Consider the following 231,869-nt stretch of genomic DNA (forward strand, 5'->3'; position numbering starts at 1 on the left):
ATGGGCTGCCTGCAGGAACGGGCTAAAATAGAAAAAGCTTACGGAGATCAGCTGACTGCCTGGTCCAAGAGATGGAGACAGCTTATTGAGAAAGGTGGAACACCATCAAACAATCAGTTGGTATAGTTGACATAAATGTAGTCTAAAGGAATATTATTGGACTTACCTCAGGGCCCCAGTACGGCTCAGTGGAGAGAGCTTGGTTGGCTGTAATGACCGAGGCGGAGAAGGTAAGCGAGCTGCATCAAGACGTCAAGAACAACTTGATGATTGAGGATGTGGAGAAAGTCAAGAATTGGCAGAAGGAGGCCTATCACAAGCAAATGATTGGAGGCTTCAAAGAGGCAAAGGAGGCGGAGGAAGGATTTAAGAAGGCACAGAAACCCTGGGCAAAAAAACTCAAGGAGGTCAGAGAATGTTTTATTGCTCTATGTGTGTATAACTCTGAGAGACAAGATCGTTTTATTTGGATTTATAAATTCCTCAATGAAAAAGGAAAGACAAAATATACAACACACTCCATAGTGCTGGCTTGAGAAGAAGCCAGAGTGAAATGGTTTCAGCCACAACTTACAGTTTCTACATTTAATTGGGCACATATGAAGCTAGTTAATAAAAGCAGTTTGGGATTCTTAACCTCTGAATATGAGCACTGCGATTATATTTATATGTGGTCGCTCAACACTGTCCTCATGTCAGATTGTGAGAACGCGTGTGTTTGGACACGCAGATGGAGACAGCGAAGAAAGCTTACCACATGGCATGCAAGGAGGAGAAGCTGGCTGCGACTCGAGAGGCTAACGGCAAGACTGAGGCTTCTGTCACACCGGACCAACAGAAGAAACTCCATGAGAAAGTGGACAAATGCAAACAGGATGTGCAGAAAGTAGGGGAAAGACAGAAAAATGATTATCGTCTTTGGTTTTTGGAGATCCGTAAAAATATTCCTATAATTGCTTATATAGCAGGATAAACAATTTGTGAGTTTTTTTTTCTGGTTGAATAACTGTGGAGAGGAAGTATTGTCTCTACATAGTGCACTGTATGTAAAATGTAAATCAGGATTTTTATCAGGCCAGGTTTTCTGATTTTAAACAAATGTTGGCAAGTGAGTTAATCATTTTAATTCCACTCAGGCTAAAGAAAAGTATGAGAAGTCGCTGGAGGAGCTGAACAAGTGCGCACCAGCCTACATGGAGTGCATGGAGCAGGTGTTTGACCAGTGCCAGCAGCATGAGGTGAAGAGGCTGACTTTCCTGAAGGAGGCCTTGCTGGACATCAAACGCCACCTCAACCTCACAGAGAACCAAAGGTCAGCCAGCCAAAAGGAAAACAGTTCAAACAAAGGATGTGTGACATGAAAGTTCCGTTTTCTTCCCATGTGATATTACAAGTAGGTCGTTCCAAATCGTGGTGTGCAGGGAGTGAAATGACCTACCACTTTCTTTTTACATGACATTACATTACATGTGTGTATTTCACCAAATGTACAAGTATATAGTGATAACATAACTGCTACATGTAAGTCACTTATTAATTGTCGGATTCATTGAACGCTTGTCCTAAGATTAAAATGAGCCTAGAGCCATTGAAAATTGAGGCTCATCTCAGTAGAACTGCTGTTCATCCATTATTAAATCCCATTTGGAAGATTATGGTTGTCTCATTAGTTCTGTACTTCATATTTCTAACAATTCATTCAAAGAAGTGACGTGTTTGTACGAGAGTTGAATTGGTTTGCATTTTACAGTGAATCAATCTACCAACAGGTCAAATTATTTCATAATGAAGACAGTAAAAAAAACATAAAACCAGTGAACATAATGAGATCATAATAGATACTGGAATGTAGAAAATACAAACTAGCAAACTGGAGTGGATATTTCATGTCAATTTTTGATTTTTTTTCTTCCCTCAGCTACGCCACAATATACAGAGAATTGGAACGTACCATCCTGTCTGCGAACACACAAGAGGATCTAAAGTGGTTCAGCAACAACCACGGGCCCGGCATGCACATGAATTGGCCCGCCTTCGAGGTACGGATTCTTACATAGGTTTGGTTTTATCTTTATCTCAAAGAGTCAGTGCAAAAAGGACAGAAGAAAGCAAAAACGTCTCTTGTCTTGCCCCTCCTCACAATCCAAATTATTTCCTACAAACGTGGATTTATGGAAATGTTTGCTTATGTATCCTCGGGGGCGGGGGTGTCAAAAAGTAGCTCGAAACTCAAACTTTACTTTTTACTCCCGTTTGAATTTGTTTCGAGCAGGAATACAACCCAGACCAGGCAAATGCCCCTCCAAAGAAGAAGAAGCCAGATGGAGCACCACCTACTCCTAGCACTGACCACGTGGCGCCCCCTGGTGACCGGAGCAGGTTAGTTCCTTTGATTGGAACAAATATGGCAATTGTTAAATCAAACAGAAAAGTATATTTTACATGTTTTTTTTTTTTTTTTTTTTTTTTGACACACAAAAAGATTAATCTCACAACATTGCTACTTACTTGCAGTGCTCCATCAAACCAATAAAGTGATGTAAAATTTCATAGTGGGACTTAGTAACATATTCAATGTTAGCCTATATACATATTCTGTTTCTCTAGCGTGAGCAGCTATGAAAAGAACCAAGCACACTCAACCGAGTGGTCTGACGATGAGCAGCCCGCAGCCTACTCTGGCAATGAAAACGGTGGGAACGGAAACTCATTCGAGGAGGATTCTAGCACTGGGAAAGGTGTTCGAGTGCGAGCGCTCTATGACTACGATGGCCAAGAGCAGGATGAACTCTCTTTCAAAGCAGGTAAACAAACACAGAAGAAAGATTGTCGCTATAACGTTTGGAGATATTTTTAGCAACTGCACTTTAGTTGCTGTTTATGATGACAGGAAGTGATCAGAAATTCTCACTGTTGCCTTCAAATGTATTTTAATGTGTCTTGCGCTTGAAAAAATGACTGGAATTAATCAACAATGGCTAAAAGGAGAACTAATTATCGGAACAATCTGTCAATGTTTTCAGGCTCACTGTCTCAATAAATGTGTAAAAGAAATTAACAGAACAAATAATAATAGAGCCAAACCCATTTTTGTCGTTTTTTTCTCTGATTCCAAATCTATGAATATATAGCTAGTCTATATTACAATGGATGGTAAAATCCATATTGGGCAAGCTGTTATAGTGTCCGACTCTGTTTCAAATGATCAGCTCATTGTGGAAGCCTGATAATGATCAGGATCATTTTAATCAGATGTGTTGAAGGTGGGAAACAGCTTAAACATGCTGGATGGTGGCCCTTAAGGGCCAGATTTATCCACGCCAGGTTTATAGGCCAAATTTGACATCTTGATATCTCAAAAACCTAATGTGGTGCCAAAAAAAAAAAAGACTTTTTTTTTTTTAGAAAAAATATTTTTGGGACACATAAATCCATACCCTAAATCAAATTTGCTGTCATTTTTACCATTTGACACCATCCTGTGTCTTGATGAAAATATGCGACGACTTAACAGGCGATGAGCTGACCAAGACCGAAGATGAAGACGAACAAGGCTGGTGTCGAGGTCGTCTGGACAGCGGCCGAGAGGGACTGTACCCGGCCAATTATGTTGAGCCAATCTAGGCCAGTGGCCGGACAAAGAAAAGACATGCTCCTGGAGGCAGCTTGAACAGCACCATCAAATTGCACCGCACATAGCCAGAGACTTAAGAGCAACACATTCCCTTGCCCAACAGATGCGTGAAGCTGTCATCGAAACTTAGTAAAGCTAAAAGACAAATATTGTATCCAGCTCTTGGGGTGGTTTGACTTCCATATTTCAAAATAAGAGAATATACACACTCAACTATAGACCTTGACAGAAACATATGGCTTCTCCGTGTTGTATATAAGGTACAATGCAAGCTTATTTCAACAGGCAGTCTGTTGTGGAAACGGAAGGCGAATATAATCAGTTATACCCATTCGACAAATACGAGCTTCTCCAAGCCGCATTGAGTATGTACAGTGCGATGCCATTTTTATGTCGCTTTTATTTTTGAACGCTTTGTGTGGTCAGTCATCATTCTTCCATCAGGAATGCTGTCGTGTTTCAAGTACCACAAACAGTACCTTCTTTTCTTTTTCAGTCTTATTTTATCGTGTTACAGTCCAACCCCTTTTTGCGGTGTGTGCAGTGTTATGTGTTAAACTGTTTCCGAGCGCGCATAGCAGCATGCGCTATGCGACAACTCACATTCCCTGGATCGTCCCGCCTCGTACGGGGTCGCGACCCAATGCAACGCTACGACTTCCGATGCACTTTGAAAGGATCGCATGCATCTGTTTTCACCAGAGGAAGCTTGCTGACAACATGCTCGATTTTATGTTTGTTTTGTCATCCATTGAAAAAAGTGACACGCCCCCCACCCCAAACCCCCAACCCCCCCACAGCAGCTTTCATTCTAAAAGCATGTCTACTTACTAACCATCGCTGTCAGTGACCAAGCAAAACCGGATCGGCGCATCCTTTTTTGCGACGAGCACTGCAGTATGAGAGGGGTTTCGAACAATGCCCATGCCAGCATTTTTTTTCTACCAGGAAGGGGGTCAATGGGGGCATGCTAAGCCCCATAGGACTGTGTGAAGACCAAGCCTCTTCAACAGGACATGAATGTACTAGTGTTCAGGCATGAAGAAGCCATGCTGTCCAACGGAAAACACAGTTCTTCACTGTCGGAAAGCCCTAACTAGTCATGCTGAGCCAAAGAAAGACACGCTACCATCGTTTTCCCCTCCATGCCATAACCTCACATATCATGTGACTCGATTTGTAGCTGCCTCCCAGTCCACCAAAGCTTTATTTGTCAGTAACGCGGGGAATCATCATCAATACATTGCACGTACATACAATGCTCGCAATGTATTGTGGACTGATTTCCATTTTACGTCTTGGAAGTTTCAACCATATCTTCATTTGCATTCAGCAAATTGATGTGTGTGTTACTCTCAAATTTGTTTTCAGTGGTTACTGCATGAGCGATATCCTTTTAGAAGTGCTGGAGTTTTGGACCGAGATGTGTTGAGCTCTCCCCGGGACATGATTTGACAGCTTTAGGTATCGCAGTGAGGAGAAAACCATCACCAGCTCACAAGTTGTGTCTTACGAGTCGAGTTGTCCAGCAAAGCAAAAAGGACTTGTATCATCCGTTGTTCCACGCACACACAAGAAAAAAAATGTGTCAGCCACAAAAAGTACCTACATTGCCATTTTGAGGGAGACATCATTCCGTATGTACGCGTTGTGTAGAAAAAGTTCAAAGAAAAAACAAAAAAACATGCAAGTGACTGACTACTAAGACAAAATGTAGTGTTATATATGTAAATGTGTTTCATTCAAATAACAACAATGAAATATAAAGTAATAGGCACCATGTCGTATGAATTTCATGGCGATGGTTAAGTGTATCATAAAAGCGTGACACCCCAAGCTGTCAGATTTGTAAATGAAGATGTAATTTAAAGATTATCTATTGTAACTGTACAACTGTGTTGAGTTGAAAATGAGACCTAACCATGTTGGGGCAGTAAAAATGTGTAAGTGTGTAAATGCTCTTTCTTTCTTTATTTCTTTCTTTATTTATTTTTTAAATGTTGATCTCTTCCTTATGCACACAGGAAACCGCAGCTCATGGCGTGGAAACCTGATATTAGGTCTAGGTGATGTATGTTCATAGTTAGTGATGTACTTTTATCTCCTAACTGGTGTAGTGCCTGTTCATCTTGATGTAACAAGACGTTCATTTAAATATGCATAAAGATGATTATGATCACAGATAAAAACGACGATAGTGATGAAAAAAAAATCTCAAATTTGTTGTGATGATGTCAATATTACGATATTGGTTTGAAAGGGAAACAAGTTTGTTTGAAAAAGCGTGGTCTCTTGTTTTTATTGGATCTATCTAGCTAGCCAGACAAGCACATAAGAGAATCTTAATATAATATGTGAAAAGTGTTTTGTAACTTCCATAAATCACTTTAGATATTGTGGAAGTAGAGTTGTCTCAGTAAATGAAATGTCAAAACATGAAGCCGCTTGATTTATGACATAAGGCAAAAGATGGTGGATATCAATTTGTACATGAGGTGGTCTGATCTGAGCGCATCAATGTAAATCTTTGAGAAGAAGAAATTCTCAACTTTCTTTTTTTTCATATGGTAGAATGTCAATTCATTTTACAACCTAAAATTCAAAATGATTTAAAATGTCTGCAGTGGAGACATACTATCATGGAAAAATCCACTTTTTTTGCTTTTATATTCATTTTATTGGGCACTTGGAGTCTCCACGATTGTAGAAAGGTGTAATCTATCCTTCCAGGTGTCGCAGAGATACCTTTATGATCTGTTTGGGGGCTATTTTCTTACTCAGTTCAGTTTTCTTCATTTTCTTTTTATTTATTACGTCACATCATTTGGGGTGGGACTACCATACAAGGTAACAGGTGCGGCAAATCCGCCATCTTTATTACTCGGAGTGACTTTTGTAGTCCAAACAACTCATGGATGCCAAAGTGGAGAGATCAAAATGTTACGTTGTCGGATGCATCAATCCACACAACTCCTTACACCTTACACCCCAGCATCAGAACCATAAAAAGGGGCCTGGTTAAGTTTCATTTTTCAGGACAAAGTTCCCACATCTGTGTGCAAAGTCTTGCTTAATCAAGGACGAGAAATCTCTTGTCAGTATAGAGAAGGATTTGCTGAAAGATTTTGTTTCATTGAGGGGTCAGTTCCTTCGATCTATGGAAACGACAGACACATTATTATCATATTATTACGAGTCTACGATGCCCTTGTTTTTATAGCAATAGCATCAATATTTCTGCTGATTTTAGTGCTGTGCGTTCTATATTTTCCGTTCTTGTTGACATATTTTTAGTAGTTGTATCAGATGAATTGCATCAAAGGTGCTGTTTTATCCTTGGGGACCACAATAATGTTGAAATACATTCGTTAACCTCTCGGTAATGCTAGCCGTTAGCATTAGCTTACTTCTTAGCTTGACTGCAGCGCTTGTTTACAAGACATGTTCATAATTTCATAAATATTGAGGAGACCACAACTGAATGAGTAAAACGGAAGAATTTATGAACGTGATATGCAAGATTTAAAAGAAAGAAAACTATTGATTCATTTCTTTTTTTGGTAATAGGCAGAAGTGCACATTTTAGTAGGCAGTCTTTACAGTTTAAATGATCAAGTACATCAGGAAGCTTACAAGTTCTTATGCTTATGTCCAGCACATTTTCATTTTTTACAGCTTGTTGCCATCCTGGTGCAGCAAACAGCTCGGTTATACAGGATTTACAAATTGGTAGACCAATCTGCGTGACACATCCGGCTTTCGAATGATCCCCTTCTTGTAGTACTGACGTATAGATCGACTCAGTTTGTCATAGTTCATAGCTGGGCGGTTCTTTCGGATGCCCCAAAGTCTGGCCACATGAGCCGAGTCTTCTATTTTGAAAATCCCTATGGACACATTAGAGAACTTATGTACCTTCAGAAAAAAAAGTACAGTATGTGGACAGTACACCGTATGTAGTTAGTTCACATGTACACTAGTGACACAGCTCTACATTTACAAGTACAGTGGAGCCTCGGTTTTCGACCACAATCCGTTCCAGAACAAATTTTGTTCCTAACAAATACTTGAAATACCGTGATGGATGCCAGTTCTCTATGCCTTACCCTTTTCTTTGTTGATCCAGCGGATACAGCGGCTGTAGTTGTGCGGCTTAAGGAGCAGCTCCCGGAGGAATTGCCACAAATGGATGGGCTGACTAGGGTAGTTGCACCAAGAACTGTCATTTACTAAAAAAAAAAAAAAAGAAAAAAAATTAATAAAAAGGAAAGGTAGAGTCTCAGGCAACGCATTCATAGCTGTTAGTGGAAATAATGTTGTAGATCCATGCACAAATGTATAAACCTGTCCAAGATTTACCTGACTTAAAGTCTTCTGGTGGCCACAGGTCCTTCATTGCTGCAGCTAACGAAAAACAACACAGACACAAAACACATTTTTGTGTTGTTTACTTGAATGTATATATATATATATATATATATATATATATATATATATATATGCACCTTCAATGAATAGCCCATTTTAAAACTTTGTCCGTATATAAGGTGCACCATGAATGCATCATGTCAGATTTTTAATCCAAATCAAATCATTCTCCATTTTACCTTTTTTATTTCAACTTCAGACGCAACAAATTACTTTATAATCACAATCCATCGTCTTTTTGATTCATGATTCATAGTCTTCAGAGGGCCACTTATGATTGATTTTATGACACAATGCTTCGGGCCAGTTTAAATTTAGGAATTCGCGCCATATATAAGGCGCACCGGACTATAAGGCGCACTGTCGGCTTTTGAGAAAATGTTAGGTTTTTAGGTGCGCCTTATAGTCAGGAAAATATGGTAATATGTCTTGTCACCGTGGGATAGTAGGAAACGAAATTTCGATCTCTGTGTGTCTTGACGTGAAGAAATTGACAATAAAGCAGACTTTGACATCTTTCTCTGCCCTCTGGTTTGCCTCTGGACTGCCTCTGGACATCACAGCAAGGTTCACTTTGCACCTGCGTCAATTCTTACCAGATCTCCAGATGTCAAGATGAGCATATAGTATATCTCCAAACTGCAAGGAACGTTCTCTGAAGTTAGCCTCTGACATGGAGCACAAGTCCCTTCCACTCAGCTCCTTGAAGAGCAGGCTCATCTGTGGCAGTCCGTACAAATGCTCCGTCCACAGCAGCCACTTGTAAACGTGCATGCAGCTCCATTCTTGCGGGTCTGTGGAGGAAAATTCAAACAAGAATAAACACAACGAGCCACATGATGTATTCCACGGGGTTCAATGCTGGGGCCCCTTCAGTTTTCATTGATTTTGTTGCCTCTGGGTTCCATTTTAAGAAAGCATCCTTCCACTACTATGTACATTTTCCACATAAAAGTAGCTGTGTTTACGGCTGGCTTCCCATGGTGACGTAGGCCTTAAAGGGGTCCCTGCAGATGACACAATCAGATCTATAGTATGTTCTTCCAAAGCAAAAAGGACACTTTCTCCTTCGTGTACTCTCCTTCTGTTCTGCCTAGAGAAATTCAAAGACTAGATTGACGGTATATGTATCTATTTGTTTTACACTTTAAAGCCATGTTTATTCCTTGTACTACTTGAAAGTGAAATTCACACTATTTTCAAACCTTTTCTACTTCAATTCTCTCATTATCCATAATCAAAATAGACTTGTGGCTTGAGACTCAATGCTTCCCTGAACTTTGCGAAAGAAGATATGTGTTAGATTAAAATTTCATGCCACTTCTTGGTAAATAGAGTTGAGCAAGCGTGAACCTGTACCCAATGGGAAATTTTGACTGACTGGCAGGCTAATCCTCCACTCATGACCAGAATTTTAGATTTGCTCTTTAAACCAAACAAATAAAACAATCAGCAATCAACTCATCATAGTATCTCAAGCCAGGTCGAGTATCGAGTATTTAACTCCCAAGTTCAAGTAAAGTCTCAAGTCTTTACTGTGTTTTTTTTGTTGTTGTCAAATCCAATTAAAAACTTTAATTAAATTAAAGTCCAAACAGTGACTTCAGTCCAAGTTGCAATGACTTGGCGCCATGACATTTGTATGGCTGCTTATTTCTAGGACTGAATGTGCTGTCACACAGCAAACAATCAGCATCACGGAGAAAGATTTTTAGGCTGTCAGTTCAAAACGACCTGAGAATTGTTTGTTTGTACAAGGTGTGCAGCTCCCCAGGGATTGGGGCATATTGATAGCGAGCGCAGTGCAGTGTTTCAAGTTTAGCCGATAATTTGACATGAACCAGCAGTTGTACCTGGTACAATGTTGAGCAGCTTGCAGGCTTTCTTGACATCACTTAGCACTTCTGTCACCACCATGGATTGGACCTGCTCCAGACAGTAGTCCTCTGCTTTACCCTGCATATCAATGGGAGGGTTCTGACCTGGGCTAAGTATGGGTGGGTTTGGCTCTGGACGTCCAAGACCTTGAGCAGGAATTGCGGCAGCCTCTGCCATCCACAGTTCTTCACTCGCTAACTCTTCATAATCAGTAGGGCGGTTAAGAGATGGGAGGCTCAACAAACTATAGGAAGGTTTGATATCCTCGAGCTCCTCCGCCCAGTGAATTCCATCGTCGTCAAATGGGGGACTTAGGCCAAGAGATGATTGTCCTCTGGTGCTCATAATGTCATCATAACCTGAACTCCCCATCCTCAACTGCACGCAAGGCTGCAAAAAAGCAGATTATTTTGTTGACGCACTTTGACAATACTTATGATAGTTGTCGAACCAAAAGAAAACACATTATATTGAATAAAATTGACACTTACGCTGATATCGGGGAAAGAAAAAAGAACATGGTACAATTCTGTTTTTAATTGAGGGAGTGGATTACAATGAGCATGACTTATATAGCTGAATGCACCAATGATTGCCGTTCCAAAGTTTGGCTGCAGTGAAAACTTGCTCTTCTGGATATTCCTTCATCCAAAATAAACAATATCTTTCGCTCTCATTTTCTCTCTCTCCCCTCTCAGAAGTATGCCACAGATGAAAAGCAAGGGTCACCAATATGGAGCCCCCAAGGACCTTGTAAGTCGCCCGTTGTTGGCGTGTTGTAGAAATAGTTCACTAGAGATGTGTGTAATTCTTTTACATTGCGATTAAAATGAAAGATCCAATTCCAAAAGTGCATATCAAGTCAATAATCAATTTAAATGTCAATGTTTCAATGAGTTTCATCATATCTTGGTAATTATATACTGCAGATTCTTTTGTTCAGACAAGTAAAAATATCTAAGATGTTACCTGCTTGACAGTTTGGACTGTGTCTCCAGTCTTCCTCAGATGCGTCCTCGAAACTGTCAAGCAGGTAACAAATTTGTACTTGTCTTAATAAAATAATCTGCAATTTATTGAATGTTAATGGTCGCATAAACAAGTATTCAAGAAGTAGTTAAAAAATGTTGCTGACCCCTAAAGATTAACTTGCAGATGTAAAATAATAATGAATGGGAATTTCTTACCTTATCTGTTAGTTCAAAGTAGGTGCCAATGGAGATCAGTTTCCTTTCCTGATGCAACTGCTCCACCTTGTCTGTGTCCTTCCTCTTCTGGAGCCCTTAAACTTACTTGCCTCAAGGCAAAAATGAGCTGCAGTGTCAAACGGAAGTTCTTCTTGGTTTAGAGCTGTTTTGCTTCAATCCACGATGACCCCGGAGACACCTTTTTTGGTCCCTGGCCCTTCAGGAGAACCTGCCTGACTTCTAGTTTGACATCTCAGTTGTTTAAAACGGGGTGTGACCCAATCAGGGAGGGGCCTATTTGGTCAAAACGTAATCATAATCAGTAATCCTTTTAGAAACGTTTCTGATGTAGCTAAAAGTACATTGTATTTAAGGGTTGTTAAAACATGGATCACAATGCTTGGGTGAAAAATATATTAGAAGACCAGGTAACTGGACACGTGCTTTAGGGTTAAAAAAAAAAAAAAAAAAAGCCCTAATTTAGGTCTTAATACAACTCTTCCGACGAGTTGTTTTGCAAAATTGAAGAATCTCATTGGAAAGTCAAACAACAAGAATTGGCAGAGTAAGGAAGAAATTGTGTCAATGTTTGCTTTGATTAAACAGTGTTGAATTATTCTAAATAGCTGCTCATACATTTTATCCCCCGATTTTGAAAACATATTTTATAACAGGTTTGCACATTAAAACAACTTTATATTTATTCGCCTCCATATTTCTCATGTGCTCCTCAGAACAGCAAGCATTTCCAAGTAGTCTTTAGTTCTGATGGACAGGAGCCGTTGAGGAGCCCCATGCAGACCAGTAAGCCTCCAGGCAAGCAGGTAACCTGACTCCTCCCTCCAATAAATGGAGGGCAAGAGATCTGATAACATGTTAAGCTCTGAGTTTGATGCCCAAACTTTCTTTCTCATTCATGTTTTTGTTCATGTTTCAATGAGCCAAATGAGACATACATAAATGATATTAACTCTGTCCATTTACATACAGTATGACTACGCCTATGACAAATAAAATATGAATATTGTTTGAAAACTTGCACATTAACTGCCACCCCCTTCACAATAATTATGAGAGCTTAGAAAAAGGCTAAGGTGTTTCATTCAAGTCTGGAACTTTTTTTCCCCCATTCTTTTGGCATTTTCGTAGTCGGCCGTCGTTAGAAATGGGGGCTTGTGCTGTTGTGGCACATTTATTTATACATTTATTGATCATATACGATTGTATTGATATTATATATTATTTATATACCTTTATTTGTTATTTTACACTGCCTACGCCACAACTTAGACCTGCTTTCATCTGGTCTCCAGGCTAGTCTACTTTCTGTTACTGACTTATCAGGTATGCCGCAGGCGTGGATTAGAAAATACCCTTGGTCCACCACAACACCTAGCTCGCAGCGTGACCTGCCAATAGGAGTAAACTAGACTTATGTTGCATGTTATTATGCACGCTTGCTCCATTTTGCTCCTCTTATTTGTCTATTTATTTATTGCTTATTTATTCATCGCTCTTGTCTATTCGTTTTTACTCTTTGTGCTATTTGCTTGTATGTGTCGTGTAATGTGTCTAGTCACCGTGGGACGGTGGGAAACGTAATTTCGATCTCTTTGTGTGTCTTAACGTGGAGAAATTGACAATAAAGCAGACTTTGAAGTTTTTACGTCGAACACGTCTGTCCACAAAAACAGTATTTCAAAGGACAACAAAAGGCATTCGAATTTAATCACTTCAGGCTAATGTGATAACTTTGGCGAGGGGGGGGGGTTATTTGAGCGTTCATGGCAAGGAGCAGTGTTCCATGTTTGTTTGATGCAACCAATAATAAAAGCCAATTATAATTATCAGTGATAATTTATTCATACAAACATTCATCAAACTTACAAGAAAAAAAAATACATCTTTGAACACGCCCTCGTCCTCAAGCATGCTGCTGTCTGTATGACTTATCATTGGTAACTTCAGACAATAACACATTGCACTTGACAAGTCACTACCCATTTTTATCTCTTTTTGGCATGCTTCGCTGTTAGCTGGTTTTGTCAAAGTTCACCCTGGTTTTCGGGTTCACAAGATGCAGCCGCGTTGAAGATGCTCACCAGTCTTAAAAACTAACACTCTCAGAGTCAATTAGCCCTTCGGAACGCAACTGTAGGAAGAAACACATGCGCACACGCACGTACACACAAGCCTGAAGAGGTCATGTTACTCAGTGCATAGATCAGCCAGTTCAGTGCTGCGAAATATGCAGCAAAAAAAAAAAAAAGACACCACCACCATTGTTGTCGTGTCTGTTCTTAAGTCGCGACGGGATTGACGATGTTTGCATCCATCCAAAGAAATCAACGATCCAGAATAGTATTCAACACAAACACAAATGTGAGGGCTATTTAATCATTTTGCCAAATGTTTTTTCCTTCTCAACATTCATCAAATACATTCAAATCAAAAAGATATTGTGCAAGCGCTATAAAATGAAAATGGGCATGATTCGACTTTTTTCAAGAATGCGTTGCAGTTCATAAAAACTGCAGTCCGGTGATATTATGGATAAAATGATTCTGTCGATAGGTTATGGTGATAAATCACGCAATTCCCGAGCTTATAAGATGGAGATATGATTAGAATAGGTGTCAACTATAAAACAGCATATACGTTAAGGAAAATAATTCAAAGGCAGCACGGTGAAGCGCGTGTTTACATCAAAGGTTGTGAGTTTGAATCTTAGATTTCACTGTGTGAATATTCTCTGTATATTCTGGCTTTCTCACAAAAAGATACATGAGTTTAATTGAATGGTCCAGACAAAAAAAGGTGGTTGTCCAAATTGTCTCAACATTGGATCAAAAGCCTATGGCTCTCATTTAGTAATATTTCCTCACCAAAAATGGATTTTAGTCAATGAATATTACTTTGATATTTAACTTAATTCGATACAGCGAAACAAAGTTTGGGTTCAATCATCCCACACTAGCTTTTCCAGTTTACCTCTGATGAAAACCAGTGTGAGGCATCCTAAAGAGTATAGAATATAACTTCTGTAAAAATTTTATTCTAGCAGGAATTCAAACGTGGCTAAAAAACACAGATACGAACTGTGTGAAGCGGCTCAGTAGAGTCGGCGAGTGGACATGACATCCTCTAGTGGAGGATCATTGCAGTGCATTCTATTTCAGAAACTATTGCTTCGGTTTTAATGGGTGACCGATTGGGTAGGTGTGGGTGCGTGTGTGTATAATTACACTATCTGGCTTGAGCTTTTCATATTTTCTGGAGTCTATGTGTATTAAAAAAAAATAAGACATGCGTTTTATGTAATGACCACATTATTTTTCTTTGTTAAAGGGAAACTTTTCCGAAACCCAAGCAATCGATACATTGGGCCATCAGAGCGGAAACCGGAGAATAAATTGGCAAAATAAATGGCTTTTCCTCGAAGGTTTCTCTTTCACCTTGAACTCACACTCACAAGAATACACACCCAATTTGACAAATACACGTAACTTTGCGGTCCGACTACTAAATTGTATGGAAAAAAAAAAAAAAGTTATCACTCAAAAGACTCAATTGCGCTACTTTTTAACTTAGCATTCACGTGAACATACAGTGGTGGTGGGATGTCGGTGGATCCGACGTCAGAGACCTCTGCTGCTCAAGAGTGCCGCTGCAGGGGTACAGTTGCTTTGCATAAATTGATTACAGACTTTCCTGCAGCAACTGATAGAAGAACCTCTTCCTTCTCTCATCCACGTGGTAGGCTCCAGAGGCGTTTATTACTGCAGCTTCTCTAGAACTAGTCCCAAGATTCATGAGTGACCAAACGGGGAAGGCTCCTGTAAACCCTGTAAGGAGAAAGAACAAGTTAGGCAACATCAAGTGTACAGACCAAGGATTTTTTGTTACAATGTCACAACTGAGCTCGTGCAGACTTGTCAAGCCAAAATGTGGGCTCAGGCTGTTGGAGGGGAACATTTGGTTTTAATTTAATCCCACTTGAAACCTGAAGCATAAAGTGGACATTTCTGGTGATGAAAAAAAAAATAAAAAATGAAATTGACCATATGTGACATATGGCATTTCTGTCAGACAGTCTGACAATCTGGAAATCCAAAATATCCTTGTGGGCCTTGTGTCACCTTACCTGGTTATAAGTGACTATTGACAGATTGTTTTGTAGGCTGTTTGCTACTATGTCCACAGAGTTGTGTGAAAGTCCATTTTGATCTGGCTGCAACTGGTTCGGGCTCCCCTGCCAGTGTTCCTCTGAGACTTTATGGCTGCCATCGTGGTGGAGGTCGCTGTTGCCGTTGGGCCATTTGCTTTTCTCCGGTGAGGCGAAGGGGTTGTAATTTCCCTCGACGTTGCGATGAGGTTGGGTGTTGAACTCCGCTTGGAAAGACGAAAGCTGCTGTGTGACACCGAGAAGGCCGCCGACCTCCACGCTCAGGATCACCCAAATAATATCTGTTCCAAAAAAAACAGAGTGGATTAGCCTGATTGGTGCCTTGCAACAGTGGCTATGTACGTATATTGTTTGGTCACGCCTACCTCCATAGTAAAGTCCCGTTGCTGTACACATTCTCCAAAGGCCCTGGTACATACCAGGAGAGGCTGGGCTATGCATATGCACACTCACATCCGTCATTTCCTGAGGGGCTAGAGACCGGACCGTTATCATGTTTACATGACCAAACTGATCTCCTTCAACATACTTCAGGCAAACCCCAGGAGGCCAAGACTCTGCACCTAGAAGACGGGCAAGAATGAATGTGGCGCTATTTAACTCGATGTAACAAATTGGACAAAAAGGGGGAAACCCCCCCCAAATTACTCTCAATCATCTTTAAAAAGATTTTACACCTGCATGTGTTGGACTGTTGTGTGGGATTTACCTGTGTTCTGTATCCTCCAGGTCTTGGTGAAACGTGTGTCAGGCGGAACTGATTCCCCTTCACCAATAGTCACATCTTTCACAAGTGACATGCAGGGCGCACTGATATTCGGACTCTCAAAGTCATAGTAGGCTCCAATGGCTGCTTGTAAATTCCTGAAAAAGACAGACGACACCCAGGAGGTAGTCACACAACATTGATTAGCACGACCGTTTTTTATATTTAATAGCTATAAATTATAAAGACTTCTAGAGGCTTGACTGCTATTGTCATTAGGTGTGAACATGACTATTACATTAAATGTTACGAGCCAGTGAGATGTCACACATTTGGTGATGACCAGGAAAATATATTTTTGACACATCACAAAAGAAAGAAAGAATCATAGAAATGTCCTCAACTGGTGTATTTGTGTTACTATAGAGCACTACAATTGTTTCCCCCCCACCAACACATTTCTTTGCCTTCTTTTTGGGTGGTGACTCGAGTTATTTTTGCTCAATATTTTGATATAAATGTGTCTGCAACAAGGAGTAGGTGACAAATCAGATATTTTCTCATAATTTAGTTTTAACAGATGTGAAAGGAAGCAAATCCTCAGCATACAGTAGACGTCGGCGTCAGTGCAACGTTAACTTCTGACAGTCAAAAGGAATTAATTGAAATTAACTTTCAAGCCCACTAAATGTGTGAGTGGGTGTTTCACGTGACGCGCTCGTCATCCATAAACCAGCAGATCTTATTTTTAGCAAACTGGTTGCAAGGAGCGCTTACAACGTTGTCACGTGACTTACGCTAGCTCACAGCCGAATGTTGACACGACAGTGTAATAATATTTGTCTTCAAAGCAAAGTACAGTCCACCTTCATTCCTACATTGTGTAAATTGTAAGCATAGATTGTTACGTTAACATCTATCAACATGGAATGACAATTGGTCCAGGCTTGCTACACGTTTCAGTTTGGCTGCCAGGTTACATAACACAGGACTCATGAGCAACTATCCTTACGTGGATTAAATGGTGTGTTTCTCAGAACCTACGCAAAATTGGCATCTCGGGGAAGATATAGTAGATAGTTATTGCGTTCAGTTTAGCAAGTTTAACATTGGTGGCAAATGTAATGATAGCCGTGGAAACCAATACATGAGGAAAACTACATGTATTCATTCTGCTAATGGCGTAACTTTGTATTGTGACTATATAGTATCTAAATCCCTTTCAAAGTTAGCGTCAGCAATTTGTCTTTCATACATGCTTGTTCATTATAACATTATAGCATTCGATCTAACACACGCTACATTGATCCCAAAAAAATATTCCCCGAGTATAAATATTATCTTCCATCCGCGAAAGTAATGTTAGCTGGCAAACGTGCAATAGCTAACACGAAGTCCTAGCGACAGGCCAGTTCAGTCCCCGAGCTCACCAGTTGGTCATGTCCAGAAAGAAGGCGCATCCGGCGGGGTTTAGCTGAAAGCCGAGCAGCCTCTGGAACTCCGAGATGAGGATGTCTTTGTCCGTTGTGCCCATGCAGCTAAATTTCTGCGTGAGCTCCTGGTCTACGTCCAGGTCCATACCCTCCATCGTCACTTCGCCTCTAGAAAATGAAATTCAAAAAAGAAACTCCTTTTACAGAGACAGGCCTGCTTTTGCCATAACAAAACTGTGAACAACAGAGCCCACTGCGCATGTCACAATCGCAACGCTCACCTCTGACACCGCCGAGGCCATGTGACTGGGAAATACAACGTACCAGGCAAATAATAATAATAATAATAATAATAATAATAATAATAATAATAATAATAATAATAATAATAGAAATATATGAATAATCAAATTAAAAACACGTATGTACCTACATGGACACAAGCACCCATACTTTTCTGCTGTAAAACCTTTTGTTGGAAGCTACCTACCTTTCATGTGAACAAATGTATTTGAACAGATATTATTAATAAATTAACTCAATTGAATGACATTTAATATTTGGTGGCATAACGTACTTCAAATTTTTCTACCAAAAGAAATCATGAGCATGATGTGTGTTTTTATGATATAAAATGTGTTATTTACACACATAAAAATCATTAATGATTAAGATATAATTTAAAATGTGTTATTTCAACCCTTTGCAAAAAAAAATCCAGCTTCCGGTTTTAACCGAATACGTACTGTTTACCTATACGTCCATATTGTCCCGACAGATGACGCTATTGCTTCTTCAGTGCGGTTTATGGTGGCGAGCGCGAGAAAAAAAGGAGAGATAGAGCGAGAGAGAAAGAGAGAGAGAGAAAGAGAGAGAGAAAGAGAGAGGGTGCATGCTCTACGATGAGGCGCGAGATACTTACTAGCCTAGCAGCATCGCCATGGCTTTTAAGATAACCCCAGCCAGTGATGCATTCTCAATTGAGCGTTTTCCAAGCTAGTAAATGTGGATATAAATAGAAACCTATCGACGGAGATACGGTACGACCACAGCAGCCTCAGCAATGGCCGGGATTATCAAAAAGCAAATTCTGAAACATTTGTCAAGGTAAGTGTCATCTCGGGTAGCCTGTTAGCCTTGCAGGATGCTGGCTGGCGGCGTCAACAATCACAATTAAATGGTTCGCATCGGCAGTTAATGTGGACCTCGTTTTTTTTTTTTTTGTCAAACGTGTTTAAAACGTTTGCTTGCAGAATATCAGATGAGCATTGAAATTAGAATTATGCGTAAGAAGGCTTGATCTTGCACATTCTTTATGAAACTTGAAAGCCCGTCTTTTGAATCTTCCACAACACCTGCATACAAAATCGATTGAATAAATTTTGGTACAATCACAGTTCTTCACTACATTTTTTTTAAAGTATGTTGACAATGGTTGGTGGTACTGCAGGATTTATAGAGCTAACTGTATAGTCGAAAAGCCTAGAAATAAATAAACGTGACATATTTAAGAAAGAATTACAAATTCTTAATTTGCACTGATGCCATATTTAGTTTTTTGTTTGATCCCTAATTAGATACCTAAGTAATATTTAGGTAAAGACATCATCCAACAATTGCATTAATGTAGGATAATAATGTGGCTGTACTCATTTCTAGCGGTTTGCCATGTATTCAAAGCCAGTCCAGCATATAGCAGTCCCATTAAGTATTTCAAAACAGATCCTCTGTACATTGTTTAAGATCAATTTTAGTGCTGTTTAATTTTCGGGCCAACAGTTTTACAGTGCCTCTTTTGTTTTCTAGCAGGATAAACTCTTGAATATTTGAACTCATTGGAAGCATGTTAATTTTAACGCTAATCTTAACGATTAATTTAAATGACCAGAGCCGCTATAGTTTTTGAACTAATATTGTTTTTAATTCCAGCAAATCATTTTTTTTTTATTCTAAGATGTCGAAGTACCAGTGTAAACAAAACCTTATTTTTGTCTGACATTTGAAGTTTGCTGTTGACCAAGTGTTCAACTGGTCTGTCAGGTCTGTCAGGCAGGTCACTCACTGTGTTGACTAATAATTTTGCACAATTCTCTGAAATGTCACGTTGATGCGTCAGAATCCTGCTTTGTGTGTGAACTGTACAGATTGTTGCCTGATTGCTGTTGTGTTGCATTCTCCTTTTAATTTGATCTTATTATTTTATTGGTTCTAGTTAACCAAGCTGTCTAAATATAAAATTGGAGTGTTTCTTTGGTGTTCCAAAAAAAAAATCCTAAAATATATTGTTGAGATTTTTTCCCCCCTAAATCTGGGACCTGATATTGTCAGATAAAAAATAACTATTGTCTTTGGTCTGTTTCTTCTTCTTAGGTTTACCAAGAATCTGTCCCCAGACAAGATCAACCTGAGTACCTTGAAGGGGGAAGGGCAGTTGTCCAATCTTGAGCTTGATGAAGAGGTTCTGCAGAACATGCTGGACCTGCCTACCTGGCTGGCCGTCACACGTGTCTACTGCAACAAAGCCGCGATCAGGGTGAGTCACTTTCAAAACAAGACAAGCTGACAGCTCTACTGGTTTGACCTATGAGAGCACCTTCTTCATTGGTTGGTAACTTGATTCCATGACGTCTATAAATCACGATCAAATGATCAAAGTAGTGCAATGTATGTCATTATTTGCTACTTAATTGGATTTAACATGTCGAACTGGATTTAACTGTTGATGTGCGCACTGTTATCGTGTGATTAGAAAATATGCTTGCGTCATGCCTACTGAATACAAAGAAGTGTAGAATGCTGCACAAAAATATTTTGTGACAACCTTGACTGACTTTGACTGACTGCTGTCTTTGCAGATACAATGGACTAAATTGAAAACAAGCCCCATCTGCCTGGTAAGAGGTTCCCTCTATTTTCCAGGATCTAGTTTTCATTGCAAAGGTTCTTTCCTATCTTAAGTGAACTTTTTTTTTTTTTTTAAATAAAAATGCTCAATTCTACTCACTTTTCCTCTTTTGTGCAGTTCCTGGATAAAGTGGAGGTAGAAATGAGGACATGCGAGGAGCCACGTCCTCCCAATGGCCCCTCTCCTATCGCCATCACAGCGGGCCAGAGGTAAGCCTGCAGAGATCCTGCTGAAATTCAGCACATTACCTCACCTTTGCCCGCCACTCTTCACAGCGAGTACGGCTTTGCCGAGAAAGTAGTGGAGGGCATGTCTGTTAGGATCAACTCCATCACCATCAAAGTGCACGCTCGAGCTTTCCATGCCTCTTTTGAGCTGTGGCAGCTGCAAGGCAATAGCCTCAACCCCAAATGGCAACGCAGTGACCTCCGCTTCACTCGCATCACAGACCCAAAGAGAGGAGAGGTACCAGTGCAAGGATTTAATCAAATCTTTTTCCCCATCAACGTCCGTCGTGTTTGCTGTGTGTGATGCGGACCCATCCGTTCATTCATTTGTTCACTTATTTATTGATAATTTTTGTTTTCTGCAGGTGTTGACCTTCAAGGAAATTAACTGGCAGACTTTGAGGATCGAGGCAGACGCCATCGAGAGTGATGACCAGGATTTGGGTAGCACCCCGTTGCGCCTCATCACTAACCAGGGACGCATTCGCATTGCTCTAAAACGCCGAGTGAGACCTTTTCCACTTTATTTGAATTGTTATCTTTTCAAATAATTTTCACATGAGGTCAAAGAAAACGTGTGCACAAAACAAGATACATTATTCTGTAGTTTTTATTTATATGAATGTGAGGATAAAAGTTGGCGGTTTTGGCATGAAAGCGCCTGAAAAGTATCATCACGGCCAAATGTTTCATTGTCCCATCCAGATAAAGGACTGCAACGTGTTGGCCTCCAAGTTGCTTTTCATTCTGGATGACTTGTTGTGGGTACTGACCGACTCTCAGCTCAAAGCCATTATCCGCTACGCCAAGTCGCTCAGCGAGGCCATGGAGAAATCTGCTCAGCAGAGGAAGAGCATGACTGCAGAATCCCTGCAGGTCCTGTTGCCTATTGTGACCTCGTCAAGTTGACCTTTCAAAGTCCTGATTTTTATTTGATTTAGTTAGTTTTTAGTTTTAATCTGAAAACACATCTCAAAGATTGCATTCCTTATTCAAGAACGTAAACACGTTTAACTTCAAATATGAGCCCAAAACGACTTTTTATTTGAAAATATTGACAATGAGCTTTATTGTATTGTAGACTGCTCCGCCATCACCCGGGCTCCACAACCTTTGGACCCAGTCAACACCCGCTCATATTGGCTCACCCAACAACATGAGTCAATATTTTGATCGCTTTGATGTGAAGGAATCTTCTTACCACACTTTCATTTCCCGCTTGGACCTTCATGTATGCAACGACAGTTCCTCTGTAGCCGAAGGTACGTTAGGCAGACTTGGGTTAACAGAATCACTTTTAACTGCTACAATATATTGACAGATCTAGAAGAACCTCCGGGTATGCAGGGTGCAATGCAGTTGACCTTCAGGAAGTTGGGTTTCGACTACTATCCCGTTCACCGGCAGGGTAAGTGCGACGAGCCCTTATTTTATTTTTAAACTCACTTCACTCGTTTTTGGTTTCTACGTTTAACTGGCGCTTACCGCTCCTCCTCCACAGCCGACGGATGTCGACACTGGGAACGCCACAGCGGAGCTATGGAAGCTCAGGCGCAGTGGGCTGGCAAACTGCTACACGACTACCAGATGAGAGCAGAGTCGTTTGGGTTTCCGGGTCCGTGTACCGAGGCACCCGAGCCACACGTCGATTCCCCCGTAAGGACGCCTCGAGGTATGCATTCGGAATTCATTTCACGCACTGGATGATACACATTGTAACCAACGTTTTTTTTCTTCTTCTTACAATCGATTATTCCATCGATTAGTCACGTAAACATAACTCCACGATTGTTCGGTGGCGACTTAAGGAGGACTTAAAACAAACGAAAGGTCACACTCATTTATTTTGTCTCTTGTAGTCAAGTGGTGCGCTTTCTTATTTCAGATGGAACAACAAGCCCAAAGTCAAATCTCTCTGACAAAGAACAGTCAGCCAGAAACAACTCCAGCGCGAGTCCTTTGAGCTCAACTCTGAAGAGTTTGCGGTCGAGCTGCATGGTGGTTCGGATAGACGACGTTGACATTCACCAGGCATGATTTTATCATTCCCTCATTTGATTTGCCTGTTTACTGTCATGCTCTGCAAGCAGGTTGCTATTTATACAAGCTAAAAAGTAGAGCAAATATTTTTTGGGGTGTGTCAAATTTCCATTTATTCAGGTCAGTTTGGTCACATGCAATATTACTGTCATACTTTAAAAATGTTTTTCCGTTTCATACAAAACAACAAAAAATAAGCTTTAATTTATAAAAAGGTACTAGACTGAATTTGTTTGTTTATTCCAAGTGTGGTTCAATTGTCATTTTCAGGGTTATTTAAAGGAGCTTTTAGTTCCTCTTTGGAGTGAGTGAGACCCTCAAGGCGAATTGTTTTTGGCTTTTTTTTTGTTTTTTTCTAAAGAATAAAAGATTCATGTTTTCTCTTCCTCACTCTCAACATGTTTTTTAGAAATTGGTTGCATTTGCCTAAAATTCTTATGATTATATTTTTCATTCAGGTGTCTACAAAGAGCCGTCAAAACAAGAAAACCCAGCCTCTGTTGTCATGTAATCGTAAAGTTTTGCATCTGCCAGATAGTGTACCAGCAGTTCACCTGCAGTTTACTGAATACTACTTTCCCAACAACCCCAGTTTCTCAGGTAACTGACTTGATTTCTTTGTATTTTATTCAGCTGTAACACAAAATCAGATGAGGTAGTACTGAAATGTCTAGCATGAATGAAATCTACAATGTATTTGCATCAATGTACGTTTCTTTCTTTCTTTCTTTCATTTCATGGTACTTTAACTTTCTCTTGAGAAATTTGAACTAGACTTGAATTGAAATCTCCTTTTATACTTGCAGTGCCAACCTCGAACTTGTACGGCCAGGTGAATGGCCTCCAGCTGTGTGTTGACCCAGAAAGTGTCTTGTGGATTAATCTGTTTTCAAGAGGGCTGCTACACACTCTGGACCAGGTCAAAGCTTTCTACCATTTGCAAGACAGCAGCAAAGCAGACGAGCATGTTGACATCCGTCTGGATGCAGCTCAGCTCAAGGTGAGTTGTGATGTTCTTTCAAAAAAAAAAAAAAATAGGCTGAATGTTTTTTTTGTTTTTTGTTGCTGCTTTCCTTAGGTGGTGATTCCCTTAGATTCTTCTATATTGGACCATCCAGAGCGTCCTCGGTCCCTTTCTGTGACTGTACCTCAGATGGCTCTCAGCAACACCCGCCACTGTCCCCACGGCTCCAAAGCTGACCTCAGCATGACCTGTGACACCTTTGCAAGCTGTTCCTTCTTCCAGCCCGAGCCACCATGTTCTTACCCCAGAGACCGTAGTGCCTTCTGCGCCATCCCCTCCCTTTTCTTTCAGCACTCCCAAGAGTCGGCGGCGCCTTCACCGACCGTTCCGAAAAAACTGCGATCCCAAGACGTCTGGTCCCTAAGCCTGTCCCGTGTCGCGCTAGGTTTCGACGGAACACGAAGACTCCCTAAAGGCAAAACGCACCCTTTTGTGGAGCCCTTCGCTATGTCCGTATGGATGTGCAAGCCCGCTGCCTGGTTCGGGGGTTCATCGCATTACTCCACCAGCCCAAGCGAGGGCCATCGGCTCCCTTCTGAACAACTTGCCCACAGAGATGCCCCGCTTGCTTACGTCCACGTCATTGCTCACGTCATCACGCCGGTCAAGATGTGGCTCAACCACTACCAATATGTTGCCTTGCTGAGAATGAAGGACGCCATGGCGCGTTTGGGAGTGGAATTAAGTCGGGATCTAAAGGACATTAAGCAGAGTCGTGAGCAAAAGTCAAAACCGACCACGGTTTGTCTTGCCCTGCTTTTGGACACAGTGGAGGTGGGTCTCCTCTTACCACCAGCCGGCACGGACCACGAGGAAGAAGTCCCCCACACTCCAGAGACTGACAGCCCCAGTCTGACGGACTCTGACATCTCCCCTACGCATCATTCCACAGATTTGATCCCAGAGGACAGCGGTCTAGAAAACGGCGTGTGCTCCCTCAGCACAGGCCACGCTCACGATGATCAAGATGGAACAGTGGAGGAGGCTTGTGAGGCTGTAGAAGAGGCACTGGATTGTGATGTCTCAACCCTCCTTGAGGACACCCCAGTCCTTTCACCTCAGTTCTCACCCGGAAACTCCCCAAGGCTCTCCAGGGAGCCTTCCACCTTCAGCCTGGAGGGAGAACTATCAAGCGCCATCAATGTCACCAAAGATGTGACCAAAGATGCCATCAGTGCCTCGCTGGACTTAACCAAAGGCGCCTTTTCAAAAACAAGAGACGCCTTTAGCATATTGAGCCGTGGCTCCGGGATGAGCAAACTGTTCAGTCCGCAGACCAAGTAAGTGTGATTGCTTTCCCGCTGAGCTGTTGTCAGTTTAATCGGGCGTTTCCGCATCGCAGGCTGACGCTCTTAACGGATGGGTGTGTGTTTGACAGGGAACAAGTCCAACATCCAGAGGAGCCTTCCCCCTCCCTGGTGTCCAGCCTACGGCACCAAATGATGAAGCAGTCGCCTTCCCAGCATTCTCTTGACAGTGCCATCTTGGATGGCAGTCTGCCAGATGAAAACCTGTCTGTGGGAAGTGACGCCAGCGACAATTTTGTCGTTCTCATGGATTCAGGTACTCGCAATGGTTACACTACCACATACATCCAGATACGTGCGCGAGCGAGTTGGCTCTCATTAGTGCACGTCGAAACCTTTTTGTAAATCGGGCCTTCAGCATGTTGTTTGATGTTTCTAGAGTCCGGCGTCGATTCCGCACGTGCCAGTGTCAATCCTTCAGGCAGCCCTGCTCTTGGCACAGAGGGAGGCTCATCAGCTGATCTCAGCAGCTCCCTGTCATTCAGTACAGAGGACATGTCTGCGGATATGGTTGGTGTTTATATTCAGGGCTTACACATTTATGGAAATTGCTCAACAGATTTTATTTTCACAAGTAATTTATTCCTGTTCTTTTTTTTTTTTTTCTCACGTTCCTTGTAGGCCTCTGTGTTGTTACTTATTCTAAACGGGACATCCTGCACTGTGGAAATAAAGGGAGAGGACCAAGTTATTGCTGTACAAGCCCAGAATCTAAGCTCAGTACAGATGGGTAACGTCAGGGTTTTAGACCTGCTGGCTGGTGTCATTCAAGGTAACTTGAACTGCTAACAACATACAACGTGTACGGATCACCTTGCCTTAAACTTTTCCTTTGTGCAGCTCCTGCCCACAAATTGAATGGGCAAGGTAGCAGAGGCTCACCCGCAGTCCGTATGCGAGCAGAAAGTGGTCCATCTGCGGCACGAAGCGCTGAAACGAGCGAGTCTTTGGCTTCGCTGGATGTCAGAGTGCAAGATTGTCACGTCGAGCTGTTAACCTCCACCGTAGCAAACATCGGACCTTTTCTGGAGGATGAATTTAGCGCGGATGGTCAGCCGATGAACGTACACGTCAGCAACGTAACCATTACAATTAAGGTACGCCATTGAAGTCATTTTTTTTATTTCGAAATGTTTCCGCATCAGCACGGATCGAATGAAAAGGCTGTAAGGCAATCTTTAATTGATCGTCGCGCTCTTGTTTTTCTTTTTAATAGGACGATAGCCCAAGAATTTACCCAACAGCTCCTCAGCCAACTTCAGCCACATTTGTTGTAGATCAGCTGCTTCTCAAACGCGGCGAAGATGGAATCATGAGGCTCAAAGGTGGGCATGTTATATACTACAGCAAAGGTTTTGCTGATTTTGACTTTTTTTCTTTTTTTTTTTTCTTTTGTAGCTGAAGGTCTGGATAGTCCAAAATATTCCTGCTCTGGTAAAGAGCAGAGTGAGGTAAGCCATTTCCATGCTGGCACAACCATACACATAGACCAGTTGTGAAATCTAATGAGTCAAAGCAAAATGTCTTATTTTGATTCAACACAAAAGATAACAGAAATTGAGAATTGTTACGTCTGAGAGGCTGAAATCAAACGATGTGGACAATGTCAGTTGAACGTAACCACTCTGCTTAAATGTAGGATTACTAATCTCGTAACGGTGCCATTACAGAAGCAAAACCTGCAGTCTGAGCTTTCCGATGCCCAGATGGCCCTCACGCAGGCCCTCAGCGACCGAGATCGCCTCCTTCTGGAGATAAAGAAGTATGACCCTGAGTTTAGCCTCTGAGCTTTCATGCCTCTGTGCTGATCTTGTCGAAGAACACCGTCAAGAGGCCACTACTACTCTTTCCAAGCACATTTGGAAAGTCGAGCTGATTATATGATGACGCTGCAATAATTAGGCAGTGCAATTAGCCTACAAAAGTGGAACGTGGTCCGATAACTAGCTGCTCATATGATGACGCTGCAATAATTAGGCAGTGCAATTACCCGACTAAAATGGGACATGGTTCGATAACTGGTAGGATGGTAATTATCTGGACAATGACCGTTTTTTTTTGTTTTTGTTTTTTTGACTCAGTGGATTTGAAATAGAACTTTCAAATTTTGACTTTTGAAGAATTTTAAATTGATTGCATTGCAAAGCTTTGTGCGGTACATGAATCAGTTATGATGATTGCTATTAAAGCTAACGTTTAACTATATTTTTTTTATTGAATAATTTCAAATCCATTGTGACATTCGATTGAGGAAATGTATTGTCCAAATAATTCCTAGCCAAGTACACTACGCACTGTACTCTTATCAGACAGTGATTCAATTGTTTTCTACCCACACGAACAGTAAACTCATTGTATGTTTTTTGTATTTGTCATGCAGCATGCTCCGTTAGATACCATCAAGCTTTAAATTCTTTCCACTTGATAGTTTGTGGTGTGGATATTAAAGTTGATCGCGTGTCAAATACACACTAATCGCATGACTTGGTACTGTAGTTTGTACAATAGAACTATTTATAAAATTATAATGTAGCATCTCAAGTCGAATACAACAAAACAGTAACAGTTTTTTTTTTAAAGCATAATACATTGGCATATGCAAGTCAAAGTTCACCTTGTTGCCATCTTCACAGTTTATTATTTCCGTGCAGTGTTGTAAAGGTTAAGAAAAGTATTGTATTTTGATTTCAGCGCCTTTGCAGCTTGTAAGGAAACAAGCTGCTAGTGTTACTACCTGTGGACACTTGACGGTGACAGCACACCGAGCTGGTTTGTTTACTCGTATGCGCCGCGTAGGACGTATCGACCCAATTTCTTTGGTTCACTAACACTGCACAGTATTTTTGGAACCATACAATTGGAAGATGTCTTTGCGGTCCTAATTATGCATGCTCATGCAGTGTCATGTAAAGCACTTTTCTGAACATTCAATATTCCTGTGAATTACAATTGACGTATTAGACCAAACGCTTGCGTTTTCTATTTAATGCAGAATAATGATGTCGCCATTCATTGTAACACAAATATGTTATTCATTACATGAATGCTTTATTGAAAATGTTGATATCTTCTCTGTTGTCATATGTGGTACGATATTTTTGACTCCTATTTATTGCCTTTGGAGAGGTGTGCAATTTCTAGACCTCTCAGGTCACTTGATCATCTCGGCCCACAAGGCAGACCTCTTGTGGTTCTAACTCGCCAATGCACTCCTGTCAAGGTTAACTCCGCTGCCTTCCAGTAGTGGATGTAAAGAGGAATGTTACATTTCTAAGCAATAGAATGATCAAGAACATGTAAATGTAGATTATCTCTGCCCTCCAAAGTAAATGTGTAGTGCAGAAACGAGTGGCCCACTAAAGAGGATTTCTTTGTGTGTTTTCTCTCTAATGCATGAACTTCCAAATATCAAGGTGTTGTTTCGTTTACACTTGTGTGAGTAAAACCACTAAATTTTTCACTCACTTTGACAAAGTAGCAAGAGGTCAGAGGTGCAAGTGTTTTGAACCCTGCGGACATTACTTGTGTAGAATATTACAATTTATGTCTTTATCACTTAAGACTAATATGAAATTGGTTCTGTGAACCATTAGTGAGTGTAAAGTATTTTAACAAAATAAATGAACACTTGCTAAACACATGAAAGTTGTGCTTCTGTGGTATTATTGGACGCAGTCCTCACTCGGTCAAGAGCCAAGTTGTTGGTTTTTTTTTTATGCTGGATTTTGCAATTCATTTAAAGCTTCAATAAAAAGGACAAATGGTCATGTTCTTTTCAATAATAAAATTTACTGTATTTACAATGATACTTTATCAGTACAACGTCATACAAACTGAAGTGAATGTTTCATCAAACCTTTATACTGACAGAACAAAGGCTGCTGCTTCTATTTCATAGTCCTTGATCAAAGTTCCTTCAGCAGAATGCACACTGATCTTGAAGTCTGCTCATCCAGTGGTAAGTAGTCAGACCTTTGTATGGGTTCTTTGAAATCATGGTGCCTCTTTCGTAGTGGGTGGGGCCAGTGTATTTATCACTGAATTTAAAGCTGTGCTCCTCAGTGAAACACAATGTGTTTGTACTTGGTGTTGGGAATCTGATTGCGACTCTTGAGCCTCCTCACTGCCTCCCTCATGTGTTTGGGCTGAAGAGGTGGTGTGTCTCCCCACTTCTCACAAACATCCAATGCTGTGAAAACCCAAAATATTTCAGATTACTTATTTAAATGAAAGTCTACCCAAGTGTGGTATAGATATCTTACCTTCTTCAACTATTTCCCCAGCAAAGACTTTGGAGATACCAGACATGGCAATGACCACGTTCTGGGACACTGAGGATCCCGTTATGGACTGGATCAGCTAGAAAACAAAAATGATTGATTAAAATTATTATTTATAACCACTTCAAATAAGATAAGCTTCCTGCAGGCATAAATGCCTTGTGTTCAACTCAGAAGAACCAGACTATAAAGTATGTAAATAAGATCATTATTTCAGTATATACATTTTGAGGTAGTTTGGTAGCGTCCCATCACATTTTTCTAATAATAAGAATTATGTTCCTTCGCTCAATAAAGCTTTGGAAACGCTGCACTAAGCAATAGTCAAAACTTCATACCCTCTTAATAGCAGCCTTAGGGAAAGCAGAACGCCTGTACATTTCATAACGATTCAGTTGGTCTTCAGAGAAAGATGACACCAAAACCCTTCAAAATCACACAAAGAAATGTGTTAATGGGAAGAAAAGGAATCAGGCTTGTGTTTGGTGGAAAACATCTTACTGCATCTTTTGTATTTCATCCTCATCAACCTTTTGCCGCTTCTCCTTTTTCTTTTCTGATTCCACCTTCAGTCTTTTAGACGCAGGCTGACCCGAAGTCCCTTCTTCTTCATCTTCTCCTGCTGCCGCTTCCTTTAGAGACAAGAAAACAGTGGGCAAGAATTAGTAGCCAGTCAGCTAAGTATGTAGACCTAAAGTTTAAATTGTATTTACATTTGCATCATCCTGTTTGTGCTGGTCTTGTGAGGAAGACTCCTTTGGTTCGTCTGTAGTCTTTTTAGGTGCAGGAGACGGTGTGTCCTCGGTCACCTTGGCGTCAGGCTTCTCATCTTGGCCGGCTGCTGAGTTCTCAAGTGTGCCCTCAGTTTTGATCCGCGCAGGATCAGCCATTATCACTCAATCACGACGACAGCGTCAGACGCTGCAGAATCAATGAGATTCTTAAGCCTTGTTTATCGACACACGATAGTATAAGGAATATTGCTAAAATTGCGCAAGGATCGTTTTGTTTAAATCCATGCAGTATTTGTTTAACTTTATTTAAATGCACGCGATGCTTGTTGGCTAGCTAAATAAACATGAAGAAAAAAAATCTTTACCTTTACTGTTGTCAGGTGTCAAACAAATTTCAGCGAGGCTAACGAAGGTAAGCTAACACAAACGATCGTTTTGATGGGTATCGTTATAAAGTAAACCCGGCCGGTTTATTTTCAAATTATGTTATGCTATGCATCCAAGGAAGAGTCGGGTAGTCTGGCAGTGCGTAACGTCACTTCCGGTTCCTGCTTGTACAACCTTTATTAACAAATAGCTTACAAAACAGACTGCATTTTGTCAAACCTATATTGATAAAGACCGAACTTTTGAAACTGACACAGTTGTTTAAAATTGTCATTAGCGCACCATTGTCTGCCTTTTAAATTTTGCTTTTAAAATTTTGACAATATCATGTAAGAAATAAAAAAAAAATTAAATCCTGCTGTAAAATTAATCAATAGCCATACTCTTCGTGCGTGTTTATTAAACATGGCAAAAGACAAAAACCGAGCACCACTGTGCACGCTGTGATAATTGCTTTAAAGAGAAAACGTTTAAGAATACAGATAACCAAAAAGGTGTATTTCACCCTTTTTCTTTTATTGACTAAAACTACGGATTAAACGTCACATTGTTATTGTTCACTGCCGTCCCGATGAGCTATTGTGAAACGTTTCCGTCCACACCCGCCGAGACAAGTTGACAGGTTACGCATACAAATAAAAAAAAGAAAAAGAAAAGGTGTTTCAGGGATGACGCCGAGGTTCGCCACACTCTAATTTTCATTGATCACCAGAACACCAGAGACGGAAAATTAGTGGACACTGGACAGTTCACTTGGAGGGGGGACGCAGCCTGTCTCTGTGCCCGCTTGTGGCATCACCTTGCTGGCATCTCCAATATCGAGCCGTTCGGGGAAGGGTGTGTGTCATGTCCGGGTCCGTGCGTGTGATTGCCTGCGGGGGGCTCGGCTTGAAGATGCAGCAAGAGAGAGCAGTTTCGAGGAAGTGACGGACGCCGCTCAGGGGACTAGGACAGAGGAAGTTTGCTCCATGGTGGTGCCGTGCGCCGCAGCGAAACTTCCCCCCCTTTTTAGGCGCCAGCGACGCCGTGGAGCGGGTGGATGCGTAGAAAAAGCGGCGGAGGCAGCTTTTTTGTTTCCGTACAATTGAGGAATACTAACTTGGGATCGGGAGAGGAAGGAGGGGTGTCGAGGAGGAATCTCACAAGCAAAACCCGTCCTTCTCCCTTTGGTTTTGAACGCATCCACAATGGGGAAGGAGCAGGAGCTCCTAGAAGCGGCGCGCACGGGAAACCTGGCCGCGGTGGAGAAGCTTTTATCTGGGAAACGACCGTCGGCTGGCACCAGCAGCGGGTCGTACGGAACCGGTGGAGGTGGCAACAGCGGCGGCCACGCTGCCTCCTCGCATACGCTCTCCAGTCTGCTCAGGTAGGCTCTATTGGAGGGAAGGAGACGCTGAGTAATTCCATTCCGTCCGTGTTGCAATATTTCTCTGTCAAATAGTAACCCTGTCTTGTTTTATTATGTTGACTGATCAAGTCTGCAAACACAAACTCATATGAATATGTTTAGTTGATGGAGCAAACATGATGTCAAAGCCAGCCGATTGAGTGTATGCGCATGCATGCTTCTTTGTTAGCTCCAAGCCAGTTGTACTGTAATGTGCACAAACCACTGGCAGGCTATCATGTAGCTACATATCTATTATCAATTAGTACAAGTAGTTCAAAAAAATGATGAAAATAAAGTAAAAAAAAAAAAAAGAAAGTCTGCACTCTCACTGGTGAAAGTGTCGTCATCAAAGCAGCCCAACTTTCATCTAAACAAAAGTCAAATGTGTGAGGAAAGCTCATGTGTAGAGTGCGTGTGCGTGCGTGCGTGCGTGCGTGCTCGTTGACTGACTTCAGCTGCTTGTTGCAGAGGTCGCAAGAAGGGGGAAGTCCTTGGTGAGGTAAACGTTTGATGAGGTTTTAGCCACCATCTTAAGGGTTCTTCTCGCTGACTTTGATGATACTTATTTCCATACAAACTATCAAGTCTGTACATGCCATTTGCAGTCTGTCTTATAATAAATGCTCGGTATTCAGCCCTAAAAGGATGATATTGTTATAGCCATTGGTTGTGTGCCAGTATATCCATTTCTGTTATGAGATCATTTAGAGCTTGATTGTTTTGCAAAGATTTTCCCATTCTCTGAAATACTTGGTGAGCCAAAACAGCATACACTATCTCCACTTGTTCTATGTGTATCTTTTATCCAGTCTGTCTACTCAAAGTAATCGTTGCCATGACGCATCATCATCATCATCAAATGTGGATGAACTGTCAGTCAAAGCATCCTAGCCAACTTGGTCAAAAGTGTTACTGTAAAATCAGAAGTGATAAGTCGGTCTACCTCATGCGGGTCATGTAGCGCACTCAAATTTAATTACAGTAAAACCGAATCGGAAATCCAATTTAGAGTCATAGTTGTTGAGGCTGACTGCCTCACAAGGGTGGCTTGCCCACCTCCTCAGACAGATTAATGGGAACATTGTGAAATGAGTTCTTTCAGAATTGATTGTGTATTCCACAAATAAAGTGAAACCAGATTAAGCCTACCCTAACCCTAAACACTACCTTTATTAACAAACTAAATGGAATCATTAATATCATGTAACGCAGTCTGACGTTTGTTTTCACTAGCTTTTGGCGTTCTTGCTTTGGAATGGGGCGCGTGTCAAGACCTGCAGTGTTGTCATAAGCATGCAGTTGTGAACCTCGGCTGTGTGGAATGTCAGCTTTCCCAAAAGGCCTCACCCCAGTAGTTGCCATGGGACAGGCATTTAAATTATGCTCCGGCCCCAAACATTTGGGCCATTAAAATCACAACAAGACAGGCAGTGCATCTTCAAGCTGCAAGGTCACGGCAGCCTTTGAATTGCAGACACGTGGTGCAACCCATTTAAGGCAGTCTAGACGCAAACTAGTTAAGACTTAATCAGCGGCTGCTGGTTACAGGTAAATGATCCGTGCCATTTATCCTAAATTTCTTCATGAAGCATTATTGACAATCAGTTCAATTTAAGAATTCCAAGAATTGGTCTGTCACTATCAAATATTTTTAGATTCCACCGATTATTGCACAGAATAATTAAATAATCATATACAATTTATTTGCATTTATAGTGTAGTAATTTGTCCGTCACAAAAAAATAAAGCAGACTAGGTAAATCAAAGAACCATTACTTTGGAGAGGATATTTTTCTGGTCCACTTTCTGCAAACATAAGCAGTGGCTGTGGGTGAACTGAAGGTAATAAAAAGTACCTGACAAAAAAAAAAGAAGCAAACAGTCTGCCTATTGAGAAGGAAATTAACCGAGGAATGCTGGGAGATCTGGACGGACACCCTGAGAGCTTAGCCAGATGAGGGCTTGTCTCGTAGCTTCACAGCCACATCCTTTGTCCAGCTGACAAAGCCTTGCAGGATAGCTTTTCATATTCATACAAGACCATTTGGGGAGGGGGGGGGGGGGGGGTTTCTCGCCTGTTTTAGTCTCACAAAGAAAATTGAGCTGTCATCTGGCTCGAACAAGACCACCTATTTAGAGTGCCGTTCTCATTAGACTTCCCTGTTGGCCAATAGAAATCTGGAGTATTTTGTGACAGAATACGCTAAAAAAAAGGTTCTCTGGTTCCGTACAGTTTATTGTCTTGCCGGGTCACTTTTCATAAGAACTCGGCTTGAATTTTAATTTTGGCTGGGCTCTGCTCCAAATGCTTCCATCCCATTACATCCGCTATTTCTGGCTCATCCTAATCAGACGGAAACCATCAGACTCGAGTCACCTTTAAAAAAAAAAAAAAAATGTGCTGGAAAAAAAAAATGAACATCTAAGTTGCTCTCTTAAAATCAGTGTATGCGAACAAACAGCTTCATCATAGTGTTTCAATCCTGCAAAAATGGAGTCCCAAGTTATGCTACAGTTCTGCATTGCGCTGACCATTCTAATGTGAGCGGCAGGCTTGCAAGTCACATTGCATCAATTGTAAGAAACTCTATCTGGTTCAACCGAGTCTGCAGCGTGGCTAGCTGGGAAATTTTACACTGCCATGTTAGCATTCCAGCAGCATCTGAGTTCGCTGTTCGGCGTGTGACGTTTACGGTGTTACGCGTGTTTGACAACAAGACACCTCGTAACAGTGATGAGTTCCTCGTATGTGTGAAGGAAGAGTTGGAAGTGGTCTTACATGTGGATTGTAGCTTTGGATGCTGAAAACGTTCATCGACAAATATTGCATAGTCAAAAAACTGATGGGGAAAAAAAATACCTAATGCGTTGGCCCATGAACAGATTTTCTACACGGCTATCTATGGATTATGAATATACATTCGTATCACAATGCAGAATGTCCATTCCGTTAAACATTAATATCTTGGATGGATCTGTCCTGACTTAGATTGTCGCTTGTGTGATGTGTGATGAATGAAATGGTACAAAAACAGACTCTGGTAATCCCATGTGTAAACTCCAGTTCACTCCCCCATTGAAAATCTTGCAAAAACAAAGAGAGAAAGAAAGATAAGAACTCTGACAGTTGTGGGTTTTTTCTTTTGTGGAAAAAGTTATGAGATATGGGCTCCCACTGTGTGGACATGTGCAGGCCCATTAGTAGTCCAGACGTTTGTTCTGTGTGGTCCCGTGCATGGCGTCTCCCGCCATCTCCCAGTCTTCCCCTCTCAGCAGTGTTTCTGCTCACCTGCTGGGTGCACAGCTGCACTCTTGTCCATATCCTGACTACAAACATCTGACACTCACTTTAGTTCAAGGTTATGACACTTGGTTTGCAGGAAGCAAATTATGTTTTTTTTTCTTTCAATTTTACAATAAGTTCAATAAAACCTTTCTGGAATGAGGTTGACTAATACGTAAATACACAAATAGATTTTTGGGTTTAATTTTCATGAGTGGCAAGTTCACCAAGATTGAACCACACTGTCATTAAGCAAAATACTTGATAGATGTTGGTGGTAGAGTCACGAGTTCAAGTGTTTGGAAAAATGCCAGCGAGAAAATGGGCTGTGATTTAGTGTGTGTGTGTGTGTGTTTTATAGCTTGCCATCCTTCTTTTCTACAAGTCATCTCCGCCTGATGCCAAGATTGCTTTTCATGCCCATCTTTTTGGTTCTGCTGCAGGCCTTTTGAATGCTCCCTTCTCAGTCTGTGGGCATCCGTAGTTAATCCACATGTCACCTCTCTGTGAAATGCAATACCACACTTGATGTGTTCATGAGCCCCTCTGTAGACATTTAATTGGATGGGGTCACAATTGAACTTAGCTTTCATTTCAGTAACAGAGCATTCGTCTCTCAGATCTCTTTTTAATGTTCAATTTAAGGACTTCGGATGTCACGTGTTTTATAGCATAGTGCTGTGTGATATGGAAAATCTTAAATCCTGATTTACCAAAATAATAATTATATATCCGGATAATGACATATAAGTTTTTAATTTTTACACTTAAAATAACTAATGGTGGCAAATTAACTTTTCTCCATATATTAATCAACACATTTGATAAAGAAAATACATTAAAATAAATAAAAGTTTGCTAAAAATAAAACAAAATCATCCAATGGCCAAATGAATACCACCGTTATTTAAAATATCTGTTAGTATAAATATAACCAACAAACAAAGTTCAACAAACTAAAATAAATACTGATAAGTTAAACTATTATCAGGTTTGTTTTCAGAAAGTTATAAAGAGTAAAATAATAATAAAAAAAAAGTTATTTTGGCGGTTTAAAAGCCAATAAAAACTGAATTAGAGCTCTGAAGCAAGCATTTTCAGAATGACTATTATATTGAATAGGATGAGCAGGCATCCTGTATTATTTTTTTTTTTCCTTTGCTGTGTTACATTTTCATTTGCAATCCGAGGTCGTATGGCTTTCGAGAACATCTACGTTTCAACTGTAACCAGGCAGACCATGAGATCACAAATTCCTCTTGTGGACTACTTTCCGGACATATGTGTCACAGACATCCCGAGGACTCATCCTAACTGACAGAACTGTTGCATAATTTGCTAGCTAGCTAACTTCAAGTGTTGCTTCAGAGGAGTAGCGCTGTTGTTGTTTTATCTGTTTCAACATGCATCCATGCACGTTGTCTCTTTCGTCTGACTGATATGTCAGACACTCAAGCAAGACTATCGTCTTTGTGTTATGTTCTATAACTGTCAGTAAGAGTTTAATGGAGTGAGTGCTTCAGTGAGTTTGTGGCAGATCTGACAATTTTGGCTGTTGACTGATTTGATGTTGGTTGAAATTGTACTGTAATCCCGAGTTAGGATGGTACAGATTATCAATACAAATTTGCCAATCATATTGTCTGTCTAACATTGAAACACAAACTGAGGATTTAAGAAGAACAGTGGGGATTTATGATTAATCCAACTGTACATATATGCAACATGTCAGCAGTAGGCTAATGGATAGGACTCGAGGGAAATATTATTATCTGTCGTCTCTTTAAAACCAAGCTTTGTACAGCACGGAATTACAGAGAATCTCTTTCCACTTCTAGTCTCATCCCGTTGATATTCCCTCAGGGAAATTAAGGATTAATGTGGCCCCTTCAAAGAGGAATTCCTTCGTCGCTTCCCTTGAATGCCCACACTCCCTCGTCCGCTCTCGCTCCAATCCAAATTGTGTGTTCTGTCTTGCCCACCGCCCAGCTATTGGCCTTAAGCCCCGTCCGTCCCTGCGCTACGTTGGTTGTGAGCCCTACTAAGAGGATGACGGTGGATTGTCCGGCACCACACTGATTTCTGGCCTTGAGTTTCACCTCGCCAAAATTCGAAGAGGATGAGGTGTTGTGACTTTTACTACTGCCTGCTGTAAATGTAGTATATGTACGTATTCATTACAAGTACCATATGCCACCATTTCCCTTACAAATAATGTTATATAATCTCATACAACCCAAAAAAAAAAATGATTATAATTCACAATTGCAGTGCTAAAAAAATATGTAAGTCATCTTTGGAGTAAATATAAATCCAACTAAATATTCAAATAGTCACACATCAGAGCCCTGTAGCAGATTTTGTGACATCTATCTACATAAACTGTTAACATTGACCAAGTAACAAAACTATTTGATTAAACCTGGCTCTAAATCTTGTATGAGAGTCTTACAATTCAACTACATTGTAGAAACTTATCAATATTCAAGAGTGCGACCATCAGTGCAATAAAGTCAAAGCCGTACTAATTGTGTGCCTGATGCCAGGCGGGACTTCTTGTTCTTTCTCTGGTAATGCTTTCTGCACTCTGCCTGATTTCGTTAACTTCGCCTGTCCTAGTTGCTGCTCTGTTCATGTTTGTTAATTTGTTTATGGTCTTTTTTTCTCTCTCCTGCTGTAAGCTGTTACATAATTCTTTTATCTAGGACAGAAACCAAAAGTCGGGTTCTCTCTCCACTTGTGCTTATGATGTGTTCACTGGCCACACAAACGTGGCATTGGTGTACGTCTATGAGCCATGTTGTGTTGGCCATTGCGACTCCCTCACACGGTTTTCCACCTTATGCAAATTGAAAAATGAAAACTGGCACTATTAATGTCGTGTACCCTAAAATGTCATTGCTGCTTCTTAGAGGGACGAGAAGGAAGCATGATTATAGCTTCCCTTCTTTCTTCACAGAAGCTTATCAATGCCCAGCTTTTCCTCACACTCGAGTAATTTATCCTTGCACATTCTTTTTTTTTTTTTTTTTAAAGTGCATCCTCTTAGCTGCCTCTTGTGATAAATAAAACTTTAAAGACATGCTGAAGGGAATGAACTGTCTGTGACTTGGAGATGGTTTCATCCCTGTGAATGAGTGTCAAGTTCATTGTTCCGTGGGCCGCAGATGCTCAGCGCTGACTATATAATTACACACTGCTAAGAACTACTATGGGACATGTGGTGTGAATGTGACTCTACTCTTTCTCTAGCCACGTGGATAGAGGGTTCTTCTGATGTCGAAACAAATATAGGCCCAACTTTGTGTCTGTTCATCCATCCATCCTTTTTTTTTTTTTTAATTCACCCAGTCGATCCCATCTTCAATGGTGGAGGAGAAAGAGATTGGAGTTGTCCAAACTTATAGTCTTTCGGTTATTTATTACTCAGCGCTTTATCTGGGTGCTGGTCATGATAGAATACATAACAAAGGTCTTTTGTGCATTGGTCTTAACTGGGAATAACAAGGATACTATAAACTAGATATGGTGAGCTAATTTTAGCTTCTGCAACCTGGTGATTTTCCTTCCTGGTTGGAAGCTGCAGACTGTCTCTACTGTCCTCATAAAAATCTTACTAGAGTGGGAGCTTGCGGCTTTCTCCCAACACGGGCGTTACAGGTTGAAGCTTCGATTTCCCGTTTGTCGAATGATACACTAATAGAACAAATAGTCATTATTTCTATTTAATTTTGTTTTGACAAAAGTTCTTCCCAAACTGCAGATAACCAAAACATCAATGTGATTTTTGATTCAAGTTACAATAGCTCTTCAATGTTCAACAAATCAGCATAATGATTGCAACTTCGCACAAAAAAGTGGTAATTCGTCATTTTGTTCATTTAATTATCACTCTCTTTTTTTGACCAGCATCTGGAGAGGTCCCAACGTGAATTGTGTGGACAGCACCGGCTACAGCCCGCTCCATCACGCCGCCTTAAATGGACACAGGTAGTGGTTAAATGCCACATCTATATATCCTCCACATTACACGAGGCTGCCAACCAGTCCCAGTGGGACTATAAAGCTATTGATTACCTGTTTGCAAAGACTATTTATTATATTGCTCTTTCAAATCTGACCTGGCTCATCCCTTCTTTAACCGTCAGTGAAGTGGTGGAAATGCTCCTGCGAAACGAGGCCTTGACCAACATAGCCGACAACAAGGGTTGCTACCCTTTGCACCTGGCGGCGTGGAAGGGAGACGAGCGCATTGTCAGGTTGCTCATCCACCAAGGACCTTCCCATCCCAAACTCAACGAACAGGTTGGATTAACATTGTAATGGTGTGTGTTGATGTTATTATCAGAAGAGGTCAGCCATTAAATGTCTCAAGAACAGGCGTGTGAGACTTTTTATAGTTATAGGGCACACAAAGTGAGTATAACCAGTAAAATCATAGCAATTACTTGATGTCTCAGAAGAAAGAAAATGTTCACTTGTCATGTATAAACTTTATATATTAAAGATAAACAAATACATGTATGAGTTGGAGTCCATCAAGTGAAGCTTTTTTTGTTGTGAAAATATTTGATTACACATGTTGAAAGGATGATAAGGAAGTGGCTGATAACAACAGCTCAACATTCTGCTCACTTTTATACTCGCACTGCGTCGGCCCTTTTGACTTATCCAATCACCAGTGAGTAGTCATCTTAAAAATATTCATAGTCACATCGAAAGTCAGATAATATGGAACTCATAACACAACACATACTAACTGCAGGGTTGCTGCACTATTTTTTTTTTCCACATTCAAATTCATCTTGCGGGCCAGATTAAATTATTTTGCAGGTTGGCTTTGGCCCACAAGCCATTTGTTTGACAACTCTGAGCCATTTGCTCTCCTACAAGCTTTTTGCCAAACTTAAGTCATTTCATTGGTGATCAATTGTTACCTCAGCATTGCACGTCTGGATGTTTCTAAGTATTCGATTTGTGTGCATTCTTCTCCCAGCATTATGACTCACACGATACTGATACTATGCTACATGGAAGTGCTTTGACGCTCAGTTTGCGTGAGAAGTGCTTGTTTGTGCTAACAATTTTTAAGCCAGTCACAGTAGGCATGCCTATTTTGGACATGCAGAAATGACCCACTCTGCAGCTATGGTCAAATATTCTTGATCATGATGTAATTCTCATTGTGGGCCATTTCTCTTCAACTAATCCTGACATCTAATGGGTCATTAACACATTTCACTTGTGTTCACATATTGAGTTGTGATGATCATTCATGTGTATTCATTTCTTGTCTCTGATCCAAATCCATCAGCTTATCTTCTTTTCCTCCCTCCCAGAGCTCTGTAGACCATAAAGAGTTCAAACGCTGTGGGCCCTTTGACCCTTATATTAATGCCAAGGTGTGTACACCGCGCTGCTGCTGCAATGTTTTCCTTTGAGCGCTTCTTTGCTTTGCTGCTGTCACCTTGCTGTGGGTTTGTCGCTGCTGCTTGCAAGGCCGCTCGCTCCGCCGCTGAGAGCTACCGTGTTCCTTATTCACGTGAAATAATATCTTCATCATATAAAGAGGGGCACCCATTACCTGCATCAATGTTTGAATTCAGTTGTTGACTCTGACTGCCCCCCCCCCCCCCATTTCTCCTTTGGAGCAGTGCAAACATTTCAAACCCCGCCTCCATAATTGTATTCATAGCAGGCATAGCTGGAAGCCCACCGAGGCCCGTACATAAAGCCGCACACTATTTTTGAACATGGTCAACTAATCCTCTTAGTGTTTGGATGGCTAAGGATGACTTTCCACTATAGCACCACAAAGCCTCGCTGTATTGTCCAATTTCCCGTTGTCTTGCGTTTCAGTTGTATCTGTTTGGGTCGTGGTTAGAAATGATGTCTAAGTAAGCGCATCGTGGCACTTTGATGAGGGCACTACCTACTTTTGCGGCTAAATAATTGATTAATTGTTATGAATAAATAAAATAAAAAAAACGGGAACATACTTTGGTTGATGGCGTCATGTGTCAGTGAGCCATTCCAAAAGGAGGAGGAGGAGGATGGGTTGTGTTCAGTGTCGCCATCGCTTTGCATCAACATCAAATGGAGATTTCCATGACACACTTGTCCGTGCGGAGTGTGCAAATGGCTGGATTGGCCCCGCCTCCCACTTGGTGCTCATAAGGTTGCACAGGAGAGGATGAGGCAGGCGGTTGCCATGGTAACGTTGTTGTTGGCCATACAGTGGAGGCAAATGACCCACTAGAGAGGACAAGCAGGTGTAGGCTGCTACTTTAAAGAGGGAGTCTCGCTTCTTCTGTGGTCGATCTCAGGCATTGGAAAAGCTTCCCATCTGGAGTTGTCATCTCGGATCAGGAGGCCCAAATATCTAAATGCTGGACTTGCACTGTACATTGTCAGAATAATTTGTATCTAAAAAGGGTCCAGTGGTTTGTCACTGGCTTCATTTCTCTAGTGCATTATCTTTTGCATTCAATCCAAATCACTTTCAATTTTCTGTGTATTTTTTCCATCATGATGTTTTTTGGGTGCAAATTAAAGGTGCTCTGAAATACAGTTGTCATCATAGTTTCAGTAATAGTATGGCCATTGGTCTGCTCAGGCTGATGTCACGCAGGCTTCATATCACTATGTAGGTCACTTGTCTAATTAAATATATGTTTCGATGAATTCCTCTAACCATGCGTGCATATCTGAGCACACCACATTTGAAATGTAAAACCGGTTCTACGAGTGTTGCACCAAGTACCGGTTACCAATACCGAAACAAAAACAGGTACGGTATCAAAGTCAAATATTTTGCTATCATGAAAACAACACTAGGTTGTCATAATAATCCAAGGGATGTGGTGCCTTTTGCATGTCTATTTGTAATTTGAAATGCTTTTATGTCAGTTGTGTATTGGGCCCATCCCAATAAGTCCTTATGGAACCGAAGCTCATCTTTCAAGCAAAAGGGAGTTAAAGTACAGTACAGAGAATCATAGTTTGTGGCAGGAAGTCAGTGAGATTCACCTCGTCCCCAACGCTGCAAGGCCTATTTACTCTGGAATGTGTGACGGTGTCCAAAAAAAACTATCATTACAGTTCCCGCTCATAGATGAGCAACGCTATCATCAGAAGTGATGAAAACTAGTTTCCCGGAACCCATTTTTGCCTCATTTAAAAATCCAAATAGTATTTGATCGTCTTTAAAACCTGCTGTGGATGAATCTCCTGTTCATACGAGCGAGTGTATTATTCGATTGTGACCACAGGCAGATGAGACGCTGGCATACACAGCCTCTTGGTGCACAAGCAGCAACAGCTGCTCCAGCCCACGCCTCCTCTGCCACCGCCGGGGGTCCGTGGTGACGTAACCTTGCTGTGCCGCCAGCCAGCTTGGTCACGTGACAGAGGTCGCTCGTCAGACCGCGTTATCGTCTCTGGGGCATGTTTGCTTCTCTCTGTCACCAAGACTCTCGATGGAGAGTAGAAAAAAACCCCACATACACAATAAGGTAAAAATGGCCTGATGTTCCTTGGCACAGATGATCAATAAGCAACACAAATCTTAAACTCATCTTGTTTGACATGTACTGACAACTCAATTAGGAGGAGCTTTTATGCTGCGCAGTGCCTTCCATATAAACATGCTTTGTCCAGGAAGTCTGTCAGTGCCGCTTGAATTTTAATCTCTGAGTGATGCTGCGAGGCATCGGTTCCATTTGGACATAAACCTAAAGGTTCGAAATCTCGAGATGGTTACATTGTAGGTGCCCAAGATACAGTAAACTGTCGTGTTTTTTTTTTTTTTTTGAAGTAATGATAATAGATGATTAATTCAAGCCTAGTACAGTTTTCTGTGTTGTGGCCATTTTGACATCCTTCTTGTCTGATTTTTTTTTTACTAAGGACATGTCAATTTAGATTGCTTATAGAATATATAATAATACATAATATATGGCAACAGCCACCTGTTTCCTGTTATTCATTTACAATTCCTACAACATTCTTAGAAAAATCACAGTGTCCCATCTCTGGTAAGCTACTCCTAGAACAACCCACACAGACTACTCATGCGGTCCATGGAGACTACCAGGTGCCCGCGGGGAGCATGTTTGTGACCTCTGGTCCAACTTAATGCAGAATCACTTGTCCGTGGGTGGTTAATATGTGCAAGAATCACTGAGATGGCCACTGAGGCAGCAAACCTTCGTATTTGAGGAAGTGAATCATGCTGATGTAATCACGGCATGTATGTTTGCATGCTCAAGTCATCTGCATCTTCTGAGTTTATCCTACTAATAAGCAAATGCTTAACGGTGCATCACAGATGACAGCCAGCATGCTCCTCTTAGGCGACGTTCCGCCTTTTCGCTGCTTGCACGTGACTTTGTGCTGTCACGAGACAGGAAAAACAAAGCAAATGAAATCCAGTCCTGCTTAATCGTGTTTCTTTCAAGTGTGGACAGTGCCTTTGTGATAACAGGGGTTATTTGCTTTTAAGCTTCACACCTTGCTTCTTGTCCAAGTGGTTGCTGGCATCTCTCCTCACTCCAGGCACCCTGAACTACCTGCTGATCCCATCTGTGGATGTCAAACGGTCTCCTGAGGCCACACAACACGTAACTTGGCACCGTGTGTTGTCGTGTGTGTGTGTGCACGAGCATTCGTAATAAGTGGGGGAGGTTTAGGGGCTTATCTATTGAATGACTGGCCAGTGGCCATACAACTCTGTGGTTTTATCTGACACACCCATTTCGACACTCTGACTGCAGCAAAAGCCTTCCGGGTATAATGTTTACAATCGTGGTTCAACATCACAGTTTTTTTGTTGGATTTGTTGTGGGAGATACCATGTGGAATGTTCACGATGTTTTTTTTTTCTGTAGTTCTGACTATCACAGTACAGAATGTCTCTTGCTCAATTGTAACCGTTCCTGTACCGTCAGCTCTGCAAACTCTGCCCCCTTCTGGCTGAGATTGTTACAAGTAACCTCAATCCGTGGTGATTTTGTTGCAGCATTGAGTCAGTTCATGCAGTGAGTTTATATAACAACCAAATCATTAATTACTGCTGAGTCTATTTCATCAGTTCGGAGCGCGCCGCCACGATTACTTACTGCTTCATGGGATTAAGCGTGGATATCGTGTTTGATTTGATGGTTACAAATCGGAGTCTTCCAATTCCCCACCTGCCTTGGTGCCTCTGTCTCTGTCAAGGCCTTTTTGGCTGTGGCAATCCCTTTTGCCGCACTAATCATCATCCTCCATTCTTTTCCTCAGCATTTTAGTGGTGGTTGGGGCATTTTTTTATTTTTATCGACTTCAATTGGTGCCAATAACAATTTGTTTCATGTTCTGTTTCCCCTAATATAGTTTTGTCCACTTTGCGGGTGTGTTGCCGCTTTTACACACATTTGTCTACCCCTCAACAGAACAATGACAACGAGACGCCGCTGCACTGCGCCGCCCAGTACGGGCACTCCCAGGTAGTGCGGTTACTGCTGGAAGAGCTGACGGACCCAACCATGAGGAACAACAAATTTGAGACTCCCCTAGATCTGGCCGCGCTGTACGGCCGGCTGGAGGTCGTCAAGCTGCTGCTCAGCGCTCACCCCAACTTACTTAGCTGCAACACTAAGAAACACACGCCCCTGCACTTAGCCTCCCGTAATGGACATCTGTCTGTGGTGGAGGTGCTGCTTGACGCTGGCATGGACATTAACTATGAGGTGTGTTTTTGTTCGTTCTTAATTTTCCATCTAACCAAGTTTAGATATACAGTCAACACGTAAGCATTCAATTTGTACCGTGGTATACATTTAAAGCTACAACTCAATATTTTTTTTCTTCCCACTTGGCTCTAATGTGTTTTCTATCACAACTTTCAATATTACCTCATATGCAAACCAAGAATGGTCTTGCAGCATTTCCCGTGGCTCGTGCTACTTCTCCCTAAAACTTTGCAATATGAGGTTTTTGAGCACTGCAAAGGAAGACACAAATTATATTAATCAAACCATATGACGATGATTTAAAAAAAAAAAAAAAAAGCTGGATCATGAAACGCCACGAGCGAAAGGGACATCTGTAGCTTGGCTGTACAAAAGCATCCATCTGTTTTGTCTTTTCTTCTTCCCTCCTTTTCTTCTAAATCAAGACTTGTCTCATGACTTCAGGCCGTGCGTCCCGCTGCTTGTAATTAGCATGATCCTGTGACCCGGAAAATGAACTGCTATTAGAGGTGCTCATTCGGTGCTATTGCAGAGTAAATAGATTATATAGGAGCTCATTCTTGCCCCTAAATATTTGAATGTAAGGATGTAGAAAATAAAAGTGCCCGATCTGCACCGCAGGTGATGAATGAAAACATTAGCGTAATAAAGTTTTAAATCAGTGTGCCACAAAAAAAAAATTGATCATTCATGCACATTTGTTTGCATTAAATTGTTTGCTTTGAGTGAGAGTTAAGAACAAACTTCCTTTGTGGCTTGGTGATTATAAATAGCAATAATTGAGGAACTAAGAGTTAAAACCTCACAAGTAATCTAAGGAATTGTGTTCTAACACAATTTTCAATTTCCCTTTTTTATTTTCTCTTATTGCTTACACTTCCTTTTCTGATCAGACGGAGAAAGGCAGTGCACTCCATGAGGCGGCCTTATTTGGGAAGATAGATGTGGTACAGAAACTTCTCAGTGCAGGTCAGACATCAAATCTAATCCCGCCTATTGCCTTGTTAAATTGAGTAAAGAGGCTAAGTGCTAGCATAACTCTTCCGTGTGATGACTCTTAGGTATCGATGTGAACATTCTGGACCAGAAGGGCTTGACAGCGCTGGACACTGTCAAAGACATGCCCTCTCAAAAGAGCAGAGCAATAGCTGGGCTTATCCAAGGTAGGAGCATTCAGCTCGGAGAAAAAAAAAAAATGCACAGAAATTACATTGGAAGTCCCCTCTTGTCGTGATTTAGTGATTAAATCGCATGTTTGTCTGTTCCAGGGCTTATGAGCGGAAAGCCTCCTGACATCGACCTTCCCCCTCCACCAATCCTACAATACCCGGAGAGCCCGAGCCCTCGAAACAATGGTATGGTTTGCCAGATTTTAAAAAATCGAATAAAATATTGTAGCAGCCCATTCAATAACTACAAAAAAAGTGGTGCTTTCTTTTTTTTTTATATATATATATATATGCCATGTTGTTGACAACCTGCTCATAGTTAAAACTGAATTGAGGCTTGATAAACACGCATTATGAACTGTTTTGTAGGCGATCTGGAGAAAGTGAGTGAGTTGATCTCAGGGCTGGCCCCGGACCCTGAGGAGGAGAGTCCTTATGAAGCTCTGTTTGAAGCTACCTCTTGCCATTCTCTGGACAGCCTTACAAGTGGCAAATCTTCCGACAGGGATTCTGGAAGGCCAGAGAGTGAAGCGGGAAAGGTACATGTGCAAACTGTGATACCAACTAGTTACCACGAGAGGGGGATAGTGCTCTTCTTAGTTTTTCTCAACTTTGGAACAATATGTATTTTACAGAAAGATCGCTTTATCCACTCATCACATGCTGGTCCTGGTCTTGAAGAAGATGTGAGCTCAGAGGTGAGGTTGAAAATTAAGAAAAAAGTTGTCTGAGTTCAACAGAAGTGGATAACTGGTGTTGACAGGATCATAGGACTTGATGGACATTTTTTTATTTTTTATTTTTTTTATATGTAGGTCATCCAGGTCATTTCAAAGAATTTTCTGCTCACTTCTGCTCTTTACAGGGACTCATTATGAATAGTAGTATTGATGAGCGCGGAGAGACTGCTGAGGAAGAGGAGGATCACACGTATGAGTTATTAGTGACTGCGCAAACCAAAGTCCCATCGCCAAGCCAAGAGTCACAATTTTTTGAAGGTGGATGTGTGGAATAGCTTGACAAACATTCATAGTCTCATCAAAGCAGAATGGGATGGTTCCTTCAGCCATATCTTGTGCCTTTTGTTTCCTTAGATGAAAACGCACGTATCCAGTCATCTGACAGTGTCCTACCTCAGGTATGTTTCATATTCTATGTTTTTAATAATATGTCTGCTCTGGAAACTGTCAAATCCTTTAAATTACCAATGTCTATCTTGTAGTTCCATGTTTGGCATGAACAGAAATCAATTGCTATGTGATTTGCAGATATGATGGTCAGATTGCCAGAGGATGACTGGATACAGGAAATGTTTTTTACTTTGATATAGCCATGTGTTATAAATGCCATCTATTTCCATTTGGGTAATCAATCTTATTCCTTTCTCACGTTGTATTGGCCAGATGCACCATTAGTTGGCAAATTGCCCCCAAACTGAACATTAGCAAATTGCAGGATTGTTGGATTTGCTGGGATAAACAAAGTGTTACTTCTCTGTTCCACTGTAGTGCAAATCCAACGTCCCAAATAACTCCACGAGAGAAACACTGCATCCCTCAGGACGGGCGGACCTACGAGCATTAGAAGGTGAGATGAAGGAAATTGTCTTATTTCTGCCTCGTTTGTCTTTTGGTTCGTGTGCGAGCGTGTTTTGACTTTTCATTTCGTATATGGGAAAAAAGTTTACCAGATTTCAGTTAAGAAAGTTAACACTGAATTTGCAGGAGACAAATATTTACACATTTGGGAAAGAGCTGCACCTTTGCGCCTGCTTAGGGAATTGGTTCTGGGCGAGCTTGTGGTGTGAAGAAAAATGGTTATCTATCATTAAAATCGCAAACCCAGCGTATCAGCCAAATACTGTATGTACCCTGCCAGGGTATGTACTGGAACAGCAGAGTGGACTTGTCTTATCAATGTTAGATTGGGTGATGTTCTGCAGCAGGAAAGGGGCAAGACCCATTTTATTGGTAATATAAAAAAAGTTTGGAAAAGAGATTCTTGCTTTCTGTTGCATTCAATCATTTCATATATGAATATCCTTCAACAAATCCTTTTAGATTAGAAAGGGCTGTCGTTACCATGACAACCAATAAATGGCCAATTCTGGTTCTGATACAAAAATATGTTTTTCCCTCAGTGGTCCCCTCGACTTGACGCACCCCAGCAAATTGAAGGCACAACTTTCTTGCCATAATGAAATCCAAACCAGCTGTCTCAGTAGAACTATTTCATTTTGCTCATGGGGGCGTGACTTTTGCTGTGTATAAGGCAGATCTGATTACTCGTCGTCCTGTGAAGCAGACCTCTGTACACTCAGCATGTAGCAGGTGGAGGATAAATGCATAGTCAGCGATACTTGTGCATATCACAAGTCACAAACTCAATATTGTTCCCTGTAGGAATGAACTGCTCTGCATAAAGTTCAAACAGCCATGAAGAAATAATTCTTCCCCTACTGTAGGCAAAATATGAAAATGCAAATCAACTGAAAGCAAGTCGATATGTCGCTGATTTTGCCCTTCACAAATAGCTAAGTCCGGTCAGGAGATGCAACGATGCGGAACGATCGTTGGCACCGTTGCATCTGTTTCTGTAAAGCAAACATGACATCATCATTGAAACACGGTGCTTGCTGCGCCAAAGGAAACACGTCCTCCACATCTGTAGTGACCTCATCTAGAGCACATGAGCCGCTATAATATCAAGTCGTGCTCTCTAACAAAGTCTTAAGATGAGCAGAGGTGGACGGTGGGCGTTAACCGGTTGCGATATTGTGGAAAGCAGCGCTCGGAGGGCGTTCACGCTGCTTCGAGTTTGGCGAGGATCCCGACATATGTGCACCGTCCAACCGCTCACCTCTTTTATTCCACATTAACCCTCCCATACTTCAAATATTTGGCAGTGCATGACAAGAGTTCAAGGTGTTGTCAGCCAACAGAAAAGGCAATGCAACTTTGTCTGTTTTGAAATAACGACCTACCTGCCCTTGCTTTTTTTTTTTTTTTTTTTTTTTTTTTTTTTCTTTCTTCCTCCCCCTTGTGACCACTGCCCCAGTTTCCCTGTCACCAAACACGCTGACCCCATGACCCTGCCAGAGACAGTCCATTCCCCTCTCTCTGCATGTGTCACTGTGCTAATTACCTCAAGTCTGGCCACCGAGGATGGGGGGCGATTCAAATTACCATTCCTGAGCCTTCATCCGAGTCCAGAATTAGAATTCAGAAAACACAGAGAGCTACCAGTCAGACAGGCGGACAACAGCACACGACACAGCAGCGCCCAAGTTTGGAGAGAAAAACGTGTTTATACCTCTTTAAAGCAAAGCCAAGCTGTGTGGTGGATTTGTTGGAGGAAAAAGGGGCTTACTTATGTGGCTGTAATTCCTTTGGGGAGGGAGGAGGGAAATGTAATTGTTTTTAATTACACTTGCTATGCAGCAGTCTCATTGCGCAGTTGTTTTTGTTGGAGAAGGCTCCCTCTTTAAAGTGGAACTCCCCTCGGTGAGTCTTCATTCATTTCCCTTCTGCGTTTTATACGTATGTCGTTTGGAGGAGTGTTTGTCGTGACCCTGTAAGGGAAAACAACAGACAAACCAAATGGCTCATATTCAGGCAGCTTGTCATCAGCTTGCCGCGAAGCGGGTGTGGAATCTTGAAATTTCTCTCGCAAACATATGCCGGCTGTCTTCTTCTCCTCCAACAACCCGCCCCCACCTCTCTCCATCACCCCTGCTAGGAAACAATTACAAAACTGTTTCAGCGCCCGCGTGGGCGGTTTCTTATGAGCCCTGCCCCGAGGATCTGACGCTCAGTCTTCCATCCACTTGCAGCCCTCCCAAAAAAAAGCTCTCCCCTCCTTGCTGACCTTGTGATGTTTTTCTCTGTCTAGATAACTCCCAGCTCAGCCCGGATCAGGGTGCAGGTATCCCGGAGCAGTTCACTGGCCTTCTGCACGGATCTTCTCCAGTGTTTGATTGCAGCGAGCAGCCGTTCAGAATTCCAGGTGTCCCGTCACCTGGTCAGAGCCAGCCGCAGACGAGAGCCAAAACCAAAGAGCGAGCTGTTTCAACTGCACCGAGCCGGCCCAGTATGGCTGCCATCCTGACCGACTGTGATCCAAAAGCCATTTATGCAACTGTGAACAAGGAGCCCAGGGACTCGGGCGCAGTATCTGGTAGGATGCGTCCTCCTGGGGACCTGAAGCTGGCCCGCAGCCTCTCCAAGTCCGACTCGGATTTGCTCGTGTCGCCCCCGAGTGAGGAAGACGGAGGACTGGGAAACCGAAGTGAATCGGTTTCGAATTGTAGCAGTGGGAAGAAAAGGCTCGAGAAATCGCCGTCGTTCACCTCAGAATGGGATGAGGTAAGTTTAATATTGTTTCGATCTCATTGTACTGACATAAAAAAAAAATAGTCATCCAAAAATATCACTGCAATCAAACTACCTTGAATGAATTTTCAAAACGCTGGCTGAATGCAGTGCTACCAAATTTGACCAAGTAGAGAATGCAAAATATTAACGTGACTACATTTTAAACAGTGGCTGTCATTTCACTGCCGTGTTATAAAAGTGTCACAATGTAGAAGCTTGAACACACTTGTTACTTAAGCCCCGCCCCCCCATCCCCCTGCACAAAGCTACTGCTGTTTAGTCAACTTGACGCAGACAAAAGTCTTAGCCACAAAGCTTTAAACCATAGGGTTGTTTTGTAATATAATGTATCCTTAGTTTAAAGCCAACTTTGATTTTATATTTCTTTACAGCTTCATTTTGCTAGGCTATTGTGTGCTATATATTCAAAGTAAACACACCGTCAATCTCCTTCAGCATGTTGATGTTCAATCTGGAGATTAGCCAGAACAAGGATACGGGGATAAACACGGAGAGAAGCTGAGGAAATAAGACGACAGGCGGCGATTTGTAAATTAAGATTCAGAAAGAAGAGACGGTAGACATCTTCCTTCAGCTTTGCTCATCCCTTTTTTTTATTTATTTTTTTGCAAAAGCTGCACAGAGGACCAGTCAAGCACTGCAGTTTTTTCAAGTTATTCCTCACCATTTTAAAAATCTTGTTGTGGTACTTCTTCACACGTTCAATCCATTCGTGCACTTTTTTTTCAATCTTGTGCGGCAAGATTTGATTTCTACAAATTTCTTCGCCTGCCAATGAAGTGTTAGCTCAAGCTTGTTTGTTGAAATCCTATTTTGGACCTACTCTATTTGGAATAGAGTGCCCCCACGCATTGTCCAATTTCCAAAAATCTTTTTTTTTTTTTTTTTGCTTTGGTGGATTCTAAAGACAAGCGTATTTGACTTGCATGAGGTCTTGGCCTATCTCAGGCGCTCTGAATGCATGTGCATTGGTATGTAACGTGCATGCCAATGTGGCCTCGGATTGGTCCGTGGGTTCAGATTGAAGACGACAATCTGGGGGACACGATGTGAAATGCACAGATGGGAGGAGAGGCAGGGAGACTGAGGGACAGGGACACTTTCCCCCCCACCAACGTCACTTTTGAATGTCATCCGTTAAGACCCTGCTATGAAGCCTGCTTTTGTGAGTATTGATTCCCTGTTGGAGGCTTGTTTTCCGAAGTAAATAACTCCAGTATTTTACTTTTTTTGTTTGAAATTATTTCAATTGTAGCTTCATGTTACAACAAGGCAAGTAGTAGATTGTTGCTATAACACAAGATTCTTACTCCAGAATAATTATTTAGTGTCCAAATGGTTTAAAAACCTTTTTGTTACAATTTATACAAACTAAAGTTTGATTTCCAAAATGTATGATGCCTGAAAGGCACTTACTGTGACATACTCCTCCCGGACAAAAAAAACCCAAATAATACTTTGGAGCATTTTATAAAATGATTTTGAGTTACATTTTTATTCCTATTTACAAATTTGCCGTCAGTGGGTTTCTAGCACGTCAAGTATTTTTTGCCCCCTAGTAAACACCAGATAAGCAAAATTCCAGCTGTGGTAAGATTTGCCAGCTTATTAGTCATAGTCACAAATGAGACGGCTCCCAATACATCAGTACTACCAATATCTGCAAACAGAAAGCTAGCATAGCAGGAATTAAGACGATTAGTGCGAGCTTATACTCACCAAGGGCATACTATTCTAAGTTCTATTTCGTGTTAGCATCTTAGTGTTGTATTTTCATACATACACATTTATTTCATACTTTTGAAGTAAACGTGGATCCTATAGCTCAAAAACCTGACGTGACCAAGAAAAACTGAGATCACTTTTGGATTCCGCTCCCAAAAGTTAGTTTAATAAAGCTGTCAGACCTAATTCAACAAATATTGTGTTCCCCAGAAATGAATGCTTTTCACTTTTTAACCAAACAGGATTTGATGGTGAAGGGATTTTCAATCTGCAGAAGGAACCTTGTTTGTAAAATAGTGAGCATGACATTGGACTATCATTGGACTCGTTGACGGGATTGCTGACGGTGCTTTGCTCCTGTGTGCCATTGAGGTGCTGACACCCGCTTGCTACTGTGATGCACTCGTTCTCCTTGACGTCATTTGCTAGTCCTTAATTTCCATCCAAGCCCAGTGTGTGCGCGCCAGTTTCCCAATTTAAAGCTTTTTGGTTTGTGCGCTCTATCCGTGCTACCACCTTGTTTCACCTTGAAAAGCATCCAACTCTCCTTGTGCCTAAATCTCCGCCTCATCTCGTTTGAGTCTATTAATGAACAATAACGTAGTAGCCAAGTTATGCTGTGCAGTCATCCTAACAGCAATCCTGCTGTGAGACGCTTGATGAATGAGTTTCCTTCGCTTTTAATCCCATGCTCGCCGTCTCCTGCCCCGGCTGGCTTTTCAGCTGTTGACCTTAACCTCGCCGGTGACTTTTACCCCCCCCCCATCTATTGTATGTCCTTGTTCATAGGCAGATTTTCCCACAATTCACCCAACTCCCATTTTAAAATTTCATTCCCAGGAAGGTTGAGTTCGATTTTGCACAGTTTTCTGTATGTACAGTTTTATTTCGGGAATTTGCAGAAAGGATCGTTCTTAAGCCTCGGCACACTTGAGTGTAGGAATCGCATGGGAAAAATGAAAACCCAGTCTGGATTCTCTCTCAGCAGACACTGATGTCCTCTCCCAGTACAAAAGCGCCAGGATCTAATTCCTATGACAGCGTAAGATGTTGATGCTTTTTAATATTTTTCTGGTTCTCTTGGGATTCGGTTCTCTTTCCTTCAGAGGCCTTGTTTGTGGAAGTTAAATTGGTTTCTTTTAGAGGTTCACAGATATGTTTGGAATTATTGATATTATCCGCCAAGACTGGTTTGCATTGCATCTTTGCTCTTCTGTTTTATAGAAATGACTTCTTCTTTTTTTTGTGACAAAGCTTGAGAACACTGCTTGATCATTCAAACTAAATCCGTGACATCAAGTATGACTCAAAATGGAATTTATTCAATTCACACTTTAAAGGTGTGGTACAAGATTGAAAAGATTCCATTGTGTACCTAAGAAAAGTTTTTACTGTTTTTTTTTTGCAATATGTTTTGTTATAAAAGAACAAATAAATTTAGACAGTATGCTTTATTTTTTACAGAGGAGCAAAGAAGATGAAACAGGGATGAAATATTTGTGTATTCATTAAATATTAAACAAGTGTTGCTTACTGAAGCTCGTATGCTTGACGACTGGAAGAGTTCTCATGCATTGCGCTGCGATGCATGGACATACTGCAAGGGCTTGTGCTGGTCGACGTTTCTTTTTTCAAGCCACACGTTTGGTTGTTTTTTTTAGAATGAGTCCCAACAATGTAACTCAAAACTACACAATGCAAGACATGAATGTATTCTTCTTTGCCAAAAATACAAAGATTCTTATATTTGTTTATTTGAGGCATGCAGGCTTTTTTTCATTTCTGGTGGTTGGTGGAGGAGAAACGCCAATTGATCCTCCAGATGCATAATGACCCTCTTGTGCTTGTGTCCTTAGATCGAGAAGATCATGACGCTGATCGGTGCTGGCATCGACTTTTCCCGAGATCAGCAATACGCGACGCCAGGTACAGTATGGCCATTATTATTATGAATATTCATTACCTGTGAAGTTGCATGTACTTTCACTGATTAGATGGTGTGAAGTTTGCTGACTCCATCTAGTGGTTGAATGGATGGAGCCAAGTCACATTTTTACAAGCAACGCAAAAGGGAGGGGCAATGCCTTGTATCTTGAGAAACATTAAGGTACCAGTAACGTTGACAAACCAGATGCTAATTTGCTTAGCAGGAGCTGAAAGGGACAATAGAGAAAAAATACATTTGAGTATCGCCCTCTTTGTTTCAGCCTTAGTTAAATTGCATTTTTCGGGACCTCAGTGTTACCTCGTGAGAATAATAGGCATCTTACACAATGAACAGAAAGAGGTGCATTAGGTTTATTTTTTTAGTTTCTTTTAGAAAGCAGCAAATCACATTTGTGTGTCTTTGACTGAGTTTTATTCCGCTCGAGTCTGCCAATGCATCTCCACATTTCAAATCCCTTTCTCCTTTCAACTTTTGACTATTTCAAATGAACCTCTGGTTTACAGATTTGCCCTCTCAACCAAACAATAAAATACCTGACTCTCCCTTCAGCATATTGTGTCATTCTATATTCCTTGTTTGTTATGCCACGTACAGGAGGGACCTGTTTAATTATTAAGCATTACTCATGTCAGGGGATGAGCTCATCTTCCTTTGTAGGCTTGAGGAAAGATGAGAGCACTGCAGTCAATCAGTCGGCGCCTGCACATCACTGGCACTCTCTCTCTCTATCTCTCTGTCTCTCTGTCTCTCTCTCTGTCTCTCTCTCTCTCCCCCTCCCTCCTTTATGTTGCGCTCTTAACTCTGCTGTGTGCATCAAAGCTTAAGCTTTCATCCGAGCACTCGCATCTTGGCCACAATCAAAGCAGAAGAGGTTCTGTGCTAGGTTGGCATTTTTTTCAATTTTGTCTGGTCAATTCTGGTGTTTGATTGGCCTGTTGCTTACTCAACTGATTTCTGTCAGGATAAAAACAAAAAAAAAAAGGGTGTCGGGGAGAAGAAAATGACCAGAACAAAAAAGTTCAAGTTAATAAGGATGAAGGTTGCCTCCCATTGACACAAAATTGACCCACCGCCTTCAGGCTGACATTGGAAGAGCAACACTCAAGAGTTTGCAAGAGAGAGGGAGAGGAGAGAGAGAGTTGATAAGGAGGGGAGGGAGACATCACCAGAAAGAAATACAGACACTACCTCAACCATTAGCTCTGGGAAAAGGCAGAAAGGAGTCTTGTCGAAATGAGCTGACTTAGCACAGCCCCTCCTGTGAGAGTGCATTTTTGTTTCTCCCTTTTACTGCTGTCCAAGTGACTGACTGGACCTTCGACTGGAGAATTCCAGTTTGTTTTGGAGCTTTTTTCTATTGATGGATTTATTTGATGGTATCATCACCAGTGGGGGTTGGTTTTGAACAAATTGAAGATGTACATTTAAAAAATTTTAATCTAATAATTGGCATTGTTGGCGGCTTGCTGTCGCCCACTTTTGAACCTTACCAACTGATGAATCGAAACTTTTTGTGCTCTCATCTTCCTGAATCATAACGACGACTAATTCAATGGTAGTCAACCAGCTCTCATCGATTCCACAATCGTCTCTGCCACTTAGAACGGGGACGTTTAAGTCCGTCTTTGGAAACTGTGGCTCAGTCCCCGCCGCCCCGCGGGAGCTGGCCGCCTGCCCGCAGAGGACACTGTCTCCTACGCCGTCCTGTTGCCGGTGTGCTCGGCACTGCTGGTCGAAGATGATGTGGTTATGTCACATGTCATCCTCAGCGTGCCGCTGTTACCGGCTAAATGGTTTCTCACTGCTGAAGCGTGTTCCGCTGTCGCCAGGTGCCTCTGTCCGACTGCTGCAGCAGCCCGTGGGAGATTGGCTGGAACTGCTGGGGTTGCCTCAGTATGAAAGCAAGCTACTCCTCAACGGTTTTGATGACCTTCATTACATGGTGAGTGCCTGCAGTTCTTTTCTAATTTGGTGACTTTAGTGTTCTGTTCTCTTATTATGTTGGATTGCATTTTCTGAGAGCAGAATTCTGTTCCAAAATAGAGGATGGGAAGGTTACATACGTTTTGCAGCATTCATTTCTTTTTAATCCGCTTTCCTTTTTTAACATAGTCGACTTTTTCTTCCTTTGATGTTACCAACTGCCTTATGTAACTGAAGTGATTCTTCAAAGTTACTCGCCTGGCACTAATCTGTCCACGAAAACACACATTTTGAAAACTCTTGATGGATTTTTGATTATTTTGAATGAAAGCTGAAATTATGAATAGATGTTTAATTTGTCTAATTGTGGTTTTAATGATTTGAGTGAACATATTTTTGTTTTCCTGGCCTGCACGCAGTGTGTGCGTGTCTTTTAATGGCTTTTCCCTGCCTCCGTTTCAATAAAGTTGAATAAGCTGATGGAACTCGGGTTAAAACTGTTGTCAAGTCAATTCAACCGCTACACCCATGTATCAGTTAGCGGTAATCTGCAGTTGGACAGTAATGCAATGATCCATGTTCAGTGTATGTGCTATTATCTATCCAGCTCCCCAAGTCATTTCCAGCAATCAGCAGTTTCCCTTACTGCGATAATGGACTTTATATTGTCAAGCAACTATTTCTTCTGAGAGCACAAGAGATGCATTTTGATTTGATTTGAAATTTCATTTTGAAAGTTAAAAGGGGACAAAAAGGGCGTGAAACAACATGTGGGCAACCTGAAGCTTTTACTGAAAAGCAGCAACTATTAATTCCCAATATAATCAATCACAACAGTTTGTGATAATCATCACTTCATTCAATCTACAATTTTGGCGGTTTGATCTTGTCACCAAAAAGGAATCTTAAATTGTTTTAGTCGACCCCACTCAGTCGTCATCGCCGATTGACACGCTTGCATTTTCCGTCTCATTGATTGACTGTGTCGTTCCTTTTTTGTGCTATCCATCAATAGGACGCACGGTCTCAAAGGTTGTATTGCGTGCTCAACCAGAAATGGCTCATCATTCACACTGTCAGCCGCTCCCTGCACTTAAATATGTCTTTGGATGTTCTATTGATGCGGGCCCCCCATTTGCAGCAGGTGGCTCCCTGAAAGAGGTTTGCACGTCTTACCTAGGAAGAAATCGACATTTGTTTCTGCAAAGGTAGCATCTAGTTGTGATCAATACGAACCCTGAGGTGCCGACTCTTATTTTGCTTGGCTGAAAGTAGTGGTCAATCCATAGCAGTGTTTAGACGACTATATTTAGCGCTCTGGCAGGATGCTCTAACTGACTGATTTGAAGTGCAACTTTGACAAAAACAAATGTTGTCAGCGCTGAGTGTTGTCTGTAGCACAAAGCTTGATGGAAAAGAAAGCAAAGTGTACTTTATTTACCTGCAGACATCCTGATGTTTACCCCGACAGAGAAGAGCCATTTGCATGATTAAATTTGTAAATGCACCCCGGGCATCGTCTGATGATACAACATATGCAAATATTTCATTTCACTTTGCTTTTGGACTCGGTATGGTTCCGTCCATTAGATCTTGATCCCTCTGGCTTTCAGTTCATTTTGTGGTGTTTATAATAAGATGAAATACAAAACGTAATACGGTCACTGGCGGAGCTAGAGAGATGGTGGCGCAGGGGCACTAAACCCCCCCCCGGAGACCTCCCCCAGTACCGGGTCAGTTAAATGAAAATAATTGGATCTTTTTTGATTTTCAGGGAAATTGGTTTTCCACATTTCCCCACATCCACTTTCTTTTCTTTCTGTGACATTACAGGGGAGCAATGTAATGGAGGAACAGGACTTGCGAGAGATCGGTATCACAGACCCAGGCCACAGAAAGAAGATCCTGCATGCAGCACGTTCCCTACCCAAGGTATAAAGCACAGACACTACGTCATCCTGAACTTTACTCCAAAGAACCACATTCAGTTGCTTGCTGGTCGTTGCTATATTTCTTCTTGTGGCTATGATGTAATGACTTGCTTCTTGCAGGTGAAAGCACTAGGTTGTGATGGCAGCAGTTCCCTCTCTTCCTGGTTGGAGAATCTGGGCCTGAATGAGTACCTCCATAACTCCCTGGCCAGTGGTTACCGCTCTCTGGACTGTGTCAAGAACCTTTGGGAACTGGAGATTGTCAACGTGAGTAGGCATGATAAACCTTGACTGTGATGAATGTCTTTGTGGGAATTGGAATTTCTGATTCTGCTTGTTTTCCTCAGGTCCTGAAGATCACTCTGCTTGGTCACAGGAAGCGCATTATTGCATCATTAGCAGAGAGGCCTTATGAAGAACCTCCCATTAAGCCACCTCGGTTGTCTCAGATCAGGGTGATTGCAACCTTTTGTGGAAGAGACGAGTTTAATCTGGTTTGATTGAAATGCTCTGAGACCTCCCAGAATTACAATCTTCATTGTCACTTGCTCAGATGGACTCCTCCACATCTCAGTCCAGGGATCCACTGCTTCCAGCCGGGGAACCGGTGAGGAAGAAAGCGCCAGATAACGACTATGACGTCGCCCAACGACAACGCTATGAACGCCACCGATCCCATGTGCGTTCATCAGCCTCTTTCCTTTGCTACGCTTAAGACCCACCTGCCAGATGACTCATTTTTTTTCTCTTCAGGAACGCCAAGAGGAGCGGCACCGGGAATCCCGTCTGATTCTTCGGCCGCCAAGCCTGGCGGCGCCGTACGCTCCGGTCCAGAGCTGGCATCACCAGCCTGAGAAGCTCATCTTTGAATCTTGCGCATATGAAGCCAGTGTGAGTTATTAGCTCTCTGCTTGCAAAGATGCTCGTGTTGAATACTTGGCCAATGCGTCAAACCACAATCTGGGTTTTGTTACAGTACCTGGGTTCCATGCTTATTAAAGAGCTACGGGGCACGGAGTCCACTCAGGACGCCTGTGCCAAAATGCGGGTCAGTACCAATTTCATAAGTGTACCAAGAGCTGCGGTCTACATTTTAGCACAACACTATGACGTGCCTCCATGTCCTTACGACTTATTTTTTTTTGCTCTTTCTTCCAGAGGTCAACAGAACAAATGAGAAAAGTCCCCATCATTGTCCTCTCGATCACATACAAAGGTGTCAAGTTCATCGATGCAGCCAGCAAGGTCAGTTAGTCGTGCTACTTCATCTGAAAAGTAACTTTGAAGCTGGGCTCAATGTTGTGGTTTTGGTGAGTCATTGTTGGTGGTCTTCTACTGACACCTACCGGTGAGAGGTGGTGGTGTTAACCAAACTGCCTAGAAACTTGGGAATATGTTCCAGCTGTAGTTTAACTTCCTGGCCTAAATATATGAATAAAAATATAAGATATAAAAACATTCATGCCGCTATGAATGTATTTTTTTGTTCCAGTTGCAGCTGCCGTGCAAAAATGCTTCAAATTGTTATAATAGCTCCAGAATATATTCATCCAATCAAAAGCTCAGAAAACATTTGATTTGACTTCTTTTCCCGTCTTCCTGCAGAATATCATTGCAGAGCACGAGATCCGCAACATTTCATGTGCGGCGCAGGACCCGGAAGACTTGTGCACATTTGCCTACATCACCAAGGACTTGCAGACCAACCACCACTACTGTCATGTATTCAGCACTGTCGATGTGGTAAAGACGCATAAGTTTCTAATCAATTCATGCTAAACAACCTTTGCGATAGGAAAGTAGTAAACACAGCTTCGGCAAAAAAAAAAAAAGGAAATTTTTCCCACCAGTAAGCTTGTCACCTTTTTTTTGATGACGCTCTTTTAGAACCTTACCTATGAGATCATACTGACACTGGGTCAAGCTTTTGAGGTGGCCTATCAGCTGGCTCTGCAGGCCCAGCGGACCAAACAGCACCAGCACCTACCTTTGGGCTCTGCTCCAGAACTCATTGAGACTAAGTCAGGCCGACCTGTGGCCAAACCGCGAGGAAGTGTTCGAAAGTCAGGGGTGAGTAGATTCATTTAGTACAGAAACATAAATGGAATGAGAAACTGGAAGCTAACCTAATCATTCTAATTTGACCATGTTGATGTTTTCCTGCTGTTAGCACGACGCCATTAGTGAGCAAGTTAATATGGATGAGACAAACAACACTTCAGGGATGCATATTTTACAGACTGGCGTCTTAATTAATGAGCGAAAGAGAATCATGCGCTGTGTCGCATGCTGCTCAAATCTTGGTCACAACGTTCGCATTACTATTTCTGCCTCTCCTCTCCTGTTGCGACGTCTTCAACTTCCTTATGGAAACGTCCTTCCTCCATTTTAAGCGACAGTTTCGAGTCTGCTAACCTTGATTTAACCTTAGTGGCAGCTCTTTTCATTTGCCTTGCTGGGATAAATACATTTGCTGAATCTGAATCGTAGCATTATGCAAAAACAGTCTTACTGTAATCTGATTTGTGTTTCTAGGGCGACCTTTTGGAACAGGATGGAAATTCCCAGTCGCAGGGCGGCGCCACGTGGCTGGTGGACTCCAAGGAACCTAAGCGTACAATCAGCACTAAGTATGAGACCACCATATTCTGAGTGGACCCCCACGCTCCCTCCTTTCTGACATCTGAACTTGCTTTTTCTCCTTCGCCTCGCCCTCAGTGTGCCTTTCACTGCAACCCCTCCCTCCCACCTTGAACAATGATGTAATCCTCTTCCAGGTGGTATTATTGCCAGCCTGTCAATCACTTTTCACTGCTTGTTGCCTCTGTCTTCTACTTTGTATGCTCCCTGAACTCGTGCATCTCTCTATTTTTCCTTTTTTCTCCCCGGTCAACAATCTCAGTATTGCCTCTTGGTGAAAAATACCTTTTTTTTTCTCGGTGCTTTTCCTGCTCTGCCAGGCGATGGCCACTCTGAAGCCTTTTACTTTTGCCACCCACTGCTTTCCCACAGTTGAGAGGTTACACATATCCGACACATGGAAGCCATGGTCCTGTAATTTGTTTTTGTTTTTTTCAATGTATCACTTGAAGCGACTTTGAGTAAAGGTTAGAAGTGTTCTTTCTGCCGTAATTGTTAGGAGTTAGTTAAGGTCCAAAGCAAAGAAACATCCCGTAACACTGTGATACGGTCATGTAGCTCAGGAGGTTAGCATCGAAGCACTTTCACGAACTCTCCAAGTCAATTTGGCCTTATTTGAAATGGGGGGGGGGGGCTGAATGACTGTGATAATGTCTTGTAGTTTGACATTATTTTAACTGTGTGCATGTGTCATCCTCCCTGTAGCTAAACATTCCTCCCAGCCAGTGTAAAAGGACAACCCTGTTGCATGATGGGTAGGATGTTTTGTGGGGGGACAAAAGGAGCATTCCCAACCATGGCCACTCTGGAGATGGTCCGACCTCACAGCCGTCATCGCTTCAATTACTCTTCCTGCCCATCAGCGATGTTGCATAGCATACCCGAGCTCCACGCAAGTATGTCTTCTTATAGTGAGGACAATTTTTGTTAATTGTGTCTTTTCTTAAGATGCAAAAGATGCATTATTTAATTTGTCCTTATCATCTCAGCCTCAACATATATAACTGTGATCAGCAATCTTGTACGGAGTGCTTTCTTAGTGTAACCAAACTGAAATGACCAGACATAACACTACAAAGACTGTTTTTGAGGTATGTAACAGGGTGCAGTTTTGGCGTTTGAACTTGTTGCCATGTAGTTTTATTTTTATTTTTTTTAAGGACATTGGAATTAATGCAGCAACTTAATTTGTCCCCCTGCTAGTTTGCCCAAATAATCGAGTGAGATCATTCACCAAAACCGCCATGCAGGACGGTACTTCTTTGATTTGATTTGATTGCTACAGTGCAAAAATAATATAGGGAAAAGATGTTTCTCACTGTTGACGGTACTTCCATTAGCTAGGGTGTGATTTTTACGTCCAAGTATTCAGCCACGGTTGAGTCTAATTATTTTTGCGAAATGTGTCAAAATCTTCCTTTTCAAAGTGGCTGTACTTCATTTATGTCGAGCACTGTACAGCCTTTTGGTTTTGCTACATTTGGTACGTTGTCACACCGGTGGGGTTAAATTTATGGTACACTGTCTTTAACACTCTGGTGACGGCACCTTCGGCCATCAACGTGGTCCTGTTTTGCCTTTGCACATCACTGAGGATCGGAAAAAAATATTTTGGGACAAATCTGATGCAAGTGATATTGTACATGAAACTAGTGGTCTTTATTTTGATACTTGAATGATTTTTGTTTTTATAGATCTCTATACAGTATGTAATATGTATGTATGTATGTATGTATGTACAATATGTATGTATGTAATTTTTGACTTACGTCAAAAGAGATTAAAAGGACTATGTCTTATAAAGTTACACATATTGTAAGCACCCCGTGATTATGGTTGAGTGAACACGAGGGACCTCACTAGAAAAAAAATATTGTAAATAATCTTGGGCTTCCTGTGTTTTTTTTTTTTTATGATTATTTTCATGATTGTTCAATTAATAAATTGCGCAGTTTGAGAATTTGTCATTGTTGGTTTTTGATTCACAATAGTCATATTTTTAGGAACATGACATTGATTTGGCCTGGAATTTTGAGATGAGTCACTCCGAGCATGGTGTGTCTCGAGACAATAGCATCACTAGTAAAATTAGTGAAGTGCTTTCTATTAACTAGTATTTCTTTAGAGCATTTGCCCCTCAAACAAGTACCATTACTGAGCATGTGGCAGTAAATACTCCAACAATGAAACCAAACGCTACTCTTTTCTTTCATTCAACTAGCTGCCTTTAAACGTGGCGATAATAAAATCTGATAACAATAAATACTCAAATGATTTGTCATACATTCACATCAAAACATGAAAACACTTTGAGTGCTTTGCTTTGTTGGAGTTTATTTAGACGTGATTCAAATTTCAGCAGCGCCACATGTCTGACAGGTTGATTGCCTCCACGTGACCATGGCAGGAATCTGATTGGCTAAGCATAGGAGACTTTTGCCCAATGTGCCCCACCTTTTTTCTCAGCTTCAGTGGAGGCAGGTTGTGCAGTCTCAGAGATGGAATGACACACACACACACACACACAGCTCAACTCAACCTGCCGACATTAACGTCAAGCTTTTTGGTGAGTTCCGATTTTATTTGACTACACTGGCAACTTGCTTCCAATGTTAATTTCTTCCCGCCTTTATTTACGTGCTTCTCGTTCCAATTTGTGTCAAAAGCACATCAGTTTCAATGTTTCCTGTTGAACGACTAGAGAGATGTTTTATTTGTATTTCCATTCTGCACCACTTCCTCATTTTCAACCCAAATGTAAAACATTTATAAAGGCTTTTTAATGAAACATGCAACCTGTTTGATTACGAGGGATCGACGAATGAAAGAACTGTAAATATTTGCCATTGAAAACCAATGAGGGGACAATGTACTGAGTTTAATCATTAATCAGTGTTTGTGAGTTACACAACTGTGACATATTTTAAGACTAACATCTTGCTATCACATATTTTAAATATTTTTCCCAAGGCATTTTGCTGACTGATCCTCTCAAATGTTTATCGTTCTTCAAGTTCAACGCCCAGTTACTGCAAATGACAGCGTTCGCTTTAATGTCCTAGTTGTCATGAAAGCATTTGAGCAAGCCAAGTGACATTCCAACTCACTATTAGTTCCTAACTAAGCTGTGGGTGCACCCTGCTAGTTGACTTTTTGTGCGCAAAGGTGTTGGCTATGACTGAAACTTCTCATTTTGCTCTGCAGATTGTCAAATCAAAAGGAGTGAAACATTATTTTGTATTGTTAAAATGCTTACTTGTACCATTGCGTTAGGCCTGATTGCAGACATTTCTTTTCAAAGGGGGACACTCATACTTCTAATCATGTCTTTGTCACTTCTGTTCCTTTCTACAGCCATAAAACAATTTAAAGGCTATTCTGCTCAACCATCTTAATGTGCTGATGTGAGGTGTTACCATAAAACCCCCAATTACATTGAAGTTTAGACAAATACTGAATATTAGCAAATCCCTTTTAACTTTTCAATTGAATACACTTCAAAAAATCTGAAAATGTTCACCCTGGTAAATGCTATTATAACACATCGCCTTCCAAAATACAACCCAAAAAAACGGATGGGGAATCTTGAGGAATGCTCATAAAACACCTTTTTGGGACATTCCACTGGAGAGCATTTTCCAAAAGGCTCAGTTGTTTATAAGAAAGGATAGGGTGAGGTTCACCGTGTGAGTAAGTGGTTGGACATTTTCAAGAACAATGTTTGTCAATGTACGACTTCAAGGAATTTGTTGATTTCATCATTGATGGTAGATAATGTTGAAAAATTCTGAGAATCCTAAGCATCCAGACCAAAACTTTGCATTGAACCAGAAATGTCGCCGGGTTTTTTTGTGGCCAAGCTCATCTGAGCGGACACAAAGTGAGAAAGTGTGCAGTGGTCGGGCGAGTCCATATTTCAAATTATTGTTAGAAATCATAAATGTTGTGACCCCCGGGTCAAAAAGGGAAAGGACCTTCCAGAATATTATTAACACAAAGTTCAAAAGCTTAAAAGGACCATTACAGGCTGTAAAAAAGTACAAGAAATCCAAACCTGTCCCTTTAAAGATGTATGGCTCAATAAGAAACTCATGAAATGTTTTCTCCTCAACACTTTAGATCCTGCGGAAGCTTGATGAACCAATTCCAAAACTGTACCCTGTGCAATGCGGATGGGTGACACGAGGAATGATGGTGTTGCTTTAGCATGCTTGAGCAATAAGGACAGCAGTGGAAGCCATGACAGTGTGATCAGTATGAACTCTGGCTGTGTGAGTCAATTGTTTACTCACTGTTTTTGAGATTCCCTTCGCAAGTCTTTCACCATGTTTTATAATCACAAAATAATGATTCATAGTCTTCAGCGGGCCACTTATGATTGATTTCATGGCACAATGCTTCGAACCAGTTTAAATTTAGGAATTTGGTCCATATATCAGACGCACCGGACTCTAAGGCGCACTGTCGGCTTTTGAGAAAATTTTAGGTTTATAGGTGCACCTTATAGTCAGGAAAATACGGTATGTGTAATTGAGGCCCATTAAAATGCATTGGAATAAAAAACTAATTTAAACGCAAAAACTTAAAATAACTGAAACTAATAAACCTATACAGGACCACAAAAAAACGGGAGTTACCCCCCCAAAAATTCCTTTTTTTTTTCTTAATTTCTTAAGCACACTAGTTTTTTTTTATTTACCTTTGTCAATGAGAATGGTTTTTTTTTTTTTCATTAGTTTACATGAACTGTAAGCTTACCTCACATACATGTCTTCAGAGTGAGATTCGGCATGATGTGATAATGAGAGATGGAGAGAGAGAGACATTTGTCCAACTGTATGGTCAATTCGTCTGCAGAGTGACGATAGCATGGAGCACTTATCCCCTGAGGAGAGGGCGTGCCTCATGTATCTGGAGCAGACACTCGAAGCATTGGAGTTGCAAGAGGATAGTGGATTGTCAAATGACGAACCAGACTCTGGACAAACCCCAGACAAAATGGCTCTGAATGAAATCAATGGTATGTAAAAGAATGATCTCAGTACATTTAAAAAAAACAACCATGTTTTTATTTATTTATTATTCGTTTCTTTGTTTTTTCATCTGTTAATTTGTTGTCAACAAGGACATTGTTACTGTGCATTTGTCTTGTAGCTATTTCCAGACTAAATGGAGGCTCTGGAATGGATTGTCAATCTGAGACCTTCTCCACTCCGGGAGATGGCTGTCCAGTAGTGAGGAAGTCTGTGTTAATCAAGTTAACTGAAGAATACATACCTGAGCAGAATTATGTGAATCAAACCTATCAACCAAACTTCACCACTGCCTCTGAAGAGCGTCAAGCTTCTATGAATGTCACTGATTCAAACATCCGTAATTTGCATACCGATGAACTGTATTTACGAACCCTTGGAGACACTTCAAACACAATCACTTCCATTACTCCTGAGTTAGATGTAGGACTGATCCCACCGCCATCTGACTTCATGGATGACCCTAAATCTAATCGAAAGCTCAAACTAAACCCCTATCTAAAGCCCGATCCAGGGACCAATCCAAGGTCCTATCCAGAGCCTGAACCAAAGCATCATCCAGGGGCTGACATCACCAAAGCCTCCCCTCACTCCAAGAGCAACAGGCCAGTCCCTATTGACTTGAAATATTTATACCAGAGAGCCTTGGAAAAGAGACCTCCAGCTAGCCCCCCTGTTAACAAGAAACCTAAAGACAAGCTTTTGATCGACGTTCGTCACACTCCCACTGCTTTGGAGTCTCTTCAACCCGGACACTTTCATCATGAAGTCAAAGGGCCAGAGAGTCCACCATTTGTGGCTCCTAGGCCAAAAAGGATTTCAATCAACTCACCAAAGGAGAGAAAACTAGAAGAATCCAATTCACCCATTGGTAACGGCGATCGAGATCTGTTGGACCATGAGCGAATCCACCGCCAGGCCCTCCAGAAGCTCGGGCTGCTCAAAGGTTCTCTGACTGACTTACGCCCCGACCTGAATCATAAGCTTTCCCCACAAACCCGAAAGTCGTGGGCAGATTTTCCAACTCCAAGCACTCCGTCACTCCCATGTCCATCCAATCTAACACCATCGTATCGCGTCATAGGCAGCGAGTCCCCCGGCGCCATCTCTACTGCCTCAGATATTCTGCCCATGTCATCTGGGTCCAATGACCGTGCCAGACTTCTCCCGTCAGGTCGCAAACAATCTCCTACAGAGAGTTTAGTTTATACTCCAGGAAAAGCCCCCGCTCGCTCAACTTCAGACCTGGTCAAGCAGTTAACCAAGGTCTCAGGTGCCCAGTCAGGAGCCGTGGAGAACTCCGGCCTTCGCCCGAGACACCCTTTAAATCATCATGAAAGAATTAGTGTTGAACGGTGCCTCAATCATGCCGCCAGCCCTGTCCTTCGGAGACGTGAGTCCTCCCTCTCTGCCTTCCAGCATTCGAGAGCCTCTCACAAGGTTCCGCGGTCACAAGGCATCAGCGTGCTGATTTGCCCCCAGAATACAAATGGAGTGGAGCGCCATGCAGCTCTGAAGAAACTCGGATTAGGGACAAACCAGACCAGCCCCCCCGTCCCCAAGGCCTTACACAAAATCAATGACCTTTAAATTACTAATACAGACAATTACTATACTTGTATACATCATATTCAGAGCTACAGGAAGCATGTGTGCTGATACCTGCCCCAACACCAGAATAATATACTCACAATTTGGCACCTGTGGATTAACCTTGGTTTGTTCAAAAACAATTTTAATGTATATTTTTATTTATTTGTTTTTTGGGAGGGGTCAACCCTTATTGGCAGCATATCTCCACTTGGTCAAGAATTTTGAGAGTCAAAAAATGCATTTGAATGGGCATCAATTATTTGTGGATTTGCGGGCCAGCCCAGTCATTGCCCCATGAATAGCGGACTTTCACACTAATGTTTTTCCATTAGTAGTATTGATAGTCACATAAAGTGCTTTATAGTCTGCCTCATAAGCTTTGATGGGCATATACCTCCATTAGCATCTGCTACTTTGATTGCAAAACATGCACACCGTTGCACACACTCTCTCCTGAAACTGTCAGTTAAGCACTCAGGGGTTCCTATTTAACTGTTTTCTGACCACAGGAATTTTGGTAACATGCAAAGGTTTGTATTTTTAATATACCGTATTGAGGAAAGTTGGCAGTGTATAAATTAAGTGGACGAAAAGCAGGAAGGTGTGAATTAAAAAGAAACAAATGAAAACGTATTTTGTGCTGTGTACATTGCTTGGAAACTCCTTTTTGTAACACAATTGCACTTATTGGGATACAAATGTCGGATGTAGAGCTTGTGTTTTCGCAGGAGTTTTGGAATGTCACTTTAAGATTTGTGGATTAGCACTGATTTTTAGTTAGAAAAGATTTAATTTGATGAATTAATCAATTGTATGTGGACTTGGAATCATTCGTTTTGTGGGAGTATGTGATCTTTTTGTATCATGTCAAGTCATAAATCTGAGGCACCAGTCTCTGGCTTGTCTTCACCACTGGTATCTAATGCGTGGGTGCGAGGACTGGTGCAACCCGTTTCTCTGTACTTCACATTTGCGTGTCTGTCTGAATAACATGCCTAATGAGATAATAACTCAAGTGTTGAGGGAAGAATTTGGATGAAAGAGAGCCTCAGAACAGGTTGTGTTGACAGACAGACAGACAGACAGAGAGACAGACAGAGAGACAGACAGAGAGACAGACAGAGAGACAGACAGACAGACAGACAGACAGACAGACAGACAGACAGACAGACAGACAGATAGATAGATAGATAGATAGATAGATAGATAGATAGATAGATAGATAGATAGATAGATAGATAGATAGATAGATAGATAGATAGATAGATAGATAGATAGATAGATAGATAGATAGATAGATAGATAGATAGATAGATAGATAGATAGATAGATAGATAGATAGATAGATAGATAGATAGATAGATAGATAGATAGATAAAAATACGTGTTCCTGGCCGCTAGAGGGCGGCCCTGATTAAGAAATGAGGTCGTGCCACTGATGGACTGCCAAATTTGTTCAGCCATATCTGAACTACACTGTTTTCTACTTATTTATTATGCTAATTAACACAACTGTCGATCAAAAAAGCAATAAAAACATCCTCATTTTCAGTGCCGCATTCATTGGGAAAAAAAGTGCAAACAAAAAAACGATAGATTTCATTTGTTTAACATGACCTCGAACATCAGCATAAATGGCCTTGTCATGATAGGTGTATTGTAATATTTACAATGACCTTACATTTACATGCGCGTCGTGAAAGAACTTTGGATAATGTTAACAAATTAGCCCCCTCAACAGTGAAAGTAATTGTCAGGAACTTTACTGCTGAGCATTAAACTCCAAGCGAACAATGCAAAAATCAATATCTTGAAGTCAATATCCATTTATGTGGATTTCAACTCCAAACGTGTTTGATTATTTTTGCAGTTGTCTTTTATTTTGGACGACTGAGTAAACTTTTAACTACATTTGATATGGGCGGGCAAGTTGCTGAAAGCTTTTATTTGTCATGGTGTCATCAGGACCTAAAGATAAGATCTGGTGTCGAGTGTTTCACTGAAAACGGGGCAGTTCAACGTTTGGTATTTCATGACGCACGGACAAACTATCTGACATACATTAGCGTCTACTAAAAAGCCTCATCCTTTCCTTTACTTGCAAGGGCATCAAAAAGGATTAGTGCTGACAAAGTGGCACCACGCCATCGCTGAAGTTCAGTGCTGACTCAAAGCTGTTGTGTGGGAATTTTACGTAATCATAACAACAATAAATAGATGTCCATTACATCTGCAACTTTGCCAAATGGCTTCAGACAATAATCAGTGAGCTAACCCAAGGCCAAATACGTCTTTTGAAATGAGCTGTGCTGCTGTTAAAACTTAGTACGCCCGAATATTGTTTACTTTGCTTCTTGAAATTCATTATTTATTCACGGGAATCCCAAGACATTGTCGTTGATGGATTGTTTTTGGGAACTTGCTTAAGAGCACAGTTAGTATTCTTGGTGGCTGGAAAAAAAGATGAAATTGTTTTTGCTTGATTTTTGCCTTTTCACAAACTAAGAAAAATCCGCCGTTCCTTTTTATTGTCGAGAATAAAAGATAATGAGCCCATGATGACTTGTAGGAAATGCTTCATTTTTTTGCTCTCTGCTCCACAGACATAAAGTTTATTTACGATCGCCAAATGGCTTTGTGTGAGGGGCAAACACACAGTTGACTATTATGACAGCAGGGCCTTGGTATTCAAAATGATGAAGAGACATGAAACTTGGCATTTATCGTTGCAAAGAAAATTACATTGTTTCCACTCACGCGAGATGCAATTTAATATCCTGCAGCTTTCCAACAATAGCAGACAGCATGATTGGTTAGCCGCTTTGTTCCTCACTCACTTCTAAATATACTTCCATTTATTAATTCAACTTTTTATTTATCCCCATTTAATCATTGTTGATTCTCCAAACACTGCACTAAATGATGAATGCCCTGCATTTGAATGGCGGCGGCTGTTCCAGGGTGCACTCTGCCTCTCCCCCAAAGTCAGCTTTGAAAGCCTCCAGCTCACCCACAAGCCAACTAAAGTTAAGCTAGATAGAAAATAAATGGAAGGATGATTTGATAGGGTAGAACCAGATTTATTTGCCTTACATATTTGTCTCACTAAATGTAAATCAAAACTGAACTTTATTACTTTTATAAACTGAGCTATATTACCTTTGCTTGTATTGGATCTCGTCACATAATATTCTACCACTGGTCTTTTTTGGCTACTGTTGTCTTATCCCCTGCTAATCAGGGATCATATTTTTGTCGTTCAATATTCTAAACACCACAGAAAAATACACATGGAACGGAAGTCAATACTTCTCGGAAGGTATTTCTGTTTATTTGGAAGCACACAAGGAGTGTGTTTGGAAATACATTCCTTAAATAGTACAGGCGTGTCAGGAAAGAACAATTTCTAATCGAAACCGGGATAAAAGTGTCAGTCCTTTTCTTCTCCACTTTATTGCCTGTTTGCTGTACACGCACATCTGACAAAATATGACCTGAACCCCCTCAAGCGTTGGTGTGTTCACTCACACGATTGTTAAGCCTGTCTGTGTGCGTTGTCGACCTGCTGCAACAATGAGGAGACCTGCGAAACATGAAAGAGGATCTCACTTGAGAGTGGAGAACATCAGCGCCTGAGGGTCCATGACAAAACAGTAGTTTGAAGGTCTCAACTCGTTCTGTATGTCAGACAACTTCACACTAACTCGCTGTGGGAATATTACATCTGTCACATAAAAGCGGCAACAAAAGTAATGACTGGTGAACGAAGCTTTAAATTTGCTTCATGAACCAGTTTTTAAATCTCTAGATTGCACCATTTTTTTAAGGTTTAAGAAATGACAAGATAGTGTGCAATCTAGAAGAGTGAAAAATTGCAACAACTGGTTCATGAAGCAAATTTGAAGCTTCATTTCCCCATCACTGGTAATGACTCGTTGGGACATGTTAACCCCAGATGTGGTTGAACAGTGAGGATGTTTGTGTGATTGTTCCTTGTAGAATGCGTCAATTCTCCCAATGTAGATGCACGACCTCAAGAGAGCGATTCATACCAAACATCCCCCAAAAAATGGACTGAAACCGGAATTTTCCTCTTGATCTAATCTGCAACTGCAGGAACAGTTTGGTTGAGGTTATTGCTGCCAAAAGGAGGCTCAACCAGTTATTAAATCCAAAGACTTGCATACTTTTTTTCATCCTGCACTATGACGTTCACATGTTATGTTCAGTTAAAAAACAACAACATGGAAACAATCATTGTTTTCTATTGGATTAAGAAAACTGGCATTTGTCCAGCGCTTGGACACAATTCCAGGTCATTTCAAATGTTTTGCGCCTTTATATGGATAATAATGGTATGGTTTCATTGGTGTTAATGATGTGACTGCTGACAGATGTGGAATTGTGAGGTGTACAGTGCTTTTCGATCTGCTCCCATTCAGTCAAAAGCAACAAAAATGATGGCAAAACGCTTCAGTGCAGATGGACAATGACCCTGTGAAAGCAGCCTAAGATTTTTTTTTTCGAAGCCAAAAAATATTGAATATTCTTTAATGGGCATTGAGTTATGCGAGCCAGTCGAGCATGTGTTTCACATAGTGAAACCACAAACAAGAGCTAACAGAGGAGGGGACCCAAGAGTATGGCACAAATGAATACAGCATAAAATCCTTGACTTACGCAAGAGAACAAAAATGTATCCAATAATACAAAAGTAATTCAAAAACTAAGAAATCATGGTGAGATGAATTTGAGCTAGAATTCCAAGCTCAGGACAAACTGGCAGGAAACCACTGCAAAACTAAAGTATTGGACACGTATAAGAGGTGGAACACAACTGGACACAGTACAGAATAGGGATTCAAAACGTTAAGGGGGAAGTCAACCCCCAAATTTTCCTTGTAATAATATGTGCAGTGCACCCAAACTAGTCAAAACACAATCTTCTGATTCATGTTTTGTTTTTGAATATGATTAAACAAGCCAAATCTATCTGGTTTTGTCCATCTCATCACAGTTGCAAGGTCTCAGGTCACCAATCACAGTTCACCAGTTTTCTAAAGCTGTGCTGTGGCTGGGTGTGACTTGAGACCCTGAGATTGCTCAAAACAGGTGGATTTTGTTGCTTAAACATTGTAGAAACAGCTAGGTCTCAAGAAAAGTCTGAGAGCAACCCGAACCTAATTTTTGTGAGACAAAAGTAGCACGTTCGTGGAAAGTAGTGAATGGTGAACTATTTTAGAGACATTATCCCAAGTCGATGGGCTCGATAAATGGAAAACATATTCAACATTTGAATTGATGTCGGAATTGAAAATGAAAGTAGGTCAGAGAAGGATGAAAGCAAGACTCCCAGTAGAAGAAAGTTGGGAGAAAGTAGTCCCTTATTGAGCTTTTGCTGTTCTTGTTTAAATGACTCCTATTCCACCGGAGTCCTTTTCAGCAATGGTGCTGCAAAATGAGATTTAAGTGAGACAGGTTGTCTGTGTGTGACACTTCTTGCACTCTGTAGCGCCACGTTAAGTGCCAATGACTGAGGCTGCGGTCTGAAAGAATTCCTTGGGCAAGCCCACAGCCTTGACCCGTGATGCATGCAGCTCCCAAAAGCCACTCCGCTTCCCCTGTGGTGCTGGCATGGTGAGTACCGAGAGATCCTGCTGGGCCTGCGGCGGTGTTGGTATGCGGCGCCCGCCGGGAGGAATGGGGTGAAAGTGGACAAGGTTCTGAGCTCTCAGCCTTGGCAGTGAGAAGAAAGCAAGTGTGGACCTGTGATATGTGTCTCTGCCTATGACCAGCTGGGAGAGAACATCAGGCTCGCTGCGAGGCTCCTCGCTCAGTGGAGCGCCGTAGTGGAGTGCGAGGCACTTACACTTGCTTCCCAACATGCATACATCTTCTGTTTATCTTCTCCGAGCAGCTGTTGGAGTATTGTCTTTGTGCGATATGTCCGTCATAATGAAAACACAGCTTGGATCAACAATCAGCTCGCCACATGTTTTTGGCTTGTCTTAAGTAAAGTTAGAATTCAATTTGGTTGAAGTAACTGGGCTCATCAGTAGAGCGGGTTAGGGCAACATTTTATAACCCTAACCCTAACCCTAATCACCCAAATCCTTCATGTAAAGTCTGAACTTTTCAGAGAAAGATAAAACAATATAAATATGCACTAAAAGAAAATATGTGGCGAATTATGAATATTCAGTGGCCAACTGTAGTTTCAATAGTTTTAACTTGTAATATCACCAATCACCACTAGATGGCAGACCCGTCGTAGTAGCACCTACAACGGATTTTACACAGCCCTATACAAAAACCTGAGCAGGCCTTTTTTGCAGGTATGCAATAATATAGAATAATGAACAACGTACTTTTATAATAATAAAAAAAAAATTAGTGTGTTGACTATTGTGGAAAAATGTGTAAAATGAGTGGTTGCACTTAAAGTTGGCTTTTAAATATTAGTGTAAGTATTTTGCGCTTACGCTCATATTTTGTCCATATTTAAAATGGCATTTTTGTCAAACATCTGCTTAGGTCCAAGTAGCACTGATGTCGGGGTCGTCCTGTCATACTTCCCATATAGTTGCTGCTGTTTTGTTTTTTTCATTTTGTATTTTACATTTAACAAACTGAAAACCTGGGAAAGTGTGATAAAAATAAATTATTTCTTACCTACAAAACTGAATATCAATACTAACGATGCTCGAGGGTCTCTGGGCGGCTTCCTGCTGTCCAACTCCTCCGTAGCCGGTGTGTATTTCATGATGTGGCTCATAAATGAAACATCACCCGGTCCTGCCCTCATGCGTCTGCCCTGTCGACGTAAAAATAACTCCTTTTGGTGCACAGCGTGATGCCCGTCTGAGGCCCACGTGTATTTAATGAAGCGTTGCCATGAAAAGTGCACAGATCCCACCGCAAGACTCACTGCTCAGGCGGTGTGTCAGCCATATTGTGACTTTCTCAAACTCCCCCAGTGACTCTCTGAGCTCATTTGGTTGTACAAGGGCTTTCCGTGATCCAAAAATGTACACACAAGGACACGGGATTCGTATGCATCCACATCCCTGATGGGAGTTATTTTAATTACACTGAATGCTTCGGCTTTGCACCGCACATTTGCATGTTGATTGTGTTGTGTGGGTGCAAACTGGGATTTCTTCGAAGATTGTTCTGTTGTGCTGAATATCTCATTTAACGAGAGCCCTGCTTTGCGGCGAAACATGCACACCGAGCTCATTTGAATGTTTCTTGCGAGGGGTGACGTTATTTTTGTTGAATCTTGCTCCAGTTCTGATTAGACAGATGATAATGAAGAATGATCTTCTCTCCTCCTTTTGACTGTAAATCACTATTTTTAGATGTTGTTCCCTCAACACCATGCCATGAAGATCTCCAGTCAGCCTTGTTTTGAAGTTGTAATTCTATTTGATGAAGAAGACAAAAAAGTACAGATGGAAGCAGCGATGAGAATCATCGAGCAAGTCAGAAACAAATGACTTTTTAATTTTGGCATTAATGTGACAGATGAAAGTAGGTGTCGTGAGTTTTATTGTTTGTTTTACTGTGCAGGATGTTGCTGGAAAGCAAATGTTTTGTCACTCGTGAGCCCTACAATGTGACACATTCACACTGTGGGTTGCGCTTGCGGTATTAAGAGATTTTGATTCACGGGACTCGTCAAACCTCAGCCCTCTTGAATTTGCAGCGCTGCAGTGGTCTGGAGGCCCCAAGTACCTAAAAGTGAACTGTATCTTGAATCCTCTCAACTTGTTAACTCCTCACATGTTCCTAATACCACGTGTCGTTTGGGCCCAAATGTGCGCTGTTGCTTTCTGGCAGGGCAATGTGACAGTTGAGCTGCATCTCCTCATTACACAGATAAGATGGTATTTGTCAAGGTTCTGGAACCTGATGACACAGAACGTAATTGCTTTTGGTGATTATCTAAAGCTTTCATCACTGTTTCTGTAAACAATTACCGATTGTTCACCTGAGGAATTAATTCACCTTGATCTGGATTTTCGACAGCTGGAACTGTTTCAGCATAATAAACCAATTACAGCGGGACTTTTTGGGGTAATTAAATAATTCCCCCCATGGGCATCGTCTCAGATAATGTAGAGGTTAAGTAGGTCTCTCTCTCTCTCTCTCTCTCTCTCTCTCTCTCTCTCTCTCTCTCTCTCTCTCTCTCTCTCTCTCTCTCTCTCTCTCTCTCTCTCTAGCTCTCTCTAGCTCTCTCTGTCTGCCTGTCAGTCTGTCTGCCTGTCCGTCTGTCCGTCGTAATTTTGTGTGAATGACTGCTTTTGCTCATGTGCAATCATTGAGGTACACGCACGCAACAAAAGCCATGCAGGTAAGCAGACCTGCATGGAGCTTGTCGATAAAAAGAGAAAGAATGCAAAGATCTTGCGCAGATAGGGAAAGGAAGAGCCCGTAGTGCATCGCGGACGCCTCTCTCCTCCCCTTTTCTTGCAAAGTCCGTCGCACTAACCCATCTCTCTCTCTCTCTGACTCTGGCTCTCTCTCTCTCTCCCTCTCTCTCTCTCTCTGACTCTGGCTCTCTCTCTCTCTCCCTCTCTCTCTCTCTCTGGCTCTCTCTCTCTCTGGCTCTCTGGCTCTCTGGCTCTCTCTCTCTCTCTCTCTCTCTCTCTCTCTCTCTCTCTCTCTCTCTCTCTCTCTCACTCTCTCTCTTAAAATGACATCGGTCTGCCTCGAAACATGATAACAGATAAGCCTCCCTGCGCTCCGCGTTGTCGGACAGTCCGCAATGACGACAACTTGAAACTAAAATAAACGGGTTGAATACATTGATAAATCCATCAATCAATAAACAAATACATTGATTTCAGAAAAAAAAGCAGGGTTGCCTTGGATCCTGGTCCACGCGCGCCCACGAGGAATAACAACAGGAGAATTTGGGTGGCGCGCACAAGCTCCGCCGTGCTTCCCCGCACCTCGTCGATCTTGGTTAAAGTGCTCAACTGCAGGCAAAAGTGAGCATGTATGTGCACGGTTTGATACGAGCGAGCCTTGGATTTGTTGGCTTCTGCCTGGTCGCCTTTGTCCAACAGTCCGCTTCAGGAAGTAAAACCAGCCAAGGTAAGTTGTCACCTTCTGCACTTATGATCTAAGTGCAGCTTCTGTAGGCTTTTTATTTTTTTATTATTTTTTTTGTGGTGTTGCCAAACTGCAGCGTGTCCTTTTAAACAAACGTATTTGATGCATGGCTAATGACGGGCATTTAACCGCGCTTCCCACTGAGCACTTTAAAGTAGTGGAAATATTTGTAAAACACATTTCAAAGCATTTTATTCAGAAATGCAAGAAGCACGCGTAGAGTTCAAGCAGTCGACTCCCATCTTTTGCGCTCACTTTGAGTCATCAGAGGACAGTCGCTCAAGTCAAATGAAGTTTGCTGTCATTCCAGTGCTTGACTTTGATCTTGAGTGGTGTGAGCAGTTATGTTTCATAGGCTTGCAGGTACTTACTGCGAGACTAGCGAGAGGCATTTGTCACAGTCCAGACAAGTATTTGACACCTGGCTGTAACGCACGCACACACGCAGGAGCCTGTGAGTGTCAGACAGTGCAGCTACAGTGCCGAGCTGCCCTCTTGCTCCCTTGTCCTGTGAGAAATGCTCCAGAGCACACAAGCGGGCCCGGGGCTCAATCCCCTTCGATTCCCGACACCTTGCGTGGAACAACGAGGCACAGTATTCCACAGCGATCCCCGTCCCGCCCGGCCCCCTCGTCACTTCATGTTCCCACAATACAAAATGCCAAGCCGGGCCTGCCAGAAAGTATTTGCATGCAAAGAAAGACACATAATGGTTTGTGTGTGAGTGTTGATTGTGGGTTGGTGATGTTTCACACACACACAAAAAGACATCTCTCGCGCTGTCGACAAGGCAAAAAAAAAAAAAAAGAAAAAGGGGGGTGGGTGACTATTTTGCACTCTGGGTGGTCTGCCCCCCTCTACTTGTGGGAAAACTCAATATTTACATTTTGCTATTAGAACTACGTTTTCCTCACTTTATTCTCCACAACATCAGACACGCTGCCTCATAGAGTGGAATAGATGTGAAATGGCGTGCACCTGTTTGTGGGTCACCAGTGAGCGGCCACCGAAAAGGCCTCGGGGCCACTTACCAAGAGCATTGTGCGGCCTGTCGGCGCCTGAACCGCCCCCCCACCACTTTGCTCGACATCGGTGCCAACGACGAGTGGACAAGCTGGAAAGAAATGCTCAATTCGTCATCTCAACACTTACTCAAGGCAGATGCGTGTGTGACAAACATCTTTGTCTTTTGTCATTGTCAGACTAATCGTGGCACTTCAGACATAAGTCATTACTCAGAGGGGTGGGAAGAGGTGCAGTGGAATGAGGGCGGAAGAACTTGAGGATGTGATGGAGAGGATGACAAAGAAGAGGAGAATGGCGCTGAAAGCAGAGAGATTAAGTGTGCCGAGAGGAGCGGCCGCATGGCGGCAAAGGCTGGAGGGGAGCCGCAGACGTCGCGGCAAATCACTTTCCTCGCAGGCAGCCAGGCAGTCAAGAGCTAATGCGGCGGCGGCCGGCACCAAGGCAACGGTTGGTGTGGGCCTGACATGTTGCTGTGCTTGGCTGTGTTGGTGTAACCTCTGCTCCAAGGCCTGGGGGTCTAAAGACACAGGGCCGCCCGAGTGGGGAGGAAGGCCACGTCTCGGTCCGCTCGCACTGTGGGAACCGGGCGGCCTTGGCAATATGAGAACCCCGAGTGACGGGGCTGCTTACCTAGAGATGCTGCCGACCACTCTGGAGAGGAGACGAGAGAGTGAGGGAGAGAGAGAGAGAGAGAGCGTGAGGGAGGGGAGCCCACCCGAGCCCACCCACCCCCGACATTCACTTTCCTTTTTCAACCAACTCTTGCTTTGTTTGCTTTGTCTTGGCTTCCTTTCCTTTGCATTTAATGAAGTAGCGCCGCTTTTCCTACTCGGCCATAGGGAAGCCCAACGCTATACGAACACACGCACACGCAAATGCACACACCACAAACCAAGCCATTCAGAGTTTTGCATATCAAAAAGGGTTGGGACTAAGTGCTTTTGACACGAAAATATACAAATATTTATTGCATTTGGAAATGTGAAAGTTTGGGAAAGTGAATGAAGAAAGTAGCAGAAATTCATGGTTTCATTATGGTGTCCAAAAAATAATAATAATAATAATAAATGGTGAAAGGTACCAAAGTTCACAATTTGATTTGTACCACACGTATGTTGGCATCGTTTCTTGAGCTAGTGCTAAAAGGCAGAGCAATTAATTGGTCAAGAGAGAATGAAAAAGACCTCATGCATCTTTTCTCAAAGAAGCCATGTCCACCCACCTAACCGACACCCTTTGGTCTGTGAAATAGAAAATCAAAAGAAAGATTTTGGTCTTGTCCTCTCTCTCATCATCTGTGTATTTTGTGCAGTAGCCAGCGACACTCCTGCGGAGGTGTTGGCTGAGTTGTTTGACTTTCTCCCTCAAAGGCAGCATGTGCCTTGAAAACAAGACAATGCAAAAGTCTGCCCTGCCAAGTTGAGCTGGCTTCAAATCTGAATCTCAGTTGGTTCGCAAATATTAGATTAGAATTGATTTATGAATGGGATTTGTTTTCATTTTGCCTTGAATCCTTTTCAGGGTCTGATTCTAAATTTTGTTAAGTATTGTTTTCAATTATGGCCTCCACAATATAGGGCCAACATTAGCATTTTCCTAAAAGTTGTTCTTCTTGGGAAAAAAAAAGTTTCCTTTTGCGAAAACTATCTTGATACCTTCTGGAAAGTGTTTCTCATTTGGATTCTTTCTAGCTTCTTGAAATTGTCAGCTCCACAATTATTTCCCGGCCATGCTCAGCCACCCCACTCTCTAATTCAACCAGTTGAGCGTCCTAACCTTTAGATAGCCTTCATCCAAAACAAAGTGTTGTCTGGTCACAAGAAGCTCCCCTTAGTCTGCGTCTGCCTCTGCAGGCAGCTCTCATTCGCTCGGCCATGACGGATGGGGTCGAGGGGATCGATTCGGCATGGCTTTAGGCACTCGGCAAACGCGACCGCAAAGCATCTGCTTGCCAAGCGGCGCGCCGAGAGCACCGTACGTGTTGTTACACAGCAGCGACGGAGCGCCCAGATGATTATCTTGCCATTACTTGAGTGGTGAACACATTCGATTGCAATTCTGTCCAAGAGCGATGCTGGATGATTCACGGTGAAACTTTGATCAGTGGGTGTGAGGGTGTTTGGCAGCGATGAGTGATTGTAGGTTGGCTATAAATGATTGCACTTTGCAGGCACAAGTGCTCCCACTCTCGCAAATGAGCCTCCTTTATGGAAAAGGTTTCTTTATTTTTTTATTTTTTTGATACCGTGGCTTTTTTTTTTTTTAAATCGTGGAGTATGAGCAATGATCTCCATGTTTGGAGGTGCCAGTGCACCACCAAGCATTTATTGTCTGTCAATCACGTTTCTCTTAATGGTGGAATGGTTAAGAGCGACATTTTCCTCTTTCCAAGCTCGTGTTAAGATGCAGTCCTGAAGCTATCTGAGTTTTATACTGTAATGGAAATTGCGGGTTTGATTAAATTAATCACTCGGGGTAACAATTATTTTTCTTATTATCAGCTGCTTATTTAAATGTAAGAGCTGGGACAGCTGCATTAGCATTTTGCAATTTTGTATTCACCTCTTACAGATTTTTTTTTCAAAAATTGTGTCCGACTTAATTATGGCTACTGTCGTGGATTTTATTGCCATGGTGACAAGTGCCATTCGCCAACTCGTTTTGTCTGTATTGTCCTGGATATTTCAAAAAAACAAACCAACCTGGAGCAAAAATAGTTGGCAGATAATTGCAATGTGTTTGACAGTATGTCAATGCGCGAGGCGGCATTGTCCAGCATTAGCGCTGTCTGCCCGCCATTTCACCAACAAACCGGGGGAAAAGTGCCCCGATGCTCGAGTGAGAATACCCTTTGCACAATTGAAGCACATGACACATTATGAAGTGTCGGATGTGTCATGCAATGCACATAAATTCTTGCAATGTGAGTTACGCAATTAAGACCACTTGATCCTGCTTTTTCAAATCTGTTATAACAATCTGATCAATGAAGACAGTCTCATATTTATCGCCAAAGACTTTGAATATAAAGGCTAAGTCAACACGATTACCGGAGTCATTAGTAATAATATTCTTAACATTTACCTTTTGACGATTTCACTTTCACTCCCATTTACTTTCATTGATTTCCAGAAAAGTCCATTTGAGCCAATTCACGACCAAAAAAAATGCAATCCTTAATCTTTAACTGATTCTTACCAATTGCAGCTCATTTTATTCAACGTACAAATGTCTTTTGAATGCTATTCTCTATTTTGATATCGAGGTGGTTTGATTGTTTGTTTGTTTGTTTTTCTAACATACCTACATCGTGTAATTTATTATGATCTCGGGTTTTGAACTGTTGCGATACTGGTTTGACCGCTGTGTGCAAGTCTGATGTTGCTTACCGTGGTCCAAGGAATGTTCAGGGAGTTTGTGTGAATGTCACGCATGAAAAGTTAGAGGGAACATTGATTCAGTACAAACTTTACTGCTCATTAAAACGAATAGACATTGATTATTCCCAGACAGAACGTCATAACATAGTTTTGTTGGTGTTGAGCCAGTGCATTCGTTGGCTTCATTCACTCCGTTAGTTTCAGCTTGAACTTGGTTAGTTAATTCGAGTAACAACACCAATATAAATGAACTGAGAAAAATAACATACAATATAAAGACTAGCAGAAGAGTGTTTATTTATGCAAGTCAATAATTTCGAAATGGAAGACAAGGCGTCCTGTTCTTGCTTCTTAGGGGAATTTACCAAACCACTAGAATGTGATCTAAGAGTTTGCATCCTGATTAGTTTGTCTGCTGTTTCAGCTTTTGAAAGTTTTTGTAAATCAAAATTGTTTCACGGTGCTCAGGGACAATGTTGTTGTTTTTTGGTGAAGAACTCAAAACAGTATTCATGTGCTTATCCATTCCAGTGTTACAACAGAAGTGCTAACTTGCTTAACCCTTGCTACCATGTCGCCACTGGTAGATGTAAACATGTTTTTTCATATACAGACAAGTATGCTTGCTACTTTCCAGGGCAATTTTGATTGAAAATTTGCACCTAAAAGTCCACTAAAGAGACAGCTTGTTAGCTCAAAAAGACGTGTGTTACAAAATTTGGGGACAATAGACTTCAAGGCTCTATCATGTTTAGCTTTTGTGTCAGAGACACAAAGTAAAAGGCCGTTAATAGACCACAGTGACCTAACGGGATGATCAGATGACACCAAATCCACAAAGTGTGGAGGATCCTGTCTATTGAGGTCTGTGGGAGTGAACCTTTTGTACTGCATCCGAAAAATGAAGAGGGAGCCCGTGCGAGGACGACAGTGCCTGGCGTCAGTGAGGGAGGGAGTGAGCGCAGAAAGCATTCAAACTAGCTTGTTTGTTTGTGGAGCTTTAATCTGAACAAGATGTTCCAAATGAGGCCTGGGATGCGTCTCTGCACTGCGGCATTGCGGTTGAAATGACAGAAGTCACTCCCCTTGCTTCCATCTTCTTCTCACCCCGTCAGTGGCCTTTGTCCTGCACGCAGATGCGACGGCGCGCTGACAGCATCGCCGTCGGGGGAGGATGGAGGTGGTGTTGAAGGCTCTCTGTCTCCTCGAGTCTGAAACTCACCTCCAAAACACCCCACCTCCCCTCCGACCTCACCAGCGCTTTCTGAGGAATCACTCTGCTGCTCTTCAGCCAGCTGCAGCAGATCATTAATCCTCTACCCCCCCAATCCTCCCGCCTCCCTCCACCGCAAAGCCCACATTTGTTTTTTCTGTTACTAACTGATGGGACATGTTGAGGATCTTTCAGAAATATGAGTGGGATTGTCATCTTCGTAGGCCCGTTTCGTACTCCTGTCACGTGCGGGCTGAATGACATAGCCGTGTCGCTCTTTGGGCGATGAAGCGGGGACGGCTGGGGGGGGGGGGGGGGGGTGTCAAAGAGGGACGTCATTAGGCCAGTCTTGTAGTGGTCAGTGATGTTTGAGGGGGTTGGGGTCACAGAGAGCCTTGTTTACAGACTGCGTGTGTTTACATTCCTAACGGCGAGCGCCAACTTTACTGTTGGAAGTGAAAGGAAATGCTTTTATTCTGCTGAGTAATGGGAAATCCAAGCCAATACATCAAGGAGTCCACATGAAAAAGAAAGAGCAAAGTTATTTATTTGGTGGGTTCTCACCAGTGCATTCAAGGCACGGAGGGGTGGGAGGGGTGAGAGGGGTCATTAGAAATGAATTTGAGGTCCTCAATGGACATAGGCATGAGAAAAACGCTGAGCCACCTTCTGTATATTGAGCTCTTCTGTACATCTTGCAGTGTTGGAGCAAGAGGACATAAAAGCAACACGGACAAGGAACAAAAATGTGGGCTGTGGTCTTGTTCTTTGTCTATCTTGCTGGTCATTTTTTTTTGACTGGCCACAATATAGGCAAGATATGCTTCTAAGATTATACACCAATACATATTACAATTTAAACTCATTCACTGCCAGCACAGTTCAAATATCAAAATCAAACATAAATGTGACAGTTGACACAAACATAAAAGTCAAACAAAAAAAAAAGTCACATTTTGGTGAATTGAATAATTTTTCAAAAATCTATGCTTTTGGTCAGTCCTGAGGTGTAGGTGGTATTTAAAAAAAAAAAAAAAGATCAATCAAAAGTGTTAAACATGGCTTGTTTTTTTCGTCATCCAATGCTAATGCCATTTTCTCTTGACACGTGATGATTTTGGAGATAAGAGGATTCTGTCAGACACCAGCAATATATGACATATTGGGAGAAGATGGGATGTGACAAATGGCTGATTGAGCACCAACGTCTCTTTCATTCATCATTCATCATTTTCATTCAATATTCACTGTGACCGGGAACATTAGGCTTCAACTTTCATTAATGAATGATTCAATTCATATCGTGTAATAAAACAGCAATGAAATGGTTAATCATTTAGTTGAGCAACTATTAAGAAACTTAGATAATATCTCTCATTTGCAAAGCTAACAAAAAATAAACGAGTTTTCACACAGTTTATGTGACATAATTTAATAACACTGACGGTTTTCTAATATTAACTCCAACAGTTCAAGTAGTTCATCTTATTTATTTATTTATTTTACTCGAGTAAATTTCTCACAAGTAAAAGGGTTAAAAGCAATATTTCTCCAGTTCTTCAATGTTCCCTTATTGAAACCGACTGCCGCTCTGTGACAAGCCCCATTAAGCACTTAATACGTCGCTGTAAACAGATGTTTGTTAATTGTTCCGTCTCGCAACTTCTAAACGAGGGGCCCATTCAGTCATTTCCAGGCTGCCGAACCTTTCATTTCAAAAGTCCGCTTCACAACTCACACAGAGACGCATTCACTTTACGTATAACTGGCTTGGACAGGAACAAACTAAAAATATCACACTTTTGCTGTAATTGCTATGTTGCCATCTTTCTAGTTGGTACTGTAGCTGGCTAAAGTGACCGCCAGTGAATGTAATTACTGCGTGCAGGCAGGGAGAGTGTCATGTCAGTTAACTCCTGTTGTATAAATATAAGGTGTACAGCTGGACTAACTACCACCCTGCAGCCATATAAAATAAACTGCATGGGCCAAAGATTTGTTAAGGCGCACACGTGCCATGGAGGGTGAACATTCCTTTGCATGTTACAAATTCATTTTGCACCACTCCAGCTGCTAACTGCTTGTATTCAATAATCTAGTAAGGTCTTTAAAAAAAATAAATAAAGTGTGTCGTGCCTTTTTTCTTTTTTAAATATTAGCTTAATTGTTGCAATAAATCTTTTCCATATGGAGCTGGTCTGTTAGGACCGCATGCCAAAAGGAAAGGCACAAGGAAAAAAATAGGCACAAGGACCAGATTCTCGGTAGAGGTTTAAAATTGCAGAGATGCACCGAGTTCATTCATTGTAATGCAAACTTCAAAGGCTTTTAATGAACAGGTCTTTTGCATTTTCCAACATCTTCCGGAGTCCTTGGAACTTCAAAAACCCTTATTATGAAATCAAACAGTAAAAGGTCACTGAAGACCCCTTCCAAAAAATGAATAAAATGGAATCAGCACCATATTAAACCTCTAAAATATGCATTGATGTAAAAAAAAATGTATTCATTAATAAACTGTAATTAAAAAAATTGTTAGTAGTTCAGTTTCAATATTGGGAAAAAGTTAGAAAAAGTTACAAATCTAAAAATAAAAACATCTTTTGATAGGAAATATAGTTCAAGTGTATTGTTCCAGTCTTAGCTTCTTTTATGACATTGTATGTCTTCATTTGACATTACGCACTAGTTTCATATCAGCAAATGACAACTTTGCCTCGAGGCCAATCTTAGTGCAGTGTCTAAGGAGACTAGTGTCTGCCATTGCCATGGCAACCATGGATAACCTCCTAGGCAAGTGCATTTATTAGTTTGACTTTTGAACGTGTCTCTTATGTACTAGCTATCTATTTACGGCATGTATTAGTTTCAGGTGTTTAGTAAATTGCGCTTATAAAGTGTTAAATGAGTCGTGGAGCAGAACCAAATTGTCAGCCTGGCCTTTTATTGAATCAAAAATGAGTCTATTGAGCGATTGGCAGCAGCTGCATCTGGAGCAGCGCCAGGAGGTCACAAAACATCAAACAGCGTACAGTCTTTCAGAGTTACCAGTGTTTGGTTGCAAACTGACCTGCAGGCAATTACTACAGGCGCCACACTGCGGGTTGTCCTCACTGCCCCCCCCCACCCCCACCCCCGGCGAAATAAATCTCTCTGAAACGCCATCAACACGTTCTAACGCCAGTGTGTCTGAAAGTGGTGAAATGCTTCTGTTCAGGCTTGACATCACCAGCCTGGTCATGAGACGGCTAAACACGCTGACCTGGCATGAACACCGCTAGTGAGAGCAACCGGATAACCGGTTGGAAATGTGCCAGGTCAGAGCACAAAGATCAACTATGAACCCAACTATGCAACTCTAAAAGTGAACTGGCATGCTCTTCTTTATTTTTTCTTCATGGTTGGTGGACATAAGCAGGGAGGGCTGGGAAGTGTTTGATCACCGTTTTCTTGAACGCAAAGGATCAGTCAGCGGTGGTGATTCCTAAACATTTAGAGTGTGTGAAGGATGAGTGTAAATATTCCAAATGGAAGCAGTTGATATTTTTATTCACAAGGCTGGTCGGACAACCAACAGTGTGGCCCTTCATTAGCTCAAGGCAATCGAGACCGGGGTGGAGCGGAGCGAGATGCTAAATTTTGTGTCCGTGTTGATGTCTGCATTTAATCAAACCATTTCGGGGCTACGTTTGTCTTTGCGGATTAAGAATCAACCCCCCCTTTTTTTATTATAAGTTTTTTAATATATAAATACACAGCTAGACCTGATTCAAGTCCTCTTCCTTACTTTGTGCCTGCTTCCTGTGCATCTGATTTAGGTGGCTAGCAGTATTGTTGATACGTGATTAGCGCTGAAGCTACGGTATCTCGACAGTGCGCCTTATAGTCCGGTGCGCCATATATCGACCAAATTCCTAAATTTAAACTGGCCTGAAGCATTGTGTCATGAAATCAATCATAAGTGGCCCGCTGAAGACTATGAATCATAAATCAAAAAGACTATGGATCATTAATTTGTGATTATAAAGTAATTTGTTGCATCTGAAGTTGAAATAAAAAAGATAAAATGGAGAATGATTTGATTTGGATTAAAAATCTGACATGATGCATTAATGCTGCGCCTTATAGTCTGGTGCGCCTTATATAAGGACAAAGTTTTAAAATGGGCCATTCGTTGAAGGTGCGCCTTATAGTCCGGTGCGCCTTATAGTCCGGAAAAAATGGTATTCAGCAAAAATTTGGGGGTTCAAATCTGTTTCATCTTTGACCTTTCTGTGTGGACTTTGGTCAGCCAGTTTCACTTTAAATTGTCTGAAAGTATGACTGTTTCCGGTGAATGGTCCAGGTTGTACCCCACTTCTCACCCAAAGTCAGCTAGCATGCGTATCCGGCTTTGACCCTGATGCACTGTGCAGGTGTATTACAGTTCTTGCGTAATTATATGCAGTAAAGCAAACCCGAGAACACCTTGTTTGCAGTTGACCTCCACCCTTACTCCCTAGCTACAAGAAGCTCATGGGAGCTCAAATGTGTGCATCTGGCCTGTATTTCAAGTCTATCTCATGCACCAGGAGGAAAGGTGAAGGCTTTGGGGAGGGCGGGTTGGGGGGTAGGTTGTGTGGTGGGTGTTGGCAGATTTGGCTGCAAAGCAAGCAGCAATGGTCTGAGCGCTCAAAGTAAACATTGCCCTATGTTTGAACTGCACACCTACGAGTCCCTACAATTCTCCCACACACTCGCGCTATCCCTTCCGCGTCTGATTCCAACTAACACCCCCCACTAGTTCACTTTGCTTCTTATCCCTGGCCTTCTAATAAATCAGAGAGGAAAAGCAACTCTGACAAGGTCTCACCTCCGTAGCGAGCGGCTTATAGCAGGAAGCGCAGAGTTGAATGTGGCCATAACAAGGATTGGGCGGGTTCATTCAAAAATGTTCTGGAATTCAAAATGTTTCAGAAGATACACTTGGATCAGATCCAGGAGAACAAGCAGTTATATAGTTCATAAACCCCAATGAAAAAACGTTGACGATTATCCAAACATTCTTTTGTAAGTTCCTCTTTGTTGAGTCGGGAATATTCAGTGTAGTGAGCAGGGTTGGCCCGAGCCAATGTAGTGCCCCAGGCAACATTTTATAAGGCGTCCCGCTTCATCGACGATTTATATAGGCTTACAAAACAAGTCCCATTTTTTGTTTTAACATTGTCTTGAATTCATAAGAGTTCTAAATTATTTTCATCTAACATTTAAGTGCAGATCACCGATAATTCTGTTAAATTTGTTTGTCACAGCTCGTTCCTTCAAACTAAAACGAATTAGTTTTAAATGTGCCAAAACAAGGAGAGCTTTGGTGTCCTCATGGAAAACATGTTCTCTGGTGGAGACTATTTCAACTAAATGTCATTGGGTTTTCCCCCTACAGCCCTTTCTTCTTTGGTATTTTGTGTGTGTTTTGACTTTGTTTATTCGCCCTTGTCCCAACGCATTGGCTTCATCCTCCGCTGGCCTAACTTGTTCCCAACAAGTATGATTCCTCAACACAAAAGAATGAAAGAAACTCACTGGGAAAACCCAATCTTTTAATCTTGGGCATGAGTCAATTACCAGAGCGGCATTACTGAGCAAGCGGCATTTGGGTTTCAGACTGCACCGAAGGATGTATTGACTCTGACATGTTTATTTCCTTGCCAAAGCAATTTGGAGCATATGCAACTTTTGTTGTCCATTGGAATGTTTTTATTCATGGGTACATACTTGCAAACAATAACGTGTCAGACCATGATCCAAGTCCGTGCGACTGGCATTACTGTGTTTATTTCTGTTTATGTAGCTAACACCAAAGGCAACGGGGTAGTTGTATATTTGCTTGACTTCCCAGCCTGCTCATTTTGGTAAGTTTCGTGTCACTGCAAAAAAAAAATAAAAAATTGTCTTTTGGCTGGTGGTTGGCATTTCCTTTGGTGACCGATTTTAAGAAATATACAGCGGTATGACAAATTTCCCATTTGTCATTGATTAGAAGGGGATTTCCCCCCCCCCCCCCCCTATAATTTCTACATAGTTACATTTTCCACCGGTTTTAGGTGGTTTCAACAAATGAAGTCAGGTTCTTTTTTTTTTTTTTTTTTTTTTTTTTTACACAACTCCCAAAATATTCCAGTAGTCTGTTACGTGGCATAGATTGTTGGAGGATTGTCATAACCACATTAAATCAAATTTAATCTCTTCTTTAAATGTTTGAATACAAGTCAAAGTGCTTCTTAGCAGAAAACATGGGAAATTAAATATATTGATCCAATGGGAACATCATAAGTAGGATATCTGAACACTGGACCGGCAGTTTTTACCTCCAAAATGGTTGACAGTGTTAGAAGATGATGAAGATGAGGAGTCAGTGTGAAACGCTTTGAGGGCCTAAACAGGTGGAAAAGTGAAAGCTCATTTACCATTGTCCAGTGATTTAGCTAAAGTGACATTTTCATAAAAGATGACTTAGTCACTCGCCATCCCCGGCGTAGACCAAGGCTACAACACCGGAGATGTTGAAATCTTCACACATACTATAAATCAATACTGCAACTGGGGGAGCTTCTGCATTTCTAAATGGCCAGAAGGAAACTTGGCAGGAATGGAGCCACGACCACCCCGACTACAACCGAATTCCATTTTCTTACAGTGCTCCAAAATGTTTTTAGACAATAAAGTACTGATGACAGGAACGCTTCGCTTACTTGAACACCGTACATCGTTACAGTCAATCATTTAATCAGCGGAATGATTAAGGTGATTAATCCCTACTAAACTAAATCTTCTGGTCTGCAGTGAGCTGTAACAGGGAGTCTGAAAACATTGTTATGCCTTTATATTCTAACCTTGGAGCTCAATGTTCTTGCTGAAATAAAACCGAGTTTATGAAACTTTCATAGCACAAACTTTGATTTGATGTTCTTCCCAGTGCAGTCGCAAACCAAATGGATCATGGAGCTGCTCCAGTTTATGATTACGATCATGCAAGCATTGTTACAGCGTTCATCTCCACAGCGGCCCTCGCGTCCTCCAGGAATAGGCAACGTGCTAAGCGTGAGGGTTTATGTTGCAGGTCATTTCCCAGTGGGATCAGCCGACTCCTGCAGAGGACTTGTGATAAGAGTGGATATTGGAAGCTATGTAAACCTTATTAAACTGCCCTTCCCCTCTGTGCCGAGGGGTAATCCTCAACACCTGGACTAGTTAGCCAGGATTTGGCTGGATTAGGGTTTCCGTAAAGGCTGAGCAGACCGTGCGTTTGTTTGAATCCATTTCCTTGCTTATCTTATCACATTCTCATCTGAATTATTCAGATGGGAGTAATTAGCACTTAAAACGGAATACTTCAATTGAAGTCACTGAAAAATGTCAAAAGTTTGTTTTATATTTAAAATGGGTCAGACGGTGTTTACGTGTAAATCTACACGAATTAAAGAAAATAACATAAGACCACAGTTACTGGTTTAGGTGGCTAATTGATTTATCAGATCGTTAAAGGCCAACTTCTGTTTGTTTTTTTAGTGAGTATATTATTTTTTGATTGTGGGTTTTGGAGCTTTGTGGTCTTTGGTCCAGTCTTCAAAAATCTAAACAAAACACCTAAAGTGAATGGGCATTACCATGCCTGCTGAATGCTCACACACGTACTTGCTAATTGATATCCTATTGAACTGTGAATGGTATGTAAACTCATGAATTTTTAGTACCACATCCCATTGACAGCATTTGCACTAGCATTAGCATTTCACATTAGCAGCAGTTGACATCAAATGGCCCCAATGAATGACGTTTGTTGTTTCTGTTTATGCTGAATTAAAAAAATGTTTTGTTATAGTCCCAGAAAAAGTCAGTTCCGTGCTACAATTTTCAATGAGTTTGAATGTGATTGGCAGAAAAGTGTTCAAAGAAAAATATTACAAATAACAAAAGTTTTCTCTCCTCTTTCTGTGCTTTACAACCTTTTGAAAGAGAAGCGCCTCCGTTCCATCAAAATATATGCAGATTGAGCCCGTCTTCATTTTAGCTCTCCGCTTTACTTTGCGTTTTACAAGTCAAAGTCAATTGAGGTTTACATGGATTTTCTTTTCTGTGGTTGAATCGACTTCACAACCTCTTTCTTTCTTCCTAGATGTGGACGAGTGTGCAGAAGCACTCGACAACTGCAGCATCGACGCCATCTGCCAGAACACACTGAAATCCTACAAGTGCATCTGCAAGTCGGGCTATAAAGGAGACGGCAAACATTGTGAAGGTAAAAGATTCTGAATGAATTTTCACACATACACACGGTTAGGAGGCGCAACATTCTGTTGGGTCCTTTTGGGACCATGGAGAAAAGTTACTCTAAAAGATGTCCACCTAATGTTTATTTTGCTTTATCACTTTGAATTGATAAGAGCTTCTGCTGCACTCAGCATTAGCCGGGAGACCGAAGAGAAGCGAGCAAAAGAGAAGTGGCCAGAGGATGAGAAAAGCCGGTTGCCAAGTATTACTTTATGACAAGACGAAATGAAGCAGTAAATTTCCTATACACATGTTGGAGAGAATTAAGACTGCGGCCGAGGCACAGCCAAGCAGTCGGGGTTATTTCCATCAGGGGTTTTGAGAGACTTTGCTCCCTCCCAAACTCAAACACTTTGGATCAGTATATTTCACAAATCTTATTTGTGTTATCACAAAGCCGTAATCACAATGTTTTCTTTTTTATTACTGGTTGGGTGACGTCCATGGCTTTTTGCCTGTTGGCCCTTCAAGATTGATTTGTGAAGCTTTGCTTGTGCAATGTTCAGAGTGCATCAATCAGGGGATTAGGGTTAGCGGACAGTTTGAAAATATTGTTTTTGCTAAGCAAGTACAATGATAAAGTAGTTGGGTTCAGTTTCTTTTTCCAAGTTATATTATTATATACATAATACATATGAGTTACTTGAGTTACCGGTGTCGAGAACATACCCATTACTTATACGATTTCTTGTCCTATTGAATTGTAGTTAAGGTGCTAGTCACATGACTATGCAATGAAAGAAAACAAGGTTGTCTCTTTTTTTTTTTCCTCCCGTGGCAGGAAATGTTGTTTCGTGCCATGCTTGATCAATACACAAACTTTGAAGCCTTGGCTTAACCATCAAATGCAAGTGGTTCGATGACTTTTGCGGGTGCGTGGTCAAAGTGTACTCATGCAATCTGAGCATTGAGTGACAACCGCAGACACTCCAATAGCGGCAGATTTATGCATAAGGTGAATACACGCTTGAAGGGCACGGGGGTGAAAGTGATGAAGTGTCCTTCACGGTTATTTAGGACATTAGTCATCTCATTAGCAAATGCGCCACTGAAAATTATAATCAAAATGATCACTATTGATTTCATAATGTTCACTACTTGTACGTTGTGCATCAAGGGTAAAATCCATTTGATGTATTTTTTTTTTTCAATATGCGTATGCGTCATCTGAGGGGGTTCTAAGTTTGTTTGCAAAATATATACATGATGGCGGAGCTAGGATTTTTTTTTCCTTGGCCAAGAATATCACAAGGGGTCAGCAAAGAAATAAAAAAAATACAAACACATTTGGAGGGGAGTGTACTTACTCTATATAACTGTGAGCCACATCTTACTGTTGTAATTTAGTCAGCCAAATGTTTTTGCGTGTTCCTGGGTAAAAGACAAATGGGCAAGTGAAGGGTGTATTTGTGCAGAGCTTGGCAAATGGCGCTGATGTGTGGGAAGAAGAGACGTGGGGAGCAAAGTGTGTTCCTTTGTCTTGGTCCCGTCCCTCCGCTGTCAAGTCTAATTAAGCCTTGAGAGCGGCAGCCTCAAAGTGAAGCTGAACGAGCAGGATCATAGGGCCTAAATGGGCCAGCAAGTGCTGAGTGGATGCGCACAGTGTTCGCAATCCATCTCGTCCTGGGCTTTTCAGTGGGGCCCAGCGCCCATCATCATAACCATTACGGACAGCCTCACTCTCGCTGTCAAACCAATCTGTGATCTTTCTGTAAACGTCAGCCTGCACTCCGTTTTTATGTGAGAACGTTTTTTTGCTTTTTGCACTCGTGAACTTACCTTCTGCTGTTAATGGTTTTTTCGTATGCACCCTTTTTTTCCTTTGTATCATCATGCATAATAATGTACTCTATGAATTGTAAATAAATAATCAAACCACTTTGAAATGATTCTTTGGTAGTGTTGCGGTAATTGTATATATTTAGCAGCCACTCCTGCTCCACAATGGTCCACTTATTAACTGGAACATGACAAGTTTGCACCATTAAGTACTTGCTTTAATGCTATTTCATTTGTTGTTGTGTTTTTTGTTGTTGTTGCAGATGTCGACGAGTGTGCGACCGAATACAATGGTGGCTGTGTCCATGAGTGCATCAACATTCCGGGAAATTACAGGTGCACATGCTATGATGGCTTCCGCTTGGCACATGATGGGCACAATTGTCTAGGTGAGTGTGTGAGTGAGTGTGTGCGTGTCAGCGTATGAGTGAGTGTTTGTGATTTTGAATTCTTTCCTCCCAGTTTTTTCTGCAAGTGAATTGTCTTTTGAAGTTATGCAAGAAAACCTTGTCATATAGGGATTAGCGGTATGAGTAGGTTACATACAGCATGTACAAGTCACAAGGAAGTCTCAAATCAAAATCTTCAAGTCTAAAGTTACTGTGGGAAAAATCAATCAGTACATCAAAGCTGATTTGTTTTAATGGATGCCACTGATTTTGATGCCATGTTTAGTCTTCGTTTTAATCAATGCTGATGCTATCTACGGTGCTTCAAATCAAGTATTGAGAAGCATGTAAATCAGCCACTTTGTGCTCACTGTTAATATGTAGAGACATTTAAGCGGGTGTCTGACTGAGCAGCAAAGGTTAGCAAGGATTTGCGCATGGCCTGAAAGTTGATTTTTTTTTATTTATTTTTTTATGATCAGGGTCTGTTAAAGGTCACAAACAGATGCAAGGATGTTCGCTAGACATTCGCCATCAGTTTTAATTGTCCTCAACTTTGTCGCAAATCAAAAAATTCTTTGCGACAATAAAACTGTTAGCAACCGTTTGCGACTGTTTGCAACCTTTTAGGAACCCTGATGAAATACCAACATTTGCTTCGTGCACTAACGCTCGTGGCTCAGTGAGATACGGTCTTTACCCACATTAATGCATACATTCACTGCTTTTCATGTCACATCACAAATGCTAATAAATGCCCCAGGGCTCTTATTTCAATGCGTGCATGACATATTGAAAAATTTCTCATTTCACAATCCATGCAATTTTCTAGTCTAGTTTTAGGGAAAAAAAAATCTGCTATTTTTAATTAGCTTGACAAAAAGAGAGTGAATTTTTGAAGAGCCTGACCCTGAGTTCAGAGCTCTGAGTGTGCCACTGGGTCAAGTACTCTCCCATGGTTTGATATTTCACCAGCACGCTGTGCACATTAGCCACACTGAAAATAGTATTTTAAAAGTCTATTAAATAATGCGTCTCCTTTTGCTAAACATAGACATCACCCCTGCTTTCGAGCTATCCACCTGACCTATATCCTTTTATCCAATGCAAGTGCACTCAAAAGCTCCTTCGTCATGCTTTTAGTTTTCTCGTCACCTTGGTGTGGAAATGTAACCAGCTCGACGATAGAGCTCACACTCAGGTAAAACCATTACCCGTTATTCATGGAGAGTCTGCTTTTATACGCAGACACACAAAGTAGCACAATCACATAAACCTCATCAATCATTTAGTTAAAGTGCATTGATGCCAGCATTAATGTACATTTGAATGAAAAACACCTGCACCTCCTTGGTTTGATCATAAATAAGAATGATGGCAAATTAGTCGTGTAGAACGACATCCTGCAAATATCGAAATTTTGTCGTTCCGATTTGTGGATTACACCGTGAAGTAAAAGACATCGTGTATGAAGCTCACTGGTGGCAGAGCCAGAAAGAAGTTCAATGGGTTCTTCCTCGGCTCGTTGAATGCTCCGCACCACTACAAAGAAGTCTGTTGCCCTCCTCTTCAACGGAGGTTACCAATTGTGACTGAGAGAGGCTGCCATGGCTTTCTTTTCCTCAGTCAGGCTTTCCCTCGCTTGTTTCCCTCTCGGCGTATCTCACTTAGATCTGCAGTGCAGGGCTATTTTCCAAGCCATTTAGAAAGTACATCCAGTTGCGAGTGGATCATTTCATGTGCTCAGCTTCTGACGTACGTGCAGGTGTGTAATTGCCCAAAAATGGTTGTATGAAGGTTATATCAAACTGTTTTATTTACCAGTCTTTTTTTTATATAGTTTGTGCCCGTAAATCAGGCGCCATCAAATCAACACAACTTTTGAAGTTTTACTTAACTTGCGGAGTTTAACTTTTCTACAATGGGCCAGCGGGTGAGAACAGGCTTCAGTTTTAAGTGACACTCTCAAGGAGTTCTTAATTTAACAGTATGTTGATATTATTGTGGTTGTGGATTTTTCATGTCAATAATTTGTAACCCAAGTGCTAACAGTTCTAAACCACTGACTGATTACCTACAACCGCAATAGTAAACATTGTGTTAAATGTTATATGTCAACATTGTGAATAACAATTGTCCATTATTTTCTTTATAAAGATAAGATTTCATACACCTCCGGTATTGGATGTAGGATCAACTGGACGCCCATTAAAAATATCTTCATTAGCTGGGAGCTGTTCACCCACCAATTGTAGCACAACCATAATGTTGTTGTGGCTTGTCGGTATATACGTCTGTAGCTTCCAAGTCCTTCTATTATCTCGAGACATGAAAGGATTCCGAGAATTACTCCTTCTACGGAATTCCAAGGCAGCAACCCTCAACACAAACCTACAAAGAGAGGGAGAGGTATATTCACCTCAAGGCCCCAACTTGGTCTTTCAGGTTTAAGCTTCTTTTTGGCTCCAAAGTAAAGGTTAGTCCCTCTTGGCCCTGGAGTGGCGCACCTAAGCAGCTGGTTACCAGACAGGGTCAGATCGACCCTCCGAGCCCTTAAAGACCAGATGTGCCCAAGGCTGCGGAGCAGTAGACGTTCTCTTGAGCCTTAAAAGTTCATGTTGAGTTCAGAATCCTAAATTGTTAAGGTGATTCTTTGTTTGTTTTTTGGAGGTTATATGGAAGTGGTAATCATGCGCATAACTTGCAGCATTCATCCTCTAAGGCTTCTTTGTGATACTGTCAACCCAGGGACGTCTCCTTCGTTACATTTTTTTTTTGTGTGTGCGCGTTGCGGCACGTGCCGCATGACTTCTTGTAATTGCATGTGTTGGCAGCATAATGGCACTGGGCGGTGGCAGAAGGCGGCGGAGCGTGAAGCAGAACGCAGCCTTGTGTGCCTCAACAGAGACATTGTGGTTTCTGAGGTCTCTGCTGTCTGCCCTAAGCCTCACAAAGATGTCAAGAAGCCAGCAAGGTGGAAGCAATGCAATATCACACTGCTTCTGTCGACATGGAGTGGAGATGTCACTCAGTGTATACGTATAATTAGCCCACAGTAAGATTTCTGTACCCTCTCCAGCTTCCCTCAGAAATAAGAAGCAACGTGGCATTCTAGAGCCTGATTACATCTTTTATAACCATCATGCCCATTTGCTGGTGGAGGTGAGGGACGGATGGTAGTTAATCACCACATGGCCAAGCTGTAAAGGATTTTTAGAGTCTTAGGAAAAACAGAGGAATCAATGTCAATTTAATCCAAAACACACATCCCCTTTACAATGAAAACCAGATGCAGGAAGTCTATTAGTTCCCCACTGTAGCACCGCCGTCCCCACTTAGTATGACCTATGCATCTTGGACGAGGTCCTTTTGGAAACCCAAGTACTTGTCATTATCACTGCGGTTTTCTAAAGTAACTTGTCGGCTGAACATTTGCGATAATACTATTTCTAGTTTGAAAACAGGAACATGTTTGACAAGCCTGCCGTAAAAGATAAATCACGATCACCACATTGTTTACTTGCTTCTCTGCTTTGTCAGACGACACATTGCTCCTTCTTTTCAAAGAACTCACCACCCGTGGACCGTGTTCCTTTTGATTCTTGTTGACTTACACTGATTTGGTTTGTATTGATTCAGTAGAGCTCAATTCCCTTTGCAATCTATAGGGAAATGAATGGCCTTTTACTTTAACCTCCTCAAAGTCATAACATGATCCATAACACAAAAGCAATGTCATTACAGCTTTGGTGCATCAACAGCTTTGGAGTATCGGCTTTGAGAAGGTTGCATGAATTAACCCTTCTAAGTGATTAGATTTTTGCCACTTATTGTAAAAGTCATAATTGTATTGTGTTGCAATTTTGAAAAGAATGAAGTGATTCCTTTCTGTCACCCGATTAGCGGTAACTTCAATCCCAAACCTTGGAATCGGCAGAGATTATTAGCCAAGGTTTCAGATCAAAGGGGAAGTTTCAGATGGATGCATTGATCGCGTTATCCGATGAGTCATCAAAGAGTATTCCAGTTGCTCTTTTAAATGCAATTCCTTTAATTATGTTGTGAATCAATCACGCGCTGTTGCTGACTGTTTGTGCAATGGGTTTGACCTTGGCTTTGGTCTGTTCTGTCTAGATCAAATATGAGATGTCATTTAATTTTGATGCCAGTTTTAAAAAATTTAAAAAAAAAAAATAAAAAATAAATAAATAAATAAAACTCAAATAATCCTTCACGTGTGGTATCAAATACAGCTGCATTTTCTGTTCAGTCAAAAATCAATGAATGATAGTCTGTACTTCTTTCACCAAAACGATGAGGTGCAACGCTTCAATACTATTGATATTGACCTCAACTTTGAAACGAAATTTCTGAAAAATTAAGTGGTTTGTTCTGAGGTTGGAGGGTCGAATCCAGGGTGGATTCCGGTTGGGGCAAGAGTCTCCACAGCTCGTAGGAAAGGAGGCGTAGCAATGTGTTAAGTAAGGTACAGATTTGAAATTGGTGCGTTAGCCGACTCCGGAGCATTATGTCAACAAACAACTTTCTCTATTCTTGGTGTTGTTCATTCCTATCCACCGTGAAATGAACAATTCCAGCTGAGCCTATTGGCAGAGAAGCTTGAGAGGAAACTCAAGCCTGAGACAGGGTTTAGCCATGTAAACGTCAAACAGCCTGGTAACCATCAGACGTCAGTATGAGGGCCTCTTGTCTCCTTGGCATAAGGTTGTCCACCAAGAAACCTATTCTAGGCTTGTGTTTCTTAAATACTTCCAGATTGTATGGGAGTCACAGCGAAATGCTATTTTGAACAATTATAGCTCATTCCATGTAGTCTGTCTGCGAGATTTCTGACCACACCTGTAAAGAAAGACCTAGGCATGGGTTTTTCATTTTCAAATTAAAACAAAATAAAAACCAACTATAATGAAAAATCTAAAACTATTGTAACCCCACTGATCACAATAAATAAACAGAAGTGTTATCAACTTCCTTATGTTATTTAAATGAATGTATTTAATTATTATTTGCACTTTAAGATCCTTTTTTTTTAAACGTTTGCATTTGCAATCTGTAAGAAAATAAATAAGTAAAGAATCTGCTCCAGCACATCATTTCGTCTCAGCTGACACTCGAAAGACAAGATGTATGTTTGCACTCGGCTGTCCTTTCCGACTGGGTTCAAACCTGTTGCTGTGTTTAGTCAAGTGGCCCGGGGAAATGTGCTGTCACTGAACTTGCGAGGAAAGCTATAGGAAAATCGGAAATCCAGTTGAAAGTCTTTTGAAAGTACCAAATGTTGTTTTAATAGGAGCTCACCATGTACTTGCCACCTTTTCCTCATTGATGTTCAACTAAAACAGTCTATTCACAAACCCAAGCAGCAACTGGAGCCCCCACCCCACCCCACCCCACCCCGGCTTTCCTGTTGCCCGTTACTGCACATGGGTCTGATTTGCTGCCTTATTAGAGGGTGTTTGCCTCCTGTAAATGAAATAGCCAAAGAGGCCAGTGTCCGTCCACTCACCTCCTTGTCTCTGGTCTGTCTAGACCACAGAGACAGTCCTGTCTGCGCCGCACACAAGCCAAGCAGCGGGTCGACAGCCCCGATGACAGACGGCAGTTGTTTCTTCACTCCTACTGTACAATTAGTCAGTCGTAACTGTCAGCGACATCGGTCAATCTCCGCAAAATAAAAGCCAGCGACAGAGTCAGGATTTTCAGGAAGGCAACCACCATGTTTACATGGCTCTAAATCTCCGCGCAAGGCCAAATGTTATATATACAGTCAAGGCTATCTGAGAAAGCGGCGGACATGGCCTCCGCAAACACAACCAATCTCTTAATCTGGCTCTGTTTGAACCATCCTTTTCCCTTTCGTCCCGTGGACGTGTCTCAATTCTCAGAATTAAGCCAGCCCTTTAAACTTGATTAAGACATTTTTGTCTGTCCTCAAGAGAATTTGAAAAAAAAAATGCTTAAAGACCAACTAACGTGTGCACTTCTCCGAGCCGTGCCAGAAACCCTTTCCGCTTGGAAATATTTGCTTTGGACGCCAGCCTTGCCCAGCACACAACATAGGCAATTATGGGAGCTATTTTAAACGGCAGAAATCTACTGACATGCGACGCCTCATTTGGAGGGATGAAGGAATCAGGAAATGAAACCTTCATTGATGCACTGAGAGTATGGAAAGAGAATTCCCGCAGGCCTTCTGAAGCTGTTTGCATATCTCACAGTAAGGGACTTTTTTGGGTTTGTGCACGCATTAAAACAACTTTTGCTGTCAAGTGGATTCTCGTTTTTTTTCTTGCCATTTTCATAAAGTCAACAACAAGGTATGTACATTACTTGACATAATTCAAGGAAAACCTAGCTCGTTGGCAATGGTTTGTTGCTCAAATGGATGATGAATCGGACAGCAGACTTAAGTGCAACCTGCCCACTGACTTACTTGAGAGCTTGCCGTCTCTCTCGTAAGGTGCCGCGCCGCACTTGCGACTGTCTGTGCATTTCTGTGGGGAAGAAAAGAGAAGGCCGAGTCCATTTTAATTTGTAACTCTGCCGGGCTGAGAATTCCCCAGAAAGGAAACTTAACCCCGAGGCCTTCTCAGACTGGACAAATAGACAGTAATTTAGTTTCGCATGACGGTTTATTAAAAAAACAGCCTTGTATACACAGCAGATTATTGATGCAACGAGCGGTGGATAAGGATAAGGTTCCAGTGTGGTCGGTAGTGATAGAGCCCAGCTCTCCGGGGGGAGAGAGAGAAAATGGAGTGTTACCTCCAAAGCCACAGTGCACTCACGCACACTTCTTCGGACCAAGAAAAGCAAGCGAGAGAGAGTGAGAAAAAAAAGATTTGTGATATTGAGAGACATATTTGGGGGTGAGGAGCGAGGAGTGTGTGATTTATTATCAGTGGAAGTCTCAATTGTGTTCTTGTCCTGCGGGAGAGCGGGGCCTCAGGAGATACCTTTGAAAAGGCCTTGAGGTGCATTAACTCGGTTGCTTGTCACCGTCCTGCAACCGCGCCGGCCGTCAAGTCAGCCCCCACCCCGCCCACCCTCCCACCCGGTCACCCTCCCTCCTCCACTCCTGCTTCCTCCCTTCAAACTGCATGCATTCCTCCGCCGTGGAGCTGACAGACACTCGTCATCAGCAGGTACTCTAGCCCAGGTGGATCGGGTTTCTCACTTGCCAGGGGTTTGTGCCGCATGTGCTATTTTATGGGTTAGGCATGCTGCAGTAGGCAGGCTGCCATTTCGTATACCTATTAGTGAAGTCATGGCCCCTGTCGACAGATTAAGACAAGCCCTTTTGACATTCCTATCTGCTGTGCTTAACATTGTATATTAATAGACATAGAATTTCTCTCAAACAGAAATGAGATGAGTAAAGACCAGCTATATTTTCTGTTTTGAACTTGGTCACTTGCCACTTGAGTTTGTCTCAAGCATTCCATTGTTTAAGTCCGCCGACTGGCTGTCTTGAATTGTGTCCATTCCAATTGTCCAGATCACCTCCTGTAACATTTAGTTGAATATGTCACTCTATACAGTTTCAATAAATCAATTATTAAATTAGGGACTGGGATTTATTGTTAGTCACAGATGATATTGAATTTCAACTCTCATACATTGTGTGACATTATTGTTGTGGTTGTCCTGAGATTTTTTTTCTGCAGTAAAATGAATGCTTTGGCTCATCTGAGATTCAAACCTTAGTGCACAAGGCAAAGTCTATAAAAGTCATTTTTTGTTTGGTGTGGAAAATGTTATGACCTGCTACTTATGACATTCAATTTAACCTCAGAGGTACTTTGTGTTTACCGCATGCAGAGACATTGTGTTTGCTGAACATTATATTACGGCTTGTACTTAGACTAATATTAGGATTTAACTCAAAGCATAAGGTCTGTCTAAGGCTTCGCAAAGTGACTGGAGGCTCTTAAAAAATATTCATCTGTTCTGTGTTAGACCGCTCTCTGTTCAAAGACTTGCTTATTATGATTGTGCTACATGTAGTTTTCCAGACTTTGGCAGTTACGCAGCACTCGACGTCACTTTTGTTCGAACCTTATTATATTAATGCTTTCTTGTACGTGTCTCTCTATGTAGATGTAGACGAGTGTTCAGAGGGAAACGGTGGATGCCAGCAGATCTGCGTCAACATGATGGGAAGCTATGAATGTCGTTGCAGAGAAGGATTCCTCCTGAGTGACAACCAGCATACTTGCATCCAAAGGCCAAAAGGTAACATATGCGCAAAAAAGCACACATGGACTCCGGGAAGGAAAAGGATTTGCCACAAAAATTTTATTTGGAAGATTTGATTGATTATTTATTCTAGCATATACATTAGGCCACATCTTAAAGCCATTTTTACAATTTTATGACCACAATTATTTTCTGCTATACAATGTACTGATGGGTAAGCAACGTACATTTTCTTTCTGAAAGGGAAAACAAAAGAAGAGTGGTATAAATATTTTTTTTTCCCCCTCTGAGACTTCACATTGAACCCATTCAATGTTTGACAGCATTTGGTGCCATCGGCTGTTGGTAGTTGGGCCAAGATGCTATGAATAGGCAAAACAATTAAAGGTAGCACTTAAGAAGTGCATGTTTATATTTACTGAAATAGAAAGGGAGTCACTATTTGTGTAGGCCTTGCGAGGATGTTTACAATACTTTTGACAACATCTTGCGGCAAATTATGTTCACATTCTTTTTTAATTATTATTATTACTAACATCAACATACCACAACAAAGAACAAGGACAAAGACGTTCCCACAATTAAAAACAAGTCTACACAAAACAATCAACATTATATCTGCACGCATACACAAAACACAAAAGAATGTTAGCGCAACAACATCAAAATTGAGTCCACAAATGTCTTGGACAAAATTCAATGAAAGTCATTTTATTACCATTTCTAACTTTTACAAGTTAACCACAAAATAACAACATAAAAACAAAAGAATTCTGTGCAGTACTCGTCGATCATTTGTGATGGAAGATTTGATTAATGAGCAGCAGGAGGAAGGAAAGTTGTGAGTTGGTTTGCATGAAGAAAACACACAGCAAACCTTTTTTTTTTTTTTTAATTAGTATTATTAGCAATTTTGCTTTATGGTTCTGAAGTTTTTTAATTAATATTGGAAATTTTCCGTCATGGTTCTGAATTCTGGGGCTTGGCCCATCAATAAGCATCCATCGGTCATCTCAAGCACAAAACATGCAAGGCGTAATTATTCAGTAGATTCCAGCCCAGTTTGACCCAGCATTGAAGTGCCAGTCAATGGGCTCTGATGTTCCAAACTAGCCCGGATTGCGAACCGTGCATCTTGGAAGTCTGGGCTTTATGGGATCAGGCTGGCCCGGTGAACTGTCGCTGTTTACATTTCATAAAGGCAGTGTTATTTGAGTGGAGTAAAAATCTGGATTGTGTGTTTCAAAGCACCAATATGCCAGAAGGAGAGCGTGAGCATCGGGTCGGTTTGACAAACGGCTCGCTATTCCCGTTGAAGTTTCATTTTTATATTAACTTCATTGCTTCCAGATGAAATTCAGATCAGGCGATAGTGGGGATAATGTAAATGTAATAAAAGTCTCCCTTTCACTCAAGATAGCAGCTCTTTCTGTCATTGTTTCATTGTTTTGAAAGATGACTTGCCTGCTTATTATTCAACACCTTCTCATTTTCTAACTCATCCAAAGTGAACACTTAATAAGTGAAATACGAGTGGAGCTTATTAACTACCGGGAACAGTTCAAAGGGTGACTTTTAGATGTGAAAGCTCACTTGGAGACATGACGTGCAGGTAACGAGTACATTTATTAAAAAAGCCTTTGGAAATCATTATGTTATATGATGTGTGAACGCTCAAATTGAGCTCTGCTTCGGTTTATCCTCAAAAAGCACCTGGTTAGAGTTACACTATATTATGGCTTGGCCTTAAGTTATTACTTCCTCAGGACCGTGTGAGCTTTACCTTTTTGTTTACAGTAAGACTTTTTGGAAATGCTGGGCTTATAAAGAACTAATGAACCAAGTGGTTTTTTTTTGTTTTTTTTTTACTTGTGTAAGCTGAATATGAACTTTGGTCACCAGTAGCAAAGTATGGCGCTTGTTTGATCCATCTCCTATAACACAAATGGCAGCACCATCCATCATTCTTTCCGTTTAAAGAAGTAGGATCCTTGACGCTTGAACACTTGACAGCAACGAGCAACCCTCACAATTGAGATGTGACCTGTGTTGCTAATATTTTTTTTTTCCCAAGTATCATCACATCATTGTGAATCTGGAGGAAATTGAAAGGCATGATTGTGTCTCTGTCTGTGTATTGGACCCAAAGAATAGATTTACGCTGGACTTTTCTTTGCGAGAAGCTCAGGAACATAAATCCTTGAGAAAATGAAGTGATCTTTTCGCCTGGCCAAGTAGGTTTAAATGCAACTCCTTCCATTCTACGGGATTTCTCCCTAACCCCGAGGGTGCAGTTTTCTCATAGGTTTGATTGTTACCTTTAAAAAGACGCTACCGTTTAATTTCTTTCAGGAATAGATATAGTATTGTGAGTAAATTTTGGCGAGCTGTACACAGTGGTGTCTGGCACTCTGGTTGTAATCGGTTAGCAAACACTTGTTAGCATTGAACCTGTGCCAATTAGGCAGCAGGGGTCTTGCTAGCCTCTCAGTTAATGACTAAGTTGCTGCAGGTCTGTCTCTGATTAGATTTGTCCCCCTCGCACACAAACACACACTCACATACACACACACACGCACACACAATAGCACACCCCGCAACCCCCTTAACAGAAATAACTCCAGCCAAATGAAGGTTCCATCGTCTAGCTAGCCAAAATGTAACAGTTCATTTATTCTCTCTGACCATTTCTCCTCATGAAGAGATAAAATGTTGGAAAGGCCAGCCAAGGTGCTTGGTGGTTGATAGGAATGACATTTAGGTCAAGAAAGGGTCCAGTGCTTTGGATTTGATTTAATGTTTACTTTTAAAAGGAGGATAACAGGAGCCCTACAACACACGGACATTGTGTGTGTGTGTGTGTGTGTGTGTGTGTGTGTGTGTGTGTGTGTGTGTGTGTGTGTGTGTGTGTGTGTGTGTGTGTGTGTGTGTGTGTGTGTGTGTGTGTGTGAAAAATAAAATTATTTTCAGTGGAACAGTGTGACATTTAGAGACGTGTGTGTAAAAAAAAAAAAAAAAAAAAAGTGGTTTTCAGTGCGAGCCTACCGACTACCGACTGGTTGCCCAGATAAATACGTCAGAATACTGCGATTATTACATGACGGAATGACAGCCACAGTGCTCAACAACAGCTCTTTGACTGAGCCTTTCACTGTAGAGACAGGGGTCAAACAGGGATGCATCATTGCACCCACCCTGTTCTCTATCTTCATTGCCACCATACTCCATCTCATTGACAAAGAACTACCACACGGAATCCCAATTTGGTACAGAACTGATGGCAGGCTCTTCAACCTTAACAGGTTCAAAGCCAAAACCAAGATCAGAACCACCACGGTCATGGAGCTCCAGTATGCAGATGATAATGCCATTGTAGCACACTCTGCAGAAGACCTCCAGGGCATCCTGAACTCCTTTGCTAAGGCATACAGAGCCCTGGGTCTGACCGTGCACACCAAGAAGACCCAGGTGCTACATCAACCCCCACCCAACCAGCCATCTACTTTGCCCATCATAAATGTGGACAACACTGCACTTGAATATGTCCACCACTTCCCCTACCTCGGCAGCCTTCTCTCCTCCAAGGCGGACATTGACTCTGAGGTCAACCATCGCCTGAGCTATGCCAGTCGAGCGTATCCCAGACTCCGGAAAAGAGTCTTTGAAGACAGAGACCTCCGGGTTGACACCAAGCTCCTGGTTTACAAAGCTGTGGTTCTCCCCACCTTACTTTATGGGGCAGAATCATGGACAACCTACAGCAGGCACCTAAGAGCTCTTGAGCAACACCACCAGAGAACCTTGAGGAAAATACTCAGGATTAAATGGGAGGACAGACGCACAAACATCAGCATTTTGGAGGAAGCCAGGATACCGAGCATCACCACTTTAATAATGCAGCACCAACTCCGATGGACAGGACATCTCATCCGCATGGCTGACACCCGCCTCCCCAAACAGATGTTATACTCCCAGCTGGAGAGAGGTCCGCGAGCCCCGGGTGGGCAAAAGAAACGTTTCAAGGACAACCTCAAGACCAATCTCAAGAAATTCCAAATAACATCTCAGGACTGGGAGCGCATCGCCTTGAACAAGAACCTCTGGAGGGCAGCGGTGCAAGAAGGTGCAGCACATCACGAAAAGGAACTCCGCCGTGTCGCAGAAACCAAACGACAACTCCGTAAGGAAAGACAAAAACTGGCTCCAGCACACCCACAATCCATCACCACTTTCTCCTGCCCATACTGCACAAAAATATGTGGATCCCGGATCGGGCTCTACGCCCACCTGCGGACCCACAAGTAGACAACCCTGAGAAGAAGACTGTCATACTCGTCTCGAGTGACCGCCGATGATGATGATGGTGTGTGTGTGTGTGTGTGTGTGTGTGTGTGTGTCTGTGCGTGTGTGTGTGTCTGTGCGTGTGTGTGTGTGTGACAGGATCCAGTGCACTGGAATTGAAGAATTTCAGACTCTGGAAACCCACACATCCATATTTTCTGTTTTGCACATTTATGAACGCAAAGTAGGGCAATTAATTACTTGACGTGTGCGTTGATGGATTGTTACAAAAGTCACATGAAGCAGCTAATATATTCACACTCCTTTCCCCCTGCTGCTTATTTCACAAAATGGAAATTGTTTGAAAGTGGAATCATACAGTGGAGCCGCTTGAGATGTTGCGATTGAAGGAGAGATGCAATATTTACCACTATCATATTTTTTTTTCAACTCCTATGGGCTACACATCTTGTCATCGCTACGCATCGATATGACTGCAAGTATGGCCAGCATTTCGTGTTAAGACGAGAAATAACAGAAAGTAGTGTGAAAATTCTTACCAGCCAATGATTACATGACAAAGTATTTGTGGTGGAAGAGGAAAATTATGACATTTTGATGTCTTTGAATTCCTGGACCATTATCGTCAACCGTCGGTGCTGGAGCGAAACTGGTTTGAAATGAACATGCATGTTTGTCAGTTCTGCTGCATCAAAATGTTTTGTGGGTCTTGGCTGAACAAGTGTAGTCTCCCCATTGTGTCTCATCTCATAGGTTTTGTTGTATCCGATTTGGCAATGTTGAAAGGGACCAACATGGAGGGAAGGAAGCCACTGTTGTGGGTGATGTCTCAGGCAGCACACTAGTCACAAATATTATGGCTGCTATGTGTTGGTTGTGACCCGAGCGATGGCAGCAGATTTTGAGGTATTGCGTCAGACATAGCAGAGGTATACGGGATGAAGCTTTACATTGGAGGTTGTGATGCCTCGGTTTAATATCAATACCGTATAAATTATTACTATTATCGGTTAGCAGCTTAAAGCCACACTTATCCATTATTTTCTGAAATATTTCAGCTGTGGCAGCACTCTAAGGTTAGTGTCAGTGTTTGGTGTTTTTTTTTCGCCCCAGGTAGCCGCTACTCTGGCTGGCCTTCTGAGCTTAATGTTGCCGGTGATGAAGTCACTTATGAGTAAGATGCAGGAGAGGGGGGCTCTCCGTGGCGAACATGCACTTTAGAACTAATACTAGCCAGGAGGGATGTCACACATGTATTTTTGAGTTTCACAACTTTCATTATCTCTTCAGTGTGCTGTTGGCCCTTGTTGCCGCACCTCTTATTAATTATTTCACCACATTTAATTTTTAACACGCACAACTCTGTAGCCTTTATTTTATTCCTTCCTGAGACAGATTCAGACATGTTTTTATGACATTTAACCGCAGGCTGGGTTGCGTCTACTTCGAGATGTGTGTGTGTGTGTTTTTGTGCCGGCCAGCCACAATTGTAACAATGCGAGGAATTTTCCAATAAATGTGATTCCATAATAAATAATGTAATTGCATCAGTTTTGCTTTACAGGGTCTATGTGAAAGGGTCTGAGTGATTGACACCTTTTTTTCTTTTTTTAAATTTTATTTATTTATTTATTCATTCATTCATTCTTTGAAGGAACGATGAAGTAATGTGCCATATAATGGCCAGTTTTCGTTCTTCCCATGATTCAAAATCCTGCTCTGCCAGTAGCGTGAGGGTGTCCCACTGGGTGGGGGACGACCTGACGCATGTGTTCTGTTGGCTCTTGGTATGCCTGCCTGCCTGCCTGCATGTTTGCCACAAAGCTGTTTTTACAAGTGCAGAAATCTCTGCTCCATTGCTCTGCAGCCCAGCCGTATAACCAGGCTCTTTTCCTGTTCCGGAGAAGTGGAGCAAACAAAAGGACACGTTTCTGTCACCAGTCTTGCCCCCACCCTCCCCCTCTATTCTTATCGCCCTCTCACTGTGTCCATACTTCGTTATCTCACCATCATCCTTCCTCTTTGTCCACTTTCACAGGCTCTCGCCGACCCCCCCATTGAATAAATATACGTCGGTGGCTTGGGTTTTAGCAAATGCCGTCTTGCCTTGCCACTCCGTTTGCTGGACCTCAGTTTAGACGGGCATCCCTTTTGCTTGTGGCTTTCTTGAAGGCTGAATCCTGAGGCTGGCCAGCCCAGCACACTGCGGTGGACTACTTCTGTGCCAGTGGGGTTTTTCCACTAACACTTGGCTGTCATGGCTATAACCAGCGGGCCAGACGGACCTCTTCTGAGACATATTCAGCTGTCTGGCCCTTTTTGATTTCAGAAAGAATCTGCCTGTACAGTAACATACTGTACCTCTGCAGATGGCACACTTTCCTTTGTGAAAGGATACACAATTGTAGAGGAGAGTCCTTTGGGACTGCTTGGCAAGGTGACCCCGATAGAATATGAGTGAAGACAAGAGACGCTTCATCCCCAGCAGGTGCTGCGCTACAGTCTGTGACACAGATGGACAAAAGCACGAAGATGCAAAATGCATATATTATGCAGATAAACCTTAATGCAGACCTTTGCATTACACACAATACAAAAAATGAGTTTGCAATTGCTGGCTGTCACAATATTCAAGACAGTTGAGTGTAAATTACCTTAAAGCCATTAACTTTTGCTGCTACTAGCAAATCTTTCATGACTTGGTGTCTGACATTTGAGTAATTTACTTAATGAGGCACAATTTTAAAATAAAATCTGTACTTTCAGTACTTTGTTGGCATGTGTCCACCATCATATCGCAAAGTATTTGTTGTTTCAATCAGAAAAAGAGTCAACCCGCTTCACCCAACCGAGTTCAAATTGCACAGTAGCACATAGATGGCTCCTCTCTTTTCATATCCCACTAGTTGCCTCGTCACTCAATGTGACCATCTGTCGTGCAGTTCGGCCCGACCGAACCCTGTTCAGCTCCTTTCCCATTCTTCTCTCAATGTGCTGACATTTTTATCCTTCTATTAAAACTTTTAAGGGCCCATTATCTAAAAGGAAGGAATGTTGCTTTTAATAGTGTGGTGGTTTCATACTTAGGCCCCTTCTTTTCAGTTCCTAACCAAGCAGCTCCCACTAGCTGCTCAATGTTCCCCAATCCATGGAGCATCTCTCCTCAGAGACGTCTGACAGCAGCTCAGTGTGGACCATGAACCCTCTTTTCACTGCTGCGAGTACTCAGAGCAGACTATAAACTCTTGGCATGCCTTGCGCTACTTCAGAGCCATTGTTTCAGTCTCTCAACTATGTGGTTCTCAGGTTTGAGCAGAGCTTGCAGCGCCAACTTCAAAAACGTTTGCCGTCTTTGGATCTTTTGTTCCAAGATCTGTTGATTCGGCTTCTGAGTGAGCTTATATACCAAGCAATATGAGAGAGAGAAATATATAAATATATGACTAAAAATTTGGGTTGAATCCGAGCAAGAACAGCACCACGGAGTCTCACGGTTTTTGTTTTACAAATAACATATTGATTGGCTGAGATGTACATACAAAGATGTGCTATGCTAGTTTGATCTGAGAGTACCATTCATCAGGATCAGAACATTTCCAACATTTCCAAGGAGATGGAGGGGCCACGCCATAATCTACATGAAAGGAATTTATTAGCTTTGAGTAGCGCTTCAGGTTCAGAGGTCATGACCTGTCCTGGGGAGAAAGAAGTTCCTGAGGGAAAGCTCCCACTTGTTTTCACGCCTAATTGCAGCGTTCTCATTTATTTACATGAAATGTCACGCACTTGCTTCCCCGCTGCTTGTTTCCGTTCAATCTTAACATGTCGGACTTGTAAATCGTGCCTTTGTCTGTTTGTTAAAAGGTCTGAGCTTTATGAGTTTCCCATTGTGTATGGGCTAACATGTTGCTTTAATGGAATGCGGTTCATATCTTGAGTTATTTTTCCCTTTCACTTTCCCATCCGTATTCATATTAAGGGTTGTTTTTCTTTCTGCTTCCCATCATTTAGTAATGATAAAAAAGCCCGAGCCAGTTCGAGAGAACGGCACACTGTGGATGATAGCTGTGCTTGGCCCAGAGAAAAGGTCCATTGTGTCAACACTGTGACTTTTATTGGTCCTCAGAGAGATGAAGGCCTCGGTTCTGGCCCCGGACCGGCATGTTATTGATGGATGGGTCTGTAGCATTCGGGTAGCGAGACTGTATAAAAATGATGATGAGTTGGTGTGAGTTTTGGGATGCATAATAGAGCTTCAGTAAGTAATTTTCAGTCCGGTGGGGTTACTTGGATAGAAATTGAACCCTACGTTGGGTTCATGGATTTTGCGCTCGTTTTTTTTCTCTCTGGGTCTTTAGAAGAGGCATAGATGAAGAAAGAGACCACTGAATTTCTCACCCTTCTTTCCTCCAACATGATTCACATAAGTTAGCGTATAAGCATGTTGGTAATATTTACACCACATTTCTCTGCCGTATTTAATAGGCTGGACAAATTTAAAAGCAACTACCGTAATTTCTGGACGATAAGGCGCACCTGATTATAAGCTGCATGAGTAAAAATGAGGGGGAAATTTTGTTTTTTCATAAATAAGCCGCACCGTACTAAAACCACATGTGCATGCAAGTTTTTTACAAAGAAAGACGGTCCACAGAAAGTCTTTTTAAAGTTTTAATAAGATACCTTAACATTTGTTTCCAAGCACTGTCTGTGACACGGCAGTAATGCAGCAGCATGGAAGTAACACAGCACTAATAGGGCTGGATAAAAAAAACATACGGGTAAAAGTCACTGAGACGCGGCAGTAACAAAGTAGCAACACGGTAGCACAGCACTAACAAGGCTGGTTAAAAAAATATACCAGTAAAAGTCACTGAGAGCCGTCTTCATCTTCCTTCTGTGCACTGAAACCATCAAAGTCTTCCTCCTCAGTGTCCGCGCATTTCTTCTAGCATTTTCCATGATGACGGTCTGTTCATGCTCATTATATTCATGCACAAAGCGCCAAGTTACATTAAACTAGCGAGCTGCACATATCGCTCCACAGTAGACGTGACTGGGAAATAAAGAAAGAAAAGGGTGACGCAACAAGATGTCGTCAACAATAGCCCAGTGCCCCCTAGTGACCGGAAGAAACCTCTACAGTGCATGAGCAGCTGTAGTTCCTTTGGTAAGAGCCAAATCGACTGCCTTTAACTTAAAAGCAGCAGCATCATATGAATTTCATATGTCCCCCATAATGAGGGTTTGTGTATAAAAGCCTCCTTTCTTCAGTAATGTCCGTCTTGATCTCGTTCTGTCTCTTCTTTGCGTTAATTATACAGCACTATTTGCCTGGTGGATGGGCATGCGATCACACACCACTCTTCTCCCCAATGACCGTGTCATTTATCCCTCCGCCCAGCAAAACAGTGCCGCACAACAGCGATCCACAGCCGAGTTTACGAGTGTAGGGTTCAAAACTTGAGCAACAAGTAGCGGCTTATAGTCCGGAAATTACGGTAATAACATGAATTATGTCAATGTTGTTGACACAGAAATGGATGATTTTGTTATTATTATTATTATTATTATTATTATTATTATTCTTGTTTTATTAGTTCCTATGCCTATTAGGCATAGGCGATAACGGTGACGTGGTACAGTGCTAAATTTTGAATTCATACTGGAACAAACAATACAAACTTGTAATTAAATACCTTCCTTTGTCATAAGTCACAGTAGATGATATTTTTTGTTTTCGTTTTTGTTTCAATATATTCTTGCATTCCAATCAATAAATCAAACAAATCCAACTACATTCTATTTTAACATTACAGATGAAATACAATATAAATACAAAACTATTATCAATGTTGGAGGGAATGTGAAAATATTTTTATCATTAAAACATGAACTAAAGTTGGCGGGTCCGAGCCATAAAACTCCAGGGTTGAAAATGAGTTTGGCTTCATTGTCGACATGGAAGTGAGAACTCTGACAACTGGTCAATGGACAGCGGCATAACTAGCTCCACATCACACAAGCAAACTATCATATTGCATTACTGCATCCGGTACCTAAATGAAAAGGTTTTGAAAAGCGGGCTGGTACGTGTCGGATATTTTTGGAATCCCCGTCAATGAAACTGCATGAAAATGTGTGTCGTATCAAACGGAAGCGCTTCTGACTCAAATATTCAGTGTCTTATCGAGTCAGGTTGCATAAACCAGGAGACCAGAGTTAACGCAGGTTCTGGTAGCTAGAGTCTATAAATATGCAATTAGGCCTGTTTCCGGCATGCTGAGATCGTTCTACCGTTGTAGCCCCTCAGTCGGAAAGTGTACGACAAGCACACGCAAGTTTCAGGGGTAACAACACACAAGGTTATACAAGCTTTAAAAGGTTATAATGCACATGTGGAAATGATTAAAATTATAGGAAAATGTTGGTTTATTATGGAAGTCAGCCCTCCAAATGCCCTTCGGAGCGGCAGCGTATTTAATGAGACATTAATAGAGATGTCTTGGTGCTCACCGTCTCCCTTGTGCACCACAAGAGAAAGAAAAGGAGACGAGATTTGTTTGGTTTTTAATGAGCAGGGGAGCTGGGGTTTGTCACTTTGTCAGTGGTGGCACTGAGGTTTTGCAACAAATACATCTAATATCGGTCTTCTCCAGCCAAAGATCTTGAGAGAACTTCTGTACATGACGATTTGTTCTCTGCACAGTTTTTTTTCTTTCTCCTTTCTTTCCTTCATGGTGTACAGAATCAGCTTTTATTTTCTTTCTGTAGGCAGCCTCCTTTTAATAGCCTGAAACAAACAAGCGTGTTCTAACAAGTGTTTGGAGCTGAGCAAAGGCCTGCTCTACACGTCAGTCACCAACAGTAGGCATAGATGTGATTTTAGCGCTTGTGACGGCTATGTGAACATTTTTTTTTTTTTTTTTTTTACCCCGCTCACCAACCCTTAACATTTGAAACCGACCTTGTTGAAATCTGTGGAGGAGTTAAAAAGCTCTCCGCTTTTACTTCCCAGTGCGACCAGAAGGAACAAAGGAGGGACCCACCTGCATGGACAAGAATCATGGCTGCGCACACATCTGCAGGGAAACACAGAAGGGTGGCATCTCCTGCGAATGTCGACCTGGATTCCAGCTCACGCGTAATATGAAGGACTGCAAATGTAAGGCAGAACTCACACGCACACACACACACACACACACACACACACACACACACACACATGCACATGCATGAAACAGGGGAAGGATTTATAGGCTCCTCAGGAGAAGGTGAAAGGGGTTGGAAACCTGCCGATGATGGATAATTGCTTTCATTCCACACATACCTCCAGGACCGATTCAAAGAAGACATTTATATTACATTAGCAGCTAGGAACTAATCTACTAAATGATCCTCATCAAGAAAAGCATGTTTGTCAAATCGGGAATGCTCATTTACACAACCTGGGCAAGTGTGGAGGTTACACCAAGGGGACCGCTCTGACGGACAGCGCGCACTTCCTGTTGCTGTGCAACCACGATCATCCTGTCAGAACCGGGGCCATGGTTGATGGGGGATTTGTCTGTGTTTGGACAAGGATTGGAGAAGTGTTATTCTATAGTTTTTCTGTGACAGCCCAGGAAAAGGGCAAAAGGGGCTGGGATGGTCGAGTGGAGACAGGATGGCGGTGGAAGCCTGAGCTGCTTGGTGCTCTTTTTCACTCTGTCATCACAGGTGTGTTAAAAGTGCCAAAGCCGAGGCTTCCTTCAGAAATGTGGACTTGAAAAAAATCGTCAATGTGTACACACACGTAGAACAACAAACGTCCGCCTCTCATACATCTCAAGGGAAACCTCGCTGATTTGCCGTGTTCAGGAAATGGGGCAAAATTAACCGCTGTTATGATCGCAAGTTATTCTTGTGATGTAATTCCACCTTGTGAGGTTATTCCACGTCACACTTACAGAACTTGTTAAAAGTGAAATTCTTGTTGTAATTAATACTATCAATGTAGTGGTATGTCACCCAACCGTCCACCAAAACATCAAATGTTTTGGCCTCATTATTGCTGTCGTAGATGGCTGAGAAGATGCTTACTCTTGAGCAACTTCTACAGCGGCACAGTGGGAGAGCATCCTGACCAACTCAATCAGTCTGCTATGGGAACTGTACCGTAAAAGACTGGAAGTCTTTGCAGCGTGTCATTAAAAATGTACAACGCATCTGCGGCGTTGCCCTCACACCACATACATGACAGCCGTGCCACAAGGAGGTCATGAAACATTACCAGACCGCACACAGATCATTTTCAAATGTATTGTGTGCTCTTTGCTAGTGACGTGCAACTATGGGAATGGCGGTTGCCAGCACATCTGTGAGGAAACAGACCATGGCCCCAAGTGTTCGTGCCACATGAAGTTTGTCCTGCACACAGATGGGAAGACTTGTGTTGGTAAGTCTTAACACCTTTTTACCCCAAAAAATAAACAACAGGAAGAAAATAGATTACAATCCCAAATTAGTTTGTATCAAATGCCCTCAAGTAAATTAATTTTTTGTTCGATTTGAGTGTATTGTGATGACTTGAAATACAGGCCGTAATAGCTGTGAGCCTTTTCTCCTGATGTGTGACATGCAAGGGTAAAAGGCTACCACCGGCTGTGCATTTCCCTTTGCTGCTGCTCCAATAACCTCTCACTTCCTGCATCTGCTTTGGCTTTTCTTCCTCTTCCTCCTCTTCCTCCTCTTTGCTGGTCAGCTCGAGCAGTACCTCTCAATTTCTGCAGCCATGCAGACAGACACACACCCGCTCTTAGTTCCCGGGTCAATTCCTCCGCTGCTGCCCGTTGGGGATTAACTCATACACCTGACCTAACCTTCCACTGGCATTTATCAGTGTTTGCCTCAGTTGACTTACGTTGAGTAAAAATCGTTCAGCTCCCAGAGCATATTGAACCCCTCCAAAGGGCAGTTTTAGATCAGATGGAACCTTCAGGTGCAGAGCAGTCAAAGCACAGGCCTTCGTGTGGTTTTTACTGTTTGTACAGGCATTCAATTTTATGATAATAAGTTAAAGCATAGGAGGCTTGTGAATGCAATCGAAACACTTACTTACGATTCTTATGGCCTGTGTTTATGTTGGGTCGAACAGAAGTTTGAGTACATTGCCAAAGTTTGATGCCACTATTCCAGAAAAGGTTGTTGTGATGATTGATTGATTGATTGATTGATTGATTTTGGAAAGTGTTTAAGTTGGGAGCTCGGTTTGGCGAGCGACTGATCCTCCTTAGTACCGCAAATCCCAGAGAGGCCACATTTACGTCAAGCTCTGGTCAACCAAGCTTCCATTATTGAGAGGCCAACGGGATGCCGCAATGTTGACCACAACCAAATTGTACAGTTTAGCCAGGCCATTTCCAAAGAAAAGCACATGTGAGCAAATAGGAAGAAAGCAGTTTGTTAAAGATCAGATTACCCGTCAGAGTCAGACTCCACATTTCCTCCACACGCTATTAGTTAATGAAACCTCAGGTAACAAAAACACGCTGCCAGATGAACCCCCGATGAGCTACTAAGTGATGACCGTGTTTCTACTGTGTAGTAACCGCATACCTTTAGCATATATAGTATTTTTTTATTTATTTTTTATGAATACATTTCTTAAAATTATGGTAAATTTGACCAATTTCAGTTTGCTATAACCTTGGGCAATGATGATCATTTGAATTTCACACTCAATTCATCCCCATAGTCACACTTTAAAAAATGTAAATTTGATTTGTTTCTAAAATTGTTCCTATTTTTTTTTTTAGCTAAAAACAAGAAAAACATCTCGATAAGTGAGTTTTGCATTTAAATGATATTCTTTTCACACACTAAGTTAAAAAAATGGTTCTTTCATTTGCTGCTAATTTTAAGTTAGCAAAAACCAATGTTAGCATCAGATCCCAGCCAAAGAGCAAGCCTTTTTTTAATAGATATTTTGAGCATAACAACAATAACATAACGTTTAGTTTCAAGGAATAAATTGACTCCTGTTTAAATACGATGGAATTCCAAAAAAGCAAGCATTCAATGCAAATGGTTGTACGGAATCAAGCTAGGTTGATCCTGCCCATGTTGTCATGAGTGTGCACCTTAGCTCACGTCAGGCAAGGTTGGGTGTTTGCATTTTATTTCATGAAATGCTGACTGTGGGTTCTGTGGCAGACATTGGCCTTCAGGTCATGTCTACTGTCTTTAGAAGTTATCTGCCTGTCTTTAGAAGTTATCGGCCAGTTTACCGGTTGCGTAATATGTCGCATATCCTGCACAGTGTGTGTGGTTTCGGTAACCCGTTTTCATACTTCCGAATAACTATTGAATAAGGATGAAACTTAACATCAACATCACATTCAACATCGTGTTTAGTATTAGTATTTCACCAGTTATTTTCTTTTCTTACATAACAGAATTTCTTACCTGTAATATGTATGTTTTACAGATATTTTTTTACTTCAAATAAGAAAATCGGACCAAATTGGAACAAATGCCTATCGCATCCAATTTCAAATATTTGATTTCATCAGTCATTCGGTGAGCATTTGCAGAATTCAGATGCATGTCGTCCATCGTTGTCATTTAGATGTCTTTCTGGCACAGTTTTTTTTGTGTGGTGTTAATACACCAAATCCTGCTCAGCTTGGTAGTGTTCTTGATCCCATTGTGTCTCAACCGGAGTCGTCGTTTGTTTGGCCTTTTAAAGTCAGCTGGGTGTGGAAGACATGCGCTTTTCTTGCCTACACACGCAGACTCGCACGCACGCACACACACACACACACACACACACACACACACACACACACACACACACACACACACACACACACACACACACACACAGCACTTTAAGAAATACAGTATTTGCTCAGTTTGAACTCCACAATCAAATGTTTGATTTAAACCGTCAAAGCCAGGTTTATTTTTGCATAAACTGTCTGTGTACCATGCTGGTTCAGATGTCAGAAAGGAGTGGCCATCATGTGGAAATGTTCACGCTGTTGGCAAATCATAAACATTCACAAATAGCAGGCAGATGCAGACATGCTCAGGAGTTCAGTCATCTAAAGAGTTGACACACACACACGCACACACGCACACACACACACACAAAGTTATCCAAATACCCTCACAAATATACAGCGCATATCGAGCATGCAGACGCACGCATATTGCCCATAACGTAAACACATTTAGCTTTCATTTCAGGTGGTCTTATGTTCATGCTGGCATACTGCAGGCTGTGTGCCCTTTCCCCCTGGCTGCTGATACTTGTTTCTGGATGTTGCATGTTGAAATGGTGGCGGAAGGGGGGTGGAGTGCAAGTTAAGTGGATGTGCATAGTGTGTAGTGTTGATTTCTTTCTCTTCATCTGGCAACACATAAATGTAGGCAATAAAGTCACAAAGCTAAGCGCGCTCCAAACCACACATGCGCACTTCCCTGTCACATACTCCATTACATTCAAGTCTGACCGCAAAAGCGAAGATTTGTTCCGATCCAAGTCAGAGAATTATGATAGGGCAATTGCTTTTCCACAGCCACTTGAATCCCAGCCCACTGAGCAAGCCGCTAGAGAAACAAAGTTGTTTCCTTGTAATGGGCCGACATAAAAAGACAGACAATCTGACATTACCTGATTTTGCCCCAAAAAATTTGTTTGAATGCTGCTTTTGAATGAATTAGTTTCATATTTATTTATACAAACATTAACATTCACTTTATTACTGGTCCCATGAAAGTATGCATGAAAATGTTACAGCATTTAAAAAAACAACAACAAAACATTCAAACACATTGTTGAACCTGATCCGGACGTTTGAAATTGAATGTCATTTGGAGGTCACGTCGACATACAAATGTGGCCCACGACCAGCTGATGGAGTACGGTCATGATCTGGTGATACACCGGACGTCGCACGTTTGGTGGGAATTTGAATCGCTAGCAATTTGTGTAGTCGTATTTTTCTCCGTTTATTTTCATCATCATTCCATGGGCTTGATGTAATTGATGGCTGGGCAATTATGACCTGCGGGCCAATAGTAGTCATTAAGTCATTTTCAAATGCACTACCTAACCAGATGTATTCAGAAAAACACCAAGTGCTTGCAAGCCTACAAAAAGCAAAAATCCACATATAATTGATGTCTACTGAAATGCATAAGGAAAATTGGGGTCGTTTGGGAGATTATTCTAGAAACCCTAAAAAATCTTCAAAAAAACACTGATTAACTTCCAAAATGCATTTGACCATAAAAAACATGAGTTGTCGCACCCCCGAAAATCTTAAATAAAAAAAAAAAACTGATCCTTACCTTCTAACGATGTGATTGCTTCGGTAACATGAAATTAAAGAAGAAACACTCGCTGTTCTAGAGGAAAAAAAGTAAATACTTTTCCCTACCTTTATTTATTTATTTATTATGGAGGGGCCACTCAGTGAAAATGTGGGCACAGGCCACATGCATCTCTCATCTAACTATTTTATTCCATGTTCACATCTAATTGCAAGTGGCCACAAAATATCCACCTCAAAGCCTATCAAATAAAAAGCACGTGTTTGTAAACCTAATATTGTTGAGAAATTCACAGCATAACACAAAAAAACTTCTGACACCACAATGAAACATAAAACACAAGTGGTCTCGTCTTTCAGCTTGCAGCACTAACCCTTCCTCGCTCTGTCGACCACGCTCACAATACTCTGGCTTCCCAGCAAACTTACAGACCAAACTACAATGCACTTTCCCCCCCAAAGTGTGTGAAGCATTTATTTGCATGACATGCATGCCGTGCGATAACACTTTTGCCTTGAGATGTCACCTTCAATCGTAGTTTTGTCACGCTGCTGTTGCCGATAGGAATCTCCGAGATGCCAAATGTCATTTTCAACGTTTGTATAATGAGCCACCTCAGAAGACATAATTCCTTCTCATTATGCTCCTTTTTTTATCCACGTGCTGTGAAGCTCAGATGATTTACGACAAAGAACGATGCTGCAAGGTTCAAGTGTAACGCGGGACTAAAGTGGTGTTTTTGCAATGTGTGTGTGTGGGCGTGGGTGTGCGTGTGCATGCAGGGGAGAGGAGTGTCCAGTCCCAGGCAGCCCCCCAGCTGTTCCCTAATGGTAAATATGTGTTCCTCTGACTCCTCTCTCTAGGGGTACACGGGTGTGGGGAAGGATAGGAAGCTAACCTCACAGACAACTATCAGGCCCACAGGGGGGGGGGGGCATCATCCCTATGACCCTTGACCTCTTCTATCTTCCTCTTTCTTCTCTGAATGCCCTTTTTTAATAACAACTGTTGCCTGTGTCAAACCGCACCTTTTTCAAAAACACAGCTGCAAATACAGTTCTTCTCGCAAGCAGCAGGAACTTTATAAAAAGATACCGAGGAGATACTCAAAGCCAGGTTGATGTGTTTGCACACGGAGGGTAATTTGCCATCTCTTTAAAGACGTTTCTTTGTTTTGATCTGAGGGATCTGAGTGAAATGAAGCTTGCGCTATTTCCAACTCTTAGGGTAAGTGTTCCCCGAATGCCATCAGCACAGCCGATTAGCTTTGGCGAAGGAGCCAATAATGAGTCCATGATTAGCACCAAAACAAAGGAGGCGAAATAATAAGTACACCATGTGTAGCAGTAGGAGTGGAATTAACTTAATATGGCAAAAAGGTATAGCTGAAGGTGATGATTAAAAGATTTGATTCGTGGACGCTAAATTGAAAGTTTGAGCTAGATTTTTTTTTTTAGACATTTTAGAACTTGGCCCATTTGGAGGAAATGGTGCTTCAAAGTTTGAACATTTGTCGCGTATTCAGTTGAAAATAGGTTGAAAAGCACTTACAAATCAATCTATTCTGTTTTTTTATTTATATTTTATGCAACATTCCAACTTAATTGGGAATTGTTGTTTTTTTTTAATACCGCTACATTGAAACCCGCCCGACTCAAAAAACTTCCGCCCTTCAACGATGTAAAATATTTCTTTGCAGCACCATTTGAAGTATGATGCAAACAAGGTGAAAAAGCAAAAGCAAAATATTTACAGTGTAAAAAGGGCAATTCAATCCAATTAGTGGCACATGTTTTAAGTCAACAAGTACAGCAAACACGGGAGACCTCATGAAACTCAGATTGGGCAAAGTCTTGCCAGATCAAAGAAGCTCATGTTTTAAATATATCACAACAGGGGCGGTGGGAGGAGGCTCTCTGAGGAGCAGACTGCTCAATGTAGCCATGGGAGACAACAGCGTGTTTAAGTTCCTACCACCGCACGCGCATCAACAACCACTTTTTCACAATTGAGTTGTCTGATTTATTTCTGGATATTGTGCCCTACTTTCTGCTATTTCTGTCCTGGAAAATAGAAAACATTATAAAAGCTAGGCTGATTTAGTATCCTACGTTATCACATTAATTGTGTGTGTAGATGTAGCCCATGGGAATTAGCGTTTGCTTTTTCTGTTGCACCTCGGGGGAACAGCTTGATTTCTTCTCGTATGGTTTCTAACGACAGCTCCGAGATTGATCTGTCTTTTTCGTCCTGTTCAGGGTCGCAAGGTGCTTGTGGGTCTACTCCAGGTGACTTTGGGTTGTGTGCGATCTAAACTGCAGCAGCTCAGCTTCAGGCCGACATATTGGGAAATATCTGCCCGTTGTTCATTGCAGGTCCCGACCCGTTGATGCGGCTGGTGTGCATCCAAAACTCACCAAACCCGACACATTCCATTGCGAGTGCCTTTTCGCCCGTCTTCGCTAAGCCAGAATGTCAGAAATACTTCTTTGCTCTCTTGCCGGAGATGTCTGGCTAAGCGTTTTCGAGGCATGTCCTGACACTGTCTTATCGTCATGTCTGCCAACCGTCTCCGCTCAGCATTTTGCAATCATGTGAAACCACAATGCTGAACTCTGTCCTGAGGGTTGAGGGCAGTGGAATCAAGGCCTGCTCTACCCGCTGCTATCGGGTTGCACACCAGGATGTTCAGCCAGTTACGACACTCGACCGAATATTATCAGTAGATTACGAGAACGATCGACTCACTAGAGCGAAGAAAATGCGGTATTGTTTCTCTTGAAGATTTAGTTATCGAGAGACCCAGGGCAGGGCGACCCGCATCATAACTGTTTGGAATGTTCATTTTTGAGTCAGACCTTCTTGGTCGGGTGTTTATTTTATGTATCGTGTATCTGATATATTGACGTGTCATGTACAGCCTTCAGCAACAACATGTAATGTTTTCATCTGTTGTCAATGAGACGCCTATTAAACATCAGATGACATCACGCCAAGCACCTGTTTTGCTTGGATGCATGACTTGTGCCGTGTAGCTAAGCATTTTTTATTTATTTTTTTGGTCCGTGCCTTTTGTTTGTTTTCCAAAGGTGAATAATGTTAGCTATTGCTCCAGTTTGATCCTCATTTGAAATTACAAAATTTTGCCCAGCTATGCTTGATTTCATATCCAGCAGTAAAGAACAGAGTAGATGAGGAGTTACCTCCAATTAAAGTAATAGTTAGGAGTTACTTTCGTTTGTTTGACCTTAGACGACTTTAAAAAAACAGCAGAAAAAAAAAAAGTTTGCTCACATTCAGGCCTCTTTGAGGTCACAATGCTTTTCCTTTGCTGTTACTGGAAATCACCGTGAAATTTGTTTCCGCCTCATCCCAGTCACATGGAACTCTGCCACCCGGGCTTGCTCCCTCCACCCCAATCAGCCTGACCATGCAGCAGCCAGGTAGCTGAAATTGTTATTTCTTCCCCCAAGCACCGGGAAGATTTTGTTCCAATCAGACCAAAACAGAAGCCACCTCCGAAACCTCATATAGTCATATATAGCTGTGTTTGCAACAGGGCATGACTTTATTGCTAACCATTTGCATTTTTACTATTAACCATTATCGCTCCACCGTCATCATCTGTTCTGTCGTTTCTGTGTACAACTAAAACCTCTTCAGTGCTTCTCCTCTTCCTTTTCTTCTGACACAAAAAGCTATTTGAATCTAACAGTGGGCTCAGAGACGTAAGTAGGTCAGAGCAACATCGTTGATTTTGATGGCCGTTGTCTGTTTCCCCGCAGAGACCTGCGCAGTGAACAATGGTGGCTGCGATAGCACGTGTCACGATTCAGTGACTGGAGTTCGCTGTAGCTGTCCTGTCGGCTTCACGCTGCAGCCGGACCGCAAGACCTGCAAAGGTGACTTTTCGCTCGTGTTTAATATGCAGCCGCGCATTGGACTCATTTAGTAGCGTGTGGGATTTGATTATGCAGTTCAACCAAATGGCTTCATATTGAATTAATCACAGCAGTGAACACAGCAAGGACAGTTCACTAATTGAATTGATAGTGAGGAAGTCGACCTTCCAGTCAAATTATTACAGACAGATTCTATTTATGGTTTCATTAGGTAACATGTGACAAAGTTTTCCAGTTTGTCCTCAACTCTAATCCTTCACACATACATTTCAAGACATTTAGGCCAATTAGAGACTTGCTTGATTGTGGTCCAACATGACTGCGCAGAACGTGGTCCATAATTACACGGTTGAGAACTATGCTTGTAGGCAAAGGCAAGTGCAAAGCCAGAAAATTTAATTTTGAGTGCTTTTATTTTTCTTCCAGGAACTTATTTCCACATTTAGCCCGGTCCCCCGCAGTGAACATTTTTATCACAGAATTTTTATCAGCATTTTCTGAAGAGTTTTATTAATATTATTTTTTCTTACCCTACGCCCCCCCCCCCCCACACACACACACACACACACACCACCCCAATGAAAAAAAGCTTAGCTCCGCCAATGTCGTGACATCCCAGTAATTCATCCCTTTAGCCTAACCCCTAAATTTCTGCTCCATCTGCTAAATTTTTACCCAAATGAAGTTTTGGAAAACTCGTTCAACTCGTTCATGGACAGAGGCGTTTACCATTTTGCATTCCTAAAGAATGATCATTCGTGGTCCGTGGAGTCCCTCCAACTCAGTGTTTGAAAAGTTAGCCTTTCCACAGCAAGTCACGCTGGTGCAGGGTTAATAACCCTTCTTGCATGAACTGATGAAGCATTCTCGGATGAGAGGCAAAACATCTTCTAAAACAATCAGTCCAGTTTCAATGAGTGGGGTGCCTCGAGAGTCAGATGAGCAAGATGAAAGAGAAACCAAAGCGATTGTCGCTTTCAAGAATATCAACGATGGTTATTTGAACAGTCTCGAGATGCGCTCTCCCTTTCAGTTTCAGTAGTTTTTGTCTCGGTACCAGCTGTCCAAGTCAAAAAGTCTTATTTGTATGAACGTTAACGAAATAAAATAAGCATGATATCAGGATACTGAGGAAACAAATATTTTACCGAAAGGCAGTGAAAAGACACAAAGTCCAAAAAAATCTTTTTCCTACAGCTTGGAATCGCACACTAACAACAAAGTCCATCTTCTGCTGTTCGTTTGGTTTGAGAGGAAAGTGCAGGAAAATAAACGTGGGTCCTTGAAGTTCGGCCACTTCTGAAGAGTGGAAAATATGATCAAAACGTATTTGGAATAATTATTCAAGATGGACCCGAATGAGTTCCAAGGCAAAACACCATCCAGACAGAGATGGACACATGATATATTGAATGGGTATTGGCTGAAGAAATAAAGTGCCCACTAATCAGAAGAAGATGGCTGATGAGGATTTGGAGGCCTGGCTCAATCGTTAAAGCCAAATGCATTCTGCTTGCAGTATTTTCTGCTTAAAGAGATAACATGTTAAATGTAATGACATACCATGAACACACTGCCAATGTTTGTGTCTTAAGAATCCAGACTTTCACTCCTGGGTATGTATTTTTATTTATTAAAAAATCACATGGGTCTGAAAATGATACTTTCAATTGGCCTTAAAAAAAAACTTTGACTCTTGACATAAATTCCAAATTCTAATTTTAATTCACTCATAGCAAATGACAATGAAAAAAATCAAAACATGTTGAGCTTTTTTGGGGGGAGTTTCCCCCCCCCTCTGGTATTTGGTTTCTTCCTCCTAATAACAAACAAGCTTTAAAACGGTTTATTTCTTCCCAGCATTTTTCCCCTCTGCCTTAACTAATACTTGTAAAAGTATTAGTCATTAAAAAGTGCGTCCTCTTTGAGAAATGTACCTTTCGTCAAAACATGCATGTTAAATGTGACTCTTAATAAATTACCGATTTAAATGTTCAATAGTCATATAAAATGAGCCGTCAAACCTCATTGTCTTTTCATATGAAGACTAATGCAGACGAACATTTTAAATTATTGGATAAAATGACTTTATTGCCATGAGCTACTTTCAATTAAACTTTTGTTTATTTGCTTTTTTTCACTGAATGAAACAAAAATAGTTTTCTTATAGCTTGGCATGAAATATACTTCCTGATTTTAGATTTTTGTTGTCAACTTTTGTAATTACAAATGTTTGTCCCATATTCCAGAAAGCGAAGAGATATTTTTTTTGTGCTATTTAGTCATATTTATTCCAAGGTAAATCATAAGGACATCAGTTAATCAGGTATCTGCATAGCTCTCTAATTGCAAGTTCCGCTTTTATCATATTGTCATATGTGTCGTTGTTTTCCCTCTGGCAGACATTGATGAGTGCCGTCTTAACAACGGGGGTTGTGACCACGTGTGTCGGAACACAGTGGGCAGCTTTGAGTGCAGCTGCAAAAAAGGTTACAAGCTGCTGACCAACGAGAGAACGTGTCAAGGTAGGGAGACACTTATATGTGTGCCTTCACTTCACGAATGCAGCAACGAAAGAATTACCAAAAAGGATTCGGTATTTCTATTTGAAAGCACACATACTTGTGCATTCACGAAGCACAAAAAAAAACCTTTGCTGTGGCGGCACATAGGTGTGGGAAATTACGGTCTCGATTTCTAAAAGCTCTCCTTGTTGGATAAATGAAGCCACCTCAAGAACATCTGGTAGAAGACAGCAAGCAGAAATGAGTTCTGCCTCATGCCGAATCGAAAAACGCAAGACATGCCATGTTCTTTAATCTTCTGCTTTTTACTCGTGTGCCGCCTGGTTCGCATCAGCGTCTTGCATTTGCTTTCCAGCACAACCAGATAAACATCATATGTGTGAAAAGAAAACAGCGTGTCCCTTCGTGTGCTTTTTGTCACTTCAAATCTATTTTGGGTACAAGGCGTTTTCTCTTGTTACTTGGAAGTCTCAGAATGATAAGTGAGAAAACGTGCAAAGCTTTTTCTTTTTTTAAAAAAAGAAAAAGCTTTTCAAAAATTGTTCTCAGGGGTAAAAAAATAAAGAGATTAATGGAGATTATCTAAAAAATTCTGCAAAGGAGCGAGGCCAGATTTACACTCTGAGCGTGACCTGCATTAAATACACTTAGATAGCAGTTTAGCCTCTCTTTTGCTCTTGCTCTTGCTCTTGCTCTTGCTCTTGCTCTTGCTCTTGCTCTTGCTCTCTCGCTCTGGCTCTCTCTCTCTGGCTCTCTCTCTCTGGCTCTCTCTCTCTTCTCTCTCTCTCTCTCTCTCTCTCTCTCTCTCTCTCTCTCTCTCTCTCTCTCTCTCTCTCTCTCTCTCTCTCTGGGGTGTTGAGATGCGCCAACTGAATGCTAAAGTTATCTTGGTTTAAACAGTCACGGTGCTTCCTCGTCGTCAGTTGACTGTGTCCCATATATCAGGATGGGGCATGTCTGCTGAACCGGGGCCAGCATTCCAAACTCGACACCCCCCCTGTGTTATCGTCTGCTTCTGCCTTTTAATCCAAATGAGGGCGATCCGGGACACGTTCTTTGCATCCCGCAACGTCTGCAACTGCACTCTTTTTTTTTTTCGGTGTTTTATACATTTGATGATTTGATGCCATTATCATTTTCATCAGTCTTCAGGCCTCGTACAAGGAGGCTAATGTTTCCGTTTTAGTGATGTTGCCCTGCCCAGGTCGTGCATACTTCACCTGAACTGACTGGTAAATAAGGGTTGCGCCAGTCCCAGCTGTCTTAGAGCGGACACTCGGCAGCATCCATTACATAATGATAAGTTACGCATGGACATCCCCTATTGCAACACCGGATTCAGTCAGCACTTTAAATCCCAACATGGCTCAGCTTGCGCAGTTGTGCTGAGTGCAAATAAAGCTTGATAATCCGAAAAGAAATCCACACGGGGAGACAAAATTTGACCGTGGTTTTCTGCGGGTCACAGTTTCTTCACCAATCCTTTCACTGCGATGATTGTACGACACTTTACAGACAATAGTGTCAAGATATATACCTCCAAAGCAAACATTCAATCGGTGCTTTGGCGCGCTTGTCACCTGTAACCAACCTTTCAGAATACCAAGGCAAGGCAGCTAGCTTTATTTGTAGAGTGCATTTCTTACACAAGGTAACTCAATGTGCTTCAGGTGATTGAAAGTACATTTAAAAGTAAGTCAAAGACAGTTCAAAGCAACATGAAGAAATAAAAGTAACTTACTAACAAAACATACAGTGCAAGGAAATGCATTGAAAACCCTGACAACCTGGATTTGAAAACATTTTCATTTGGGGCTGACTTCACTTCGGTTGGCAACTTATTCCATTTGCATGCAGCATAACGGCTAAATGCTGCTTCACCATGTTGGGTACACCACCATAGTCCACATTTAACTCTTTTCATTGTACATATGATGCCAAAGTGAACAGCTTATCAAAGTTGCAAACATGTTATGGGAACATTTGTCTTGCACAGCATTCGGAGAAATATTTTTGAGCAGATGTCACACTCGTGTTTATACGTTGACATGAGGTGCGTTTGCAATCTCTGGGCTCTTATTGTATCTTTTAGATGGAAAAGAAAAAGATTGACAGGTGCTCAGAGGGAAGAAAGAAAACACACTTGGCCACCTATTATCAGCTGACACCTGCCGCTGCTACTCACCATTTCCAAAAGTTTTCAATTCCATTTTGCATCAAAATAAAAACCGCAGGGGGGGTAATCAAAGCAACAGACGTGGGAGCAAAAGTACTAAGCTTGGTTGTTATTTTGATGTGGCCCATTGAAATGCATGAGAAACAATACAAAGAGAGGAAAAAGTAGACTGTGTCCTGCTGTTTGTGATTTTTTGGGTGATGGCAACATTTCCTAACTGTCTCTCTCTCTATCTTGTGCAGACATTGACGAGTGCTCCTTTGACCGCGCCTGCGACCATTTCTGTGTCAACTCTGCAGGAAGCTTTCAGTGTCTTTGTCACAAGGGCTACGTCCTCTACGGCTTGGCGCACTGTGGGGGTAAGCCAGCGACGCTTTTTTTTTTTTTTAATCTCCTGTCTATCACATTTCCTTTTCCTTTTCAACACCTCAATGAGTTTCTGTCATTAGAATATTAAGAAGCACAGTGATTTATTTCAATTCATTGTTAGCATGTTGAAACCTTCTGCACCCCATGTCAGCTTCAATATGTATAAAAGTGAAGCTATGTCAGATGCCCTGGTTGCCCTTGAAGACACTCTTAAGTATTCTTTAGATAGGCTGGGAAAAAAAAACAATGTTTTGTAATTAGATTCGTCTGAGAAGCTCTCGAGTCTCATGATCTCTAAACCAACAATTCAACATGATTTTTTATTTCCATGGTTTCAGGGTGTAAAGTGTTTACACCGAGCGACTCATTAATCTGAATGTCACCACATTGAGAATATCAACATAAAAAAAAAAAAAAGTCCCTTCGTGCAACCGCATCTAAAGACAAAATGTAACTAAATGCTGGCTGTGATGGATTACCCAGCTCAAGCTGGTTTAAGTCTTTGCGAGTTGATTTCCAAATCGACTCAAATGATCAGAAACAGGTGGCTGCCCGTAAGGCAGGAAATCAATCTAAGATTACGCTACACTTGGCAGCCATGCAAAGCATAGGTGATTTGTGCTGTAGTTAATGGACTTGAACACCATTTCAAAAATGTGTTAGGCTACTTCACTTTAAGGTGGAGCGTGACCTGTGACACTCCAGTTCTGTGGACCAGATAGGCCAAGGAATAAACTGTGAATGCTCTGAAGGATGGGTGTGTCACAGCTCCCAGACATGCGGCAAGAGGCCTGCTTGAGCACATCAGGCTTCCCGTTGAGTTTGTGCATATCGCCGCTTACAATCTTCCGCTGTCACTGAAGCCTCAGGGCCTCACTCACTTGCATTGCAGGCAGGAAAAATATGGAAAAAGTAAAAAAAAAAAAGTAAAGATGAAGGATGGGATTTTTCGAATGGGTTCTTTAAATGGAGTTTGACAAACAACACAACATTTAAGAGCTAGAGAGTGTGCTACGGGGCACCCCCACCCAAATCAGACTTTTGGGTATTTTCCTAAATTTCCAGGAATTTTTTCACACATTTACTCCCGGAGGGCTCATATGATGAATGATAATCAGATTTTCTGAAGAATTTCTTGGGTTTGTAAAAACAAAAACAAAAGTTTTGCAAACACCTACTTGTCTTTTTCACACTTTTTACCTCTCTTATCTGCATTCCTGAACCTCAGTGTTTTTCTTCTCCTGTCTAATAATGGCTATAGACCAGGGGTGTCAAACTATTATGACTGTCAACCCAAATAAATGTATGAGCACCTCATACACAGTATAAGCTACAAAACAAACTGACAAATAACTCGTTTTCAAATCAGATGAGTAAAAACTGGTCAAATATTTAAAAAAAAAAAGATATTATTAAAAGTGAAGACAATTTGCAATTCTAGTAATGACGCGAATTTGTCTTCGCGGGCCACATAAAATGATGTGGCTGGCCATATCTGGCCCCCGAGCCTTGAGTTTGACACCTGTACTATAGACACACACTTAGTGGTCATTCCGAATCAGCCGATATTTCTCAGTTGTGAATCTAAGGTTATCCATACGACCTTGTACTCCCAGATCTTGTGCGTATCGATAATTTATACAAATAAATCAATGTTATACTACGCACTATCTGGGAGGTTCTTGTGCTACATATAAAGGTGCCATTGTCTCCGTGTAAAACGTGTGCAAAATTTCTTTTTTTTTCTCGAGGAAATAAAAGCCCTGACAATATATTTGTTGGGCTTTTTCTCTCGTGATGGACTGACCGGACCAAATATAAAGCACGTGCTGACATTATTTAGAACGCTGGTGACGAATGGCCTTTTATCGCCGCTGTCTGAACTATTAGATAACCCTGAAGATTTATTGAGCTCCCCCCGCTCTACGTCCTCACTCGACGCTCATAACTAAGCTTAGCTTGCTCCCGCTGCGCTTCATCAACCCCGAAAATATCGCACAGGCTCGGTGTTTTAACAACAGGTCGGCACTCGACAAACCCAATCAGGTCAGCGACCTTCTGTCGAGTATTGTGCCGTGACCTGTCAGCATTCTTCCCAAGTGAGACTTTGTTTACCGGAACAATCGGCTTGCTTTTTTGCTTATCTGCTAAGAAAATACACTCGGTGCCGTTTTAAAATGTTCCAGGTCTCATACGCAAAGCACAAATACATTCCTGGCATGTGTGTGTACTCATTCATATTTATTTAAAAGCCAAAATCAAATGCAAGAACTCCCCCGCTTTCACAATGGTAGCAACAGATATTTGGTAAATTTGTCAAAACATCACAATTCCATGAAGTCAGTCCCTCTCGATGGTGTAAGCATCGATTCCACATTTCAATTTGTCTTTTCTACTGTCTTTGTTCCTCTTGACTCGTCTGTCTGCGTAAAAAGGGAAAAAGGCCTAAGGGGATTTGCAGAAAGGTCAACAGAGATCTATTTGATTTGATTTCAAGGATGGAAAGGAATAAAAGAAGTCAAAACAACAGTTTCTGGCAGATGAGCAGCGCTTCCATCAGATATTCATTAGAGTTTTTCGTCCTTTAAATCGAGTGCTTTGATGCGGAGGGTAAGCACCGCATCTCTCGCCATGTTTCCAACGCGCTCTGAGCGACACATTGGCAGACTGCGCTTGATGAAGTCATCATCCTCTTCGGGGAATGAAGAGGCACGCAGACCATACTTCATTTTTTTTTTTTCATAACTCGGGCTGAGAGATTGAACGAGATGAACGGGGGCGTTTCATTTCAACAGTCGGCATCATTAATCACTGACAGTATCTCTGTCTCTATCAGTAACTTTGACTCTTTATTTTATTTTTTTTCTTGACCTGTAAAGCGTCCTTGTAGGTCCTGGAAAAAAAAAAAAAAAGCAATGTTTTGACCAATAAATTGAAAGTGGACTCTGTGGACTGCAACAGCGCAAACACATTCCATCTATCCATCCATTTTATATACCAAGCTCATCATGTTCAGGGTCACGGCAGGGCCTGGAGCCTGTCCCAGTGACTCCACCCTAGGCTGACAGTTAAAAGCAATATACTAAGGCTGGATTTACACTTTACACTCCAAGTGCCGCGATTCCATTTTTTATTTTATTTTTTGTGTGTGTGTGTGAATTGAACGCGTGCAAGCTACAAAAGTCAGTGGTCGGCAAATAAGGGCCCGCGGGCCAATTTTGGCCCGCCATCTATTCTGTCTGGCCCGCGAGATGACGTTAATATGATGTATTTAAAAAAAAAAAAAAAAAACTTTTTTTTTCTTTTTCAACCCCATATTTTTCTAAAAGAAAAAAAGGGCATACATTTGATGGGGTTGTTATATGCCATGCCAACAACAGGTGGAACATCCTGTTTCAGTTATCCATGACGCACAGGTCGGAAGGGTATTGACACGCGAGTGCGTGTAATCTTATGCAAAAAAAAAAACAAAAAAAAAGTGTCCTGTCTCCCTCCTCCAGTGGGCAAGGTAAAAAATAGTCTATATTTCGTTAAATTAACAACATAACAAGGTCTGTTCAAAAGGAATTAAATGAAATGCATTATAAAAGTAAGATGATGTTTATTTTAACATAATAATTAATAATTTAAATTAAAAAAAAAAAGCAATGGCCCACGATGCCATTGGCTGAATTCTTTTTGGCACGCGTTCAAAATGAATTGCCGACCCCTGGTCTAAGTGCTAAGAGCCACTGGACAATCCACACACAGCTATACTTTGGTCTTCCTCAAATGTCAGATGGACCTGTGGGACAAGCAGTGCACTAACAATGATGCACCCTTAAAATAAAACGGTTTTATTTTGTTTTTACAAAAATTCAGTCTCTGATTATAATCATTTATTCACCTTTAGTTTAAAAAACAAATACGTTTTGCTTATGTCTTTATTTATCCAAAACCAAACAGGCTTTGTAACAAACCAATATCGTGTCTCAACCTCGACACAAAAACAAGTGATTTTTTTTTTTTAATGTTTTTTGCAGGTATCATTTTATATTTGGTAGTTTGGGTCAAAGGTTTCCAATGCGTCACTGCTTTGATTGCCTTTCTCTGGAAATCACACAGAAAATAATTTGACAATCGTTCCACTCATCGTGGCTGCTTCTGAAGATAGTCTATTAAAAAAAACAGACATCACCAAACAGAGAGGTTGGAAAAGTCTCTATTTTAGCAACGTTGACTGTTTAAACTTGCTCCTGACTGTCAGCAGTTGTTAGAGCAAGCGAGAACCCATTTGAACTACAGAAGCCACCAAAAAAAAAACACTTAAAAAAATAAAACCTTTCTGAGCAATAAACAATCAGTAAGAATGATTCATCCCTAGCTATAATGTAGTGACAGTGGTCTATTTTTTCCCCCTTGGATGAAATGCAAAACAGTTTTCTGTAGTAATGCAAGGCCACTCAATGTCTCCTATATTTTTCAGATATTGATGAATGCAGTATAAATCGAGGAGGATGTAAATATGGTTGCATTAACAGTCTGGGAAGCTACGAGTGTACCTGCCCACCTGGATACAAGTTGCACTGGAACAGAAAAGACTGCATTGGTATGTATCAACACTGCCCTCTAGTGGTAAAAAGCAATCTCGTGTTCCCAGCTTTATTTCAACGCGTTATTTTGCATCATTGTTTGATGTATCTTTTTCCTCAGAGTTGGTGAAATGCCCTTCAGGCCTTGTCGCCCCTAAGGCTACTCTGACCTGTAGCAAAACGGGCAAGAAGGAGAGCTGCTCGCTCACTTGTGCCTCTAAGGCACACTATCTGGCAGGTATGAATGAATGCATAGCTGTAAGCTTCAAATATGTTTGATTGTTTGACAACTACTCATTCAAAAACAAAATTCAAAAAAATCTTTGTTTCGATTTTGCTTGTGTGTCTTCTAAAAGAGTCTGACAACAGCTACTCAATGAGTTGCGGCATCCCCATCGTCAGAGGGAAGTCCCCCGTTCGGCTCAACTCCAGCAACAGTCAGAGCTGCATAGGTGGCAACCATCAAATCGTTTGCTTTTGTTCAATGTTTGGCATCCTACTCACATCTTTGTCTGTAGAGACTTTGGCGCCGCCAGTGAAGCAGACGGCGTCTTTCAAGATAAAAAATGCCAAATGCCACCTGCATCCGAAACTGACTGGCAGGACGGAAGACAGGGGGCGGACCCTAGGACCAGGTCTGCCATTGTTTGAATTTGTCAATACATTTATCAACATGCTGACTGACTGACTGCGATGCTATTTTTCTGCAGGAGGTGGTCAGCCGTGCAGTAACTGCCTGGTGACGTTTGTCAATCTCAAATGTGACTCGTCAAAGAAAACAAAAGGGCGACGTGCTCGCAACCCTGCTAACAAAGAGGTAACACGTATAACTTTGGAGCTGGAAGCGGAGGTCAAAGCTGGAGACACAACAGGTCAGTCTTGCCATGTAACGGCCACGATGAGCAGCCATTTTAATGTGCATTTGTCTTCATAGATGTAACTGCTTGAAATGATTTTCTTTTCCCATGCCAGGGAGTTGTAACCTCAGTTGCCTCAGGCAACGTATGGAGAAGCAAGTTAAGACCTACATCAAGGCTCTGAAGAAGTCCATCAACCAAGAGCGCTTCCTGATCAGAGTTGCCGGTTTGGAGTATGAGGTGGCCCAGAAACTTCCGCAGACCGCTCCCGTTCAAGAGAACTGCGGCCCAGGCTCGGAAAAGGACAGTGGCCGATGCGGTAAGAATTCACCTCATTCACTTTTCTTAACTTTGATCGCAAAATGAAAGGCAGACATTTGGTGATACAATGAGCATCATTTAGTATCAATATGGCAATTTGAAATTTATTAATTGTGATCAGTGTAACATATTTCTTCAAAGGCTCAGTTTATCAAAACATAACTTTTTTTGCTGACGCAAACCATACAAGTTGAAGTTGTAATATCAGCAGTCACCACTAGACGGCAGACGTCTCAGTTGCACTTGCGCTACTACTGCCTTATGCTACAATGTGAATAAGTCAAATCATTTTAGGATTTAGAATGACAGGTTAATGTTAAAAGTTTGTGGTTTTTTTATTTTTTGGGGAAAAAAAAGAACAAGATGAGTTTATGCAATAAATGTTCAGCAGTTTTGTGCCATGGTCACTTTTATGCTCAAGATCCCTTTGCACTGGAAAAAAATAACTCGGTGTGTAATTATTTTTGGGATTGTTCAAACCGTTTGTTGTTAAAGGCTGTATCTTTTATTCATGCAACGAGCTTGAAATATATTAAGATATGGTGATTGGTTCCGTAAAAAACAAAGATAAATTGGCATGCAGGTATTTTTGTATACATTTAAAATGACACCGTTTGTCATAAAACTGATTAAGAAGTGCAGTTGAGCTAATAGAAAATGACGTCCCTCCACCATCATTTACTTGAAGTTGCCCATCCCGGCTGTAGCAGATGATAATCAAAATGATCATGTAAAATGATTGTTATTGAACTATAAAACGAGTAATAGACTCATGGCGTTTCCTTGTTACTGGAGCTGTTGTGGATTTTGTTTTTCAGTCAGGTGCTTGCCAGGCTCATACTACCACGGTGAGCAGGAACGTTGCGTCCAGTGTCCGCCTGGCACCTTCCAGGAGAGGGAGGGGCAGCTGGCGTGCGATCTGTGTCCGGGCAGCGACGGCCACGGACCCACGGGAGCGCGAAACATTTCATCATGTGCAGGTAGTAAAAATCCAACTCGTCCCCAGTCAAACGTTCTTGCCAAACGTCACGCGACTTGTCTGTGCTCCGCAGGCCAGTGTCCCACCGGGTTCTTCTCGGGCGACGGCTTCAAGCCTTGCCAGCCGTGTCCCCAGGGCACATACCAGCCGGATTTGGGTCGGACGTTGTGCTTTCCTTGCGGGGGAGGCCTGAGCACCAAGCGTGAGGGAGCGAGCTCTTTCCATGATTGTGAGGTCAAAGGTGAGAGGAGTGTGCACGGAAGCCATCTGAGGGGAAAGAAATGCTGATGTTATGTGTCTTCATTGGTGCTGCAGTGCAGTGTTCTCCGGGTCACTACTACAACACCACGGTGCACAGGTGCATCCGCTGCCCAGTGGGAACCTATCAGACGGAGTTTAGGCAGAACTACTGTATTACCTGCCCCGGAAACACCACCACGGATTTTGATGGCGCCACGAGTGTCTCGCAGTGCAAGAGTGAGTGTCCAAAAAGAGCGTTTGAGGATTTCACTTTGGAGTCAGACAGTAATGCGTCGAGTTTGTGCGCGTCTAGACAGGCAGTGTGGCGGCGAGATGGGCGAGTTCATGGGCTACATTGAGTCCCCCAACTATCCGGGAAATTACCCGGCAAACGTGGAGTGCATTTGGAACATCAACCCGCCCAGCAAGCGCAAGATTCTCATTGTGGTGCCGGAGATCTTCCTGCCCTCGGAGGATGAATGCGGAGATGTGCTGGTGATGAGGAAGAACTGTGAGCGTGAGCGTCAGCGGGGGGCCACCGGGTCCCCAGACTTAATTCATCATTGCCCTTTCTGTGCTCTTGCAAGGGTCAGCTACATCCATCACCACCTACGAGACATGTCAGACGTACGAGCGGCCCATCGCCTTCACGGCGCGCTCCAGGCGGCTCTGGATTAACTTCAAGTCCAACGAGGCCAATAGTGCCAGGGGCTTCCAGATCCCCTACGTGACTTATGACGGTACGTCATTCAAATGGCTGGCGGTGCTTCTGAGCATCTCATGAAGAGTCATTTTGTTGTCTGTGTAACTTCAGAGGACTATGAACAGCTGGTTGAGGACATCGTCCGGGACGGAAGACTCTACGCTTCGGAAAACCATCAAGAAATCCTCAAGGTTTGCTCTACTAGCCATTATAAAATCAATGAGTGGAAGTGGTGAGGCTACATTAACTTTGACCTTCACCCCATTAAACCCGTATAGAATACAGAAGTTGTGATTGATGGGCGGGGCGACGCTTTAGTCTTTAATTACATGAGAAACCTGCTGAAGAACAAAAAGGTTTTATTGCTATCATTGGATACACTGCTGATTAAAGATCAATACAGCAAAACCTCCAGTCACAAATCTCCCGCTTTAAAAACAATTACGGTTACACACAAAATGTTGTTAGAAAAATAATCTTCATTTTCAAGACAACAAGCGGTTAATCTTTCTTCCCTGGAACGGCATGAATTAGAAAAGAAAATGACATAATGACATTTTGAAAAATTCCCATGTTATTGTGGAAAAAGAAATTTTTTTTTAATGGAGGAGCTATAGTCCTCTTCTCAATTAAAGTCAATGAGTAATGAACTTATTATTTTCTTTTAATTCTTTCATTCATTATTCTATAGACAAGTTTTGACTTTTTTGTTCCATTATATTTATTCTTAACCACACACTGGCTAAAAAATAAAAACATAAATATATTTTTTTAAGTTGTTTGAAATGAATTAATTGCATTATATTTATTCTTAACCACACACTGGCTAAAAATAAAAACATAAATATTTTTTTTTAAGTTGTCTGAAATGAATGAATTGCATTTCCTTTGATTTTAATATGAAACATTACCTTGATCTATGAACTTTTTTTTCAGGTTACAAATCGGCTCACGTAACCACTCTTAATGAATGCACCCATGTCTGTTCTTGTGTTTGCAGGATAAAAAACTGATAAAGACTCTTTTTGACGTGCTGGCTCACCCAAACAACTACTTCAAGTACACCACACGGGAGTCCAACGAGATGCTTCCCCGATCTTTCATCCGCCTCATAAGCAGCAAAGTCTCTGCTTTCCTGCGACCATACAAGTAAACCTGCATCCGCGATTCACTTAAGACCCCCCCCGGTTGCCCTTAGGGGCTACATCCCGCAACTCACAAAGGACTTCAACACACAAAATATACACACTTTTTTTTAATCCTCTTTTTATTTTCATTGAAAAAACCTGCAAAATGCTGAATATTTGTCAGTTTTCCCGTCACAGGTCCACAGTCCGGAGCGTAAGCGTTTGGTGGGGGATGTAGAATATGTGAGTGGGGTTTGGTTTCTATTGCGGTGAGACCATTCAATTGGATAGAAACAGCAATTTGAGACAGTTAGGCGTGATGTTGTGTTAGAGCTTGTTGTTGTATTTGCTTAAATGACTGGTGTGTATTCCAGCTCCGACTGCGACGGTTAAGTATGACTGTAAGTGTTGTGCAAGTTTCCAGGTTCCATCGCGTGTGTGTGTGCGCGTGTGTGTGTGTGTGCGTGCTGTGTGTGCGTCCTCGAGGAGGAGCAGTTGCTAACTAATTCATGTCGCAGCTGTGTTCCAGCTCATTTAAAGCCTTACTATGTTTGAGCTCGTAGAGCAGTTTTACTGTTAAAACAGTTCATCTGTGCTGTCTAGACTGCACCAGCCTTTTCCAACCCGCCCAGCATTTCTGTTGCTCTTTTTCTCCTTTTTTTTCTTTTTTTTTTTCCAAGGCAACTTTAAAGCAAATACAAAAAAAAAAGATGGTTAATCATTCCAGGAACACAGAGGACATTTTTTGCAAGATGAATAAGAAACTAATAAGTGGGAGAGCCACAGGAATGAGATGATGTGGAATGTGCCTGGGAGAGGGATTGAGAGTTGAATGTCTTTGAGGGACATGATGTTTGCTGCTTCTTGTAAAAGGTCACTTTAATTCTTCAATCTCATTTTGTCTCTCTCATGTACTATACTCATGACTAGTGTAAAGGTTTGAAGTGAAAAAAAGGAAGCAAAGAATTTCAAGTACTTGACTTGTCGCACGCCGGCAGGTCGACCATCTCGTCACCTGTCCGTGAAGCAGGTCTTTGATGTTTTGACTTGTAAATACTGAATATTAGTAAGACAACGGTTGGATTCCTTGAGGCCGACCACTAGAAATCACACCTGCACCCCTGGCCCCTATAATATCGTGCCCACATCAAATCCAAAGACACCCAACTCCCCCTAGCTCATGTTTGGTCTGTCCCAGTAAAGACAGCTCTTCCAAAGAGGGCCTACAAAGGCGGCTCACGTTGTTTTGTGCACTAGATCGTGAGCCTATCCTTCTACCTTTTATAATACAAGTGCAATGAATGAAAATAATACACCTTCAATTTGGTTATAATCACCACACTGGCGGAGCTAGCGGTGGGAGGGAGTGGGGGCACTGAAAAAATATTCTTGACCCCCCTCCCCAGGAAAAACTTCTAGCTCCGCCAGTGAGCCGAAAATAATGTTTTGGAAAGCAGCGCTGTTGACCCTTCATATGGTTTTTGCAGAGGGAGTCAAATATGTCATGAACATATAGCAGTTTTGGAAAAAAAAAAAAAAAAAAACGTTCTTTGTGATCACAAAACAACGACAGCAACAGGGTATGATAATTTAACTTTAAAAATCAAAGAACGCTTCCATAATACGAGCTAATGAGCAATTTTGAGCGTTCCACCAAAAGATGAAAACCTCACCTGGCTATAAGCCAAGTGGGCCGCCATGGCTTGTTTTTGGCTCGCTTGTTAAAAAAAAAAAGACTGGAAACGGGAAGCGGCTTGACTGGTTTAGGAACACACTTGCGGGGGATAAAGAAAGCCCTAAAGAAATTGAATATTCATGTTTGTGATTCTGACAAAATTTTCTTTAAATATAATTACGACGTGGCCCTCATGGGTAAAAAGTCCCGTTCCAACAGAATCAGCTTCTCCCCTGCAACCTGATTAATTTCTTTTTTTTTTTTTTTTTTTTTTTTGGGGTTGAGATTGTTGCCTTTTAAAAGAGAGTTTGCTATGATGTATCATAGAGTTGATATTTGCACTTGAATTGTTATTGCTTATGTAAATGTCTGGATTTTGTATTGTCTTTTTAAATGAATGGAATTGGTGTTCTTATTTCCTTGTAACTTGTTTGTTCATGAATGCTCACTAGCAGCTTAGATGATGATACACATGGCGTTATCGACAGTAAAAAGGAAAAAAAAAAATGTATAGAAGTGACCGCAACAAGTTTGTACTCATTCTTGCCCAAAAACACTTATTGAAATAAACACCCTGTATGTCAGCTTCATTTTAAAAACATGTTTAATGTGTGTAAGGCAGAGAAGTCTTGAGGTCCAAAGCTAATTTTTCATCTTCTGTTTGCTTCTATTATGCTGGTCTTGGATTGACTAATGTAGCATCACATATCAGACACCATATCGGCTCTGCCATTCAGTGCGCCGTGCTAATTAAAAAAAAAAAAAAAAGGGGGGGAGAGAAAAGACGAGTTAAATGTGTTTAGAAAAGTAATTACGATAATAATCCTGTGATCGATTTCCACCAGAGTTGTTGTCTTACACGTGCGTCTACATTTGGGAAGGCTGGGACTCCACTGACCGTCGTCACCACAGGTGACTGTGCTCGCACCCACCACTGTGTAACCATGGCGACAGTCGATGGCGATCGTATCCCGGTGTTGATAAAGCCTGGTGTGAGCTCGCGTCCAGGAGGCGTTGGGCACTTTTGGAGATGGACATGTGATTTCTGTGGAGAAACTCCAACTTTTATTCACTTTTCTTCATGGCAAATTGTAAATAAATTTGTGTAAAGATGACCGTGTGACTATTTGTGTGGCAGACCTCTGCATGAAGGCGGTGTGCTCCATGTGCCGTTCTCCATGCACCATATGACCTTGTTCCCCAGGAGGGTCCCCGTGCGACATTCATACTCAATCACACTCCTGTACTTGTACGATTCATCCTCCTCGCCGTTTCGCTCTGCGTTGGCCACCTCTGGAGGCTCGTCGCACTCCACCGCTGGAACGGAGAGTAAATGTCGTAAATTTACGACTGTGGAAAGCGCAAGGAATTTCATCGCTGCACCTTCACAAGAGGGAGTGTGACCATCCCAGCCGAAACTCATGCATTTCCTGGTTCGCCGTCCAAAAAGCTGAAACCTGGTGACAGAGTGAACACTCACAACCTGTCCAGCGGTGATAAGGGGAGATTGTTTGAATGTCTCACCCATCATCACAATGAGCTGTAGCAATGTCTCCAAATTCTAAGCCGGTATACGTAAAGTGTCCGTTTCGAATCTCCCCAGCAGAGCCACACAGGATCTCTTTACAGAATCGAAAAGAGGGAAAAAAAATTGCATGACTCCAAAAGCTTTCCATCCTCTGATTGGGTAGTAGTCAAAACCTGTTACAGCCAAGCAGTGCAAAGTAGCGATTTACTCATTAACACATTTCATTACATCTATTAAATAAGAGATAATAATGTTTATCCTTAGCTGCTTCTCTTCAACTCAAACCTTTTGTCTCCATGTACTAGTAAAGAGAATCACAACTAGGGTTAGGTTTTCAAATTCGGTTTTCAAATTAAAGTTAGGGTTTCAAACTTGGGTTAGAGTTGAGGGGTAGGGGGTACGGTTGGAGTTTCAGTGTCGTAGTACCGTTTCAAACTGAAGTCAGGGTTAGTGTTTCAAAGTAGGGTTTTTAACTAGGGTTTGGGTTTTATAGAAGGGTTTAGAACACAGGTGTCAAACTCAAGCCCCAGGGGCCAGATACGGCCCGCCACACTCACATTTTATGTGACCCGCGAAGACAAATTGTGCATCAAATTCGTGTGTCATTACTAGAATTGCAAATTGTCTTTACTTTTAATTAATTTATTTTTGTAATATTTGAACAGTTTTTACTCGTCTGATTTGAAAACGAGTTATTTGTCAGTTTGTTTTGTAGCTTTTACTGTATATGACATGAGGTGCTCATACATTTATTTGGGTTGACAGTCATAATGGCCCTCCGAAAGAAGCTATGACTACAATGCGGCCCGCGAAAAATATGAGTTTGACACTCCTGGTTTAGACTAACCTTGTTGGAAATACCTAACCACACCAGTTTCATATGTACATTCACCAAACCCCTCTTTAGTGAATTTTTTGGGGGTTTTTTTCAAATTCAAGACAGAAGTTTTTTACTGGTGCACAAAATGAGCCGTGCATGAACATCACTTTGTTCAAAGAACAAAACCTACACAATGCATGAACTCACCACAAATTACATACCTGCAAATCAGTGTGACTTCTGCTGTTCCCTTTGAGAGACCAGTTCAGATATGTGTCATCACGAATTCACACGATAAATCTGGTGAACTCCACAGCGGAGGCTCTGCCAAACCCCTTGGGTTAAATGGAACCCAGGTTATGAACCACCGGTTTAGAAGTAGGGTTAGGGTTCCAAACTAGGGTTAGGCTTTCAAAGTAGGGTTTCAAACAAGGGTTAGGGGTTACGGTTGAGGTTTAAGTGTCATAGTATGGTTTCAGTACAGTTAGGGTTAGTAAGTACGGGTTTTAAACAAGGGTTTGGGTTTTATAGAAACTTCATAGCAAAATCTTCCATTAGGTAGATCATCACCATCACTACAATATCTTTACTGAAAACGGGCAGAGTAGATTAGTCAAAGTTAAAATTAAATAATCAGATCTTGTTTTCCAGTTAAATAGAAATTGTGCATTTATGAGGGGAAAAAAAATAACTTGTGCAGGACGCCCTCCCGTGGCCATATGTGGAATCGACAACTGTATTGAATTATATCACGCTAGAAAAGAGGCCACTTCTGGCACAACTGTCACATTCTTACTGTCGCATTTGAGTGTCAACGTGGTCCAGGTTCCATTGACGCACATCACTGACAGGCTGCCCGCGTATGCCACAAAGTTCTCGCTGCACTTGTAGTAAACTTTCTCCCCACTGTCGAACTTGCTTCTGGTGCTGAATTTGTTGTGGAGTCTGGTGGATGGATACTTGGGCGGCGCTGAACATCGCTTTGGAATCTCGGCTATGCATTTAAAGATAGAATGCAATTCGAGTGTCGGGTCCAATAACTGGAATGTGTTATAGAAACAAGAAAAAAATGCACTTACCTGTGTCAAATAATGAAAAGAATAAATAGAGAATAATGCACACAATGGTCCTCATGATGTTGATTGCGTTCAGGTAAAATGAGGAGAACAAGTAGACATGGGAGGATGATGGCAGTATTTATAGAGGGCTGACCCCAGCCCTCACCACCCACACGCGAGAACGGGCACACGCCAAACACAAACTCGGGCCAGCCAAGCTTCAATTAAATAAACACAACGTACTCAAACGGTTCAGCAGCATATTGATGTATTTGGCCATTATAGTATTTATCAGACAGCATCTTTTAATCATAGAATGAAAATTAAAAAGTGAAGTTAAATCAACAAAAACAAAAAATGTGTGAAATGCATGCAAATTTAAAAGATACTGTATAGTACACAAAGATGAAACTTTATCCTTCTACTTTTTCCGTGAGCTTATAGTATTAGATGACGCAATGGTAGATGACTGCTGTGTGCTTGACATCAAAACAAGTAAATTTGAGTTGCCAGACAGTTTTCAGACACTGCAGGCACAATTACGTCATCGTCTGTTAATGACAGTCGAGCAAATAAATGGCTTCTCCACAGTTGTAACTCATTCAAAATGGTGATGATTTTTAAATGCAAATCTGAAAACAAACACCATCCAAATTAAATGGATCATGCAAAGGACACACATTTACACTGCATATCTGAAAAGAAATATTTTATTGATTCAAGTAGATTTATCATTGATTCCCTGTAAAATACACAGTTGTTGGTGTGATGCCAGCATGTGCCATACTTTAGAAGTAATATGAAACCAACCACAGGTTAAATGTGTAAAAACCTCAAACAACAAAACCAAAGTGTAAAATGTTGACTAGTCATTATTTTATCACAGTCATTTTAAGGACACTACTTCAAAATGCGCCTTGGAATGATAGGAAAATGAAGCTTCAAATTAGCTTCATTATCCAGTTGTTGTTGTTTTTTTTACCTCCCTAGGTGGTAGTACTCTGTTCAAAATTGGACTGAAAGCACATCAACTTATCAATTCTTAAACCTATTTTTTTAAACCAACAGTGCTATCAAGAGCAGTCAAAAAATACAACTGGTTCATAAAGCAATTTTGAAGCATCATTTTCCTGTTAGACAAAAGCACGAGGTGCGATCTATACCTGACAATGCTGTAGTGAATTTCAGAAGGTAATTCAAACACAATCATATTCAAACGCATGTGCCTCATCTTTAAGACAAACAGCTTCAATCAGCTAGAGGGGCACTTGGTGTGATAAATGCTATCAACATTCAAGGCCTTTCTCCTTATATATCAAACTTTCCATTATTTGGTAGACTTAATTACACTTGATTTTAGGGTGCACCATCTAAAATGTTCAGATATTAGGACAGTCTTAAAATAATTTACATTTAACAGCAACAGCGATCATGAACCCACAACACAGATAATTCACACATTTAGAGTACCGTATTTTCCGGACTACAAAGCGCAACGGACTATAAGGCGCACCTTCAATGAATGGCCCATTTTAAAACGTTGTCCTTATATAAGGTTCACCGGACTATAAGGCGCACCATTAATGCATCATGTCAAGTCAAGTTTATGTCATGTCAGATTTTTAATCCAAATCAAATCATTCTCTATTTTATCTTTTTTTATTTCAACTTCAGACGCAACAAATTACTTTCTAATCACAAAATAATGATCCATAGTCTTTTTGATTCATGATTCATAGTCTTCAGCGGGCCACTTATGGTTGATTTCATGACACAATGCTTCAGGCTAATTTAATTTTAGAAATTTGGTCCATATATAAGGCGCACCAGCTATAAGGCGCACTGTTGGCTTTTGAAAAAAATTTAGGTTTTTAGGTGCGCCTTATAGTCCGAAAAATACGGTTCTCAAAATTTTCCTTAAATCAGCATATTTACATTCACGACTGCCATTCCATTCTGGTGTGTTGTTTCCTATTCTATATAATTAAAATTTAAAAAGAGGGATAGATGCGGTGAGCATTCATTTATATCACCCCTTCCTAAGAACAAGGGGAAGTGGCAGACAAAGAGACAACAAAGGTACAGAATAGCAAGGGAAAAAAAACAACTCTTGACTGACTGGGTGAGGATTACCAAAACTGTCAAGTAATGTCTACAACTGCACTAACCTGCAAAAACAAGACGGCAAATGCGTCCTTCTGCTTTGACAATCTTGCTGTTTTGGTTCTTCATGAGGAAATGGAATTCAGCTAAAACGAATGGTATTAGACATCCACCAAAAAGAATTGCTTCGAGTAGCAACAACGGAATAAAAGCCAGATTTGAAGACGATTGTTCAAGGCAAGGAATGCACTAACCAACATGCATCGTAAGTGAAAAAAACACTATTGTAAATTATTATGTTTTTGTTTGTGGACTTTGTTGAACTGAGAGTTTGTGTGTGAGAGACAGTGCACACAATGTTCATTGTTGAAAATGACTGGTCTGTGGTCAATTTCTGTCATTATCATGTTGGTGCGTGACATGATAATGTCACACAATAAATTTGGCTGAGCAGAGGTGTGTGTGTGTTGATGTTTATGCGTGCTTATGTGTATGATGTGGCTCTTTGCGGTAACACAGTAAAAAATGTGGCTCTTAGTCTCTGACTGGTTGGCCACCCCTGATCTATACTCTATTTTAATTCACAGAAAGCTGACGTGTAGCAGAACTACAAATTATAAATATCTAATTGCTTGCTTGACGGATTTTGCCATGTTTGATCAATTAAATAAAAAAAAAATGGCCCTTGCATTCTTCCATTTTTATATATCCATCCCTAAAACAAAAGAACAGTTAGCTGTTTGTAAACAACTGGATGGACACTTACTTTATATGACAGACCTGTACAGTGATTTTGTTGAGGTTGCATGTGGCAAAGAAACATTATTGGGGATGTGCAAAAGCGGAAAGTACAAGGGGAGCAAAGCAGGGGCCAGACATTTGGTCAGTGATGAACGAACGTCAAGACTAAATTCAAGAAACCTTTCTTTTAGTGCCAGCACTGTCGTCTGTGTCTCCTGCACTGAAGCCGTTCAGGGAGTCCTGCAAGAGGCAAAACGGGAGAGCTGAGGATTTAGCGAAAACACCGCAGCAAGAGTCACAGAAGGACAACTTGTTCTAATTTTGACATGTGAGCTCACTAGCCAGGGTTTAACACTCCCTGTCTGGAAGGCAGTGACAAACATTTCATTTCCTGTTTCACCTTCCTCTCAAATTCAACACTGACCTCACTTTCTCGCTGCTCTACGCCCTCCGATGCCTCGGAGAACGTCATGCTGGATAAAATGGGAGTCTGGGACGAGCGAGGCTGCGGTGGGTTGCCGACGCTGTAGAGGCGAGGCCGTTTGATCTGGTCGTGGCTGGACAGCGGCGTGAAGCTATTCCGCCGCGAGAAAGCTGCCGGGACATCTTTCCTTATGCGGTCCTACTCGGCAATGGCAGACACACACAACAGGAACTTAGTTTTTCCATTATGTCAAATGATTTGGATCTCCCACAGTGACCCAAAAAAAGCATATTGAGTATTTTCTCTGCTGTTATGACATTGCACAAAAAATACAAGCGAAGATGACAGTGAGCTTTGAAAAGTGAGGGAGAGAAAACATCAAGCTGCAGCGTTCGGCAGGTTACGCGGCTACAAAGTGCCAATATCCAAAAGACAAACCAAAATGTCTGACACCTCCCCAAAGTCTAAAACATTTGTGTGCTTTGGAAGCCCTGAAGCCATTGTTAAGGTTGCTCTTGGCTAAACGTCCCTCAATGTATTTCTGTAGAGCACTCACTCTGTCTAGGACTCCAGGCTGAACGTCTCACTGCAAATAACACACAATTATGACCAGAAAACAAATTTGGAGTTGTTCCCAAAAAAGGTAGCAGGCTGTTGTGAGCTTGTACAAATAAACAAACAGAAATACAATGCGGCAAGTATGTCAAACCTCCATCAACAGGAACATCTTTTGGACTCCAAAACCAAGTCGTGATCCAGAGGTGGCCTCTGTTCATTTTTGATTTTGAATGTTTTCAGGTGACACATATTCCTCAAAGAATCCTAATAAGACATAATGGAAAGCTTACTAATGGTCTGTCCCTGTGAGTGTTGACAGCCTCCACCTTTAGGTCAAACATATCCACTTTACAACCTAGCCGCGGGGGACAAGAAAAGACATTTTAATACCACAAATGGCTACAACGGATGTCAGGTTCAACTGACTCAAGAACGGTGGGGGGGCCTTACCATAAGCCACAGGGGTGAGTTTGAGGACAGTGTGCAGAGGACACTTCAAGTATGGAAGATCATCTGTGGCCACAGAAGTACAAATCATTCATTTTGTGCAGAGAAGAAAATCACTTTCTGTGCCTCTTTTTGTGGATATCAACCCCCACCCAGAAAAATCATGTTAACTGGAATGGCTTCATTACATGTTCGGCAGCAAAAAAAATAAAAGAACTCAGACGATGAGTTTGCGATGCTTGTGAAAATCCCCGCACGGATTCGTGGAATGTAAACTAAAAGTCAGGCTCGACTCAATATGATATTGTTATTTTTTTTTTCTACCTGCGCTCTTGTCCAGAAAGTAAGCAAGCAGGCAGCGCATGACGGCTTGATGACAGATAACCAGCACGTTTCCCTGCCGCTCCAGCTCCATGATAACCGGCTCCAGACGCTGCACCAGGTCCTGATAAGACTAAAGCCAAAAGAAAGACATAAACACAGGTGAGTTAAAAGCAACAGAGGTGAATTTATGAAATGGGATATTACCTCTCCTCCAGGATAGCGGTAGTGATACTTGTCCTGGTACCTCATGGCGTACTCATCTGGGTACGTTTCCTCAATGGTTTTGTATGTCATTTCTTCACACACTCCCTGAAAAGCAAGGCGATTAAAGATGACTGAGTCCCGGTAGGTTATGGTCGTCGTCTCTTTCAAGAGAACATACAGCATCTATCTCGTTCAGGATCTTCCACTGCTCGTAGGGAACGCCAAGCTCCTCTGCAGTTTGAATGGTGCGCCGCAGTTGACTGGTCCAAACTTTTAGGTCTGATAGACGATGTTCTTCTACAAAACCCTTCAGTGCCACAGAAAACTAAAAAAATAAAAAATCTTTAGTATATTTTTTTAAATGTCAAAACTCAACTCTTAAAAACATGTTTTGCTGTGAGCTCAGCACCTGTTTTCCTCGGTCTGACAGCTCAGAGTCGCCGCCAATGCGTCCCTGCAGATTGTGATGGCTCTCTCCGTGTCGACAGAGGTAGATGGAGTGGGAGTGCACGTGGATGTTCATGAGGTAGTAGACAATTTTGCTCTGAATGTAATCCTGCACTCTGTTGACCAGGAAACGACGGCCGACGTTGATGACCTGAATAAAGGACAGGCTCCTACAAGCACAAAATGACTATTTGAGTCTCATAGTACAGTAACTGAATAGTTTTAATTATTATCAGATAGCTCAGGGCTTTAAAAAGCTATCCTGGAAGTGTGTGAATACCACAATTCTGATAACCATAAGTAACTGTAACGTGTACACAAATGACAACCTAATACTAGAGGAATCTGTCTCCTTCTGCTGGCCATCTTTAGCAAAATTCAATCCCATGTAAAACGTCTTACCTGTCATGTTCGTCTGGATCCAAAGGCTGGTAAGTTACTTTATAACACTCTATCCTCTTGAGAAAATCACCCATGACACTTTCTCTGTCCCTTTCTGGGTAGTCTGGACTGGACACCTTCACGTCCTATAATTTGAAAAAAAATATATATATATTTTTAAAAGCAAGCAGAAAAAAACAACCACAAATCATTATGTTGCTGGAATGTAACTTGGAGGATGCAATAGAGCATCAAGAATTTTGTTTAGTCTAATAAAAATATTATTTTGTTGATTTAATCACCAGGATGTTTGCAGCAATGACATCTGGATCATCACAAATGGATTCCACAAAAAACACCTGAAAGGAAAAGAATAGATATTATAAAATGATATAATACCGTACAATTACAATTAATCATCAGTCGGACCTTATATGAATTATCCTTTGCAAAATTAAGAATGAGTTCCCTCCTCTCCCTGGTGGTGTTGGTAGCATCAAACACCTGCACAACAACAAAATAAGCATTCAGCCCAAATAAATAAAAAAAACCTCAGACATAGTGTGTTTGATGGGAAAATGAAGCTTCAAATTTGCTTCATGAATCAATTACTGTATTTTTTGACACCTCTAGATGACACTGTTGGTTTGAATAAAGTGGTTTAAGAAAACGTACAAAAATATACAACTGGTTCATGAACCAAATTTGAAGCTTCATTTTCCCATCACCAGTTTTTAATGTTCTTACCGCAATCTGCCCTCCTTCCTCATTCAAGTAGGACTTGACATCTTGTAGTGCCACCAGAGCGCATTTTCTGTTCAAACAAAAACAATGTGAATGTTTTGGCAACGCACAACCTGTCTTGTTTGTTTAACGTCCCATTTGTTCAATAGCTTGCCGGTCGGGCTAGTCTTACGCACTTTCTTATTTGCATAGCTTCTTCGTTGTCATGTCTGAAAAAGTCATAGGACTTGTACGACTTCACGGCTTGTCTCCTATAGACTCCAAGGTTGAATACTGTGGGGAAACCATACGAGAGTGTAAAAAGACAAAAGGCGTTCAATGTGGTCACCTTCATATCGACTGCGCCCTACGAACTCGTTCACTTGCATTCCAACTGTGTTGACATAAGACACTATCACATAACCTCATATGCTCTACAAGATGTGAGTGAAGGAACGTCTCTGAAGATAGCAATACCTGACAATTCACAAGAAGCAAGTCACAGCATGTGAGTTCATGGAGGCTTTGTATTTACTCATCATGACTTGGTACCAACCTTTAGTTGGGACTCCAATCCAATTGAGGTAGCGCGTCAGTTTCTTGGACATGTAGGTTTTCCCACGAGCAGGCAACCCGATCATCACGATCACAGTTGGAGAATTGGTCATGTAAGACGCCCAAGCTGCAAAATAATGTTTAGAATAAACTAGCTTTAATTGTTTGAGCAGTGACGTGAGAATAAAGGTGCTCTCAGTTACCGCTGCACTTACTCCCTTTTAATTATTTTTTTATTTTTTTAATTCTGTCCTACAAATGTTTTTATTGACATAGGTTAATGTTCCATCTTGCACATTTGCATGGTGCTACTGCTACTGTAAAAAAAGAACTCGATCCTAAATTGACCCCTTTTATTGGATTTTTTTTTTTTTTATGAGAACAAACATATCAGCATGCTGAGGAATAACACAAGTCAATGCTGCGTATCACATTTAGATTAATGTTTCACTGCATGTCTGTTGATTAACTTTTTAGCCACCATTAGTAACCTAGGGGCACTTTATTGAAATGAATAACAAATTGTTTCTACCCAAACACGATTTACCTGTTTCCATAAAAGCAAGACAAATGTCTATAAAAGAAAATACCTGACAAGACCAGACTTGACCCTCATCCTTAATGCAGTCAAGATGAAATCATTCAGAAAAATTATTGAAGGAATAATTTCCACTCCATCTTAACAATCGCATTTCTTCTGGTTCTGAATGACTCACCAGTGGTAATTCGCTTGGGTTATTATACAACGTTGAATAGTTAATACTTGAGAACCTCAACTGAATTCACCTTTAGGACCTAGAGGCACAGAGGGGAAACAAACAACTTACAGCACTTTTTCTCAGTCCGTTTGGATTCCATCGAGCCGTCTGTCATGTCTGTAGGTCTTTGATGGCGGGCAGTCATGGCGAGTCACTTTGATGATGTTCCTGTGTCACTGTCACGATGAAGTCAGCATCTTTCTGTGAAGGACCCAATAATATTGCCATACAAGGATAGATCAGTGGAGCCAGAAGCAAGATGTTAATAAGCAGCATGTGATTATGAAAAAAAAAACTTATTTACAGTATATGACTAGACAACGACACAGGGTACACATTAGGAATCACACTTATTAAACACAAATTGATTATGAACAATAATCAGCAACACAATGTTACAAGACATTAATTGCAAGATTAAAATGAGCAAAGCACCATTAACAGCAATATTTGTGAAAGTTTTAAGGATGTGCATGACGATAAAATGCGCAATTAAAGATACCAGCACACATCAAATATGCTCGAAAGACTTGAACAGTCATAAAGAAACCGGATTTCAATTTTATACAACATTATAGTGACAGAACAAAAGCGCTTGACAACGTGGAAAGAACAGACTTTGAAGACTGACCAGATCTACGGCGTGTCCCAGCAACGTTCGTGGTTTTTTTTTTTTCTTCTTTGTTAAAGTCTCCGCATCAGTTGGTTACACCTTCCTCTCGTCGGATGTTTCCCTGCTCCTCCTTCTGGTGTCTTAGCAGGAAGTGCAGCGCGCTCAAGTTCACTCACACAACAACTACCAAATCCGGCAAAAGCGTCAAATGTAAAAAAAAAATAATGCCCAAAACCTTGAGCGTTAATAAGTATCCTCCAAATTTAAGATAACACTTATTTGACTTCTACTAATGCAGGGTGCATTCGAGGGCGGCATTTTGTTTTTTGTAAGGTGCCGTCTGTGGTGTTTAAGATGCACCGTATATTGCACAGTACACTAAATGTATACAATATATTATATCAAATATATTGTGTACATTTTGCATATTTCTCTTCACTCACCCCTCTGACCAATTGGGGTTCCATTTAACCAAAGCAAAACATACATGCAACATGAATGGCTTCATGTTGGAAAAGTGCCAAACAAAGTATTACTGGCTTTATTTCTTTTTTTAATACAATCAATTATAATTACGTCAGAGGTGGTGATTTTCCAGGCCCAGCGATGCAACCGTATGGACTGCAGGCCCATGGCTTTTTTCATATAGTTAATTGCAATATAATTAATTTACCATTTATTTCATTGGATGCTAAATATATATTTAAAAATTAATTTTACAAATCTTTTGACCAATTAACAAGTAATTTAATGAATCGAATGACTAAGAAACACACATACAAACACATTCAAGATATACTGCACACTGTGTGCGCCACACAGAGAATGGGAATTAAAATTGTCAACCATAAAATTCTGAGGATGAAATATTGTAAATGAAGACATAACGTCTCACTTTTATTGTGAAGGCTATTCGGCGCTTGTTATACAGTACATGTAGTACAGTATGTACTTTGTTAATTGTCAATGACAGAAGATTCACAATGCAACCAGTAGAGGACGCTATAGCTTTTATTTATGACGGAAGGGGTCGCTCATTTGTTCTTGTCTCCTGTTGGCAACCTCACAGTCAAAGGAGAATGGAAAATTATGCCCATTCTACTTTAGCTACAGGAGCCCTTGATTTCTTAGGTGAAGAGTATGATTCGGACATAAATTCACTTACTTGAAAAGGAGTGTACCTGTCAGAATTGAAACATGTACATCTTGGCTACTTGACGGATTTTCAACTTGATTCAGATAAGGGCTTTTGATTTAGACATTCAAAAGCCTCAATCTTCTGGGGAGGCCATTATTTTCTGCTAATTATGTATTGCTTTGCAATATAGTGCACTCTTCTCATTTGGACATCACATATGATTATTTTTGATATGAAGCAGAAATGTAGTTACTATACCAGGCTTAGTAGAGGTTTGATAATTTGTTTCAACGTATAACAAAGGCAAAGGGGAAAATAGGAGGCCATTATATTCTGCTAATTTTGCATTGCTTTGCAACACAGTGCACTTCTCATTTAGACCGCACATATGATTATTTTATCTATTTAGCAGAAATGTAATTCGTATTTCAGACTCAGTATTTAGTAGAAATGTGGTCATTTGTTTCAACGTATAACAAAGGCAAAAAAGAAAAAACAATCTCAAACAGTTAGTGGCATGTTCCACTTTAATTTGACAAGTCAATTTCTGAATGGAATTATGTCCGGTTGCGATCAAAACGTTTTATGCTCGCAGAAACCAACTTTATAATGTCAAACTAATACACCATAACATTAACCAAACCACCATCTCTAACATATGTGCTTAGTTTGTATAAATATACGTATTAGCCAAAGTTTTTGCTCACTTCTTGTTGCGCAATCACCGTTTCGACAAGTCCAAGGTGAATTTGCAGCTACTATGGACATCAATTAGCCAGCCCAAATTTGATTTACCACGTTGCATTTAAGAAATGGTGACGAAACGGCACATTGAAAAAAATCTGACTCTAGAGTTGTGCCTTCGCAACATGTGCCCATTTCGTAGCCCTTGGAAACTTGGGAAATACAGGTAAACAAATTGCCCGTCCTCTCATGACCATAATGAGAATGAATAAAGGGATCAGTCTTTTACGCATGTTTCCAGGACACTTCACAGCAGTCCACATTTACAAAACACATCGAAAGGAATACTCGTTCGAAATATATATTTACATGTTTGAAAGCCATGCGTTGCTATTACAGTCAGGATAAAGGGTCTATAGCTTATGATTATATCAATGGGAGCAGCTAATAGTGTAATTAAAAAAGAAAAAGAACAAAAGACCCAGAATGATGACCAGGACATGTAGCAAAGGGATGTTTAATGATTTCTTTGGACAATGAAACGCACATGTCCGCTGTTGATGTAATACAAATTAATAAAAATAAAATCAACAAGAATGGGATGCATTGCCAACATTGACAAATCAATGTTACTGGGCAGGACGTGAACATTGAAGTGTTACGCGGGGGCTGACCAGTAAGGGGCGGGTCACATCTGATTCGATCCTTCAATTGGGCTTCATGTCAGATTCCACGCGTACCATTGGAATTTTTGCAAACAACCTTTTCTAAGACTCAGAAATACATTAAATAATAAAAACATATTCAAATGACACAGATATTGGTGACCACTACTTCCTTGGCACAAAAGGAACTCCCTCGCAGCACCGTAGGTGATTAGAATTACACTCACCTCATTTGAGCTAGAAGTCATAAAATGTATCATACTGGAGAAGGGGAAACCAGTTATTCATGTTCTAACACGGGTGGGAGTGAAAAGTGGCAGGGAAAAAAAAGAAAAAAGTCTGTGCTTTGCACCAAAATCTATGCGTGAACCATCATGTCGGTTAAAAACATTTTTATAATTTACGTGGTTCGCAGTTGCCATTGTTAAAAATTTCCATTTGATTCATAGTGGTTCTTCCTGCTGACTTGAAGCTTTCAACCTGAGATTCAAGTGAATAAAGATGTGAAAGAAACATTCATCCTTCATGCCAAGAAAGCCTTACATGGCCAAGAGTTAAAGCACTTAAAACTGGGCATGTCCTGCACTGCATGCACTGATGAAACTCCATTTTGTTATTGCTTTTCCATTTCCTTCCCAGTGGTCTGAAAACTCCCACACACTTCACGTTGTCTAGTTGAATGGGAATGACTTATCAAGTGGGTGGGCGGCTTGGTCCCCCTACTTCACATGTTGCAGCTAAAGTCATAATGATTGGGCGAACAAAATAAAGACAAGGAAAACTTGATCTGAGGTGAAAGTGCAGTGATCAAGTTGGAATGAGCTGCAAAATGCATACGTGCTATACATTCATTGCCCCCAAAGCTCATTGGCTGAGCAATGCTCCCAAAAATACCACCTAAGAAACAAACCCAAGAAATGTTAAGACTTATACGACGATAAACACAAACACAAAATGTGTAGAGTGAGTTTGTGAGAGAAGGTATGGGGGAGTGAAGTCAAAAATCATTGCTTCGGGTGCTAATATATCCTGACAGTACATGGACTTGATCTATTTAAAAAAAAAAAAAAAAAAAAAAAAAAAAAAAACCTACCTTGGTACTGAACACGCAGCTTGTTCTACCAAATAATCAGGTATACAACATTTACAAAATGAACATCTTAATAGTGTTGTTATTTATAATATATATATATATGTATTTTTATATATACATATATATATATGCTACTGCCTTCTCTGGTTCTCTGTCTGCATTCCAAACCTCATCGCATAACTTTTACACGTACAGCCAAAGAGTGGCAGCCATATACAAATAGAGAACAGGAAGACTCTGTGGTCAGTGAGTACGCCTGCAAGTGTATCCTGAGTGTGTGGGGATGGTAGCTCACGTCGTAAACCAGGCAGCCACAACTTGTCGGTCCACTCCCGAGAGTTGAGAGACGGTAAACTTCTGCGATAGCAAGATTCTTCACCGTGTCTCCTTGTCTGGAAGGTACTCGCACATTTCAGACGGGCTTGATATATTTGGGGAGAATATCACGATCATAATGTCAATAATAATCCTATGAAACATCTTGCATGGTTATTTCGGTGTCCAATGTTCGGATCCCCATGTTGAACCGATGCATCTGTTCGGTTTGGGATTGAGTCGCTGGAGTCAGTGGAGACGCGGATGACGAGTGACGGTCCGCTCAAAGGCGAGTCTGTGCCTCCGGAACATAGATTTCGATGCTGTCGGCGCTCTCCGTCGCCGAGTTCTGCCGCACAGACGCGGCGCGCTTGGCTGCCATCAAGCGTTTTCTGGCTTCCTGTCGCTGCTTGTCCACAGCGGAGTCCACGCTTCTGTCCTTGCCGGCCGACAGTCTGAGCTTCGATTGCTTCTTTGGCACGAATGATGGGAGCCGCTTGTTGTCAACCTGAGGAGACCGAAAATTAACGTCACTTTTTTTTTATTTATTTTTTTAGGGTGGTGGTTCTATTTTGCCGACAAAATTCACTTCAGATTTCTCAGGAAGTTGCCAGTTGTTGGTTTTCAATTGGTAGAGCTCATCAAACTTCATACTGATGTCTTCTATTGAGAGCTGCAGTAGATCCCAGAACCCGGCGAGGTCCTGCGCCGTTGGCCGTGGGTTGGCATTCACGTTCTGATGGGAGATGCACAACTACAATCAATGAATTTGCGGCTTTGAGCTGAGCCGCGTAGGCATGCGTGCGTCACATTTCAAGGCAGTAGAAGAAAGACGACAAGTCAGTCATGAAATAGTTCAAGTCTCTCACCAGATTTTCATTACATAGCCCCCTGAATTGCTCAAACTTTTGTGATATGAGGAGCTGGGCACTGCCGACTGCGCTGCGGATCGTCCCCAATACTACAAACGAGAGAAAAAAAATCGTTAGAACAAACAGCTTGTCATAAAAAGGCCTAAATATGGAGATGGGTAGAGTCAGTGTGCTGCATCAAGAGCAAGGAGAAAGTGAATGCACATCAAATATTGTTGTAAAGAAGTAATGAAATATTTATGAGCACTTAACATTCTGTGATGGTAAAAGGATCATTTAGAAGACGTTTATTAACTGGGTCCCAGGAAGGGTGGCAAATCTCTATTCTGCTGTTTGCCACCTAATATTAGCATGGAAATGGAAATGCATCATTCAGGTCTGCGGAGAGCTGGGACGCCTGATAATCTGATGGGAGGCTCTCAAGTGAGTCGGCTCAACTCATTCATATTTCACAAAGTGCAATAATAGATCTGCCTAATGGCCCGAGTGGAATGCTGGGAGTGTTTCTCCCACCTTTTTTTTTTTTTTAGGGGGGGGGGTGGGGCATGAAAATGAGCAAACAGCAGTAATCCATTCCTCACCATGTTGTTGCTGCAATAGTGACCTTATCACATCTCCTACCTTCCTCTGACAGCTTGTTGTCTTTGGTCTCCTGCTCCATCTGTTGACACCAGCCCTCCATGCGACCCGTTTCCGCCTGAAGCAGCTTCAGGAACCAGTTTCCGTCTCGGAGGCAAGCTGGCGTGCCGCCTTGTGCCGTGTCTCCTTGGGCGTTGCAGTTTCCGCTGGCCAGGCTAGGATCTGGTGGCGGCAGTGACGAAGGATCCAAAGCTGGGTCCAGCGTCTGAGGGGGCTGGGCGGACGTTTGGGATGGAACTGAGCTTTGTTTAAAAGACGGCTGTTCCGTGGCTGTGTCCTTTGCGTTGCAATTTGTGGTTTTGGGGCCGGTGCCGTTGGCTATGCTGCTTTCGGAGGGTGCGGCTTCGTGGTACTCCTGAGGCTCAGTCTCTGTGTTTTGTCTGGAGGCCATGCTGCTGTCCCGGCTAAGGCTGCACAGACACACAAATATCAACCTTTGACAAGCACTTTGGTTGGAGAAAAATCAAGACAATGACGCCATGCCTCTAAAACGGATTCCTCACTCCCACTTTGAGGCGTCTCAGAATACCACAAAGCTGACTTGCACGATCCTCTATTACACGGAAGCACTAACATCACGGTCAGCGGAAAGTGTTCAAATCTGGGTCATTTCAGATTTTCTTAAACATGGCACTACAAATGCAAGTTCCACAAAAGCCAAACTATTATTTGAAATTGAAGTGGCCAACCTCTATATTAGCCTCTACAACCGCTACATGATGCTATGAAATAACTCAATTTCGCAAGGAGGCTGAATGAATTATTTCAAGTCTCATCAAAACGTTTTACAATGAAAAGACAAATTTTCAGCAATATCCTGTCAATATATATATATATATATATATATATATATATATATATATATATATATATATATATCTCCTGTCAATATAGCAATATTTGATCATTTTGCGTCTGCACTTACGGCCTGCCGTTCTCCACTTGAACTCCAATCGACTGGAATTTTAGGGGGGCAGTCAAGGCTAAGATTTCCTCTCTTGGAACAGGTTGAAGGCAATCCACCTAATAATTAAATACAACAACAAATTATTTTTAACACACCCTCTGGAACTCATAGATTGGCAATCTAACTTGCAAAACTCCCAATCTACAGAATATAAAACTGAAGCAAGAAATCTGACCTGAATTCCAATAGAAGATAGCTTTCGCTTGGGTGCAGTGGGGAGTCGCTCCAAAGTGACGCTGAGGCTCAGGGTGTCATTTTGGGGCTGAATAAATGTTGAAGCAGTGGAAGAGGTGGTGGGTGGAAGGTCACGAGGAGCTGGAACAGGGGCCACTGGGGCCACAGAGGCCACAGAGGCTGCGGCAGGTGCAGGGACGGCGGCAGCAGCAACAGGCTCAGAAGTGGGAGCCTGCTTCCTCTTAACCAGATCGCTAGTGCGGATGCTACAGAGACTCTCGGAGGAATTGCTGCGTTCTGATTGGCTGATGGCTTCACTGACGTGGTCTTGTTGCTCAAGGTATGTGTCTTGAGCCGACTCTGTGCTGCTTTGAAGTGTCACTGAGATGAGAGGCTTGGAGGTGGTGCGGGGTGGGACCGGAGGTAGAGCTTTCCTATTGTTGACTGCAGAGGGGGAGAAGAAAAAGATAGAGAAAAGTGTTGAGAATTACTTATTCCCGCTTACAGAGATCTGCCATAGGTTGACTGGCTCAACGTTTTAAAAGGTTTGGGGAAAAATAGAATGCAACGTATAAGGCATTGGATTCAAGCAAAATATAAACACATATCTGGAATTCTACATATCTGAATGAAAACCTTAATCTTGTCCTTATTGCTGGTTGCCTCTATCAAGTGCAGCAAAAGCTGCCACTATTTGTCTTATCAACCTCCTGCGGGTTAGGTTCCACTGACGTCAGTCCTACTCTCGGGGGATCGTCCTTTGCATGCTACTCCTTCACACTTCATTAACATCTCTGCTCAAAGTTCTTTTCAAACAAGTCTCATGACCCTGAATTATGACGTTTTACAAGCTTATTAGGCAGGTGAAGTAGCTAACAAGACTTTAGGCAGCCTTTAGAGTCAATAATGATGCTTGTTGAAATAACCTGTGTTCCTCTAGTCAAAACAACAGTGACTGTTGGCCCTATGATGTAATTCTCAAAGTACAAAAGGCTAAACACATCACTAGCAATACACCGAGTGCACCGATTAAAATGTCAGTCAAGGTATATAACCTCAAGAAAATTGCATTCATTTGTGCACAGATTAAAATGTCACTCAAACTATATCGCCTCAAGAAAATTGCATTCATGCCATTTCCCAACCTTCAATAGACAGGCAGGTGTTTGGTACATGGGAGGAAGTCGAAAATAAAATGCATGTAATTAGGTAGAGAACATCAAACGCTACACAGGAAGGCCATAACAGAAAAGTCAATCCATAAAAAGGGTTAAAAATGTAATTTGGGGAGTTTCAAACTTAAAACGGCAACTCAACACTATGTAATTGTAAAGGCACTGCTCGTAACCGCTACCATTTCCATTGACAGTTGGAAGATTTAATTAGGGTGTTAAACCAACATCCAAGCAAGGGCACGGATTGTTAAGCATTTCCAAATGGACTCAGATCAATGTACACAAACAACCAGCTCACAATCCCATTGGGGCAGAAATTTGTAAAACTATGGATATGAGCCAAGCATTGTATTAAAAGGTGATAAAAGAGATTAAGCTCAGCAGTCTTTTGGTAAAATACAATGGCTGGTTTCTAACTGTAGACTGAAAGGTCAAAACATTGCAGAGTAAAGTATCTGAAAAAGAAAACCAATCATTGCTTCAGAACAACTGCAGCATAAATAGTGCACAACGAGAACATTATAAAACTGAACAAGGCAAAGAAAAAAAAAGTACACTTGATACTGTTTCAGAGTTTTCTTTCCCACCACCAGTCAATTCTCATGACAAGCAAACCAGCACTTACTGGTAAATCCTGTTGGACTGAAGATAACAGAATAATCTGATCATGTATATCAACTTCAGGATATGAAAACAGGCTGCAGGCGTGCACCTGGACGACCTGGTATTATTTACATACAGGTATTAAACAGGAGTATGGCATTGTGTTATTACAAACTAGGGATCTTTAATACTATTTCTTTCCAGACTTTCCAGTACTCAAATCAACCACCAGTATTTTTATACATAAAAGTTTCCCCCCCAAAAACAATGACAACCCCACAAGTATTTGCTTTGGGGTTTACTGTGAAACTAGTGATGCGGTCTCCCTTTCAATTGAAAGATGACCTCATCAATGAGAAAGAGGAAGTGTGTGTAATAGTTCTGGATGACTCATTGTCTCACCATGGTGATAACTCAGACACACTGGGATCAACCCAGTCAATACAAAAAAAACACACCTTAATTGTGTATGAAGCTCAAAACATGAATACCAAAGTGGACAATAAGAAAAGCTACACTTCCCAAAACAGATTAAACAATCTTCATCAAGCTAACAGTTTGCTATTATTAAGTTTTGAGTGCACATCCCTCTCAGGCAGTCAGGCAAGTTGTGTTTTTTTTTTTTTTTTAAAGAGCACTTGTGAATTGAAATTGCGCAAATGCAAAGCACTAACTTTCAGTGTACACAATGCAGGACATTATTAATTCAGTATGTAACGTTAATAACCATGAAACTACGATTGAAAGTACTACATTCAATTAATCGGTTTGCAAGATGAATCTGACTATTTGGAACATGATTCTTTTTTTTTCCCCCACAAGTTGAAGTTTACTAAATGTAAGAATGAAATTCTTAATAACATACAATATCTGAAAGCTCAGGTTAAATCTTGTCGTCGCATTTGGAGACCGAGCCAAATTATGATAGTAGTCGCGATGGATTGCAAATATTGGGCAAAATATTACGATCGTGACTATTCCAACTATTTTTTACCTTTTATTAACGCCTGATTGTCCCGTTAGCCTGCGCTGTGCTAGCTAGCTCGCCCCTGTCACGGTGTGCTGTTGCCACGAAGCCTGCAGCAGGGCATTTAACTTCGAGTAGCGTAACCGGGGCCATTCTATATCGGTTACTAAACGCACCCACAAGTGTCAGCGTTCGCCACGTTCACGCCACGCTGACAAGGGCGGCCCATTACTACCAGCATCCTCGTTCCTTTCTTCACCCACGAAAGCTAAGCTACGTCAACCTCACAATACAATTTAGGTTAACCCAGGATAGCGTTTTTCGCCTAACGCGGGGGTTTCATCTACAACAATGCACATTACGAGTGAGGAGAATACAATGAAATGACCTACGGTTTCATCGGCGGGTCGAAAAGCATGACTCTATGTCCATTCTTGAAACAGAGACGAGGAGAAGCAGATGGTGAAACGAGCGCTGCCATTAGATACACGGCGACGATGTGAAAGAGGATTTTGTAGTTCACGCCCTTCCACGAAGATTGGCATACGCGTCTCGTCTGGATTTATTTCCCGAACAGCGATTGGACAGTTTTATCAACGACGTCACCGATGTCCACAGCTATTGGTTCATGTGTCATCGTAGCGCGCTCTCAACAATCGGTGAGTTGTCGCGGGAATGGAACAGACTACAGTCTATATATTTCACATGCGGTCAATATCGAGCGTCAGATAGAGGTTTTTTTTTTTTTTTTTTTTTTTTTGCTTTATGTATTATTTTGCATTTTCGATAATGACAATTATCTACATCATTCGACACAAAGGAATAATGATAATTTCTGTAACCTCTCAGGAACCCTCTTTTTTGTGACATCTTGATTGAGATAGTGCAAACAAATCCACATTGATGTCGTTTTATTTATATTATCTATATAAGTACACAGAATTTTCGTTGGAGAAGTTAAAATAATTTAAAAATTCACACACTGACTCAAAACAGGCAAAGCACTCATGTACATGGATGACAAATAGTATGTGTCAGGTCAAACAAGTAATTTCATACTGCCCCAAAGGCTTGTGAAATGTGATGATGCTTCACATCCCATTCAAATTTATGTCAATGGGCTTGTTGGCTTTTCGCCAACCACAAAACAGAGTACTCCACAACATAATTAAGAAGACATCATTGAAAACTGCCTTGAAGTCAAACAAGACAGTCACTGTTTTAAAAGAGCAAAAGGGATCTTAACTCATGAACGCAACCGTCAAAACACCAAAGTCCTTCCAGATGAGCTGGAAAAAATATTTGACACCTAAAAAGTATGTTATTGTAATCCATTGCGACATTATGCACAGTTTGAGTATTAACTTAAATAGACTTTAGTTTCTAAAAATGTAAATGATTAAGTGAAAACTGTATTGCATATAACAGTTAAAAAGAATTGTACTTCAAGCATCTGATTTTATTGGATTCATTACAATGTTGTAATATAAATAATCGATATACAATTTTCAGTATTCCATTTTTCATAATGTGGTGATTGAATGATTTCCTCTCTTTCTCTGTTGTATCAATGTTGATCAATATTATCAATGGGTTGAAAAATACTTACTGGTGTTTGAGTTGTAGCTTTTGGCGGTGGGTGGTGGTGAGTCGGAGTCCACAGAGGCCGTATCGTCATCCTGGGAGCAACCAGCCTGGATGGCCCTCAGATAGCTGTGACTTCTTGACCTGAAGCAGGTAGGTGCAGGAAGGTCCAAGGCGTCTACTGCCTGTGATTCTCCCTCACAGTGCAGAACGGAGTGCCCAAAGCCACGCCCGCATACCTGAAAGATCGTGTGCAGATTCACACGCTAAGGACAGAAGGTGGACAAACTAAGAAACATACATCTTGAAATGCTTTCTGCTTGGTTTTCAAGTATGCATTGATGAAAACGAGCATTTAGCTTTTTAATGTCATTCAGCATCAGCACTGATTGTACACTGTTGTTGGGAGGGAAGAAAATATTTTTGTTACTAAAAATAATAGTGGGATGGATTAAACTGGAGGCGGTGAGTCATTAGATGATGTATTATTCTGTCTCTATAGAAACATCATGGAGATTAATAATTAAAAACAAACAATCCTCCTCACTATCGTGATCTCACAACAATGTATTATATTGAACATGAGATTTTTTTATTCTTATGTATAATGTGTGCCTTAAGTGGCTTAATGAAGGTTGTGAAACATTGATGTAAAGTTCTGTCAGACATTCATACCTGAGCGGAGGGTCCTCTGGCCAAAGTAGCGGGATAATGGCTGAAATCTTTATGTCCCGGCGATGTCTCGAGTGGGCTCACCAGGCAGTCTAAGTTGTCCAGGCTCCGATTTGTGGACAGCTCTTTTAGAGAGGGCAGAGAGCTGTGAAAGAGAGTGCAGTGTGCCAGTCAGCTTCTGAGAGCGCATCCAGAGTGCAGTGCAGAAAAGTCTTTAATATCCAGGAGAAACTTAAAATCCTACTCCAAAATTCCCCTGGGTATTTTTAGATTAAAAACTGAGATGTGTGAAGAGTGACTCTTGGGTTTAAAATAGCAGCACAGAGGAAACATTCATTTATGAGAAAATCAGCTTTCTTATTCTGTCCTAATTTGAATTGTCACAACTATTTCTGGCACGTTTCCTCTGTTCTGGACTGCAAAACTGGCACCAGGGAAGTTTGTGTGCTCCAAGCAGTGGCGGGGTTTGAGGGGCTGCCATGGTCACTTTGCATGATATGCAAAAAAAAAAAAAGGAGGGAAGTCTTGTGAAAAAAAAAAACATTGCAGAGTGAAGGTTCAAGAAGTCAGAGACAAAAAAAAAGGCTGGGGGGAATGTTTGACCAAAAACGATGCTGGATAGTGGGGGTGGGGAGGGCAAGTGAGGTGGGCTTGACTCATTGGTCATACAACCTGCCCATGGATGGCACTGACCTCAGATGCTGCATAGAGCATGCACTCTGTAGTGGAGCCCAAAGAAAATCCTCCCGCATGAGAGCGTAGCAACGAGGCCTGCCGGTGTGGATGAAGGGGTAAATCACATGGCAAACAATCGTCTATCCTCGTTTTATTTCATCACAATATGAATAGTTAAACCAGGATCAGAGTCGGTTCAGACATCCAGGGGGTCCGATGTCAAGCCCCCCCACGCTACGCCTCCATGATGCTGCTATAGTATGGCCACATTTTTTGTTTTTGGCTAACTGTTCCCCCCTGCTGTCTAGTTTTGGAAACACGGGGAATGCCACGCTAATGAGTTCTTTTCTGCTGGACTGTAAGAGAGGGGTATGAAAAAATAAAGCACAACTATAAACATGGCTCTTGTACTGTGAGACTCACTTGCGTGCAGGTGGAGGAGGCTGTTGTTCACTGAAGGACTGCTGAGTGGCCTTCAGATAGCTTTGACGACGAGCTGCAGATTTGGGTGAAGGTTTGGGGCTACCCTCTGAGTCATCGCTGTCCTCCATGTCTCCCATTGCTTTTACGTAGCTGCCACTGCGCATCCTCCGACACGGGATTTCTGTTCCTTTTGCCCGGCCGGGTCCTAAAGTGCAAGACCAGTCCCCAAGAGGAACCTGAATTTAAGAAACACGTTTTTAGTTGTCAAAGTAATCCCGATAATTGAATAAAGATTTTGAATTTGTTTTGTGAGATATGATTATGGAGGGTGTGAAATGAAAGACTTGCCACCAAAATAAGCATGCAAAACATAAACAGCGCATTGACGAGTATGATAAACACAAGTTCTCAAACTCAAATTCACCAAGAATAATGATGAAGATGAATACTCACTGGTGCTCCTACCTGAAGGAACTGGTTCGCCAAATCTTGGTGACACGACTTTGTTTTTAAAAGTGTCCTGTTTACTGTAGCGGAACCTTTCTGCAAGACTTGCCGGGCCTGATTGAGGGTGAGATTAGACCAGGATCCCCTCTTCACCGATGTATCATCTTTGCTTCGAGCTCGTTCCTCCTCTTCCTTTGATCCGACTTGTGATACCGGACAGCCCAGGAGCTTGAGGTCACTGCTGCTTTTCGACGACTTGAGAGAATGTGCAGAAATGGTGTTGTAGCCATGTGGGATATGTCTCGGGTGGGCCTGGCTGTCCGATACTGCTCGACCCAGTGTCATCATGCACAAGGGGTTTCGGTAGCCAACAGCAATGGTGCCAGCTTTGCTCGTATCACTGTCAAGAGCGTTGTCGGAGCTCCACAGGGCTAATGCATTTGGCCTTGATTTCTGCTTTGATCCTTCAGTCTTAGCCCTATCTTTACTCTTGCTCCTGTGGGTCACTCTACCACCGTCCTCGCTGGCTCCGGTGATTGCGTTTCCTTTAACCGAAGAGTTTTCCAGGGATTGAGATTTGGCAAAGAGCTTCTGCACAGAATGCATCAAGTGGCGTATCCGTCCTGGACTCTCACTACGTTGTTTGGACATACGTCCTCTGTGAAACTGCAAAGTGCTGAAGCCGTCCCGCTGCAGTGGCAGATGCCTTTCGAGTTGATCCAAGATGTTGGACGGTAATCGATTCATTTTGGCCGCTGCAGCAGAGGAGATGGTGGCCGATCCGCTCGTGATCATGGGAGCACTGGTGAGACCCAAGCCAAGGCCCATACCCATCGATAAAGAGGTGGAGAGCGTACCTGCCCGGCTGCCCTGCCCGCCTCCGGCACAGCCCTGGGGACAGTCCGACTGGTCTGTCTGCGGGATGAAGCTCAGACGAGGGAAGGTGCCACTATTGGACATCTGATTGAAAGGCAGCAGGCAGTCTGGAGCCAAGGTGGTCGGGCTAGTTGGAGGATACTGGTGGAGGTGAGGATCCAGAGTGCCATAGTGGTTTATGCTTGGGCTCAACATAAAGGAGCAGTGAGAGTCAGAGGTCAAAGGGCAGAGAGGTTTCTGCGGGCACCCTGCTGGCTCACACGAGTCAGAGAGATGTCGACTGCGGTTGGCTCCTAACCCTTTCATGATGGCTGCTGGGTTGTCGTCAGCGCATGTCGCCAGTCAGTGCAGAGCTGGAGTGCTCATCCTGCAAACAAAACAATACACGTAAATACCACTAGAGGGCGTTTGAGTGGCCATAACAGGGTTTTGATGTGACATATCCACTATATTTAATGCAGACACACATTTAGAAAGACCCAGGAAGGAATGGAGAAGGGGAGGGCAGGTTAAGCATGAAAACACTGTGACAACAATTCGATTAGGATAAGTTTCAATCATTGAGAAAGTCATTTTCTGTCATGAGCCCTTTTCCGATCATCACATCTACTATAATACTGTATCATGCTAAAAAAAAACAAAATAAACAGAAGGTTACAGCCACAAGCAGAGAAATCAGAGGGCAAAGAAAACTAGTGCCATGTTCTATCAAAGACCTTCATAATTTTATCTTATATAAAGCTTCCTAATTCACCCAGCACATCTAGGCTGCATTTGATTCCCTCTAACAGATGCCGTCTGTATCATAGTGGAGTGAGTCACTGATCAGTCAATGGCGAGAGCCCTGTTGCCACCGCCGCCATGAAATCTTGCCCGGGAGCTAAATGTGAGGTGCAGACATTTTCCTGACACTGTTGCTTTTACCGCCTCTCACAACTCTTTGACCTCGCATACAATTGCCCTTGCTTGGGAGCAGCCACTTATCTGAATCAGTGTTCCTGGATGGGCACAGCAGTGCACTGACAAATGCACCAGCGTTTTACAACATGGTCACATGCTTGTATCTCATCCGCCCCGTGTCCTGCAGGCGCCACCGCTGACACACTGACACACACCTACCTACACACTGACTTGACGCAGACATTTCTAACCTTACGCCCACCAACCTACTGCACTAATGAACCTCCGTCAACATCACAGAGCCAAGATGAAATAATGTTCAATGTCGGTGGCATTTTCTCACAGGTTAAAAAGGTTTTTTGCAAGATGGGACATCAGCAGGCTTCTGTGTGACGACATGGCCATTTTTTGGGGGGGGTAACTGCGTCTTGTAAAACATGTATGCACACAAAAGGAAGCAATAGTTGACGGTTGGAGTTAACTCAGTCACTCTTGCTTGGTCACCGAATAAAATTCACTTACAACTCATTTAAGGTCAAATGAAAGAAATCTTCAAAACATGCTGATAAAGGTTCCCTATCTTCCCTTTGGCAGATGGATGGGAATGTGGAAGGAAATTCCTGAAAAGATAAAAAAATACCCGAAAGTCAATTATCTGGCCTGACACTTAGGAGGTCCAAGCATGTTTTATAGGGGACACTGCCCCTACGGCTCCCCTCAAGCTCTACCACTGCTGTCTTTGCAGATCAAGAGTGATGAATGACTAAAATGAATGATACCATTGAGTATGATAAGAGCTACTTACTAATATTATAAAAATATCACAATATGTCACGTGTAGGCTAAACATGAGAATTGGTTTTATTTTTTAAATGTCTTTAGTTTTAATTTCTGAATATAACTCGCTATATCAAGGAGCACGTCTGTAAATTATTATAATTGGTCTACACATCACGCTGATACATACAATTATTTGAACAGATGCAAAGTGGACCGTTACATTTATTTATATTTGGCATCCAACACAATACTGTGGATAACCTATTTGTGTATTACTATAAAATGATTTCTAATAATTTATAGAGGACAAGTGGTAGGACTAGTTATTGATAATAATAAATTCTGGACCCCGACACCTGAATTTGCATTAAGATTTAAAATGAGCAATTTTATGTAATAATACAATAAATCCTGACAATTTTAATAAGAAACAGATGGTAATTTGTGATAAGTGGAATATTACGTGTGTGCCGTAGGCCTTTTTTGTTTGTTTTATTTTTAGCTCTAAAGCAAGAAAAAGACAAATGTCAAAGACAACGATAAAAATAATCCCCAATGAGATTTATTTTTCCACAGAGGTTTACCATGTAACAAATGCGCTTTGACACACAATGATCCTCACAGGGTGGGTGAAATTACTGCTACTTTGTCACATTCACCATCATTGGCCCACTGGGAAGTACATGAGGCCACGCAGGCTCTTGGTGACATATAGCTTCAGTTGGCGCCTGATAATAAGCAGAATCACAATTATCGGACTGTCAATCGCCAAGCAGCCCTGTAATATATGTCTCCTGTCGTCATGTGACCCCCCCAACACCCCCCCTAACTCTCACCTTTAGTAATGAGCAGAGGAGAGGAAATTTAAGTATCGATTTGGGTCTTGCTCCTTGTACAAAGAGTGAATATACAGCTGCTGTGTATTGAATTGGCTTCTCTGGAGCCGACACGACATACCTATCCTTTTTCCTTATTTCATATCCGTCTGGTTTTCCAACATTTTTTATTTGTCCTTATTTTTATCTTATGACATCAGATCATTTGTGTCATCTTTTTTTTTTTTTTGCACCTTTATTTGACAGCCTGTGAATAGATGGCTGCTTCCCACCAATCGTGTAAGTACATGGTCCACATTTATGGTAACCGACACTTGAGATGAGCCATGCGTTTCCCCGCTGTGCTTTGAGAACCTTCTAGTAGCTTGGTAGTGATGTCATCTGTGCTTCCTGCTGATCAAATCAAGTGTTGTTCTTTGCAGCCTTTCCAAACCACAGACATTTTTAATGTCACGTAATGTGACCAAGCTGCCTTTTTAATTGTTGGTCAGTGGGCTTTATATTTTAAGTATATTTAATGTATCGTGTCACGATACATTCTTTTGAGGTGCAGTCTACATGTTTCATGAAACATTCAAATTTAAAGTGAAAAAGCCACAGATTTGCTTTCATTATTGTTGTAATCTGACCTATTATTTTTTTATAGCATAATAGTATGGTGGAACTTTGTAAAGATGTCAACAAACGCTTAAAAGAGGTAACTATAATTGAAGTCCGGAAATAGTCTTCATATTAATTCATGATTTATTTGCCTTTATTTCAACGTGATCTTAACCTATCAAACCAAAACTTGTACATACATTTGAAGAGGACCTTGAGAAAATAACCACAATACAAATCACAATACGATATGCCTGGGGAAAAAAAATTGCAAAGAGAAGTTTGTGACTAAGCTGCACAGCTCAATACCCGTAAATTTAAACATGGTTAATTTTGCCAAAAGGCATATAAATAGCACCGGGCTGCTTTTTCCTGCAGTGGGAATTAAACTGCCGAATGTTGGTCAGTCACATTGATCGAGGAGACCCCTACTGTTAAAAGATTGGAGAAAAAAAAAAAAACCATCCCAGAAGAAGCGTGTACCTTACGACTAATTCCTCTCACTGATGAGCTAATCAGTCCAGAAAGAGGACGACCGTGCGGCTGTCATGATATGATCATGTTGCTCTGAATGCCAAAAATGCTGAAATGTTCCAAGGTAAGTGCATTTGGCAGTTATTGGATATTCATCAGCGCTTTGGCCATTTAAGCAATCCCAGTGCACACTTCTCTTTTCACCTCAAGTGTAATTAGAGAGAGAGCTTGTACTTTTCCCTCAGGACATTTGCCAATCTGACTTCACTGCTTCTGCTTTCTTTCTACATGCTTCTGCTGGCTTTTGTGTTTTTACATTGGCTAGCCACACGGGTCTGAATACAAGACATGGAGGTCTCGATATCAGGCTAAGCACACAGCAATGGTCGATGAAGTAACCATGCACATCTATGTTTTTGCGGCCCCGGAAAGCAAAGAGCAGAAGATGCACGTGTGCCTGTTGTGATCTGTGATTAAATGACTCTTGACGTGACGCCGTGCTGGTCCCGGGTGAAAGCAGACATAACGTAGCCAATAAGCCACGTGCATTCATGTCTGCTTGTGTCATGCATGCTAAACATGTAGAACCTGCTGTGAACACTCTTAAAAACACACTCGCCGTACATTTGCCTCCACACTGGGCCCCCGGGGAGTTATTGCATGCCATCGGTTATAGCAGGCAGGGTGAATCTCCGCCAGTGCTCGTTTAAAAGCCTGTCAAAGCGTTAATGGTCTTGGGGGGGCTTGGTCTTAAATAGGAAATGCTTCGGTCTATTCTAGAAAGAGGCAGGGGAGACAATGGTGTTCTATAGTGAGCAACACAATTTGCTTTTTTTTTTTTTTTTTGCTTCCAAACTGTTGGGGCTAAAGCTTTGGAAGCTGGATTAAATTGGATCAGTTTTATGTTGAGCTGTTGGGGTTTATCCTTCTCTATGCATGCTGTGCCCCCTATTTCAACCGGTCCTAAATTGTCTGATGACATGCACATTATATTAACACACAGCAAAATCACCATTAGCATTGTTTCTACATTTTTATGGCTTGCATTTTCTCTGGCGACAAATTATCATGTCGAAAAGGTTTTCCAAACTCAACATTACAACCGCAACTAATGACGCCACATCTAGAACAAAACGCTCTAATTTAATTGAGCGACATCAAAGGTATCCACTTCTATTAGCATAATCTCAAGACTTTTGGCTCCATCATATTCCAATCTGGGGTCTCATATTAAACGGATTTCTTGGAGATTGTCACACACAAAATCCCATGGGAGAGATCGTGCTAGCTGTCTCCAGCTGCTTAAATTGGCCCCAGCACCAAAGACAAGAAGAACTTAATATTCAGCTTTGCTCTCGCTATAGCATGAGGGGGATTAGAGCATCTTCAGAGGGCTGCAGGATTTAGGACTGGGTGTGTACGCAGTACGGCCACCATGACTAGTACCTCTGCAGGAGACACAAGCTGTGTTCAAAATGACCTCCTTTCCCCTATATATAGTGGTCGACAATATATATTTTTATATGCCTACGGGATATGTTGATAACACCCCCAAAAATTTAGAAAAAGATAATATATATATATATATATATATATATATATATATATATATATATATATATATATATATATATATATATATATATATATATATATATATATATATACGAAAAACAAAGTTTGACTCCTTCCTCAAAAACAATTGAACATTTGAAAGAATATAAATGTTCGAATAAAATAAATCCACTTCCATAAAATCAAGAAATGCTCATTGAATAATGAGTCAACTGTTTTGGCTGTTTTGTTTTGCTTTTGCTGCTGCTATTGCTGTTTTGCTCTTACTGGTGACCACAGCACGAAAGCACAACAAAATCATTTTGGTCCATGCAGAGTGGTCTAATTATGGAGACTGGCACAGTGAGGGATGGACATAATGGGATCAGAGAGAAAGCTATGGGATCACGTTTATAAAGCAGTATACTGTCAGGTATTAAAAAGGATAGGATGTGATATTCTGGACGAGCCTGTGTGCTATTTGATTGGGGGTGACACTTGATGCCAAAATCATCTTGACATTACTCCAATATTTATGAAAACAATTAGATGGATTAGAGAATTTACTCAATCAATTGCAAATTCTGAAATGAAGATTAAGGGAATGTCCAATGGATCATAGTGGGGATTTGTTTCCATGAGAGATTCATCAGGCGCGAGAAATTAGCAATTCCCCTTGATGTGTCCGTTTACCTATGATGTAACCGATGTATCCAATTCTTCATTTTTTTTTAAACATTTTTTTTATGGTGGTCTGTGTGAGTGTGAAGTGTATCATGCCTTCGCTCAAGAAAGAGACATGATGAAGATATTTATGGATCTGAGGATAGCAGGAGGGCAGCGCATTAGCGCTCTCTATCGACAATTGGCGTTCCTCCTGCTACAGTGTTAGTATTGCGCAAATGACTGAGGTTTATTATTACGAATTACCCATAATTCAAAGTTGCACTTAGGGCGACAAAATTGTAGAGAAACGTGGCTATGATCATTGCATTATTTCATTTTGTGCAATTAAGAGATCATCAGATTATAATAATCAATCATTTGGGACAAAAGCAAAGATGTTTGTGTTATTAAAATTGACAGTAAAGTCAAGGGTGTGCTTGAGCAGACGGCAGCTTTTCAGGGGGAAAAAAAAGTTGTGAGCATCCATCCTTACAGGATTGTAAAATTCTGTAGGACAGAGTGTAAAACTGGCTCTGTCTCCTGGGTCTCCTCGGTTTTCTCGTCACCCTGAGTCACTCGGCTGTTAGGCAATTTTGTGAAAATGGGCACGCAGGTCTGGTATTCAGGGCCGCCCTGACATTTGAGCTAGCAGCTACTCCATTTGCTCTTGGCTGAAAAACTAGAATAGTATCAATGAGAATAACAGGATAGTGTTACTTTGCTTGAATGCAAATGTGTCTTTCTTTTTTTTCAGAAAACATGGGGGAAAAAAAAACGACTAGTCACATTATAATTTCATGGGTCGAAGTCAATGTTATGTTTAAGGATGTAGGCAATTTTAGCAACTCAGATGTCATCATGAGTTTTTGCTGTCAAATGTTTAGCAACTAACTCATCTTGGGCAATTAAATGAATGCAATTACTCAGTACGTTAAAGGAATTAGACCTCTATAGTAGTATTTCTTAGCTCTTGAATTCAAAGTACTGAGTGAAAAGAAGAGTATAATAAAATAAGATAGAGAAAACATTCTTTGTATGTGTGCAGTAAATATGACATGAAACACAGGAAATAGAAACAGTGGATTTTATATTTCACAGCTTCATTTTTTTTTTTTTTTTGTCTTTCACTGTGCGTGACACTGATATTGAATAGTTGACATGATGGCGTGAACACAGACATTCCTTCTCACGCTGTTGGCAGCTCAGATTGTGTAGTCAAGTCACAATGCTCGTGACAACAATGGTGATCGTACACGCCAAGCGTCGTGTCATCACATTGCCATTCCACCAACTGGGTGATATTGTACTCCTGGATAAACAAAAAAAAAAAAGATCCAAATGGTGGAGTGTTTTATTTAGAAAGATTGAGAAAAAAAAACTGTACATGTAAAGCTCTTCAGAGATTTAAATTATTATGAAGGTTATCCATCTGTGGCCATTTTTATGAGCCTTCTGTTCTTTACTTAGAAGGCCGCCTTGTGTTGACAAAGAGCCGTATTGTCCTAGTGGTGCGTAAGTCCTTTTTAAGAGCCCAGATTTGCCTACCTTTTCATTTATGAGGATTCTCTTGCCGCTCCTGGTTTATTACACATGTCGCAGAAACGCCAAAGAGACGACCTATATTCTTTTTTCCCCCTCATCATTTTTGTGAGCAACAAATCGTGGATTTTTGCCGGTTTTGACCACATCGCTGCTTGGGCCCCAGCGGAGCTCCGTAGCAGCTCGATTGCCGTCGTTCACCGGGTACGTAAGTATGGCTTTGACCAGATTAAACTCAACTGCGTGCTAAACCTGTGACTGATGAACGCGGAGTAGGCTACGTTTCCCAAAGTAGTGTCGGGCGGGAAGGACACTCATTTACCAGATTGATGGGCCACTTTATTGCCTGCCACCTCTCTTCCATCTCCCTTGCCATCCCATCCTTGCCACTCTCCCAGACCTATTTACCTCTTGCCTTGCTGGCATACAAACACACACAATGTAGCTTCATGAACAACACATCGACACACAAATGGTCACTTTAGCTATTTTAAGTGCGTTTCCACACAATAGATAGAATAGAAGTAATTTTTCACAACTTGAAGAAAAAAAAAACCCATTATATAACAATATATATGCATATAAACATTATATATATATGTATATAATATATATATATAATATATATATATATATATCCATCCAACTTCTATACACATATCAAATAAATATGATAATTATGATCATGAATGGATCAAGTTGCTGTTTTGTTTGAAATTGTCACATGGAAAGAAGCCATTTAATTAGTCATAGAACTCTCTGATAATATAAAGTAAACAAGGAAAACAGATCCCAGCAGAACTATCACATGGCAAATCAGATTAGTGATCACCTGGAAAAGGGCTGCCTCATCCATAAGTAAACGTTGCCTCTCTGTACACTTAAGCTCACCCCCACTTCTTATCTGAAGAACACATATGATAACTTATTAATAAGAGTAAGCAGGCCATAAATTGCAGATGACATATGGCTTTTGATTCCCCTAAGCTTAGTAACAGGAGGAATAACACATGGCGGGACAGATGTGACAGCCAATGCCACTGAGCTCACTGCACCTCAATGACCTGAGAGAGATCAAGGACGCTAAATAAATCAAAACACACACGACAAAGGTTACTTTGGAACCCTTCCTTCTCTTTCGACTCACCAGAAGCACTCACAGCAATGTCAAAAGCTGGATATGACAACGTAAGTTTTTTTTTTTAAGTTGCAAACTCTCGTCTGAGGTGTTTGGGGGCCCTCGGCAATGAGTGACTTTTTAAGGTTGCAGCTCTGATGCTGCTGAATCGTGCCAGTACTGTATTCCGTTTAGACGGACGCTGCTTTTTCAAGGTCCACATTAATAAGGTGGTGATCATTATCAATTTCCCACAGGTAATCATCAATTGTCACATTGCAGGCATCAGCGGGCTTAATGCGGCATAGCAAATTGCCCTGTGATGAATGAAAAATAAATCTAGTCTGTACCCACGGCCTCTGTGCTCGCTGTCAGTACAAAGTAGTGGTGCAACACAGCAAAATGAAGAACCTTTGATCCATTTCCAACACAGGGATGTAAAAGTTTATCAAATTTAGCTGTGTTGAAGATCTTGAAAATTAAAGAGGTCAACCCCAACATTTTCTTGATGATAAAATGTCGTATGTGGCCCTACTTGTCTAAACAAAGCTTTCTGGTTAATATTCGTTTGTGGAATATGGGTTAAGCAGCAGAATTCACCCCTTTGTATACCTACATCTCAGTGGGTGGCCATTTTGCCACTTGCTGTTGACTGAAAATGACATCACAGTTTCCAGGTTTCGGGTTACAACCAGAAGCTGTTTAATTATTGTTCTTGTAAAAAAAAAAAAATGCAAAAAATGTTTATAATGATGGACTTCATCTGAGCTAAACTAAGAATCAGTATTGTGTGCTTTGACCTGCCTTGAGGGGATTTTGAGAAGGCGGGAGTTCAATGCCACCCACCAGATCAGAGGTCAGCACCACGGACAGTTCCACCAAGACAGGCCTCCCTCCCTGCCAGTCACGTCACAGACTGCCCGGCCGGCTGTCAGCTTAGTACCAGGCAGCATTAGCAGTTCGGATCTCTTGACACTCTGTGGAGACTTAACCTCAGCTTGTGTGGAACTTCATCATGTTACATCCTCTCCAGCTGTATCTCATTTGTGCCTTTGGTCTCGTGTGTCAAAGGTCACGTTGTTATCACACTATAACAGCAGTGCCTCTGGCTTTATTGTCAGCAAAGTTCACTTGTGTTCACAGTTCATTACATTTTATACAGTATGTTAGTCCGTTTGTCCAAGGTTGACTTAGTACTGCACATAAGTAGCAGATTGATTCTGTAAATTTATCAAACAGCAGTAATTGATCCAGTCCAGTAGTATCCCCATGGATGAGATTTTGTTCACTTACAAACATTTCAGGCTTTCAGCCATTCATTTTCCAGACAGATTGACACCTCAAAATCAATTAATTGATTTTACCATCCTTTATTGCATACTTCTGGAGATGTTTGAATGTTGCATGCAAGTTTTACTGTTTGAAAAATTGACCATGTAAATTACGAACACTAAAGGCTTGTGATTACTGAATTGCTTTTGTCTGCTTGATTGTAAAACATGAATCCAACCCTAAACACCATTTAACAATAAGATTTCAATTGAAATTTGGGAAAACGTGATTAAATATCAATTTGAGAAACAATAATTTTACAAAGGTGAGCTATCAAAAAAACATTTCAACATTAAAACACATCATGGATAATAACGAGCTGTAATTTAAAAGCTCCATGAGGTCTACTCAAATTGAGGAGATTATACGCACATGACCTAGAAAGCCTTCTTATTCTTTGCACCGCCAGATTCATCTGAATTGACAACTTTCAAGGCAGCAGCAGGATGAAAATGGGAAAATAAAGAATGCAAACACGAGAGAAGGAGACTGACAGCCATAGAAGATTTTGGTGTGAAAGATTTAGAGGTTGGGAATAAAAATGCATACAGGAAAAGAATGCTCATCTCCTCGACAAGATTCTTTTGGCTACTTTACTGTGTTTAAAACTGATATAAATGGGTAAAAGCCTTTGGGGAGGTACACGAAAACACAAGGCCAAGTTACAAGAAGCACAAGAAGATATTTTATCAACTGCAGAGCCACAGTTTTATTACGTGTGCTATTTGAGAATTGTATTTATTGCACATTCAAGATTGTACAACCGTAAAGACTTGCAGGTGAATTTTGTTTCCATCACCTAGCACAGGTATTTAAGTTTGCGTCTGTACGGCAAGTGAGGAGGGACAACACAATAGGGTCAGCAACTAAAGAGTCATTTCGACCCGTTTCATAGAAGAAAGCAGGAGAACCACAGATCCTTTGGATAGCTAAAATGAACAATAATGTTCTCTTTTAATTTCATTTCAGATGTCAGGGCATTCACAATAGTTGTTGCAGCCATTATAATAGCCAGAAATTCAGCAAATAATTGTCATCAAATTGAGTTTCAATGACACAATGCAATGAAAAGCAATGATTCGTTGATGATCCATCTCCAAGGAGACGCGAACGAGGCATCTTTACAAATCGCTCCACTGAGTTACATCCAACATGGCGGCAAGCGGCATTGATGTACTCAACGCAATAATAAACAGTAACAACAAATATATTTGAGCAACGTAAGTACTGCTGATAGGTTAATAATAATAATAAGCCCTTTGAGACTTGTTTGTGATTTAGGGCTATATAAATAAACCTGACTTGACTTGAATAATTGCCACCATTTCATGTGCCCCCCTCCCTTAATTAAGTCTCATATATCAGCTCTCTGGATGGACATGTGTGTTGATATAGCGCAAAGGTGCTTGAAAGATGAAATAAAAGCTCCAGACAGATGACTTAGGTTAATTAGACACAAGCGCCCACCTAAATTGAATCATGCAACAAATATTCACACGTCAGTACACGCTGACCTCTTTCTACAGGCACTGCCAAGTCGGCTACATTGTAGCTCTTTGTGGACTGGTGTGTCATAAAATATAGCCTCCAAAAACTCATTAAGCAAAAGATGACTCACTTGACTTTGGAAAAGGCATGTGCCATATTAACCCATTCACTGCCGTTTATGACTATAGACATCAAACATCCATTTTAACTAGGCTGGCATTAAATGAGTGAAATTTGAAGATATTTAGTAGCTCAGACAAGCTTGCTAGTCACTTCCTAAAGATGCTTAGCCAGCCCTTCAATGCAGTCACCTTGAATGTAAAAACTCAGCAAATTGTTTTGGCGCAAACAAATTTTCTGTTTTACTGTGGTTAAACATTGTTTGCATAAATGTAAATAATTTACATTTTAATGACTGTTTTAGTTATTTTAGTTGTGCTCCAATGTAGCTTGTAAAATATTTACTAAACGGGCTTTTTTCTTGATGTTCTCCCAAAATATTGACAAGCAGAAATATCTGGGGATATTTGAATCAGAGTAGAAGTACATCAGAGCGCAAGGCCTGCCACCATTATGGTTTTAATCTAAGTGCACACTTGCGTCAGCTCAGGCTTTGCTAGCTGAGTGTACAATACAACTGGACACATTTTGCTCCTTTCTAATATATTTCTGGCGCCCAGAGGAGAGAAAGTAATAGAAACAGATGTTATCTTCTCCTATTTCATCATCCTCAATTGCACCATTATTTTTTTGACCAAGATTCCATGTTCTGGTGAGTCTGTCACTTGTATTTGGTTACAGCTGGCAACCCTAACCCTAACCCAACAACAACTAGGGCAACTAGGGCAACAGTCACCAATTAGGGCAAGGAAACTAAATGAGTGAGAATACAGTCATGCAAAGTCACATCTTTTTAATGATTCAAAATGTCTTATCCCCTCAGCTTTCACTTTTCTTGATGGATATTCCAGAATCTATAATTGGCATTGGTTTTTATGAGATCAATGATGAGATTGGCACAGATTGTTCTACACGTATTGATGGTAGTTGGACAATGTATTCCAATCACTTCATCAACCTGTCAAACTGCGACTGTGTTTTCACCAATATTGCCTTAATGTTCCCATTTGTAAAATAAGATTCTGCAACGGTAACATTTTTCCTCTTCATTCTTTGTCAATATTTTGTCGAGCAACAAACAAGTGTCACCAGTAAGCACAATTGCTGCATTTGCTGAAACAGCAATAACTTGACAATTGTCCCGACTCTAAATAAAACCATATTTCGCTGATGGTGTTTGTATGACTTTCTGACAAAATACTCTATTAAAATTATGTTACAGAACGTTAGTTGTATTTACATTTCATGCCTTAATGCCCAAATCTGATTTAACGTCCATACACTTTTATACTAATAGCATTGGCGTACATTCGCTATTACTGCGCACATGGCCAAAATGCAAATAAATAAAAAAGTACAGCGGTACAAAAACAGAAGCAATAACATCTAGCTGCAACAACATAATAAACAGATATTAAATAGAGAGAAGATTTCAATATAATAAAGTCAATAATAATCTGTTCAACATACTTATTTCTAGCAACGATTCAGAGGATTTGTCATAAATTAATAATATTGTATAGCTCTTCCCATCTTTAGGCCAAAATATTAGTGAATTAATCTGAAGTTGTTTTTAACAGGTTGGACACACTGGTTAGCACTGGTGCGGGTTTGATGCCACCTTCGACCCTCACTGTGTGGAGTTTGCATGTTCTCCACGTGCCCGCGTGAGTTTTGTCCGCGCACTCCGGTTTCCTCCCACATCCCAAAGACATGCCAATTGAGCACTCCAAATTGTCCCTAGGTGTGAGTGCGAGTGCGAATGGTTGTTCGTCTCTGTGTGCCCTGCGATTGGCTGGCAACCAGTTCAGGGTGGGGACGAGCGGTACGGAAAATGGATGGATGGATGTTTTTAATAGTTCACTTGGAACTTCTTGCAATCTGTATTACTTTTCAACAAGTTGTTTTTGTGATCTAAAGCTCCAACACATATTGGAATTGCTACTGCTCATGTCACTCTGAGTGCAGGCTCACGAGGCTGCTTGCCTGCACGACCGTCGTCGTTACATAACATGAACATTGTCGTCATTTCGGATTTGTAACAGGAATGGGAAAAGGAAGTGATCCGACGCTTCGTATGCCTACTCAGACAAGTCACCTATGCCAAAGGGAGAAAATTAAAAAGCTTTTATTTGCTTCCTTGTGTTCATTAGCATAAGCACTGTAGCGCAGTGCCTGTGGCAGCTGTTTTTAAAGACAGCGATAACCTGCTTGAAAGACCAGCTTAATCGCCACGTCTTAGAGGACCGTGTGAGAGTCAGAGGGACTGATCTCAAGTGCCGTCTGAATGAGGGCACCTGGATGCGGGGCGTTGTTTTATGAAGCTCACCGTCACTAGTTTCACCGCTGAGCTTTTAATCCACATCCTGTTCATGAGAGTCACATCTTCACTTAGATAATGAATTATGAATCCAAGCCGGGATGATATTCAATATTGGATGAACTTCAGTACACTCGCTGACGTGTGGGACAATCCTCTCTCAGATGCTGAAGAAAAGCACGTTATCATCTCGGAGAAGATGGGGGAACGTAACAGTGTGCAAACCACTTTGACCAAAAAAAAAGAGTAAACGTCTAAATTAAAATGTGCAAAGAACTCATGCTTGCTTCACCATCTTCCATTGACACTCAGGAGACTTGCTCGTCCAGTCCATCACATTGATCCTCTGCTTGGTGGTCGCCTTGGAGGTGTACTCATCATGTTGAAAATACTCTTGGGAATAGCTAATTAAGGTCGATGCGGATATTTTTATTCATGCTACACTGGACTAACATCAGCTGCTGTGTAAATTTACACCACACTTTCATTGACCGCTCAAGTGCCATTTCTTCATTGTTGTCTCAATGTACTATATCATTTATACTTACTATATACATATTCATACAAAATGCGTGGCGCCTGATAAAATGGTTTCGTCTCTGCTCGCGGCACTTGTCTTTGTATTTGTCTGTTATTGATCCTTTTTTTTGAAATGTTGCCACTTGTATTCTTGCGCTCGTATGCGCTGCTGTGACAAGTCAATTTCCCTGCTGTGGAATAAATAAAGTTCCATCATCATCATAATATATGATATAATATATATATATATATATATAATGTAATCAGTTTGTTAAAATAACCTAAATGCAAGTTTTCAAACAATGGTGACAATAAAGCGAGCAGGTTGATTCTGCATGGCCTTTCAAAATAGTGAGAGGAGGATAAAAGTCACTAGTCACTACAGAACACAGCATACAGTTGTTTCTTCTGCCTGAATTCACAAGTGGCCAGGCTGCTCTTTCCTTTGCTCTGGCCGCATTAAAACACGCTAAGATGCTCAACACAGGACTGTATTGTACATTTATGAGAACACAGGAGAGACTGAAGGTTTACTGGAGCGTTAGCAAGAGAGAGAGAGAGAGGGGGGGGGACTAACTAAAAAGACTTTGACAAGCAGCCCTTAAATGCTGAGCCACTATATGCACCACTAGAAATACACTTGCCGCTTTGTGTGCCTTATCTATTTTTACTGCCTTTATCACGGGTCATTAAAGGATTAATGCTTAAAAAGTAATCGTCTGAAAGTAGTCTGACACCTTCAAGATTCAAATGTACAGTCTTGTGTAACACTTGAATATTACAGGGTCAATACCTTCCAAATGGGAGTATTAAAATATGTTGCGTGAGACAGACAGGTAATTCATGTATCATTTCCTGTTTGGTTGAAGAGGTCAAGCCTGATGGACATGAGTAGCAGTTTCAGGGTAAAAATGAGAGTTTCTGACAAATATGGCTTCACTAGCGTGTGAAATGCAAATTTATTCGTAGCTACACTATACTTATGTAACTATCTTTGAGGAAATATTTATTGCATAATTCTATTCACACGTGCAAATAAAATTGAAAGTAGAGAGAAGATCAAGACTCATCAAACTGTTAACCAAATTGGGTGGACAGTGCTCTGAAGGAAAGCGCGTGTCAGTTCTAGTGGTACCGTTTCAAAAGGCCTGAAGTCGTGCGCGTGCACACACAGCAGAACTGCGATGAAAACAACACTTTGAAATGACAAACTTGTACTTGGGCATTCGGGCGATGGTTGAGGCAACCTCCTTGCTGTCATGCTGCTGCAGCGGCGCAGTCTCCGCTTTATCATTTGTCATGTGACAGCATTTGAATCATTTGGCCGAAAGGGGAAAAAGCTCACAGTTGCTGCTAAACTCACATGACAAGTCAAGCAAAAGCAAAAATCTCTATTTATTGGATAGGAGTTTTTGCTCACACTCCATGGGCTTTATTTTACATTTCACATTTCAAATGTGGTCCACTTATTCTGACTTTGCTCGGGACTTTTTCAACAAGAATACAGCTTTTTAATTCTGCTGCTTGCAATCTGGTCCGATTTATTTTCTATAAAGGCGGAATAAAGACATTCCGTATGATTTAATAAGATTGCAATGATTTTTTTTATATACAAATCGTAATAAATAGCTCAACAATGGGATATTAAAATCTATAAGAGATATTTGGGAACTAATACATTATTCAGACCTTATTTGTTTCTATATGTCAATATTTTATGATGCCAGATTTATTGTACACCAGCTAAAGTAAACTGCAAGCTCCCAAACATTCCGTTGTAGTTCCATTGAGTCAGAGACAAACCGAGCTCTCCCAAGGCAAAATGAAATTGAAAATCGAAATGGTGCAGCAGTCTAGTCTAAAATCAGCTCATTCACATCAAGACTCTACAATGCTATCATGGTGATCAATGACACTGCCAAGCAAAATGCACAGCATGGACTTCGATCCTTCAATGCGAACATGAAGCAGGAATGCAGAGGCAAGTGCTGCAGGAGGAAATAAAAGCACGTGGCAATTTGTTAACCTGCCCAATATTATCCCGTGGCCTTTGTTGGGAATTGTGTGATGATACACTTCAATTTGGATCAAGTGTGACAGCATGAACAGCTATTAGATCACGCAGAGAAGAAAACAGTACAGAGGTGAATTGTCAGCACTCTCAAATGATTCAGCACGCCTCTCAAGTCTCACCTGGAACACAAACCAATCCCAGATAGTAACGCTCACACTTGCATGTGCACTACATATACAAGAAATAGTTTTTGGCGCCAAAGGCTCATTTTGACACAATATCCTTTGAACCTCAAAAACACATTTTTCCAAAGGTTCATTCATAGTCAGGCTCACGTGTCTGGGAGAATTTTACTTTGAGACAACAGGCAGTAGCAGAAGAACACTTAATGTTTTTTTATAGGACCGTGTCAGACGTGAAAATCGTTTTGAGCCACACTGTTGGTGTGATTAGAACATTTTCAGAACCCGAGGGGCTGTTTAGGTTTGCTGAAGTGTGCAGCTTAACTAAAATCCAGGTGCAGTGCTGCTAAGAAGTCTCTGGTGTATTTCACTTTCAGCAAATTCCAGTACATAGCCCGGAGCAATCCTCTATGCGCACTTACATTGCTGAATGTGTCACATAATGTCATGCGTAAAATTCAAACAGAGAAATCCATACAAGCTCAAGGTTGGCTTCTAAAAGTTAAGGTCAGACAAAATGATGGCTCCCCGCACGATGCGACGGGCACACTGAGTCTTTGTGCTCGTTAAGCTGTCGCTCATTCAGTTGGATGAGAAAGTTATATATAGCTTAGTCTTACTTGCCCGACAAGTTCTTTCTCTAATAATCAAGCTATTTTCTGGAAAATGTCTATTTGCGGTTCCAATTGTGCTGTCACGTGCCGACTGCAGCCGGGGTGGCTTAATAATACGGGGCACCAAATTCTGCAAGGCGTTCTCAAGGATAGCATTCACCATTTCGGCCATTCCTTATTAAGCTAATGCAACCAATGAGATGACACTTTTTAAATGTTATTTGGCCATCATGTACATATGTGACCCATTTGCTAAATGTGATTTGGTGAATCAACTTTAGCTTCCAGTCATTTATTTAGCTCAAAATGCCCCAAATATGTCTCAACTGTTCGCATCTAGAGGCTAGCAGCTAGCCGATATGATAGCGCCCCAACACCTAAGACATTGCTCCTATATTGACCTAATTGTGGTAGCTGACCACGACAATAAGAAAAGCATGCACCAGAGCAAGAAATGCCAAAATATTTGTCTTTTGGGTGATCTCAAATTAGACATTTTCCACGAGAGACATGCATATGAGAGATTGTTCAATATAAAAGACAAAAAAAAGAAAAAAACACACTGTATCATGCATCAATCTTGAGACTAAATTCAAGGCAAGGTGGTGAAAAACCTGATCTTTAAGGTTATAGGCGTGTCTTTGCAAATACTTTTGATGTATTATGTCAGGCGGAGGTTCAGATCGGGGTTACCGTTCCTCCCAATCAAGGCCTTCCAGGTCTCACTGTCATTGCCCATGTGAGCATTGAAGTCACCCAGCAGAACGATGTAGTCCCCAGAAGGAGCGCTCTCCAGCACTTCTTCCAAGGACTCCAAAAAGGGGGAGTACTCTGAGCTGCCGTTTGGTGCATAGACACAAAAAGCAGTCAGGATCGGGCCGCCAAGGTCCCCCCCTTTGGTCGCCGCCCAGCTCACTTTGCACCCGACCCCTTTGGCCCCTGCGACAGGTGGTGAGCCCATGGGAAGGGGGACCCACGTTTTCTATTCGGGCTATGCCCGGCCGGGCCCCATAGGCGAAGGCCCGGCCACCAGGCGCTCGCCTTCGAGCCCCACCTCCAGGCCTGGCTCCAGAGAGGGGCCCCGGTGACCCGCGTCCAGGCGAGGGAAAACTAGGTCCATTTGTCTTTTTCATCATGATGGGTCTTCTGAGCCGTGCTTTGTCTGGTCCCTCACCTTGGACCCTTTTGCCATGGGTGCCATGAAGCCCCAGACAACATAGCTCCTAGAATCATTCGGAAACGCAAACCCCTCCACCACGATAAGATGTCAACATTCCAGTTGAATTTGCAAACACACTACAAACACTTGTGCAGCTAATGAGCAGCCAAGATGCCTCTAGTGCATGATTTTATGAAGCTCGACTAGCAATTTAAGACTTCTACCAATAAATAAAGTACTATTATGACATATGGTGTGGATAACAGGGATATGTTTTATGTTTTACTGCAATATTTTAGTTAATTCATGACTGCAAATTGATTGGATGGCATTAAAAATAAATGAAGTGACCTCAAGTATTCAGTGTACAAGAGGGACTCAATTAGTTTAGTGCTTTCAGAGGCCTGCATCTCACTAGACATTATGACTGCAGAGTGGTGTCTTTTCATCATTATAGAGATGACATTTTTAAAGCCACATTAGAAAAGAAATCCATAACGAGAAAGCAATTTCATATAGTCAAACAAAATTATGAACTGTATGACATTTTTGTTTACAAAGTATCCTTTGCTAAGAATGTTTTCATCCAGCAATTGAATGTAAATTACTTGGTTTATGTACGTGTTCCCCGCAATGTAATAATCTGGAAAATACATTTACAAAGATGAGAAGACACTGTTATTTAGTACGTGCTGACATTAACTTTGGGTGCTATGCTTCTCTGAGAGTGCGATTCTGGTTTGATTTTGCTTTCCAGAGAGACGCATCACCAGATTTGAAGGTGACATTCTGCTTGCTCAAAGCCTCTCGTACCTCTTTGGTCATCAAAGGTTTGTTGGTAGCCCCTGATGTGGCGATCGTGGTGACGTCATCGTCTGTGCACATTAGGATGGACGCCCACGTGGTAGTCTGTGTGTCCATTCTATTTTTTTTTTAATATGTTCCTTTCAAAGCAGTCCTGTAGTGACGACATCCCTCACGCTATTCTTGATATAGTTTGTTAAATATTATCGTATTGTTAGCTACTTTAGAACTACCCACCTTAACCTTTTTAGTCCGAGCTACAAACAGGAGCCACCTCCCCCCCATCCTGTCCCAACCCCTAGAATTGACCCACTGAACTGGACCTATCATTTTTTTGTCTGATATTCACTGTGCCAAGATTGAGTCTGAGAATTGAAATACACAAACAGACAGTGATCATGAAGAAAAGACAAAAAACTGATGGATGGATGGATGGATGGATGGATGGATGGATGGATGGATGGATGGATGGATGGATGGATGGATGGATGGATGGATGGATGGATGGATGGATGGATGGATGGATGGATGGATGGATGGATGGATGGATGGATGGATGGATGCAGGACTCCGAATAAGAAACTGCCAGCACAATGTAACATAACTGCCAGTCAGCAAACCTATATGACAAATAAATTGCCCAAAATAATTGTCAGAGTTGAATGAGAGAATATAAATGACAAGGCGACGCCGGCGTTTGATTTATAAGCCTCTTCTAGCAAGCAGCAAAAGCATTAGCAAGAGAACTTGGAGGATAATATGTCAATATGTCTCACTGTGAGCACATGACGAACAAAATAGGTGCGTGTCAGTGTCTCTGAGTCATGCCGGGAAAAATTCCCAGCCCTGCTGCGAGTGTAACATGGAGCAGGTGGGAGGTGGAGGAGGGAGGCTGCGAAACCACAATGATGTGATGTCTTGAAGTCAGATTTAGCAGGAGAGGGCAAACTACGCAGTGGGGGTCTCAGCAATCACAGCGCAGCAAAGCTCGGCTTGCCGGACGTGTTTATTACATCAATTCCTTTGGTAGTTTCACGTCCCCGACCCCTCTTTGTGCTGCGTGGCCTTCGGAAGCGAGCAAAGCATGACTCGGGGAGCTGATGCTGTGAAAGCTAAAAAGGGAACATTGCATAATCAGGTGACTTTGCAAAGGCAGTGAGGTTTCATCTTCCTGTCATGTGGCTGATAGCTGAATGAATGAAAGCCAAGAGCGATGACATAGCAAGATATTGTCCGGGGTTTATCCTTGGGCCAAAAGGGATGGACAAAATCTGATGTCCTTGAATGTGCAGCATAACAATATTGACTCGCCTATTATTTACCTCTTTACTCAGATGCTTTGAATATCAAGAAAAAAGTTGAATTCATTTTTTTTTTTTTTTATCATTTTTGTGACAACACTAGTACTAACCTAATCTACACTTTTTTTCCTAGACAGCCTGACATACTTAACACACAAGTAGAGTTACCATGGTTATTCATTTAGGGGCGCAAATGAATTTTGTGACAGTTACTCAAACAAAAGATCTAAAAATAGGTTTTAACATCATCTTGTGACAATGATTTTATCCTTACTGTAGCAGACAGGTTACAGAAAAGATGACAACAATTACAATGTGAGACATTAGTCTGTCCGTTCATACATCCAGCCAGCCAGCCGTCCTTTCATCAATTCTCTGTAGAAACATTTGAGGGTTCTAAAAATGCTATAGCATAGAAATGATTACATGACTTGAAGAAACTGACAGACAATTAAATCTCAAATTAAATCTAAAAGGCAGACCTGACTTACTTACAGTGACAGAGCCACAACGACAAGCCATTTTTAATGTTCGAGAACAGAACAAACAACATAGAATCAAGAAAACCGTGTGTTGGCTCTATTGAAACTCAGCAGGCCGTTGGGGGAATTATGGCCAGCCACTGCAGTGGAGTGTCACCCTCGTTGGAAAACCGAGGCTCTGCTGTATAGCCATATCAATCTTGAGTTATCCTTCAATCCAACACCTCCTTCAGTCCAAGGAGATCATGTCACTCATTCTTGGGAGGAAACAACCTCGGCAGTCTCTAATCAGCCATCCGGGGAAGAATGCGGCAGTTAGGCAAGCAGCTTGACTACAGTCGTGGCATGGCAGGTTCAGCTGAAGGAGAGACGCTAACACCCATACTAATGAGACCCTACGCCGCTCACTGCACGGAGGGGGATCACACACACGCACACACTTTCATAACTACCGGAGGGACTTTTATTTCACAGCTGCCCCTTCAAAAAACTCAAAAAGCATATGTCCTCTCAGAAGTTCTTTGAGATAGGCAGTGGTGGGGAATGAAGTACAAATACAGTCAGCTTCTTTTTTTTTTTTTTTCAGCCAGCTTTTCATGCATAACTATGAATTACTAGATATGACTGCAGCTGCTTAAGAGTCAAGTCAGGTTAAAGATAGCCCCTAGTCATGGATATACACTCAGGCCTTCTTGCATTATATCTGCAAGTCATCCAGGATGCCCAAATCTCCCAAGATGGAAAGGAGTATCTGAGTGCCACATGGCTTGCAGATCTTACACAACAGCTGCCGCCCTCCTGCTGTGAATTATGCAACGTTTGTGTGTTCAGGTGCGCTTTCCCAAGAAATGGAAACAAGGACATATGAGGTCAGCGAGGTGAAGGATGGCTAAGGAATGAATTCCCTCCCTGAATATACTAAACCGACAGCTTGTATGACCTGCTTGCTGACTAACACTCCCCGGAGAGGTGGGACATTGTGATCTAAGGAGGAAGTCTGCGTATTCCTCAAACTTTACGTGTACATCAACGAAAGGAGTCCGTTATTTTGCAGGCTGCATTCAGTGTGCGAGAAGAGTTGCGGCAGAATAACTTGCAACTCCTTCACCACAGGACAGCGCACAGGCTCGCAATGCCCTGAGCGCCAATCCTGGAACTTTTCTGACACACCAGTATGTATGGTTAACACTTTTCCAATAGTTGTTGAATGTTATATTTGAAAAGAAGGTTCCAGTCTGACAATATACTGTAGTCTATCACAGGCATAGGCAGCTGCCATTATTGTAAACTGAGATATGGATTTTTTTTTTTTTTTTAATTGTCTCTAATTATTCATGCCATTTTGAGTGCTTCTTAGCGTCATTCTAAATAATAAAAGTGATTTAAGGACGAGTTGAGAAAGGCAGTCATCGTACTGTATCTGCTAATGCAATTGTTCACTTTAAGAATGTGAGAATGTGAGCTCATTGTCATGCAAAGCTCATCGCTAAAATCAAGCGGGGCCAGATACAGTACTTGTGGATTAAAGAAACAGGGATTACCAAAGAATGAATACATCGTTTGACTAACTGAAACTCTCCTTAAAGGCAGACAGAATGAGTTCCGAAAGTACGAACGTGTAGTATTTGTCAAATTTTTCTGGGAACGCTATCCAAACAAGAGCACTGTTTTTTAACTACCGTAAATTATTGTACAATTATTTCACACCCTGACAGCACGTGCGATCGTATATCACCGGGCTAAAATGAATCTTCCCCCATTTCACAAATTAATAACCACATAGAGGTGCAGAGGGGGCAATAAACCCCAGATTGAGTGGTGTCTCACAGACCAATCCTTGTTTCAATCAGCAAAAACTATGGGCGGGCGTCACCATGGCAACCGCTTCAACTGCAGTTAAACCGCTCCTGATAAACACACTGAATACGTCCTTCATTCCTATATTTCAAACTTATGTCGCCCTAAAAGCTTTAGTGCGCAATAATGTTTCCTGTACTTTAACTATTTTTCTTTCTCATTTTTTTCATCACTCACACACATTCACACCATCACTCACACACATTCACACCGTCATACCTGGGAATCGAACTCGCGGTGTCGGCACACAGGACAAGCAAGTGAACCCCTACACCATCAGCCACTCCTGTACTTTAACTATTGATCCCCTCATACCACAAAGTAACATTTAGTTCCAGGAGTGTTTTTTTAATAGTTTGACACGCTACAAAAGTAATTAAAATAAATATCCCCCACCAATGCTGCTGTTATCTTAAACTAACACAGCGCTCTGTTATTATGCAAGACCTATGCAAGACAATTTGCACATGCAGGATTAAGACAAAAACAAGTCTTAGTGTGTGTGCGCGGGTGCATGTATGTGTGTTTTTGTGTGTGTGTTTGTGTGTGTGTGTTTTTCGGCCTCCTGTCTCCAAACGAAAGCTTAGTCTAAGCAGCAATTCACAAAGGGCTACAATAGTTTTCCCTGAGTTCGTCCAGACGGATGTTTACATCTGCAGTACGTGTGGGTCAAAGTCAATAAATGTGGAAAATAATGCAAGTGGAATTTGGCTTTGTATGTGATTATTAGTTGTCTTACACCACAGGTATCAAAGTCAAGGCCCGGTGGCCAGATACGGCCCGCTACATCATTTTAGGTGGCCCACGAAGACAAATTGTGCATTGAATTCATGTGTCGATTCCAAAATTTCTAATTGTTTTTGCTTTTAAAATATATATAAATATATATATTATTATGAGACATTAATACATTTATTTGGGTTGACAATTTTGATGGCCCTTTGAAGCAAACTATGATGCGGCTCGCGACAAAAATAAGTTTGACACCTCTGTCTTACACTATTCACAAAAAAGTTAGGTATGAACTTAAAATGCAATAAAATATTAACAGGTGAAGTTATTTCGTCCTGCGCTAAAGCTTCGGCTTCACATGGACAGCACTTTTTTTTTTCCTCCACGTCCTGCTCTCTAATAAGTAACCAGAAATAATGTTTGTTCTATGAATTGACTATTATGTTTGCTGGTTCAATAAATTCTATGGTCGTACAGTAAATGGCACAAAGATGTAAAACCGGGCTTATTTGGATTTACGTGAGAATGATTTGGTTCATCACTCTGCGCTATGTTGCCAGTTCAAACTTGACGTCATCTGGCTGTGGATGTATTTTGGTTGCTTCTAAATTCACTTAACAGTTTCTCCTTCCACCATGTCAAGGACTGTGGGCCTCTCAGGTGCCACTTCTAAAGGGAATGAGAGGTAAGGCTTCGATTGGCAGTGAGTCAAGTCGATCGTGTTCACGTCCATGACGGCACAAAACTGCGTGCCTTTGTGAAAACACCAAAACTTGGTCTAGCCTGCCTCTGCGAATATGTAGACCACACCTCATGCTAGATTAGCACTAGGCATGAAAATAGCGCTCAAAGTGTCACATGGTCTTATCAGCAGGTTGCAGCAGAGACTGTAAGAATCACAGAAGGGCATAGAAATGGGTGACCTTGAAAATTATATTTTAATGAATTAAAACACGTGATGTGTATTTTGCTGTTTGGCTCGTTTAGAGAACAGTGAGTTGTGCAAAAATAACAACATGCTGAAATTTTACGCAAAAGCCAAATTTCCTTTTCTTTTAGTGTATGCAGATCCATCCTTTTTTTTTTAATCAATTCAAGCAGAACAATGCCGCCAAGTATATAAAAGGTAATGTTTCACTAGCCATTGGTATTGTGTACAAACACAATGTGAATAACTAGCATGGTCAACATATCAAAAATAATTTAAGACTAATTTAAGACAGTACTCTCGAAGCAAATAGAAACAAGAAAACCTGACAGCAAGTGGAGACTGTGAGATATTTGTGATTTGAAAATATAAATGAAATAAATAAATGGAAACACCAATTAAAAGGTGTGAGAAACAGAGCAGCGGAAATGTGAGAATCCATATGACATATTTTTCCAAGAAAAACATGTTTTTTTTTACTCCCTCAATGGACACCTTTCCACTTTTTCAAATTGTGCTTTGAGCTGTTAGTGCATCCATATTTGCTTTCGTAACTACATGACGGATTTATTTTCATCACCAAATAAAGCACGTGATGACATGGATGATTCTTCAAGCATACTCATCTCAACTCATTTACTGCCAGCCTAGTTCAAATGAATCATCTATAGCCGTCAATGGCAGTGAATGAGTTAATATGATCCAACCAGGCTTGATTTTTACTTAAGAGGGCCTCATTGATCAAATGTCAGCATCTGTATCCACCACGTTCATGATGCATTAGTCATCTCTATTGACAACTATTCCAATCTCATATCATGTTTGGCGTGCATGAGATGTGGTGGAGCCATCCATGACAGCAGGTCAAGTTAAGGATAGCCACAATGTCAACATGGCCGTTGACATGAAATGTGGTGTCCATATGGCGCCGTGTCACAGGCGCACCCGGGGTCAAGTCTTGCTTTGAGTGAATGTAATGAATGATGGTGGCAGAAGGCGATATCCTGTGGTGTTAATCTTCAGCAAGCTCAGATCTGATATCTGACTGACCATCAAGTCTCATGTCTATGCAGAGTAACTCAATATTGTTATGGTGAGACTATCGCAACTTGCAAATAAAAATATTTTTTATATACACAAAACCCACAAACACAATCAGCAAGGACTGCCCTGGAAAACCAAGTGAGAGTTACACAAATTCTCTTAGTAGTCGCAAAATGAAATATCCATCAGTTTTAAGGATCATCCTGCATTGCTTCAGCAGCATCTTTTAGCGTTGTTTATCTTTTTCTTTGACACAACAATTGCCCCTCAGTCATGTTGCGCAACTTCTCCCTCAAGCCCGTCTCCCCCGTTGGTTATAATAAAATCATTTTAGGGCTATTTATTTGTAAACTGCAAGCGGAGCAAATAGCTACATTTCCCATTCATCTGTTTTCATATTTGCGTTTAATTTGTATTTCTGTTTTTCTGCAGCACATTGCAGAAACGATTATCATTTGGAGCGCCACAGAGAAAGTGAAATGAATCAACATCTGTTACTAGGATCTCCCTCTCAGTGGACACACAAGACATAATTAATCACCGAGGGACAGAATTTCACAATTGCAACACACTGATGTATTTGTCCCTAGCTAGGAGCATTTGATTTAACATGCAAATTTGTGTCAGAGGATCTGTACAGTGAAGCAGCTCAGGAAGTGTGTGTGTGTGTGTGGGGGGGGGGGAGGATAATAATGCAGATGCGTTTCATTGATTCATTTTTAAAAAATATTGTTGAATTATTTTCATGTTTAATTTTGTACAGTTACTACACAAAAGAGAACCATTAGCACATGCTAACATCACGGGGAGTGATTGCTTTTCCTCTATTATCGACCGCAAAATAAGGTGATTGGGGGGGGTCACTTTGTCAATGACACTTTTCTCTTTATCAGCAAGTTGTTTTGAAGCACTTATTTTAAAAGTCAAATTGTTATATAATGTTACATAAGGGCGCCCTTGTATACTTTTATTTGTCCTTGGTCCACTGTTATTGTTCTCATACAAGCTCAAATGAAGGAAGTTAGCCGAGCATGGTGATCTGTTGGCAGGAAAGCGGGAAAGGTCATTGGCTCTGCGATGACATCAGACTTTAGTTACCGCCGGGCAGTGGCACACACAAATGCAGTGCTGTGAGAAAGTATTTGTAAGGTACTCAAAATAATAGTAAGAATAGTTTTGAATGGGGATTTTATTCTTTTAAGGGGAAAAAAAAATATTCAAAGCTACCAGGCCCTGTGCAAATAAGTACCCCTAAATGTTCTGTAATAATTGGTTGCTTCAACCTCAGCAGCAACAATGGAAATATATTCTATACCTGGTGAAAAGTATTTCACAACTCTGTGGAGATATTTTTTGACCCACTCTTTCTTCTAGAATTGCTTCTGTCCAGCGAGAGTTTTCCAGCCCGAATGGCCTTTTTATGGTCACAGCACCCAGACAGAAGTTGACTTACAGGTGTTGTTTGCATCGTTCACCTGCTGCAGAACTTCATCTTAAGCTCATGAGCAAGATTCATGGTTCTATCAATCACAGTATGTTATCCAGGTCCTGAAGTAGCAAAGTAGCCCCAGTCCATCACAATACTGTTGGTATCCATCCATCCATCCATCCATCCATCCATCCATCCATCCATCCATCCATCCATCCATCCATCCATCCATCAATGGATCATGCCAATCGCAGGGCACACAGAGATGAACAACCATCCGCATTCGCACTCATACCTAGGGACAATCTAGAGTCTTCAATGGGCCTACCAAGCATGTTATTGGGATGTGGGAGGATACCGGAGTGCCCAGAGAAAACCCACGCGGACACGGGGAGAACATGCAAACTCCACGCAGGGAGGGCCGGAGGTGGACTCGAACTCGCACCCTCCTACCTGTGAGGTGGACGTGCTACCCAGTGCGCCACCGAGTAATTCTATGTATATATCACTTTAATTTTACATTTACTGTCTCGTGACTGTGTTCATGGTGACACTTCTCAACATATCAGTGAGTACTTGTTGATTCAAAAGAAAGTTTTAAGTCTTAATAACTGCTTGGTTTTGAATACAATAATTAAAAAAAGGTTTGCTTGACTTGCACAATGACAAGCAGCATTCCACCGACCCGTCAAGATGTATACAACAAAAAATGCCACCCTCTTTAAAAGATGAGACCACACCATTTGGTTCTCCACTTCAGGCCTCTCAAGTAAAAAATTGAGAGGGTGACAATGAGACAATAGCTGAACAGATGGAGCAGTAAGACACTTCTAACAGTGGTAAGGAGGAAGTGTACACACAAGTCTACGCACAAGGCTGAACTCAAGTTACACCGAGGCCTTGTTGCTATGGTAAATGTGGAGGAACAACAGCTTGACATGATACATCAAATGTACATATTTGAACTGTAATATCGAAGTCTGGATTTAACATGCAGCAAACGTATCAGTCATAGATATTTGACTGAAAATCCCAATGCGGCTCTTGCATGCGATTGCACACAACTATAAAGCTCCGCGGAGAGTTTTGCATTGCATTGCACCACCTATGATTTTACAGGTATAACTTGGCTGAAACATTCAACACAAGGGACAACAGAGGCTTCTCTCTGTTGTGTATGTTGTGGCGTTACACCCACCAAACACAGTCAAGAGAGAAGACAAGATAAGGGGGAAAGAGATGCAAACAAGACAGTTAGCTTTAGCGACATTCTTGCACTTCTGCGTCTCATGATGCGATTAATGTGCCCCAGCATGGGTAGTCACAAATTGTATGAGAAGGCCTTATAATGTTCTAAGACAGTAGGTCAGACACACAATATTGTAACACTCTGTTAAAAATAAAAAATCCTCTGCCCTTATGAGACACACTTTTGCTTTCATGGGGAAAAGGGTCGAAAGTAGAGTATCTATGCCTTTCTAGTGACAATTGTATGATTCTTTCAATAGACTGTATGATGCTTTTTCTGACAGCATTTTTTTTTCTTTTCTCCTCTATGCTTGACTGACAGCCTGTAGCTATATGTCCCACCCAAGGTCATCTGGGATAGGTTGGCCCTGCACAGTCTGAGGGTGGATGATTTAGTATCTACAGTATCTACTTACAGTAGATGCAAAAGTGGCTACCTCTTGTTATTTTGACAACTTCTTTCTTGGCCAGGAACCTGGCACACCTCAACAACAACATCCTTGCATAAACCTAGAGCATAGAAATGTATACAGAGTCCATTCTGGTTTGCTTTTCTGCATATCAACGTGTCCGCCGTATTTGTTGTGGCAAACTAATGCATGCAAAATTAACTAAACTTCAAAAAGCCACATTCTACAAAGTGGACAAAGGTAATAATGCTTCTTATTCATCCATTTATTTACACAATCAAATACATTTGGGAAACAGATTGGCACCCAAAACAACATAACTAGTTTTTAAATCTGGTCATTCACATAGTTAACTTGTGAAAATGTATCATCACAGTATTGACACATTTGTACTAGCTGTAAACAAAAAAAACAATATAAGACATAAAATAATACATATAATAATTTCAATCTCAACTATCCTTTATTGCAAATGCATATTGTCTCCATGTCTAGATTCTGAAACCAGACCAGGTTATATTTGTCAGATAGAGCCAATCTTCAGCTGCCAATCATTCAACGTGTCTCAGAGGCTGCCACCCCCCCGCCCCCCTCTGTGCGCCATCCACAGGTTTGCGGTCCCATCCAGCCGATGCATTATTAATCAATCTTCCACTAACAAATGGGCTTTTAATTGTCGGGATTGCTGTTTGACAACAAGTGAAACACAGGCCTCGATCCAAACAGCCTATCGATCAACACAATGCAGCCTCGTCAACAACAGCAGAGGAGGCGAGTGCTGATATGAATCAACCCAGGCATGCAGGACCAGGCAAACTAAAAAAAAAAATCTAATCTCCCCAGAAAATAAACTTTGAAAGGCAAGTTAAATCATTTTATGATTTCAAATTCTGCATCAAGTTGTGCAATCACAGAAACCTGCATCGCTGCGCCTTTCCAAAACTTGCCTCGAGGCCACACACGCATGTTGCGAACGTCTCCCATGCAAATATTTGCTTCAATCCACTGACAGGGCTGAGGTTCCGAGGAGCATATCTGTACTCCATAGGCATCCTGAGCTGAACCTTACTCGCCAGGATCATGCAAACAGGCTGTCGGCGTCACACGCACCTCCAAGTCTCTACATCTTGCGCGCTCCTATACTCGTAGACGGTGACTTATTCAAAAACGGGAAATCGTCAATAGGTGGCCGGTCGACGTAATAAAGCAGCCTGCTGAGCTCCCATCGAGCATCGGGAGGCTTGTTTTAATAAGACGGAAAGGCGCAACGCCCGGCGTGAAAACGCCAAGCGTACCTTGCTTACCTTTTATTGCGATGAGCTGCAGATGTTGCTCCCTGTCACACGCCAATAGTTATCCTCCTCTTGCATGTCGAGCAAATCTCCACCAAGCGACTCTTTCTATCTCTACAAGGTAAACAACACGCCCCAATATCACGGCGTGGAAAAAGGCAAGAGTCACTCTATCGAGCCGCCCTCCGCTGGATGCGGCTCAGCGGCGCATGAGCTCCATGGCGGCACGGGGAGCTCTGTTGGGAGGCTGCCGCTGATGCAGCAGCCTTTTACTCTGACGAGACGTGGGATTAGTGCGCTGTGGGTGGGGTGGGGGCGTCCGAGGGCCCACGACTCGGCCCCCCGAAATCAACCCAAAGGAGTCATAATGACGGTTTCACGGTTGGATGAATCACACCACGCGTTTGTGTTTTATCAGCAAGTCGATCAGAGAGAGCTCATCTTGGATGATTCAGCCACACGAACAAAGTGCCAGTATGGACAATGTAGAAGCACTCTAAACATTCCGGAGGAAGAAAAGCTCTCATATTTGACTGTGTTCTCTGTCTTTGTTAAGAAGAGATGCTCAAGTCACTTTTTGCAAGTTCAAGTGCTGCATGAAAGAAATTTGCTATCTTTTTAATTGGCATTATAAAATGTAATGTAAAGACATCAAAAGACAGACATTATTCCTCCAAAAAAATACATGACATGAAATGGTTTAATATTTATTCCAAAATGTTAGTGATCACAACATTATGAAGGTATGATGTCAAATGTTGTCAAGTTATGTCTAATTATACACGTTTGCCTTTTGACGTCTCAATTAGCGCTAATTTGAGTTCCTCTTTGACCATTTTTTTTTTTTTTTTTTAGCACAACACCAAAGCAACTCAGGACCTATCGTCAGTTTACACAAGTTGTACTGTGTTGAACTCCCTTTATAAATCCTTATCTTTGGTGCCCTTGAGTGAATCAAGGCCAGTCAAATGTTTCAAAGGCATGAATGCATGCAGCATCAAGTACATAAATCGGACAGTTTTTTGAATAGCCGAGTAAAATCCAGGAACAAAGGCTGGCTTGGATGATTGGATAACACCATGACTAATACTGTAACAGTGTATCTGATCCAAGAGTGCATATCCTAAAGGGTGTAAAAAGCCGGCCAATGGCTTTCATCTTTCAAAAAAATAAAATAAAAAAATCCACGTCACTATGGCAAACTTACCAGCACATCTTGGCAAACCAAGTTTCAGTGTGTGTGTGTGTGTGTGTGTGTGTGTGTGTGTGTGTGTGTGTGTGTGTGTGTGTGTGTGTGTGTGTGTGTGTGCACGTGCGTGTGTGTGTGTGTGTGTGTCTGTCTGTATGTGGTATGTGTGTGTGTGTGCGTGCGTGCGTGTGTGTATGTTATTCCCACTGGCACGTGATTTCTCTTCTTCCAGGATTGACATAATTGACGTTAAAATCCAGGCGGTTCCTCATCCTTGTGCCCCCAAGATACCATACCAATTATTTGTCTCTGCGGGGGAAACCTATTTGTGAAAGTCCTTCATCCCATTGCCGCCGTGCGTCACGGTGCTGCTGGATCTTTTCTGCTTTCCGTCTGGACAGTTGACGGAGAAAACATTGCCCTCATCACTGTGACCCTCTGGGGATTCTATGGCTGTGGGAGGGTTGTGACATCGCAGTTGCCCCCCTGCAGAGAGAATTCATTCTAATTTGGAGGCGTTAACAAGTCTGTAGATATGCCCACGGCTCGAGCAAAAACACAAACTCCATTTGACTGCACACACAAGTGGAAAACATCTTCACTGTATATGTGAACAATTTGTGTTAAATTATGAATTATATTATGAGTTAAGTTAATCCTCCATAGTGCATCTATTTTTTGTTTGGGAGACCTTTCATCTTTATTCTTCATGTTCATTAATGAGGTGACTAATTGGAAACATTTCTGGCTTTGAGTTTGTCATCCAGTTTCCCACTGTCATTGCTTTAACAGATGAAAAAAAAATTAAACCAAAGAGAATAAATAGCACTTGATCTCAGAGGTGTTTTCTGTGGTCTTATGTGACATCAGATCATTTGCCCATCTCTTTTCACATAACAATATTACCCTGAACACGCCATTTGGAATTCACAGAGAGAGTGGGTTGTCAGGGGCCACTGACAAGAGGATTTTAGGTGGGCGAGTGGCATTTCATCATACATTTCATGTGCTCTAATCAATGAGCACTCAGTAGTAGAAGAAAGAAGGAAGAGGAGAGCCAGTAAGAGCGAGCGCTAGGCAGCATTGTGGATAAAAGAAGCCAAGGAGAAAAACAGGAAACTCAAGGAGGTTACATTGTTGTGGTAGTACAACAGAGTGTAATAAAGCAAAAAAAAAAAAAAAAAGAAGTGATATAAGTATGCAGACAATTATTTAAGAGCAGCCACACGTTATGAAGATGCACATGAAAAGCAAAGCAAAACATTGGGAAAAACTGAAGAGCCTCCATTATTCGATAGCACCCATCAATTAAAACCTGGTGTACATATTTCTGAGGAGTAAAGCACATTTCTTTAGTTGGGACCAATCTGGAGATTGAATCCACTTCCAACAGAAGGCAAGCAACAATCATGCAGCTCTGCAGATGGTTTAGCAAAATAATCTCTAGTGTCTACTGCCTTGGCTTTGCAAAGAGGTAAAAATAAACATGTAAACAGAGTGAAATGGAGGCCTATAGAAATGTTTGCTTTACCTTATATAAAAGTGTGATCATGGGGAATCTTTTTTTATTTTATCAGGCTGACCATTGACTGATTGCATTGTGGGTGCTCTGATGTGCACCAGATTAATGAACATGTGCTGAGCGCAGTCAGGCAGAATATATGGCAAGCAGACCATGAAAACATGGTCACAGGGCTATACTGTTCCATTTAGAAATCCCTTTTCTTTTTTTTTTTCAAAGTTCATAAATAACTTGATATGGCAATGTGGTTCTGCGGATTTTACTATCAAGCCCTGTCTTTCTATTCTTCTGATTCAAGTTAGCATCATCTGACAATCAATTTCCTTCATTACAGCAGAATGCCAAACAAGAGGGAAACAAGAGGGAAATGACCAAAAACAATGGCCTACAAAGCAAACCAATCTATCATGAATTCTAAAGTCATCAATCAAGAAATGAATAGGAAAGCAGATTGTATTGTTTGCAGGCCAAAGGTCAAATATCGAGAGACTGGTTGTTTCTGCATCAGCAAAACTACTTTTGAATGATGACAAATAGCATCGATGACTAAAGCCTGAAGGAAACTTTTTGCCTAATTCATATTTAAAATACCCCAGTCCCTCTGACCATGAATACAGAGAAGGCCAATTGAATAGAGATTGGTCATGCAACTGTCTGTTTATTATATGGCAAATATGACTCCCTGCCTATTGGTATAATTCTGCCATCTAGTGGATTCATATTGAACTCTAGCGAGGACAAAATTGAACTCCAATTATGAAAGTCGGACGATTTAACGGACTGCCATTTCTAATTTATGATTTACGCGTATTATTTTTTATGGGAAAATTATTTGTGTAAAATATGTGCACTGGTTTCCAACAGCATTGATTAACTCACGTTTATGTACACGGTTACGAATGCGTTGATCAGTGTTTTAAAAAAATATATAGGTTTATCATAATGGTTGTGGTTAAAGTGCTGTAAAAATGTTACTGTATAACAGTAATTTAAATACAATTTAGTACAAATATGAAAAACCAAACCTCTCATGTATATTTATTATTATTTTCATTGATTTTTTAAAATACCAACTATTCATTTTACCCGTCTTTTCAGTTTGAAAAAAAAAAAGAGAAGTTTCTGTATTTTTTCTGTCAGTGGAAGTAGCGCACGCGAGGGGCGTGGCCGTCGAGAGGTCAAAGTTGAATTCAGTCTGGCTTTTGTGCAAAGCGGAAGAGTGGAGTCCCATCGAAGCACGGCGTCTTTTCCCTCTTCCCCGGATCCTTTTCAAAGTCCCTCCCGAACCTCTCCCCCTTCTTCCCTTGTCACCCTACCCACCCCCTGGACATACGTCGAAGGACGGTTCGGGTAAGAGATCCAAACGCGGCGGCAGTATGTGCGTTTGGGCGCTCTTTTCCCTTTAGCTTTGCTAAGTAGACTGAAGGACAGCGAGAACTCGCTGCTCCCCATTGCTTTTGAAGGCCGCGGGTTGTGACTATTTCCTGGATGAGGCGACGTTTAAGCTAGCAAGCCGGATGGAAAATTACCGGTTATGCTAACTAGCCGATCGAGCGTGCTAGCTTGTCGCTGCCGCTCTTGATGTTTTCTTGGTATGATATCGTCCAAAAAGCCAAATAATCATTAGTGAAATAAGGCATAATGTGAATTGGAATTCAGTCTGTATAGTATGGTGTCAAACTTCCATCTGCCGTCTGCTTACGTGACTGACAGATTGTGATGTAGACTTACCTTTTAAGTGGAGGTGTTAGCTTCCCATTCGGAGCCCCCTGCTGCCCGCTAAGAAGCTCTTGGCACGAACGCACCCGAATCCCAGGTGATGAAACAATCGCTGACACTTGCAATAACCGGATAGTACTAGTAGCATATGTTGCATCTGCTTCTCGGTACCATGAAATAGCCGGCACCCTACGTACACAGTGGGTCATTGTACTGCCGTGTATGGGTGGACTCGCGCCAGTCGAATGCGAAATACAGTACAGCAGTCAAATGTGTCTATCGCCGTCATTCGCGGTTGCAAAGTGCTGCAGAAGAAGTACTTTGTCACGACTATGCAGGATCGCACATCTACACATCTTCATAAAGAAAACTTCTTATACAGCTTCAGTTGCTTGAATTGTCTTTGACATTGCTGTTTTCTACACTTTTGCAGGCACTTGACCTGTGACCAAAGATTCACTCGTGTATATCACATCCAGCTGCATCAATGGACTCAAGTCTAGTTGAAGGAGGACTTAATGTCACCTTAACGATCAGGTTACTCATGCATGGAAAGGTGAGTTGTGGCGGCAGACCTTTAAGAGCTACCCGTTGTCCCATTTGTGCACTTATAATTAACTTTTTGTGTGTTTATTCTGTAGGAGGTTGGAAGTATCATTGGCAAGGTATGTTGTTTTGCGCATTTAAATGGATCTTATGTACTTCTCACACTCCTGTTTGTTATGTAAATGATTTTTGTCTCCTCAACAGAAAGGAGAGTCAGTGAAGAAAATGAGAGAAGAGGTAAGATGCAAGAAAGCGATCATATGATTCCGCTCGCGCTTCATCTGCTGCATGGCTTGTCTGTACGTGCAGAGTGGCGCCCGCATCAACATCTCTGAGGGGAACTGTCCAGAGAGGATCATAACCCTGGCTGGACCCACCACCTCCATTTTCAAAGCGTTCTCCATGATCATAGAGAAACTGGAGGAGGTTTGGATGCGCAAACTACGTTTGAGGATGAGGCGAGATTCCGCCGGTCAATTTAAGGTTTAACGACTCGCGTGTGCCTTTCTCCCTCAGGACATCAGCACCTCCATGACTAACAGTACAGCCACCAGCAAACCACCAGTCACCATGCGCCTCGTTGTGCCTGCCAGCCAATGTGGCTCGCTCATCGGCAAAGGGGGCTGCAAGATCAAAGAAATCAGAGAAGTGCGTCTCCATAATCTGAGAACTCGTATTGCATTTGGTGCGCTGATCTCGCTCAAGAGTGTACTCTACCAACCACCGTGCACTTTGCATTTGTTTTGCATAAGAGGCAAATGACCATTGAGAGGATTCAAACAAATGTCCTCGGAAGTAAGACGTTTAAATTGCGATAACACCAGATTTTCCCAAATAATAGACACCGTGCCTCAATTCATTCATGTTGTACATGGGAATAAATAGCTGCAGCCTCTTAAATGGAATCTTTTACTCCCTCAGCCAAAACTAGCATCATCCACCAGTTAGCTGCAGTCACCACAGCGCTGACATTTGATAGCCTCACATGTTGCGTTAAATGTCACTCATTGTCACTACCTGCACATTTGGCACTTATGGAAGACGATGCAAATTCTATTTTTTTTTTTATTTCATGTGATTGTTTGTGTCTACCCTTAGTCAGCAGGAGCTCAGGTACAAGTAGCAGGGGACATGCTGCCCAACTCAACAGAACGTGCCATCACTGTTGCAGGGACTCCGCAGTCCATCATTGAGTGCGTCAAGCAGATCTGCGTTGTCATGCTTGAGGTAACACCTCTTGAGGGTGAAACAATGTTTGGAGATCTGCCGTGCTTTACCGATGCATATATTTTCAATTGTTTTAATTGTGTCCGTTTCCTCAGTCCCCTCCAAAGGGAGTGACCATCCCATACCGACCTAAACCCTCAGGGTCTCCAGTCATCTTTGCAGGTGGTCAGGTAAGAATGTCTCTGTTTGGTTCTCTACAGTAGTGGTTCTCCAACTCGGGTCCCCAAATGCTCATCTCGTAGTACAGATGAAGCGAGAGAATATTTGGAAAAAACATCACACAGCCAATAAGGTTTGACAATTTGGATGTGTGGCAACGTCAGCACAAAAGCGCCAACACTTCCTTCCGCTCATGCCTAAAGCACTCAACTTCACCCACAGGACAGCCAGTCGGTCGGCTTAGAATGTAATCGACTCAAATTACTTTCTTGTCGGGTTTGCAGTCCTGTCAGCCTGTTAGTCCCGTTTGTTTTGTGGGGAAAGTTGCCTTTATAGCACTTAGTAGGTTGCATATGAGGACCTCAAGGACAGAACCCTGATGGATATTGAAAGTACACTGCGTGTGACACCGTCCCAACCTCCTAAGTGCTTTTCTCTCCTTGCAGGCATATGCTGTCCAAGGACAGCACGCCATTCCTCAGCCTGATGTAAGTGAAGGGCCCTCTGTAAGTGATCCAATATATTTGCAAGTTTGCGCCCGAGATGCTTCATCCTAGTTTTCCAATCACCTCACGTTGCCACGTCCCACTTAACGTCTTCAAACAATATCAATCTGTGTCACAACCCAGGGAGAAATAATCCATTTCATTTGTTCCTCTCATTGACGCCAGGCTGTAATCACCAACATGATATGAGTAGTATGTTTTCTGTCTGTCCCTCTGGTGGCGCCGTAGCTCACCAAACTTCACCAGCTGGCCATGCAGCAGAGTCCCTTCCCCATTGCGCACGGCAACCAGGGCTTCCAGGGTAGGCGGGCAGCTGCTGCTTTCCATTGGTCCCAATGCGTTCCGCTTTGTGACCGTCTTTCTTTGCAATTCCGCAGCTGGGATGGACGCCTCTGCGCAGACCGGCTCACACGAGCTCACCATTCCAAACGACGTAAAGCCCCAGCCGTTTTCAGTCGCACGACTCTCAAACGACGTCTTTCCCGTGTTTCGCTCTGTGCTCACATTACTCTTCTTCTCCCAGCTCATCGGCTGCATCATTGGGCGTCAGGGCGCCAAGATCAACGAGATCCGTCAAATGTCGGGCGCTCAGATCAAAATTGCCAATCCTGTGGAGGGTTCCACAGACAGACAGGTCACCATCACCGGCTCCCACGCCAGCATCAACCTTGCAGAGTACCTGATCAATGCTCGGTAAAGTTCGCTTCGGGCGTTCTCGTCCTTAAACCCTTTAAAATGGTGAGTTTGCAGCTTTCTATTTTTGTTTTTACAGGCTGACCTCGGAAGCCACCGGACTCGCAGCCAACTGACATGGAGGAGCCTCATTCGCATCTAATGTTGCCCCCGCCCCGACTTTTTACCAAGAGGTCCCTTATTGAACTTCATGCAAAAATACTACGAACTCACTGTCTCCTCTGTTTGGGTTCTATTTGCCTCGGTTGTAACTATGGCATCATCACGATCACGGTATGCTATTTATTTATAAACTTTGAAATTCCCATTACAATAATTTCAAAAGACTTTTTTTTTTTTTTTTTTTTTTTTTTTTTTAAATGTATATCTTTATGGTATCGATAAAGGTTCAAATGTTTTAGAAAAATCTGAAAATGCATAAATGGTTTTTTTATGTCAGATTTTTCTTAGAAAATGTAAAAATGAAGAAAAAAACACTAAACATTATAGATGGACTGTTCTTTCCCTTCCATTTTGAATATATTTATTTTTATTTAAGACGGCTCCTTGTAAGAAGAGAATCTATCGATGATATTTGGAGCTGTGCTTCTTTGAGCAATGCATTGAGTTTGACGGGTTTTTAACGGGTCAAGGCCTCAGTTGAAGTCTATTGCAGGAATAATTTAGAAAATTTGCCTTTGTATGAATTTGAAATTGTTTGGTCTCACCCCACCACCATAATTGTCATTCCTGTTTCATCAGTTTTATTTCTTGATCATCAAATTTTGACTTTTGTATTGCATTCTGATGTGGGCGGGTGGGTCTGAATAAGAAAACAAAATATTTTTCCTTTTTTTCCAAATTTACTAAAGACCATACTAATTATGAGGATAACGTTTGCAATGTTTGTTTTAAATAGAGAAAATATTTTTTTTAACTGCTGGGCTGGGGAATGCTGCAAGACTACAAAAGATGTCGGTCTTTCAAAGTATATTATGCTATGGTAATAAATTATGATGAACTAGAAGGATAATAGAATAACAAACACTAGTTTTCTCAGATTTTTTTTTTTGCCTGGGTCAGATTTGTATTTTTATTCTTTGCAGGAAGAAGAAACTCACGTTTTGTGCACGATTTCAAACTATTGTAGATCTGGGTGCATTGAAATTGTTGAAGACTTAAAAATGCAGAAATAAAAAAAAAACATGTGAGATGCTTAACACATTGTTTTACTTATCTTCTTATTCAGAAAAACACTGGCCTTATACTAAACTTAGGTTGGAAGCTTGGATATATTGATCATGGGCAAGAATAGAAAAGATCAAACCTTGTTAACCAATACATTATTTATTGTAGCTCATATTTTTTTCTTTTGATATACTTCCTATATTACAGGTAAAATGTGCAATGCAGTATAAAAACAAAACATTTCTATTCAAAGGATACTTAACATTTCAACGAGTGACCACAAAGAAGTGTTCTACGTGTATATACTTGACCAGGCAGGCTACTCCTGCAGAAATTTTAAAGGGTAGTGGGGGACCGTGGAGGTTTTTATGAAGGCGACCAGTCCTTGAAATTCATTACAAAAACACATTCACGTTTATTAGCACCTGCACCAGTAGTGTTGCTATTTAGAGAGAGTTGAAATAAATGTTGTCCCGTTTCAGTGCATGTCAGAGGAAGGTGTTGCCGTGAGTGCAGGCATGACTCGACACTCACCAAAGATAACACTTGGGACTTACTACTGCACAATCACAACCTTTTCATTCAAAATGAACCAAAAGGTCACCATTCCACCACAAATCCGGCGACCTTTGTAAAAACCTCACGCAGGTCTTGTGTGCTGGAAAACTTAGCGGGAATTATGTTTTACAACTCAGACCTCCTAAATGTTCCATCCATTTTCCCCTCCTTTTTAGTGCTAACATTTATGAACATAAGGAACAGAGGAAATACTTTCAGGATTAAAAAAGTGTAAACTTCCACAAAATATAAAACGGATACATTCGAATCATAAATTATAAACATAATCATGCATTTGTTCACAGGGCTGCAAACCATTTATTCTTTGTTTATTCTATAAATAAAATATTTCTCATGTGGTATGTCATGGTTATTTACATTATTATTTATTAGTATTTTAATGCATTAGTGTATGGGGGTGTTCCCAGAGTGGGGATGGGGGGGGGTGGGGGGGTGAATGAAAGGTACCTAATAGTATCTGGTACCTATTTTGACAACAAAGAGTAGTTGATGTCTCAATTATCCGAATATCACCCAAGCTGACAAAAGAAAATCAAAAGAATGTCAGTCAGGTTTGACAAATGTGCGTCATGTGCTGGAGTCTTGCCAGCCAGTGCGCTCGGTAGCCCTCGTAACTTTATGAAAAACGTGTCATAGCTGTGATCCCTCGTGACATGCCGCACTGGCCGACTGGTGCACTGTGACGGTGACGATTCAATGTATGCAAGTTAGAGGTATTTAAGTCCAGGTGTCTATGGGGGTCCTATGTGAGACGCCTGTGGTGACCCTTGATGGGCTTGAGGGGGCGGCATCCACGCTCCAGCACTGGGAGGTCGGCTCGGCTCCCCGCTGCCCGACTGGTCCAGCTCAGCACTGTCGCAGTCCGAATCGTCACAAAGGACTCGACCCTGAGGAGAGGGTGGAAGACGTTTGTTAGACTTCTCAGGAAGAAAACATGGCACTGACACTGGCAGAGCTAGTGATTTTTTTCCTTTGGGGCCCGTGGGAGAGTCAAGGATTTCTCAGGGATCCACAGACCCTCAAAATTCTTCAGAAAATATTTCATTATACAATATGTTTCTTACCGGAGACGTGTAGAAATGTGGAGAAAAAAAATCTATTATCTGGTCTGGCACCTGAGGGGGAGGGCAGGTCCCCCACGGGCCCCCCCTCTAGCTCCGCCAAAGATGCAGAGCTCAAGCGTACCTCATTTGGATTCTGCTCGCTTTCCAGCTTTGCTTTGGCCTGACCCAGCATTCCGTCTTTCTCTGACAGGCCATCGGAAGCCTGCGCGGGATCCGTGATGTCTGCCGGGATCTCTGAGCCCTGAGAGAGGAGGTCGTCACTGCGGTAGTCCAACCTGTCATCCGTGTTGGTGCTGACCACATCGGGGGTGCCGCTGTGGGAGTGATCTGTAGTGTGGCCCTCCTCGCCATCCGAAACTGACAGGTTCTCCGAGCTGAAGGTTGACACCGACTGACACTTGGTGATACTCGTCGGACGTCTGAGGAATGTGACGCAGTTCGGGTTCAAAATGATTATTTTAGCTCAAAAGCTGGGTCTGAAAAATGAGTGAGTTACTCACCGTCTCCGTGGTAACTCCACCTCACTGTCAACTTCCCCCTCCTCTTCTTCTGATGACACCCCACGCCTCTGTAGTGACCATCAGTCATAAATTGTTAAACAGAAAAGCATTTTCTGGGCAATTCCGGGACCACATTCCGTCCTCTTACCTGTTTTCGTGTAATAGCTGCCCTGTACAGAATGGCCGAAGGTGTGAGGTGCTGACTCCCAATTCCCCCTGAAGCCCCCCGGGGCAACCTCACAGCGCCTGCTCCATCCTCTTTATCCTCGCCTCCATCATGAGGCAGACGGGGAGATCCAAGAGATCCGCGTCCGGCCGCCGCCCCCCTCCCACAAGGCGAGTCGGGGCTACTCGAGAAGGGGAACGATGCTGCATCCTCGCTAGGAGTGTCGCTGCGTGGGGGAGTTTCGGTGAGATCATCCAGACCGGCGACCCCCACCTCCGATTCCCCTAATCCCGCAGAAGTGGGAGCTCCTCTTTGGAGCCCACCATCAGGGGGATCCGCTTTTCCCTGGCCGCCCACCTCTAGCGTGGTACAGATCAGATCAGGGCTGGAGGAGGATATCTCCCTTTGCTGTTGCTCGGGGTTGAGGCCCCGCAAGGCTGAAGAGGGCTCCAGCAGCTTCTTGGCGGAATCAGCGGGCAAGCTGTTACCCTGGGCCGCTGTTGTCTCAGTATTGGGAGACGACTGATTGGCTTTGAGTCCTGCCAGATCTCCACTGCTGCCTTTGCCAGGCTTACGGTGGCGTGTTTTTACCCTCCGAGACCGACTGGGAGAAGTGGAGCTTCTCGTGGGGCAGTTTGGGATGGTGACTTGCATTACGGAGGAATCCATTTTGGGAATGATTACCTCAGACTTAAGGATGTCTGGCCTGAAAGAATGGGGAGCGAAACAGCAAATCAATTCTATAATCCTCACCGCAGAGAATCGGTGTTTGGTTTGTTAACTGAAATGAGATCGCACCGCTTTCCTGAGGGCAGTTTCTGTGGGACATTTCTCTTCTTGATGAGCTTGTCCATGCTGTTGGAAGAGCCGCTCTGCCTGGAGCTGTGGTGTTTAAAAAACCCCGGATACTTTTTATCCAAAGACTGCTCCCTCCTGCAGATAAACATACGGCAAGTGACTTTGTAAAAAATTCCGTTCACGAGCCAAGGACAAAAAGTTTGAATTCGGTCGAACCTCTGCAGCTCTTTTTCTTTGAGCTCCAGCTGCAGCATGACGGCACTGAGCTCCATGTAAAGGTTGTTAGCTCTCTCCAGTTTCCTCTCATAGTGTTCACGAATGTCTAAAGCATGTCTGACACAAGAGGGGAAAGCTGGGTGATGTCATCGTGCATCCGCATGAGAGACTTCCAATCCTCAGCAACTGGCATGCACTCAAGTCACTTTCATTCACCCGCGGGCATGGATAAAGGAGTGACATCGAGAAATGGCACAGACTCCGTGACAAGTGGCCTCGTTCGTGACGTGTGCGCAAACACAGTAAGAGCACAACTTCCCCCTCCCTCCCCAAAAAAGCGCCCCAAACCTGAGCTCTTCTCTGCGTCGGTTGATCAGCTCCTCATCGAGTCGGTGCAAACAAGTCCCCTCGGATTTAATCTTCTCAAAGTGTTGTTTCACCTCCTCTCGCCATTCAGCCTGATGAGAGCAGATTTTTTTTGATCAGCCGCATATAGTTAGAGGCTGACTTGAGAAGTGGTTCTCTTTTGTTGCCACACAACAGATCCGATGACTAAGCAAGACTGTGTGGGTGATTGGCTACGTGCATCCACATATACTGTAGACTGGATGTATATTACACAGAGCCTGTATTTTCCACAATATCCAACCAACAGCGATCACAAAACCAAAATTCAGACATGCCCTTCCAAATTAAAGTCTTCTCAGAAGTGCAGAAGCATGGAATAGGAGCCAGGTTTGTCAACGATACCTGTGACTTGAAGTACGTCTCCTGAGGAGTAGACAGAACGTCAGCTGACGCTATGTCAAGATGGAGAAGAATCTGACGGAACGAAGGCCGGTTCCTGGGTTTGCAGTTCCTGCATAAATCCAGATTAAACACAAAAGCCATCGTTTCAGCTTTTACTGTATCTATTTATGTATGCCTCTAATCCTCTGTTCTGCCTCACTTCCAATATCCGCTAATTGCTCACCAGCATTGTCTGAGGAGGACCTTGAAACCATCGGGGCAGCTCTCAGGTACGGGCAACTGCAGGCTGTTGTTTCCCACGCCCCAGATGATGGCAGATGAATCCACATCTTTGTAAGGGATCTCTCCAGTGAGCATCTCCCACAGCACCACTCCAAATGACCTTAAAGTCAGGTTCAAGCTCTAATAAACAGTCTCACCAGAAAATCATAGAAAATGCAAAATCAAAAATAACTGCTAGTAGCAACACGGGCTAGACGATTTGGAACATTATCCTCACCAGAGAGATACTCGGTTCCAAAGATGACACCTACCAGATGTCGACCTTTTCTGACACGGGCTCATTCCGGATGACCTCAGGAGCCATCCAGGCTACGGTGCCTGCAAAAGACATCTTTGTGCTCTTGTCACTGAGCTCCTTTGAGGTTCCGAAGTCCGAGATCTTTACTAGGTCATCGTGTGTGATCAGCATGCTGAAAAAAAAAATAATTAAAGTGCTTTCACTGTCAAATATCCTGTTCTTGATAATACGGTGCAGAAACATTTGTGTTTCTTGTAATGCTACTTTTTACCCAAAAGAGCCACGTCTCCATGTGTAAACGTCAAATATTAGCTAGCAAGTTAAAAATGTGAACATATTCTTTTTCATTGTTAGATTTGGACAACCAATTGTAGCACAATGCTACCTCTGCTGGTTTGGACTGTGACAAAAGCATGACGGAAAAAAAACAGCCTAATAAAATGCAATGGGGTGAATTGGTAACTTACTTCGGGGACTTGAGGTCTCGGTGTATGATTTTATGAAGGTGTAGGTAGTTCATGCCTCCTGCGATGCCCATGGACCAGTCAACTAGGAGTGAGGGGGTGATTTTACGACCTGCCCTCAGCACCTCGTATAGTTGCCCTTGGGCACAGTATTCCATCAAGATACAGTAACAAGGAGCCTGGGTACACACGCCCCTAGACAACAAAACAGCAATTCCATGAGGACGCTTAATGATCTGCTCAACAAATTGAATGTAGGAGAACTGGAGGAGAACCTACTTGAAAGTAATGATATTGGGGTGCTTAAGCTTGCGAAGGTGTTTGATTTCAGTCTCCTTGATGTCTCGTACTTTCTTCACAGCCACATCGTCTCCGTGGAACTTGCCGAGGAAGACGGCACCTTGCGCCCCGCTGCCGACCCACTGCAGGTCGGAGATCTCCTCAAATGGAACCTCCCAGCTTTCTGAACAGAGACCGGAAAATAGAAACAAACTAAGAAGAAGCATTCTATTCATTTCAGTCCCACAGGGTGACGGTTCCAATTTGAGTCAATGGGTCCGGAACGTACTTCACCACAGAATGGGCATCTTGCAACGCGCAGGGTGACAAATGTTAGCGATTAATTAAACAATATCCTGACGGACAAACAAACAATACTGTGATTATCATAATTAGCAGTGTTGTTCTTGTTGAAAGAAAATGAATGGATCTGTCTTCCACACCTTAAATAACAGAGACCAAAGAGGCCACAAAAGAGAAATGCAGAAGGCAGAGCCAAAGAGAGAAGCGAATATATTCTTCATGAGGTCCACTGAAGTGTGAAGCTCTCTAGAGGCCCGCTTTAGCAGAGACGGATGCACACGACGGTTCCCCATAGCTAGCTTCTAAAACTCACTCGGTCTGATTTGTGTCAACAGACAACAGTGGCAACAGAGACAATCTTTTTCTTTTTTTTAAAAAATATTTTCATTTAATCCCCCCATCATGTTAGCCCTGAGAGGATTGTGAGACAGCATTCAGTCGGGCGTATTTGGAAATGTCCTTACGTCATTTTAGCCGGTCGACGAGTGTGAGAGTGAGGATGATGACGTAACCCCGGCAAAACTGAGGAAATATGTTTTTGGCAATGAAGAAAATAGGACTGCTGTTAGCAAACACTTGGAGTCCCTTTTTTTTATTTTTTTTATTTAAAAAAGGCCATGTCCAAAATCTTGAGATGCTACTAGATTGGGACCTGACTTTCAGCAGTCACATCAAATGACTTTGAAAAATATCTCCACACTGAAAGATGAAGCTTTGCCATGCTTTTATTTCCAGGGTCAATTAATGCAGCCCAGGTTTCCGAGTAAACACGGTGAAGCGGCATTTAGCTGTTATGCTACACGCAAATCGAATAAGTGATATCAGCCCCAAGTATGAATGCTTTTAAATCCAGGTTAAAAACAACATTTTATTTTTCACATTCCATCCTTTGATTTTTTAAAAACATTGTGAAACTCAATTTCGTTTTTTCTTCGCTCTTTTGCTTTTGAATGTCTTTAAAGCTTTACTTTGTAAATATATTTAAACATCAATCTTCATTCTTTCCGTATTTTTTAACAGTTTAACAAAATATTAACTTTTGCCTTTGAATATCTTCGGCCGTTCACATTGAATTGGCTTGTGTATAAAATGTGCCAATATAAATGTGAGTTGCTTTGCCTTACAAACTATTTGTCACGTGGCGCCAAGCATCCCCAAGCACAAAATTTACAATATCACGTACCTTCATGGCTATGCTTGTGCTCAGTGGAGTAGGCCTTCCCGATCATGGTCCACACAGGTTTTAGGCATCCAAACAGACCCTCCAAAAACCCTCCACTACCCGATTGAAACCGAATATTCTCCGAATGGCTCCGGACGGCGCCGGCCTCCGGACTGTGGCCCGCCTCAGCCCCACTGCCACACTGGCAGGCGTCATGTTCGTGTAGTTTCAGCACACTGTTGTCAAAATGGCCTGAAGGTCCATCACTGGGCGTGGGACTGCTGCCTCCCGGTGCCCCCGACCCACCAGTGTCAATTGACAGCACGTTTCGGAGGACACACTGTGTGGGGGTCAGGTCCGTTTCCGGGGTGCAGGCTGGGGTGTCACCATCAAGTCTTCGATAAGGGGGTTCTGATACCGGGGTACTGAAGCCTGACAGGGAGGGGGAAGGGGCACGGGGCTCATGGATACAGGTCCCACTCATCAGGGGTTTTCCCAACCCAGAAGGTTAGGGTGGATGGTGGATGGACAGTGGGGAATATGACCTAAAGGTAAAGATAATGAAATGCATTGTTATTAGTGAAACACATCCCTTATTCAAACATTACGAAATTAAATCTAGGTAGCCCAGTGGTAGTACCATGGCAGTTAGTTTGGTTTAAATGTCGGCCTTCTCGTGTGTGGAGTTTGCCTGTCCTCTTTATGCTTGCTTAGATGTTTTCTTACAGCTACCTCCTCCCACATTCCAACAACATACATAAGGATAAGCATATAAAATGGATAGATGGAAAAAAAGTTTAATTTGGGCAAAATAATCACACAGCCATGTCTGAGTCGTGCAGAAAATCCTCATTCTGCTGCCTATGAATGGAAACTCGTGCAACCTGCCCAGTGGAGCTATCAACCAGAGTGGAAATGGGCTTTATGAATGAGTCGACGAAAGCATGGCTGCTGCTGCTGATGCTGCTGCTGTTCTGTTACCGCCACTTCTTCGCGAAGATGACGGCACTCAAACCCCCACCACCTCTAACCATGACTCCATGCATTAAGTATGTGCATGCCTTGAAAATGATCAATTGCATAATCGTCCCCGTGAGGTTGTTTGTGTGTAGGAAAGGGGGCGGGGGGGGGGGGGGGGGGGGCTATGCCCATTTCACACAGTAAATCCCACAGCGGCTCCGTGACTTGGACTGCACCGTCGCATAAGCAAAACCACGGCGAAAAACAGAGCGTGGAAATCGGGATAAACAATCAGTGGGCCTTTGAGATGCGCGTGCTCGCGCGCGCGGCCATGCATGCATGCATGCATACATGCATGCATGCATGCATGCATAGAGTAAACTCAATCTTAAAATAACCGAGGATGTGATGTTGACAGTCAGCAGTCGAGGTGCAACGTGCATTGCAAGTCACTACGCTGCGTGCCAAGTCAAAGTGCCGCAGCGTCGGTACATTTACTCAGTGCTGGCACCGGCGCAAATGATACGGAATGTGCGCTTCCTCGTCACACACATCCGATCTTAAAGCAAGCATCGTCGATGGTTCTTTGGGTTCGTCTATAAACAGCATCGTTTAATGGTGTAGCGTGAGCGGCGCCGCACTGGACCTCACGCGTAAAAGCACGCACTGTGATTCCAGACCTGGCATTTGGTTTGCATTTAAGCGGTCAGTACGACATTCCCATACCTTTCAGCTCGCTTGTTGTCGCGTTGTCAAGTGAAAGGGTGGGCTCAGCTTTCTCTTATCCTCACGATGAACAACCAATTGTCCCCCCACCCCCCCTCTCCCGTCCGTCCGTCTCTTCTATTTCTCGTCCTGTAATCCAGCAGTTTTATGTCGCCGGGACGGTTCCCAGCGGGCAAATGTGTATGGATAGCTGGGGACCCATACAACGTGCAGCCGCGCTGGGTTTCGTAGGGGAGGGGGGGGGGGGGGGGGGGGGGGGGAACTGTCTCACTCCCAGTGCTGAATTGACGTCACGTAGGTGTCGGGATGCGCCGCGAGAGGGCACTGCACCACTCCGAAAAAGAACTGGATTACTGCATTTGTTTTACCTCATGGCAGCAGAGGTGGCCAAAGCACTCGTACCTTGTACCTAAGTAGAAGAACAAACTTTATAGTTCAAATAAATTACTTGATTAAAGAAAAAAAAAAAGGTTTGGGGGAATATCTTGCTTCTCATAATCTGTTGCTGTCGTCATTAATAATCCCTGGTCGACATTTCTCCCTACCGCTGTCACTGTTTCTTTGTACTATTGCTTATGTAACTTTATTTATTACTACTTATGTATTCTTATTTATGTCTATGTCGTTTGGAAAGGTAACTAACCTTTTTTGTGAAGGATTTGAAAGAACATATATCTGCTTTCAAATGTCGCAATTAGGAATAAAACATGCGCAAAGAAAAGTAAATACTTGAGCCATGACATTGTTTGTTTGGATCAGTTTTTATGCACCACTAACCTTTGTCCTCTAGAAGGCGTTCTTAAATTTACAAGAAGGAAAACATGACGTCCTGTTTGTTCCTCCTGAGGACCCGTACGCCTCTACGGCGGGATTCCAGCATTTCATATACCAAAGGTAAGTGTGCAAAGATTTTAATTTGTATTCATTAGAAACATAGCAAGTGTCATTTGACCTGGCATATGGTTAATTAAATTTCTTATGAATCGAAACGCAAATTATATTAACCGTGCTGACATCTTTGTCATTTGGCTGCTAAAGTGTTAGCGTGGCATAGCAATAGCATAAGCACTTCGATGGTGTGGAACGGTTGTAACAAACAGTTGCTCTTCATTTGTACTTTAAGATTTGTTCCAACTCCTTCCAAAAGATGTGTTCTCTGGCTTTGTTTAACCCTCCGCTTCCCCTTGGACAAACGACTCTGCACGAGTCCAACAACGAGCTTCTGACGGGGAGCAACGCGGAGGAGCGGCTGCAGCAGGTCGTTAGACCTGCTAACAGAACTTTGGACATATATATTTTTTTCCTCAGAGCTAAAAAGTATTATGATTATATACAAATTCCCCCATTGTTTAAGTAAAATAAATTCATAATATTTGCGCACGTTGACAGTTTTGATACATGTGCCCATTAAACTCTTAGCCCAAACAAGTAAACAACAATAGAATCACTGTGTTGACAACTTACTGCCATGTGCTTTTTCAATGTTCACGTTAATGGGCCGAAAATTTCTCGTTTGGGCAGACACACCACACTTAATTATGAAATTTGGGTTGTTGTTGTTTAAATTGCAATAAAATAACAAATGGATAAAAATAAAAGCAGCAAATTAAATGTAGTTCTATGTGAAGTAAAACACGTGAAAACTGCATCAAAACTACTCTACCAAGTACAATTTACCTTTCGTTTTTATATAATACATTTTGAACTGCTGCTTGATGTAAAAATATCTCATGGTATATTGTGTGCTCTTTCCAGGACTCAAGTCCTCAGAGTTTGTACTTCCCCCGAGACTCCCTCAAGCTGCACAGTCGCACTGAGAGCAGCAGCAAGGCGGCCTTCCTGGACCACTCCGAGACCTTGTGGATGAGGAGTGCAGCAGCTTGGTATGCGCATTGCACCTTAAATGCTGACATGACGCAAACATGATTTCATTCAGACGGCTCGGCCAAGTGAAGGTTTTATTCCTGTTATTTTTTCCTTCTGAAGAAGTTGAGTAAATATTGTTCAAGGGAAGTGTTTTGTAGGGGAGGGATAAACTATTCAAAACTGTGACAATTATTTTGTATGTTAGAAACCTTCCTTTGTATTTCAGGCGTGATGGTGGTTTTACAGGGCTGTTAAATGAAATCGCTAACTCCCACGAAGAGGGTACGTGAGTCATGATGAGTGAGGTGGGACATATTCAGTCTTGTGCGTGTACTGTATATCTTCTACTCCTTTTTCCAGTGCCGAAATGGTTGTCTGTGAGCTCTGGGTGCATCCTGGCATTGCTGCAGAAAATCTCCTCTTTTCACAACTCCTTGTTCCCTCATCTCACAGTAAGCTCTGCCTGATTATTCAATCAATCGATATGCGTCAATGGATCTTAATGATGTTCGCTGCAAAGCTGAAGTTTGTTTCTATCTGTCTTGTGGTCTGTAGTTGAGCAGCGAGGACATGATTGCAGAATTTTCACAAGCACTTCACTGGTGAGTGAGATGTATGAAGAACTTAGACCTTACCTCGAGTCAGAAGCATCTGGAATGGACGGATGGGTCACATTCAATTTTTAAAATTTAGTTAATTGAGAAAATGAGTAAAAAAAAAAAAAAAAAAAGAATCACTCTGTTTAAATGTGTAACTGTGTGTAATCGGTACGATTTGTCAGGTCAGACTGCGTGGTGCGAGCCTTTGCTTGGCATCCTCACACAGATAAATTTGCCGTTGCCCTGCTGGATGACTCAATAAAGATCTACAATCCCAAAAGGTGACCTCCAATGCTTGAAAGATCCTGAGAGACGATGGGGCTTTTCCTCATAAAACTGGCCATGCCTTTTGTTTGTTTTAGCGGCACGACCCCAACCCTGAAGCACCGTCTCCAGAGGAGTGTGGCGGCAGTGCAGTGGAAGCCGCTGTGTGCGTCTGGACTCGCCGTGGCATGCCAGAACTGTTTACTGGTCTGGAATGTGGACCCTTGCTCGCTGTCCACCAGGCATGTAAATGCGGGTATCGTGTATTCCTTCAACAGCGATAAAGAAGAAGGCCCTCAATCGCACTACTTCTGGCAAATAGCACAGTGCTTTTTTTTTTTTTTCTTTGTGGTGAAATGCCCCATATGTCGCTGTGAAACAGGCCTTCGTCCGGATGCGCGCAGGTGTTATCTCATCCCGGCCACTCGCCAGTCACTTCCATTGCTTGGTCACCCAACGGGTCTCTCCTGGTCTCGGCCTCGCCGAAGGACACAGCAATGATGGTACAAGGTTTCACCATGGTTCACAATCATTTGGTGAAAGTGCTAAATTGTCAGTGTGACTTGTTTCAGGTATGGGATGTCGCGACCGAGAGCTGTGTGCCTCTCCAGCGCGTTGGAGGTGGAGGGGTCAGCTTTCTGTCCTGGTCCACAGATGGGAGCCACCTTCTTGCCTCAACGCCATCTGCGCTTTTCAGGTTCACATTCAAATGAGTATCAATTGTAGACTGTCGAGGGTTCAGGGTTAATCAGAGTTACTTTAAATGTTGATAAGTTATTGGACACCTTAATGGTTGAAAAAGTTTACATTTATTTATCGTGGTTTCATTTTTTTTTTTTCCCTACTTGCCAAAATCTGCAATTGAACAAGGTTGTGTAGACTTTTTATGTTCTCATCAAATGACGTCTGGTTATTCTTCAGGGTGTGGGAGACCAGGAGGTGGACGTGTGAGCGTTGGCCATGTGAGAAAGGCCGCTGCCAGGTAAGCATTGCCGCCACATTTCAATCACTCACTCATTTCTAGTTTCATTACAGCAATACAATTTTTAATTTATTTTTTTTGTTAGTCCGGCTGTTGGAGTCCAGATGGGAGTAGACTTCTATTCATCGTACAGGGAGAAACTGTTATCTACGCTCTCACCTTCACTGAAACACCAGGTTAGTTAGGATAGTGCCACACAATTTGTCTTTCAAAAACAAATGGGGTACTAAATGTTGGTTCAGAGTCTTAACTTAAGAAAAATGCAAAGTACCCAAAGAAAGTGTGATTTGCCACGACTGTGATTTTATGATTGTTTGATAGGGGTCCTCACAGGCACAACCAAAGGGTCACCAGTGGCATCAGTGGTGGCCGACCTATCGCAGACAACCTTTAAGACATCCCAGGGAGATGTCGCGTAAGAGCTGTCATTTGAAGCAAAAGACCAAAAAAAAAAAAAAAACAGGTATGAAAAATATGATAATGGGAGTTTCTTTGTGCAGTGTCGGTGGAGAGATCCAGTCTCTGACTTGGGATCCGAGAGGAGAAAGACTCGCTGTGCTTCTCAAAGGTTTGCTTATCTTCACATTGAGTAATTTACAGTACATTCTTGATTTTCATTTTTTCTCTTTCACTTAATTTTTTTATTGATTCAGGCCACATAGCAGAGAAAGTCAAGACGATTAGTAAACGGGAGTTTGGGGTTTCAGTCTGAAGAGTAATTTTAATCGATGAAAGTTGCACCTGAGTTCTCGACAAGCTATGAAAAAAGTGTGACTTTCAGTCACAAATATGCTAACGCTAATGAGAAATGTGGAGTATTGTTGACATTACATACAGCAGTTGCTCATTTTTATTGGCCTTCCAGGTGATCCGCAACTAGACCGACCTGCAGTCATTCCTGTCTTTAAAACCAGAACAAAGCCCATTTTTGAACTTTTGCCATGGTAGGTGTTTCCATCCGTGGTTGCCTTTCACACTTGGACGCTGGAGTTCCTTGTTGACATTTTCAAAGGAAATGTATCCAAATGCTAAAATGAGTTTCTGTTTTCTATCCGTAGCGGTTTTGTTCAAGGGGAGCTTGGTGCCCAACCGAGACTGCTGCAGTTCCACCCGAATTTTCAACACGGAGCTCTGCTCACAGTGGTCAGTAGTCCCCTCTATTAGACTCCTTTTTAGAAAACATTGTGTTTTCTCACCCCAACTGGCTAATGTATGATATCAAATGTTTGGCTCCATAGTGTTGGTCCACTGGAAGAATTACCCACGTGCCTTTCTACTTCCAAAGTGACATCAGTCAATTTAGAATCAATGGCAGTCCGTCGCTACCACGTCCTCTGGAACATTCTGCCGACCTCGTCAATCAGTCTCTCTTTACTGAGCTCTTGTCATGACCATCAATCACATCATGTCACAAATATTTTCCATCAAATTCGTGTCAATAAAATGTATTGAATTCATTTTTAAACTGATTCCTGATGTCTGTTTTATTTTTAAATGAGACAAAACTGTGGAAAATTCCATTCTGCTATCATAACTTGGGATAAAATGACAAAAGACTATTTGTAACGCTTTTTTTCCTTTACATACCTACTTCCTATATGGACGCCTCTCACAATTATATCTCTATATTACATATGATTCTTTAGAGACAACAATCCTTAGCCACACTGAAAGCGCTTAAATTCAAATTTGTCGCATTATAAATGTTTCACTTCATAGTTAATGTTAGCTAGTTTGATCAAAAGAAAGAGAAAACTTTCCCACGCCTGTGATATTTTTATTGAAAACTCAAAGCAAAAATCAACTTCTTCATTCTGTTTTCCTTTTATTTCCAATTTACATCAATGAGAAGTGTAACAAAATAAAACCAAAACGGATCATAATAAAATTAATTTAAAAAATGTACACACCCTCACGCACACAGAGGCGTCCCACCCTGGTTGTTATTGAGCCACTTGGTTCAGCTTTGGTGTGTGTGGACTTCAGCAGAGGTCTCGAAGTGTCCCCGGTCGCCACCTGTCTTACCCGACGGCCCCCACTTTCTGCAAGAGGGGGAAGGGAGGGGGGGGGGGGGAGTGTGAGCGTGGTGTGAGGCTAGTGGGAATTCGGGCTGGGGTAGAGGAGCATTTGCTACCGACTATTACAGAACTCATAGCACCTTCTGAAGAGAGAGCCACCCGAAGCAAAGGCAGCCGTTTGGATTTGAGATGTGTTTGTAGTCATCTCTACATTTTTGTTTTTCAGCGTGAGGTAGCTTCAAACCATCTGGGTGACTACAAGAAATGGCGAAATTGCTTAGGATTTTTGCAGAGCAAATTTTTGCATGAGAGTAATGGGCAGTGAAGGGGTACAAGACTTTGGAACATACACCCCCAAATGTGACCTCACTCTCCAAAAAGTGTTAGTGTGCATATAAACACATGTACACACATAATGTGGAAATACACATCAAACCATCTGGTTGCTTATAAACACAGACCTTTACAACAATAGAACCAAGGCTTTATAATACACAGTAAAGGTTTTGCTCCTGCTCACGATGGACAGGCGTGGAGTACCTGGAATATTTTCAGAATATTTTATTGGTCTACACGGATTCAAAATGCCATATTAGTGTGACAGGAGGGAACAGGGAGGGAGGTGGAGTAGGACTGGGACAGAGGTTGTGCGGCTGTTCTGTAGTGGAAAGGGGCTTGTTGTACTTACAAAGTGAAACCCCTCCAGTCCTACCTCATCTCTGCCCGTTCAAGTGAGACAATAAATAAGTGACATCAAGTCATGTTTCAGTTCTCCACAACTTTTGCTCAGTCCCTCTTCCTCCGGACTCATACCCGTCAACAGTGGGCCATGACTGGAAACATGACTGGATCTCAGGAAGCGTGTTGACAGAGATGTACACTTATTGCCGATGCCCATCAGTGCTAGCATCCAACTTGGAGAGCACTTTGTTGTGAGATCAATTTTCTTTTCGAATTCCAGTCTTCTTTATTGTGGAATTGTGTGTAGTGTTTCATGGTTGAGTTTACTTCGTTCCTGTTATTCTGGGGGGTTGGGGTCACTGTGATATTCCACTTTACAAGAAGCAGACTGGGCCTACATCCACGCCAAACTCCTGATCCGCTCCTCCGATATCCATAGGAGCAATGTCCACGATAGGCAGACGGGAGGTTTTCTGTGTTTTGTACTCAAAGACAGTTTGGCCCCACCGGCCTGTGTGTTTCTGTTGCCGCAAACGAAAGAGAAAAGAACATGTCACTTTCACTCTCGCTTACACTTCACGGAAGGTTGTTTTCTGTCTGGCATCTGCACTCACCTTGCAGCCATCTTCCAACACGCTGTATGTGAAGCGGCTGTTGCCTTCTGCGCGGACCTCCACATCGTTGGAGCCCTGCAGCAACAAAGCCTTCTTCAGGTTGCCAGCGGCCTGATCCATGTAGGCGATGCTGTTCTTGCAGTGGTACGTGAGGTTCTGGGAAGCCTCATTGGAAAGAAGCCTCAAGAAGGTCAGTTGAACACTGGCGGCGTTGGCGGCAGGGCCATCCTGGGCGTAGCTGAACTGTAAACAAAAAAGCAGGGGAGATGATTAGCTACGGTCAGGAAATGCTAAAATGATCGCGAGGTTGTTTGTTCAGTTGCACTCACGTGGAATCCTCCGTTCATGGTCTCTCCAAACCAGATGTGCTTGCGATCCTTGCTCTTGCTAGTCCACCAGGACTTCTTTGGTATATTGGCAATCGTTGGGTAGACGCAGGTCTCGCCAGTCTCCATGTTGCAAAAGACCTTGATGGCATCAGCTATGCTTCCAATGTTGGGGTCAACCCAGTAGTCACCTTGAGAGATGGAAGAAAGCCACAGAGTTGAATTTACAAATTCCGCTATTAATTCAGGTACACGTGGCTAAGAAGAATTTGGCCCGTTTTTTTTTTTTTTCTTTTTGGTATGAGTCACTGACAATGTGTTTGTTTCGATTATTATTTGACTTCTCACTGAGGCTGAGAACAGATCCTTGTGGCGCTCCAACATATAGCTGTGTATTTCCCAGAGTGGATAAGATAGAAGCATTGACTAATGCTTGAGTCTTTACAAATTAGACTTTGGCTTTATATCCGATTAGTTTTTATTTCCGTCATATATTTATCCTTCTACGACAGCAAATATACTTACCACTCTTCCATTCAGGGTGGCACAGTTTGAGGTCTCTGCAAGAGCGAGCGGGGTTCTTCTGAGAGCCATCGGGGCTGCGCAGGTTCTCAATCTGGTTGTTGAGCGACTTGAGTGTGGAATCAACCTCAACATCGTGCTGTCTCAGGGAACTGGAGGCCTCATCAGCCCTCATGTATCTCAGTGGATCGGGAGACTTTTCAGTCTGACCCAAACCAGCGAAGGCAGACATGTCAATGCCAGGGCCTGGGGGCCCAGGAGGACCAGGGGGTCCAGCGTTTCCAGGAGGACCCTAAAGAATACCCAAAACAGCAAATGAAGGGGAAATACTATGCAAAAGAAATAACATGAAATGAAATTAAGATCTGATTCACGTACGGGTGGGCCACCCTCTCCAGAGCGTCCACGAGGTCCAGGTGGTCCAATTGGGCCAGGTTGTCCGTTAGATCCATCTTTGCCAGCGGGTCCAGTTGGTCCAGGTGGTCCCTAAAGAAACAGCATTAAGCCAAATGGAAAAGTGGATGGCCATTGGCTATGATGTAAATGTGATTTCCAAACTTTGCATATTGAGTATAAAACCTTCCTTGGTTCAGTGACGACACCCAAAAAGTCCAAAGTATTCAAAATGTACTTTCAGCTTCCCTGTATTACTCCAATCACTTCCAGACCACTTCCCTTATTATGCATGAAGATAATTGATGTGGTGACATTTCCCTTCATTCCTCTTATCATAACCCTTCTGCTTATCTCATCTACAAAAGATATTACAGCCTATTCTGACCCCCTCCCCCCCAAGAGTGGTTACCCCCTGTCTGTCAGCCTCTTTTCCTCATTACAAAATGCCTCCAGTGCCCATCTTATCACATGGACGGGGAATTAAGTCCTCGCACTTTGCTGTCCCCATCTTTGCCAAGTGATTGGAGAATTGCTCAGAGTGCACCCTGTGACCCTCATTACCGTCAAATAGCTCACGATGGAAAAATGTACGTGACTCATTTTTCACACCTTAGCTCCGTTTGGTCCTGTGGGTCCAGAAGCGCCACCATCTCCAGCGGGACCCTGTTGGAACAAATGAAACAGATTAAGCAACAAAGTGAATGCAAATTAAAGATGCTTAATGGTTATGAGTTCCTTACGGGAGGTCCAGGAAGACCCTGCAAACCAGTGAAGCCACGGTGACCTTTCTGTCCTCTCTCGCCAGACTCACCACTCTCTCCCTTATCTCCACGTGGTCCTTGGGGTCCCTAGATTGTAGGAGTGATGTCTCAAAATTCATAACTCAAATAAAATCATCTTCATTCTAAAGTAGATTTTCATTTTAGATACTCACAGCCATTCCTCGTGCGCCTGCGAGTCCGGGAGGTCCAGCAGGTCCTTGTGAACCCTAAAGAGAGATGTTCTTTCTTGTTCATATTCAATGTAGTGCATCTCTTCTCTGCTCTTATGCTAGATTTTTAGAAGTGTCAGTTTTTTCTGTGTTACTCACAGCTTCTCCTCTGTCTCCTTGCTTGCCAAGAGGGCCAACAGGGCCAGGGGCACCAGGAGCACCGGGAGCTCCAGGGGCACCAGCAGGACCAGTGTTACCTCGCTCTCCCTATAGGAAGAAGAGCTCATAGATTTAGTTGTTCTTTCCATAAAGTTTTTCCAATCCCTTTTTTTCTCTCAGAATTGGAGAGCTTTTACTATTTTCTCTCACCTTGATTCCAACCGAGCCATCTCTACCGGGTGGACCATCTGATCCAGGGGTACCCTGAAACATAGACGGATATACTGAATACAGTATTACCTTTTGTGTATACGTATAGATTCACGTAAATGGAGTTATTGATATGTCCGTCTGTCTCTGCATTTAAGTTCACCTCTCTTCCAGTCTCTCCAGCAGGTCCAGTAAGTCCAGGGGGTCCTACAGGTCCAGGAGGTCCACGGTCACCACCGGAGCCAGGAGATCCTTGTTTACCAGGCTCACCCTTGACACAAAGTGGATATTCATTTGATACTTATTGTTCTTCTTTGGTGCCCCCTCGATGTCCCAGAATCATGGTCTCTTTCATGACTTGAGAATATTCATAATTATAAGAACGATATGATTTATGAGATGCAAATCAATAGAAGAAAAAGATTGGGGCAATGGATGTTGAATAGTTTTAAACCCAACTACAGTATATAACGGAGAAATACGGAAGGAATCAATAACTTACAGAAGGTCCAGGAAGACCTGGGAAGCCTCTCTCTCCACGCTGACCAGGCAAACCAACAATACCACGAGATCCAGCCAAACCCTGAGGTCCTGAAGGTCCATCAGCACCCTATACAGACAGACAGGATATGAATCTAGTACAGATCCTCTCACAGCAGTAAGAGTCAGTCAGAAAGGGCAACTCACAGGGGGTCCATCTTCTCCGGGCTCTCCCTTTTCTCCTTGCGCACCAGCAGGTCCTCGAAGACCAGCATCTCCCTGTCTTCCCGGTGCCCCTGCATCACCACGGGCGCCCTTTGGTCCGTCTTTACCAGCGGGTCCAGCAGGTCCAACGGAACCAGGATTACCCTGTGACAGAGAAAACACCGTTGGTCAAGAGGAATCATAAACAGAACTTTTAAGATCATTTGGAGATACTTACATTAGGCCCAGGAGCGCCAACTCTACCAGCAGCACCAGGGAAACCAGTGGCACCCTGTCAAAGACAGATCCGCTTGTAAATACAATACATTTTGACATTGCACTTTCACAACTGGTTATTCTGTTCATCCTGTTCTTGTAAAAATTTCTTGAGATGACTTACAGGAGCTCCCTGAGCACCACGTGCTCCTTTAGGACCAGAAACACCAGTTGGGCCCTGACAAAGAGAAAGCACCACACATAAGTACTGTACTTATATCTCATATAGAATTACCTTCTGTGGAATCAGATTAAATTTGGGGCTATTTCTGAGTACCCACCACAGGTCCGGGGGCTCCTGATGGTCCCTGAGGCCCGGATGCACCAGCCTCTCCCTTCTGTCCGCTCTCACCAAGCTCTCCCTTGACTCCAGGTTGACCATCTGCACCCTGTATGTATCACACATGGCAGCAACATTGCTATATTTGATAAAGAGTACTTTAAGATGAATGTTCCGTGAGAAATATAAATATCAATATACATACAGGAGGTCCAGCAAAACCAGCAGGCCCAGGAGGTCCTCCCTCACCACGGTCACCCTGTAAAAGGTTAGAAGAGACTCAATCAGATCAGGCTGAATTGTAACAGGATAATACAAAGCTCATTAATCAAAAAAAACATCTGATTACAACAAGTGCAAGCTTACAGGTGCACCACGAACGCCAGGAGCACCAGAAGGTCCTGCAGGTCCATTCTCACCCTGGGTAGAAGAAAACCAGTCAAGCCGATCATAATAACTTACAACTTGGATAGTCTACCATACAAAAGTCCTATTAGCAATGCAGAAGTAGCACCTTGGCACCATTTGGTCCAGCAGGTCCAGGAGGACCAATAGGACCGGTCAAACCCTGAGGAGGAAGGGAAAGGACCCGAGTAATTGATGTTCAGGAATGTTTAGAATTAAAAAAAAATAATAATCAAAAAGCACAGCATCATTGTGGACTCACTCTAGAACCATCCTTTCCAGGAGCTCCTTCAGGTCCCTTTGCTCCATTATCACCCTGTTGGACAAAGAAAAAACATTTTCATCATACATATTGTCATAAGGTAAATGTGAAAGGATTTTTGAACAAGAAGTAGTGACGCACTCTGTCTCCTTTGGCTCCTGGGATTCCACCGGCTCCTCTTTCTCCGGGCATGCCCTGCAGGCCAGGGGGTCCCTGGGGTCCTGCAGCTCCAGCAGGTCCAATGGCTCCCTAAATGACGATCAAGGTAAAGATTTTGATGATGAACAAAAATGTTGGTGGTACAGACTGAAGACACTATTTTAGGTTGTATTCAATAAAAATGTTTTGGATCCTTACTGACCTTGGGTCCATCACTTCCAGGTGTTCCGGGAAGTCCGCGTGGTCCTTGCAGACCCTGAGGACCAGCGCCACCCCTCTCTCCAGGGAAACCACGTTCACCCTGTTTGGAAACAGGTACTCTGGATTAGCAGGAGCAACACAGACGTTATCATGCCATTTAAGTAAAGGTGTCAAAATTGTATTTCCTCTTTAAATAACAGAAAAGGAAGATTAAAACGTACTCTGGGTCCAACAGCACCAGGAGCTCCACCTTCTCCAGGAACACCCTGTAGAGAGAAACCCAAAAAGTTACATTGACCACTCTGACAACATCATCACACTTTGGCACCATTCAGTTTCATCAAAAATTGTAGTATGGAGATGTTGAACAGAAAAAGTATTCACCTGGTCTCCGGGTTTTCCAGCCTCCCCAGGGGAACCAGTTGGTCCAGGCAGACCCTGTTTGACAAAAAAGTGACTTTTTTTTCCAATATGTTGTGTTTATCCATCTTTAAAAGTGAGAATAAATATACATTCACTATTTGAAAACTAAGGTTTTGCAGCAATTTGGGATTGACTGGTACACCTGTACTTGGTTTCTATGAGAACACTGTGAGGTTTTGCATCTAGATCTCCATGTGTATTTCCCTAAAGGGTCAACCATACATGTGTAGGCTAATAATCAGAGATCCATTCTGAGCTGGGAGGGACATTCATTGTGTTGGTCCTCAATATGATTGTAGGGTTTGATGAAGGAATTAACCTGGAAGCCAGAAGGTCCAGGTGAACCTTGCTCTCCTCTCTCCCCAGCGGGTCCCTGAAAAAGAAATTGGTGTTAGAAAAATAAATCAATAAATTAAAAAGTGAATATGAAAGACTTTGAAATCCATTCTTGCTCCAATAAGTTCCACTATTTCATCGATTTTATTTTTGTTGTAAAAGTTTTGATAATGCCACTGCTGGCCACAAGATGGCGGCAGTTTTTTACACTTTGTAAGTTTGAAAGAAGAAGACGGAACAACAGGAAATAGGTCACCAGTACTTCAACATCAGCCTAGTTTATTGTGAAAATGAAAATAAAAAAATTAAACATTAAATTAATCATTTGAAATCCTCTGTAATCCTGCTTTTTTCATCTACAGAAATATGTATTTTTGGATTATAGATGTATATCGTGAGATAAGTTAAACGTGTTAGCTTGGAAAAAAAAAAAAGGATGTTTACTGTTAACACATAGATGGATCATTACACAATCTGGAAAACAATCCCTGCGATGAAGGAGAGTTTACTGGAATAGTCTTGAAGAGAGAGATAAGCAATCTAGTAAAGTGAGAATGACACTTACAGCGGGGCCCGGCGGTCCGGCCGATCCAGTTTCACCATCTTTTCCGGGCAGGCCCTGTTCAGAAAGGAACACTTCAGTTAGCATTTTGCTAATAGAATTTGATAAATCCATCAATGGGCATGAAGGGCAGGTAGAAAACATTAGCAGTAGAGAAGGAACACTCACTCTCAGACCAGTACGGCCAATAAGACCTTTCTCTCCAGATTTCCCAGGCTCACCCTGTTGAACACAAATCAGACAGCCTTAGAAACACTCTTAATGTAACTGAGATTTTTCTAATTCTGTCCTGACAAACTTACATTGGCTCCTTTTGGTCCAGGGAATCCCATCACTCCCGGCTGTCCACGGGCTCCCTGAGGACCAGGGGGGCCGGGGCGACCATCCTCACCAGCGGCACCCTGTCATGATCAAATACACAAATGAAAACTGAGAAACAGATTTTTCTGCAGATGTAAAGAAAAATATTTATGTGTTCTGGCTGGTCAACCATTCAAATTATTTATTCATTATATTGATTATCATGCCTCAAGGAGGAATTCCACTTAGTACTCACAGAAGGTCCAACTTTGCCCTGAGGACCAGTATCTCCAGGACGGCCAGTAAGACCCTGCAAAATGCAAAGCAGTTAATCAGAGCTTTTCAAATGTTTCACTAATTTGTACTGTTGATGTGAGGCAGCACTCACTCTTGCTCCAGGAAGACCAGACTCTCCTGTGCGTCCGGGGTCCCCGGTAGCACCTTTAGGCCCAGCGGCACCAGCAACACCACGGTCACCGGGGGCACCCTGAAGAACATCAAAAGTCACAGTTAATTACAAGTGTCCCCATTCCAGCAGCCAATGCAGCTCAACAACGGACCCACCTTAGCGCCAGCGAGACCATCTTGACCAGGGAAACCACGGTTCCCAGGAGCTCCCTGAAATGATTAGCGGCAAAAAGCATCATCAGAATTAGAACAACATAACTATATCAAATCTTCTTGCTAAATGGAGGCAAAGCCTACTCTCTCTCCGGGAGGTCCGAGTGGTCCGGCAGCTCCGGGCTCTCCTCTTGCACCTCTCTTTCCTTCCTCACCAGCTGGGCCAGGTGCACCTAGGGGACCAGCGGGGCCCTGGAAGCATCAGGTTATATTACTATACCAATTCAATCATGTTGTAATATATAGTCAAATATAAATCCAAAACCACTTACAAGCTCGCCCTTAGGTCCTGCTTCACCTTTGAATCCTGGAAGACCAGGGTCACCCTAAACCAGACATGAAAAGGTAGAAGATGAGTAATGGTCAACAACTTTCAGAGCTTTACAAATCACTCTCAAGTGACTCACAGACTGTCCTTTGGGTCCCAAGGGGCCTGTTGCTCCCTGTGGTCCAGGAGGGCCTCGGGGGCCAGGGAAACCAGGGGCACCAGCAATACCAGGACCACCCTTGATTAAAAAAATAAAAAAAACAGGACACAGCAAAAGTCAAAACTGAGCAAACACACATGCTTCACAACGTTATCAAATTGAGGAGCGTGGACTTACAGCAGATCCTTTGGCTCCAGGAATACCATCAGTTCCGGGGTTACCCTGTTAGGCAGTGATAAAGGACAATGTGTCATAATCAGATCTTGAGGACAGTTTGAGGTCATTACTGGTGTGGACGATAATAATGACAAACCGATGCTCCGGCAGGTCCAGGAGATCCCGGAGTACCGGCCTCTCCACGGGAACCCTGTTGGCCTTCAGCTCCGCGGGCTCCAGTAGGACCAGCTTCACCCTACCAGGATACGATGACAACATTTGTACCTCCACAACAAGACATCACCAAGCTGTTTTTTAAGTCCACTGGAGGTATGTACACACCTTGGCTCCTGGAGATCCTGGGAAACCTGGAGCTCCAGCAGGACCAACAGGCCCCTGTTGACAGAAGGGCAAGGTTAGTGCTGTGTCATTTAGAATTATAATAATTTGAATGAGTTAAGTCGATTGATACAATATAAAAATATGACATACAGGTGGACCAGCAGGACCGGGCAAGCCATCATTTCCACGAGCGCCCTGTGGAGTTGGAACAGGAAAGTCAAGGAACAGAAAGGGAAGGATGCTTGGACAAAATAAAATAGAGACGAAAACTCACTGCGGCTCCAGCAGCACCGGTGCGTCCCCTCTCGCCTGGCAGACCACGTGGGCCCTGAAATGTTGGAAAATCAAGTTGAATTGAAAATCAACCACAAAAGCAATGAATGAGAATCATCACTAGTGAGAAGCACTCACCATGGGTCCAGGGGCACCATTCTCTCCAGAAGCGCCAGCCTCTCCCTATTTAAAACAGCCACAAGATTAAAAATCAATCAAATGCAGGTACTGAACAATGAATACAATTTTGAAGTGTTGTTCTCACCTTTGCTCCTGCAGCACCGTTCTCTCCTTTCGCCCCATCTAGACCAGGGTGTCCCTACAGTGAACAATGATAAGATTGCTCAGACCTCAATGAGGAGCGTTACATTGCGTCATAACGCCCTTTTCACGAGGATGTTTTTGATATCAAGGAGTGACGCCCACTTACTCTGTGTCCTTTGATTCCGGGAAGGCCAGGAGTTCCGGGGAATCCACGAGCTCCCTGAAGTGAACACGCACCAAGAATTGAAATTAGATATCGCTCCAGTTTCCTCGCATAACGTCACCAAGTGATTCAAGTTTATCTCCAACCTGAGGTCCAGCAGGTCCACGCTCACCAGCTTTGCCAGGTTTGCCACTTTCACCCTAAAGTGAAATAAGTTGAAGGGTTACAATTGAATGGCAGCAACTGGTAACTGACAGGAAATGACTGTGCTTGAAGGATGAGAATCGACAATGGAATATTATGGAGTGCAATTTTCTGTCCTGTCATGACTGCTGTCTCAAATACATTTTGAAGATAACATATCCTTACATCACTTCCTGGTTTTCCTGAAGGTCCAGGTGGTCCACGGGGTCCCATTGCTCCCTGTTTTGAAATAAATGGGCAGTGAACGTCACCTACGAAACAAACTTTCAAAAAATACAAGCATTGCTGATGTAATATTCATCAACCGCTAAACATAAACGTTGGTTATCTCAATTATTGGAGCAATTGTGAGTACTTACAGCTGGACCGGGCTCTCCAGCCTCGCCAGGGGAACCCTGGAAACCTTGTGGCCCCTATGTGAAATATAACATATATCAGGAAATGTACTTAAGTAAAAGCACATATATAAGATTTTTTTTTCCATGATTAGATTTTTGTGCAATGGTAAATACACTTACAGGGGCTCCGCTTGGTCCAGGAGGACCACGGGGACCCATTGGACCCTGCAAGGGAAACATACAGTGGTAAATTAATTTTGTTAAAACATGGATATAACAGTATTAATGTATTTCTCAAGCACCTTGAGGAGGATGTCATTTTACACTTAAATTAATTAAGTTGCAAAAAATATTGTATGTAATTGTGTGAAATGATGTATGAATTTTGTGTAAAATTAACAATTGTACATTAATACAAAAAATTGATAAGAATCTGTGTATGATTATGACTTTGACCGCAAGAGGGCAGCATTGCAAACATTTCATTCAGCATGTCGACTTGATGTTGGAACTGAGTGCAAAACAGGATGCACATGTACCATTGGTCCCTGCATCACTCCCATCTGAGCACCTCCGGCTTTCTCATCAAAGCCTGTAGACATCTGTGCAGCAAAGTTCTGAAGAAAAAAAAAAAAAGTTTAACACTCAAGGTACACTCACTGTGGCTTTATTCCAAGTAACACATCCCGACTCCAAGCTAAACAAAAGCACCCTTTGAAAAGACATTTTCTTCCCATTTGCACAGAAAAAAAAAGTCATGGGATTGAAATATTGGCAACATGGATTAAGACTCACCCCTCCAAGTCCAGGGGGTCCAGCTGGGCCAGCTGGGCCAGGGGGTCCGGGGTTTCCGGGAATCCCAGGCTCTCCATCCCTTCCACGAGGTCCAGCATTTCCCTTGGGGGGGAAAGGCATCACATTAGCCTTCAGTCAAAGGTCATGTATTGAAGAAAAGACAAAGCTAGTGCTATGGTCACCTTCCTAAAATAACGGCACAAGTTAGTATTTCGGTTGTTTTCTGAAGTCACAAAAAATGTATCGAAATTTGAACACGTTATATTATTTTAATCATTTTATTTCAGGGGTAGAATTGAATGATCTGTTCAATTCAGTATGTAGTCGATTTTAGCAAAGGACGCCCCCCCACCTCAAAAATCAATATATTTATCTGTAGTGCGTCAGTATTTGCGTGAACATGATAATAATAGTACACTTGATTTTTTTTTTTTTTATCTCCTACCTTGTCACCCTTTGCACCAGCCGGTCCACGTACTCCCTGGTCACCTGGGGGGCCCTGCGAGAACAAAATAGTTCAACTCAGCAGCTTTCCAAGTTTGACCAACATTTGCCCAGGCCAGCAAGAAATAGCTTTTAGCGGCCTACAAGAAGGCCAATAGATCATGATATTTACCATAGGGCCTGCTGGTCCTCTTGGTCCTACAACCTGCAGACAGAAAAAAGATTTGTAACAAATGGACAGTAAGCAGTCCTTTGCCCTAACAACAACAACATGATGGAGATTTGATTGGACGGGCCAAGTTTGGCTAAAAACATCACCTTTGCATGACCTCTGCTTGAAGTGACTTCACCTGACGTGTGTGCGTGTGTGCTATGAAGTTGCTGAGAGGATCTAAGAGGATTTGATGGGCTTCACTGCGTTCAAAGAATGCTGGATTTTGCTCATTTATAGAGAGTAACAAGGCCCCATGTAGATAACCCATAATGATCATAAGCCCCTTGGGGGGGGCTTATTGAACACTACAGGGATAAAGAAAGGGACTTTATGTGGATGATGAAATGAAAGGGCCTAATGGGACATTAAGGTGAGTCACTTTGAAATCTTTGAGGTGCAGGATCCATTGTTAGTCCAAACAATTGTTCTTTCGTGTGCTATTATCCAGTTTTATAAATTGCATTTTAGCCTCCAAAAGAATTTACTTACATCTGCAATATCACCTGGTTCACCTTTTTGACCCTGGTTGATAGAAAAAAAAACAACAATGTTAGTAAGCTAAAACTCAAGTTGAGAGAAATAAGAAAATTTCATATTGAATTTTTCCAGTGGCTCACCCTAGCGCTGATCGTCTCTGTCGGCGATGGGTGGGTGATGGGAAAGAAAGAACAACATATTTAAAAGCATTTCAAGACCTTTTATGGATTTTTTAAAGAAAAATCAATTCTACTGTTGAATTTGAAGGGAGGAGAAATGATCAAATATATCATGATGCTATAGTGATCAAACCCACAGGCCAAAAACCCATCTTGGTTAGTGGAGCCGAAGCAAAAGCAAGCATCCAATGTGATGATGATGATGAGAATGAATTATGACGGTAGATTTAGCTTCTTTTAGATAAAAGATGCCAGTGGATGGCATCACTTCACTCCAACCTTTCAATCATGGTCAGGTTCGATTAGAACTTTGGCAGAATGCCTTCTCGCTTTGTTTGGGTTTTATATAAATATAGAGCACTTTGACATCACACTGCAGAATTAATACAATGTGGAACACGACTGTAGTGATTAGTTTGGACTTGAACTCATTCACTGCAAACCCAGTTAGAATTGACGTCTATGTCCGTCAATGGCAGGATCCAATTTAAGTGAACTGTTCAAAAGGAGGGATTCAAAAATGACACGAGTGCTAATCACGCAGCCAGTTTGGATCATGCAGCATTGCCCATTCGGTAGGTAGCGTTAGCAAGGGTGAGACAAGCAGAAAGAGTAATTTATTTATTTATGGCTAGGCGAATAAATAAATTACAACCAAAGGGGGCACTGGCATCAGCAGGGCACACGGGGCAGCACTCTCCAGGTGGGATGACAGGGTAGGCACACTCCTTCATCTCCTCGCAGATTATCTCATCACACAGAACCGCGCCGCTGTCACACACACAGATTTGGCACGACTCTGGCTTCCACACATCCTTATCGTGATACAGATGGCCGTCCTGGATGCAGCCGTCTGCCGCCTCTGTTGTGACCAGCAGGGCGTGTGTGGAAGGGGTGAGGGGAGGGGGGGGGGGGGAGGCAACGAAACAGTTCCAGAGAAAGTTAGGAGAAGTTTTAGCTTTTTAGATGCGCATTTGTAGTTTAGAAATTGCTTGGGAAAAGGAGGATGTGAGGTGGCGGGGGCATCATCAGGGTGAGATGGAAGGTGCGTGATTTGTAAGTCACACAGGTGTCCCTGAGTCTGTAACAATTCAAAGCGTTGCAAGATGTACATAGTTAAAACAGTAAAAGAGATTCAATTGTGTGATTGAATGATTGGAATGACATTTGCTTCAACTAGTGCTGCGGTGACCCGCAAACACAAGTTTGAATTTTATTTCACAAACTTACAAAAGCTAAAACTTGGCATTTAAGTTGCTGTGTCAAAAGCTGGAGTGAATCCATCTTCTTTTTTAATGTGGACAGTGTTGGGCCTCTACTGCAGCTATGAATGAAACGCTCTTTCAGGAACACTGTGCCCAATTGACAAGCTGCTGCCTTAGGTAAACAGCGGGGTCTCCAAAAATTCTCCATCTGGACCACATAGTGGCGTCAAGCACCCGGACAAACACGCCGGCGACTTAAGAAAGCTTGATTTGTTTGTCTGGTCAACTGCTTACTGCTGCTATTTGCTTTTTAGGAGTATTTAGCATGAAAGTTGCCATTTACTCCTCAGCCAAAATTCAGAATGGAGATGAAAAATGCACTGAGCTATAAATTGTGTCTTTTATTCATCGGCTTCCCACTCAATTCATAAGCGCCACTGACTTGCTGCTCCCCTTTGAGCCTGCTAGGCTGAGGTCACACACACTGTTGAACCCTGACATTTCCCATCATGACAACAATCATTTGTTGAACCTTCCTGACTCTCCAATTACATTCATAGCCAAGCATCCTTTTCTGTAACTTTTAAACCCAACAGACAGGTGTCCCCTTCTGAGGCAGCAGAGTACAACCTTCAAGAATTTTTGAAAAACATTTATCTGTAGAGTCGGCACTGAGCGAGTACAAATTGTACACCTGCTCGGCCATCCCGCACAGACAGACCTTGACATCCTCACCCAAGCTACAGAAGAAAAAAAACGGACCCCCCCCCCCCCACGCTACAAAATCACAGCATTTCAAATCGTACTGCAGACTTCAATCGTGTGGTAACTCCTTGTCCAAAAGAGATGCTCGTCATCATGTTTTTTTCTCTGTAAAAACAAAAGTTACAAAAAGAAGAAAGAAAAATGGACTACTTACGGCCCTCCTCTTGCTGACATCTGACGGCAGCCAGTAAAATAAGTTGGGATGCTACAAGTAGCAGAAGAGTCCTTGAATCCACAAAGCTGAACATGTCTAAATGTTAGACATGCAATAGCTTGGGTGAGAAATGAAGGGATGGAGGAGACGTTGAGTCACTCGTGTGTTGAATGTGTGTTCCCAGAGACGAAAGGCACCATGCAGTCAAACCCTCCAAAGACTAAGTGGAATCCAACGCGGGGCCCCAGCTGGCACTCTGCACCCACCGCGTCAGGGCAAGCACCGCGGTTTTATGTCCACGCTGTCTTGCATGGATCTTCGTATATTCCAAAATGCCAGTCCTTCCCCCAGACCCCCTGTCGAGCTGAAACCCGAACCTCATATCCCTCCCTCAATTCAACACCGTCTACTCTCCCAGGGATTTTTTTTTTTTTCGGCAATTCCTTCTTCCCTTGACCCGTTTGGCCTGTCCAAGAGATGCACCTTCACTTGCAGCCGATGTGGACGGCAGAGTGCAGACCTTATTGCCATATCAACTTGAATGACGGGCCATTCTCAAATTTGTTAGTACCTATGAAATATTCAGTACATCGAATAAAATAGAATTTCTGGCCATGGGTCGGCAGGGCTGATTGTTACATCTGTGGATTACGGATTCAACTTTTTGACAACTTTCATGTGTTCAACTGGTCAATGTGTTGTGTTCACAGTCCAGTCCAACTTTCTGTGACGTTGCTATGTTTGGACAGAGGCAATTAACAGGAAGTTGTGATGAACAGTAAACCATTCTGTGAGGAACTCATTGATGAGGTTCGACCACTTCTTGCGGGAACATTTTGCTTCATTTTTTCTAAGTTTGAATCAGATTTGAAATTGAATCAGCTGGCGCATGATTTAGCCTCTCGCCTCTTACATTTCTGTCACTATTGTATTTTGCAAAGCCGCAAGGTGATAAAAAGTCAGCGTGATGGTTATCGCAAAGCGCCGTGTTAGCTCGGGCCAGGTGAGCAAGCTTGAAAGCGGGTCTTTGTCAGGCAGAGAGGCCGCGTAATTCCAGGGTTGTGACCTTCTGGCAAGCGCCGTCATTCCACATGAAGCAAAGAAAGATTTGGACTGGACATCCTCTCTCCGGTGAATCAGTTTTACGGGACACCGTAGCCTGGTTCACAGCTTACAAATCCACAACAACTAACGTGCTTTAGCTATGTGCTTTAATTCATTCAAAAATGATAATGAGGTGTGCTTGGGTAACATTTCAGGAGTAATAGCTGAATTGACAGACACTGTCAAATCATGTAAAAAAAAATATATATGTCAGTTTAAATCTCAGTATCGACCAAGCAGTAAACTCATGTAATATCGCAAAGAACGGAGAAAATCTACTTATGAATGCAACCCTAATGCAGCAACAGCCATAATGCTAAATGTGAATCATATGCAACCTAAAGAGTGAGCATTATAATAATGTACTATTCAAAGTTAATTTTTTTTTAAATTTCATTTCTCCACATCCCTTCTCTGTGCTGCTCTGACTGTACACTGCCTTCTGCCATCCCCCAGCATGCACAATAGGCCTCTGTGTGCACGGCGGCCCGCGGAATGCTGCGAGATGGCAAGGCGGTGGGATAGCTGCATGGTGAGGATGGGGGTTGGTGGGTGGGTGGATGGGTGAGGAAGGGTGTGCAAGCGGAATGGATTTAGAAGAAGGGAGGGGGGCCTCCTTAGGAGGTAGGGGAAGAGATGGCGGCGGCTGGAGGGTGGGGTGACGGGGATGTGATGGTGGGTGGTGATCTTTCACGACTGTACTGCTGCACACAGGCTCCAGGGGTCTACAGGGTGTCTAGGTTTCGGCATAACGGCCACAGAGCAATGAGGCGCTGCGCATCGGAGCTATTGGATCACGCCACTATACACATGGCCGTGGGGGTGTATCATGATAAAAGTGACCAATAGACTCTCATGTCAAGCTAAGCTTTTTGGAAGGGGAAATGGAATTTAAACAGAAACTGCAGAAATAAAAATACATAGACATTGTTTTCATTGATTTTTTGACTCTGATGTGAAACCAGATTTCTGAAGCGAAGTTAGTTCGTTAGTTTGTTATAGTTAGTTCGTTAGTTCGTTAGTTAGCTAGCTCACTTGCTTGTTCATGAATGCA

The 231,869-nt window shown here is 42.0% G+C and overlaps 15 protein-coding genes and 1 long non-coding RNA gene across 30 annotated transcripts in view; 8 read left to right on the plus strand and 8 right to left on the minus strand.

Annotated features, from left to right (window-relative positions):
• Positions 1-3,935, plus strand: part of LOC147061557 (protein kinase C and casein kinase substrate in neurons protein 1-like) — a 13,650-nt gene extending 9,715 nt beyond the window's left edge. The window contains exons 3-10 of the mRNA XM_085912983.1: positions 1-94; positions 172-407; positions 731-886; positions 1,137-1,312; positions 1,919-2,039; positions 2,273-2,379; positions 2,608-2,804; positions 3,515-3,935. The exon at positions 1-94 is cut by the window's left edge and continues 63 nt beyond it. Coding sequence (XP_085769109.1) covers positions 1-94; positions 172-407; positions 731-886; positions 1,137-1,312; positions 1,919-2,039; positions 2,273-2,379; positions 2,608-2,804; positions 3,515-3,624 — 1,197 coding nt within the window. The 3' untranslated portion in view covers positions 3,625-3,935. The remainder of the gene's footprint in view (positions 95-171; positions 408-730; positions 887-1,136; positions 1,313-1,918; positions 2,040-2,272; positions 2,380-2,607; positions 2,805-3,514) is intronic.
• A 3,256-nt stretch (positions 3,936-7,191) lies between these two features.
• LOC147061558 (SAM pointed domain-containing Ets transcription factor-like) lies at positions 7,192-11,335 on the minus strand. Of its 2 annotated transcripts, XM_085919593.1 has the most exons (7): positions 11,128-11,335; positions 10,910-10,962; positions 9,916-10,330; positions 8,659-8,856; positions 7,994-8,038; positions 7,741-7,863; positions 7,192-7,521 (listed from the first exon to the last, which is right to left on the minus strand). In XM_085919593.1, the coding sequence occupies exons 3-7, from the start codon at positions 10,310-10,312 to the stop codon at positions 7,343-7,345; spliced, it is 942 nt and encodes a 313-aa protein (XP_085775719.1). In that variant the 5' UTR covers positions 10,313-10,330; positions 10,910-10,962; positions 11,128-11,335; the 3' UTR covers positions 7,192-7,342. The 2 variants fall into 2 exon arrangements, with proteins under 2 accessions (XP_085775719.1, XP_085775718.1); XM_085919592.1 differs by lacking the exon at positions 10,910-10,962.
• A 1,630-nt stretch (positions 11,336-12,965) lies between these two features.
• On the minus strand, positions 12,966-18,506 carry LOC147061559 (protein ILRUN-like). 3 transcript variants are annotated; one of them, XM_085905149.1, is made up of 6 exons: positions 18,375-18,506; positions 17,450-17,620; positions 16,023-16,177; positions 15,679-15,876; positions 15,272-15,594; positions 12,966-14,972 (listed from the first exon to the last, which is right to left on the minus strand). In XM_085905149.1, the coding sequence occupies exons 2-6, from the start codon at positions 17,605-17,607 to the stop codon at positions 14,937-14,939; spliced, it is 870 nt and encodes a 289-aa protein (XP_085761275.1). In that variant the 5' UTR covers positions 17,608-17,620; positions 18,375-18,506; the 3' UTR covers positions 12,966-14,936. The 3 variants fall into 3 exon arrangements, with proteins under 3 accessions (XP_085761275.1, XP_085761377.1, XP_085761511.1); XM_085905251.1 differs by lacking the exon at positions 18,375-18,506 and adding an exon at positions 17,734-17,745; XM_085905385.1 differs by lacking the exons at positions 12,966-14,972; positions 18,375-18,506 and adding an exon at positions 15,023-15,130 and having other exon boundaries at positions 17,450-17,722.
• Positions 18,201-27,534, plus strand: bltp3a (bridge-like lipid transfer protein family member 3A). The gene is made up of 21 exons (XM_085901404.1): positions 18,201-18,559; positions 19,823-19,985; positions 20,308-20,346; positions 20,475-20,566; positions 20,633-20,822; positions 20,950-21,090; positions 21,290-21,460; positions 21,666-21,846; positions 21,906-21,992; positions 22,086-22,256; positions 22,470-22,615; positions 23,083-23,224; positions 23,431-23,624; positions 23,703-24,928; positions 25,027-25,211; positions 25,335-25,465; positions 25,577-25,727; positions 25,796-26,052; positions 26,172-26,280; positions 26,354-26,406; positions 26,626-27,534. Exons 1-21 carry the CDS (start codon positions 18,516-18,518, stop codon positions 26,740-26,742), a joined length of 3,990 nt encoding a protein of 1,329 aa, XP_085757530.1. The 5' UTR covers positions 18,201-18,515; the 3' UTR covers positions 26,743-27,534.
• Positions 27,535-28,719: 1,185 nt separating this feature from the next.
• taf11 (TAF11 RNA polymerase II, TATA box binding protein (TBP)-associated factor) lies at positions 28,720-30,519 on the minus strand. The gene is made up of 6 exons (XM_085905507.1): positions 30,335-30,519; positions 29,949-30,156; positions 29,737-29,867; positions 29,574-29,661; positions 29,218-29,314; positions 28,720-29,144 (listed from the first exon to the last, which is right to left on the minus strand). Exons 2-6 carry the CDS (start codon positions 30,123-30,125, stop codon positions 29,014-29,016), a joined length of 624 nt encoding a protein of 207 aa, XP_085761633.1. The 5' UTR covers positions 30,126-30,156; positions 30,335-30,519; the 3' UTR covers positions 28,720-29,013.
• A 295-nt stretch (positions 30,520-30,814) lies between these two features.
• Positions 30,815-62,455, plus strand: anks1aa (ankyrin repeat and sterile alpha motif domain containing 1Aa). 4 transcript variants are annotated; one of them, XM_085904895.1, is made up of 27 exons: positions 30,815-31,722; positions 38,939-39,019; positions 39,178-39,334; positions 40,369-40,431; positions 44,464-44,760; positions 45,657-45,732; positions 45,825-45,926; positions 46,032-46,118; positions 46,302-46,471; positions 46,568-46,630; positions 46,798-46,930; positions 47,027-47,070; positions 47,441-47,519; positions 49,824-50,296; positions 53,037-53,093; positions 53,908-53,977; positions 55,829-55,941; positions 57,756-57,854; positions 57,974-58,120; positions 58,201-58,308; positions 58,407-58,532; positions 58,607-58,744; positions 58,830-58,901; positions 59,012-59,098; positions 59,459-59,596; positions 59,741-59,923; positions 60,389-61,087. In XM_085904895.1, the coding sequence occupies exons 1-27, from the start codon at positions 31,544-31,546 to the stop codon at positions 60,503-60,505; spliced, it is 3,459 nt and encodes a 1,152-aa protein (XP_085761021.1). In that variant the 5' UTR covers positions 30,815-31,543; the 3' UTR covers positions 60,506-61,087. The 4 variants fall into 4 exon arrangements, with proteins under 4 accessions (XP_085761021.1, XP_085758787.1, XP_085760378.1 ...); XM_085903405.1 differs by lacking the exon at positions 53,037-53,093 and adding an exon at positions 61,199-62,455 and having other exon boundaries at positions 30,819-31,722; positions 60,389-60,483; XM_085902661.1 differs by lacking the exon at positions 53,037-53,093 and having other exon boundaries at positions 30,816-31,722.
• A 476-nt stretch (positions 62,456-62,931) lies between these two features.
• On the plus strand, positions 62,932-67,752 carry LOC147061563 (specifically androgen-regulated gene protein). Its single transcript, XM_085927689.1, has 4 exons — positions 62,932-63,059; positions 64,613-64,764; positions 65,351-65,513; positions 65,648-67,752. Exons 2-4 carry the CDS (start codon positions 64,660-64,662, stop codon positions 67,114-67,116), a joined length of 1,737 nt encoding a protein of 578 aa, XP_085783815.1. The 5' UTR covers positions 62,932-63,059; positions 64,613-64,659; the 3' UTR covers positions 67,117-67,752.
• An 8,035-nt stretch (positions 67,753-75,787) lies between these two features.
• On the plus strand, positions 75,788-137,801 carry scube3 (signal peptide, CUB domain, EGF-like 3). Of its 4 annotated transcripts, none has more exons than XM_085915253.1 (23): positions 75,788-76,221; positions 90,014-90,136; positions 92,211-92,336; positions 100,458-100,592; positions 111,877-112,023; positions 113,179-113,294; positions 117,937-118,009; positions 120,965-121,081; positions 123,484-123,606; positions 126,025-126,141; positions 130,617-130,739; positions 130,844-130,960; positions 131,079-131,174; positions 131,241-131,357; positions 131,433-131,594; positions 131,695-131,898; positions 132,719-132,880; positions 132,953-133,120; positions 133,195-133,356; positions 133,433-133,630; positions 133,713-133,859; positions 133,934-134,013; positions 134,823-137,801. In XM_085915253.1, the coding sequence occupies exons 1-23, from the start codon at positions 76,122-76,124 to the stop codon at positions 134,973-134,975; spliced, it is 3,066 nt and encodes a 1,021-aa protein (XP_085771379.1). In that variant the 5' UTR covers positions 75,788-76,121; the 3' UTR covers positions 134,976-137,801. The 4 variants fall into 4 exon arrangements, with proteins under 4 accessions (XP_085771379.1, XP_085771386.1, XP_085771371.1 ...); XM_085915260.1 differs by having other exon boundaries at positions 113,179-113,295; positions 117,962-118,009; positions 133,707-133,859; positions 134,823-137,800; XM_085915245.1 differs by having other exon boundaries at positions 133,707-133,859; positions 134,823-137,800.
• LOC147061565 (zona pellucida sperm-binding protein 3 receptor-like) lies at positions 137,217-140,129 on the minus strand. 2 transcript variants are annotated; one of them, XM_085915292.1, is made up of 7 exons: positions 140,052-140,129; positions 139,769-139,966; positions 138,149-138,245; positions 138,008-138,081; positions 137,765-137,941; positions 137,484-137,669; positions 137,217-137,370 (listed from the first exon to the last, which is right to left on the minus strand). In XM_085915292.1, the coding sequence occupies exons 1-7, from the start codon at positions 140,104-140,106 to the stop codon at positions 137,333-137,335; spliced, it is 825 nt and encodes a 274-aa protein (XP_085771418.1). In that variant the 5' UTR covers positions 140,107-140,129; the 3' UTR covers positions 137,217-137,332. The 2 variants fall into 2 exon arrangements, with proteins under 2 accessions (XP_085771418.1, XP_085771409.1); XM_085915283.1 differs by having other exon boundaries at positions 137,231-137,669.
• Positions 140,130-140,724: 595 nt separating this feature from the next.
• LOC147061566 (6-phosphofructo-2-kinase/fructose-2,6-bisphosphatase 2-like) lies at positions 140,725-148,451 on the minus strand. 3 transcript variants are annotated; one of them, XM_085914869.1, is made up of 16 exons: positions 148,327-148,451; positions 147,765-147,896; positions 146,939-147,064; positions 146,580-146,676; positions 146,407-146,473; positions 146,089-146,163; positions 145,962-146,018; positions 145,681-145,805; positions 145,241-145,448; positions 145,010-145,156; positions 144,832-144,936; positions 144,628-144,757; positions 144,307-144,369; positions 144,147-144,211; positions 143,299-143,496; positions 140,725-143,114 (listed from the first exon to the last, which is right to left on the minus strand). In XM_085914869.1, exons 2-16 carry the CDS (start codon positions 147,838-147,840, stop codon positions 143,046-143,048), a joined length of 1,608 nt encoding a protein of 535 aa, XP_085770995.1. In that variant the 5' UTR covers positions 147,841-147,896; positions 148,327-148,451; the 3' UTR covers positions 140,725-143,045. The 3 variants fall into 3 exon arrangements, 2 of the variants coding, with proteins under 2 accessions (XP_085770995.1, XP_085771008.1); XM_085914882.1 differs by lacking the exon at positions 140,725-143,114 and adding an exon at positions 143,855-143,884 and having other exon boundaries at positions 143,347-143,496; XR_015066468.1 differs by lacking the exon at positions 140,725-143,114 and having other exon boundaries at positions 143,347-143,496; positions 143,855-144,211.
• A 1,562-nt stretch (positions 148,452-150,013) lies between these two features.
• dlgap4a (discs, large (Drosophila) homolog-associated protein 4a) lies at positions 150,014-162,583 on the minus strand. Of its 2 annotated transcripts, none has more exons than XM_085920000.1 (10): positions 161,420-162,583; positions 160,955-161,190; positions 159,860-160,001; positions 159,210-159,450; positions 154,857-155,299; positions 154,640-154,737; positions 153,697-154,124; positions 153,073-153,164; positions 152,793-152,939; positions 150,014-152,711 (listed from the first exon to the last, which is right to left on the minus strand). In XM_085920000.1, exons 1-10 carry the CDS (start codon positions 162,581-162,583, stop codon positions 152,487-152,489), a joined length of 3,216 nt encoding a protein of 1,071 aa, XP_085776126.1. In that variant the 3' UTR covers positions 150,014-152,486. The 2 variants fall into 2 exon arrangements, with proteins under 2 accessions (XP_085776126.1, XP_085776116.1); XM_085919990.1 differs by having other exon boundaries at positions 159,210-159,423; positions 161,408-162,583.
• On the plus strand, positions 157,775-159,640 carry LOC147061568 (uncharacterized). Its single transcript, XR_015067246.1, has 3 exons — positions 157,775-157,964; positions 158,044-158,259; positions 159,227-159,640. It is a non-coding gene; the product is annotated as an uncharacterized LOC147061568 (long non-coding RNA).
• A 33,316-nt stretch (positions 162,584-195,899) lies between the features above and the next one.
• Positions 195,900-200,778, plus strand: pcbp2 (poly(rC) binding protein 2). Of its 2 annotated transcripts, none has more exons than XM_085919632.1 (13): positions 195,900-196,079; positions 196,882-197,004; positions 197,090-197,113; positions 197,199-197,231; positions 197,304-197,420; positions 197,511-197,642; positions 198,093-198,221; positions 198,317-198,391; positions 198,827-198,886; positions 199,115-199,187; positions 199,264-199,319; positions 199,410-199,579; positions 199,659-200,778. In XM_085919632.1, exons 2-13 carry the CDS (start codon positions 196,936-196,938, stop codon positions 199,693-199,695), a joined length of 975 nt encoding a protein of 324 aa, XP_085775758.1. In that variant the 5' UTR covers positions 195,900-196,079; positions 196,882-196,935; the 3' UTR covers positions 199,696-200,778. The 2 variants fall into 2 exon arrangements, with proteins under 2 accessions (XP_085775758.1, XP_085775759.1); XM_085919633.1 differs by having other exon boundaries at positions 198,827-198,868.
• Positions 200,779-202,056: 1,278 nt separating this feature from the next.
• map3k12 (mitogen-activated protein kinase kinase kinase 12) lies at positions 202,057-208,281 on the minus strand. The gene is made up of 14 exons (XM_085916388.1): positions 208,188-208,281; positions 207,569-208,092; positions 206,083-206,266; positions 205,807-205,998; positions 205,353-205,511; positions 205,043-205,201; positions 204,820-204,928; positions 204,418-204,527; positions 204,070-204,186; positions 203,854-203,988; positions 203,038-203,761; positions 202,890-202,957; positions 202,511-202,808; positions 202,057-202,212 (listed from the first exon to the last, which is right to left on the minus strand). Exons 2-14 carry the CDS (start codon positions 208,029-208,031, stop codon positions 202,057-202,059), a joined length of 2,874 nt encoding a protein of 957 aa, XP_085772514.1. The 5' UTR covers positions 208,032-208,092; positions 208,188-208,281.
• Positions 208,282-210,030: 1,749 nt separating this feature from the next.
• On the plus strand, positions 210,031-214,413 carry aaas (achalasia, adrenocortical insufficiency, alacrimia). Its single transcript, XM_085913933.1, has 17 exons — positions 210,031-210,127; positions 210,357-210,491; positions 210,989-211,116; positions 211,326-211,381; positions 211,460-211,551; positions 211,655-211,701; positions 211,881-211,979; positions 212,061-212,204; positions 212,345-212,465; positions 212,535-212,659; positions 212,884-212,944; positions 213,030-213,120; positions 213,266-213,359; positions 213,445-213,512; positions 213,810-213,888; positions 214,003-214,087; positions 214,183-214,413. The coding sequence occupies exons 2-17, from the start codon at positions 210,381-210,383 to the stop codon at positions 214,333-214,335; spliced, it is 1,554 nt and encodes a 517-aa protein (XP_085770059.1). The 5' UTR covers positions 210,031-210,127; positions 210,357-210,380; the 3' UTR covers positions 214,336-214,413.
• Positions 214,414-215,476: 1,063 nt separating this feature from the next.
• Positions 215,477-229,805, minus strand: LOC147061572 (uncharacterized). Its single transcript, XM_085935027.1, has 54 exons — positions 229,712-229,805; positions 228,243-228,449; positions 227,549-227,565; positions 227,421-227,453; positions 226,890-226,922; positions 226,719-226,772; positions 226,274-226,375; positions 226,018-226,095; positions 225,659-225,703; positions 225,500-225,553; positions 225,306-225,359; positions 225,083-225,136; positions 224,940-224,993; positions 224,775-224,828; positions 224,648-224,692; positions 224,511-224,564; positions 224,387-224,431; positions 224,237-224,290; positions 224,052-224,150; positions 223,916-223,960; positions 223,718-223,816; positions 223,583-223,636; positions 223,395-223,502; positions 223,254-223,307; positions 223,078-223,176; positions 222,946-222,999; positions 222,692-222,790; positions 222,558-222,611; positions 222,393-222,446; positions 221,811-221,864; positions 221,453-221,506; positions 221,290-221,334; positions 221,070-221,168; positions 220,850-220,957; positions 220,709-220,762; positions 220,556-220,609; positions 220,408-220,461; positions 220,247-220,300; positions 220,043-220,150; positions 219,886-219,939; positions 219,724-219,777; positions 219,489-219,650; positions 219,304-219,411; positions 218,965-219,072; positions 218,802-218,855; positions 218,592-218,699; positions 218,436-218,489; positions 218,242-218,349; positions 218,111-218,164; positions 217,484-217,591; positions 217,109-217,397; positions 216,587-216,774; positions 216,258-216,500; positions 215,477-216,164 (listed from the first exon to the last, which is right to left on the minus strand). Exons 1-54 carry the CDS (start codon positions 229,803-229,805, stop codon positions 216,018-216,020), a joined length of 4,473 nt encoding a protein of 1,490 aa, XP_085791153.1. The 3' UTR covers positions 215,477-216,017.
• Positions 229,806-231,869: the final 2,064 nt, after the last annotated feature.

This window comes from Syngnathus leptorhynchus, chromosome 1 (assembly GCF_054491065.1).
Source record: "Syngnathus leptorhynchus isolate UIUO chromosome 1, UIUO_Slep, whole genome shotgun sequence".
In the NCBI taxonomy this organism is placed as follows: Eukaryota; Metazoa; Chordata; class Actinopteri; order Syngnathiformes; family Syngnathidae; genus Syngnathus; species Syngnathus leptorhynchus.

What these genes read in the sequence shown, in the direction of transcription:
- LOC147061558 (XM_085919592.1), bottom strand. Translation starts at nt 10,312, where the DNA reads ATGGGGAGTTCAGGTTATGATGACATTATGAGCACCAGAGGACAATCA. An exon ending in GCTGCTCAACATTGTACCAG is followed by an intron (nt 8,857 to 9,915) that starts GTACAACTGCTG and finishes TTTCCTCCACAG; the next exon opens with ACCCGCAAGAATGGAGCTGC. An exon ending in CTGGATCAACAAAGAAAAGG is followed by an intron (nt 7,522 to 7,740) that starts GTAAGGCATAGA and finishes ATGTGTCCATAG; the next exon opens with GGATTTTCAAAATAGAAGAC.
- LOC147061559 (XM_085905385.1), bottom strand. Translation starts at nt 17,607, where the DNA reads ATGGAGGGTATGGACCTGGACGTAGACCAGGAGCTCACGCAGAAATTT. An exon ending in CTGGAGGATACAGAACACAG is followed by an intron (nt 15,877 to 16,022) that starts GTAAATCCCACA and finishes CCCGTCTTCTAG; the next exon opens with GTGCAGAGTCTTGGCCTCCT. An exon ending in AACGGGACTTTACTATGGAG is followed by an intron (nt 15,595 to 15,678) that starts GTAGGCGTGACC and finishes TTTTTGGAACAG; the next exon opens with ATATTATTTGGGTGATCCTG.
- bltp3a (XM_085901404.1), top strand. Translation starts at nt 18,516, where the DNA reads ATGGCCGGGATTATCAAAAAGCAAATTCTGAAACATTTGTCAAG. An exon ending in CAGTTCCTCTGTAGCCGAAG is followed by an intron (nt 21,847 to 21,905) that starts GTACGTTAGGCA and finishes ATATATTGACAG; the next exon opens with ATCTAGAAGAACCTCCGGGT. An exon ending in AGGACATGTCTGCGGATATG is followed by an intron (nt 25,466 to 25,576) that starts GTTGGTGTTTAT and finishes CGTTCCTTGTAG; the next exon opens with GCCTCTGTGTTGTTACTTAT.
- taf11 (XM_085905507.1), bottom strand. Translation starts at nt 30,125, where the DNA reads ATGGCTGATCCTGCGCGGATCAAAACTGAGGGCACACTTGAGAACTCA. An exon ending in GATGAAATACAAAAGATGCA is followed by an intron (nt 29,662 to 29,736) that starts GTAAGATGTTTT and finishes GTGATTTTGAAG; the next exon opens with GGTTTTGGTGTCATCTTTCT. An exon ending in TGGGGAAATAGTTGAAGAAG is followed by an intron (nt 29,145 to 29,217) that starts GTAAGATATCTA and finishes GGGTTTTCACAG; the next exon opens with CATTGGATGTTTGTGAGAAG.
- anks1aa (XM_085904895.1), top strand. Translation starts at nt 31,544, where the DNA reads ATGGGGAAGGAGCAGGAGCTCCTAGAAGCGGCGCGCACGGGAAACCTG. An exon ending in TCAGCAATACGCGACGCCAG is followed by an intron (nt 53,978 to 55,828) that starts GTACAGTATGGC and finishes CGCTGTCGCCAG; the next exon opens with GTGCCTCTGTCCGACTGCTG. An exon ending in CTTGCGCATATGAAGCCAGT is followed by an intron (nt 58,745 to 58,829) that starts GTGAGTTATTAG and finishes GTTTTGTTACAG; the next exon opens with TACCTGGGTTCCATGCTTAT.
- LOC147061563 (XM_085927689.1), top strand. Translation starts at nt 64,660, where the DNA reads ATGCGGATGGGTGACACGAGGAATGATGGTGTTGCTTTAGCATGCTTG. An exon ending in TCAGTATGAACTCTGGCTGT is followed by an intron (nt 64,765 to 65,350) that starts GTGAGTCAATTG and finishes ATTCGTCTGCAG; the next exon opens with AGTGACGATAGCATGGAGCA. An exon ending in GGCTCTGAATGAAATCAATG is followed by an intron (nt 65,514 to 65,647) that starts GTATGTAAAAGA and finishes TTTGTCTTGTAG; the next exon opens with CTATTTCCAGACTAAATGGA.
- scube3 (XM_085915245.1), top strand. Translation starts at nt 76,122, where the DNA reads ATGTATGTGCACGGTTTGATACGAGCGAGCCTTGGATTTGTTGGCTTC. An exon ending in CAGATGGGAAGACTTGTGTT is followed by an intron (nt 113,295 to 117,936) that starts GGTAAGTCTTAA and finishes TGTGTGTGTGTG; the next exon opens with GGCGTGGGTGTGCGTGTGCA. An exon ending in CCCCCAGCTGTTCCCTAATG is followed by an intron (nt 118,010 to 120,964) that starts GTAAATATGTGT and finishes GTTTCCCCGCAG; the next exon opens with AGACCTGCGCAGTGAACAAT.
- LOC147061565 (XM_085915283.1), bottom strand. Translation starts at nt 140,106, where the DNA reads ATGAGGACCATTGTGTGCATTATTCTCTATTTATTCTTTTCATTATTT. An exon ending in CTTTTCATTATTTGACACAG is followed by an intron (nt 139,967 to 140,051) that starts GTAAGTGCATTT and finishes TTAAATGCATAG; the next exon opens with CCGAGATTCCAAAGCGATGT. An exon ending in TCACACTCCCTCTTGTGAAG is followed by an intron (nt 137,942 to 138,007) that starts GTGCAGCGATGA and finishes TCTCCGTTCCAG; the next exon opens with CGGTGGAGTGCGACGAGCCT.
- LOC147061566 (XM_085914869.1), bottom strand. Translation starts at nt 147,840, where the DNA reads ATGACTGCCCGCCATCAAAGACCTACAGACATGACAGACGGCTCGATG. An exon ending in GATCCAGACGAACATGACAG is followed by an intron (nt 145,449 to 145,680) that starts GTAAGACGTTTT and finishes TTGTGCTTGTAG; the next exon opens with GAGCCTGTCCTTTATTCAGG. An exon ending in ACCGCTATCCTGGAGGAGAG is followed by an intron (nt 144,758 to 144,831) that starts GTAATATCCCAT and finishes TTTTGGCTTTAG; the next exon opens with TCTTATCAGGACCTGGTGCA.
- dlgap4a (XM_085920000.1), bottom strand. Translation starts at nt 162,583, where the DNA reads ATGAAAGGGTTAGGAGCCAACCGCAGTCGACATCTCTCTGACTCGTGT. An exon ending in CCAGAGGACCCTCCGCTCAG is followed by an intron (nt 159,451 to 159,859) that starts GTATGAATGTCT and finishes TTCTGTCCTTAG; the next exon opens with CGTGTGAATCTGCACACGAT. An exon ending in CAACAAGCTGTCAGAGGAAG is followed by an intron (nt 153,165 to 153,696) that starts GTAGGAGATGTG and finishes TCTCGTTTGTAG; the next exon opens with TATTGGGGACGATCCGCAGC.
- pcbp2 (XM_085919632.1), top strand. Translation starts at nt 196,936, where the DNA reads ATGGACTCAAGTCTAGTTGAAGGAGGACTTAATGTCACCTTAACGATC. An exon ending in GGTTACTCATGCATGGAAAG is followed by an intron (nt 197,005 to 197,089) that starts GTGAGTTGTGGC and finishes TTTATTCTGTAG; the next exon opens with GAGGTTGGAAGTATCATTGG. An exon ending in CGGCAACCAGGGCTTCCAGG is followed by an intron (nt 199,188 to 199,263) that starts GTAGGCGGGCAG and finishes GCAATTCCGCAG; the next exon opens with CTGGGATGGACGCCTCTGCG.
- map3k12 (XM_085916388.1), bottom strand. Translation starts at nt 208,031, where the DNA reads ATGAGTGGGACCTGTATCCATGAGCCCCGTGCCCCTTCCCCCTCCCTG. An exon ending in TCAGAAAAGGTCGACATCTG is followed by an intron (nt 205,202 to 205,352) that starts GTAGGTGTCATC and finishes CCTGACTTTAAG; the next exon opens with GTCATTTGGAGTGGTGCTGT. An exon ending in AGACGTACTTCAAGTCACAG is followed by an intron (nt 204,528 to 204,819) that starts GTATCGTTGACA and finishes TGCTCTCATCAG; the next exon opens with GCTGAATGGCGAGAGGAGGT.
- aaas (XM_085913933.1), top strand. Translation starts at nt 210,381, where the DNA reads ATGTGTTCTCTGGCTTTGTTTAACCCTCCGCTTCCCCTTGGACAAACG. An exon ending in GTGAGAAAGGCCGCTGCCAG is followed by an intron (nt 212,945 to 213,029) that starts GTAAGCATTGCC and finishes TTTTTTTGTTAG; the next exon opens with TCCGGCTGTTGGAGTCCAGA. An exon ending in ATTTTTGAACTTTTGCCATG is followed by an intron (nt 213,889 to 214,002) that starts GTAGGTGTTTCC and finishes TTCTATCCGTAG; the next exon opens with CGGTTTTGTTCAAGGGGAGC.
- LOC147061572 (XM_085935027.1), bottom strand. Translation starts at nt 229,805, where the DNA reads ATGTTCAGCTTTGTGGATTCAAGGACTCTTCTGCTACTTGTAGCATCC. An exon ending in ATGTCAGCAAGAGGAGGGCC is followed by an intron (nt 228,450 to 229,711) that starts GTAAGTAGTCCA and finishes TGGTCACAACAG; the next exon opens with AGGCGGCAGACGGCTGCATC. An exon ending in CTGGACCTTCTGGCTTCCAG is followed by an intron (nt 221,507 to 221,810) that starts GTTAATTCCTTC and finishes TTTGTCAAACAG; the next exon opens with GGTCTGCCTGGACCAACTGG.